This window comes from Lycorma delicatula, chromosome 2 (genome assembly GCF_047948215.1).
Source record: "Lycorma delicatula isolate Av1 chromosome 2, ASM4794821v1, whole genome shotgun sequence".
NCBI lineage: Eukaryota > Metazoa > Arthropoda > Insecta > Hemiptera > Fulgoridae > Lycorma > Lycorma delicatula.
Genome location: NC_134456.1, coordinates 15467652 through 15756009, shown reverse-complemented (window position 1 = coordinate 15756009; position 288358 = coordinate 15467652). Strand labels below are relative to the sequence as shown.

The 288358-nt window shown below is 31.0% G+C and overlaps 2 protein-coding genes and 1 pseudogene across 6 annotated transcripts; 1 reads left to right on the top strand and 2 right to left on the bottom strand.

The window, feature by feature from the left end:
* Positions 1–27827: 27827 nt before the first annotated feature.
* Positions 27828–61793, bottom strand: LOC142320493 (heat shock 70 kDa protein 4-like; annotated as a pseudogene).
* Positions 61794–62951: 1158 nt separating this feature from the next.
* Positions 62952–79615, bottom strand: LOC142319840 (uncharacterized). The gene is made up of 3 exons (XM_075357511.1): positions 79523–79615; positions 74998–75209; positions 62952–63156 (listed from the first exon to the last, which is right to left on the bottom strand). The coding sequence occupies exons 1-3, from the start codon at positions 79613–79615 to the stop codon at positions 62952–62954; spliced, it is 510 nt and encodes a 169-aa protein (XP_075213626.1).
* A 64104-nt stretch (positions 79616–143719) lies between these two features.
* On the top strand, positions 143720–286877 carry LOC142320492 (uncharacterized). 5 transcript variants are annotated; one of them, XR_012755405.1, is made up of 10 exons: positions 143721–143837; positions 168272–168542; positions 177285–177530; positions 205876–206000; positions 209835–209964; positions 214064–214275; positions 219053–219206; positions 234926–235079; positions 243893–244307; positions 253598–253717. XR_012755405.1 is itself a non-coding variant. In XM_075358348.1 (9 exons), exons 7-9 carry the CDS (start codon positions 219123–219125, stop codon positions 286802–286804), a joined length of 339 nt encoding a protein of 112 aa, XP_075214463.1. In that variant the 5' UTR covers positions 143720–143837; positions 168272–168542; positions 177285–177530; positions 205876–206000; positions 209835–209964; positions 214064–214275; positions 219053–219122; the 3' UTR covers positions 286805–286877. The 5 variants fall into 5 exon arrangements, 4 of the variants coding, with proteins under 4 accessions (XP_075214463.1, XP_075214464.1, XP_075214461.1 ...); XM_075358348.1 differs by lacking the exons at positions 243893–244307; positions 253598–253717 and adding an exon at positions 286704–286877 and having other exon boundaries at positions 143720–143837; XM_075358349.1 differs by lacking the exon at positions 243893–244307 and having other exon boundaries at positions 143739–143837; positions 234926–234989; positions 253598–254318.
* The last annotated feature ends 1481 nt before the right edge of the window (positions 286878–288358 follow it).

Here is a 288358-nt window from a genome sequence, read left to right as displayed (position 1 = left end):
ATTTACAGAACTGAACTTTTGTTTTTTGCACCGATATATTTTTTTCAGTTAAGAAAAAAATTTGGTAATATTATGTTCTCTAAGACAGAATAAGCTATTAATTTGTTAATTACTATCAGCGAAAATTGCTAAATATAAAATGAATTTTGTTATAATTTCCAGACATAATATTTTTTATTAAATGGGATATATTTGGTCCCGCCTTTGCTAACAGCAAAGGTTTCACACAAAAATTATTCCTATACCTAACTTCAATTAGACGATGCACTCAAATCATTTTTGATTGTGTCTTTAAACGCCAAAAATACTATCCTCATGCCAACAAAACAAGTGTTGCCTGCAACAACCTCGGTTTTGTCCTACAGTTTAATTTACTCAGAGTCCTCGAAACAGACTTACAAAGTAAAGACGCTTAGTAAGCGTCTGATAAAAACATACCCTTCTCTCTTTGCTCTGATCCGTATTTGGGAGTTAGGTCAATACCTTATCACAGACAATGACTCGAGGCCTCCTTGTACATTTCTGATGCACCTTGACCTTCAGCGTTTTACTAACGACAGATTCTGAAATGACTGTCATTTCTGACTGAAAGCTCGTTTCGTCTGCGCTATTCGGTGTTTTATATCGCTCCTGCTTCATCCATCTTTAGTAATTCTACTTCCCAAATAACAGAATTCTTCTACCTCCGTAATCTTTTCTCTTCCTATTTTTTAAATTCAGTGTTCCCATCTTCGTTATTTCTACTACATTTCATTATTTTCGGTTTGTTCTTTTTTATTTTCTTGCGTAGGACTTCATCCACGCTGTTCATTGTTTCTTCTAATATTTGTTACTCTCGGCTAGAATTACTATATCATCAGCAAATCGTAGCATCTTTTTCTTTATCTTTTTCTTTTGCACTGTTACTCCGGATCTAAATCGTTCTTTAACATCATTAAGTGCTAGTTCCATGTAAAGATTAAAAAGTAACGGGGATAGGGAACATCCTTGTCGGGCTCCCTTTTTTATTACGGCTTCTTTCTTATGTTCTTCAATTATTATTGTTGCAGTTTGGTTCCTGTAAATGTCAGCAATTGTTCTTTTATCTCTACACTTCAACCGTAAACTTTTTTAAAATGATGAACATTGCATTTATACCTGGCGATTATGTTCGGTACTTTCGTTATATGCCACCCAAAAATTCTTTCCCAAATCACTCAAAAATAATTATCATGTTAAAAACCAATTTTAAGTCGAAAAAAAATGGAAACAATTTTTTCAACAAATTTTTTCTATATATTTTTTTTAAATTATCGGAACGTAAAATTATAATTTTACATTTAGACCGTATATTGTAACAATCGGAGTGGCTATGCCCTCCCCCTCCCAAACCCTCCTGAACAATCATTATATTTCCTTGATTTTGGGCATAAAAATAATTTTAAAATGAAAAAAAATTATTTTTCCTCGCTAATCAAGTTTGAATGTTTTGAGTATTTAAATAATAAATTCAGTAATTATGACAATTATTTATTATTTAAATAATGAAAAAATTTAATGAGAAAATGATATCAGTTGATATAATTTGTTGTTTCATTGTTGATTATTATTTATTGTTTATCATTACCAATATTAATTTTGTTTTTGTTTAATTTTGTTTCAATATTAATATAGTTTTTGCCAATCTTTTCTTATGCGTGTTTCAACCCCACTCTTTAGGCCATTCATCACGCATAAGAAAAAAATTGTCAAAAACATCAAATTTTGAATCTGAAGCTGACTTTCACATAATCTTGCATATCACCATCAAACCTTGTTGTCAAATCCATTCTGAGATAGCGTCCTTTTAGTGCGTTTAATCTAAAGTGTTGGTTAAAAATATTTTTTTATTTTCTAATTTTTAGTCTTTATAAGTTTATACTTTACAGCTTCGCTAGCGCACATGTTTGAGCGTATTTAGCGAAACATCGGATCAGTACGTTTTACGTCGGGTGAGTGCAATCAAAACATACGAATTAATTTCCGGATAACCAAGATCCGGTCGATCAAGAGTGTACCCAAGTCATACCCAAAACAGTTAGCGCTCGATCTACTGATATTTACGCCGTTTGAATCATAAAAATCGGACCAGCGGTTGCCGAGATATTACGATGGCACCCCATGCACCCCCTCCCCAATTTCCGAACGGCGCCCCAGGGGCACTTGAAAATATTATCGTCTGTCGGGAACCACTGGGAGCCGATGGGGTTAGCGTCCAGGGGGGTTGAGAAAATTTTTCAGAGCGCTAGGACCGACCGTTTTTGAGATATTTGCGATTTTCGTCCGAAAATTCGGATCCGGTTAAAAAGTACTAAATTTTTCCAAAACGTCGATATATATGTATATCGATATACCGCATATATCGACATATATATATAATATAGCAAGTATACACCTGACCACCACGAGACAAGTACTAAGGAATCGGGGTTTTCCGCTAGCGATCGGTATTTTCGGTCAGATAAGCGGGACACATAAACCCACATACAAATGCTCTTTACTACGACAGCATAGAGTAAACAATAAATGTTACTGCTCGATCTTTAATCGATTAAAGATACTCGGTTTCGAAATTGAATACATATAATAACGATTTAAAAAAACTTTCATTTATCTAAAACATCGACCTAGATAAGCTCGATTATAGATTGTTTGAACAGAGATCACAGTACTTGATAACGGTTAAAGCCGTCAACATAACCAAAAAATTCCCTTTCGGCAATCCCGAAGTAGATTTTACCGGTGCTAAGTAGGAGATAATAAGATTTCCCCCTTAAACTTAAGAAAAACTTCAAATTTGCTCAATACGACAATGGTTGCATGTGAAAAAAGTTTCACGTGTTGAGCATACGACAAGCCCCATCTTCTTACAATTTCAGCAATATTTTGGCCATCCCTTGCCGTAAGGGTTGGTCATATCAAAACGTTTTACGTAACGTTTGGAGAACTAACGACCACTTTAAACCGATTCGATACTGTGCCTATTACGGAAGGAATGATTTTTGTCTTCGAACTCCATTCCTTCCATCCCCTGGGTCGGTGGTTGGTGATATCAAAAAACTTTACTTAAATAAATTTTAGGTACATACAACGTCAATTTTATATCACTATGTGCACTGTAATGATAGGTCTGTAATACAAACAATTTAAGCAAAGGGCAATCAACAAAGGAATATTTTAATAAAAATACCAATAACGAAAGAAAAAATTAAAGACGTGAATTTAAGGTTCAACTTTTCATTTAATGAATTTATTTCACTGTAAAATTTCTTGTATATTTCGAATCGGTTAGAAAATTTATAAAAGCCTTTATTTTAATTTTTACCCTCAATTATACGAATATATACAAAATAAATTGAGGGGGGTCGAATCATATTATTATTATTTCTACGGCAATAGGGTATACTTTTGATTTACTACAGTTTGTTTTGTTATTATTTTTGTACAGCGAAAAGTAAATGCCTTGTGATACGATAAAATAATTTTAACTTCTAAAAAGAGGTTTTATTTCAATTTTCCCAACAATTATGCATTCTTGACCCAATTATATCGAATTACGTTAAAAATGAAGTAAATTTTCGTCGTTAATTTATTTCGATGTTACAAGTTCTTTTCATCTAGGTCTTATTCAGTTAGCTTATAGAGTTCAAGCAAAAAAACTGCGAATATGAGCGTTTAGGTGACCGATTCACAAACATCTCTTGTAAATCCTGATGGATATAAATGAAAACTACGCGACCAAAATATTCATTAACAACGCGCTCAGTGGCGGCTCGCGTATAAGCATTGTGGAACTGCAGCACCTCGTATTTCCGCTTGATATTATCGATAACATATAATATAATGAGTCTTTTTTTTAATTCTTTTTTTATACTTGTACAGTATACAATCCTCAAGTTTAATGACAGTAGCCATCCCCCAGCTTATGAAATCTTTGTATGGAACTGTGCAATTCACAGTTCCAGCGGCGTGGTGTTTGGCTGTTGTGCGCATGCGCACTTACGAATGTGAGGCTACGAGAATGAGATAGCACGTTGTTCCCGCAGTGACGATTCCGGCGTACTAGAAGGTTTTTTTTTTTTTTTTACTTTGCGTGCGTGTGGAACGTTCCTATTTCTATTTTTAGTGGAAGGAAAGCGGTTTAACTGTTTTTTCAGTAGCGATCAGAAGATGGCGAAAAGCAAGGGCTCTTTGATCTCCAAATCTGTCCGAAAACGCGCTGGAAGGACGAAATAGAAGGTTATTAGAAAAAACTAATTACGTATTTGTTTCTGTGTACATAGAAATTTAAATTAAGCACCGTTGGACTGTGGTGTTTTTAAGAGTACATTTTATTAAGTTATTATCTGATAATACTAAAAAATATTATTTGAATTGACATTTTATTATTTATTCGGTTAATCCGAATACGGGTTTTAAGGACAATACGCTTGAAAACCGTGTACTATATTCTTGAATGCGATAAAGTGTAGAATTAGATTATTTTCCTGCTTCCAGCTATTCTATTTGATTCATTTTTTCGGTTCTTTTATTTTACAGAAAACTTAAAAACCTTGGCAATGAAAAAGCCCTGAAAAAATGTCTGGAACGGAATCCCCACTAATTTTAGTTACGAGCCCCACTGAACTAAAGAGCCTTAAACACGACCCGATTTAAAGAAATAGAAACAGATCTAAAAATATTAAACATTTCTAACGATTTATGTAGACAGAGATAAATTTCGAAAACCGATATGAAAATCTAAGTTTCCAGTGAAAAAGAAAAAGAAGGTTGTAAGCCTGAATAGATGGACCAAAGAAGTTGGCGACCCAAATAGATGGACGGCGATCCCCCAACTCCCCCAGTTTAGAGATTTAATTAAATATTTTTTTAACTTCAAAGTAGTTTTCTTGTATTCCTCTAAGTTACGATACTCTTTCCATTGTCTTTCATGAAACCTCCTTGATGTACTTGCCTCAATACTGAAAAAATCTGATATGGACACCACATGATTTGTTCTTGAAGAATTGAATATTTTTTCTAGTCAAATTGTGGTCTGGTTTTCTTAATTTATTTGCTTAAATGTTAAAATAATTTGGCATAAAAAAATCGTTTTTTTTTTTTGGTTTTTTTTTGCAAAACAGTTGATGAAATAATGTACGCCCCTTGCATATTTTGGCGTTTCCTTTAGAAGTACTGACTTTGTCTTGTTCACTGTCAATTCGATCTTTTATAATTTTTTTTTTTTGTTTTCATCTCACTCGGGTCTCCGCTGCGGTATTTGACATTAAAGCTTATTCGATCGCGATTAAACTTGGCAGCTCCTGTGCAAAAGGTTTTTTCTTTTCCTGCAGACCTACGAAAAATAGCCTAACTTACCTTTTATTGGGGTGACTGTTTTCGCTTTCAAAAAATATAACTGTTGTCACGTCGCTGGAACTGTGAAGCGCACACTTCTATACAAATATTTCTATATCTTTTTCATAAACTGGGGGATGGCTACTGACATTAAACTTAAGGATTATGTTGTTGAAATACAAAAAACAATTAAAGAAACAAGGACGCATTATATCAAATGTAATCGATAATACCAAGTGGAAATGGGAGTGCTGCAGTACACAGTTCCTATACACCAGCCGCCAGTGATCAAAAACGATTACCCGTAGAATGTTGAAATTTTGGATTTAGGACTGCTGTAACATCTAGTTGTGCACCTTTCTTTTTGATTGCGATCGACTCGATCAAAAATGTTCAAAAAAGCCCAAAATCCAAAACATTTAGACTTTCTCTTAACTGCAGAAATAAGCCCTCATCGAGAGCTTTTTAACGATATATCATAAGTGGTACTTATTTTCATCGGTTCCACAGTTATAGGCAATGAAATTTTTGATCGATGAAATATTTGTATCTTACAGGAAGAAGGCACATCGGTTCGAATCCGATTTCATTTTCTTCCTTTTTTTTATTGAAATATATTGATTTATTAATAATAATTATTAACCTCCGATTGTAAAAAAAATGTGTACGATAAATAATAATTTAATAATCTTAAAATACTTAATTTTAAGCTTATATTTTAAATCATTTGTTCTTCGTACGAGTGTTTTGTAGGCCTACTGAGGTGAGATTTCACTCTAAAAAAAATCTCAACGCGCCGTTCCGGTTGCTACCTCTTGGGTGGTATGGAAATGCAACAACAGTCTAAACCCCATACAGTAGTGTAAGACTATTTTTTTAGAAATAAAATTTTGTCGATCGGCATTACTGGATGAAGGTTCCAAGGACTGCGGTGTAATCCGACGTCAGATTCACCATCTGTTATCAAATTACACTCGTGAACGGTGAGGAGAGTGTTTAACACATATATGCATTTATTTGGGTGCGGTAGTTTTTGCGCGTAAAATTTAACGGTTTTCTTTCTTTTACAGAATGGATGAGGGTGCGCGCGCAATCACACGCAGTCATCGCACACTCTGGTTGACAAAATGGTGGAATCTTTAAAAAAAAATTTCGCAATCGTCGCCTCCCGGTGCAAACGCCACGATTACCAGGGTCATCCTCGAGGTACCTCCGCGACGGTCGGTCGATCTTCAGATCTTCTTCGAACGCTAAACATCTCCGTGCCACTCCGTCAACGCACGCACGCCAACACATGCGCATACGCCGCCTCCTGGTGCACGACCCAAGTCGGGATCCTGGAGTGGCGGGTAGCGCCTCCCGGTGTATACGTCACGACGACCAGGAACATTCTCGACGTACGTCTAAATTTTTATTCACATACACTCGCACATTGACATTCAAATATATATATATAAATATTGGACGGTAGGTGTGCCGTCACATACTAACAGCGGGACTATAATAATTAAAGAAGAAAATTTAACGACATTGTCATCGATCAATTTAATTTTTATTGACAGAGGCAGCATTTCGTTCCTTGTGTTGGAGTTCTGTCCTCTATGAGGGAACGCCGCAATTTTCCCGTAGCCCTGCAGGACGTAGTAAGAGACTATCTAATCGCTCGGCTCTGTATAAAGATGCGCACCTAGTTGTAACAAGGTCCGTCACCAGAGGAAGCCCGCAGGGTTCCGTAATCGGCCCTCTGCTCTGGAACCTGGTTTTTGAAGGATTTCTGGGTTTGACATTCCCAGAAGGGATCACGGCCCAGGCTTTCGCCGATGACTGTCTCCAATTAGTTCGTGGTCAGATCGAGTATTTCAATAGCTCTAAACCTTCTCCGCGGACCATTTGCAAAAATCCGCGCGAAAATCGGTCCAGTAGTTTTTAAGTCTATAGCGAACACATACGAACGTTGCCTTTTATATATATATATATATATATATATATATATATATATATATATATATATATATATATATATATATATATATATGTAGAAGAAGAAAGTCTGTATATTTGTTTGTTCCGTAAATATCTCGACACCGGCGCCAGCTAGCGGGATAGTTTTTGCAAAAATGTTTCTTTTCACGTAACTAATGTACATCCTGAATACGAGCCAAATCGGTCCATAAATACATTTTTTCTAAACATCACGATCCCAGCGCCACTTAGCAGGTCTAAACTAATTCAGAAATTTTCGCGGGCATGCGCACAACTCAAGTTTCATCGCAATCGTACGAGTGGTACAGGAACACAAACAAATATTCATTTTTATATATACGAGTATATACAGCATTTAAATAATATCTATATACTTATAATAAATTAAATTATTAACAGTAATTAGGCCAATTTTAGAATAACTCAAATTTTTAAAGAAATCACCTCGAGTCGATATTTCTAATAAAATTTTTATATTCTATTAATCGATCCTAAATACGTGCTTTTAATGACCGCATGGAATCATTAGTTCTGTTAAACTAAAGTTAAAATAATTTTAATTAAATAATGTTACGTTTACAGAAAGGTATACGTGAAATTTTAAATTTACATTACTCGTTTCGATCTTTCTAATTACAGTGATACATAATAAAGGACTTGAGCTAAAACGGGCACCGATATGAGTCGCTTTCTCTGAAAGTAATGCCGTTCGTTTTTCGGACAATCTCGTGTGTCGATGTAGAACGAAAGTGCTACTCAAAGGGTTGAATATTATTAGCATTCCAGCGGTTAGGCATATCAATATACAATCATATATTTGGCTCCACGAAGAAGGTAACGACAGACTGCTCTTCATCTTCATTTTTAAGCATTCAGAGATTGACAATTTAGAATGTTTATATAATTACAGTTTATCAGTTTGTAAGCGTAATTACAAGTTATTCCGAATGCATTACTAACTTGGAAATGCCAGCTTGAAAAGTGGCGACTACCATGACAACATGAATACAGACAAATTCATGAAATTGGTGTAAAAAACTGATCTTTCACCAGTGTCAGTAGTAGTTGTTGATAATGCCCCTTATCACAATACAAGTATTGATAAAGTACCAAATTCTAATTTCAGAAGAAAAGATATCACCGATTGGCTGGAGAAAACTCATATACTGTATAGTTCAAAAATGCTGAAACCATAGTTATATGAAATAGTCGTTACGTAAAACAAAAGTACAAAAATATCGCTTTAAATTTTTTAAAAACCATGGACATCATGTTCTTAGACTCCCACCGTACCATCCTGATTTGAATCTGATCAAGATGGTATGGTGAGCTGTAAAAAGACATGTGGCGAGTCATAACAACATTTTCCTTCTCAAATGTTGAAAAATTAACTGCAGAGAAAAGTAATTTCACGAATAAAGATGACTGGAACCCCTATAGTGAAAAAGAAAAAATTTTGAAAAAATATGAAAAACTGATAGATGAAATGACAAAACATTATATTATTTGTGTAGACTTAGATAGTGAAAATGACAGTAATAGTGATTTGTATAGCGAGGATGAAGAACTTGCTGGACGTTTGAATTAGATGCATGAAGAAAATTCAAGTAAGCTTTTGTTTATTATTAAATATTAATAATTTAGTACAAATAAAAGCTATAAAAGAATTAATTACGTATTATTTATAATTAGTAAATGTAAATATGATAGTTATTACCGTGTACAATATCATAATAAGTAATATTTTGATTTTATACGCGGAGTTGATGTTTTCAGGCAGAGTATAATATATGCAGTCTGCTTGTGGTGTCACAAGCTCATAGATTGGCTGGCCTAGTATACCTTGCAAGAGCTAAAGCTCTCTGGATTGCCATATATGTATTACTTGTTTTCAGTTAACTTTCTTGATTTTCATTCAATAATAAACACTGTACATCAGGATATTTTAGTATCATACTTTGACAAGTAATGATGACAAAAACATCATCTGAATAACTTTTTATTTTAAAAAATTGTTCCTAATTACCTGAAAATATGGAGCTGGCAGATGAATCCTCTGGTGGTAAAAAAAAAAATATATATATTTTTTAATCTGTGGAAAATTAAGAGATCTTTCACTAGCAAAACATATTTAGAAATGTAGCAATTATTTCTAATAATTTATTGTTTTAACTTTTTTTTGTATAATCTTTTTCTCACTAAAATCTGTAATTTAATTTTTTTATTTATATACTTTGGCTTTACTGATAACATAATTATGTACAACACCAACACTGAATAAATTGAAACAAAAAATTAAGATTTTTGTAAAAAAATTCAGTGAAATAAATGTATACTACTAGGTACCATTGTCATCTTAGCTTTGTCTTGTTATAAGATAGCTTATTTTCTTAAGTCCTTTAATCATATTTGAATGACCGTGCACTGTTCAAAACCGGTTCACTCAACATGAAGATATATTGCTAACTTGTAACTGAGCATAGAGCCAGTTTTGAAATGACGTATTCTTAAAATAAGAACTTCACGATTAACAATCTGTATTTTCTCCTTATTTATTTATCTCTTGCACAATAAACTATTAAAATCATAACGCATTGAAACAAAAATATCATGAAAAACTTGATAAAAATAAAAACTGCAGTTTTAATAATTTTATTACAAATTATATATTGTATAAGTATACGTCAAGAAGGAAAGTTAGATTTAAAACCCATTGTTTTTATTTACATAAATTAAATATTTTGCCCCTACTTCTGTGTACAATTTCACTTGTTCCAACTTTTAACAAGCTTTTTGACCACCTTATAGAAAAAAGCTTTTTTATCTAATTTAGGCAATTTTGTGTTATTTACATAATATCACCAGAATGAAGAAAACTTCCTCATAGCTTTTCTTTCAGCGAGCAAAAAAAAAAATTGCTTGGAGTAAGTCAAGATTATATGGTGGTTGGTCCAGCAGCTCAAAATCGATATCAATGAGGTCAGTTGTTATCCCGAAGCAAAATCATACCTTTTGAAAGCTTACCGTGCTTTTACGATTTAATTTTTCCCTTGATTCTTATTATTCTCAGTATTCAAAGAAAGTCAGGTGAATAGAAACTGGTCCTTATGTATCCCAGAATATTATCTACTTTCTTGCAGGTGTGATTTTGAATCTTTTTTATCAGAGGTGAGTGTATCCAGACTGAACTTATCTGTTGCTCTCAGGTTCAGTTATGGTACTGTGTTCATCAGTGGTTATTAGGTGCTTCAGAGATGAAGTGGAATGTGCACACTTTCCATTATTCATTACAGACAAAAAACTTACCTTTTTTAAAGCGATAAGTTTTTTTGTAGTTCTTGTACTCACTCCAACAACTATTTCAGTATTTTTGCTGCATTTTGTAAATAATATTGATTTCGTATAATTTGATATTGAGAAAATTTATCATTGTTTGCATTTTATCCTTTATGCAATTTAATAGAAGGATCATTTTAAATTGACTTTTAAATACAACCACAAACAGCTAATAATGAAACAATTTTGCTTCTGGTGAACAGATGTTACGAGGTATGAATTATAGCAGACCAGTAACTACTGTGAGGCAAATAAGAATGTCCCTTTACTTTTTCTGACTTTAAAACACTTTTACTTTCTGCAGAACTTCCTCTTAAAGCAATACCATGAGATAGAATAACTGTCTCCAACAAAAATTTTGTAAGAATCTAGTCAAACTATAAAAACAGACTCCGTTACTTTTTAATCTTTACATGGAACTAGCAGTTAATGATGTTAAAGAACAATTTAGATTCGGAGTAACAGTACAAGGTGAAAAGATAAAGATGCTACGATTTGCTGATGATATAGTAATTCTAGCCGAGAGTAAAAAGGATTTAGAAGAAACAATGAACGGCATAGATGAAGTCCTACGCAAGAACTATCGCGTGAAAATAAACAAGAACAAAACAAAAGTAATGAAATGTAGTACAAATAACAAAGATGGACCGCTGAATGTGAAAATAGGAGGAGAAAAGATTATGGAGGTAGAAGAATTTTGTTATTTGGAAAGTAGAATTACTAAAGATGAATGAAGCAGAATCGATATAAAATGCCGAATAGCACAAGCTAAACGAGCCTTCAGTAAGAAATATAATTTGTTTACATCAAAAATTAATTAAAATGTCAGGAAAAGATTTTTGAAACTGTATGTTTGGAGTGTCGCTTTATATGGAAGTGAAACTTGGACGATCAGAGTATCTGAGAAGAAAAGATTAGAAGCTTTTGAAATGCGGTGCTATAGGAGAATGTTAAAAATCAGATGGGTGGATATTGGTATTTGGCATTGCGGCAAATAGATGAAGAAAGAAGCATTTGGAAAAATATAGTTAAAAGAAAAGACAGACTTATAGGCCACATACTAAGGCATCCTGGAATAGTCGCTTTAATATTGGAAGGACAGGTAGAAGGGAAAAATTGTGTAGGCAGGCCACGTTTGTAATATGTAAAACAAATTGTTAGGGATGTAGGATGTAGAGGGTATACTGAAATGAAACGACTAGCACTAGATAGGGAATCTTGGAGAGCTACATCAAACCAGTCAAATGACTGAAGACAAAAAAAAAAGCAAAATTACCTACTACTACAAATACCAGAAAGTTGTCATGTCATTTAAATGTTTTATAACCAAGCATTTGGTGAACATTATGGGAGCAACAATTAATTATACCATTGTCATAATGGAAATGTACAAGACATATTACCTTCATATTGCAAATACACAGATAAATTTCTGGTCAGTTATTTTATAAACAATCCCAATTTCCTTAGTCGTTTATTGGTTACTGATGAATCTTACTGCAAAAGAAGTGCAGGTGAGGATATGCATAATTGGAGGACAGATGAGAATGTAACCAGTGTTCTCTCTACATATCTGTCACAACTTATACAAATTAAGGGCTATTGCATCATATAATAATAATTATGATTATTATTATTTTTAATTAAATTTGCAGACCTTTACAATCTTTTTTCCTTACAGTAAATTGTAATACAGATATTTGGGAAGCATGTTAAATGATAATTGGAGAAGTTATAACTTCTCCAATTAACTTCTGTATACAGAAGTTAAGTCAAGAATAGCCATGGTAAAGGAGGCCTTTAATGAGAAGAAGAAACTGCTTTGTAGCAAAATAGACTTAGATTATGTATGGAAGCGTGCTTTTATATGGATGGGAAGCGTGGACTGTGGGTAAGAGAGATAAGGATAAGATACAAGCATGGAGATGCGGGTGTAAAGGAGAATGGAGAAGATTAAGTGGCTAGAAAGAGTTAGTAACGAGAATGTATTGAAAAGGGTAAGAAAAAACACTGTTGGAAACAATTAAAAAAAAGGGCAATATATTGCCCTTCAATTATATATATATACACCATATTATATGATATATATTATCACATTACATATGTATCATATCATATTTATATATTGCCCTTAATATACTGGTCTTATATATTAAGAGGAAAAGGTTATATTAACAACCATGATTGAAGGTATTTTGAATGGGAAAAGGAGAAGAGAAAGAAAAGATTGAAGATGATATCAAGAATGGAAGTCACAAAGATACCAAAGAGCTGGCTAGGAATAAAAAAAACTGGAGGTGTCAGTGGTGTCAGGAACCTGCTAATGGGCAGAATACATGATGATTGGTATATTGTTTAAGTGTTAAACTGCAGTAAAATATAAAAGTATTGTGTAGAAACAAAAAACAAGATAAATAGTGTTTATAAAATTAATATACAAAATAATTTTAATATAAAAAAAATCAACATCTACATAAAGAAAAAATTTATTACTTTTGTTAATAAAATATAATACTGTTGCAAATTAATAAGAAATAAATAAACTTTTTTTTAATAAAATATATAGAAGAAAAAAACCTCTTAAATCTATATAGAAAAACTTAAAATATACCAGCTCATAAAATAATAATACTGATTATAATACTAATAAATATATAAAATCATCTGGCATAAATTTTTTATTAATCACTGGATAACTGCTCAAAGCAAACTATAAAAAATAAAATGTCTACCAAGTCACCTGAAAGGACTATACAATCCTGCCTATTTTTACATATTAACTTATTTATTATTGGACGACATCACTGAATATTCAATACAAATTTATTTAACTATTTATTACTTATTTGAAACTATAATAATATTTATAGTATCAGTTTCTGTTAAAACAAAAATCAAATTATAAAACAAAAAAGTACAAATTACAAGCTTGTAGATAAATTATATTCATCAGAATTTTATTTTAATCTGTTTAAATTATTTGTTGAAATTAAAGTAAAAGATAGCACTCATAGTACACAATTGAGGTCATTCTTAGTTTCCAGTAGGAGCATACACCAAGTTTCAATCAAACATAAATGCATAGTTCTGTTGTTGACAAACGTTTCAGTCAATTAAGTATTTTGGTTTGTGAAAAATGGATGAAATAGAATTACATGTGGTAATTAAAGATTACTTTTTTAAATGCAGAATGGCACAGGAAACTAAAGCTGAGCTGAATAAATATTATGGCGAGTCAGCTCAATTCATTAGAATGTTTTGGTTATTTTCAGAGTGATCACATGAGCACAAAGAATGTTGAACATTCTTGATGGTCAGCTAAGTTTACAACTAGAAAATATTGAAAAAAATCTTTGTTATACTGATGGAGATTAGAAAACTGAAAGAGTGTGAAATTGGTAAGATTATAGGCATCACAAATATAAGGGTGCATTATATTTTACACAAATATTTCTATAAGTGAAAATTATTTGTAAGACGAGTGCCATGTTTGCTCATGGTTGACCGAAAGTGGGAACAAGTAACCATTTCTAAGCGCAGTTTGTAGCTTTTTTTAAAAAAACGTAATCTTTTATAACATTTGATAATTACTGTATACAAACTAGAAAAGTCAGTCAAAACAGTGGGTTGCGCAGTACCAAAGTAGGTGAAGATTGTTCCACCAGTAGAAAATGATATGGAACATCCCACTGTCTTTTGGGATTCTTGTGGCACAATCTTCACTGACTCTGGGAAAAGAGTAAAATGATAAATGGGCAATATTATGCATCTTTGTTGATTAATTTAAATAAGAACATAACGAGAAAGCTACCAAATTTCACAAAAGTGAAGCAGTTTTTACAATTCATCCATATGATTGCAGCCTCTCTTCTAGGGGTGGCGAGAGAGGGATGGAGGGAGGGAGAGAGTGTGCAAGAGAGAGCACCCATAATGCAGCCTCTCTTCTGCAACTTTGATAGCAAAATTGTTATAATTATGCTGCAAAATTCTTCTATATCTGCCTACTTATCAGACTTAGCACCTTAGAATTACTAACAGTTTCCAAATATGAAGCGGCTAAATGGAAAGATTTTTAAGTTATATTAAGTTTTGCAGAAACATTTGTTTTGAAGAGTTAGATAAATTGTTCTATAAGGATAGAGTAAACAATGAGAGCATCATTGGACTAAGTATATAGACTTGAAAGATTATATTATAGAATAAAAAAAATTTTCCCAAAAATTTATATATTTTTTTCATTTTTGTAGAGACTAATCAAAACACCTATCATATGTAAAAAAAAAAAACGTTAAAAATAAATAAAACAATAATATTTAATACAATGTAAACATTGAAATTAATGTAATTGTTTAAATCTTAGAATATATTTGTATCAAGTAGATAAATATGATAAATTTTTTTTTTTAAATTCTAGAATTTTTTGTGACATATTTCATCCATTCAACATTTTTACACATAATATAATCAGAACTAAAAATTTTTGCTATATGTTTATAAAAACAAAATAAAATTTTCAGATATGTTTTAGCACTTGCATTTGGTTAAAAGGGTTAATATAATATACTGAAGTTACCAATACTGAAATATAACAGTACTAAAATGAATAAAAGAAAATTTTAAATGGTAGTAATTTTAATGATAACATTTTCAAACATGTTATATACCAGCAGCTTATTTGATGTCATGGTTAATGAACATATTCAGAATCATAACACATTTTATTTATTTTTATTATTATCTGTGACAAGTATAATACATTATGTATCAGATACATTGCATTATAATAATTGCGACAATCTTACAAAACGGGCATAATTAATTTAACTTACGACTTTAACATTTTGAAAATTTTTTTCTTATAATGATAAATTGTTGTCTCTAATTCTGTCGAGCGAATTTTATATTTTTTAATTCTAAATTATTATAAATTCCTGTTGAAGATGGCAGAATAGCTGAAAATACTTTATTATATATATTGGTAACCTGTTTTTAATATTATATTTATAATATTTTACTGACGATGCCATGTTTGAAAAATGTATTATAAATTACTAACAGGTTATGAATTAAAAAAAAAAAAAATTCAAGAAAATAAAATAAAAATATCTCGATAAAAATCATATTATTATGTTCTGTAGAAATAAATCAAGATGACTCGATAAACTTTTGAATTTAATACACGCATTTTCTGAAATATTTTAACGTTTATGTACTGCTCAGAATTCACAATTGTCCCAGCTTTCTGGTACTCTACCACATAAACATGTTTTTGCATCCCATAAAACTGTTAAGAGAAGTTTCTTCACTTTATCAGCTTCTGAGGGACAAAACTTTACTTTCCATGTATTCATAGTTGTTTGACCAGCACTTTTATTACGTATTTTATCCATTTTTGTTTACAACAACTTGTAAATAACAATAAATATCATATATACTTTTTTACGACTGTTAAAAGTCAATCACTGCATGTTTTTTTATACATTGGAGGGACATTCATATTTTTTGATAACAGAATGAATTCCTGTTAAAGAACAAGAGAATGGAATTCAATGAAACTGTAATTTGTAGTAGAGAATACAGCTGTAAGATGGAGGATGTACCGCTCTACATTGTTTGTTCTCCTATAAAGTATGACTGTGCATTACTTATCAACTACCCCTTGTACTTTAAAACTTACAAATTAGCCAATAAAATATAACTTTGTGGTTTTACATGACATCTAAACCGTAAGTAGATAACATACAATTACTCTTAACACAATAAACATAAATATTACAAAACCTATCAAAATATTTTCTTTATAACAATTACAAATTTAAAAAATAAGGTTAAGTAGATAACAATTCCCATTTTATATAGTAACATAAGTTTATCCCTTCTCTAAAAAAAAATGTACTATATAATACATACATTACACAACTGTTCTTATAAACAACTTAAAGAAAGTGATATTACCAATCAATTAACAAAACTTTTAAGTTTAAAAACAGAGTTATATATCCATAAATGGAACTAATTTGAGCTGAAGAATCAATAATATTCAATATATTAAAATAGTTATCTTGCGGGGTTTTATCCATCATTATGTAAGACCACCTAAGAAAACATGATCTAACAGACTTTGTTACAGGAGATATAATAGAAAACAAAGTAAAGTCAGGAACAAGCAAATTAAAACAGGTATAACTATATATATATATATATATATATATATATATATATATATATATATATATATATATAATATATATATATATTGTCACTATTGAATAATTCAAAATAAAATTCAATGTCATAAAGCCTAAATTTATGCAAATTGTTGAGTATTAACTGTGTTATTAAGCTTACCTCTTTAAAAATATGAACTCAGCTCAATTAAATTTCATGGACTACATATACAATGATAAAAAAATTTAATTTTTAATTCATAATATTTTGTATATCCTCAGACATACTTACTTTGGAATTTAACATTTTAAGTTATCTACAGTGATACAATTTAAGGAATTCTTCCATGAAACAAAGAAAAATACATTTTTTACATTCATTAAAAACTATATAAAAATGACATCCTAAAAAAAATTCAAGCAATAAGCAAAAAAGACCCTATTTATTATTGTATAATTTTTTCTCAGTTAGATATTGTAATATAAATTACCATACGTTATAATTAAAGTTAATTTTAATGTTATTATTATTCGATACATATTCCAGTTGTTAAGTATTAAACAATAGGTTACAAATGTAATTAATGATTTTTAAGTTAATTTGGAAGAATTAAAATACTTTTTATAAACACTTTTTTAAAGACTATTTTTGTAATTTTTAATTGAAAGTCTCAAAGCAATATTTTTAATAAGAAATTCAGTGTGAACATAATTCTGAAATTATGAGTTTGTATAAATAAAATTTACAAAACAAGAATGACAAACATAGTTCTAGGATCAGAACTGAAAGCTAAGGAAATAGAAAACATAATTTTTTATTTAACTAAAATACTTTAAAATTAACAATATAAAAATAATATAATATAATATTATATAATATCAGACTTCAGCAGTTTGAAATAGTTTTAACTTTAAGGAGCTCAATTTTTACTATTTTTAAGATATTAGATTACACTTACCATATGCATCTAATCTGAAATTTTCATTTTGAAACATTTTTCTCAATCTTTCTTCAATATCTCAGAAAATATTAACAAAGATATAATTCTGACTGCTGTTATAGTAATTTTGAGTCAATATGCTAAAAGTCATTCTAAATGCTATATTATGACAACAGCTTTCCAAATCTTTTGACTCTTTCCAAGGATGATGGAAATCGATATATGCCAGATTGCCATCCACATGGAATTCATTCCACCCACATAGAGGTGGGCAAATACGAGAGTGATCTAACAAAAAAGAAAATATAATTTTTTTTAAAAATCTAGTCAGATTATATTCCTGAATCTGAGTAAACATAAACAAAGTGAACAGACTCTGAAGAGAACGAAATGCACACATTTGCCTGAATTTATGGCAAAAAAGTCTTACATTGTGTATGGCTGCCACTCTAATGTTTTACACTGATGATTGTGTATCAAGTTAGCGTTTGAGTCCTGTAAAATGATTTTATTTGTGCTTGAGCTACTGAATGGTTTACACCAATGGTACAATGAAAATCAGAAGCTTGACAGGGAATGAGGAAGAAGCAGTTGTATTTCTTCAGAATAAAGGTATTTTCCCTTTGGAATGATTTTAGTAAAGATAACCACATAATTTCATTATATTACAACAAAGGAGTTGTATGATATTGCAACAAATGGACGACATCCTGATGAAAGAGGATATGTGAGTCAGTAATTGTCTGACCAGTTCCTAATTTCTTTCATGACCATAATAATTTTATTTATTCATGGGTTTGCAAGATATAATTATAGCTACCTATGTTGTTCAACATTGTAATTGACTACAGCAATTATACACGGAAATTTGCACTGATCAAGTTGAATATGCAAATAATTGAAAAATGAAATTAGCGGTGTGGAAATTTGTGAGACACTATTTTCATAAAGCAAAAATCATTGCGGTCACCTGCCGTACTAGTTGTTCGGCTGTTTTTGTTGGCAAACTGGTGAATGAATTCTTGTTGAAGTCCCTGACTGATCATTTGAACCTTTAAGGTCAGAAATCATAAAGCATGTAAAAGGGACTACATCAGCGTTTCTCAACCTTTAAGTACTTGTGACCTAATTTTTATCATACAATAATAACAATACAATAACAATGTATGAATTTTTATGCTAAAACAACACTATGGCCTTAATTAAAAGCTTAAAAATTACCAAGAATAAGTAAATTTATTGATACTTCGCAACACCGATCCGCTGCATTGACAAAACCAGAATTGATGCCTCTCTATTGCTCTCTGTCTTATGTCCACCATATTGGACATACTTACGGCTTTGTGAGAAGTTCTGATTTGTCTCAAACATTCTAGAATGTCTGTGCAAACGTGTATAAACGCTGCACCTAGTTCAATTCCAGGCAGTCTCAGTCGAGTCGACCCTTCTATTACTATCGAATCTATCATGAATGCGTATATTGTAATTTGCGTGATAATTGCAATACATGGTATAAAATATTAATGGCGGTAGATTTACACAGAATCATGGATAAATTTTTAAGTGGGCATAAGTAAGCACTAGATGATAGTGTGTCATCAACAAGTACACAGATGAGCATGGTCCGAAAATTAAATCAAAAAAATATTGTCAAGAATACTTGAAGTAAATAAAGAAGAAAGGCTCCTGTGTGTCATTTGCTCAAAAATTTTGACAGCAGACATTATGGAACCTAATAAACTTAACGACATTTGTAAACGTATCATAGTAAATACATCACAAACCCTACGAATTCTTGGAATTAAAATTAAAATCATATGAAAAGCAAACATAATTTTTATAAAAAAAACTTTGTCGGTGAATAAAAAAGCTTTAATTGCCTCTTACAAAGTTTCATATAAAATAGTCAGATGTAAAAAGCCTCACCATTGGTGAAGAGCTTATTTTATTTACCAGCTGCAAATGAGATTGTAGAAACTATGATTGGAGATAATTTTACCAAACAATTGCAGTCCATACCTCTAACAAATGATACTGTTACTTGTTGAACTGGTAATGTAGCTGAAGATGTTCAGCATCAGTTTTTCGGGTAGTTGCATAACAAATTGTTTTCAATTCAGCTTTATGAGGCAACAGATAGCAATAAAGATGCTTATTTCATTGCTTATGTTTGGATTTTGCTTATGTTTGTAAGTCAATAGTAGAAGAAGTAGTTTTGAGGAAATCTAAAGAACTCAAGGCAACAGCATTTGCATTATTTTCTATCTTAAATAATTTTATAAATGAGGCAAACAGAATGGAAAAATTGTGTTGGAATATGCACAAATGGTGCTCATTTAATGTCTGGAAGATTCCTAAGTATACAAGCATTTATGAAACAAAAATAAATACAGTATGTAAGGACAAATTGCATGATCCACAGAGAAGCTATGGCTTCTAAAGAAATGAGTCCCGGTCTGAATATTGTGCTAACGATGGTTATAACCATAGTAAATTATACAAAAATGAGACCCCTAAAATCAAAAATCAAAAATCTTTTTTGCACTTTGTAAAGACATGGGTGCAATACATTCACCGTTACTATTTTATTGTGAGGCAAGATGGTTATCACGTGGGAAATCTTTGCAATGGTTAATGAATTATTAAGTGATAATGAATTAAGAGGAAAACAGACTGGAAGCTGAGAAGTTTCAAGGTGGTTTATTTGTGATGAAATAGGACTTGGAGGACATATTCATGAAATTAAATACCTTACATCTTCAACTCCAACAAGCAAATAGACATGTGTTCGATACGAGTGGTAAAGTTAATGCTTTTTGTAGAAAATTGGAATTATGGAGCAGAAATTTAAAGTAAAAAAACCTAGAAATGTTTGCAAACGTGGATGAGTATTTTAAAAATTACAAGGTTGAAGAACAAGTGAAAGTTGTTTTTGTAACCACTGAAAATCAATTAGCCATGCTGGCAAAGAATTTTAAAAAGGTTTTTGCTGACAACTTGGTAGCAAGTTATGAGTGGGTTAGGGATCCATTTCAAAATACTCCCAAAGGGTTCTCAATTACCAAAGAAGAAATCTTCATAGAGTTCACAGCAGGTGGTGAAATCAAAAGACAGTAATAAATCATCCTTTGAATTTTGGGCAGAGGTGGATGATGAGTTTTCTGTATTGAAAACAAGAGCATTTCGAATACTATTACCATTTTCAACATCCTACCTTTGCAAAATCAGATTTTCTGTGATGGCTGCTTTGAAGACATAATATAGATTTAAGCTAAATGTAGAAAAAGAAGTCAGAGTGTCCTTCCTTCCATCCTTTGTTCCTTCAAAAAACTTTGCTCTGCAAGACAAGCCGAAGGGAATCATTAAGTTAATTATTAATACATTGTGTAGTTCTGATACAATCCTATTTATAAGTGTATTATATCAGTGTAAATGTGTATTTTTATTTATTATGACAGAATGTGTTTTGTTTTGCTTTCCTTTCAGGAGAATTAATAAATTTTTTTAACAATATTTTCTTTTCGATATGCTCATGCCCTCAGGTTGAGAAACACTGGGCGCTACATTATATACCAGCTCTTGGCACACATATCAAACTATATTTTTGGAGGCAAATGATTTCAAACGTTTTAAGGTGTATGGTACTTACCATTTTGTAGATCTGGAAGATGATGGGAAGCTTTTAGGAATCATTGAAATGTCACAATAAATTGCACTGCAGGATACTAGGTATGTTATAAGTTATTTGTCTCAGTTAATTAAGGAATAAGCCATCAGAGATGATGATCTGTTTAATGCCATCTTCAATAACATTGTAAAATACAGTCCTGACTTTCAAATACAGCTAAAGAGGTAAGTAAAATCATTTGTTATTAAATAACAAAAACATTAAAAATGGTGCTCATGTAAGACCCCCAAAAAAGTAACAAAAAAAACAATTTCTAATCTTTAACAACGAGACAATCATTAAAGCTGGAATTATTCAACAGGGATATCAGATATTTGTCCGTTTTGATCGGTCTTAATTTAAATAACACAAATAATTTTTATTTATTTGTAAACTGAGGCACTTACTAAAATGTACATAGGAATATACATTTTATACTTGAATATAAGTAGGATAAAAAAAGAAACATACTCTTACAATCTTTATAAGGCACAATTTCAAGAATCTTCATATCTAGACTAAACCTAGAAAAATGGAAAGGCTACTATAACGGAACTGATTGTCTGAGATGAGACTTGTCAAGATAACTGTCAATCTTTCAGGTGTTTTCACAGTTGAGGTGACAATGTGAACAGGAGGGGTGACCCAAGATTGAAAATGCAACTGAAGGTGGCCTACTCATATTAAAGAATAACAAGCATCCCACACCATACATAGAAGGGAAAGTGTGAAGTGTTTTCAAATATCTTCTTCAATGAGACAAAAGTAGTTTTCTGCATAAATATATCAAGCAAACTGAAAATTGGTTGAAATTCAGTTTTACAAGCGGTTCAGATAATCTGTTCATTGCAGTGACCAACTGTAATACTCACAGAGAAAGCTTCTGACTGTAGTTCCTAAGGTGCTTTACATTTATCACCGCCATTAAGAAAAATGGATACATAGCCACCAAGCTAATGTAACTTTTCAGTTGTGAAAAGGTACATTATATACTGCATCCCTTATATATAATCGCTAATATATTGCATTCAGTAAGGGGCTGTTATCTTATGTAAAAGACCAACTAACTATAAATGGTCTTGAAGTATATTATGAGATCTCAAATCTTGAAATTAAAATTAAATAATAAAAGATTACTTAAAATCTTAATTTCAGTAATGAAGAATAGTTTAAAGCAATAAAGCAAGGAAATTATGATAATAAAAAAATAACAAATTTCTTAATACACCTTACACTTCAATTATAAAGCAGCAGAAATTAGTTAAAATACAATAAAACAATTAACCCGAAGCACTTAGAGCAAGCCTGAATGCAATTTCAACCATATTTTGTGGAGCTGACTCTTCATAACAAACATAAACTTTTTTTGCATTAGGCATGAAGAACAGACGCCTGAAATATAAATTATTAATATTAGGACAAATATTTTATGTAAAGATAAAGATAAATCAATAATGTGCATTATGTCAGAATGAGTTTTGTAACAGCTAAAAAGTTAAAAGCAACCATAACAATCTACTCACAATGGGCAGAGGTAACACAGAGTGGCACATGAAAAAGTATCAATCTCATGTTTGCATGTGTCACTGTGATATTCTGATAACTTGGAATGTAATAAATGAAATACTATTAATGTCTCCCTCTTGGCGAGTTATCTTTCTTTAGTCAACTTTTTCTGATCAGGATTTCTTATACTTCTCATCATCCTCACTTAACGGATTGAACTGAATGTTGCGTTCAATGAACAGTGCTGTACTGCACCATGAAGATGATAATAATTGACAGAAAAAAATGACATGAAAATGTAAGTATATATGATAACAGATTCAATAATAAAAATTAAAACCATTGGGGGATAAACCATCATAACCAGAGAGCTAATGGTATTTTAGAAGTTTTACACATAACCTAAAGCATATACCTCCTGCAGTTTAGTTTACATACTGGAAAATACTAAGATCTTTAGCCAAAAAACACACAAATTTCAAAGGAATACACATGTTAATTGTTAGAGGTGTACATCATCAGAATCAATACTGATATGTTCTAAGGAGTCTACATTTCAAGGCCTATGATCTACAGGTTGTACAAGTAAATGAGGCGATTAAATAACAAAAGTAAATAAATTACTAAATCAAGTCTTGAGTCACATTGCACAGGCCTATTAGACTGATTCCAGTATATTATGAGCAATGAGAGATTGCCTTATTTCTTTAAAAATGTAAGTTTGTAAAAGATGTATACAAAACAGTGAAGAAATCTCATTTTGTACAGTAACTGTCACTCTTAGATGAAAAAGTTACAAGTTGAGCTATATCTGGTTGTGTATCATTGATTTGATATTTTTTTAAATTACTATCAACACATAAGTCTACAAGAACATCTTTTTTTTTAATTCTATGCTTAACTCGATGAAAGAAAAAGATTAAGCCCTTTTATTGTATGGGGCAAACTTCTAGTATTCTTCTTTGCCTGAAGAGTACTAGAAGCTAAAAGGTATTTAATAAAGAATGAATGGTTAGTAAAAATTTATGTACACCATGTTTTACAAACTTTAGAAAATATATTACCTTTGGTGAGCATGTTGTACAAAGGTATAATTATTTAATTTTTGAAACAGCTAAGTAGTGTTATTTTTGCAGTGATTTGATTGGAAACACTTGAACAATGGTGTTTGCATATGTTTTAATTAATATGTCCATAGATCTAAACTAATAAAGCCTATAGATTGGTTATTAATGTAGCTAATGTTGTTATAATAGATTACTACTGTATGTAGTTTTTGATGAATGTAGTGTAGCTACTGTGAATTATGTAGCTATTAATTGGCTATTGTAAAAACAATAAAGCTTTGCATGTAGACTTTGGTATAAAAATGAGTAATTAAAATTTACAGTAGTGGAGGTAACATAAAATTTTGTGTGAAGATCAGCTGAAACATTGTTATTCTGGTCAAAATGGGATATGGTGCAGATTCTCTGATAAGTCAATTGTCTTTGAGTAGCACAGAAATTCAAAAATGGGCAAAGGATATGAAAAAAGACCCCCAGAAGCCAAAAAACCCCACATTGTATACAAATTTGAACTAAGTGTGAAATTTCATAACATCTAGACAAGTATGTAATTAGAGGGTAATGAAAAGATAAAGAGGGTCTGTTGAGAGGAAAATATATGAAGTATGACTTGACATGTGGATAATCCATCACAGCAATATACCAAGTTTGCTCAGCAAGAGACAGTTTCTGGTTAAAAATTTGATTTTTATAATTAGAAAAGCCAGCTTATTCACTTAGGTCATTCAAGATATAAAATTGGGCTGTTCAAATCACTATTTGGTTGACATAAGTATAATAATTTATACTTATGTAGTCCAACATTTAGAAAATTAAACATATTAACTTATCTACGCAGTTAAATTTATAAAAACGCATTCTTTGTTTAAAAGAAAGCCACTTATACTTAAAAAAATTAGATATCTCTAAAACAAAAGTATGGAACTACTGCTTTCATGTAACTCAAGATACTTTGGTTTATGAGAAAATGGTCGATTATGTTTCTGTAACCAATTTTAAAAATTGGATGTCAATCTGCTACACTAAATTTGTAATCATATCTACATAAATATATAAATACTCTGCTATTATAACTGTTTAAATATTTAGTTATAATATTTTAGACACAGCACTTCTATATACAGTATGATAAATAAATAAATAAGAAGTTACTAAACCATTTTAAAAAAATCTTCCCACCAGTTTATTAAAGTAAAATTAAAAGATTTTCTAAAAGCAATTTACTGTTAATTTTTTTTTTTTAATAATAACTTAAAAAACATTTAAAAAGGCTGAATTTTCTACATCTCTATTCAAAGTGTTCATAAATATAATTTTTATCAGTGCCTTCAGAATTATGATTTGTTTTTTAATTATTTTTTATAAGTATATCATAACACTTAACATATTGCATCTTAATAAGTAAACAGATTCTATCACATCTTTTTTTATAATTAATTAGGTAATTTTTTGATGTTGCTTTGTTCAAGTTGAAAATGATTTTTCAACTTGCAGATATTGAGCATAATGTGAATAAAAGAGAATATTAATTAACTTCTAAATATTAATAAAGAGAATATTCCAGAAGAGTTCCCAAAGGAACTCTTCTGGCTGTGCCAGAAAGTAAAAGCCTGATAAGCTAACACCTTTTGTGATGGCAAGCAAATTAATCAAATCATCAATCATGGGAGAGTTAGAGCAGAAATGGTGGCTAGAGTTAAAGGAAAAGCAATGGGCATCATTACTTGACGAAAAGGTATGAGTGCCAGTAGATCTTCCAAGGGGTGAAGCAGTTACTCAGTTTCGAATGAAGACAGGGCACGACTATATCCAGAGCCACCTCCACTGCATTAGAGTCACTGAATCAGCAGTATGCCCACTGTGTCAACAAGCGTCTATGACAACCCTGTATTTCGATTTGTCCTGAATTACAGGACGTTAGAACCACAGCAAAGAGTTGCCATCCCTGATATAACTAATTTACACCAGGTATTCATTATCATAAAATGTGTAGAGTTACATACTGATGCAAACAATTAATTTTTATGTATTCTTTTATGAGAATTCATATTTATTTCTTTATTATAATTTTATATATAAATTCTTATGAATACGTAATACAATCTAACAGCAATCACATGTACATTTACTTTTTAGCTAATTTTAACATAACTTACCCAACAACCCAAAAATTTAATGAAACCACAGATGATTTCTTGCCTTGTTCTAATTCTGCTTCAAATAATACTCCATATTCTTTAATTACAACTAATGACTTATTAATTAGGGATTCATGAACTTCTTGAGCATTTAACTTCTAAAAGAAATTAAAAAAATAATTGAAAATTATTAGAATACATAAAATACATAGATAAATGCTATGTATTATTTTTATTTCAAGAACTTACTTTTTTACATTTAAATGGTATAAACCTGTTACATTTATTAGTCACTAATATATATGTAAATTATGGAATAAAACTGCACCCACAATGATTAATTTCAATAGTAACCTATGGGCACTGATTTATTAAACAGGACATTGGAATTTTATTCTTGCATTGGAATTTTCTTTTTCTTTCACAACATTATAAAATGCTACCTCATGAGGAATTATACAACCATCATCAGGCTGTAAATTGTTATATAAAAATATATACTACAATTTCTGAGATGTTTAAAGTAAGCTTTCTTTTCACAAGGGCAGTTTATAACAGAGTATATTGATGTCCTCATCAGGATGCTTGAAGGAGAGTCCCTACTTTAATTCAAGAATGGTAGCTTCCAACTTGCCTCAAATTTCTGAAAAAAAACTCCATTTAAAGATTTTTGAATGGTTCAAGTAATTTATTGTATTATGTGCCATCACAACAGTGGTGACAAACCATTGTAGTGATCATTTCAATCTTATCACTGAGAGGTCTTAGTTTTTATTAAACTACTTTTTTATAAGTGTTCATTTTTTTTGGCTTTTATTATTTTTTTTACATAGACTCAATAAAGGAGACATTTTTAAAAAAAATTATTTATAATAATATTTACAGGAATCTAAAAAAAAAAAACTATATGAATCTCACATCTGCTGATTTTTTTAGTTGTTTATAAAAATTATTAACCTATAATATTTATGAACATATGGGAATAGGGTCATTAACAAAGGATTAACAAATAGATAAAAGATTTTGTCTTTTACAAATATTGTAATAAAAAAAAAACTATAGAGAATAACGAAAAGCAATAAAATAAAAGTTACGTAAACTGTTGCGTTAGTGTTATTATAAAGAAATCAAATTGATGCAAAATTTATAAAAATGAAAAAGATCCACCAGTCTTGTAGGTGCATGATTGAAGGTGCTCTAACATAGATATATCACACTAAAAAAATGCCAAACGTATTCTTAAGATAACAAGCATTCCATGCCAGCCTTCCAAGAGAAAGTGAGCAGTAAAAGATGGTTTTCTGTTACCTTTTCACAGAATCAAGTGCAGTACATTAGTACACAACGTACTTTGTTTTCACATTGGTATGAAATGCAGATTATATACTCTGCAAATGAGTATTCACACTATTTACAATAGAGACTGACTATAACGAATATCATAACTATAACGAAGAAAGCAACTCTGACTGATGCCTTTTTGTATCTGAATTGAGACATGAGAATGAGTAGAACAGACTGTGTACATCAAGAAATCATAATACACTCATTTTAGAGAAAACACACACAAACATGCATACACAGCTTCTTCTCACTAGAGAATAAAATCTATATAATTATTATACAAAAATATAATATTAAAGTAGGTCACGTACCTTAAACTGTACAGTATTTTGTAGCAGTGAGTGTATAGTTTGAGCTGAAGAACGAAATTTCTCTAGAACCAGATTTAATAATGGCTGATTTGTCTCCCGACCAACTGGTGGACAAAGCATAACATCTTCTAATTTATCCAATTGAACATAATGAAACAATGAATTTTGTTTTCCAGCCAATAAACTGTAAAAAAAGAAAAAAAATTACATAAAATTTCAAATAGCCTACACATTCTATGAGAATTAAATCAAAGAAAAACTAAAAAACAAATTAGTAAGGATTCCCAAACTTGGTGAAAGGAATGCGAAAAAATAACTAACAGCAGTTAAGTTAGGTAATTTAACTGAACTAAGATAGGGTCCTTTCTTGAATGGAAAGTATTAATACAAAAATAGTTGTCTGGTTTGATATACAGGTAAAAAATATTCTTATTTACTTTTTTGAGAATAAATTGATTATGATTAAAATATAAACAGTGGCAGAATTTTTAATTTACTAAAAACTTAATATTCACATTTATCTTACACCAAATAAAGATCTGACAGTCAATTTTTATATTCTGCAAACTTATTTCTACATTTTTTAAAAGTAGGCCCAAGACATAATGTTATATTTCAGCTGGAAATATAATTATAAATACTCCCAATATTTTAAAAGAAGTTGTAGATATTATTATTGTCCCACTTACAAATATATCATTACTAAATATTTACAGATCGGTATATTTTCCAGCTGTCTTAAGATTTCTGTATTATTTCCTTCTTAAAAAAAAAAGGTTTGATACTTAACTTACAAAATTATGGATCAATTTTGTTACTGTCCACATTTTCTAAAGAATTACGAAAAATTAAAAAAAAAAAGACTTTTAATATTTATTAAAAAGTGAAACTTTTGATAAGATTTCAGAATGGTTTTTTGAAAAAAAAAAAAAGTAGACTAACATAGTCATTTTATGGTTTTTGGAAAATATTTTAAATTGGTTAGGCAACAAAAAGATCCCATTTTCAATTTTTTGTGATCAGAAAAGCATTTAATTTAGTTTCACATTTCTTACTGATGATAACTTAGTAGGTAAGGTATCAGAGAAGCTGCTTAAAATTGGTTAGTCATAGTCATTCCTTACCAACTGTAAATACAAGATAGTTGAAATTTCATTTTTTGTAAAGAATACACATATAGAATTTAGGTTCTCACTTCAAGATTTAGAACAGAGTGCCACAGGAAGTGCCCATGTCCCTTGATTTTCTTGTTCCTTATTAATTATTTGCCTCAAAATCTTCTATTATTATATTCATTCACTTCCTTTTCACAGATGACACGATCATATATGAGGATAATTATATAAAAGGAATTGAAAATTGTAAGACAGCACTCCAAAAAATTATTCACTAGATGGATTGTAATCATATAAATTTAAATATGAATAAAATCATTGCATTCTGCTTCTCAGGTAGATGTAACATTGCTATTCACATGGGTAGAATTCTCAAATAAATACTGAATATAGAAAAAAATAATATTGAGTTTTTAATTTGTAATAGTATCTCTTGGATAAGGTGTAGTATGTTGATTAAGGCTAGAATTAAAGAGCAAAATGGACAGTTATAGTTGTGTGCTTGGCCAAAAATTGATTCCCCACCTTTCTGCTTGACAGCACTACAAGCAAAGATGGCAACTAATGAACAGAAAGCCTTTGGTGTTTTACAGTTTACTAAATGTGAATCTACGGTTACAGTTCAACATGTACTCCCAAGAAAGTCTAATTGATTCTCCAAGTGACAATAACATTCATTGATGGCATAATCAGTTTAGAATGACCAGATATCTGTATAAATGGAAGAGTATAGGATGACCAAAGGTGTCTGAAAAAAAAATGTTCCATGTGTCAGGGTTATTTTTGCATGGTCTTAAAACATCTGTTATAAAGCCCAGCCATGAACTAGCAATGCTGATGATGACAGTGTGGAATGTTTTAAGGAATCTCTTACATGTGTGTCCATACTATTTACAGCTGTAACAGGCTTTGAGGTCAATAGACTAAACTGGCTGTGCCGACTTTACAATTGAAATGATGACATTTTTTCCTCATTGTTTTATGTTCAGTGAAAACTTAACACTCATAATGTCCTTATCTGGGGGGGGGGGGGTTCAAATCCCCATGAATTCTTACAATGCAAAAGGGACTCCCCAAAATTAAATGTTTTCTGTGCAATGTCCTGACAGCAATTTTACAAGACATTCTTTTTCACTGAAACAAGCATAACATAAATTGCTTATATGGATACGCTGCATACATGAACAGAGAATTTTATCTGGCAACAAGACGATGCTTTTCCTTTCTGGCGTAACTCTGTACAAGATCGGTTGAATGTTTTCTCCGACTACTGGATTGTTTGTCATTGACCTGGTGACACAGCTTGTTTGCAGAGGCCTCCAAAGGTCACTTAATCTGACCCCTATGTGATTTTTTCCTTTGTGGCTTTATAAAGGTCTAATGTCTACCTTCTGATCTATTCGACTTGAGGCAGAGGAATGAAGCAGCTATTAATTTCATTACTCCATACTCCATACATGTTGGTCAAAGAATGGGACAAACTCTCCAACTGGTTAGGTATGGCCCATGTGGTGAAAGATCTCACATTGAAGACTGGTAGGAAAAACTGTTTGAGTTACTCTTTCATTTTATTTGCGACTCATTACTGTAAGTCAAAGTTAACAGATATTAAATAGGTTTAAAATCCCAATATTCTTTTTTGTACATCCTGTATTTATTGTGCTCATATATATATTCCCATTCCCTCAAAAACAGAACGAGTTTTCAAGATACAAATATGGGTTGTCATATCGTTGTCTTGTGCCCATATGTATGAATCATGTTGACTGATATTTATAAAATTGAATATGTCAACTTATCCCTGTGTTTATATTTATGAATATGCTATCTGTTAAAAAAAAGAGAAAGTAAACTACTCTTGAATTCTCTAAAGAATGGGTGGGTCCATTGTCGGGCCTATATCACAGTAGATAGCAACAAATGTTATATATGTTGGGACTGGAGCCACAGGAGCTTCGAGTGCCGGGGTCCAAACAGATTAGATTTATGCTACGACTGTGACAGCAAAGATCATCACATAAGAGAATGTCAAGAGGGAATAAATGCTAAGATTGCAACAGTTTCAAACACCACACCGGAGGCATGATGTGCGGCAAAGGCAGACATGATTAGGATAATCCTGTCAAACGCAAACCGTAGTATACTCTCCCGTGAATTACCGGGGGAGCTGTCAAGGGGGTCTTGTTGATATTTTGGTCACCATTGAGCCCAATAGATACACCACTCCTAAGAGTGAGTGGTGTGCAGATGCTATAGGAAATGTGGCCATCCAGAACGTTAGTGGCATGTGGGGATGGCAGTTGTTCTACAGAGGTGAAGGAATACTAGCAGTCGAGTTGTCTGGGTTTCTTTTGACAGGGGCATATATTAGCCCCAATTGTAATTTGCCGGAGTTCGAGGCTTATATGGGAAGACTTCATGGCATTGTTGCCAGGTCGGTCAAGAAGGTTATCTTGGTGGGCAACATAAATAGTAAGGTCATCGTAGCGGGCAGCTCATATACTAATAGTGCTGTGACAGCCTCGTGGAATTTATGATGACAGCAGGTCTTTTCTGTTTAAACAACAACACGCCAATGTATGAAGCCAGAGGGCTCAGGTCAGTGCTTGAACTAACAATCTTGGGCAACAAGTGGGATCGCTCCAGATGCAGCTGGAGGGTCGTATAGGAGGGAATCGCTAGTGATCACCTGGTAACTCTGCTTGAGGTAGATGATTCATCCTTGCTCAAGATGGCCGGCTGTATTAAATCGCTGCGACTGACTCAAAAGCAGGTGTCAGCAGTTGTTTCAAATGTGGTCAGAAAAATTAGTGATGGAAGGCAGACATTGCCGGAACTCTACAAGACCTTATACTCCAGGAGATAGATAGCATTGTTGCCAAGACCTGCTGGTAGGTTTTATTTGGTTTACTGGTGGCCAGATGCAATAGCACAGATGAAGCAGAACCTCCAGAGTGAGAATGAGAAGAGCCAACAGCGCCGAGTAAGACAAAGCTGCAAGTAGATACATCGCTGCTCGACAAAAGCTCAACTACAAGATAAAACAGGCCAAGATCAATAAATGGAAGGAGTTATGTAGCAAGTTAGACATTGATCCATGGGAACAGGCTTATCAAATAATCACAAAAAGGCTTGTCAGGCGCTTGCCAGGGTATCAAGACACTTTCCTTAGGAAAGTCTTGTTAAGAAAGTTCCGTGGGAAATGACTGACATCACTAACTACGAGCTAGAGCATAAATGTATTCCAAGATGTTGGAAAGACTAGAGATAGGTATTTTTACCAAAACATACAGAAAATGAAGCCAACATTGATTACCGGCCACTTTATCACATAAATAATATGGGCAAGGCGATCAAAAGAATGTTTGCATCCCCTATTATATAACAACTTATAACTGTAGAAGAAGCGGGTGGTGGAATATGGGTTTTAGCAAGGCAGGTCAATGCTGCAAACTTTGCAGAAAGTTGTGACTTGGGCCATCTCTGCTAAGCAAGGGACGCAGCAGACAAGGAGAATGCCCATGATGATATTGCTGGACATTTGTACTTGAGATGCGATTATGTCAGCATTGATGACTAAGGGCATAAGTGCTTATCTCCGGAGGCAAATAGCAGAATACTTGTCAGAGAGATGGATAGCGGCAGAAACACAGGGCAGAGTACTAAGTTCCAGGTTTTCAGAGGCGTCCCTCCCAAGGATCAGTCCTGGGACCTTTGTTATGGTTACTGGTCTATGACTGTGTCCTAGTCTTCAGTTACCACCAGAAACAAACTGTGGCTTTTGCAGACGATCTTGCTGTACTGGTGAGCAGCAGAACAAAGGCTGATTTGGAGGAGACAACAATACTGCCTTAGCTGCGATTGCAACATGGATGCAAGATTACTGTCTAGAATTAGCACCACAGAAGTGTGTGTACATTATTCTCACTAGTAGACAGAAAGCTAGTAGAATTAATGTTAGGGTCGGTGGACAGCCTCTTCAGGGTAAAGACATAATAAATTATCTGGGTGTGCAGATAAACATGGCCTGTAAGTTTAGTCTGTTGTGGACAGATACCAAAGCTCAGAGAAAAACTGAAGATGCTAAATATGCTGATGTCGACCCGGACAGCCTCAAGGGCATCCAAGTGCAGACCGATTATGTCAATGGTCATGTCTGCCCTACTTTTCACCGCCCCAGTTTGGGATGTGGCAGCAAATGTTGTTGGGTGTTGTTTCTAGTTACCGCACATTATCACATGAGGCAGCACGTGTGCTGACCTCTGTTTTGCCTGTCGATTTACAAATCAAAGAGCAAACACTTCACTTCAAGGGCATGGAAAAGTCTGAGGTTGATGCAATTGTTAGAGATACCTGGAGGAAGAGATTAACGAGAGATTAAGATTAAGCATAGAGAGATTAACTACTTTGTTACACAGATGCTCACTGGACATGGCACCTTTGAATTTTATCTCCACAGATTTGGCAGGTGTGATTCCCCCTGCTGTATGTTTTGCAGCGGGTGGACACTGAGCACACAATTTCCATGTTCAAAGAATGGCACCCCTGGCGTATGCAATCTGGTATAGACGTTAATTCTGGAAGGCCTAGTGTCATTTATTCTGGCCACTGAAAATAACTGGAAGGCATTAAAAAAACTATTGCTACAAGCTAAGAACAAGGAGGGGCGGCGACATGATTATTAGTGATAAAATATTTCAGCACAAGGATAGCGGCAGGTAGGAGGGAACATCACAGGTAGCATCGATAGGGAGGGGACAGCTCACTGAGGTGGAATGTTCTTATGAGTGACCGAAGACCCCAAGGGAGAATTAGGATGAGATAAGACATGAAAAACATCCTGGGACCAGGTGAAGATTTGGACCAGACAGCAAAGGGTTGAAAGACAGCCCTCTGCAGAGCCATCGTTCATCTGCACTTCTGCAGATGGGTGATGGTAATGAGGTACTGGGACTCTTGCCTCCCAAGCTCGAAGGCACCCCTGAGGTTGTGCTATGCTTAACCGGACCTCAGGTGGGGAGAAACAGTGTTATAATCTGTAGGATGCAGGGACACATAGGCTCTAAATAACATCTAGCCGAACGCGTGCAAGTCCGACACTCCCCCACTTGTGGGGGGTATGTAAATGGCATTTCTTTGCAACACTAATAACAAAAAAAAGTCAACTACAATAGAAATAATTGACCATAAGTTTATGGTAACTGGCCACTTATCTTTTGAATGATTCAGACTTTGGCCTAAATGAGGAAGCTTCTCGACATAAAATTATCTATATTCCAAATTGTTAGTATAACATAATTCAGACCCCCAGGAGACAACAAACACACTCCTTTGAAAATGCAGGAAGACAACTTCATAAAAGCTGTAAATTGGTTTAAAATAAAATGACTGTTATAAACAAGAGAACCCGCTCCCTCAATCTTCTATAAATAGACATTAGATGAAGACACTCCCAACCCTTCGAGCAAGTTGAATATTAAATTCAACAAAGATGGTCAATCAAAAAGTTTGGCAAACATTAAACAAGAAAATCATTACAATGGTCCATGCGTGATAAACTACCAGAAAGAAATATTAATTGAAATATATTCCACCATTCAACCACTCTTCTTCAAGGGGATCAGAAGCTTGTAAAGGAAGTTTGAAACTGGTCAACAATTATGTTACTTTTTTGCTTAATATTGAAATGATTTTTATATTTTTTACTACATATTTTTTTAATTAAACAATAGTTTACTATATATTTTTATATATATTTTGTAAATTAATCTACTATATATTTAAACAAAAATTAACTTCTTTAACTGAATGTAATGTTATAGTAATTAATAAAAAATTTAAGTTTCTAAAAATCTGAATGTACTATTTATTTTCTCAAGTAAATATTTACAAATATACTGTTGTAACTGTCAAAATTAATTTAATCGCTTTTAGAAATTAAAAAAAAAAATTAATGTAATTTTTTATAACATGGGCTTAAGTTGTGTTGAGTTTTTTAGGGCAGCAAATGCAAAATACTATTTTATGACAAATGGCAGTGGACTGACACCATTATGATTCAAATACCCCATATATACAGAATATACCATGAAGCTCTCTCCTGGGACTTTCAGAATCTTTCTACTCATGAAAATAATGGAAAAAGTTCATGTAAACATATATCCTAAAATGCTAAGTTATGGCTAATGAAAGATTTCACTCTGATTTCAGCTACCCCAGCGAAATGAGTTAATGAAATTTTTAGGAAAATAATTAAGGGGCTGAATTAGTGATTTCTTATGGTTTATCATCTTAAAATTGCAAATAAAATAGGGCCTGTATAAATAGGTTCAAATAAGATAAAACCGTATATGCAGCATTTTTGAGAAATCTGGGGGGAACCAATAAATTGGGATAAAAAACCCCTGTTTTTTATGTTTGACGTACAATAATTTTGTTAAATGGGTATAATAAACAGATAAAACTTTTAAACAAAACTTGTAGAATTTAATCCTAAACAAAATGAAATTGTGTAAGAAAAGTTAAATAAAACGCAGAAAGTCAGAACAATACAAATTTTATTTACAAGTAGACGAGACCTAAGTGTATTATATATACCAGTTTATAATAAAATATTCAATAATCAACCTGCTATTTCTCAATAACTTTCTTGGCACCATTTGGTACTGCTTTTGTCGCTCTTTTTAGTTCTTTAGGGCTCAAGTTGCTCAGTGCATCCATAATGTGGACAATTAATTCACTCACAAGAATATATTTTTGTTTTTTATACAATATTTTTCATCCAACCACACACACACAAATCTAAAGTCATTAGATCAGGTTATCTTGGTGGCCAGGAATATGGACCTCCACAACCCAAACATTTTTCAGGGAAATGATGATTTAAGCGAGTAGAAACAGCACAAGTGAGGAGATGCACCGTTGTGCTGGAAGTATATTTCACATTCATCACTAGAGAAACTTCAAGAAGCTGTAGTAATTCTTAAAGGAAGTGTATATATACCTCAGCATTTAAGCAGCCACGTAAAATTAACGACCCAAACAGCTGATTGTAAAGAAGGCCACACCTATACATTGATGCTAAATCTGTATGGAAAATTACCTTCCACAGTTTCATTAGGACTTACTTCTGTGCATGTATGCTCATTGCACAAGCGCCTTGACAATAAACAAAACATACTTGTTGTAGAATTGTCAATTTGCATTCCACTGCTTCTTGCGAAGTGGAGTTCTGCAACTAGCTGTTTATGACAAGGATAAATCTTGTTTTTTAAGCGTCCATCAAGTGCAAAACCATCAAGCGCAGTCCAGGTGTTGGAACACACCAGGTGTTCCAACACTTGGACTGCGGCTGAACTGCATCAATAATAATTTCATCAATAACAGTGTCGTGTTGGACAGACCGTTTATAGCTGATATGAATACTATGTAGAACTTGTTTCCCAAAGATTGTAAAACTTCAAGCGAGTTGTGAAATCTTGCGATTCGAAAAACTTATTTTGAATACTTAGTGTTTAAATCATTCTGTAAGGTACATTAATATAGTATTGTGCACTGCTGATCAGCTGTTATTGACAACTTTGAAATAATAATTTTTCAAATTCATTTATTGTATTTCTGACCTTAATAAAAAAAATTATCTAAGCAATCTTTTATTATTTATTTTTATTTTACAATTGTGTAATTTCCAGTTTTTTTTCATCTTTAACAGTAAATTTTCTTTTTACAAATTTTTCACATCACAAAAAAGTATTTGGTTTTAGTTTCAAATTTTTTCTAACTTTTCTTTGTTTCATTCAGCTTATCTTACACAACTTTGTTTAGGATTAAATTCTCTACAAGTTTTGTTTAAAGTTTTATGTGTTTATTATTCATTTAACACAAAAAACAGGGGTTTTTTAACCTAATTTATTAGTTTTCACTCCCAATTTCCCGATACGACTTTCCAGATACGATTCTGGGTCCTATTTCATTCAATATTTCAGGTCAAAAACCATAAGAAATCACTGGCCCTTAGGTTAACATCCTAAAAATTTTATTACCTTGTTTCACCAGGATAACTGAAATCCTAGCAAAATATATCACTAGCTATAACTCTCTAACGAAGCATTTTAGGATGAATGTTTATTATAAACCTTTTCCATTATTTTCATAAGCAGAATAGGTTATGAAAGTCCAAGGAGAACTTCGTGATTAATTATTGTAATATATATATACATATATTATAATATTTAATGTCACACACGAACTCTTCTAAAGTGTTACTTTCATTTTAGTGTTATATTTTGCAATTTTATTAACTACAGTTTTCAAAATAAAATTTGATTCCAAAAATGTATTTCTAACATTCGACATGTTTGAATAACTACCAGAAATATAAAATTCTGTATTCTAGATACTTATCTTCTTTTTTCAGAAAAATCTATTTTTAAAACTAACTATGAAGCCTGTTTTTTAAATTAAGGTCAGTTCTGAAATAAACTGAACTCTATGTACCAAATTTATTACTTATGCATAAAAACTACATTTATACACTACTTTCCTACATAGCTGCTTTCAACTTCAACACATTTTCATAGCATTTCACAAGCCTCTTCATTCCCTCAAGAATTTCCACTGCCGGTAACTTAAACCAAAACTGTCATTTTTCAATTCGTCATCATCGTCAAACATTTGGAATGCAAGCCACTGGTGAAGAAAAAGAAAATAATTGCTGGGAAGACAGACCTATATGATGAATGACTGAATATTTTCCGATCGTCTCACTACCTTGATTTGCTGGTCAGGCATTGTCATGCAAAAACAAAATCCATGGCAGTGCATCCTCATGTCATTTTTTATAGCTCTTCCAAAAATTGTAATGTTTCACAATACACATCAGCATTCACAGAAGCTTTTTATACTAAATGTTCTTGTTTGAACTTCTTCTCAATGTAGGAGATAAATGAAGCGATCATCACGTCAACCACTGCTTTGTCTCAATGTTCATCAAATAAGAAATCCAGGTCTCATCTGGGGTTAACAATGTACTTCAACATGTTCATTTTCTTAACGCTGCAAATATTCATGCACTGCAAGATGTTTTTCATTGTGTATGCCAGTTAGCATTCAATGGCCAGGAGCTACATTCATCATTCATTCACCCTTCTCAAAATGAATGGCACCACCATCTTACTTTAGTGTCACTTGTAATATCTGGCACATAAACATCATTACCTGTGTTCGCAGAATTGTTTTTTGCCATAAAAAGATGTACCAAAATAGAAACTAGACCAGAAAATTTTCAACAAAATTATAACATCAAAAAAGAATATAAAAATATTTTTGAACTATAATAATATTACCATAGTTAAAGTATTATGATATAAAACTATCATATTTTAAACAGCTATTTAAAACAGATTCTACATCATAAATAAAAACATATACAAACTACTTACAATTTTCTCCTGACGAATCTGTGCTGCAACAACTGGAGGATTTTCAGTTAATGGACAAGCAGCAAGTTCTTGTCTTTTATCTTCAAGCCATTTCAGGGCTAAATCTACAGACTGTTGCACTTTCGCAATATCCGAATCGGCGAGGCGACTGTAAAATTTAGACCCAGCCTTATATTGTTCAACAACAGTTTGTGCCTGTTGAATGCTTTGTGCCAGTTCATTAAATGCCGTAGGTCGTTGTTCAAACTCTTGTTGCCTCATTTTAATAGGTTCACCCACATTCTTCAAAGCGGCTAGTTTTTCAGCATAAGTCTGTCTATTACAGTTGTCACCATCCTCATACAACCAATTTTCTAACTGATCTAATTGTTGTATTAGAGATTTATGGTCGGGCTCTTTAACAAACTGACATAAAGCTGGTCTTCCACTCAGTTCTGTACAAGGCTCTGTACTTAATTCTCCACGTAATTCATAAATGTACTCTTCCAAAGCATTTCTAGTATCGACTCTTTCCTTTTCCTGCCTATCACTAGCAATCATCTTGCACTGTAACACAAGTAAATTTATAAATATTTAACAATCGGAACTAATTTTTTTCTAAAAATTAATATTAATTATAATAAAATAAGAGGTCACATACGTGAGATTTTTGACATGCAAGTAGTGTAACAGGGGTCAATGAAAGAACAATTTTTAATGTAATAAACAAAAAATTGATTGTAAAACATATTTACCCTAAAAAGACTTGAATGTGTGTGAAAATGGAAAAGTTGGATGATTTTACTAACACCGCTATCAGAAAAAAGTTCATTTTATTTCAATAACAAGCTTTCTTGCCAAATTTTTCTAGAGGCATGTTACATCGTGTTTAAAATCAAATAAATTTTTATTTCATTCCAGAAAAAGTAATTCTTAATTGAATGAACATGAAAATCATGGGAGGGTAAGATAATTTATTATCTACATGAAACTTGGGTTAATTTGGAGATGTATGGGTGGATAAAGATTATGCGTTATGAACGATTTTTCAACTGGGGTGAAAACCCTGGTTAAGAAAAGAAAATTAACAGTAACACGCATATGAAATATGAGAATTTTAACCTGATAGAATTGATACGGGCACAAGTCAAAGGCTACACTGGGAATAACAATATATTTAAGACAAGCAATGTAAAAAAATCTTTTGACAGATTAATAATAGATTCAAATGCTTGAAAAAACTGTATTCAACATTTTAACTAAAAAAATAAAAGCACACAGTTTGTATGAAAATATTATAGAAGATAGTGATAAATTTGGGAAATTATGACCAAGTTTAACAGACAGCAGCTTATCAGATACTGAATAAATACAGCGCAGTAAAAAATATTTTTTCCGATTTACTTTAATATAGCGGTAATGTACTTTCATGACAATTTTCTATTTTTTTTTATTATAAGTTTTTTTTTACTTCATTTTAATATTAAAAGTAAAGAGAAGTGTTTTTTCCCCAGAAAAATTGCGCTAAATTAAATTAGGATCATCATACTGTTATGTTTTGGTTTTCTGCACGCTTTCATGAAACAAATTATAAGTTTCTACAACATATTTCCATGTAACGTTCCAAGTTTATGCACAGAGTTATTAATCCTGAAATACATAAAAGAAAAAATATATAGTAAAAACACTGAAAAAAGACAAATCTATTTTTGTGAAAGAAGGCTAGTTTTAAACTAACAGAGCCTTGCTCTATACAGTTTGTTGAGTATCAATAACAAAGATCTGCTTACTGTAGGGGTATCTCCCAGCCATGCAGAGTTGTTGTAATATTTTCTGCTGTTTATTTATAACCCAGTAACACTTGAATTGATTGACTGGCAGAAGAAAGAATGGGTTCAATAAGAGCATTAATAGGATTTCTGATGGTGAAGATCTTACAAGATCTGAATTTATAAGTTTTTATAAGATGAAGGAATTTTGTCCAATATTAACAGATTTAAAATTTTATTTTTTATATGTTACTGAAAAACATACCTAGCATCTTATAAATTAAAATCTGAGTACAATAGAAATACATCATTTTAGAAAATAAAAGATCTCTAAAAAAATGTTGTAGGAAAAAAGCTACAGAAGCTAAAAACCTCCAATTCTTTATTTTTCTACAGCCTTAATGGTGTAATATGTTGTACACACAACTTATGAGTGGTACATAAGAACCCAACAACAAACCTGACCACACCGTTCACATTATAAACCCTAACCTATTTAACATATTGATCGGTTTAATCCAGCACATTGTCTAGAAAAAAGCCTTCACATAATCCAGTATAAATATAAGAAAATTACAACTATGAAAATGCTGATACTTACTTCTTGTTCAATGTAGTTGTTAAGTTCAACTTGTGAATATCCATGTGTAAAGGCCTCAATTGGAAGTTCTGTCACAGTTATCTTCTTTCCAGCTTTTTTGGCTTCCTTTTTCTCCGCTTCTTCCTGTAGACAAATAACAAAAACTAAGGTTATTGTAAACAAATGAAAAAGTCCAATAAATCTGATTGACTGTTGCAACACTGATAAATCAATGTTTAGATTCAATTTACCAGAGTTCTATTTTTGGATACACATCATCCTTACTCTAATAAATATGCTTTTTTGCAATACGAGAAACCAGAATAAATTAAAGACAAAAAAAAAACTGAACAAATTGATACATCCATTGATCTTTCAAAAAAAAAACAAATTAGAAAAAAATGAATAGTATAATTAAACATCAACATGATACACTAAAAAATATAGTTAGATAGTCTTAATGTCTTGTTAGTTCCATATGGAAAAAGCTTGTAGTAATTATTGGAACACTCATCAGATTAAATATTCACATACTGTTATAAAGTTCATTCTCACTAGTTTGGATACAATAAATTTGTCACTGTTAACCTACATCCTATTGCAAATACGTAATGTTAAAACTAATATATACAACACGTGTGACAATAAGTTCCTAGAAAACATTACTTTTCATATTATTGTAAGGTATCAGGTATTTTACAACACAGTGATCTGCAATAATGTGTGTCTGATGAAGTCAATAGAAAACCACTCAAATTCTCACAGTCCTTGGCAAGGCTAGAATGGTATGTTATTTTACTTCAAAATGGCTGTAAATTCTTAATTCTCAGGCTTGATTTTTGTCTTATTTTATTTCCTGTCATCTGACACTAACAGGATTTTACTGATGTAAATCAAGGTATGTGATAAATTAACATTTTAAGCATTACAATAGCTACATGAAATTATATTTCTTTGTAACAGTTTAACCAGCCGACACAACCAAAATAAATTTTTAAATTTTAGTTTTTAGGAGGCCCAGTTTTACCCAATAAACACCTTTGCCACTATTTTTTTCAAACTCTTTCTCAAATCTGATTTGTATGCATGAATCTTTTATTACTTTATTACATGAATTATTACTTTATTAATACATTGTAATATATATTTAAAATATCCTTAATCTTCACTTAAGAGTTCATAAGATTTCTTATTTTATAAATAACTGCAAACAGTTCAGTTGTCAAAATAAAAAAAATTGAAATTTGCAAAAATTCCTTTTTTCCACTTGCAGTCCAACTACTAAAACAAACTCTCATTTTCATAGCCAGCACTGTAACAAAATGTTTTTTTAAGTAATGTTTAACTAATAGCAAGAGTAAAAGAATACTTGTCTCCTAAAATTCATCTTAAATAAAGGGGAAATCTAACTCTTGCTGATTAACTTAAACATTATTAAATAACCCAAAACTCAATCGATAACAGAAATTAAAAATTATTACTTTACCGATCAAAACATTAAAAAAATATAGATAAAGGTTTTTAAAAAGTTTAATTATTTTACTGACTGGATCAATAGCTAACAGAATGAGATCTCACTATGAGGAAAGGTATTTTTTATCTTTACTATGAGTAGCACCTCCTTGTTATATCTGTTACAGTAAGTTATGTATCAAAATACCCAATTACAACTATTCAACATTTGTAGACTGTAAATGTATGATGATGTCCACATTACTGATCATATATGATCAATGGGTTCAATCAACAATATTATGAAAGCTAAATTTAAACTGCAATGGCATCTGAAATACAAAGCATTATACACAAACACTATAAGGTTGATTTTTAGCAAAGAGACTGTCCAAAACTGGGAGAAAGATTTATATGCAAAATTATATAAATCAATAATAATTAATTTGAAATCATTATGAGAACAGACTGCACTATTATTAAATAACCAATTTTACAAAAAATATTTGTATGAATTGACAAGCCAATCAATACCTTTGAAAAAAAAGATCAATTCAAAAGTACTCTTCTAATCATAAGCCATCCACAGATAAAAGCCATCCACCTTTCTCGGATTTGTTCGTTAAAAAAAGGATATAAGTAATCATTACCATTAACCATTAACATCTTATATATGATATGCTCAAAATATAATATATTAACTATTCTTGACTTTCTACAACATGATTCTTTTCATTTTTATAAAATACAATTGGACCAACTACTTCATAAAACCACAGAGACAAAATGCCCACTTAAAATGCTTTCCTTGACAATACAGTAGCCCATACTATTCTGTCTAACATCAATACCCAAAATTATTTTCATTAAAAGTATTATGTTAATAGAAATTATTAAAAAATCTTTAATCGATAAACAAAGAATTGTAAACAAATAATACAACATAAATCACAATCTTACTAGATCAACAATCAGATGTTACAATGAAAATGTTACAGATATTAAAATTCTTGGGAACATTATTGTCACACATCATTAAGTATAAAATGAATTTGTCAGAATGCAGCAATACGGTTTGATGGTATGATTGTAGCGAGCTGTTAAGAACTGTTAATTAGCACTGCATATTTAGCAATCCGTCATCATATTGCTTACATCTTCCTCTAGCATGATTTGGGGATTGTGTTGATGCTGTTGTTGCATAATACAATATTCACGTCTCATCTTCTTTCTAGAACTGGCAGCGGAACGGTCAGATCGACAGCACTGGAGGAAGGTGTCAAACAAAGATGTAGATTCAATTTCATCATTATTTTCATCCCTCATTTTTCCCTGCGATTCACTCCACTGCACCGAAAATTTCATCAACGCCACATCAAATCATGGAAAGTTTTAATTATTGTTCAAATATATTCATTAACAGTATATAATATAAGCATCTGAGAAACGATTCATTTAAGATATAATCCAATATACAAAATTAGATTTTAAGTCATTTCAAGTTAAGAAATATGAATTTCAATCAATAAATATGGAAATAAAATAAAATATAAGCAGATAATATTTGAAAACCTATACGCACTACCAGGACTTAGAACTTAGGTTTCAAGGACTAACGTAATATGATATACTACAAAGAATACAGTTAATGTAGTTATTCATTGCAGCAGACAAAGTTCAAAATGGGGTGAAACACTATAGCACAAACAAGAGGCAAAAAGACTTTCACACAAACATCAAAGATTTTCTGGACTCATTTTTTTTTTTTTTTTTTTTTTTTTTTACTTTTTTTATAACACTGTTCTTTGTAGTGAAAAATCATATTATGCCCTTTTTTTCACCAAATTTAATTATATTTTTGATTTATGTAATTAAATATGACAGAAAAACTAATATAAGGAACTATTTATATATTCTTCTTATTGTGCAATGTAAAAAATATTATTTAAAAGTTAAATTATGATGCTATCATTTACACGTGATGTTCATGCTTTTTTGTACTAATAAATATCTCTTATAATTTTTAATTAAAATAAATTTAAACTCGCATAAAAAAATTACTAAAATTAGGTTACATAAAACATCCACAGACAAACAGTTGGAAATAAAAACATGACTGAAAATTACATGAAGACAGTAAAATTATGAAAATGATAAACGCATACGCAACTTAAGGAACGATCACAACAAAAACAAATGATGGTTAACAGCTGTTCAAAACAAGACATACAGAATAGAGAACAGATATGCTAGTAGCACTTCACCATTAAATTACAGTAAAAATGTAACCAGACATTTTTCAGCTAAAATGTGGATTAGTTATTTCATCAAAGGCAATTTTATCAAGTTAGTTAATGACAAGTTATTTATTCAAAACTGGTAAGGGTTAAAGGGGGGGGGGAGAGCACTGAAAATACATTGACTAAAAAATCCTTCAAATAACAATCAATAATTTATTATAACTGTTTTTTAACTATCTTCTGCTCACTGCAGTTAATTTTGCTCAACTAGTTAATTTTTATAACTTTTCAGAGAGCAGAAATTAAGGAAAATTTTATTTATCTTCAAAATAAGATTTTATTATCCTCATATTTGTTTTAAAGGAAAATATTTTAATCTAAGAGAGGCCAGACACAGGAAGCTTCAATCTCATCAGGTTTTGTTCTTCTTGGAATGACTGGTAGGATGTTGATGAAGATCTGGGATAACCAAATCATGGGATAACACAATTTGGTTATCCCTCTTCCCATTACCTGGTAGCGCATATCCCACAACATACAGTCAAGAGTTTCAAAACTTTTTGTGGGGCACCGTATATTCATCGATGAACATTAGAAATGACACTTCCAATATTTTTTAGATCAAACTTTTGAAAAGAGGACATTAATTAAATCTTGGCACATAACAGATAAATCTTGCTTAACAGATAAATATGTCGTGTATTAAATGCTTTTTGGTTAAGACTGATTCATAAGTTTTAACATAATCATTAAGCTCAGCGATACTATATGAGGTTAAACAGAAAAATTCTTTATTTCTGCGACAGTTTTACTAATTTTCTTTGATAGTTCTGATAGATCGTCTTCATATTGAGGCCATTTATTTTTTGATAGGAAATTTCAGTTGATAGTAAGGGGATCTATGAACTGTTTACTCACAGAGGCAAATATCCGTCATAACAATATTGAAGCAAAACCAGGTCACCATGTTTTTAAACACCAGTAACTGTTTTTAAACCAAGAGTTGTCAGGAAGAATAACAAAGACTTCCTGTATAGTAGCACCCTTGTGCAGTAAACTTTACAGAAACTCTTCCTTTCTTCCTTCATGTACTTTTTTCCTTTCCTTTTTTCAAAAACTCTTACACGAGTAATTTCCCAACCTTTTACTTAATTAAAAAACCACATCTTTTTCAGATTTTCTACAATAAAGCAGATAACTATTTTCAACAGAAAAGTTTGAACAGACCATGTACAAAGTGCTTGACTATGCCAATCTCAGGTAGTCAGATTTTTAAATAATTTTTTATCTCTGCCAATTAGGATTGCACATAAATGTAATAAAGTATGGCAAACCACACTTCTGAACATAACAGATAGCAGCAACAAAAGTTTTTTCATGCGTATGTTTTTTTTGGATCCCTAACAAATGTAGTCTGGTAAAATTACCTTTTACCCTGCATCCTCTGGAATTTTGAGAATTACCAGTCTTTTGGATGGTATAACTATTTATTATTAACTTCATCTGATTAAATTTCATATAGTTCAGTCTTATTTTATTTTTAGTGTAGTTTAATATAAACTCCATTTCATAAAAAATGAACAGATTTATAAGATTTCTGAAATTTTGTATCTGATTGAAGGAAGGAGTCATCTCAATCTGTAAGAATATAACATGACACAGAACACCATTAGAAATTAATATCTTGATGGATATCTTTTGAATATCCATAATCTCCAAAAGGAAATATTAAAGGAAATTTTAGTAACACATATGAAGAAAGTAATTCATTGATCTATTTATTTAACATTACCAGTGCGCTATGCAAGATATCTTGATTTCCAAAATGCTTTTCTTCCAGTAGAACAGTTACCATGGGGTGTGGGGTATTGAAACACCTTGTGCTTCTCTAGTAGATACATTCTTCTGATTTTAATTTTAAATTTTTAACAAGCTGATCTCATTTGGTTTATTTTTCATTCTGAGATTTTTTATATAATTGTTTTGCTTTAGAATAATTTTAATATCATAATTATAATAAAAAAATTATACTATTGAGCAGTAACTTAAAACTGCTATTTATCCATATGATGATGATGATGATGAGGCTGATGATATTACTCTAACAGTTAATCTTCTTAATTTATTCATAATCATATTTGATGCGATCAAAATTTTAATATTCCTTAACCCATATTAATAAAATAGGATGAGCATTTGCAGTTTAATTATTCCATAATTACATAAAATTCAGATTCCTTAAAAGTGCATTATCTTTTATATGTTCTTCCTTTTTATTCTTCAAAGTAAATATTAGTTGACTCCATTGATGAATAATACTACTCTACTTATTCGGGTCTTACAAAGAAAAATGCATTGTGAACTAACGTAGGTTCAATTAATTGGATTCAAATACACATATTTATTGATTATTAACCATTTTACACACATGTGCTACGTATAAAATATTAACAATTCCCACATAAAACCCTCATGTGAACGTCTGTGAACACTGCTCCTTTAATTCCCACTTCAGTTGTCCGAATAGAAATTGTTCTTTCTTTAAAACTTTACATCATTTGCTAACTTGCTGCAGCAGCAGTTACAGCGATAGCTTTTTAAAACAAGATTAATTTACAGCAAAATAATAAAACGATTAAATAAATTAGACAGCTAAAATACTTATTTGCCTTAAACTGCACAATATGTTCACAATTATTAGTAGATGCAAACAACATTCAACTTTTTTTTTAATTAGTCCTGTAAAATTAGTCCTACATAAAAAATAATTACTATAAAAATTATATTATTATGACCAAAGTTAAAATTTTGAGTTAGCTGTAAAAACAATTTTTAAAAGCATCTCCTGATAACTTTACAGATCTATGGCAGGATAAAAAAATGGCTTATTATAGTTATTGTCTAAAATATCTTTGTCATTTAATAAAACTGTTTTTTTTTGTCATCAACTAAACACCATATCAAATTAAAGGATGATCCAATTTTTAAAAATAAATTTATTGCAGCTAAATTTATAATATAAATAAATAATAATTTATAATATAAATTTATTTTTAAAAATAAATTTGTTAATTAGCAGCAAATTATCAAATAGTTAAAAGTTGGCATTTCAATACCTGCTGACTTAACAGACAGCATGTGTTTACAGTGTTTGCCAACTGACAATAATTGCAGTGTACATGTTGACTTAATAATTTTAAATTTTAAGTTCAGTTGTAATTTGTATTTTCAAACAATTCTATTTTTACTCTATTATATTTTTTTGAGAATTAAAATTCAAGTTAAGGCTAATTAATTATTTAGGACAATACAGTAAATAATATTTTTTGTTATTGTGTCTGCAGGCCACTGCTTCAATAATTGATTAAAAGGTAAAGGAGTAGTTTAAAAGAGTTATTACTGAATGTTGAAACAATTCATCAATGTGCATTTATTATTATTTATTAATTGTAAAATTAATACATCCTATTAAGTCAGTTTACTGACAGCATAATAAACTTTAACAACCTTCATAGTCCAACTGATGTAAGATAAATAACACACAACTGAGCTAGCTGTGTAAAAGACTAACCTCTAAACTAAATCATATTTTACATAGGAAGATAGTGGTAGGAGGCTACAATACATATGCATTTTATAATGGTATAACTATAATCTTTTTAAGAACCTTTGCTAGCCATTATTTTTTTTAAAAATAAAACTGCATTACTGGGTGTAAGAATCCATTATACCTACCAACCACATTTGATAATTTTTATTGAATCAAATCCAAACTTATAGTTCAATACCTATACTATGATATAGTAGATGCCAAGAAAATTTATTTTATTCCACCTACAATACATTAGCATCATTAAAATTTGTTAATGTGGTATATAATTAACCAAACTTTTTTAATCAAATCTTCAGACAGTAATTTTTACTCTTTTATTAGATAAAAAATATTACTCCACAAAGAATTTTTTTAAAGTTACCGATATATTCAGAGTTTTTAATATATTTATAACATTGTTTCACAGAATTGAATTATCATTATATGATAATTAAATTATATAAATTCATTATATAAATTTAATCAAGTTAATAAACAATCTATTAAAAAGCCAGTGTTATTAATAATTAACAGTTGAGTGAATCTCTTTGTTGCCTAAAGTGGATTAAAAAAAATGAACAAAATCAACTTACAAGTCAAAATGAATACAGAAAATTCAAATGGAGGGGAAAATCATTAAAATTCATTTCATGGAAATTCCTCTATTTTTATGCTGGCAGAAGGTATAACTGTACTTTTGCTGAGAAAGCTATTTTGTTAAAATAATTATTAATCATACAGTAGTATGACACAAGAAAACAGGTTTAACAGGGTTTTATAGATCTGTTCTAACTAGCTATTACTTTAACAGCATTTAAGTAGCCATATTAAGTTTACAACACAATATTTTCTATGTGGAAAATACTGTGTACTTTCCACAGTATCACCATACACAGTTTTATCATAACTTTTTTAGCATGTTTTTAAATCGATTCTCTGCTTGTGTACATGTCACCTTTAGGTACACAAGTAAAAATGTCAGTTTTATTTAAGTTGCTATGTTTTCAAGTTAAACTAATATATTACATCATTATATTCTTAAATATAGTTTCTCATGTGTAAATACCTTAAAGTACAAAAATACCTTAAGGTATTTGACCTTACAAGGACTCCAGGATTAATCCTATGAAACGCAAAATGTTTTAAGAACCAACTGTAAATTCTATCACACACTTCAAACTTAGAAACGGTATTCATACCTCAGCATTTATTGCTGCATTCTCTGCTGTGGTTTCATTATCTTGTGCCGGGTTGGGACTTGCTTCCATCGGTTCTGGTTGATGGGCATTCTGTTCCTCAGATGGTGTCTGCTGCGTTTGTTGCTGTTGATCATTTTCTACCAATGCTTCTCTTCGTGCACTTGTTACAGACAGTATGCCATGAAGATTTATTCGTACCTTAACCTTGACCTTAGCACTTTCACCATCTGCATTTGGCTTCACATCCTTCACTACAAACTGTCCTGTAAATGATAAATTACATAATTAACTTGTTCTGAAATTCTCTGTTACTAATATTCCAAATATCAATCAAACATGCATTTTAATTTAAAAGATATCCTTGTTGTGAGGGAGTACAAATACAAATCGATTGATCATTGAATTATCACCATGCTTGTGACTACATATATTTCATTTAAATATTAACAGACAGTTCACAATCTTCCAAATGATTGACAAGCAGTTAATATAAACTGCAATTCCTAAAGGCAAGAAGAGAAGACATCTATCTCTTAACAATTCAATGGGAAAAACCCCATTTTTGGTTTGTAGTAAGTAACCTTAAGTAACTTGTTTTGTAGTTCTTCTAATTTTAGTCTTCTTCGTTTTGTTTTAAATCTTAATTTAAGGTAGTTCTGCCACTTGACTTTCCATTAACATCATCTTTTGTCTTGAAATTAATAAAGATCTCTTCATTTTTTAGCTCTTCATTAAATTTTCTCATCAATGGAAATAATAAATCCACAAAACTTATGTTAAATTAAGAAAAAAGCCTTCATCAGGCTTTTTTTTTCAAGCCTTCAAAAGGCTTCATCAGGCTCCTGGCGATATCAAGAATTCCTTAATTTCATCAGAAATTTTTATCATTTTGATTTCATTGTTAATTGAAAGTTTAATAAAGCTTTGATGCTAAATCTTATTCCTACTAATCATAATTTATTACTTCACATTAAGAATATTAAATTGCTGGTTTATTGTTAAGAAAATCAGATATCGTAAAGTTTTTGTAAAATTAGAAAAAGACCACTGAAATTTCAAAATACTGGACAGAAGTATGCAAGGAGTATATAATTATTTTGCTGCTTTGTGGCCTAACACAAGAGGATAGATAGGTAGGTAATGGAGAAATATCATATTTACTAATTCAGTGGGAAGTGAAATTCCTAGAACTATAAAGCAGTAATAATATTTTTGTTTCATGCTTATAATTTAAACTGTACAATACAGAGTATGTGGTTTGATTAAAAAAAAAAACAAATCTTTTCTAAAAAGTAGTTTAGTTTTCATTTATTCATCAATATCGATTTTCATTAATTGATTTTATATGCTCATTATAGTAAATTTTATACATATAGAGTTCACAGTTACAGAGTAGCTGGACCAAAGGTGCAACCATACCGGAGAGGTGTCTGTTGGTAAAGAGGACGTCTAACAAAAGTTGGTAGGTTAGAAAATTTAAAGAGGGAAATAGACAGGTTAAATAAAGACATAGTAGGATTAAAGAGATTTGGTGGGAAGAGGAAAACAACTTCTGGTCAGGTGATTTTAAAATAATTAACTCAGCATCAAATAAAGGACAGGCAGAAACAGGTTTCATAAACCACCAAGTTGGTCTAGTGGTGAATGAATCTTCACAAATCATCTGATTTCAAAGTCAAGAGTTCTAACTTTCAAATCCTAAAAAAGACAGTTACTTTTATACAGATTTGAATACTAGATTGTGGATACCGGTGTTCTTCAGTGGTTAGGTTTTAATTAACCACATATCTCAGAAATGGTCAACCTGAGACTGTACAAGAGACTACACTAAAGTTACACTCATACATATCATCCTCTTAAGTAATACCTGACTGTGATTCCCAGAGGCTAAACAGAAAAAAAGAGTAGGCTTCATAATGAACAAGAAAATAGGGAAGAGAGTAATAAAGTATTTTAAAAAGCTTAGCGATAGAATCATTGTAATAAGGATAACATAATGTTTATATGCCTACAAGTGCCCATGATGATGATGAGGTAGTGTGTGTACAAAGAAACTGATCAAACAAACACTTAAAAGGGGATGAAAATTTAATAATAGTTGGAGATTGGAATGCAAGCATCAGAAAAGGTAAGGAAAAAATATTGTGGATGAATACAGGCTGGACAAATGGAATGAAAGAGTGGACAAACTCAGTTTAAAAATCATAACAGAAGAATAAACACATGGAAAAAGCCTGTGATACTGCAAGATATCAGGTAGATTATATAATGTTTAAACAAAGATTTAGAAATAAACTTCTCGACTGCAAAGCATATCCTGGAGCAGACATTGGTAGCGACCATAATTGTGATAATGAAATGTACATTGGAGTTTAAAAACCTGAAGAAAAGGTGTCAGATGAAACTGTGGAATTTAGAGAAGTGAAGAGGTAAGCAAGAGTTTTAAGGAGGATATGCAAGAGGTCTGAGTAAAAACTAAGGTAGAAAATATAGAAGAATGGGAGAATGTTAAAAAGGAAATTCTTAAATCAGCAGAAGCGAACTTAGGCGGAACAAAAAAGATTGATAGAAAACCAGAGACATCAGGGGATATATTGCAGCTGATGGATGAATGTAGAAAGTGTAAGAATGCTAGTGATGAAGATAAAAGGAACTATCGACAATTAAGAAACACTATAAACAGGAAACGCAAATTAGCAAAAGATGAGTGGATTAAAAAAAAGTTTTCAGAAGTGGAAAGAGAAATGATCGTTGGTAAAATAGAATGAATATACAGGAAAGTTAAATAAAAATGGTACAGATTTATAATTTGAAAAAACATTGACAGGTGGGTGAAATATATTGAGTTACACGGAGGAAATGGATTTAGAAACTGGTGCTATAGAGGAAGAAGAGTTGAAAGAGTTTGAAATAGTGCCTGTTTAATTTTAATTGTCTACTTTAACTCCAGCCATACATATATGAGCTTTTATTATTTGAATAAATGAAGTGTTATTTTTTCAAAACAAAAAGCTTAACATTTCATCAAATAAAACATTACGAAAACTAACATTTACATTGTTACTAATGAATAAATATCACTGGCAGCCATTTTGAAACTTTTAAAGGTAACATTTTCAAAATTACTTATTTTGAATAAGTTACTGGGTACATATATACATGTTATTTCATTTAAATATCTCAATTCATGAGATGTAAATTTTATTTGAAATAACAGCCGAAAAGTGAAGTGAAATAGACACTTGTCCCGTGAACTTTATTTTAGCTTCCTGAATCTGTCACAAGTTTGACCAACCTTGCCAGGAACATCTGTGTAGCTATTGTCCTGGGAAAAAATACAAGTACCATATGCCCCTTGACCAATAGCATGGAAAATAAGGTCAAAGCTAATTATATATATTTACTTTACTGAAATTATTTTTTTAAGATTCATGATATTTCTCTGAACAGCAAAATTATATGTACTAGAAGAAACCATCTAGTACAAATTATTGAGATAAGACATCTTACCTAATTTTTCATGAATAGAATTCAATTTTTTATTTTTATTACGCAAAAATGAAATTATTTCAATGACTGAGGATGCGGGATCCATTCCACATGAAAAATTAAAGTAAAATATGCCTTCTCAATAAGCGATTTAAAACAATTTAAATATATATTTATTCAAATTTCAACTTTTTGGTCATTGAGATTCTGAGACATGAAGTAAACAGTTTAGAAATAACACTTATTCACCCCACCTCTAAATCTAACTTAAAACTTAATATTTTAATTAAGTACTTTCATCTTATTAAAACTCGATTTTCTACATATTAAAACTCGATTTTCTACAACCACTATAAAAAAAAAAGTTTGTGCTTATCAGTTTATCTGTCTGCACATATTTTTCTGTTCCTACAGGTTCACACAGTAGTTAGCAGATGGCGCCACTGAAACGCTATATTGAAATAAGATAATATATAAATATTATTATAGATAAATTTATAAATATAGTCTAACCAAACTTAACCTATGCTTGCTAGTCAATGAGGGAAAGTTAATGCTCACTTGGCTGCCTGCAAAAAAATATGTGAGGTAAGTTCCAATGGATTATAGTAGTAAACTAGCAGCCAGTTTGATTAAGAAATTGATTTAAACTATGATTGTACATGGCGGACAGGTAAGTACCAAAACGTTTTTGTGAAAACTACCCCTCCCACGTTTTTAATCTGCCAAAAATTTAATACCACCAATGGTCCACATAGAAACTTTTTTTACATGGAGGCAACACTAATTTATTTTATTTTTTACAGGGCGGCAATTTTATTTTTTGGACTAAGTTAACATTTGTATAATCCCGATACCCGAAATATTTGCCAATTACTATACTTTCCCTTTATTACTATGTTTGTGAAAATAGACCTAAGCTGGTGTAAAAAAAAAATTAATAAAACTTGTGTAATTTATTTAAAATTATTTTTTAACAGGATGCTAAAGTTGTTAAAAAATATTTGGTCCTTAACAGGCTAATATAACAAGAAAAGGAAACTTTTCAATTCAATTTTATATTGCTATATGACAAGTGTAACACCATGGCATCATGATAACTTACCTATGTAATTGTCTGGATATGGTATTGGTCCAGAATAGAATGCTTTAATAGAGAATGGCTCTTTGCGGTAGAATGTCAACATTTTACTGAATGGCACAAGATGATGCTTTGTAAATACTTCCATTTCTCTGCAAAAATACAATATTTTTTGTGGACTACAAAAAAATCTGAACAACATTAATTAAAGTAACAATAAATGAATGACACACTAATTAAATTTTGATAATCTTCAAACATACTAAATCAGTATAACCTTTAAAATACTGCTTTCATTTATCACAATCAACAATACTAACTAAATATTAAAATCAAAATTCTTAACACGAAGCTTTGGATACAAAACTTGTAATGTCAACACATCTGAAGTCATTCAAAACTAATCTACTCATCATAACAAGTCAATAAGAATTAACTGTTGAAGAAAGAAATAACAATAAGAATAAAACTAACTAGTAAATTCAGTATTGAACTACTAAAAAAGAAGCTTCTTACAAAGAAAAAACTGTTTTCCCCGTATCAGTGTAACAGAGATCACAACTCCACTACTCATCACTACTCATCATAACAAGTCAATAAGAATTAACTGTTGAAGAAAGAAATAACAATAAGAATAAAACTAACTAGTAAATTCAGTATTGAACTACTAAAAAAGAAGCTTCTTACAAAGAAAAAACTGTTTTCCCCGTATCAGTGTAACAGAGATCACAACTCCAATTGATACATTTTACAACGCAACTTATGTCAGAATATTATTGGGACTGAAAACGCATGAAGATTTATCACATGAGAAATGATGGGCACTTCAGCCTTATAATTGAATTTTTAAGTGAATAAGGATTAGTCACCAGTTTTTAAACAAATACTTCACTTACTGATGTAACTGCAGAGAAAGAGAAAGTTTTTACTGAATATATAGGAAGTAAATGAAATGCTCCCATGGAATGAACTGATGATCAAGATAGAAGGAAGCAAACTGGTGATTTAGTATTTGTATATTTTTATCAGCTTACCATCGAGCTAGCTCTCTTCTTACCATCACAAAAATCTCACAAATATAACTGATAAAAAAGAATTAAATTAATAGACTTTTTTACTGCATTGTGTGGATGGATATATATTTTTAGTTTCTTTCATTAATATGTTTACATATTAATAACTTCCTTTTATATAAACAAAAAACATTACAGAAAATTCTATATTTGCAAATTTATAGTTAGGTTACATTAATATTACATTATTTAGGTAATTAATAGTGCGTTTCCCCAATTACTATAATTGTATAATATGTTACAATTATAATACGCAGTTTATTATTTTTCCAGTTACATTACCACCCCCCCCCCCTGGGTTCTGTAGGTGATGAACTGCACAGATTTTACTATATGCTGTACATGCAATAGCAAGAGAAACTGCTATTACAGTATGCGTAGTATCTAAATTTGGAATTATTTCTCATTTCAATAAGAATACTGTATTAACATTTTTATTTTTATAAAACAAAGAATTTCAAATGTTCATTTAATATAAAAATGAATGATTAACTGGAAAATAGATGTATAAATAAAATAAATTACAACATACCCATCTTCTCCCATAGTTGCATCCCAAACAAGCTTTACAGGATAGTTTTGGATATCAGTAACACTGAACTCTCTCACTCTAACCGCAGGTGACAACATGGCACACTGAAGAGCACATCCACGTGCTACTGCTTCATCCTGGTTCAGTGTTGTACTAGGATTCTTACCAAAAACTGATGTAATCAACTGTTTAAGAGCTGGAATACGAGTTGATCCCCCAACAACTTCTACAGCATATACCTCATCTAATCGTAATTTAGATTCTTCAAAACATTTTCTAAGTATTTTCTCCACACGCTGTAACAAATGTTGGCATAATTCTTCCATTTCAGAACGTTTCATATCTCCAGTAACATCTTTATCATCAATAAAGCAATCGATAAACAATGATAATCTAGTAGAATTAGCTGACATTTGTTTTTTTAAATTTTTCTATTTTATTTATCAGCCGTAAGAAGGCGCGTGGGTTTGATCTAGCATCTACATTGTACTTCTTCTGAAATTCCTTATTGAATTCATCACAAAGAATCAAATCTATATCACGTCCTCCAAAATTAGGATCTGAAGCACTTGCCAGCATCTGAAAAGACAGTATTCCATATTAGCATATCGATACACTTATTACAGTGATTTTTCTATTAATTTAATCCACCAACCTAAAACTTATTTTTTCAACTTCTAAAAAAAGAGATCATGAGAATTGTATGCGTGTCATCTATTTATGAAAAAAATCCTTTATCATCTATATTTACCTCAATGGCCTGTAAACTACATCAAAATGCTTATAAACTACATTATTTTCACTTACATGCAAAAAAATACAGTAGTATAATAAATATGTTATATATTTATTTATTTTTTATTACGCAATAACAGAATTATTTCAATCATTCTGAGGATATGAGATCTCAAGAAAATACTTGTTTGTACTTTTTTTTAAAACAGAATTTAAATATAATTTACCAGTATAGAGAAATAATAAAAATTCTTAAAGATTCATTACATAAAACAATTTTTTTTGTGAATGTGTGTGTAAAATCAATAATAACTAACAAATTACTGAAATATCTTAACATCGAAAATATCAGATCTAAAAATATTTGTTAAAATAAAAGTTGCATAACATTATTAATTTTTTTTTAATTTTAGAAAAATAATACAATACTATACATTACTATAAAAATGTAAAACTGAAATTATTGCAGATTTAGGGAAACTAATTTACTTATATAACAATAAAAAAATCAGTAATAACTCTGATGATTTTAACCCACGTTACAGTGAATACAGTACAACAGACAGCAAAAGAGTGTGATAATGAAAAAAGCGAGAAATGATTTTAATAAATTTCAGTAAAAAGTTGTACAGAAAATACAAAAATCAATCTTATATTATTAATAAACATTAAAATTAAATAAAACGTCAGAAAAAACTACACTTTTCTCAAAAGAACTCTAAAATCATAAAGATTCATAGAAAAAAAAAATTAACTATTGTAAAATGAACTAAAACATCCTTGTACTAGTTCTCTAAAAGTAGTAATTCAGAATCTGACAAGAAAATCCTGATTCTCTCACCACGATAAAGAGAGTATGCAATATATTAACAATTACTCTAGTAAATAGAAGTAGCTAATGAGTTATTCCCAGTATAAAAAACTCATGTTGTTAAGGATTGGGATGTTACCAAAAGAGTTTACTTGTACCATAGTAGAAGTACAGTACATATGCCAACATCAATATGCAGCATACTGAGGATGTAATAAAATTCAAAAGGAATTCTCTGTCAGAGAATAATTATTATTAATAACAATTATTTATAACGAACATTTGATTCAAAAAACCATAAAAGGAGGAAATGTGAGTAATCCCTGGTAGCAAACCGTGCTATCAGACAGATCATATCTTAGTAGATGAAAGATATAGAAATGCTGTTAAAGCCAATGGATTACAAGTCAATGATGTTCTCATGTTACTATGTGTTATTTTGATGAGAATAGCTTAAAGAATGTAGAGAAATAAAAGATAGTTAAGAGAATGGTTAAAACACTGGATGAAGAAAAAGTACGAGAAAAACTAGTTAAGGTAATTAAAGAAAGTAAAAAAGGAAATGAAAACAGTGGGGCATGGAAGAAAATAAAAAAGGCCTAGTAAAAACAGCAGAGGAAGAAGTAGGCTATTATGAGGAAAACAGATACAAAAAAACACGGGTAACAACAGAAATGCTTAAAAAATGGAAGAAGAAGACATAAGAATTACGACAGGAAAAAATTAAAGAGTGTTGGATCACAGATTAAATAAGTTAAGGTGGGAAACACAAACAGCTACGGAAAGACAGTTGAAGGAAGAATGCACATTGACATGGAGGATCTAGTGAAGAAAGTGCAGTACAACATGATGTATAGCAAAAGGTGAAGAGTGTTACATGAAAAATAGAAGAAGAGTGATGTAAAAATAAGAATAATGATAAGCACACTAAAATACTACACAAGGAGAAAGATAAAGAACAAGTGGAAGGAATTCATGGAGGACCGGTGTATGACAAGAGAGAAATAGACAAGATTAATGTGAAGTAGCTAAGGAGGATAAAAGACCAATATTAAAAAGTGAACACACACACACACACACACTCAAAGCTTAACAGTTCTGGAGACAGGAATGAAAGAATATTGAATGAAAATATAGGAAAAATTAAGTAATGGAAGTAAGCAGAGTATTTAGTGATAAGACCAAATGAAGAGAGAATAGAAAAATAAAAATTTACAGGTATTTGGGCATTACGGTGATAGGACTGGAAGAGTGCAATGGAAATAAAAGGAAGGATAGCTTTGGCAGAGGAAATCTTCAGTAAGAAAAGGGAATTATTACTGTGTAGTAAAAGTCTTGCCTTTAACAATAAAGAAGAAGGTAGCCAAATCCTACGTATGGAGGGTCTTGTATGGGAATGAAGCGTAGACGAAGAGGAAGGACTGGATTGAGGCTTTTGAGATGTGGATCTGTAAAAGGATAAAGAAAAGAAGATGGATGGATAATGCTAGGAATGAAGACATAATGAACAGGATTAAAAAGGAATCAACACTTGCGGGAAGTAAGCAAAAGAAGGAAAACAGACATGCGGTTAGAGGAAATCGAATCTTGACAACTGCATCGGAAGGAGAAAGGAAACAAGGAAGAAAAAGGATTATGTTGATGAGGTGAAGCAAAAACTACCAAGGGACAATAGAGAAGGCTTGGGGCAGAAATTAATGCACACAGCGCAATGGCATAAAGGACCTGAAGTCAGGAGGAAATCTTTCTTAATTAATCATATTTAAATTATCTATAAAGATAAGTTTTAGTTAAACATAAAACATCACAACAGATATAACATTACATATTCTATCAAAGAATGATACTACATTCCTACTTTTTTCTGACTACATTACTTAACCGGCTTCAAACGATAGACAATACTATTAAAGTTACCTTTAATTTTCCTTTATGAAAGGCACAAGCAGACACCTGCAATGATGAATGACCACAATCAACAAATATAACATTGCGAGGTTTTTCCTCAGGTGTTGGAAGATCTTCCTTATAGATACCATATGCCAGTGCAGTAGCTGTTGTTTCATTCATTAATCGTAATACATTCAAACCTGCAATTGCTGCTGCATCCAATAAAGCTTTCCTTTCTCCATTTGTAAAGAATGATGGTACCTACAACAAAGTGACATCAGTCAATCAATCAAAATCAACCTTTTTTAAGTATAAAAATCTCTGGGTACTACACCAATTTATTAATTTTTTTTTTGACGCTACTAAACCTACGGTTAATTCTAAACCTGCACAAACATAAATAAGACAACATTACTAAAAAATAGTAAAGAAATTAGTAATTAAATTTGAATAACTTGTTTTACTATGTGAATACATCATAAATACTACCGATTATACTTACTACATTTAAAAACAATTGTAATCATCCAAAACTTTTCATAGGCAGTGGAACGGGTGAAACACTTCTTTGCAAAGGAATCTTTCAAAATACCTCTGTCAACCTAAATTTCACTAAAATCTAAGGCTATTACATGACTATCTTGATTAGTCACAAGCAAAAGTAACGACTGAATAATTTACATGAACTTTAAAAATATACTCTACCTTATTTCTGATTGCAATTTATACTTTTCAAGAAATATTGATGGAGGGGATTTTCACCAATTTTTTATTAATAGTAATATTGCAAAAAAAATAATAATACCTATTACTACTTATATACCTATAAATCATCAGACACTTTTAATAGATATGATGGTTTGATTAACAAGATTTGCTAAAAAATCATGTTTATTTCTAATCCAAACGATTTGTTAAAAATTTATAAAAAATATTTTAATTTCTTTTTGTAATTGATATTTGTTTTCAATGGAATTGAAAATATTTATTGTTCTGAGTTTTCGTTTTGCCAAACTTTTGTATACACCATCAGCGGTACAATTTTATACAAATGCAGTTTACATTTGAAAATAAGAAAACCAGTACTTAACGATTATTCAGACTATCAGAAGGGTTAGCAAGAGAAAACACCAGAGGTAGTTTCAAAATTCTACTACAAAAAAGAAATTCTATCTTTATCAAAGAAATTCTTACTTGTGCACAAAATAAAGTAGTGTTGTAAAGGCACACCCACTAACAAGAAAATCTTGAAAGGAATACAGACACTGAAGATGCATCTCACAAATATAAATTATATAAAAAGTAAAATCATTACTATCAAGTTTTACTATTATTTTTTTTTTTTTTTAGATTTAAAGAAAACAAATCCATAATAAAAAAATAGTAGAATACAATCTCCCATTAAATTAATAAAGATTTTTATTCAATTTTGTATTTATCATTTTTCTTTATTTCACTGTCTGTTGTTAGTTATAGTAGAGTAGTGTTATAGTTTTTAACTATTTAAATATAATAATGTGATTTTTTTTAATGAGTGTGAGTGTGTTAAATATTTCTAATAATGAATTGACTTTAAAACCTGATCAAAAAATTCTACTTAATGAATACAACAATATATTTTTCTAATCATTTCTCCAACCTATTTTAAATTTGAATTATATAACCATATAATATTATAACATAGTTTGGTCCAAAAAAAAAAACAATATTTCAGAAAACTGAATCGGCAAAAACATAAAAAATGACTTAAAACAAATAAAATTTTCTTCTTCAACATAATTATAACACCATTTTTTATATATTATGGAACACTGATAAATTTAATTACAAATGCATCGCCAATCTCCATGGTGGAGTGGTAGCATTTCTGCCTTTCATCCAGAGATTTCAGTTTCAAATCCAGATCAGGCATGACAATATTTTTCATACGCTACTACAAAATTCCTTTCCATATTCCAAATACAAGCTTTAAAGCTTTTGTGTAATTCATCATTTAAAAATAATAAGTACAACTTTTTCACTATGAGTGAAAAAGGCAACAAAAAAAAACAGGGTACTTTATGTATCTGCATTTTCCTGTTAATTCCTAAATAAAAAATAATACAAAAGAGCAAATAAAAAAACTGTAAAACTTTATTTTTTCATTACACAGTTAACATTTAATGAGTTGTATGATCAACTCTTCCAAGGCATGTTTTTTCTTTAGTGATTTATGCTGCAATGAAAGTTAAATTTTTAAAACTTAAAACTTATTAGTATAAAATAAGTTTTAATTCCCAATGTTTGGGTTTACAGCTATGAAAAACGTTTTTCCTTAATTAAAATTATTAAATTAAATTGTTTAAATATTTTAAATGCATGTAAAAACTACCAGAGAAGTAGAGGGACATCTGTGAATAATGACTGCCATCAAATTATAATTACTTTCCAAAAGTGGACATTAGCTTTAGTGCACTTTTGGGTACTGTGATATTCAGTAATTATTCATTAATACCCCAGGGCAATATTTGGCAGTTAATCTTAAAGCTGATAGTTGCAAGTTGTTTTAACAAGTATTTTAGAAGTGTTGAAAAACTTTTGTAGAATAAAATATTTTAAATTATCAATTTCAATATAAATTTTACTGCTACTGTATCAATGTACTGAAAATCAATATTTCAGATTCATTAAACACCATAGTAACAAACAAAGAACACTTTCCCCTACCAATATTATTTGTGTTAAGAATCTAATTTTTATTTCCTGGTACCGATATGTTTTATTATCATAAAAACAGTTGTAATCATAAAATGAGAAAAAAATTCACTTTTCTTTAACGCATATTAAAACCTAATACAAAGTGATAACACATACACAGTCAAGTATTTAACATAACACTTACAGAGATGACACAATCATTGACTTTTGTTTTCAATGCGATTTCTGATGTTTCTTTAAGTTTGGTAAAAAACATTGCTGTTATCTGTTCTGGAGAAAATATATGCGTCTCGCCCAAAAAGTTGAAATTCACAAAAAGATTTTAAATTCACTTTGAAACAGCAACTCACAAAAAGCGATACAAGCATTACATGAACTTACTTACTAGCAAATAACGGATTATTCAAAAAGAGACTTCACAAGTTTAAAAGCGTATAAAAATTTATTCAGATAACTTACAGAATCAGTAGATATCTCATTTCACAGTCTAGTTTTGACTTATGAATTTCATCAGTACTGAATTCGGCCACCAGCACTATCACCAATATTATTAAAAATGGATACATTTACTGGCAAGGAACATACTCCCTGTGCATTATGGTTTCGCAATTTGCAGTCAGCAACTGCAGTTCAACATAATTTTCATAAAGCACAGGTAGGGATAACCTGTCTTTGTTGAGACAGATTCTGTCAACACAAAAGTGTGTTCTGTTAAACACAAAATTACCAGGACACCCATGCATTCCTGAAGCTGCTGTGGAACAACTCAGAGAAAGCTTTTCACATAGTCCAAAGAAATCAACTCAATGTGTGTCATGTTAGACTGGCATTCCACAAAGGTACAACCTTTGCTGCTCTTTTTGAGCTAAGACTTTGAATTAACATCGCAGCTGCAGACTAATGCCGATTTTCTGGCTACAGTCTCTGGAATGATACAGATTTCAGGTGAAGTGGCATAACTAATGGAAGCCGTATTGACCTAAAGTGAATGTCGGGTGACAAACTTAATCAACTCTGTAAGTTATTTCGATAAATCTTTATATGCTTTTAAAGTTGTGAAGTCCTTTTTGAATTACCTGGTATAGGAAGTGCACCAACAGATAATAAGCTGAAAACACTATACTCTATTAACAAATTTAGATTAATTTTGCACTGTTCAAATGTTTTAGAATATATATTGTTTTACACAAAACAATACAAATATCTGATTATTCATAAGTTCAGATTAGCTTATAAAGAGTTAACTGATAATTTGACTAGAAAGTACAACACATTGAGAGTGAACAAATTACACTTTGACAAAAAAAAACATAATTTCAGATTGTTAAAAAACAATTCAAAAAATTATTTATAAAACAAAGTATGCCTCATGTGAAGAAAAAGAGTTATCAATCACAATATCACACATTATCAATCTACCAAATGGCGAAACTGAAGACAATAGTAAAACACGAATATTACACTATACCTTAATTCCAATAGAACTATTGTTTTGTTTGACCACTTTATAAGGTAGATCTCTTAACTCCTGTTGAACAGCCGGATCATTGTAACTACGACCTAACAACCTTTTAAATCCATGAATTGTGTTGTCAATATTGGTTACCATCTGATTTTTGGCTGCAACACCTAATATTCGATTTCTGTCGCTGAATGCCACACATGATCTATAACAAAATACAAAAAGAAAATTGTTATCACAGGATACACAACCAATGAACTTGATAACTGAAATTAAATAATTCATATTGATTTTTTTTTATGATAACTTATTACAATCACAATTTTCTCATAATACACAGTTCTAGATTACTCCACGTGACACCTGCTTAAAATGAAAAGATCCAACAGCTCTATTATTCTTCAATATATTAAAGCCAAAAATAATATATGTTTACAGTAAATAAAACACTTTTACTAGACATTATCTATAAACAGACATACTATAAATTTAAACGAATTAAAATACTGAAACAGTTCTTTTCTGGAAACATAATACACGTTCACAAGAAAACAGTTTAGACATTCTTAAATAGGCTTATCAGTACAAGTACACAACACCTCAGACATCCAGTGACAAAAAAAGGAGAAACCTGCCTGCAAGCAACATAAAAAAGAAATTATTAGTTATCATACCTTATTCATTAACTTTCTGACTTCATTTAATACTCTGTATAATTTTGAGTCCAAAAATATTTAGTTCTAAGAAATTTTAAGTTAAAAAGATAATGTACTTGTAATGCAATAAAATTTAGTAAGACAAAAAGAAAAGGATTGGGCTGGAAGCTTCACTACAACCTAGAAATTAGATTGGACTGAACAATAAAAAAAATTCTTTCTAAAAAAAAAACATTCTTCTAAAAAGTACATAGAAAACTAATAACGCCAATACTTTCAGAAATATGTACCACTCCCAACAAATTTACTCATGTAAATACCACATCATAGGTCTTTACACTGTAAAATATCTACCGTACGTAAATGGATATAACACCACACATTCCACAACATTAAGAAAAAACCAAAAACAAATATAACGCGAAAGAAAATTACAACACTAACATAAAAAGACTGTGAAAAGTTGCAAATTAAAAAAATTTTTACGTATGTAGCCTTCAAAACATCAGTGGATACAGAAATCGTTTCATTACACACAACACAATCAGCAAACAAACAAAACTCTTACGCCCCTAGAACATGTAACAAAACTGTTCTGACTACAAATGTTTAACAATGAACAGAAAGGAACAGTTTCAAACAAACATACACAGCGTGTCAAATAAGTAATGAGGCAACTACCATCACATTGAAACTAAGAACTTTTTAATTTTGCAGTTACAAGGATTCAAAATAATCCCCTTGCACCTCCACACTAGATTACATCGATCGTACAAGTTGTTGAAAGAATGCTGGAAATCCTGATTGTATACCTCCTTCAGTCTGTCTGTCACAGCACCTTGGACGTCCTCAATGTCACTGAAACATTCTTCTTTTAAAGAGCATTTAATTTTCAGAAATAGAAAAATGTCTGCAGGTGCCAAATCAGGCGAACAGGGTGGGTGTGTTCAAGCATACGGATCTGTTTTGATACTAAAAACTGTTTCATGGGTAGTGTGCAGTGAGCTGGTGCACTGTCATGCAGAAGAACCCAACTCTTGCTTTGGAACAGATGCGTCCTGACACGACACATGCAAGCAAAGAGATGTTGCATGACTCTTAAGTAATACTGTTTGGTCACAGATGTGCCCTCAGGGAGAAATTCACAATGGATCACTCCAGAAGAATCAAAAAAACAATCAACATGTTTTGATTTGTGATTTCTACAACCTGAATTTCTTCTGCCTCGGTGACACTGTTCCACCTTTGTAAACTTTGTTAACTTCTGATGTACAATTTTCTAATTTACAATAAAATTTTATCACAACTCTTTTGATCCATAATGCTATGTTTGACCACCGCTACTTACACATTATATTCACGACTGCTGTGCACACACTGGCTGTCATCGACACGACACAATCAAAGCATCTGTGTGTTCAGCACCATCTAGCGGGTAAGATGGTTACCACATTTGGTGCGTTTCTTTCAAGTATTCCAGAATCAGTCTCATTACTTATTTGGCACACTGTGTAAATGAACACTTAAAAAGCTCTCCGTAGTAACAGTCAACAATTTCATAAATACAAATCCCAAATCAAACCACCAATACTGGGAACAACTTTGTCAAAAAAATCTCAAAAAAGAACCAATTTTAATAGACTGAATATTATAAAATATACAAACTTATAAAAATTCCACATATTAATTAAATGAAATAGACAATTCAATTGCAACATACTACTTTTTGATCATACTATCTACCTAATTCTAAAAACACCAGCTGCAATAAAATCACTTGACACCAGTAAGAAGAACGCCAATCGCTGACAAAGGTTACAAAGATGAGTAAAAACTTAATGATGTAAATTTAAAAAAATTTTACTGTAGATTTGGGAATAACATATTTCAAATTTTAGAATGATTTCTATTAGCTCCAAAGATACATCAAATAATATTTTCATGAATATATGATATATTAAAGAATACAGCTGGAAAAGTAAATTGCAGAAAAAAGTATACATTATATAAATGCTAAAACTAACTTCCTACATTTGAAAAACGAAACCAAACCTCATAATAACTTTCATTCATTATTATTATGTCATAGTTAGGACAGAGATGAAATTTAATATCACTAATTTTTCATAATCCTGTACTATTTCTTTTTTGTGGATATGAGAGGGGAGAAAAATAGAGTAAATAAGTATGAATCAATCATATTTTTATTAAACCTGACCAGGCTGTTTTTCTAAATTAGTAGAGCATTCTTTTCTTTCATTTATCCAATACCGAACGATTCAAAAAGGACTTCACATATAAAAGCATACAAAAATTGAGATAACTTACAGATTCAATCGAGTATAATTTCATACAAAAACACACCAAGTCGCCTAATATTTACTTTGGTTCTATATGGCTCCTGTTTGTATGCGACATACATCCCATCTTAAGTCGATTTCATTCCAGACTGTAATCAGTGTTACCTATGCGGCTGCAGTGTTAGTTCAATCTTAGCTCAAGATCAGCAAGCAAATGCGGTACATTAATCCATCTTTAATAAAACCCTACAACAAAAAATCTAGCGGGGTCAAATCTGGGAAGCAAGGCGGCCATGCAATTCAACCTTCATGACCACACAGACCTAGGAATCTAGAAAATCTCAGACGGTAGTGAGGCGGTGCCCAGTCTTGCCGATAGTAATGGTGTCCATTCTGATCATCATCATCTAACTGAGGAATTAGAAAATTTTGAAGCACGTTCAGATAAACTGTACCGTTTACAGTCGCCTCCTAGAAAGGCAAAAAAAAAACCATTAACGTTAGGGCCATCACAAATGTGCTGCACAGTTACACGAGGGTTTTCGCAACCCCATATTTGGCAGTTATCGGTGTTAAACTTGCCGCGCGATGTGAAACACCGATCGCAAAAAATTACACAATCAAAGAATGTATCACCTGCAATTCTATCTATCGATTCCAAACAATGCTGCAGCCGAGCAACTTTGTAGTCATCTGTAATGCGTTGAACTAATAATAATAACCCATCGACTTGTTCTAGTGGTGAACGCATCTTTGCAAGTCAGCTGATTTTGAAGTCGAGAGTTCCAACATTCAAATCCTACTAAAGGCAGTTACTTTTATACGGATTTGAATACTATATCGTGGATACCGGTGTTCTTTGGAGGTCGGGTTTCAATTAACCACACATCTCATCTTAGAAACGGTCGACCTGAAACCGTACAAAACTACACTTCACTTACACTAATACGTATCATCCTCGAGGCTACATTCTCAGAGGCTAAATAGGAAAAAAAGCGCAAGCATAATATGCGTCAAACAGTTGTTGTGGAATGCTAGTTTCACACGATGCACGTCAAGTTGATTTCTTCAGACTACATGCAAAGCTTTCTCAAGTTGTTCTAAGCAGCTTCAGGGACGCACCGGTATCCTGGTGATTTTCTATGTTTAACAGAACCTGTCTCGACAAAGGTTTGGTGCCAAAAGTAAATTTTACGCCTACTATGGAGGTTCCCTACCGTACAAAAATTTCATTGAACACTGCAAATCGCAACACCAAAACACACAGAAAACATGTTCTGCACCGGTAAATGTATCCGTTTTTAGCAACACTGGTGACAATGTTGGTGGTCAAATTCAGTACTAATGAATTCAAGTCAAAACTTGATGTGTTTTGCTATGAAGTGTGAGACCTCAACCGAATCTTATCAAAATAAATTTTTATATGCTCAAAGTTGTGAAGTCTATTTTGAATCGCCCAGTATAAGTAAATACTACAGATTAATTAAAATTTTAAAATGATAATATGCTTGGAAAAAATGATTTAAATTATTTGACCCTTTGTATAAATTAAAAAAAAGTTGTTTATAACACGATCACACATGCAGTATTCTCATACTTGAGCAGATTTAACAATAGCAATGAAATTGTTTAAAAGTGAAAAAGTAACATTTTACATATTCTGCAGAAAGGATGCATTCTAATAAATATTCATCCAAGTTATGAAACTCTAGTCGAGGGATGTATCCAGCTCAAAACGGAAGGGGAGAGCAGCTTTCTCAATTTAAATTATTTCATGAAGGAAAAGGTAGTTCATGAGGGGGGATAATTCTATGCGATAATACACAACAAAAGAATAAAATTATTTCAAAAAATTTCTAGTTTAAAACGCATCAGGACTTCAGTTATAAAAAACTTAAAAGACTGTTTTTTGAACACAGAGTAATGAAAAAGTTTGGTTGATATTACACATACTTTTTGTTTTAATGCAATTTTATTTTACTTTGTGCTGGAAATTAAACTCTTTACAAATATATGTATATAGACGCTGCAGAATTGTGTTCAGAAGATTCCAACCTAAAATCCTGAAATCCTCATTCAATTCAGAAGATTCTGTATTATCAGAGAATTTGATGTAATACCAATTGTTAATTGAAGTGTTTCGTTGAATGTCAGAAACTATTACCTATAAATACTTTCCAATTCAAAGAATGTCCATGAATACAACAATGTCCATGCTATGATGGAATCAGAGTATAAGTGTAATTACATGGTTGGAGTATAATGAACATATATAAATATAACAACCACAGCCATTAACATGTTGACTGCCGACCACTCTGATCGGAGTATTTCGGCTTCCTTCGAGAGTGCCGCCTACTCCGATCAGTGTGGGAGTACTTAGTTCATTGTACAGCTTCACTGTGAGTTCGGCATTATTGAAATTTGTGTTATTGTCTTGGCGTCCTTTTAAAACAGTATTTTTATACGGTACGCGTACCGGTTCTGCATTTTTTTTCTGACAACATCATACAAAATGGCAGATAAACCAGGACCTTCAGGACTGTTCATAAAAAAAATCAGGTGATTTTAAAAAACGTAATCAGTTATCTAATTATCAACTAATTCATTATTTGGAAAACAGTGATATAAGTGACGATAGTTTTATAGAATAACTAACCGCTTCGGTGTAATACCTCAGGTGTAATTAATCTACAAATATGAACTTTGCCGGTTCATATTTCGTAGTAAATAAAATACAAGTTACGATCATTACACGTTAACATTTAAATTTTATATTATATTGTTGAAAAAGATATGTTAATGAGTGTGTATGTTGGGAGTAAGAGCTCTAAATTTTGATAATGATGCATTAATATATAAAATATCAGCTAATAAAATAGGCTAGCTGAATATACAAATTTAGTAAGAAGGCAGAAATTTTTATAATTAAGAATTGATACTTGAGTCTGAACATACTGCCCGCCAAATAACATGCTATCATTTTTTACAACATTAAAATTAAATGGTATAATAATATGAAAATATATATGTACTTGTCTATACAACTAGGATTTCTTTGAATGTGTTCATGATGCAGAAGACAAGTCCAATGGTCCGAATAACCATGGTGCCAATGGATAGATAGTAAATTATGACTTATTGCACCTTCAGCGACTTAATGCATTTAACATACACACAATATCTATGTTGCATATATGTGTGTGTGTGTATGTGTTTATACATGTGTGCATGCTATATGTGTCAGCATATGTGCGTGTAGTACTATAATGTACATGTAAACCTAATATAATAATTAGTCTAGAGTAGAATGCTAGAAGAGCATATGAGTAAGATATAAATATACAAAATATTACATTAATAATGAATATGTAACATTTATCACAATTTAGAGAATATTCATACAATACAATAATTAAGTCACAATGATAAAGTATAATATCAATTGACAAAATTATTTTAATATTCTTTTACACGTGAAGTACTTTTAATATTCAATTAATTGTCAGATACTGGCAACAAACAATTTAGGCATAGATCTTCAGAGCTGACCATTAATAGAATTTAAATCAACAACACTGCTACGTTGTGGATAACTTGCACAATGTGGATCTGTGTGTTGATTCCAACGCAAGGTGAAGTATTCTTGTTGATGACCAACACTAAATTTCCAACAGAAATGTTACACGATAAAGGTGTTGCTGCAAATAGATTGCATGAATTTTTGAAGTAATTGCAAATGGCCTAAACAATTAATTGGAATTTTTTTGGAAATTAGGTTCAGGAAAAGATCTGAATCGAATCCAAATTGTTAAGCAATTAATAACTTATAACTTCACCTTTAAAATGTTACACAAAACATTACTAATTTTACATCTGTTCTAGCTAGACAGTATGTTAAACATATATTTAAAAATGTGTAAACTAAAGTATGAAATTATTGGGATTTAATATGATTAATGTAAATTTAACGAGTAAATAAAGGAAGTGTAAATTATCCATAATTTATTTATCTGGCAATTACTTTGTGCGCTATTAGGCTGTACATTAATTTTGGTCCTCCGGGCCATATATTTGAAAAATTGAATAGACCAGATAATTAAGTTGTAATATTGTGATATATATAAATACACTGCAGCTTAGCAAATTCAATCTTCGTCTGTAATCTTCAATTATAATAATAACTTCTGGTTGAACGAAAATATTTTGGAGTTTCTTCCCTACATTATCTACATAATATTAAGACAATTAACAATTATTAAGACAAATATCAATTAAAGCCTCCATTACAAGAATTGGAACATTCACAGACAAATTTGATGCGCCAAGGTGACAGCCACGCCTGGCAAGTCAAATTACGAAATCTGCTTAAACTGCAATGCAATTACATTTGGTCACAATTAGAAATGAATGTTAATTTGGCTTTAGATCAAGAACAAGTTAAGGAAATCTATGCGACATAGGATGTACAGCAACATTTAAGTAACATTCATTTAAGTAATAACATTCTATAAATCAATTTACCGTTGTTTAAACGCGATATTCTTAATATTTAATGACTTAATCCACACTCAAAAACATTAAAAACATTCAAAAATTACATAATTTATAATTGTTGCTAAGAGATGAAAGCTTTAGCCGTTGCTAAAAATCTTCCAATTAACAAATGAGAATTATAAAATCACAACTTATTGATAACATACAACAATGAAAAGAGAATTGCATTTCTTCATTTGTCAACTCATTTGAAGCAATGAAACTAACGGTTAAATTGGAATTCATTGTAATTCAATTTCTAACCTCAAAGATAGTTTATAATTCTGGCAGACTATGGAAGGAAAGATTATCAAATAAGAGCTGTCCAAATTTTCAAGAGTTCCTAGAATTTGAGACCAGATGACAGACACATCCTGGAAAATCTTATAAGTACTACAATTCAATATTGGAACAAGAATCAATTTTGAAAGCTTGATCATCAGTTTAAAAAATGCTGTAAATTTTTTAATTTATCCGATGAATGAAGAGACTAAAAGACAACACACTCGTTCATACCGATAAAACTGATTTTAAGTTCTCATATGTGTAGTCTTGTTTGACTCAGGCAGTCAAACTTTTGCACATATGTTTGCTCACAAATCGGGACTTCAACTCTATAAAGATTTACCTATTTCAGGCATAAATAATATATTAACTAATTTGTTTATACTTATATTTTAATCTGAGCCCGATTTTATTTAAATCTTATTTTGCCAACTCCGGCTAGATATATATATTGCAACAATTCTAATCTTAAAGGGGAATATTAAGCCTTTATGCAAGGTAAAAACTAATTGATTTCTCTTAATGATACTCCATTCATACACTCATTTTGTGGTGTGAATCTCCAGATTAACATTTTGCACTTAGAATTATAACATATATAGAATTCAAATATCAAATGAAAACAAAGTAAAATCATTTCTCTTTGAGTAGTAAGTTTCCATCCATTCTGTCTTCTTTCACTGATTTGACTAGTCATTCATAGACAAAGAGGTATTCCTACCAAAATCTTTTCCGATAATGGTCCATCCGTTCTGCCAAGAATATTTTGTAAGACCTATTTAAATTCAGAAAATCTAAAATCAAACATTCATCTTTTCATCCAAACAAAACATATCTTGGTCATTCATTCCACCCTTGTCGGCCCATTTTGGTGGCTTACGGGAGAGCACAATTAAAAGCGTGAAATATCTATGTTGTGTTGTAGGACAAACAATTAAACGCAGGTTTAAGCCTGTCTAATTCTCTTCCCATTTCTGCTGTTTCTACAGATCATAGGGACCCAGACATGTTACCGATTGAGAATATTAAAATAATTTAGTTAATATATTTATTATTGTAATTTATTTGTTCTGTTAATGTGTTTTAAATTGTGATTGCATGTAACATGCAATAAGTCACTAAATGTGCAATTAGTCATTATTTACACTTTCTATCCAATGACATCATGGTTATTCAGACCATTGGACACAACTCCTGCATCATAAACTATGTCACGGATACACCTCCTGCATCATGTTATAGATTGTAGGTACAAGTGTGCAAGAATATATTTATTATGTACATTATTACAAAGATTATTCTACTATTCTTATGTGTAAGTGAATTAAGTAAATTATCCATAATTTATCTGGCAATTAGTGTATGCTATTACCACAACCAACGTATTACACCGCAGCTGGAATAGCTGTATACAAACAGTTTCAATGATAATGATCAATAATTATATTATGAACAATAAATTTTGTCAGAACTGTTGTGAGAAAAGACTTGAGTAGGTATACTGCTAATTGATATGAATCAATTTAAAGGTTGCAATAAATAACTGAAGTAAAATCAGATAGTAATTCCAGATGGATAGCTTTGTTAGAAAGACAAAGCTTGAGATAAGCCTTAGTAGTGAAACACAAAAAGCATGACAAGAATTGATCAGGATTTTAAACACCTGCATGCCAAGAAGAATTTCAAAATTTCACAGACTGAATCACAGTATTATTTATAAATAAGAAATCAAAAGATTCATTATTGAAAGTACCTAGCAAACTTCCAAATTTACCAAAATAACATTCAATTATAATCAGATCATCTCTGTACTATTAAAGATTGTTTGATCACTCTAATCTAAAATCTACAATTATGTGATGTCCTGTTAATATAATCAATAAATCTTTGACACGATACTAATAAAACTTAATCATTAATAATGTCAAAAATTATAAATTAATTTTATAAATTATAATTAGTCACAAATTATTAATTATAATGTCAAATTTATAATACATGTCATAACTAGAATCCACATTAAGAAATCTATGAAGCATATCATAATTTCTAATAACAGCAAATGATGTATCATTAAGAAATTGCTTATGATCAAACTGCAATTAAATTTACACTGCTTAATAGATGAACAGATATAATTGATAAATTTAAATAAACTGCTTTCTTTGTTTTAACTTAATCTAATAGAAGATACTCCATTTGAAATAGAATTTCAATTCAAGCTGTGTTGCAACAATGTCTTGCAACACAGCACCTATTTCATATTTTAAATCCTAGATTGATGTGAACATCTCTTTACTTTACCTTTTCATAGTCATTTGAGATCTTTATTGAACACTGAAAATAACCTGTCAAAAATCTTGGTACTTACGTATTAACGCCATCGCAGCTACAGCTGCTTTAGGTTATGTTGACTTCGTGTACTGGCAAATCATACGTATATCAAAATAACCTAACTAAATATAACCTACACCACCTACGCCACAGCTTTATTTAAAAACAAAGTAGTCAATTGGATTTCGGTGGATTAACATTAATTGAATTTCGGTGCTATAACATTAAGGTTATATTATTAATAAGTTGTATATATTATGCATATCTAATGTTAATTACAAGAGGTTGGCGAGCGAAGGTTATATTTAGTTAGGTTATTTTGATATACATACGATTTGTCAGTACACAAAGTCAAGATAACCTAAACAGCAGCTGTAGCTGCGGTGGCGTTAATACGTTTAAGTACCAAACTCTTATATGCATTAGAATATTCGTTGTTAGGTCATCGCTCTGTAACCCATAAAATGAATGATATTCAACTTTTAATAAATTATTTGGCATACTGGTGTATAAATGAATAGTAGATCAGGTTTATACTTAATTGTTGACCTTATAAACTAATTCATTATTAACTGTTCTTTGCCCATATTGAATTTCCAAAGAATGTTTTTTCTTTATTGTTTTCTAAATAAATAAGCAGACCAATATTGATGAAATTATTTTCTTTGATGTTTCTATCATTCTTCATAACCGGTTGAAAATGATTAATTGAAACAAAATGGTAAATTCAATAAAAACCTTACATTAATATTTGATAATAAAAATAATATATGGAAGTGAAACTTGGACAATCGGAGTATCTGAGAAGAAAAGATTAGAAGCTTTTGAAATGTGGTGCTATAGGAGAATGTTAAAAATCAGATGGGTGGATAAAGTGACAAATGAAGAGGTATTGCGGCAAATAGATGAAGAAAGAAGCATTTGGAAGAATATAGTTAAAAGAAGAGACAGACTTATAGGCCACATACTAAGGCATCCTGGAATAGTCGCTTTAATATTGGAAGGACAGGTAGAAGGGAAAAATTGTGTAGGCAGGCCACGTTTGGAGTATGTAAAACAAATTGTTGGGGATGTAGGATGTAGAGGGTATACTGAAATGAAACGACTAGCACTAGATAGGGAATCTTGGAGAGCTGCATCAAACCAGTCAAATGACTGAAGACAAAAAAAAAAAAAAAAATAATATTTCATCATAAAAAGGTATTTGTAAATTTAATTTCTGTTTATTGTTAATGAATAGAAGACATTAAAATCTCCATATCTTGAAACCAATGGAATTTGTAAAACTTGTTTCAACTACCTTAAAATACCAAAAACATGATTGTGCTCACTATCCCAGTTTAAACAATTTTAGATAGCTGAAGAAATTATTCCACAATTAAATTAAGTTAATGAAAGTACCCTCTTTGTATAGCAATTGCTTTTGTTATGAATTGTTGCAATACTACCACTATCCTTTCCCTGGTATTAATTATGAATTAAGTATTGAATTGTAGAACCTTCAATATATCCCTGGTCAGAGGACCAAAATATGTTAACTACTCTAACCTGTTTTGGTGTAATACCTCAGTAAGGTACATAATAAATTTGCTGCTTCATATTAATTTTAATAAGTAAGTTCAGTACGTTTAGATCGTGAAATAATTTTATTTCCTCGGTTAATTATTTTATTGCTCGATTAGCCTAAAATTTATAACCAGTCGCGTAATTTGTTTCTGTTTGTTTATTTTTGAGATATTATTTCGCCGGTGTTATAAATAGAAAACAAAGTCAGAAACGGTTGCGTATACGAAATAGTTAATTTATATTGTAAAAATAGGAGTGCAAATTGTATTTTAAAATTCACTACGTGATAAGTTCGGATACAATAGCCAAACAAAAATAATGACCCTTATTTTAATCTACATTAAAATACTATATATAAAAAATGCTTACCTCGACCAACAACGAGGGTTATCTAAAATAAACGTATAAGATATAATATTAATAGTTAAGTCTGACCACAGACATGAGAATCTAAACGACTGTACAATCAACCCAAGATGGCCGCTGGATCCACACGGTTCATTCTCAGCACGCACGTAATTCAAGTCTCTCCCCACCCCTACAACCTTCCCATCATCAACTAATTTCTTCAACCGCCAGAACTAAATTGTGAAAATAACCACTCCATCTAAACTGTTCTTCCCACAATGCACTTCTCTCAGAACAAGCCACCGACCGACAGTTAATATTAATTTTTTTAAACATTTGATAACTTATAATCATAAAAAATAATTGAAACCAAACTTTAAAACGTATATACACGTTAACAAAGGAACGTAACCAAGGAATCCAAACGGTAGTAAGGTTTTCAATTATTTCTTTTTACTAGTATTCAATTTACTTAAATAATTTACACTAATTTACGCATACTTAATAGTTGCAACACAATTAGACCGTATCCTCTTGAATAACCAATCAGAAAAACACAACAGGATCATTTCTTTTAATACATATGATAAAAAAATATTAATGAATATTTTTTTAATACATGGGGATTACGATATAAAACGATTATTTCCAAATTTACCTCATATCAAGTCGACTACCGTATTTCACAGTACAGCCCAGCACATTTGTAATACAAATAAGCACAATAACACTTAGAGATGTTACTAATTGCACGCTAGTCCTTATAAAAAAATAAGTAAATTTAGACTCGAGTTGATCGTTACAAAGTTCAATTTTTCTAATGTAAATTTTGTTTATAAATGGTTCAACAAGCGATTATTTTTCTCTTAGATTTGTCACCGCTTTTGTCACATAATGTTTGAGATATGGAGGTCCGAATAATCGACGTTTTAATAAACAGTAATCTCAGATTATATTTAATCTCTTAATCTTCTAACACGAAAATCTCTCAAATAATTCGAATACTATAACAAGCAATAATTTATGTAAATTTTACGGATAAATAAAATATGTAAGTCCGGTTAAGCAGAGGTCGGTTGTATAAAATCAGTGATTATTTTACTAACTGTATTATACAACGTAAAAATAAAAAAGTTATTAAGTATGATTTTTTTATTAACACTACTACATAAAACGAGAAATATCATAAAGTTCATTAATAGTACTGTCAAATGGAGAATATAACATCGATTTCAAATATTTTAGGAATTTTTTTTTTTTTTTATAAATAATAGTAAAATTATAATATGCTGATTCGTTAATAAAATTAAAAAAATAAATAAAAAAATTTTACCGTAAAAATTAAATTTTTTTTTTTTTTCATTTCCTTAACGGTTATTGCTTGGAACGTTTATTCTATGCAAATGTGTTATAAGTAGAAAACACAACGGAGTAAATTACCTGATGCCGAAATTAGCAGCCAAAGGGCGAGGGGGGAAGGAAAATTCAGGATAATTGGCAACATAGCAACATAGCACCTGTGTAGTTACTAATGTTGATCTATTTCTTATTAAGATTAATATTCTCCGTATATTAAGAGTGGGGGAGAGTGCAGAGACTCTCCCACCTCGTTTGACTCTCGTTCTCTTAGTTGTGTCGAAATTCATCAAACTGCGTATGTCAAAATGTGTGTTAAGTTGATGAAAAATTTTATTAGTTTATAATATTAGCTGCTTCCATTACATTCAGCGATGGAGAAAAAATAAACAATCTTACATAATAATAATATTAGCTTACATTTTTTTTCTGATAATTTATTAATCTATTAAAAGTGTTGTTAACGAATAACGTTGTCATACAGTAAATGATGCTTTATTTCTTTTCTGTAGGTGTGTTATTGTTTTAAAAATCGTATCAAATTTTTATTATTTGTATTTATCGTATTAGATGTATTTTACGTGAAGCTAGAAAACCGTTTAGAAAATAATTCTACGTGTAAACTAGGTAAGTTCTTTCAAATAATAATATTTTGTAATAAGAAAAATGGTACACAAATAATGTGATTATTGGTTAACTTATGGGAATGTAATGAAGTAAACGTTTTACATTTGGACATTTTGTTTTGGCAAAAATCATTATTTTTAGGTTAGTCAAATATATTTTTATTCTTGTTATTTTAATTAAAATTAAGTAGTTTATAAAAATATGTAACTAAAATAATTTGCTTTCAAGTAAGTTCCGATACACTAGAACAGGGGTTTTGCTGAATCTTTTGTAGACTAAACGTTTTATTTACGTATTTCTATTTGAAGTGATCCACTTATTAATTATTTCGGGTATCAATATTCTAGTTTTTTTCTTTGAAGTTCTGTTTTTTGTTTAGATTTCTGTTAATAACAAAACCTTTTGCCTGTGTCTACATTTGGTGATTAATAAATTAGCTATCTATTTTAGAAAGATAAATTGCCTTTGTTGTTTAGTATGAAATACTTTACAAATATTTTCTCACTTTTCTTGAAACCTTCATTATGTTCTGCAGATCAAAGCAGAAGGTCGGTTTTATGTTAGATGGTCAGACTTATTATTAACTTTTTTCGACAAAAATTTAGCCAAAAGTTTTGTTCTGATTTTTATTTTCATTTTTATTTTTTATTAACCGTGATAACTTACAATTGAACAACGTAATAAACGAATACAACTTTTCAAATTCACTTGTACGTGTCAGCTAAAGAACATAGCTAACGGTACATAAAAGGGTAATGATGAATGAGGCTTTCAATTATTTAATTTTACCTAATATTCAATTAATATATATAATTACAACCGCGCACGTAAACGTGACGATTGCACATTTATATAAAATTACATTCGTGGTGCGCGGTTTTATATTTTTTTTTTTTTTTACTAAATATTTTTTATTTTAATTTAAAGCAGAAATTTAAAAAAATCGAATATTGTAATTAACAATAAAAATTGTTATCGACAACGATCTTTTCAATAATTCCAATCGAAATAATCTTCAGAACGAGTATAAAAAATAAATAGGTATATAGAATATAATATAATAAGGTATATAGGAGGGAATTAATGACAAGGCAGATGATTATATGTCGATTTATCTCAAATTTTGTGAAAATACTTTTGAGATGTTGTACATTACTTAAATGTAAAATGCTAAACATTTTTTTTGTACCCAAATTACTAGATTTAACCCCTGAATGATAAAGTTTAATAATTGTCGGGCGATGGGAGCTGCAGCCCCCAACGCCCGACAATTTCGGCGGTGGCTATAGCCTCCTCAGCTCCTCGCTAGCTACGTGCGTGATATATATATATATGTATATGCGAGAGAGAGAGAGTGAGAAAGAGAGAGTGATTGGGAGAAATTTTGTGAAGATAGCTCAGCGGTAGAACAGTAGAGCATTTATTGCCTAATCCAAAAGTTGCAGGTTAGAATCCGTAAATATATTTCCTTCCTTAATGACAGTCGCAACGATTCAATTGTAATTAGTCTCTTCTTCAGTAACGGAAGAGAAAGATAAGGCGGGTTGCTATTCTCAAAATTCGTTATCTACCATCGGGTTCAGCAGATTATATGCTATCTATAATTATACATTTTGAATTACTTGATGTAAGTTTTTGAGAATAGAGGTCGGATAATCGAGATTTTGATATAAGTCAATCGTAGAATATATTTATTTTGAATAGATTTATTTCTTCCGTTTTCCAACGAAGGAAATTTTTGTTTAGCTTTTATTCATAATTAATTCATATAACAGTCGAATTGCACAATAAAACTATGCATATTTTACGGATAAATTAAACACGGAAGTCCGGGTAATTGAGAATCGGATTAGTAAAATAACTAAGCGTTATAGTAATTGTATCATTTAATTTTTTGTAGCACGGTGATCCGAGCGGTAACGTAATCGTATATTCATTTTTTTAGGAGTAAAGCGTGGTCATTGTTCGTATGAATATAAATTTATTAAGTACGGATTATAAATAAATTTTTTTTTTTTTATTTTTACTTAAATTATCTAATAGTTTTTTTTATTACGTGATACTACAAATCGTGCTTGGCTATGTAAGAGACAGAGAGAGAGAGAGAGAGAGAGAGAGTGAGAGAGAGGAGAGAAAATAATCTAGCGGCGAGAGAGAGTGTATTATTATGCAATACTAGTGAAAGGGGAGTGAGACAATTTAAACGGTATTACAACTATGGATGTTTATTTATTTATTTTTTTTACTTCAGTATTTATTCACTAACAGCTCGGGAAAAAATTACAAAAATGTGTATTTCTATGAATATAAAATATTAACACTCGGATGTTATTTTGCTGAATCGGTTACATTTTATCGTCCGATGACTCCTCAAAAGTGACCGGTATTATTCTGTTGTCGAGTTCCATTAACAATATATCCCAGTCTGGCGAGCATTTTTTAAATAAATAGGTAAAATCGGTTTAAAACAGCTATATTACATCGCCTTGTTTTACAACGGCCACATTAATTTGCTGTTATATCTGCCCCAGATTTTACTGTAGTTGCAATACATCTAAAATACCTCAGATACTAAATGTAACGGTCGGAACTGTTTTCTCTGAAAGTAATAATGTTCACTATATGAAGCTTTTACACGGATGAATATTATCTGCATATTGGTGGGCTTCTTATGTCGATTTGCAATCGTATAGTCGGTTCGGTAAATAAGGGGAAGTGAAACCACTTATTTCCAGTCTTCACTTTTCCTTATAAGCCTAGCATGAGAACTTGTTATTCTTAAGTTGGCTGCGTTGTTTTCAGAAGCGACTTGTGAGTCGTGTCATGTGAGATACCATTATATAAATGAATTTATCAACCATTAGATTTATGAATTTTACACGCGCGCACAGAGAGAGAGAGAGAGAGAGAGAGACAGTGAGAGAGATCGAGAGAGAGAAAAAGAGAAAGATAGAGGGAAATAGGCTTGTACGAAGAATAGTTGTGATTATAACTTCAACGTAATAGAATATTCCATAAAGAGATGTGGATAATAATTTATTTGTTAGAAGCCCTCCTCATAACTCATTTGTGTAAGTATTTTTATTTTATCATAAATACCGCTTTGAATTACGTATATTTATGATACATAACTATGTATACAGATTTTAAACACCGCCAGAAGGTCTTTAAATAAGTAATCTTTTTATCACTGAATAAATCGAATACGAATAGGTTTTGTTCGGAAAAATTTAACATTTTGTTTTTGAATCGTCAAATTTTGTTAGAAATTCCTCTTTTTGTTGTAAAACTTTTATTAAATAAAAAATACCATTTTAAAAATATTTTTCTTGTAATTATTTTAAAATACGACAATGAAATATTTATTCCAAAATGTAAACCAGATAATTTTACGTTAATATATTATAATAGTTCTTTCCTTTAATTCTGCATTCGAAACATTTTATTTGCTTTGCCTATGCGTGAGTGTGTGTGTGTATGTAATGAAACATAATGGACGCACACTTACATCACAGTCACAAAAACCAAAAGAGAGAATATGAAGAGATTTGTTAGTTAGTTATAATAAATCGTTTATATTACAGAGCATGCTTACTCACTTATTATATCTTTCTCTCTCTCTGCAGTATGTATATATATATATATACACACATTAAAACGGATGAACACGTACATGAGACACAAAACATCACCCTCGAGTTTTTTTTTTACTAGACAGTTGTCATTTTCTCTTATAAGAGAGATGATTTATGTCTTTTAGTTTTCTTGCGGTATCGCTTTTTTTTTAACGATAATGTTTTATACTACTCTAGTCTGCAGTTGCTTTTTGTTAATGTACTAAATCAGTCGTATTCTTTCTAATAAATAGAATAACATTTCTTTAAAGATATATTCACTCCATTTGAATTATTAAAAAATCAACATAATTATTTCTTTAATCTTTTCTCTGTTTTTTTCATTAAAATATGTTTTTTTTTCGGTTGCAGACCATTTCTTAATAACTGTAGATGATTTATAAAAATACAAGATAAATTATAATTTTCAGTTATTATTAAATAATCAGATGTTTCACCATCTCTATTATATATACACATTTTTAAAAGTACATAGAATTTTATTTTATTTTTTATCGAATAATTATTTATTGTAAAATTCTTTTTACAATCACGGGTTAATAATTATTAATAAATTAATATGTTTAATTAAATTTTTAAAAAAACATGTTAAAAAATGGAAAAGGAGATGAAGTCCGATTCGAACCGATGTGCCTTCCTCTTGTAACATCCCAATAATTCATCGATGAACATTTTGTTTGGCTATAACTCTGGAACCGGTGAAAATAAGTACCGCTTATGATATATCGCTGAAAGGGTCTCACTGAGACCTGCGGTTTTGGGAATTTTGTGCTTTTTTGGACGTTTTTGATTCGGTCGATCGCGATCAAAAGGGACGTTGCACAACTAGATGTTACAACAATCCTAAATTAAAAATTTCAACATCCTATAGCTAACCTTTTGAGATATGCGAGGTACATACGTAAGCAGTCCCAGGAAGGGGGAAGCCAGGGATGGAGGTTTAGTCGGTACTGCGCAGGTATACATACGCCCTTTGTTATAACTGGCCGACATTGCTTAGGCGCCCGTAAACGGGGTCCTTCACCTCTTTAAAAAAAAAAGGTACATACGTTTGCACAGACGTCACGCCGAAACTAGTCAAAATGGATTCGCGGATGGTCAAAATGCATATTTCTATTGAGATCTGAAAACCGAACATTTTTCGCGATCCTTTACTTCGTACAAGGAAATTAAAAAAAATAATAAATGATGAAAACAGAATGAAACGGCGAAACAAAACGAGATATTTTGACAAAGTCATTCTAGTGTAGTAGATTAATATAAATTTCGAAGAACCTTACGACTCCAATAAATGCAGTCTTTTTAAATGTCGAATTTTGTCGCTATTACTCGAACTGCGAATTAGCTCGTATGATGTTCAGTCTCATTTTGTGCTTGTTAATGAATCGTTTTATTTCCTCTCGAACCCTCCGAACTCTCAGATAACCCTGTATCTTAGAGTTTCTTGTAAACCACGGAGCCTCTGTTATAATTCTCAGTAACTTATTCCGATATCGCTGAACGATGTCAACGTTACTCTCACTTGTAGTACCTCACAGCAGGATTTTACCGTTCCAAATTGGATTTAGGATTGTTGTACACAACTGTTTGTTCGATAATGATAATTGCGACCCCCTGCCTAGCAATCGGTACATTTCCCTGAACTAATCCAGTAATACAAACCGGAATAGTGCTTACATACGCTAAATACGATATTCTGACATGCACACACACACACACACACACACACACACACACACATATATATATATATATATATATATATATATATATATAAATTCCTAGCGATTTAGTTGTTTTTGACAAAATTTTGATTACGTTAAATTATTTTTGAAAATCATATTATGTAGTATTTTTGTTTATTGTACTCTAAACTGTACCTACATTTTTCCAATTGATATTGAATTTAAACAAGTGAAATTCTGTTTGGAATTTTTTGTTTTGAAAAAATACGGCGTCTCTTCAGTCACGTAGAATATTCCGATATGATTTTTGTGTACGGCTTTTTGCGATAGAAATGGTCCGGCTTCGGCGGAAGAATACCGACGTAGGTATCCTGGACGGTTAGTAAAGTATTTTAGAGGAATTTTTAATAATCTTCGTGAAAATAACACTTCCCAGAGCACATGTTTCATCTGAACGTCAACCGATAAACAGCGATGCAACAGAAAACATTCATCAGGTGCTAAAACCGGCTAACAGCTTAATCCTACTACGAGCACGCCAAGAATTTCTACACGACGTAATATTCCTCAAAATCGTGTATGGAAGTCGTTACGGCATTATGACTCCTTATGTACAAAAAGTTCAACCCTTCCGGCTCGGTGACAATACCAGACGACTGCAATTTTATCGACGGGTTAATAATTATTACCGCTTAATTCCATTTATTCTATTTTCGGACGAAGCTACTTTTCCTCTTAATGGCGTAAACAACGTACCGAATACTTATCTGTGTTCTGAAGAAAACCCGCATGCTGTAGTCGAATTAAATTTCCAGGGACCGCTTTCGGACAACGTTTGGTGCGGCACGATCGACAACCGGTTAATAGGCCCTTTCATATTAAAACAAAAAGTAGATATTATCCGGAATTTTTAAACACGTTTTAAACATAAAGCCCTTGAAAATTTCTCATCGATAAAACGAACTGAAATCGATCGACTTGACGGAACAACAACATATTCACGGCTACGTTCAATCCGTTTACCGGTAAATATTTCATCTAAGAATCGTCTTAATTCATTCGTGATACACCAAGACAATTCTTAGATAAAAAATTTACCGGTAAATGAAGTGGACGCTACCTAGATCACCTTACTTTTTTTACATTGTTTCTGGGGATGGATTAAATGCGAGGTATGCAAGCAAAAGGTGGAAATACGTAATTAACCGATCGCTTTTTAAATAGATATAAATGAACTGTTTTGTGCGAATGTAAGTGGCACAAAGGACACCGCTGGTGGTTTCCTGTAGAAGTTATTTTTAAAAGAACTTCTCTTAAAAATAATTTTCGATTAGATTTTCATCGCAAGACGAAAATAACACGATTTTTTCCCTGTTTTCTCCACGTTTTAGTATATCTGCTTTTATTTTAAACCTAAAATTAAAGTCTGGTTGTTTCTCCATAAAGGAATTGGAAACGTATTCTACGGTCCCTTTCTCTTTTAAAGTAAAGGCATAACGTGTTTTTTCTCTAAAATCTGTTGTTATAGAATTAATAGTATAAACGCCCTCTTCTAAATCCTCTATTTTTTACATTTAGATACAGTAAAATTAGCGCTTAAGTAAAACGTCTGCACAGCATTTTTTCTACTATTTCTTTAGATATTTTTACTTTCTCTCCTTTTTTCTGTATATTTTCTTTTTCCTCGATCGTTAAGCTTTCGAAGGGACTAGTAACAGAAATATCCACGTACTTAAAAACCTTTGCGGTACACATATGTTCTTTAGATTGTATTTTGAAAAACGGTGTTTCTTTAGGCCAGTAGTGGAAATAATTGTTTTTATAAGACATCTGTATAAATCCCTCTTGTTTTGCGATTTTATTAAATTCTATTAATCTACGCTTAAATTGTCCCTTAACAGTAAATTATAAAGTTTTTTCTCCTAGCTTTCTACAGTAAATCGCAACAATAGGGAATTTCTCTGTTGTTATTACTATAAAACCAAACACTTCTACGCTAGAATTTACAGGTAATTCGATCCGGTTACCTTTGTGTAAATTTTTATAAAATTCAGCGCTATATTTTTGCTCGTTATTCTTTATTTTCAATACGTCTAGATATCGCTGGCGATATCTAGAGATTTTTCAGCTTGTTCGAAATTCTTTCTTGTTTCTTGGATAATTCCTCCAACAATTTTACGCCGTAAACAAGACAACCTGTAGTCGGCACGATTTGCTGGATGTTGTAGAAATTTAAGTTGTTTTTAAGGGACGATTGTTTCTCTGGAAATCGTGGTTTACAATATCTTGTATTAAGCCCGTTTTTCCGGTATTTAAATTAACACATTTTGCGCTAAATAGAAAATTATAACCGGAAAAAAAAAGTTTCTCCTATTTTTACGTAAGCGGAGTAGAAAATATTTAATTTGTTGTTTTTCTCTTCCGTTTCCAACAAATTTATCGGTAGCATATTAAAGCTAAATCCGTTTAAAATGTAGCGTATTAATTTTTTTCTTTTTTGCTTGTCATTATCGAGTTTTATCTTGTATCCGATTAGTTTTTTAGTAACAGAATTTGCCCGTAAACGATAATACAGTAAATCTTTATAAACAACGCAGCAGGTATATTTTAACACGCTACAGATTTTTCCCCGTTGTTTCGTAACAGACGCAGAATAGAACGGTGCATTCGTAAATATTTTTTTGTACTTTTCTAGTACATTCGTCGTGGTATTTTTAAGCTAAATCCCTCTTCGTTATTGTTGTTATAAACGTAAAACGTAGCTTCCAGGCGCGTCATCCCGTGTTTCTGTGAGGCTGGGCTTGTAAAAGTTTCTCTTGATCGTTTGTCTGGACGATTAACAAAATTTGCAATGCGGTATCCTATATCCTTGTTTACGCCTGGAGATGTCATTCTGCATACAAATTTATTGTAGATTTTTTCTCTTATATTCTTGTGCGACCAAGTTAAGCAGTCCGATCTAACAGTATTATCGTTTTGTACGATAATATTCGAGCGTCTGTCATTGTAGTCTGTACAAGGAAAACAAAAGTCGAAATTTTCTGTTAAAATATTGTTCCGTTTCTCTTATTAAAAATTCCTGTAAAATCCTGGGTAATATCGATGTCTGTCATAAAAATATCGTATTTTTCCAGCTGTTGTAAAATCTCTGGTAAATCCCTCAAAATATCGGATAATTTTTCGTCTGCTAGTTCTATCTTATACGGCAGAGAGACAAATTTCTTCGGATAAAGATCGCTGTGGAATTATTGCCCGGTATTTTTCTCGGTGAAATTGGATATTTTTTTCTATAATTTTTGTCGACATTTTTGCTTTTACTCCGCGTCTAGCTAAATTATATTTATGGAAAACGCTACGTAATAAAGAATCGTTAACGCCGCACAAATTTTTCTTCGCTAATCGGTCGTTATTTTCGTCCGTGCTCTCTGGTGGTAAAATTTTTATTAACATAATATTATCGCAAAACATTTCTGTTAACGGCCGGAATAATTTTTCTTTGGTTTTCCCTACGCCGCTATTCCCGGTGTAATTTATTTTGCCGAAGTCCGTAATTAATCTGTCAATATTTTCCAGACAAAAAGTTCTTAAAATCAACTCACCACCTGCGATGGTTTTTCCCGGTAAATCCTTAACTGTTGTTTGGTATACGGTTTTCTCTGGTTTTCCGTTTTTACGCAATGCTCTCGTAATTTTCGTTTTTCGTAAAGATCCAAAATAACCGCGCCCGGATTCTTCCTATTTTCTCTAAATTTCTTTAAATAATATTCTTGTCGTAAAACCTCTCTAATTTCCATCGCCGGAATCACCGATTCCCTAAAAGATTCATTAATAATATTTTTAAGCCGCATGTTTTTATTATATACGAAAATCTTTTTAACAACCGTTTAATTTTTTTCGCCGAAAATGTTTGCGCTACTATAAAATAATCCATAACGCTGTTAATTCTAAATAAGAGTCGTTTCGTCGAAAATATTTTGTAATTTTCTCTTGTTTCCCGTAAAAAATTATTCACATCGCCGAATTCAAATAGGATAGGCTTTTTCTGCACCCTTGAAATGAACGGTGAAATTACGACAGAATTTATTGGTCTTCGATCAAAAGTGTACGCGACTGCTGTTGAAGGAGATGAAGAAAGAGAGAAGAAATTGGCCGTAAAGAAGTCAAAAGGTGGTAAGAAAAATTTAGTTGAGAATGGTATTTCATTTGAAGATTATAAAGAATGTTTATTTAAGACGGTCGAAAAAATTAAGCGCATGAATTTAATCAGAAGTTATCACCGTGATGTGTTTACAATTGAAGCGAACAAGAAAGCTCTCTCACCGTTTGATGATAAAAGATTTATACTGGAAGATTGTATTAGCGCTTTACCTTATGGTCATTATAGTATTGTTTAAGCTAAATCGATTTTAATGGGCTTCAGCCCGTTAAAATTGTGCTTGCAGCAGGTGTTTACTTATTTTGAAATAAGGTATTACCTCTTATTTTGAAATAAGGGGGCGGTCGTACGTTTCTAATTTTTTTTTTTGTCTTCAGTCATTTGACTGGTTTGATGCAGCTCTCCAAGATTCCCTATCTAGTGCTAGTCGTTTCATTTCAATATACCCTCTACATCCTACATCCCCAACAATTGTTTTACATACTGCAAACGTGGCCTGCCTACACAATTGTTTCCTTCTACCTGTCCTTCCAATATTAAAGCGACTATTCCAGGATGCCTTAGTATGCGGCCTATAAGTCTGTCTCTTCTTTTAACTATATTTGCCCAAATGCTTCTTTCTTCATCTATTTGCCGCAATACCTCTTCATTTGTCACTTTATCCATCCATCTGATTTTTAACATTCTCCTATACCACCGCATTTCAAAAGCTTCTAACCTTTTCTTCTCAGATACTCCGATCGTCCAAGTTTCACTTCCATATAAAGCGACCCTCCAAACATATACTTTCAAAAATCTTTTCCTGACATTTAAATTAATTTTTGATGTAAACAACTTATATTTCTTACTGAAGGCTCGTTTAGCTTGTGCTATTCGGCATTTTATATCGCTCCTGCTTCGTCCATCTTTAGTAATTTTACTTCCCAAATAACAAAATTCTTCTACCTCCATAATCTTTTCTCCTCCTATTTTCACATTCAGCGGTCCATCTTTGTTATTTCTACTACATTTCATTACTTTTGTTTTGTTCTTGTTTATTTTCACGCGATAGTTCTTGCGTAGGACTTCATCTATGCCGTTCATTGTTTCTTCTAAATCCTTTTTACTCTCGGCTAGAATTACTATATCATCAGCAAATCGTAGCATCTTTATCTTTTCACTTTGTACTGTTACTTCTCAGATACTCCGATCGTCCAAGTTTCACTTCCATATAAAGCGACCCTCCAAACATATACTTTCAAAAATCTTTTCCTGACATTTAAATTAATTTTTGATGTAAACAAATTATATTTCTTACTGAAGGCTCGTTTAGCTTGTGCTATTCGGCATTTTATATCGCTCCTGCTTCGTCCATCTTTAGTAATTTTACTTCCCAAATAACAAAATTCTTCTACCTCCATAATCTTTTCTCCTCCTATTTTCACATTCAGCGGTCCATCTTTGTTATTTCTACTACATTTCATTACTTTTGTTTTGTTCTTGTTTATTTTCACGCGATAGTTCTTGCGTAGGACTTCATCTATGCCGTTCATTGTTTCTTCTAAATCCTTTTTACTCTCGGCTAGAATTACTATATCATCAGCAAATCGTAGCATCTTTATCTTTTCACTTTGTACTGTTACTTCTCAGATACTCCGATCGTCCAAGTTTCACTTCCATATAAAGCGACCCTCCAAACATATACTTTCAAAAATCTTTTCCTGACATTTAAATTAATTTTTGATGTAAACAAATTATATTTCTTACTGAAGGCTCGTTTAGCTTGTGCTATTCGGCATTTTATATCGCTCCTGCTTCGTCCATCTTTAGTAATTTTACTTCCCAAATAACAAAATTCTTCTACCTCCATAATCTTTTCTCCTCCTATTTTCACATTCAGCGGTCCATCTTTGTTATTTCTACTACATTTCATTACTTTTGTTTTGTTCTTGTTTATTTTCACGCGATAGTTCTTGCGTAGGACTTCATCTATGCCGTTCATTGTTTCTTCTAAATCCTTTTTACTCTCGGCTAGAATTACTATATCATCAGCAAATCGTAGCATCTTTATCTTTTCACTTTGTACTGTTACTCCGAATCTAAATTGTTCTTTAACATCATTAACTGCTAGTTCCATGTAAAGACTTTCTAATTAGAAATAGATATGCTTAAAATAAGTATGGTTTTTAAACCGGGTCTTATTTTGAAATAAGAGGGTAGTGTTTTCAAAAAAGTGCTCTTAATTTGAAATAAGGGGGTGCGGTCCAAAACCGGTAATATTATACTACTTTTGTGTGTGTGTGTGTGTGTGTGTGTGTGTTGTGTGTGTTTAATATATGAAATATAAAAATGTTGGTTTTTTTTTTATTACTAGGTAATTTTTTATATTGAAGTAGGAGTTTGTTACTTTTAACCGGTAGAATTTTTTTATTATTAAAAGTGTATTATTTAAAGATAGTGTTGATCTTTACACCTTAATAATGTAAACCGGTAATCTGTTAACTTAATTCTTCTATACCGTCTTATTTAGATAACTTTTTACTACAACATAAACATAGGATTGAATGTACCTGAAAGATCTTAATTAGGTAACGAACATTTTAGACGTTAAAAAAATGAACAAGCTTATAATGAAGTTGTAATGATAAAATCATCGATTAAGTAATACTTAAAATTGTTTATAAAAGGATTGCCCCTAAGTACTACAAAATATGTAATAGAGCTAACTTTGTATAATCGCATCTGCTAAAACGAAGTTTATTTGGTTTTTTACGATTAAATCACCATAAGCTCAAAGTTTGTGCGTGTGGAATACGAACAAATTTTTCAGCGTTTAAAATGCGCCCGATCAGGATTCAAACCCAGGACCTCCGGATGAAAGGCCAAGACATTCAATGTATCTTGTCTTGAAATGATTACGGTTATTAGAAATAAGGTTGTAGAATACGAGTCCATTTGCGTACTTGTTAGGCTTATATATAAAATAATTTTTCTAGTTAAAGAAAAGTTAGTTTTAAAAATGGAATTGATTTTGCCTTTTTTTATCCAGAATATTAGCGTCTTCGGTTCATCAAAACATTAAATGAAAAAAAATCTAATCGCGCATCATTTCTACGCTGAAAAATTAACTCTGTTTGTCTTGCTATGTTAAATATATATATATTTTTTAAAATTATTATCGATATTTTTAGTCGTCATTATTTATTCGTGAAGCTTTGAAGTTATAATATAGAAGAGAAACAACATGCGAGCAACACAGTAATATTTCATTAAGAATTAGGCATAAGTTAAACTTGTGTAGTATTGAAAGGTTTCAATGCACTTTTTAAAAGTTTTTATGCGTTTTAAATTAAGAATTTTTTTTTAACTGCCAAACTATCGTTTGAAAAATTACGTTGACTTGAACATGTGCTAATCATCTCACAACATCAAAGTTATTGTATGTTAATAATTTTATTATTGATTGTAACTTAAAAAAAAAAAAAATATATATAGCGCATTTAAAAATTTTGATTTTTTAGATCCAAGATTGATTACAGCCATTTCAATTAATTACTGTTTATTTTCAATCGAGTTTAATTAGTTCATTTCACCCGTCATTTATTTATCCAAAACTTGTCAGAATATAAAAAAAAAGTAAAATGTTAATCTAATATTTAAATATATTTAAGTAATAAAGAAAATTAAAACTTAGCAGACGCCACACGTTAATTAGTAGTTACTGTCTGGGTACAAGTTTATACAAAGTAAAATTATTATTAAATACTTCTATAAAAGGAGTCATTAATTAAAGTAATAATTAATTAAATTAAAATAGGTAAGTAAATGAAGAAAATAATTTTTAGAGGAAGCAAAGTAGTTTTATTTCTTATAAGCAGTATGTATATAAATATATTACAACTTTGGGTTACTGCAAGGGGCGATTGATAAAGTTCATGCAAAAATACTCAGTTTTTAGGAAAATAATTTTATTTAACAATCTTTGAAATAATAATCTACACACCTACTACATTAAAGGTAAGTTTTTTGATCCCATCTTATAGTATGACAGTCTTGAAAATCGACAGATATATTGGCAATAACATCATCATTTTTTTGTAAATCTCTTGCCGGCAAGCCACTTTTTCGTATTTGGAAACGGATAATAGTTTGAAAGTGTTAAATTACTAAGTCTGGTAAGAACCTTCTTTTTCATCAAATGTATTTTTTTTACTCGTATATATGATCCATCAAAGATGCGTAATATTGCACAGTTGCCATTTTACTCTTCTCAGAAAGTCAATTAGGATTCTGGCATAAGTAGCCATCACCTTTACTCCTGATGAGCAGTGTTCGCCTGCTTTAAAGCATATTACCTTAACTCAACTCACTGTTTTAATTGTTGAAAAATAGTTTAAAAATTCTTCTCGATTGAAACAGCTGCAAACTGTACTTAACACTCGTACTTTTGATCGTTTGTGGATTAAGATATCAAACCTGAATGCAGAACAATTGTTCTCTTTATTGCATGCGGTTTAAAATGGTTTACCTAGAAAATCCCTTGCATTTCATTTGACTCGTTAGAAAAATATCGTTATTGAATATAAAATTATTTTTCACTTAACAACAACTTTTTATTTTATTTTTATTTCAGTATTATAAAGTAATATTCATTTTCGTATCCGTAAAAAAAAATAAGTAATATCTCATTTTCCCGTGTATATTAGATTATTAAAAGCAATTTCTTTCAAAAATTGTTTTGCGATAATATTTTTAATTAAACTAAAAAATCATCAATTCTGAAGATCGACCAAAATAAATAATATCAGATCTTATTTATAAAATTTTGAAGTTACACTTCATAAGATGTGTCCCCTGTTTGTTTGTTTAGGTTTTCATTCATTATTTTGAATTTTATCTTAATTAACAATCAATTTCAATACTCTTAAGAATCAATAGACTTGTATAAAATATTTTTTTTTATTAAGGATTATTATAAAAAAAAAATGTTATTATATTTAATAAATATTGGATTGTTAGCTCGTTTAATCATTATCATGTATTTAAAACTTTGTAAAATTTTTGTACGACTAAAAACTTTTGTCCCAAAATCCTTTACTTATATGTTCAAATAACCCGGTAGAAAATGAGATTTTGGGACGAGCGTATACGCATGCGCGCCGAATTCTGTGCGCAATGCTACCTACAGCTGTTACTATCATCATGCTAGCGGTAACGAGATGGCTGCGTGTTGTATGGAAACTTGCCTTTCTAAAATCATTTTAAATTCTGTCAAATTGAATGCTAATTGACTTACTTATAAATAAGGTATTATTTTAATAAATAAAATCTTACAATATATATTTATTAGCTGTAGTTTTACTATAACATTTAACGTTTGACTGTGATGAGATTCGGCACCCGGTTCATCGTTCGGCTCTACCCTGCGTATTTGTTTTTACATTAGACTGTTATTATTGTGGGTGAGTACGTTACGTTAATTGTTTTAACAATTTTATTTAATTTACTTAATATTGTTTACTTTTATAAGACATAATTGCTTTAATTAGTTATTAAATAAGTGATTTTATTGCACGATATAAAAGAATTGTAAAGAACAAATATGGCGGATGCAATACATTTGTAGTTTTGGTCTGCGTGGACAGTGATATTTTTATAGATATATTTTTTTAAATTTTATTATTTTTACTGGATTGTAGTATGACTTGAGTTTTAAATTATTATTTTTTCGATTATTTAATTGTAATTAATGTAGTGGTGTGGACCTAACGTAAATTTATTTTCTAGCCTAACACTATAAATTTAGTGCGACGTGTTGTATCGAGTAAAAGTTTTCTCTTTTATTCGGTTAATTATAAACTTCGTGTACATTAAGTGTTTGGTGTTTCTGCCGGTGTATTGAGAATTTTTCGTTTCGCTTTCGCGTTCTTTACGTCTCAGTATTATTAGTTGTCAACTCGTGTATTCATTATTTATTTTTATTTTGTTAAGCCCTGTTAGAAATTTATAAATCATTACTTAAAGCATAATACATTTATAAAGCAATAACTTTTAAAGAATTTATAATTTTTATCTTTTGCAACTTATGCAATGTCATTTACATATAGATGATTTTATGGTGAAATGATTTTACCTTACCAGAGTAAAAAAAATGATTATATTTTAATTAAATTCATTCTTATTTTGTTGTAAGAATAATTCATGTTATATAGTACACCACTATACAGAAAGTAGGCAGGCATACACCATGCCTGCCTACTTTCTGACATTGTGCTACAGTACCTGTACGTAATGTTTTGTAGCAGTATGTATTTTATTTCTGTTATTTTTAATTCTTGAAAATTCCATTGAAAATTATTTTAATAGTACATGCTAGTTTCTTCTACAAATTTTACATATTCCTGAATTTGTGTTGACCATTGTGCCCTTCAACTTTAACATGTTAATTTTTACATATATGATAATGAAGAGGTAGGTTGTTTAGAAGTATAACAGACAATTATTTATATCTACGTAGAATATAAAATTTAATTTCATGCTGTGTATGTGTGCTTACTTGATCATTGTCAAAAATATAGTATAGATATAAATTTTAAGATATCTTAAAATCTTTTTTTCTCTCTTTTTTAAATATAAGTTTATGTGTATTTTATTGTATTTAAATTATATATTTATTTATGTTTTCTATTTTACTTTATGTTGTAAACTCAAAATTAGTTATTAGTCAGATAGGAGTACACCTCGGACATTTTTGTTGCCACTATTTTTTTTTTTTAATAAAAAGGAATTCTATTAGTTGAACATTAGTTACGGTTCACTTACCGACTTAAAAATATTTGCTTGCCTTTTTTTGTGGTGTGGTTGGTATAAATTTAATTGTTACTATTTATCTTCTTGATCATTTAAGTTAACATTACATTAGATTTTCTATTTTGTATGTATATATCAGGTGAACTTCTAATGTCATTACAATTAGAATCACTTTATAGTTTGTCTGATGCCACGTCTTTTATGAATGTAATAACTTATAAAATTATAAGCATTTTCCATAATAATTAACCGTTTGTCCAAACTAGAAAGTGCTGGCTTTTGGAGTTCTCTACGTGTTGAAGAAAGATAGTTTCATAAAACGATTGTAATTATTGCTTTTTCTTAATGTATATGATTATTTTGACTACTGATGGTATTAAATTGCATAACTAAAATTATTTAAATTCAAGAAATTTTTGTTGTAAAATATGGTAATTCTGAGCAATTGATCAACTTCAGTTTTTTTCATATTACCGTAGAAGATGTTTAGGATCTAAATGTCCGAAAGCATGTTTGGATAGCGGTGACTCGTAAGTCCACACCATGTTAGTACTCTAGTTGATTAGTAATCAGTTTTTGGAGTTATTGAGATTTGTTCAGTTTACTGTTCTGTTCTGTGTTGGGAAATTAGGGTTAAGGTTAGGAATAAACCATAAACTAACCTTAATGGTCGTTAGAGTCCAATCGAACTCTGATTCTGGTATTGAAGATGACTGATGGTATTCTTTGTAAGGTGAGGTGACATCCATCATTCAAATGACTAATAGCATACAAAATGTAGTATAGTCTCTTTATAGTGACATATTTCCATTTAAAAATAAATTCAGCCAAGTGTTACATGAATGCATTAAGTATTGTCATACCTTGGTAATTTATCTCCAACCTCTCTTCAAAAAAGTTTAACCTTAACTCAACTTCTTGACAAATGGATTAGCATCTGAGCATGTATCGATGATTCACAGAACCAGTTGCTGATCGGTTAGACTACTGTGATAACACGCTGCTGACTTTAAAATTGCACATGTCACCTGCTGGCCAAACCTGCTTTCCAACATTTAGATTTTCTTCTCCCGATACTAAGCATATTTCCTATGATATATTAAAGTATGAAAAGAATTAAATTGATCTAGTTATTGCGCAAAATTACTTAAAATAAACTTTCCATTCTAAATGCTAATGCATGTTGAATCATTAAAAATATAAATTTTCATTTAATAATAGTAGATGATTTTTAAAACAAAAGTATGTTTATAAAGTTTCTGCATTCAAAATAGAATAAATGAAAATATGTGTGTGTTTTTTGAAAATAAAAATAAATATCGCGTTATAAGATAGATTAAAAATTTGTAAATAATAAATTACAGACTTTGCGTATAAAAATTCATAATTTCTCACTAGAAAATTTCTGTTTATCGAATTAGCATTTCATGATTATTTTATCTGCATTTTAAATAAAACAGATTTTCTGATTGTAAATGCTTTAGGATCTGTTTAGTGTGAGCAAAAAAGACCATGTTATATCTTGGGAAAAATTTCTATTTCATTGAATATACTACTGTAATTTTACTAATATTATAACAAAGTAGGCGAGTATTTCCAATCATATGCTGTGTCTGAATATTTTGAAGTTATTCGGTTTGTTAAATTTATGTTTTCTATTTGTTCTAATTTAAACAGAATTAAATAAATTTGAATTATATGTTCATTTGGTTTTGTTGTTCAGTCAGTAACGATCTTTCCTGTTGTTCACAACCCTTCTCCCCCAAAAAAAGGCAATACATATATGCATTAGTTTATGATTACAACTAGGACATATTTTCAGTTAGTTCTGTTAATTGACCGCAACTGTTTTATAAGTTAAGTTACACAAATATTAGTCTGCCATGAATTAGTATGCAACTGCACATTTACTCGACACACGCCTTTACTACACCTCCATCTCTCATGGTCGTCACTTACATCCAACACCATTTATTTGTACCGATTTTTCTTTAGGTAAAATGTTAGCATTTTGCATAAAAACAATACAACTATTTTTCGTTTTTAATATCTCACGATTACTCCACAACTTATTATTTAAAATGATTAACTCCATTCTCTGACCGAACTAGTACAGTATTATTCATTTACATTTACAACAACGCACTTTGAAATAGAAAGGACTGGCCAGAACGTGCTTAACTATTAAATTCTGCCGGTGTATGTGTATTATAAAATATAGTAGGGAACAGCTAACAAAACCTGTTATATGTAACCGGTTTGTAATATATATTATTTAAAAAACAGTACATGTTACACCTTTTTGGGTTGAATGAATCGAGTCTTTTGACGAGGTATTACACTTAATAATAAGTAAATATGAACTCCGTCAAATGACGGGAACAGCACTCTTAAGTGTTAAGTACAATGATGTGTGATTTTTAGACATGATGGTGAGCAATAATTGCATTATTTAATAAATAGGGGCTCTTAATAATAAAATGGCGGTCACATATTTGTTTCTAGAAGTAACAGTTATTACCGATAATTAATATCAACTAATTAAAATACTATTACTAATAATAATAGTATCAGTGTTAATTAAGTATTTAAACATTTCACATATTTAAACATACAAATGTTTAACTTGATCGGTAAGTAAAGTATTTAATTATTATGTTTAATTAAATTTCCTGTTATACAAACATATTCAAACATTACATGTTTGAATTCAGTTGAATGGAAATTAGTTAATAGTGACAGGATTAAACTGGGAAAAAAGCTTAGTTTTTCAACTACTAAAGTATTGTAGTTAATTTTTTTCCAAAGATGTGTTGTTGTCTACCTAAATAGATGAAATATCAAAGTATTAAGTAAATGAGATTTAAATGAGATTTAGTAAGTAAATGAGATTTCTGGGATAAAATAATATTTTTTCTGGGTGCTGCCCCAGGACTCATAGTTTGATAAATCAGATACATAAAGGTTGTAATATTTTGTTTCTGCTAAGCAAATGATCCCAGATATTTGGAGTCGGCATTAGTTTTGCAAGGTTAATTTTTCTGCTTTATGTCACCTTTTCTATATGGCTTGCAATAGTCTATTAAAGAATAAAAAGTGAAATATCGATAGCAATTTTATTAGAAATTTTACAATTATGTTTCATTTAAGTTCTAAAATGAGCACATCGTATTGTATTACTTACATAAACAATTATTATTTTAAACTAATCAGTCTTAAAATAAATTTTAGTTGTAAATTACAAGAATATATCTTATATTTTTAACTTACAGTCAGGTTTAATTTATCCACTTGCAGACTGACAATATAAAATTAAAAAAAAGTATACTTTTTTTTAATGCCTATACTAAAAACGTGGCTTATCATAAAGATATCATATTAAAAATTATGATTAACAAAACTAATTAATAAATTATTATACATATGTAATAGATAGATCTAACTAACGTAAAGTAAAATTTTTCTTTCTTTTATTTTTGCATCTTTTATTTTTATTTTTACGAATGATTAAATCTAAAATTCCTAAAGTACATCTATAAATATACTTAAATAAAACTTAAAAAGTTGTTTAATCTAATTCCTATCTTAGATCTTAAATTTTATATGAGCAGCATTCTCTAAATGATGTACGTTACTTATTTTTAATTTATTTGAGAATTATGGTACCTAAACGCTAAATACTATGCGCACCGACTTATGATTTTGGCTGACCAAGCCAAAATTTTGTTTAAATGATGGTGTTTGGTCGATGAAACTGTTTGCCGGTGGGGATGAATTAGGATCTGAATCTTTTATGAGATCATCTTTATCGATACTTAGTACCGGTATATTTTGCTGCCTTGTTAAATTTCTTTTGAAAAGAGATATTCCTAGGCAGTGTATGTTTCTATTTTAACTCTCCATATGCGCCATAGGTTTGGGATTCATGTCTAAGCCGGAAATTTTGAAAATCTGTACCTATAAAGCAACTTTTCCTTAAAATCTAGTGATGATGCATATTTTCACTATATTTACTACAATATTTTTCATTGAGGTACCTTGTTAATAAATGAAATCTTATGTTGTAGCTGGCCAAACCTATTAGCGACATGCCTCTTAGAGCACACTTAGCAGCAGCGAAACAATACCTCTGATTGTTTGTGTTTACAAAAGTAACAAAATATTAACTAATTGTTAATTATTGAATTTATCGATATGTTATTCAACTACTTACTAATTGTATGCTGATTTTGAAATAAAGTTAAAAATGACTATTTTTATTATTATTTAAAGTTGTATATTTTGACACTTTTATGCATATTTTAAGCATTTTTCATGCATATTTGCACGCATACTTCAAACTTTTTATGTCGCATATAATCCGGTCTCTAGTATAAACTAATCGGTCTGAAATCACTAACTAGTAAGATAAATACCGACACAGCCTGCTGCAGGTAACTTATGGTATTTTAGGACTTCATGATCTGTAATAATTGTTAAAATTGGAGACAAAGAAATAATCTGAAACGATTCTTACTTTTACAAAATGATTTTGAATGAAGCTTAAGAAGTCCTTTGACTGACAGTCACAGGGCCAAGGATTGTTATATAAGGAAATTTGTTGTAATTGGTGTGCATCGCTTAAAAATTTTATCGAGTCTGCTTCCAGGTATGTCATGTTGTTGCGGTCCAGTTCTAAGATCTATGAACAGAAAAAAATAGTTTTTAATAAAATAATATGTGATCAGTTGAAATATCAACCGATTGATGATTAATTCACCATTTAAACCCAAAACTTTTACACTGGGGTTTAAAATGGAAATTCTTTCAGATGAAAGGCTGAGATACTATAACTCCACCCCAGAGGTTCACATACACACACACACAGATATATATATATATATAAACATTTTATATAAACAATAAGTACAGCTTTTAATCACGTCTTTTTTTTTCTCATATAATTCGTTTGTCTATTAATAATTTATTTTATGATGATGTGATATAATTATGTTATGGTATTATTAAGTTCCAGTCAAAATAAAAAAAAATTATTTATTGAATAATAATTAGTTTTCACGTTTTTGTAAGATCTTTCTTTATGTTATTTTTAAAGGAATCTGAGTGATAAAGTTTCACCACAGCTTAATCTTAACATGAAAACCAATGAACTTGAAATAAATGATTTACACACTGTGAAGACAGAAGAAGAAATGGAATTTTATTCCGGGTCATGTAAGTATTTATAATTATTGGATATTATAACAAACAGGGATTAGTCTCTCATTAATTTCACTACTTTGTGTGTGTGTGTGTGTGTTGCTATTTCAGTATGTTCTGTTATAAAAAATTGATTTTAATTCCGACTTATTAAATTGTGTGTGAATGATAAATGGTTAATGTGTGAGGGCAAAAGTTTTTTTTTAAACTTCAGTAATGTTTGAAATATATTTTGAAATCTTTCAAATTGTTTGAAATATTTTAACTGATAGAGCTCTCATTTTAATAAGCTCTGAGTGATCAGTTGTTAATTGTATTCACTTGTCGTATTTAAATATTTATCAGGTTAGTAATTAAAACTTGACTCAATGCAGGTTAAACACAATTGTGACATAATTTTATTAATGAATTTTTTTTTTGTCTTCAGTCATTTGACTGGTTTGATGCAGCTCTCCAAGATTCCCTATCTAGTGCTAGTCGTTTCATTTCAGTATACCCCCTACATCCTACATCCCTAACAATTTGTTTTACATATTCCAAACGCGGCCTGCCTACACAAGTTTTTCCTTCTACCTGTCCTTCCAATATTAAAGCGACTATTCCAGGATGCCTTAGTATGTGGCCTATAAGTCTGTCTCTTCTTTTAACTATATTTTTCCAAATGCTTCTTTCTTCATCTATTTGCCACAATACCTATTCACTTGTCACTTTACCCACCCATCTGATTTTAACATTCTCCTATAGCACCGCATTTCAAAAGCTTCTAATCTTTTCTTCTCAGATACTCCGATTGTCCAAGCTTCACTTCCATATAAAGCGACACTCCAAACATATACTTTCAAAAATTTTTTCCTGACATTTAAATTAATTTTTGATGTTAACAAATTATATTTCTGACTGAAGGCTTGTTTCGCTTGTGCTATTCGGCATTTTATATCGCTCCTGCTTCGTCCATCTTTAGTAATTCTACTTCCCAAATAACAAAATTCTTCTACCTCTGTAATCTTTTCTCCTCCTATTTTCACATTCATTGGTCCATCTTTGTTATTTCTAATACAGTTCATTACTTTTGTTTTGTTCTTGTTTACTTTCATGCGATAGTTCTTACGTAGGACTTCATCTATGCCGTTCATTATTTCTTCTAAATCCTTTTTACTCTCGGCTAGAATTACTATATCATCGGCAAATCTTAGCATCTTTATCTTTTCACCTTGTACTGTTACTCTGAATCTAAATTGTTCTTTAACATCATTAACTGCTAGTTCCATGTAAAGATTAAAAAAGTAACGGGGATAGGGAACATCCTAGTCAGACTCCCTTTCTTATTACGGCTTCTTTCTTATGTTCTTCGATTATTACTGTTGCTGTTCCTGTACATGTTAGCAATTGTTCTTCTATCTCTGTATTTGAACCCTAATTTTTTTTAAATGCTGAACATTTTATTCCAGTCTACGTTATCGAATGCCTTTTCTAGGTCTATAAACGCCAAGTATGTCGGTTTGTTTTTCTTTAATCTTTCTTCTACTATTAATCTGAGGCCTAAAATTGCTTCCATTGTCCCTATACTTTTCCTGAAACCAAATTGGTCTTCTCCTAACACTTCTTCCACTCTACTCTCAATTCTTCTGTATAGAATTCTAGTTAAGATTTTTGATGCACGACTAGTTAAACTAATTGTTCTGTATTCTTCACATTTATCTGCCCCTGCTTTCTTTGGTATCATGACTATAACACTTTTTTTGAAGTCTGACGGAACTTCCCCTTTTTTCATAAATATTACACACCAGCTTGTATAATTATCAATCGCTTCCTCACCTGCACTGCGCAGTAATTCTACAGGTATTCCGTCTATTCCAGGAGCCTTTCTGCCATTTAAATCTTTTAATGCTCTCTTAAATTCAGATCTCAGTATTGTTTCTCCCATTTCATCCTCCTCAACTTCCTCTTCTTCCTCTATAACATCATTTTCTAATTCATTTCCTCCGTATAACTCTTCAATATATTCCACCCATCTATCGACTTTACCTTTCGTATTATATATTGGTGTACCATCTTTGTTTAACACATTATTAGATTGTAATTTATGTACCCCAAAATTTTCCTTAACTTTCCTGTATGCTCTGTCTATTTTACCAATGTTCATTTCTCTTTCCACTTCTGAACACTTTTCTTTAATTCACTCTTCTTTCGCTAGTTTGCACTTCCTGTTTACAGTATTTCTTAATTGTCTATAGTTCCTTTTACTTTCTTTATCACTACATCAGCTGCAATATATCGTCTGAAACCCAAGGTTTTCTACCAGTTCTCTTTGTTTTGCCTAAGTTCGCTTCTGCTGATTTAATATCCTTTTTAACATTCTTCCTTATCTTTTTTACTCAGATCTCTTGCGATGTCCTCCTCAAAAATCTTCTCTTTCTCAAGCTTCTCTAAAAAGTGTAAAAAACTTTTCTTAAAATTGGATCTTTGTTTTTATTTATTTTTATCTTAATTTTTTTTCAATGAACCTTTCGTTCGTACTATTTTATGAAATATTAATTTTTCAGCAAAATCTTTTATAAAATCATAGCGATTTAATTTTTACCGTATTTCGTGCTCAATAGATAAAAGCGTCAGGTTTGTTAGTCGTTCTTGTCACATTATTGTTCGTAAATAATTTTTAATCGATTTTAATTCAGAAAAATTTCGTTCTGCTGATGCTGTTTAAATCGGAATCGTTAACGATATTCTTAAACTAACGGCCGGATTTGGAAAATAAATCGTGAATATTTCTCATATTCAAGCACCGTATTGGTGTTTCACTTTCAACATTAGTACAGACCGAACAAAAAACGTTAATTTCTTCGTATAAATCGGTTCCATTTGCATCACGATTTTTATCCGCCTTAATTTTAAAAATAAATCCACGCAAAACTTTTTAAGTCTGTCGTCTTTCATTGTTAATAATAGTGAAATATTATAAAGAAAACCGAAAATATTAATATGATTTTCAATTTGTTCAAATCTCACTCGTAATGAAGATATGACTTGATCTGTTACTGTCAAGAAATAATTTACGTAGAAGTTTATTTCGTCCGCTCCTGCTCCTTCGTAATCAAATAAACGTCTACGTTTTCTTATTCGTTTGAAATATTAATTTTTTAATAAATATTATTTGCTTTCATTTTATATTTTAAAAAGCCATTCTCCAAATTCTTTAAAAAACTCTATCGACCCTTTTAAAAGATCGGTTACTAAACTTAAATCGCAATTACGTCTTTGTACAGTTCACTGTCAATAGTAATTCATACCAAATAACTGTAAATAAAACAAATTCAAAATTAATTGCGTGCTCAAGTAAGGAATCTGTTTTACTTTTCATAGTGGAATCCTCTGTCACGTCATTTAATTTTTCTAATATATACACACACACACACAAACATAAATATTCATTATATGTATACTTTTTCCAAATATCACGACCCCAGCGTCACCTAGCGGATCTACTTTTGCAAAAATATTTCGTTTTATGTTGGCATGTCGATATTTCGCCTAATCGAGGTCTTATTTTCTTAGGAAATTTGTTAACGATTAAAAAATAATATTTCAAAAAAAGAAAATTGATAAATCATATTTCAGCACAAAAAAAAAATGCTATAAATAAATTACCGGCAAAGCGGGTTTACAGTTTCAATAGTACCCCCCTCTAACCGCAAGGAGCGTTAGTGTAGCGCTGACATGCAACTGTTGTAATCGTCTGATATGTTGTGACGTCAAAGGTGAGCGGAAGAAATAAATAAAAAAAAATTACAATGAAATTGTAAACCGTACGGTTAGAGTCTCGCAGATATCGTTTTCTTCTTCGACCCATCGGGTCGGTCTACCGGTGAACTCGACTTCCCAAATCGGCCGATTTGAAAGGAGAGAGTTTCAGCGTTCAAGTCGTAGCAAAGTCGATAATGTTTACACGGATTTGAATACTAGATCGCGTGGATACCGGTGTTCTTTGGCGGTCGGGTTTCAATTAACCGCGCATCTCAGGAACGGTCGAACTGAGATTGTACGAGACTACAGTCCGTTTACAATCGTACATATCATCCTCATTCATCCGCTAAACAGGAAAAGGAAGAAATATCTCATTTCTTCTGCTTAAAAACCCAAAATTTAAGAAATCGATACCGATATCAAAAAAGGTAAGACGCTGCATTTCTATTATCAAAATTCGTTTAAAAATACACGTTAAATATAAATAATCTATAAAAATAAAAATGTAAATGTTCGTTTGTTCAAAATCATAAATCTCCGAAAGTTCTTCACCGATCGCTTTGAAATTTTGACGCAACGTTACGTTCGAATACGCGCGTGTTCTTATATACCTAATATGCGACACCTGTGACAGGTAAAAACAGCGCTATCTGTAGGACGTAAAAGCAAAACACGCTGTACTAAATTTTTTACGATTCCGTTTCAATTGTTTCGATATATATGTCCAGTATAGACTAAACAAAAAACCACTGAACCGATTTACGCGCGGCAAAAAGAGAGAAAGAGAAAAAGGAAATAGAAAAGAGAAAAAATAAGGCGAAGGGAAAGGGAAATAAGGGAAGAGAAATGGGAGAAGGAAAAGGGGGTAAAAAGAAAGGGAATTTGGTAAAAATTAAAATGGGGAAAGAAATGGGAAAAAGGAGAAGGTTAAATTTTGTTAATGTTTTATCAAACTTTCAGTTGTGTTCATTTAATATATATATATATATATATATATATAGTGAAATCTAGCAAGAGCGAAGCATTGCCGGGTCTGCTAGTAGACAATAAATAATGTTTAAGCGTTCCGTATAATAATAAAAAAATAGAAAAATTTGTCCGGTCCGATTTCATTTATCTCGTTTATAGAAATAATACAATTTTTATGATTATTCCTTGTTTAATAAATGAAATCGGCCGGGTAAGAGTTTTCTAACAAATTTTTGCTTTTTTTTGGTTATTATGTGGAACGCTTAAACGTTGTTTATCGTCTATTATTATGAATATTTAAAGAAAATTCTAAATTAATAACAGATATTCATAATAGAAATGTAGTAATGCGTTACCTTTTTCGATATCGCTATCGCTTTGTTAAAAACTGTTTTATTTATATTACACAAATTTTGGTTTTTAAGATGAATAAGACGAATGATTTATACCTTGTGTGAAAATGTCACGCCTAACCGGTATTCGAACCCGGGACCTCCGGATGAAAGGCCGAGACGCTACCGTTCGCGCCATGGAGGCCGGCGATAAATCATATCTTCATTTTCCTGTTTAGCCTCCGGGAATCATCGTCAGGTATTACTTCGGGGGATGATATGTACGAGTGTAAATGAAGTGTAGTCTTATTATACACTCTCAGGTCGACCGTTCCTGAGATATGTGGTTAATTGAAAAAAAAAGACTTTACTAAGACTTGAACCATGGAACTCACGATTTCCAAATCGACCAGATTTTTTTCTCCTTTCACGATTAACAAATCAACCAGATTTGTTGAGAAGAAGCGTTTACCGCTATACCGACCCTATTTACTAGTAAATCTAGTACTACACACCCATATATGCGTATATATATTCTCGCTCTATGCCTTTTCCTCTTTCATATATATTATTAATAAATTTAATGGATGTTTTTAATTTATAATTATATTAATAAATATATAATTAATAATATTAAAATTTAGTAAATTAACTATAAGTAAATTATTCGGAATTGTAAATGTAAAAAAATAAGTTTTATTCTTTTGAATATCTCGAATGGCGTATAAAGTATACGCTTTATCTAACGCGTTGCGTGTACTATGCCGATATATATACAGGGTTATCGTAAAAGAACGGTGCGGTTTTGAACGCGGTTTAAATTAAAACAGAATTACTTACGGTTTATGTTTTTTATTTTTCAAATTTGTCGTCTCAAACATTTTTTTACATAATTAATAAATTTCAATATGTGCGCCCTTAGTCGCTCGACAAATGTCCAAACGATACTCGCCTTCTCTCCAAACATCAGTTAACGTTTCTTCGTTAACGGTTGTCATCGCTTCGTTAATCCTGTTTTTAAGCGGTTTAGGTCGCGAATTTTTTGCGTATAAACAACGCTTTTGATGTACCCCTACAAGAAAAAACCGCAAGGTGTCAGGTCTGGACTCCTCGGAGGCCAAAGTACGGGTCCTTGCCGGTCTATTCATGGATCTCCAAATTTTTCGTTCAAAGCGTCCGTGTGACCGATGCATTGAAGTGCGGAGGAGCACCATCTTGTTGGAAATGAAGTCGATGAATGTTTTCGAGTTCGTCCGGCTGAGGAAAGCGATAATCGGTTAACACGTGGAGATACGCGACTCCATTAATTATTTTTTCAGCAAAGAAGAAAGGCCCTATACACGACTTTTCATCGCGCCACACCAAACATTAACTTTAGGCGAATCGCGTGTGGGTTTTCAGAGCCCCGTATTCGTGAATCGTGTCTGTTAACGCACCCGTTCGCGTGGAATGTAGCTTCGTCTGTAAAAATTATATCGTCTAAAAATGTTTCGTTTTCGCTTATTCTGTTCGACATTTCAACGGCGAAATTGTAACGTTTTACACCATCATCGGGTTTCAATGGCTGCAGTATCTGGATTTTATAAGCGTGTAATTTCAGTTTTTTACGTAAAACGTTGTGAACCGTTGATTTTGGAATACCTAATTCGACGCTTCGACGGGGATGGACTTCCCAGCACTTCTAATCGCCGATCGTCTAATTAGTTCAACCGTTTTGTCCGGTACACTCGGTCTGCCGGTTGATTTCTGTTTAACCGATCCGGTTTCTTCGAATCGTTTGAACCGACGCGTTATGTTATTTTTATGTGGCTGATCTCTTCCGAATTCACGTCGAAACGCACGTTGAACTAAAATTACGGATTTTAATTCAGCCATCAATAAAACACACTTTGCTTTGTCTTTATCCGAGAACATAGTAACTCGCTGAACTCACCGCAACAACAATTTAAGAACTGACGTTGCGGTTACAACTGCTGATAAACAAACTTTAGAAATTTACCCACAATCTTCTGTAGGTACTGTAGGTAGTATACAAAGAACGCACCGTTCTTTGTATAATACTTTGTGGAAGTATAATTATTGCATTCTTTTTAGAATGTACAATATACATTGTACAGTGCTGGTCTTGGATAGTTCTCTTAAAATGCAAGAGATGGCGTTAATTAACGTGACATTATTTGAGTAGAGTTAAAAATTATTAAGCAAGTATTTATTTAATTAAAATGTGTTATTAATGCTAAAAATAAATATTTTAGCGATTCAAACTAATTTTTAATCGTTAAAAAGTATTTCATCTCTAAATTAGCTAAAACCAACAATTTCAAAAAAAAAAACTTATATTAAACTATTTTAAAAGTACGCGATCACACATCAGCGCCATCTGTTGTATTTTGTGAGAACTAACATATTTATAACATATGTAGCTCTATCGTCTCGTGATAATTTTAGTTACGAGTCGGCTCGTTTTTTCCCGTAGAAAGTCCATCCCAAAATCTTCCTACAACGCGCCTAAAATAATTTTCATTTCAAAATCTTTCTTAGTTTGCAGTGACAAGAACGTAAGAAGAATTTTTAACAAACATTTTCAGTAGTTTTGGTTTGGCGTTTACGTATAATTCGTGATATGTCGTCTTCGATTTCAATAATGAGAAATGCAGCACCGTACGAATTATTTATTATTTGCACGGTTAAATAAATAATTTTTCATTGTTCGATAACGTTTCCGATTAACCGTTATCTGTTAGATCGAGAGTTTACGTGATGCATGCCAAAGTTATCCTTCAATCGCCTAACAAATACCCCGTTCGAATCTTGAAAATCTGACGATTATTTAGAGAGATATCATAAAAGCATCCCGTTGCACCTCACACTGGACAAACTGGCGGCCATTCGTAGGTGGTGAAAATCAGTTTTCAATTTTGTAGGACCAGGTAAACTTCATAGAACCCAGCGGACCGGTCTAGTGGTGAACGCGTCTTTCCAAATCAGCTTATTTCGAAGTCGAGTGTTTCAGCGTTCAAGTCCTAGTAAAGTCAGATATTTTCACACGGATTTGAATACTAGATCGTGGGTGTTCTTTGGCGGTCGGGTTTCAATTAACCGCACATCTCAGGAACGGTCGACCTGAGACTGTAGAAGACTACACTCCATTTACAATCGTACATATCATCCTTTGAAATAATATCTGAAAGGTTAATTACCGTAGGCTACAGGAAAAAGAGAAGGTAAGCTTCCAAGGCCAACATTTTTGAAGTATCTATAATTTAAGCTCTTAAAAACGGAATTTCTTCGATTAGTTACAGCTAAAAACTCAAAAACGGTTAAACGAAGCCGTTTTTTGCAAAGCCAAAATTTACTGTAAAAATAACTTTTTTGCTGTTAGATGGATTTTAGAAGAAAGCTACCTATTGTAACGGGTATCATGATTCGACTTCCGGAAAATTTCGATATATCTTCGCGTTTCATAACCTCCAGACCCCAAAACCACCGTCAGGTTAAAAGTTGATATATATTTCACTTTTTTGTGGACGTAACTGCCGTAATTTTGAGCCGATCACTTTCAAATTGATAAATAAAATATACCGACCCAAACTCTCGGTCGAGTTCGTTAATGGGAAAAATCGGACCGTGGGAGTGGAAATTGGGGGCTTTTTCAAAAAAACATAATATCACTGTAACTTTCTTGACTACAGAGTCGTTGATCCTTGATCCTTGCATATCGGGTAATTTCTGTCCAAAAGAGCCCAGTCCGATCTTGTCCAGTATTTACTAGTAGAGTTCAAACTAGATCGGTCCAGCCAATCCAGATCGGGCAGTAGAAATCCAGCACAAACATGTTACTGTATTATATTTATTTAGTAATTCTTGTTTCCACGGTTACGCAACAATAAGTAAAAATAAAATTCTATAATAATCAAATAATATAAAATTAGATTTTACAAAATAGCCAATTTGGTAACTACCCCTAGTAATTACCTCTTAAGTAAGGGATGAATAAAATACCGAATTTACCGTTAACAGTTATTAATAAAAAGAAGGATTAACACAGTTTAATTTCATTTCATTTCATTAGATTATAATATAAAATTATTTATCTAGGAAAACAAATATCTTTTTAGAAACACCTTAAATAAATAATTATATAATACAATTTACATATCGGTCTTACGTAAAAGTTATAAAAATTCCTCAAATAAAAATTTTTAAAAGGCATAGAGAATTTAGATTGTCAAAATGTCTCTGCTACAAAACGGTCTAATTTTTACTTCCTTGTACGAAGTGAAGGAAGTATTGTAATCGCGAAAAGTGTCGGTTTTCAGATTTCAACGGAAATATCCATTTTCATCATCCCCGATCTCATTTTGACTAGTTTCGGCGTGACTTCTGTACGTCTCGTATAACTCGAAAACTCGAAATTTTGAGTTTAGAACAGTTGTAACATCTAATTGTACCTCTCGTTTTGATTGCAATCAAGCGGACCAAAAATGTACAAAACAGCCCGAAAACCAATTTTTGTTTGGATTTTTGAGGTTTCTTAACTGCAATAATAAGTCCTCATCGAGAGCTTGCCAACGATATATCTTTCATAAGCGGTATTTATTTTCATCGGTTTCATAGTTATACCTCAATAAAATTTTAATTAATGAAATATTTGGATCTTACAAAGGGAAGGCACATCGGTTCAAAACTGATTTCATATACATATTTAGTTATTTATTCAAATATATTGATTTATTAATAATTATTAACCTCTGATTATAATAATAATTTTACAATAAATAATAATAATAATATATATATATATATATATATATATATATATATATATATGAAAAAAATCGGAAGTTATTAATGAAGTAAGATTTTATGTAATTTTCATTTAAAAAAAATATGTATATGTAATATAATAGGCGTACAAAGAAGTCATGTGGTGTCCAGATCAGATATTTCCTGTATGACACAAGTACATCAGGGAGGCTTCACGGAGAAAATCTGAAGTTTTTAATCGAAAGAGTACCATAACTTAGAGGAATACAAAAAGACTATTTTCAAGTTAAAAAAAAAATTAATTAAATCTCTGAACGGGTGGTGGGTGGGTTTCGAAGTAAGTAATACGGGTTTTATTCTTTACCTTCTGTTCACTAAGGATCGCGTTTCAAAAATTTTGATTTCTTTTGCTTTCCCAAATGTCACATTTCTTCGGTCCATCTATTCAGGTTTATACCTTCTTTTTTCTTTTTCACTGGAAAAGTAGATTTTCAAATGAATTTTCTAAATTTATTCTCTGTCTTTACACAGATCATTATAATGTTTATCATTTTTAGATCTGTTTATTTTTCTTTAAACCGGGTGGTGTTTGAGGCTCGTTTATGTAGAGATTAAATAGGGTTTAGTCAAGCATCGATTACAGTGGCGACTCGTACTTAAAATTACTGGGGGTGCTGCTCCAGAAAACCCTTTTCTGGACCTTTTCAAGGCAGCGGTCAAATTTTTATGAAAATTAAAAGAACCGACAAAAAGGAATCGAATTCGGTTTAACCGAATAAATAATGAAATATCAATACGGATAATATTTTTCAGTATTATTAGATAATAACTTAATAAAATGTCGGTTTAAAAACACTATAATCCAACGGTGGTTAATTTAAATTTCTATTACACAGAAACAAATACGTAATTATTTTTTACTAATTACCTTCTCTTTTGCCCTTCCAGCGTATTTTTGGACGGTTGTGGCGATCAAAGAGTTTTTGCTTTACACACCATCTTCTGATCGCTACTGAAAAACAACTAAACCGCTTTCGTATTTCTTCCGCCGACTAAACTAGAAAAGGGATCGAACGAGGAACGTTCCACACACGCGCGGAGTAAAAACAAAACTACCTTCTACCGGCACGCAAGGGTCAGAACTGCGGGAGCGGCAGTGCTTTCTCTCCCTCAAAGCATCGTTCAGCGTTCTTTACGTCTTTTACATCTATAAGAAAATATTTAAATGCAATTATTAAAAATTTAAAGAATTCTTTAATACGATTAAACAAAAAATCTACTTTCAAATAATTTTCATTTTTAAATGTATTTTTAATAGGGACGATTACGTATGTGTATACAGGGTGTTTCTAACATACTGGGCTGGCAATACTTTTTCGGATTCTACTTGTAAAACTAAATGATAAATATCCCAAACGAATAAACCATAGAGCATCGGCAAGTCGAGCGCTAACCGTTTAACTCAGCGGGTACGCTCTTGATCGACCAGATCTTGGTCGTCCGGAAATTAATTCGTTTAGCCCTGTGTTTTGATCGCACTCACCTGACGTAATAAGTACAGATCCGATCTTTCGCTAAACACGCTGAAATCTGTCCGCCAGCGATTACCGGTCCACAGGGCCTAGCTGCGGAGGGCGTGCCACAGGCTCGCCTCTGCAGCTAGTATATTCGCTAAATTGGGGCGACGGAAGCAAAGAAGACATATAATCGCCGAATCCTTCGTAAAAAAAAATATGTAAATATATTACAATTTGAAAAAGCGTGTGCGCGCGCACGCACGCACACAGCAGCAGATCAATCTTCAGAATTACTGAATTTATTATTTAATTACTCAAAACATTACTGTGTTAACTAGGCAACGTTAGGGAGCGAAGCGAGCGTAGGTTAAGTTTGATTAAATTATATTTAAAAAATAAATAACTATTAATGGATATATAGAGTGAATTCCTAATATGTTCAAACTTGATTAGCGAGAAAAATTTTTTTTTTCAATTTAAAATTATTTGTATGCCCAAAATCAAGGAAATACATGTGGTTCAGGAGGATAGGGCATACTTTGACAACTCATTCTAGAGGCTAAAAATAAGAAAAAAGTTCATATAAACATAGGTCCGAAACGCTCCGTTAGCGAGTTATACAGGATGAAATATTTCGCCCGAGTTTCAGTTCCTCCCCGGGTAAATTATGGCTTTCTGAAATTCTGGGAAGGTCAATTAAGGGGCAAATTCAATTGTTTCTTATGGTTTTTGAGCTGGGAAATAAAAAAAATAGGTCCCAGAACTGTATCTCCCTTAGTTTCTAAGATATCCCGTGTAAAACGCCAAAAATAGGATCAAAAAACACATTTTTTACGTTTGACGTCCAAATGTTTTGGAGCCCAAATCTAATAAAGAAATTTTTGACGTGAAATCTCTCAACTACACAACTGTTAGCTTTGAAGTTCCGTATTTTAAAAAAGAAGCGGTCCAATGCAAACCTTTCCAACGCTTTGGCCATATCAAAAATCTACACAATCGCCCGCACCGTTCTGTAAAATGCGGTACAGATCGTGCAACAACAGTCTGTTCTAAGGCACCAGGTTCCAGCTTCCTGCATCAGCTGCGGCGAGTTACAAAGGGTGTAAAATCTATCAATAGTATAAAACTAAGGTCTATTCTATCAAACCCGCCCTATCTTCCAGAATTGTAACTAATAACAATTAATTAAACTAATTAATTATTAATTATACTAATGTCAATAATAACAATTTGAGTGCTAAAAGAGAGACGATCGTGTAACGAACTCTAGTAACAATGGCTTTCATAATTTTTTTTTTTTTTGTCTTCAGTCATTTGACTGGTTTGATGCAGCTCTCCAAGATTCCCTATCTAAACATTAATTACCTATCTATTTCATAATTATAATAGTAGTAATATTAGTGTAACATAATAATGAATATAATAATAGGCTGAATATTTCTGGTACTACATACGCTGAAAAAGTTAAAATGAGTTGTCGCTATGATCAACAAACTATTGATAACCAAAATTTTCACGGGCCGATGAATGTCCTGGACCATATGTCGCAAAGATTTGAGTGAACGCTTGAAAATATGAACTGGACTATTCATGAATCGTCTTGAGAAAAAACGATCTACTGTCTCAGACTAGCAATCTGGAATGATAACGGGTTGTCTGATAAAAAACTAGAATCAAAAGCTGTTTTAAATATTAAGATAGACGTAATGCTTATATCTGAAACAAGGTTTACCGACAAGACATTGTGTCAAGTTTCATGGCAATACAATATATATATTTTTATTTGTATATATATATTTTATGTTAACTGTTCGATCTCCCACTCTATTTAATAAATTGACCAGTAAACGACGTTTTCAAGAGTTTTTATAGAAAATACAAGGTTGGACGTATCTTTAAAATCACCCGCCCATGCGGATAATGCAGTACACAAATCGACCAAATTTATTCAGTCAGCGGCATGGGCCCTCAATCCCAATTTGGATTCTGCTCACTCCCCTCAGCTGTTTTTTTTCCGGAATGTGGTCTAACCAAATTTAACTGACGTAGGTGGATGCCCACCATTCTACTCCCCAGCCCCCTTCCACGCAGTGGTGATCCTCACTAACTCAGAAATCGCATTCGATTATGTTATTCGTGTAACAGGTCCATTACATACCTCGCCCTTGGTTTTAGTCCACTTGATGCGCACGAAGATCACGTGCTCAACATTATCGAGGGTGCCTCAATAAAAGCACAAATCATACTCGCTGCACTACAGGTTCGACCTGAAGCAGTCATGCCTGGCAGGAAATGAGTAAGGAAATAGTCTACATTGCAGCTGTTTCACACTGGCATCAGATGACATTATTAGGTGGTTTATTTTTTAAATTGGTTTAACGTATTTTAGAATGCGTTTGAAATAAATAACAGCTGATATAAACTTTTTTTAATGCAAGTAGATATCTATAATTTGTTCATTCAGGACAAATGTACAAATGAGGTGAATGAATGTTTGCAAATGTCTTCAAGGAGAAAAACTCAACGGTAAAATTAAAAAAAATAATTACTTCTTACTTCCCTTAGAAGGATTTACTTCTTAAAAATCTTGAATTTTAAAAAAGGTCAGTAGGATGTAAGTGTCAAATGCGGTTTGAAAGGTTAATCGACAGTACATTTGGATGACCGTTGAGTTTTGATTATTAAATTGAGATTCCTTCTATAACTGTAGGTATGTGAAGAGTCGTGTACATTCTTATTTGTAATGCACCAAGGTAAATCTGTGAACTGTGAAAAACTGTGGATTGAAAATGTAATATAATTACATTTCATTTTATTAATATTCCCAGTAACTGGCTGCCGTAAATCCAGATTGGATTCAGGATGGCTTTGTAAATAATTAACTTGTTCGGAGATAATTTTGACTTTCGATTTACAATCCGGTACAACTGACAAAATTTAATATTCAGTTTTCTCGTTTTTCCAAATGCAGGCCTTTTGTCAAGATGAATACCAAAGTATTTTGTAGAATTTGATTGCGGTAGCTGAATGTCATCGATTATAGCAAGTGGACATTTGTTCAGAGAGTGAAACTAAAATGTGTACTTTAATTTTTGTCAGACTTTATTTGCCACAACTTCCCCCGTGCTTCAATGTTGTTTAACTATTCTTGAAGATGCTGTGACATTGTGTCTGGTGATGCTTTAACTATTTTCATGCGGTACAAACAAAGTACATAAGTAAAGGCGGCTATTACAGTGTTGGGAGAAACCGGCATATTTGGAAGCGTATGAATATTACACATCCTTGAGCGATCCATATATTTTCCATATATTTGTGGAAAATAGTGGAGACAATTCAGTCTGGATTTTAACCTTGAAATATCTATTACTTAAAAAATAACTGAAAATATTAAAATACTGAAAAGGTAGATGTTGATTAATTTTAAAAAGGCCAGTGTGCTACACCTAATCTGAAGACTTGACAGATATAATAAAAACTGGTAGAGCAGACGTTCTTTGTCTGAAGCTATCTGAATATTAGAAAGAACACTATGAATATGTTCGATGGTACTATGAAATGTTTGAAAGCCAAACTTGTAGTCAGATGTTGGTTTGTTTTGTTGAAAAAAGGTTTTAATCTTCTATGTAGATATTTATTGAAAACTTTTTAAAGTACAGGTAGCATACTAATCGGCTGATATGATGTTATAAAACAAATTATTAACCTCTGATTGTAAAAACGTTTTACAACAAATAACAATTCAATAATAATAAAAAATTATAGAAGAAAATCAGAAGTATTAGTAAAATAAAATTTTATGTACTTTTGAGTTTATTTCAAAAATGTTTACAAAGGTTAATAATTATTAATAACTCACTATATTTAAATTAAAAAAAGCTAAAAATAATATATATGTATGTAAAGTTGGACTCAGACCGATGAGTCCATGATTACGGATCCGATACCTTCTCGCTTCACATAACTACTTCAACAACGTGAAACAAAATTAATATATAAACCTATATAAAATGCTTATACGTATCATTTATATTTATGTGTACTGCTATTTTAAACAAAAGTGGCTGTCAAGGTCTTTTGGCATTTCGTTGCAGTGATTCATAAAAATACTCGTTTATGTCTGATGTTTGTTTTTAATAATTATTGACTTCGGATTCACTGAAAAATTTATGCGATTCGAATCAGTGATTCTCGATAACTAACTGATTTACATGATTTGAATCATTATAATGATTCGTTTCTCCCAACTCTAGTTTTTTGCTGACCACTTTCGACTCGTCCGGTCTTCCCGAGTCATTTTTTAATTTAGACGATGTCAAAAAAAAAGGACAACTAATTTCTTGTAAAATATTTTAAGTACATTTTTATAGGAAAAAAAAAAAAAATTTGGCGGTGTGTCGTTTCAAAAGTATGCATTTTTAAATTAATACCATCTCCGATTGTCATGGTCAAAAATGTATAAGTAATTGAAAATGATTACTGGCTGTTTAATTTATTAACGAAAATGTTTTTTGAATTTTTACATATAATTACTGCGTTTTTGTGTTGCATTACTTTTATGTTAAACAAAAACATTATTATTATTCAGTATTATAACGAGATATCGTATGTATTGAAGTATACAATTGCATTTGTTGGCAGTATTGAACAATCATTAATACTGTGAATGTTTGTCTAAGACCTTTGTGTGGGAGGGGTTATATTATAATATAAGTATTATTTATTTGGTGGTGTTCACTTTTGTTTTTCTGACCAAGTAAGTAATTTTATACCATTCTAACATAAATTAATAGAATTTAAGTAGATTTTTTTTTATGTTGAATTTGTACTAATGCTGTACGGTTAGTTGCTCTACAATGTAATCATTTCTTAAAACATTACTGTGTTAATTAGTCTAAGTTAGAGAGCGTAGGTTAATTCGTTAAATTATAGTTATAATATAATGGTTATATCAGGCGATATTGACAATAATCCAAAGGTTTGCTGTTTATAGTTATAGATATATAAATTAACCTAAGCTCGCTAACCTCGACCAATTAACATAAATGTTTTGATTTAAATAATAAATAATTGCAATAATTACTGAATTTATAATTTACGTACTCAAAACATTTAACAGTAATAACGTATACGATAAAAAAACATTGGGTTGGATAACATTGCATAAGTTCCGTGATTATCTTTCTATTTATTGAAAATAATAATACTTATTTTCTTATTCATATTCTACGATACTAATAAATAAGAACAGTGGATAGTTGAGTTTTGCAATAGACTCTTGAAGTTTTCAATTAGGTTATAATTACAATAGGACCTCGATTGTTCGTTACCCGTTAATTCATCTCGTTCAATAATTCGTCATCCTTCTGGAAAAATTTGTGATTTTTATTTTAGAGGTACAATACTGATAAACAAAAGTAAATTAAATTTTTAATTACTAATAAAAAGTACCCCATCTGTTAGGCCTACAGTATAAAAATTCACTTAATTGCGACTGATGTTTTTATATGAGCCTATTGTACATTATGTATAAATTATAGTAATCATGTGAGAAAAGAACTGATAAAATTACTTTACATATCTTTCATCCATATAAACATTTTCATTTGGGCACTATTATTTAATCAAGTTTTTCATATTTCTTACACAGTGTAGTATTTTATTATCAAAAGAACTGTAATTACATCATTTCCTTTTCGTTTCTAAAATTCATTGCATTATGTGAGTCAGTTGTCTAGCAAATGTGGAAGTTATAAAAGTTTGAGATTCTTGAACACCTGTGTGAGGGTGAAAGTACCGTTAAACTATCACAGGAGTTTGCAATCCCTCATACATCAGTAAATAATATTAAAAAAATGCAGATAAAATAGAGCAATTGATGAGTAAACTGGAAGTTACTGATGGTGATGTAACAACCAGAAAGAGAATGAAAACAACAGAAAATGCTGAACGTGACAAGCCAGTGTACATTTGGTTTACACAGCATCGTAGTCAAGGTCTACCTTTAAGTGGCTCATTAATTATTGAGGCAGTTCTTCAAATGAATGAACTATTAAATGACGATCCAGATTTTAAAGCCAGCCAGGGTTTGGCTAAATAGTTTTAAACTAAGGCAAGGAATTCGCCAGCTTGCAATTGAGGGTGAAAAATTAAGCGCTGATAGTCAGGTTGTAGTAGACTATTGTGAAAGTTTAGTTCAAAAAATAAAAGTCATAATTTAAGTCATGCGCAGGTGTATAACTGTAACAAAATGGGATTGTCCTGGAAGGCGGTTCCTTAGAAAACCTTAGCATCTTCTTCCGGGAGCTCTGAGGCTGGATACAAAGTAAGGAAAGAACGCATCTCCAATCATGTATGTTCTATCGCAAGTGGTTGTCATAGACTTCCTCTAGCTGTTATTGGCAAGTCAAAAACCCGAGAGTTTTTAAACATATAAATCGTGACTTATTACTGGTGAAATATTTTTCACAATGAAGTGCTTGAATGACACAAGAAATTTTTAGCCAGTGGTTTTACGATGTTTTGCGCCTGAATTCCAGCAACATCTTAGAGAAAATAATCTACCAGAAAAGGCAGAATGCAAAATTTAGGTCTTAAATCAGCAAATTTTGAAAAACCAATTTTTAAATTATGTTTTTCTTTGAAGGCTGTATACAATTCTTTTTCGTTACATAAGATGAGCTTTTTTGAATATTAATTGACTTCCTGTCAGCTTGTCTTACTGAGACACAGTCCTTCTTGCCCGGCATCATTCAGCTGTGCTGATCATTGTAGTAAAAATGTTGGTCACATTTAATAACATTTTCATGAATTACGTGACTTGGTTTCTTTTTGCCGATTTGCGGCAAAATTCCACTTGTTTTAACTAATTGTTTGGATTGAAGGGCTAAATGCTGACCAACAGTAAACTCATTTTGAATTTTTTGATTGTTCCAGCTTCTTGGTAATAAAATATTAATTTTTTCCTGGGTTGATTTAACTGTTTTCATTTTATCTTTTATTTTAATGATTAATTCTTCACATTCCCTACCTAAATCAGCATAATTTTGCGGTACTAAACTGGTTTCTTCTGTAGAAATATTTAAATGAAAGGATTTGTTTAATTTACTGGTAACCGACTCGGCTATTTTCGTAACATTATTTTTTGAAATTGGTACCTTTGTGCTTTTCGATAATTTTTGAACCTTGTCGGAGGAAATGCCAAGTGCTGAACAAGCGTTTTTCACAGACATGACTATAACATATTGAGGCTCAAATATATCTTCACATTCCGGTTCGCTTTCTGTATCATTTTGTGGTTTTTGCATTTTGTACACAGTGCTCTGCCTGGAATTAATTTTAAATTTGAATTGCACGTTGAAAGTGTCAAAGATATTTCTAAGAGAGATCGCCTGCTTAGTATGACAGCTAAATGGGTCCGAGTGACTTTTCCCATTAGTATGAAAATGTTTATCTAAATATTCAGTTTTATGAAAAGTACAGATACTTTTTGTTTCAGTACATCCACTTCTTAAAGATATCAATGTTATTTGCTGTTTAGTAAACTCCAAAATATCGTGCAATACTGAAGATCTATTGTAAGTCAATTTGTGACATACTGTTTCAGTGTAAATGCTAATTGAACACTCCATAATCTGTTTTTATAAAATGCTAGGGTTCTTACAATAACAATACAGTTAGTATAATTTATAAAACTTACCAATTGCACCTCACTTTGTCTTAATTCCAGTTTCTCTACAACTAAAATTAAAAATTTCTCTAATTAATAAAATTAGAAATAAAAGAGAAGTTCACTGTTAATAAAATTACTTTTTAAACAAGTATATAATACTTAACCACAGTATTAACTCTAGCAACAATACAACATGTCGCATTGAAATCAAAACAGTAACAGAGACTTCTACAATGTTTACATTCAGGATTTTGCAAACATTTATGTCCATCCATGTCTATTTATTTTCGTGTTTAAACATGACTGCGTGTATGAGTCATAGTAACAAACTATCTTTAATATAAGCTATCTCATTATAGATATATCAAAATATTTTTTATAATCTGACAAAATACTTGCTGTGAATTTTTTGGATACATTGTTCAATGTATCCAAAAAATTTTATAATTTTTTTCTCAACTTATTTTAGTTTTTTTTTTTGTTGATATTATTATTATAATTATTATTGTTATAATTTTACGGTTAGAAGGATGGTATTTTCAGTGGTTTTGATGGCTTCATTACTCGTCAACACCTTTGAGTAACAAAATAAATTTTATATGGTTTTAAAGTATATAAAAAATACTTACTACTGTAAACATTTCAGATTTTTGCAACCTGTTCCGCAGGTAGTTTTTGGGCCCCAAAAATGAAACATTTTCAAAATCTTATGATTTGGAGCCATTTCTTTTAATGAAGGACACTCAGAACAATCAATTTTTTTTATAAGTACTACTAGTATCTAAGAGTTAAAAGTTAGAAAATAGGCCTGTTACCCCAAGTCCTTCATTATTTATTTTGGGCCCAAAATTTGAAAAAAAAAAACAATTGTAAACGTAACTTCAGTAAACATTACAAGATTTGGTTATGTAACAAAATGAATTTTGAGTACACTAAGATGAAGTTCCATCATTAATTTGAATTATTTCTCCCATATATTTAAATTTGTTAACTTTATTGATTTTTCCGAATTTCATTTTTAGGGACTTGGGGAAATCTTGGTTGGTCATGAATTCTGCCTTTTTCAAAGAAATCTTTAGCCTTATTTTCCCTGCAAATTATTTAAGTATTTTACTTGTTCAGCTGCCTTTTTGAGGTTCTCCAAGAAAATTGTAATGTTGTCAGCATGGGCTAAGCACTTACTTTCAATTTCAGACTCGAATTTATTTACTGTCTGTTCCAATGTTTTTCACCTTGTTTTTCCATTTTATTACTTTCTGTAAAAAGAAATGAATAAAAAGTCCTATAGATTGAGTTGTATGCCTTTTTGAAATCTATGAAGACAATTACTTAGTTTTTATACCTTGTAATTTTTTCCCTTATTATTGTTTTAAGGTTTGATATTTGTTCTGCGCATAATCTTACTTTTCTGAATCCTTCTTCATATAGTAAAGTGCATAGAATCACAGATTTTATAGGCAGCATATCTAAAAGATTTTATGTGGTATTTCTAGTAATTTTAATTTCAAGTCAGCATAAGGTCGCCAGACAACAGAACCGTATTTGTGTACTGTATAAATGTGTGAACTGAAATTCTGCAGAGTTAATATTTTTTATAATTTGTAGAGAATCTCTTAATAAAATTGACCATTTTTAGTGACTTAGATACAGTAAAACCAGTGTATTCACTGAAGGATATCTTGTTATCAAAATATACAGCTAAGTCTTTAATAGATGATACCTTATTTATTGCAGTATTATTTTGTATTATAAAGTTTCAATGTATATTAACATTTGCAAACGTTCCAAATTGACTATGAAATCTATTTTTTTTAAGTTAATATAAATACCATTTAAGTCAAATCATTTTTGCACAAAGTTCAATCGGAAGTAATTGAATATAAACTAGATTTGTAATAGGCTTAAATAATTTCATATCATCTGCAAAAAATAGAGAAAAAAAGTTAATAGTGTATGAATAAACTGTTTCTTATAAATACTATGAAAATTGGAGAACCCAAATGCATGCCTTTGGTTTACTCCACATTTAACGTAAATAGACTTAGAGATAAAGTTATCGGTTTTAACATAGGGAATTTGTTTGTACAAAAGAAATGTATACAAGACAACAATTTATTATTAAATCCACATGCAGCGAGTTTTTTGATAAGTAATTTGATATTAACCTACATCAAATGCACAACGAAAATCAGTATTAATTGCATCAACATAATTACCATCATTTAGTACATCACCAGTATCTTCTGTATATTCACACAAGTTCGTTCACGTAGATTACCTTCCAAAAAACCATGTTCTTCAGGAACTATATTAATTTGTTTATGCAAACTGTGATTTTCATACAAAAGAGCTTGGCAAAAAATTGCATTTGCTGGGGTAGGTTAAATGGTTGTTTCTCAATAATTATTATTAAGATTTTAGCCCAAAACTAGTATTATTGAAGCGTACAGTGTTTTTTTACGAGACAACCTATCTTTAATTTCAATGATTATTTTATGGGGAAAACACATTGTAATCATTGAAACAATTTGAATAAGATGATGATATTTTGAAAATAAAGTATTTAATATTAAGCTTTTAATTGAGGTTGGAATGATTTAAAAAGATCATTCAAAAACTACAGCTGCAACTAGTAGTTTAGCATGTTGTTGCTATAATGACCAGCAACAACAGGCATGGTTTAATAATGGCTTTCACGCAGTTTTGTCAGACTACTTTATACATCGTTAATATTAAAATTTTAATTTTTGTAAGTATTATTATTATTACTATACTGTTGGTGTTTGTTATTTATTTTTATTTTTACAATTATTCGCAATATTTCTATCAAAGACATCTATATAAAAAGAATAACAGATTACATAAAGGCATTAAAACCGTATCTGTAAACATTATACATATTATTAGAATGCTGAAATTTAAAAAAAAAATGTGGTTGCAAGCAACCACTTTTTCTTAAAGCCACTGTTTGATTTCAGCTTTCCTCCAGCTGTTGTGGTAACTTTATGTACCACAAAAGGGAAGTAAGTTGTGTTATCTATTATTACTGCACTCCCTTTTTGTAAGTTATTTGAACTTCATTCATAAACCAATTTTATGATAAAAATCGTAATTTATGATAAAATATACGTCGACCATCACATGATGCTTTTAATTTGTGATGACTTAAAAATCCAATTTTTTCACAATACGACAAACGGTCATAAATGATAAAGTTTGCTTCCAGTCTTTCCCGTATTTCCTCTTTGAACTTCTTAACGATAAGAATTTCATTCTGAATGGTAGAGTTAGTATTGATATATGTTTCTGCACAATACATGATGGTTAAAATTGTCCAGTAACAGATTTCCATTCGGTGTCCTATTTTCCCATTTTTCCCTGGCATTTCAAACTGAACGCAACTGTTATCGCATTCCTTAGCTGTCCTACATATCTTTTGTACTGATCTCCAACTAATGCCGCATGTTTCAGCATTGAGTTCATGAACTTATCAAAGTAAATCATGCTATGGAATTCAAAGTCCATAAAAAGGATAGCTAAGTTCATAAGGATAGCTCTTGAAAAAATTTATATTCATTGTAGATTACATTTCTCGAACTACTTTTAATTGTATGGTCATGTTGACTGGAAAACGAAGGTGTTTCCCTCTTATTCATATTACACATAAGATAGTTACAGAAAAATTATAAAAAAAATCTATTACTTAAAATCTGATAAAAAAAATGCAAATTAACTTTTTATTATAAACTGTCTTTGGCATAATTCAGCACTGTTAAATAAAAAAAAAATATTGAATCCATCAGACTGAAGACTGGCATTGCAATTAATTTATACTAATATACAATGACATAATATCAATATACTGTTATCAGTATTGATACTTTACTGCTCACTGAGACTGCTTCTTCAGTCCTTATATTGCCACAATTTTTTAAATCTATTATTATGATCCTCACCGTAAAACAGTAATGTTTATTAATTCAACTCTAAAAATAAAAATTCTAAAAAATTAATGCCTGATATTAATGGAAATTTATTTTTTCTAATCGTTTAATCTACTTCCAAAAGTAGAACATTTTTATCTATATCGGTTTGGATTTTATAGCAATTCAAGTCGCCATTCTCAAAAAAAAGTGCAAAAAGTGTGTTTTTCGTGCCCTTAATTTTCAGAAAAATGATTGTAACTAAAATTGGTCGAATCCAGGTAGTGCAAAAATAATTGCATTTTCTGATGATACCTTCATTTTTATTGTGGGATTTTTAACTTAGATGCAGTAGTTTAAATACTAGCGCCGTTTTTCATAGTGACCACTGTAATATAATTGCAATTTCTCGCAAAAATTTCTGTATCATAATCAATATCAAATTCTGGTCAGGCATCGTGATTTTCTTATGCTACAAAATTGCATTTCCATATTCTACACAAGCTTCAAGGTTATGTGGCAACATAACAAATAAATAACTATTGTTTAGAATTTATCTTTCAGTCGTTGAATTTGAATCTTACAAAATTTCTATTTTCATAATCTGGTATGCGTTGATCAGATATAAGATAAGAATTCAAAATTTTACCATAGACAATATTAATACTAATGTTTGTGAGATTAGAAAAAACTAAATGAGGAAAATTACCGCAGCAGTTTAACAAATTATTGGATTGTAATAGATAACAGTTTGTAGAATAATCTGTAGGTGAGTAGCGTCATTTTTAAAATTTAAATTTGGATAATAAAATTTGGTGTAAGAAACATTTTCTAGGTTCTCCCATATAAAATCTGGCTTATTAAAGCCATAATAATAATAATTTGACTGTGTCTGTACTGTTAATGTGTGTGGTAAGTGGATTAGAGATACAAATTATTTCTATTTTACAAATTATACAAAAATTCATAAATATTTACTTTTTTAGCATTCATTTTTTTGTTTTGCATTGCAGCAGGTAGATTTAGTACAACTGAAAGAGGAACCGGTTAATATGATTAATGGTGATATTCCAAAAGATCCTTTATCACTTGAAGAGAACATCTCAGTTAAATCAAAAAATGTAAAAGTGGAAAATGAAGTGGTAAGACTATTAGATTTTGCATACAGTGGAATACCAGTTATCTAGATTGACCTTTGCTCTGGATAACTGGAAAGAGAATTTAAAAAGTTTAATATAATCATTTTAATGTTTAAATGGGTAAAAGTATTTATGTAAAAGTAAAAAAAAGTCACTAAAATAAAAAAGAAATTTGGAACATGTACAATGTAAGAAAAATATTAATGTGATACATTAGTATGGTGTAAAAAAACAATGTGTAGAAATTTACTTTTATAATTAGTTTAACACATCCCTTAATACAGGGTGAGCAACATAAAACCGAACTCATAATGTAACTGCTGCAAAATCGGTAGGTTATTTTGGAATGAAATTTGATAAAGGATAGATAAATTAAATAAGAAAAACATAAAACGTAATTTAAATGTTGCATTTATATACCATATTGTTACAAAAGATGTTTAAAATGGCCACCCTGGACATCGATGCACTTTTGTTCTCAATTGTTCATATTGAGTGTTGTCTGATGCAAAATGTTGTCATTTGTGTTGATTTTTTGTTAAATGTTCACCTTCAGAATATTTGATGTATGACAAGTTACTCCATATTTTTGAAAGATGTATTCTTTTTCATTATCTGTTACTTGTGCATAGAATTCTTTGAAAATTGAGAGGTAACTTGTGTATTGACAGTCTGGTGAAAAAATATTGTTCCCACTATAAAATTACAGCACTGTGGCCTTCGCTTTCTTCTGTTTTGTCTGTGTTTTGATGAAATCACTGTTATTTTTCCATTTCTTTTTTTTTTATATCTGAACATTGGGCTGTAACTATTTTACCTTTTTTCACTTTGGTTTCTTTTAATTGTTTAGTATTTTTTATTTGATTAGCTGTTAATGTACCAATAAGATTTGTATAGCAATCAAGTAACTGAGAAGTCAGTGATAACCGTTGTATACCAATTTTCACAAAGTTTCCATACAGCACAAGTAATGGACCAATAGTGTTCATCCAGCATCAAATAATGGTCCAGCAAGCTCAAACACATATTTTTCTGGAACCCCTTTGTCTGAAATTGTTTCTTTTCCAGTATATATCATGAGATTCCATGTGTAAACACAGAGAAGACATAATTTGAAAAGTTTCATCCCATGCTGTTGTAAATTTTTTTTGATTGCTTTGATTAGACAAGCTGTCCCCCTGAAAAGAATTATTTTTCATCAGGAGAAGCTAGTCTATGAGTTGTTGAATTTTGTACAGTCTTTCTTCGTGTGATACATTTCCATTATTTGAAGGATGGTACATTCTTAGAAGAATCTCAAATTAGCTTACTAACCTGGTTAGAATACAATAGGACTTTCTTTGTACTCTGCATTTTACAAAGACCGATCCACAAAATTATCCCACAGAATCTTTTCATTTCATTTATGTCAGGTGGATTCCATTTCTTCAATCTAGAGCTTCTTTATAATTCTCAATTACTCTCTTTCTGTTACCAAATTCAATCTTTTGTTTTGCATAATGATTTGTCTCATAAGTAATTTGAAAATGGCATGATTGATGAAAAGTGTATAATACAGTTGGGGGTCTATACCTTTGTTATTCCATCATTAACTAATAGTGGAAAGACATTGGAATAAAATATCCTGTATATCAAAGTTATTAGATTAAGTTAGATTAGATTCATTATCTCCTTCATTATTATCATTATATAGTGCACTGTTGAAAAGATTGGAGCATTGGAGGCTCCCACGGTGCACACTCAAACATATTCTCAACTTGACCAGGAATACAAGAAATCTGAATATTGCCGCCGCTACTTATGTCAGCCAAATTACTGACAGAATCAGACATTATTTGAATACAGAGGTTGTGAATAGAAACGTGTTCTTTTGGAAAATTAATTTTAATATGAGCACTAGTTTAACTTTTCTAATTTTAATGTTTCGATTGAGAAGAATTATCTGTAAATAAAAATAAATAAAAATTATTTTACAATAAAATATTAATTTTAAATTGAAGGATTTGGAAAAATATTTTTACCGCAAAGGTTCAATGATCTTACACTATCAGATTTGAATGAAACTAGTAATTCTAAAGTCGTTTATATAACATATAAGGGTATGAAAAAAAACATCTAATGGACATAATTATCATGATGTAGAGTTTACATGTGGTATTAATGTTGCATATTAAATAATACACGATACATGTGAAACTAATTTCTTTATCTCCATATGGAAGTGTATCTATAAGGTTTTCCAACACGAATCTTTTGTCATCATATGTAGAGAGAGCTTTTTTATACTGATCAATCGAGTATATTTGATGATTAAAACTACGTAATGATTTCGAGGTGGAATATGAAATGTTTCTAATAAATAAACAGTCTTTAGAAATGTCATGATTTAAAACGTTTAAATTACAATCTTTATCAAATATACGAGATCTTTTTTTAATTCCCTTGGCCGTCTTTTTTTTGTTCTAAATAACACTTTATCACCCCAAATCATTGAATACATTTTTGCTTTTAACCCGACAAATTCATAGATTGGTTTCCCACTCATTTCATCTTTTAAAAGCCCTATATCATTTTTATCTGAGGCGTAAACATTTGGATCTTGTTGATTCAGTTGTTTTGATCTTTTAAAATGTTCTTGTTTTGTTGGAGTAATTGAGTATAATAAACGAATCTGTATCTGTCATTAGTAGTTTTGTTTTCATATCTATATCTAGGTAAAAAGTGATTATAATGATAATCGTACATGATTAGTTTTGCCAAATCTGTCACGGTGAAACCTATATTATGGGTTTGTTCAAGTATATATATTTTTTTCATCATTGATATTCCAACTACATGTTTCCATAAATATAAATGTTTTACTCTTGGACTGGCGTTTAATTTTTTAAATTTTAATTTATTGTTGATCAAACGCATATCGATTTGCTTTCTTACATTTTCAATAGTTTTACCATAAACACTGTTGATCAATAGTTTATAGACTTTTGTGGTACACCATGCGTTGAAATTTTTCAAAACAACCTTTCAACCATGGAGATTGATTAAAACCGAGTTCTGTGTATTTTCTTCAACATCATACCCCGTTAAAGATACAATTTTAACGTTCTATAATGTAAAACGTATTTGTGTTTATCTTCCAAAGTACACAATAGTTTTTTACACGCTACTCGTTTTTTGTCAGAAAGAAATGGAGAAATCATATTGGGAATGGATTTTCTCTTTGGTGCAAGTGGATAATCTCGTGTGTTTCATGTTAGTGTTTGGGATATGTTAAATCAGCTTCTAATATATAACCCATTTCCTCTTCATCTTTCAAATCTTTCACATTTGTGAACAAATATTCGAGTTCATTTTAGTCACACCAAGTGAATCCATCTACAGACAATGGTTCCATCATACAACGACCATAAAGAGATCCGACATCATAATATTTAATAAATTTCATCGGTTTATTATCATCATAATTATCTATATTTGGATCATTTGCCAAGGCTAACGGTTGGGAGTCATCAACACCCCACCACGAATGCCTTTTTCAAAAAACAAATACATATCCGGGTCTGTAACAAGTTCCAATTGTACTTTCGTAGCCTTGAGTGCTGCAAATCATGATAAATGTGGAGCTGATATATAATGACAAGGATTCAAACTGTTTATGTCAATCATTTGATTACGAAAATTTTCAAATACACAACCAACAGCATAACGTACAATTTCATATAGAAATCATGGTATTCACCAAGCGTGTTAATTTTAAAATTACTCCAAACATTTTGCGCATGTTTATAATCAGATTCAGAGATATTTTCTCTCTTTAAATCATCATAAAAAGCCTCGGTAGGTGGTAATTGTGTTTCATTGAAAACAGAGCTGATGTAATATATGTATAGGGATAAACACCTTTTTGTTTCAGATTAACATATAAAACAAATCATTTTCATCACAATTACCTTGTATACTTTTTTCAAATTGAGAGTATGTTGTTTTTGTTGGGTCTAAAACCTAAAAAATATTCATTTAGTGGACTGTAATTTCCAAGAGCGATTCATCCGTCGGGTGGATAATAAATAATGTGTGGAATTGGTTAAAAATCTTATTATTGTTCATTGAAAACTGTTAATAGCTTAATGTTAACCTACGCAGAATTGTAATCTTACAATCGTGAATTTTATATGTCAACATGAATTCTCTTGATTTTTGAAGCATACGATTATAAATAAGAAATCAAAACATAATAGTTAAAGAAATTTTATATTACCTTAGAATCACATATTACAAAAACATAACATAAGACATTAGATTTACATAACATAAGACATTAGATTTACATAACATAAGACATTAGATTTACATATTAAAACATAACATAAGACATTTGATTTACATATTAAAACATAACACAAGACATTTCAGCATTAGTTGACACATATTAAATTTTCAACAAGCAGTTATAGGGAGAGATTTTACATTTTGTAGTGTCTTATGCATTACATTGAGGTGAACTAACAGAATGGTTTTAATATCCTTAAAGAATACAATACAACAATTCAAAAGATGATTTTCTTTTGTTTTTCAATTAAAGTTCTTCTTATTACGATAAACACATGAAATCATATAGTTAAATCTTGATAAATAATACAAAACTAAACATTGCTAATACACAGCTGCATAAATCCAAACGCCTATCGTTTGAGTAGCAGACTGATGCGAGCATATCCCGTAGCAGAGAGTAGTATTAACTAACCAGCAGGACGGGAACCATATGTTCGGTAGAAACACGCTGAACAGTTTTAAACAACTTCTTCTTTTTAAATGAACCATCACAATCAAGTAAACTATACACCAAATTATCTAAGCTGTAAGATAGAAATTGATAGGAATCTATAAATCAATATGATATTTCATTCTTGAGTGTTAATAGATACGAGTTTTTCACTGTTGTTTGCAATAAAACAAATTTCAAATTTATCTTTCAATTCATCCATCGCCAATACAATATGATGTGAATCGTATCCACATAAATTATGAAATACAACTGGAATAAATGTTACGTGTTTACAATTTAAATTACAATTTTCATGCGCAGGACCAATAAATTTACCACTTGTGTGAGAATGATGTCTTACAAGTTTCCCACCAATCTCACATATGTTTCCACATATAACACATTTAGTAAGTTTTTCAAATTTTTTTTATCTTTTTCACTCATAATGCACTCTTTATTAGTTGATAATTCCTTTTTGAAATATTCGTATTTATTTTATAAATCAATGAAACTTTTCAACTACCTTTTATCATCATCTATAGTAGCTCTGTAATTCAAAATCATAACAATATCCAGATGGTTTATGAGTATGTGTTTTTGTAGTATTACTAGTGTCTGGTTCAGTGTTTGCAATTTGATTTGGAATGATAAACGATACGAAATCTGCATATATAACAAAAGGCACGCGTAATGTTGAAGAATAGTCTTTAAACGATACTATATTACCTCGTCTATGATTCTCTCCTTTGCCAATCCATTCATTTGGCATTCTAATTCTCTGAACCTTTCCTTGTTTACAACTATTCCTATTTTTCAACTTGTAATCTTTTAGCGTTAAATACACCCTATCTTTCATATCACTAACATTCCATGAGTGTTTATTAAAGAACCACCCAATGCTTGTTTTGTATCTGGTATTTGAATATGCAACATCAGTTCAGAAACAGATATTTCTTTGTTTAGTTTGTTTCCATTCAAAATAATATTCAATTAAATCATCAAAGCGCTATCAATAGACAATTTATTTTCCACGTAAAGTTTTATTTTTTCTAATTTGTTTGATTTATAAAGAGTTTTTCCGTGTGAAATAAAAACATCTTTAATATATTCACAAATTAATTCTATCAGTAAATGGATTAGAAGTGTATTTTTTTATATAATTGTTCAATATCACCATTTATATTATCTAAAAATATTTTTAAATTATTCTTGTCAGACAGATTTTTATAACAAAATACTAATTTACTAGCATTATCAATTCGTTCAAAATTCATGGTTTTTTGCATTCTTATTACAATTTAAATAATTTTAATAATGATGCGTTATTGATGTTAACATTCACTCTTGTCTCTCTCTCTCTCTCTCCTCTCTCTCTCTCTCTCTCATATAAATGTATATATACTAATTAAAATGGGTATTTCCCATGACATCACGTGTTATTTTATTCTTTTGTAATTAATGAGTATTGTTTTATGAAGGATGCAGAATTGTGCTTACTAGTTGTGTTTTGCTGTGCTTTTTGTAGTAAATACAGGCTTTCGTGGTGAAAAAGAGGGGGTCGCTCTTGCGAAAAATAAACCTAACTTTTGCGTCAGTGGCTCGTGCTCAGGACTGGTCGGACTGATGCAGGAGTTGAGGTTTCTATACTATTGGCATTATGTATTAATATTATTTGCCTGTTATTGTGTTCTTATCTTTTTCATTGAGAAAGCTTGCATCAGTATAAAATATAACCTCATTCAAGCCACCATAAAGCATAATCAAAAATCAAATCATTAAGGATTATAAGAGAGCTGTTTATGAGAAGAGTAAAACACACAACAATATTTTTATACATACATATTTTTTTTTTATTATGGATGTGTTATTATTTTTTTTGTTTCATTTTTATAGATGATGAATGGGCCTGTAAATAATATTTTGAGTAGTGCAGTTCTACCTCTTAAATAAAAATATTAAATTAGAGATTTAACAGGGTAATGTAGCAGAAATATGTTTTTTGTTACCACATCACACGACTGAAACTGATAACATCACATGGAATTTTTTTTTTTACATTTGAGGCAATATTTTACTTAACATTCATTTCTCTTTCTTCTGTGCATTTTTTCCTGGTTTTCCAACAGTTCATTATTTTGCTTTATTTTTGCCTTCTCTCCTCTGACCAAATGTTGTTTTTTTTTTTACTTTTCTTTGAAATTTTTACTGGTTTTCTGAACGTTGTACTATCTCCTTCAAATATTTTCATTTCATTTACAACCACTGAAATCTATTGATATTCATCCTTTTCTCTGTAAATGTGGTTGAAAATCTGTTTTGTGAGATTTGACTCTTCATTTACTGATGAAATTGACATTTTATCGGTTTCATTGTATTTGTAAATGTCTTTATTACTTCTAAATTTGCATTCATTTTCTTCTTGTATTCTTATTGATTTTAGAATCTTTCTCAAGTTTTTACTCTATTTTTGTATTGGATTTATTTAATCTGATTTCAAATTGAAGATACATCTGATAAAAAACAGGTCCTCTGATTTGATTACTGTATTTTAGTGCCTGATTTTGGCATCTGCTGAGAATGTCCTTTTTGTTGAAAATATCTTTTGTTAGTCGGTAAGCTAATTTTCTTTTATTCTTTCTTGTTTCATTGGTTTTTTTATCTAAATCATTTATTTGTATTATTTCTTCCGTATATTTAAATTTGTTAACTTTATTGATTTTTGCATATTTCATTTTTAGGGACTTGGGGTATCTTGGTTGGTTGTGAATTCTGCCTTTTTCAAAGAAATCTTTACGCCTTATTTTCCCTTCAAATTATTTTAAGTATTTTACTTGTTCAGCTGCCTTTTTGAGGTTCTCCAAGAAAATTGTAATGTTGTCAGCATGGGCTAAGCACTTACCAATTCCTTTCAGTTTCAGACTCAATTTTATATAATGGTGTGTTGCAATGTTTTCACCTTTCCCTATTTTTATTACTTTCTTTAGTACACAGATAAAAGTAATTGATGCTGAACCACTCCTTTGTCTTAGTTCTGTTTTAATTTCTAATTCATCTGACAATTTTACATCTGATTTTGTGTTTAGAATACTCTATTGTTTTAAGGTTTGTGATTTGTTGTGCACATATGATCGTACTTTTCTGAATCCTTCTTCTTATTCTTTCAGTTGCTAAGTCTATGATTTATTCAATTCTATTTTGAAGTGCTTTTCAAAGGATTTTGTTTGTTAAATGTAAGAGGGAAATCTGTTTATGGTGATTTACTTCTGTTTCATCTTCTCATTTATGTAGTGGATGTGTTAATTCATTTTTTGTAATCTTAATGGGTATTCTCTCAGTTTTCCATATATCTTCTCGCAAGTTCTTCAGATTTTTCTTGGTTGTTTTCATGATTCTGTAATTCTACTGCAGTCAAGCTATCGCCTGCTACTTTTTTATTTAATTTCTGGATGATAATGTCTATTTTCATTTAATTATGTTTGGATTTTTTAGTTCGTGCTTTATAGATTTTGGAATTGTAATCTTACCTTAGGTTCTTGGTACTTTAATACTTTTTCAAAGTACTTGCTGGAATTTTGCTGTTGTCTGTTCTGGCCTAATTTTCTATTTTTACCCTAAAACTAAGGCTGGGTGTTCCATATTTGGTAAACCCTTAAATTTAAAATCATATTAAAAAGAAATTACATAAAATTGTCATTCTTAAGTTGGAATAGCTCTTGATAAGGTGTTAAGTGTACTTTATATGGTATGAAAATTATGCCTACGCAATCTAGTCATTAATAAGTTGAAGCTGCAATAAATTAGGATAGTCAAAATAACTACTAAAAATTTTATTAGCAAATATTAAATCTGTTCTCATCAGAGATGATTCAATTCTTGGTATTTTTAACAAATTTAAAATATAAATAAAATTATGATTGGTGAAGTGCATAGAATCACAGATGTTATAGCTAGTATAAGAAGGTTTTTATGTGGTATTTTAATAGCAAGTCAGCAAAAGGTCGCCAGACAACAGAGCCGTAATTTAGTACTGTATAAATGCATGACCTAAAATTCTGCAGAGTTAATATTTCTAAAATTTGTCGAGAATCTCTTCATAAAATTGACCATGTTTAGTGACTTAGGTACAGTATAACCAGTGTATTCACTGAAGGGTAACTTGCTATCAAATCATACAGCTAAGTCTTTAATAGAAGATACCTTTTGTATTGCAGTATGATTTTGTATTATTCAGTTGCACAATATATCGGCATTTGCAAACCTTCAAAATTGAGTATGAAATCAATTTTCTTTTTGTAATTTAAAAGAAATACTAAAAGAAAAAGAACTAAAAAAAGAAAGATGTGAATAGCTTATGAATAAACTGTCATTTATAAATACTATGAAAATTAAAGAACCCAAGTGCATGCCTTGTCTTACTCCACATCTAGCATAAATAGACTTAGAAATAAAATTATCAGTTTTAACATAGGAAATTCTGTTTGTACAAAAGGAATATTTTTTGGGAAAAACACATCGTTGTAATCATTAAAACAATTTGAACAAGATGATTATATTTTGAAAATAAAGTATTTAATATTAAGCTTTTTATTGAGGTCAGAAAGTTATAAAAATATTCTTCCAAAGGTACAGCCGCAACTAGTAGTTTGCATGTATCCTGTTTGTTATAATAACCAGCGACACACAGTCATGGTTTAATAACGCCTTTCATACAATTTTATCAGACTACTTTATACTTCGTTGACATTAATATTATTATTATTATCATTATCACATCATCATTATTATTCGCAATATTTCTGCCAAAGACTCATCTGTGTAAAAAGAATAACAAATTTAAAGACATTAAAATCATATCAGTAAACATTGTACAATTTATTTTAATGCTGAAATTTAAAAAAAAATATGTAAAAACAGTTGCAAGCAACTACTTTTTCTTAAAGCCACTGTTTGATTTCAGCTTTCCTTCAGTTGTTGTGGTAACTTTATTAATTACAACTTATTCACCCACTCCACAAAGTACAGAACTTACTTTTTTTCACATTAAAGCACTTTCGGGCATAAGCCTTTTTTTTTTCTTTCTTTTCTTTTTCCTGTTTAGCCTCTGGTAACTACCGTTTAGATAATTCTTCAGAGGATGAATGAGGATGATATGTATGAGTGTAAATGAAGTGTAGTCTTGTACATTCTCATACCTGAGATGTGTGGTTAATTGAAACCCAACCACCAAAGAACACCGGTATCCACGATCTAGTATTCAAATCCGTGTAAAAGAAACTGACTTTACTAGGACTTGTACGCTGTAACTCTGACTTCAAAATCAGATGATTTGGGAAGACGCGTTAACCACTAGACCAACCCGGTGGGTTTCGGGCATAAGCCTGTCTTCAGTAATGTTTACTGAATTTACACATTGGTAACATATGTTAAACTTTGTTCAGTCAATAAAAATTTAAATGTTATTAAAATTTACTTTAATATGCGATCTTATGTTAATATATTACTGTACTGATTATCTAATTTATATGAAATTCCTTATAAATTATAAATTACCAACTTAAATAATATTTATAAGAATATCCCTAGTGAATTCTGTCTGCAGATTTATTAAGCTGAATTTACATTTGTGTCTGGTTTAAAAGTATCTAATTGTACAGTGTTAAAGTGTGCAGCGTATATTAAGAGAACAAACAACTCTCCCTGTTTTATTGTAGGTTATTCAACTTCAATGTATGCACCTTTTGTAGCTTGGCAGATTTCTAGAACAATAATCTAACTCTTGGCAGATGTTTAGGAGCATCTGCGGCATTATTAGACATATGAGTAGTATAGAAACCTCGGGTTCAACTGTCATTTTGCTTTCTATGAAAGTAGTGATTATTTGGAATTGAACCCGATATCATGTTTTTTAGATGAACATGTGTTTGTAGAGTTAAATTTATGAGCTGAAAGAGTGGATTTACTGCAAAATATATAGCCAAACGTGGATTTGAGATGTCCCCCAAAATTACAGCAAATAACCAACAATCAAATGAAGTTTGAACCTGAGGGTCTCTTTTCACGGGTTTATTCGATACATTAAAGAACGCCTACTCACATTGATGAATGTGTGTTCACGTTAAATTTACATGTTAAAACAGTTAATTTATTGAAAAAAAATTCATAGTAAAACAATTATTTTATTCATTGAATAGTTTGATGCTGTCATGGGGATTCCCCCGTCTCTATTAATAATGATTTCTCAACTATAAAGGGAACCACTGTTTTATTATTATATTCTCATCGAATCCAATCTTTCATGTGAAATTTAACTGCAGTCACCATGATTAAGTGAAAATTTTATTATGATATTTGGTCATCATTACTTTCAGCGATTGTGTAATATATCATTGATTATTATTTAATGTAAACAATAATCATTATTTAATGTCTATAATGTCAGTTTAAACTTCAAAATCATTGTTAGTTCCTTATCTCGAAAATGGTGTGTCCTAGGCCAATTCTAACACGATTTTGAATGGGTTAATTGATTGGGTACTTTCCAACTTCCTGGAACAATAGCTGCTAGTTTCATTTTATTATCACCCGTAATATCATAAAAAGCCGATCCAGGATTCATTTAATTCTTTAGATTGTTTATTTTGTAACAAATTATCAAACTGTTTCCCTTCATGATGATATAACTTTGTCGCACTAAAAAAAGGGCCGATGAGATTTAATGTAATAATAGTTCTTTAGATTGACTCACCTTAACATTCTTCTTTTACTGTTGCTGTGATTTGCAACTTATTAAACTTTTTTTTTTTCATATAACATCTAACTTTTATATGTACCAGAAATTAGTAAATCTAATTGATTTTTATTATATTTTAGACTAACTTCATATATAGTGTTTGACTCATCAGAATTCTGAGTAGCCAAAGTTTCTGAATAATAATCGATTGCGGAATCCTGATTGTGGCTTTTCTATTATAAAATTCAATTAATTGTTTTGAATGAAATCAGCTTTAATGGACATTCCCCTTCTAAAAATAATATACTATATTACATCATCTAATTCTTGTTTTAAACTATCAATGTCGACTGCTGTATTAAAATGATTGTCTTTCCTTTTAAATTTAAGATCATGGCATGCATAATTGAAAAATTTAATACTGTTTGGCTCTTTTACTTTTCGATATAGGATTTCATAATCGGGATCTTTTTTTTTTAATTTAAAAGAATCACGGAATAATATACAATCATCCGGTTGTATCTATAATTACAATACAATTATCTTCATTATCGTGTGTAAATGGTACTGCCGTAGTTTTATGTCTCTGCTTTATTGTTTAATCTATCATTTTCAAACATATGATTTGAATTTTCACGCACAGTTGTTTTCTTTTTCGATTTTATGTAATCAATCCTCGATATTTTCAAGTTCTTTTAATTTTGCTTGTAACCGAGTGTTACACTCGGTTATATCAAAATATATGCATCTTGATATAACTTAAAATTTTTGATGAAAAAATCTATTAAATTTTATTACATTTATATAAAACTTGGGGAAATCCAGGAAGCTATTGATAGTATTAAATTATCACAAACCTTTTATAACATTCATAAGACATTCTCTTATTACATTCCTCTTATGATTTCACACTTTGACCAGTGACTAGACATTTCCACAGCAGCCGGAATTCCGGCTGAGATCAGTGTTGTAGTTCCATTCATGTCATGATATATGCAACAAATATTTATTACCATATTCATTGTTTAATATGAACTATTTTATTGTAATTTCAACTGTATGTAAAACATAAATTATTTATAAACCTCATTTATAGTTCAAAAATGATTTTGTAATTTACTTATTACAACAGTAATTATAGGTACTTAGTATTAACACCACCACAGCTATAGCTTTATTTAAAAACAAAGTAGTCAATCAGATTTCGGTGGAAAATGGGCCGAAAATAGAGTTTAACATAAATAAATATTTATTTTATAAATATAATTTAATCAAACTTAATCTACGCTCGCTAACCTTGACTAATTAACACCGTAATTTTTTGAGTATTTATTTAATAAATTCAGTAATTATTGCAATTTGATTATTTAAATAATAAATAATTGTAATTACTGAATTTATTAAAAAAAATACGGTGTTAATTAAGTCAAGGTTAGCGAGCGTAGGTTAAGTTTGGTTAAATTATATTTATAAAATAAATAAATATAAATAACCATTTATATTCTGTTTTGAATCTGTTTCAGCCCATTTTCCACCGAAATCTGATTGACTACTTTGTTTTTAAATAAAGCTGTAGCTGCGGTGGCGTTAATACGTAAGTACCGTAATTATATATTAAAATGATCTCATGTTTACAGATTGCAGATATTTTAGAAAAATATGATGATTCTAGATACAATATATCTGAATATCTTACATTGTTATATTCAAAATTACACGAAACTGTAAATGTTATTGATTATAAACTTAAATGTAAAAATAAAACTAAATATAAATTATATAGAACATATGTAAAAATTGTCCAAGTTTACTATACGTAATTTTCAATATAAAAACACAGCATCAAATATATTGCATAATATTGCTTTTGAATTGGTATATCAGAAAGAAAATTTAGAAAACGAAAGAAATCCTCTTTTAAAAAGAAGTTTATGTTTAATGTAAATCAAAATGATTGTATGTATGAAATGGTAGTTGAATTATATAAAAATTTAAAACCTATAATAAACTTTTTTATAATAAATATTCTTTATATATTAGATTATAAACAATTATATTCATATATCCAAATTTGTATAAAGAAATTTACAGTTCTAACCATATAATACCTATCAAAGAAAATTTATATAAAGAATATCTATCAAAACAATAAGCGTAACTAAAAGACAGTTATGAATTATGACATCTTTATATTTAAATGTTTTATTAGGTTTAGATCTCGAAAGTGTAATCTTGCATATTAAACACCAAATGGAAACCAGTGCAGAGCGTGTTGTAATAAAGCATTTATTGACTGTAATTTGTATGCAAATTTCTAAAATTGCTTTTTCTGAAATATGCTGAGAAAAAATATTTTTATCTCTAATTAATCTGTTAAAGATTACGAACTGCTTCTAGACAAATTTTTAAATATACATGTATATAGATAAATGTAAATATGGAAATATAATCTGCAAAAAAAAAACACAGAAAAGTTGAAATAAGACATAAAAAAACAAATTATGCTACAAAAAACTTGCAATGAAAAAACAAATAAATTTTGTGAACAAAATAACATTATCAGTACTGGATAGTTTATTGTTTACAGATTATAACTGAAATTAATTAGATTGTATTTAAACATATTTTAACATCGATCCACATAACCAATAATGTATTTGAATAAAAATAATTCATCTCAAGTCTGTGTTTTGCTATATATTTTGCAGTAAATCCACTCTTTCAGCTTGTAAATTTAACTAGAAACACATGTTCATCTAAAAAACATACCATCTGGTTCAATTGCCAAAGAATCATTACTTTCATAGAGAGCAAAATGGCGGTTGAACCCTAGGTTTCTGTACTACTTATATGGTCCTTCAGCAAATTTTTTTTTTTTTTGTTTTACAAATCTCAAATTTTTCTGTTACAACTTGTAATAAACCCCAAGCATAAAATTCCAAAAGTGTGATCTGGAAGATCTATAGGTGTCTATGCAATTGGATCTCTTCTCTGATTCAACATCTGGAGAAGCATTGTTCAGGAACATAACATCTCGATAAAAGTGTGGTGGAGTACAATCTTGTTTGAAACTATATCCTGCAGAAATCCAAGGAACAACAAAGTTTTCAAGCAGTCGAAGTAAGTTTGTCTTGTAACAGTGGGCTTCATGAAAAAACAGACTGAATGTGCCATTTTTGTTCCATCATAATCAGACATTGACTTTTGGTTTGTCCCATTCATTTGTGATTGTTTGTAATTATTAGTTATTTTTAATTTTACAGATTACTATTAATAAAGGAACCATCAAGGGAAGTACCAAGCATTGTATTACTTGCAAGAAATACATAAATAATTCTGTGAATGATGGAATTATAAAAAAAAATCCAGTGAATGTAAGTGTATATATGGTGATGTAACGACAGAAGCAAATTTGGCGGAGAATAAAAAAGTGAAAACACATTACCTATCCAGAAAGGAAAGAAAAATCTGTTTGTGAATATTGCGATGAAAGATTCGGTTGTAAATTTTATTTAAAGAGACATATTAACTTTCATGGTAAAAACAAAAAAAAATAACTTTTGTCAAAAGTCTCTTATTCATGATAATGATTTAAAAAACCAGTGTATTGCACATAATAAAGAGAAAAATTATATTTGTAACTTTTGTCAAAGGTCATTTAATTGTAAAAGCAGTTTAGAGATATATTAATATTCATACAAAATAGAAAAATTGTAACTTCTGCCAAAAGGTTTTCAGTTGTTCTTCTAGTTTAAAGATACATCTTAATATTCATAGAAAGAGAAAAATTATATTTGTAGCTTTTGTCAGAAATCTTTTAATGTTAGTTCTACTTTAAAATTACATTTAAATATTCATACAAAGGAAAAACATATTTGTCACTTTTGTCAAAAGTCATTTAATCAAAACCATAATTTAAGGAGGCATCTTAATATTCATTCATACAAAAGAGAAAAATATGTTTGTACCTTTTGTCAGAAGATTTTTAATCAAAGTTCTGCTTCAAAATTACATTTAAATATTCATACCAAGGAAAAAAATCATATTTGTAACTTTTGTCAAAAGTCATTTAATCATAGAACCAGTTTTAAGACGCATATTTATATTCATACAAAAGAGAAAAATTATGTTTGTAACTTCTGCCAAAAGGTTTTCAGTTGTTCTTCTAGTTTAAAGACACATCTTAATATTCATAGAAAAGAGAAAAATTATATTTGTAACTTTTGTCAGAAGTTATTTAATTTTAAAAACTGTTTAAAGAGACATATTCATTCAAAGGAAAAAAAATTAACTTTTGTAAAAATCATTTAATCATAAAAAGATTTTAAAGATACATATTAATACTCATGCAAAAGATAAAAATTATGTTTGCAACTGATGTCAGAAGACTTTCAATCAACACTCTAATTTAAAATCACTTTCAAATATTCATACAAAAGAGAAAAATTGTATTTGTAACTTTTGTCAAAAATCATTTCATTTTAAAAACAATTTAAATATGAATATTAATAAATATTCATACAAAAGAGAAAAGTTAGATTTGTAACTTTTGTCAAAAGTCTTTTAAACAAAATTATGCTTTAACATTACATGTAAATATACCAAGGAAAAAATTATTTCTAACTTTTGTCAAAAGTCATTTATTTAATCATAGACACTTTAAAAAGTCACATATTAAAATTCTTACAAAAGAGAAAAATCGTTTGTAAATTCTACCAAAAAGTTTTTACTTTAAAAGACAAAAACCTCCCAAAAAATTAAGAATTTAAAAAAAAACTTTATTTCTTTAAGAAATTTTGTTGTATATTTTAAGAGATTTATATTTAAGATTTTTTTTTGGCTAATGAGTTTATTCATTTAATTCTATTATGACAGTTTTTAGAGATTTTGTTTTATTTTTAATATTTGTCAAACATTTGTTTTTTCATAGGAAATATATAATCCTGTTTTTTATGCGATTACATTTAACATTTCTATCAGAATTTTTGCTACTTCAAAATTGTTTGTAATTATTGCCCGATTTTCCATAAAAACAAAACAGCCTATTCCTAGATTGACCTTTTTGTAACTTTTTGTTTGTACCGCATTGTTTCTATGTTTTCCTTCATTCTTTTATGACTATCTAGAACACCATTAAAAGCAATCAGTCAACAGTCTCATTAACCTTATGCCTTTTATGATTTTAATCGTTTCGACAATTCCAAATAAATTTAACTTTAGAAAAGGCAATGGATATTGATATAACTTTAAAAAATTTATCATTTATTTCTATTTCCCAACAGAATCGTATACCTTTTTAAAAATTTATCTGTATAATTCTTTTATTTCAGCATTCTAACTGATTATTAATTTTACACAAGCTATTTGTTCCGCCAAGGGTCTTCCCTTTCTATACAACCCTAATATATTCTCTACAACTTTTATAAAATTTTAAAGGTAACTAAAAGAAGAGAAATTCCTCTGTAATTATCAGCTTCTGTTTTGTGCCCTTTTTTGTATAAAGGATGAATTAGGGTAGACTGCCATTCATGTGAGATTTTTTCTGTCTTCCAAATGTCCTAAAAATATTCATCGTAATTTTAAAATTTGCATCGAGTCCCCAACGTATGCTTTATTATGGGAGATCTGATTTCTTTACTTCTTATTTATCGGGGGGACTTGAGTTTTCTAGTTTAGTTACTGGTTCCAACAGTATAGCTTTTCTTTGGGTTTTTTGCGGTTTTAATAGTTCTCAAAAAATAATTTATTAATATTTTACTACCCCTAGTTATATGACTGTTATATTTAAAAATACTTTTCTTAATTTTTTAGAAAATAACTTTTTGTGAAATAGACTATTTTATTGTAATAAAAAGTGCAATTGATTTGAATTTCAGTTTTAGAAAAATGTTAAATACCAATTATGATGTTAATAAATGACATTTTAAGTAACATCCACTTAAACATTAGTATTATCAGTTAATTTTCAGTCTAAGTTATTTAATTTTTTTAATCTAATAAACAATGTTCCACAGAAAACAGGTTGATTTTTATTTAAAGTGTACACCATTTTTTTCATAAAAACAAATTAATTGTATTTCAGTTTGAAAAGGTATCTTCAACGTCTATGAAAGGCAATTCAGAATAAGCGGAGAGGAATGTCGTCATCAAATTGCCTTTCTCCATGGCAATGCCTCTCGGCCGTACACTGCAGCTGTAACAAGCTGTAACTGCTCTTGCAGCGTTTTCATTGGGAAGGAATACAATTATGTATATTAGGAGAACAGTTCATCAGCAGGTATCGTCGATATTAAATTTTTAGTTTTTTATTTAATATGAAATAAAATATCATGATTTTTAACTTTAATCAGTTCAAATCTCACATTTTATTATTTAAAAAATAATGATGAAATTAGTATGTTAAAATAAGATTTATTACATCTCAACTGCATATCAGTTATCACATTATACATTATATAACTATAATAAATAACAGAGGAGTTTTGCTTATTGTGTTTTTAATAATGTTATTTTATGTAACAATACTGGCAAAAGAGTTTTTGAAATACTAATGTATAGTAAGATTTGTCCTATGCCTCAGAGTTGTACAATGAATTCAATGATACAATTTGAATTTCTGCATTTAAACCACACACAATAGTAATTTTCATGCAAGTCATATACGTAAACAAATTACAAATAAAACTGAATTAATTTTTGTAAAAAGTGTCTCATGGTAGCAGCAGCAACTGTGTTTTCAGGAGAAAATTTGGCCAACTGGTAAACCACTGTGGCGCGTTATCCTATGGGCAACTTTCGCAAATGCCTGGGGCCCCAAGCAAAACTGGTCCCTGAACACGAAACAAGATCCAAATTCTATGTTTTTTTTCATAAAAAAATTTCTCAAAAAAAAACTCAAACTCTAATTTGAGAAAATTATAATACTGCGTTGTAAGCACTTCATTTGTTTGACATTACACATACAATCACTAATTTGGTTTTGTTGAAAAAAAGTTATTTTAAATTTTCTTTACTCAATGTTATCTAAAAAAAAAATTAATGAATATATTTAAATTTTTTGATTTGGAGAGCATTTTTTACAATATTATTACAGTGATCAAAGTAGTTGGTCAAGCTGTTTTGGATTTTAATACCTAACCTTTCTTGCATCAATTGGTATTAAAAATGTATAATTATTAAAAAGTACTAATTTTATCTGTTTTTTATGCAGGTTCCAAAATTGAAACAACATTTTGAATAGAGTCAAATTAATAAAGTGGTGTTTTCAAATAAAAAAAAGTTATGTATTTGTAAATTTCTCTCTAAACTTTTTACATATTGTAACTTATATGTTTGCACCTTGCGATTCAAAATTTAAATGACTAATTGTACATTATTTGACTTTATCAATATCACAGGGACATTAAGAGAATTTATGAATCTGGGCCTTGAAAAGGGAAGAAGCAAAAAGAAAAAGAGGTTGACCTAAGAGAGATCTATTCCGAAAATGGCAAACAACGTTAACCAGTTTTCTGAGAAAACCTGAATACCAAGTAGATGACAATTCACTTTGTCGGGAAATAATCTTCCAGACCCATCACAGTTTGATACTGATCCAAATTATATTCTAGATACAATTAACAGTAATAGTCGTGATTACAGTGATAACATTAGATTATGTGAAACATTCGCATATCTTAGCATGGTTACCAGGTGTCCCAATTTAACCCACCGGGTTGGTCTAGTGGTGAACGTGCCTTCCCAAATCAACTGATTTGGAAGCTGAGAGTTCCAGCGTTCAAGTCCTAGTAAAGCCAGTCATTTTTACACGGATTTGAATAATAGATCGTGGATACCGGTGTTCTTTGGTGATTGGGTTTCAATTAACCACACATCTCAGGAATGGTCGAACTGAGAATGTGCAACACTACACTTCATTTACACTCATTACATATCGTCCTCTGAAGAATTATCCAAACAGTAGTTACCGGAGGCTAAACAGGAAAAAGAAAGGAAAGGTGTCCCAATTTCGGCGGGATTTTTCCGATATGTAATCACCAACTCCCGATTATCCACAAATCGCACACTAATAATTGTTTTGATAGTTCATATTTTAAAAATATATAGTTTTTTCTTAATTTAAAAAAAATAAAATGTATATTTCATTCATTCAGTCCAATTTCAACCCTTATAAATTTTTTTCTCAAATTTTATCTTGGTATTGTCTAGAGAAGGAATATTTTATTCGGTGTCGTTTTTAAATAAGCGACATAACCTTCCATACCGCGTTGCTTATGGTCCAGCTACAAGCTGTTACTCCTTTTTATGTTTGTTAAACATCCCTGGCCTCCGCCGTTAGGATATGCGCTAGCAACGGCGAATCATCGCTTGTTAACAGTAACCTACCGTCTCATGTAAACCCTAACCTACAAGGTAATAGAAAATGTGGGCTTTGAAAGTGTTCTGACAGGGATCCTCGGAAATCAGCGCGGCATAAGTTGATTAGAGTCGACATTATCGGTAACATGAGTGACTTTTCTTGAGCAGAGTGAAAGTGATGTTACGGATTTTAGATGCAAACCCTCCTAGCCAAGCTCTACCACTATTGCGCATACAAAACCAAAATGTCAGTTGGCAGAACATTGAAACTCCAGTGGCAAAAAAACGCCAACGTACAAATTATACTGAACCTAATATTCGCGTACAATCATTCTTCTACCTCCATAATCTTTTCTCTTCCTATTTTTACATTGAGTGGTCCATCTTCGTTATTTCTACTGCATTTCATTACTTTGGTTTTGTTCTTGTGTATTTTCTTGCGGTAGTTCTTGCGTATAACTTCATCCATGCCGTTCATTGTTCCTTCTAAATCTTTTTTACTCTCAGCTAGAATTACCATTTTCTTTTTTCTTCAGTCATTTGACTGGTTTGATGCAGCTCTCCAAGATTCCCTATCTAGTGCTAGTCATTTCGGTATACCCCCTACATCCTACATCCCTAACAATTTGTTTTACATATTCCAAATGTGACCTGCTACACAATTTTGTCCTTCTACCTGTCCTTCGAATATTAAAGCGACTATTCCAGGATGCCTTAGTATGTAGCTCTTCTTTTAGCTATATCTTTTCAAAATGCTTCTTCCATCATCTATTTGCCGCAATACCTCTTCATTTGTCACTTTATCCACCCATCTGATTTTTAACATTCCCCTTTAGCACCACATTTCAAAAGCTTCTAATCTAAGTTTCACTTCCATATAAAGCGACACTCCAGATCTATATCGCCAGCAAATCGTAGCGTCTTTATCTTTTCACCTTGCGCTATTACTCCGGATCTAAATTATTCTTTAGCATCATTAACTGCTAGTTCTATGTAAATATTAAAAAGTAACGGGGATAGGGAACATCCTTGTCGGACTCGAATGTTTAACACATTATTAGATTTTAATTTATGTACCCCAAAATTTTCCTTAACTTTCCTGAATGCTCCGTCTATTTTATGAATGTTCAAAAAGTGCAAACTAGCGAAAGAAGAGTAGAATAAAGAAAAGTGTTCAATAGTGGAAAGAGAAATGAATCACTTTTAAGAATTTAATTTTTATACTAAACCAGTTTAACTGTAACTGAATGAAAAATTATTTAATAAGTTTGTTATACAATTATCGTGTGTATATATATATATACACGAAGCAATATATAACAGTGGTCCCTGAGGTTTAAAAAAAAGAAAAGATATAGGTATTGAAGTATACAATTGCTTGTATTGGCATCATTGATCAATAATCGTGTGACCATTTGTCTAAAAGTGTTGTTTTTAAGAGAATTATATTCTGATATTATTATTATTATTTGTTGGTGTTCACTTTTGTTTATCTGACCAAGTAAGTAATTTTATACGATTCTTATATAAATTAATAGAATTTAAATTTGAATTTTTTCTATTGATAAATTGGTAGTGTGGTTTTAACCTATATGAAAATTCATTTGAGTTCGTTGTAAATCGTTTATTTAAGCAACATTTAAAAAAATTCATATATCGTGTGCATATTATTATTATTATTTGTCGTTTTTAAATAGTAATTTTGGCACTTATGCAGTTTGTTTCCCCCTAACATTTTTTATAGTATATGTGATTACGAAGATGTTAAATTTGCTCTACAATGTATAGTCATTTCTTAAAACATTAACCGTGTTAATTAATCAAAGTTAGCGAGCATAGGTTAAGTTTGGTTAAATTATTAACAAAAAATAAGTTTGGATATTAACAAAAACCCAAACGTTTGCTGCTTTTAATTATAGATATAAATTAACCAAACTTAACCTACGCTCGCCAACCTCGACTAATCAACAGAAAACTTATATTATTTAAATAAATTATTGCAATTACTGGATATATTATTTAAATATTCAAAACATTAACAGTAATGACGTTTACGATATTAAAAACGTTGGGATGGAACAAACTGCATAAGTGCCGTAATTTTCTTTCTATTTATCGGAAATTATAATACTTATTCCCTTATCCGTTATTCTCAGATACTAATAAAAAAGAACAGTTGATAGTTCACTGTTTTGTAATAGACTGTTGAAGCTTTCAATTATATTATAATTAATGGAAAACAGATCAGTTTCATCGTAACTCCTAGCAAATGTCATTCGTTTTATTACACTCAGGTAGAACTTCCAAAAATAAACGGTGATAGGTTACAAAGAACTATTGCGACACTGAACAAAGGAAGAAAACCATCTTCACAATTAACTACCTATACCTACTTAATAATTTTGCAAAGTGTCGATTATATTAAAAAGTCTCAAAAATTAACATCTCACAATAATAAGAATTTTAAATAATTTATGAAACAAATAAATAAAACTAATTCCTAAACCTTACTGAAGCTCTCAGAAGTCGATAATTCACATTGAATTTTCATACACATGGGTGTTTAAGTAGATGATAACTTCTTTTGTAAATATATTGGTTGCTTGTTTTTCAGTTTGAATGGTTCCTTCTTTCACCATTCTTCCTCACATAATGGCATCTAGTATTGATTTATTGTTGAACATCGCTTTATTTTTAAGTTTAATGGCACTCTATTAAGAGAGTTGGCTTTGGATTGACATCAAGTATACCAACTTCCTTTAAGTAGATGTCAAGCCGAACCAACCATTTGCTTGCTTCTATTGTAGCAGTATTATACCTGGATCTTCCATAGAAGAGAATGATTCAAATTTCTGCAATTTATTTATCCACACAACTGATCTACCACAGTATTTAAGGAGAGTTACACTAGTTGATCTTTGAGTGACTTTGTCACCAATATAATTGGCATCACTGTGTGGCTCAATTTATCTACTGGTTGTTTTACTGCATCTGATACAATCATCAGGAATAGATTACAAATATCTGAAATATCTTTTTACCAAATTAAAACGAGACTTTATTGGTTGAATCTGTGCTCCAGATGCAATATTCAAGGAAAAACTTAAAATCTGATGTTTTGTCAAACTAAATAATTTAAGATTCCAACCATTTACCTGTAATGTTCACCGGTGGAGATTAGAAGAGAGTTTCCAGGTTCTCAACTAAATTCAATTGGAAAGATTAAGGTTTACTGTTGCTAAACCCATATTTTTGTAGAATTATCTTTGCATATAGTGACTGGTCTATCTTTGTAAATTTTCCACTTAATTTGATTTTAATTTAAATCAACAATTTAACTTTGTGATAGGCCCATGATCATTAAAGAACTGCCATCAAGATGAAAAAAACACCACAATTTTTTTGCTGTGGTGTATGTGATCTACGTTGCCTTCCTCTAGACCACACTGCTATAAGAAGTGTGTTAGACATTTATACAAACTCTTAAAAACTTGTTTAAGGCCATACAAATGTTTTAATAATTTGTACACTTTTTGTGTTCCACATCATTTCCTTGAGGTTATCGTATGAACACATTCTTGTTTAGTTGTCCATTGAAGAAAGCAGTCTACATCGTGAATAGCTAAAATTGTCCTGACTTGTCTTTAAGTGGGAAACAGGGCTGAAATTGTTAAAATAATTTAACTGTGGATGTTCACTGTAGCTCATAGCAATTAGTCTTGCTTTACACTTTATGATGTCATCTGAATCAGTCTTGACAGCACATACCTCTTGACAGCACATGACTCTGCATAGTCTCTTGATAATTTGAAGGTGGTAGGTGAAGAAAAAATATTCTTCCTCTTGGTATCTGGATGGTTTGTCTGCCAATGGTTCATTAAATGGTATCTGTCCTCATTGTTCTGTTGCTTATGCATGAGGAATTAAATTTTCATGTGTTGATTTGTACGTATATCAGTAAAGTCTTTACTTGCTATGTAAGAAAAATTATGAATTTTAGATTCTTGTAATGTTTCCGGTCTGAATTTAAGATCCGTGCAGACAACTTTTTACTTGTCTGGAAAATAAAATCTGTAACTGCACTATGCAGATCCAACCTTTAATGATTTTGCATCAGATATTCATTTTTTGTTGTCCAGAATCCAAGCAAAACATTCAGTTCAAAAAATTCTGAGATGATTGATATTCACTTCCCTTTTCAGAAATCACTAAACACAGGTCCTTCCTTTCACTTTTGTTGGTGTTGTTCTATTTATTGTATGTGTAGCAGAAAGGAAAGAAAGCATTACTTCACCTCTAAGCAACTTGGGTAAGTTGAGTGCAGAATGCAACCAGTATCTTGCCACATCACAAATGATTCTGTTTTCTCTCTCAGCTACTCTAGATTGTTGTGGAGTATAAGATACCGTCATAAAATGTTAACACTTGCATTAATATTTCCAAGCTTGATTCAACTGTAGCACAGTGTTTGTTATTAGAGGACATTCGTTTGATTTATGGCCCTTGGAAAATGGGCCGATATAGAGTTTAACATAGATTCAAAACGGTCTCTTTATTAATTTTAATAAATATTTTTATTTATTTTATAAATATAATTTAAGCAAACTTATTTTTAATTTTTTAAATTCTGTGTAATTTATGTTGACTGCCAGTAGTTATTTATTTCTGTGCTCTCTTAAGCCTCAGGCATATGCATAAAACTGCATCAGACTTTTTTAAAGTCTGATGCAACCTGCTGTTTTTCGTAAATATTACACACCAGTTTGTAAATTTATCAATTGCTTCCTCACCTGCACTGCGCAGTAATTCCATCTATTCTAGTAGCCTTTCTGCTATTCAAATGATGACAGGATATGATTACATTAAGCTAAAGGTCAAAGAAAACAAATCCCACACCTTCAAGAGAAGGATCTCGTGGAATGTGTACCATCTCATGGTATGATTGCAGCAGGATTGAGCACATTTCACCTGCACATTTCACTCTTCAGTCTGCTTGTTTCTAAATTAAAAATTTCCCAGATGTTGAATTGACCATGGTATACCAGCTCTGTTATTATAGCCACCACAAAATCCTGATCTCACCATACCAGACAATTCATTATGGGAAAATTACCAAGGTACATGTATCTGTACATCGCTACACCACAAATGTAGAATTACGTGATGCTGTGAGGGATGTCTTCTGTAATATAACACCAGAAATGCTCCATTATATGTCGCAGAGGAAGTGTAGAATTGTGCATATGAAATGAAGGTGAACACAGATCCACTAGACCATTAAAATTAATACTATGTGTAAGTGAGTAAATTAAATAATTCATTGTTATATTGCATTTTTATTTATAACTCATTATAAATTTTTGGTTCTAACTTTAGGGATGTACAGTGACTTCCTGGCCACCTGTACTAAGTGTGCAGCAGAGTTTACACAGTATTTATTCTCTTATTGAAGAGATTTTTACAACCTTTCTCTAGAAATATGAAGAAAGAAGGGTTAGATGCTTATAATATCTGAAATTATTCTGAAGTAACACGGGTCAAAACAGCAACTAAACCAAAATGTATAAAATTACAGTAAGAATCAACAGCATAGCTTTGTGTTGTACAAAAAATTCCAATTTTAAACTTGTTTGAAAAATTCCATAAAAATATTACATGAAAAAATGGCAATATATTGTTAATTGCAACCAATTGATCTAGTAGCCAACAAACTATTTAATTGGCTGGTTGTGGATATATAGGAATTGAAAAAACTGGTGGTGAGAACCATGAGACCAAATATGCTTACTGGCACAAAATAAATTCTTACAGGAAAGCCATGCGCTTTTTAAAAGCACCACTGATAAATGTAGAGAATCAAATGTTGCAGAGGAATGGCACATTACCTTTTAAAGTGTACATAGATACACTTCTTAAAAAACCAAGCTTATGTGATATCCTGAAATCCATAGTTAGATTCAAACATTGTCAGATGTTTTATGACAATATTCATTTGTTCACAATAAAGAAAAATTATTTAGATTTACAGAGAACAAATATTGTGCGGAATTTTTTTTTTAAGAGATTAATTAGATTTTTGTGTAAGCATTACCAAGCGTTTTCTGAAAATGAGAGATTGTATGACATTTTTTTGAAAGATAGCGTAAACGATTCTGGTTGATGGCCTTTCGAGAAAAATAATCCAATTGTGGTATTACAAGACAATGCAAACACCATATCTAGTACGGGTACATAGTCAACCGATACGCAGATCCTTTTGTACAATCAACAAATACCCACGCCTTTGTACTAGCTAACTTCAAATTAAAAGACCTACTGTAGAAAATAATTATTCTAGCTAGGCTAAAACCTATGTACTATTATAATTAATACCGTTAAGTTTGTAATACAAGTTTTTATATAATTAGGATGTACTGTGCAATTTTCAGTGGGTGTATCCAGCGCGTATGAAAATTATGTGTTTGTATATAAAGAACAAATCCTGCGCGGTCCTTAAACGGAAGGTTAAGTGTATTGTAATCAAAAAGGCTGTGAAGCAAACGCAAATTTTAATGATGCAGTGAGTTTGATTTCGCTAGTGTTTGGGACGTTACTGAATTTGTTAAATATTAAGTAATTATGTAGTATTGTTTCTATTTCATAATGGCAGTTAGTTTTAGAAGATTTATTTGTATTTATCGCTCTCGATGTTTTTCTCTATCTAAAGAAAACAATACTTTTCCGAGTGTAAGGAGGTTATGTTATAGTCAGTATTGTACTCGTTTGTATGAACATCACAATTTTAATTATTGTTTACAAACCTCGAGAATATTACTAGTTTCCAAACGAAGTTATATCAGTTTAACTCCTTACAGTGCCATCGATGACAATTATGAAGACGAGAGTAAACGTTATGAATCTGGTTACGTATGGCTTAAATTTCTGTTTGCTGTATGTGGATTTGGTTTCACGGTTGCAAATTGTTCGCATACAGGCAAGATGAAACGTATGTAGTATTAACCCTTTCCTTTCCAGTTGTAAATTTTGGGAATGACTAGTCATCATTCTAACATAAACGATAGAATGAACTGCATGATTTGCTTGGGTGTAAGTTCTGCATTACGGAAGGGCTGTTATGACGCGAATTTTTGTTTTTATTAATTATTTTAATGAAGTATGATTGTTATCTCGTGTATTGTTTTTAATTTGGGGGTTCCAGTGGTCATTTGTTTGAACAAGTAGCTTTTACCTGCGTTATGACTATTAACAGTACACACAGTGCTAGTGTTCCCAAAAAAATATTCGCCTATCCATTTCTCCATGTCGTGCTTATGTTCACATGGAAAGATTATTGCATAATACTATATGAGTTTTCTTTTTGTGTTTTTAACCTTTTTACCGTTGTGCACTCAATACAGTTTTTATTGTTCTTAGATGATAGAACATTTTTCATTTGTATTCTTCAATTATGTAATTTTCACCTACTCTATACATAACAAATACAGTTTCTTTATATTAGCAATTTACTTACAGTTTATTGTAGCAAAAGTTTATTTAATTATTTATTCTAGAAATTTAACCTTTTATAAGTATTTTTTGTGTTTACTTTTTACATAAATATGAAATATTCTGTTGCTGTTATTAATCTACTGTTGTAGATTAAATTGCTATTACCATCTTACCTTTTACTGTTGCTTTGTTGTATTTGAATAAAAAAAAACAAATAAGTGGTTAGAAACTGTATTAAGTGCATGCTAAGTTATTGATTTTATATTTTTTATGACCTGGAGATTTCAGTTGATTAAATCTCTCCCATAGATTACAATTGCTATAGTTCATTTCTTGAAAAAACCATTTTCCTTCATTGCTGTTTATAGAGTTTGATATGTTTTAATGTCATGCATGTTTCTTGTAATATTGTTAAATCAGTTTCTAAGTATTTAGTGGGGAGATTCTGTACAATTACTCAGTCATATCCACTTTAGTATTTTAGATATAATTTAATAGTAGTATTATTTTCAGAACTTCTAATTTTGCTCATTACATTGGTTACATGGTATTATTTTGACCTAGCATTTGTGCTGTAACTCAAAGGCAGTAATATTATAATTGTTATAGAACATTCTGCTTGCTGGCCTCTGTGGCGTGAGTGGTAGCGTCTCGGCCTTTCATCCGTAGGTCTTGGGTTCGAATTCTGATCAAGCATGGCATTTTTACACACGCTACAATTCATTCACCTCATCCTCTGAAGCAATACCTAATGGTGGTCTCGGAGGTTAAACAAAAAAAGAACATTCTGTTTTTGAACAAGATATACAGGATAATGCATTAGAAAGTACAATTTTTCAAATTACACGATGCAAATTTTGCCCATTCTCTTCATAGACTTGCTGAAACAAATTGTTAAAAATGTTTTGCTGCCAGATATTCTCAATAAATGATCACTGTTTTGGTAAATTGGGCTACTTTAAATACATAAATACTAGTTGTCTTATAATAAAACGTACTAAGGGAGGCCCTGGCACCAGTAATATCCATGAAACGTACTATTCATTACTATTAATCTTAACAGTTGTTTATTTAAGTTTGTTTGTTTTCTTTGATTTGTTGCCTTTTTTATGAAGAAAGTAAAGTAATAAAGTTTTAAATTTATGGATTGGAAAGGGTTAAAAATACTAAACATTTATTCTCATAGGATTGAAATTTTTTTTAAGTTTGATTTTTATTTCATTGTCTTGCTTTGAATGTTATACTATAAGGTTTTGTAATTGAGTGTGACATTAATGAATTCTCCAAGGTATTAAGAACAAATACTAAGTAATAATTAGCAATTAACAACTGTTGATAATAAACAAACGATTCTTTTTGCAATGGGTTGTAGAACCTGAATTGAGTTAAACAAGTTAGTTCATATAGTAGGGTTTTTACTTCTGTTTTATCAGTTCATGCTGGACTTCTTGACCAGTCATTGCATGAAAATATGGAGTTGATTTTTGTATTTTTTATGAATATGAAAGTTTTTAAAGTATTGAAGTTTTATCATATACAGTATAGCTTGTTATTACTTATACATTCTTTGTTTCTGTATTTGCTAAGGCTTTATTCTGGCAACAAATTATTTACCACTCAGTTCTTACTTTCATACATAAAAGGCATTCAGTTAATTAAATACATAATTTAAGTAAAGTTCTGTTGATTATTGAACAATTTATCCAGTAACAAAAGCAGACCATATACTGTATTGACTTCATCACTCTGAATATTTCATTAACTACATCGTGTTAAAAAAGTATTTTCTTTTGTAATTATTAGGATATGTATTCTTTAGCATAAATAAAACTGATTTTATTTTGTGTACACTGTATTTGATTTCAGTTTAATTTTAAAGGTTTTTTTATTGTATCTATTTTGATATGTCTAATTTATTCATTCAGTCCCATCAACTAAAAATTCATGAGGTCTCCTAATTTTACAGTTATGACCTACTAAGTACAAACATATACGTTTTTTTTTTAATTTGGCATTTGTAATTTCTAATATTTCAAATGAGATTGGAATTTATAGAAAGACATTTATTAGTTTTTCTATTTTTGCACGTTTTCATATATATTCTTCAAATTAATTAATTTCCACCTACTCTATACTTGCAAATTCAGGCTTTCTGTTAGCAATCTACTTCCAGACAGATTATTATAGTAAAAGTCAATTTTATTATTCCTTTAACATTTATTTATTTTTTGTGTTTGTATATAAATAAATAATGTTACATTATGTTAACTCTGAATGGTAAAGCAATAAAAAATTATAATTATTTTCGAAAGTAACCATTTATTTTGAAAATAATCATTTATTACAATTTTTTTTGTGATTAATTCACGATATAAGGTTTGAAGCTTGTGCATGGGAATATGAACCAAAAGTTTTGTTGTGTATAAAAAATGACGTCTGACTGGGACTCGAACCTGGTAAAAATTAAAAATTTGTGTAAAAGTGTTTTAATCATTTGTTACAAAAACATTTATTTACTTTATAAAGAAATGTTACATTATACAGTTATTAACATTACTGATAACAATATTCTTGAAGACTAAAAATTCATTGAGGAGGGGTGGTACTCTGTATTTGAAAAAGTAAAGAGATGTCTTTGGTTTAGCTGAACCTAATAATAAGTGGAGATTTGGTTCAAGTTCCAGTATTACAAAATTTAACTTTTACCGTCCCAACAGCAGAAAATGTAGTTTCTCAAAGATATGTGTTAGAAAATAGAATTAAAAATAGTGGTTTTCTCAACAGTGATGGATATTTATTTTTAAACTTTTGCCAAAATTCTCATAACTCTGATTTAGTAAATTCCATTTTTAAGCCTCAATCACAAAATAATTCCATCAAAGATTTTGTTTTGTTACTAGTTAGGATTCCAGGAATAATATACAGTATGAAAAGGGTTTCTAATCATAGGAATTCAAAGTATTTTTTGAAATATTTCCATAACTTGGAAATTTCAAAAGTTTCAGTAAGGATTATGCAATGGAATTTTATATTATTTGATGAGATTATCCTTTTTATTTCAATTTTGTGTACTGTCACAAATTTTTCCAGATTTGGAAAATGCAGGAGGTTTTCATTTGAAACCCTGTTATTCATTATTTGACATTTTTTTTGATAAATTCCTTTATTTTGTCTACTGAAAATTGATCGTTGTTTCACCTTACAAATTTGAATTTAAGTCTTGAAGCAATTGAAAATATCTGTTAAGTAGACTAGTGTTAGTCAACAGCTCATCTACCCACCGGGTTGGTCTAGTGGTGAACGCGTCTTCCCAAATCAGCTGGTTTGGAAAGTTGAGAGTTACAGCGTTCAAGTCCTAGTAAAGCCAGCTATTTTTACACGGACTTGAATACTAGATCGTGGATACCGGTGTTCTTTGGTGGTTGGGGTTCAATTAACCACACATCTCAGGAATGGTCAAACTGAGACGGTACAGGACTACACTTCATTTACACTCATACATATCATCCTCATTCATCCCCTGAAGTATTATCTAAACGGTAGTTACCGGAGGCTACAACAGGAAAAAGAAAGAAAAGTCAACAGCTGCAGGAACATCTGCATCTCTGAATGTAGCTAAAATTACTTGCTTTACATTGTTTTTTGAACTTAGTTTCTTCCATATGCACTCATTGAATTGTACAGCAAAAAAAATTACTATTTTTTACTTGAGTTATTATGTTTAATGCAATGCTTTCAGTTTATTTTATTGCATGGTGGTACTGTATGTAGTTGTTTAGTGGACAATTCACCTAACATTCAAGTTACCATATCTTTTGCAGCAGGTAACAACAGCTTTTCACCAGTTGTTAGAAAGATGTGCCTCAACTGCTCTTTGAGTACTGCCTGTAAAAAGACGACATAATTTTCTTTGTGCATTTTATCTCTGACAATTTTTGAACAAAGTAATTTTTGTTTCTAATGTTGAATGTTTAGTGGTAAGGTAGTGTTTCAATATTGAAGGTTTCATACTTTGGTCAGAAAGCAGATTTTGAATCTGTTTTAAGAAAGCTGATTCATTTTATACACCCGTCACAGTAAATACAATATTAATGTCCCCAGGATCATATTTTCTTATAAATATTCATATTTTAATAGGAGAATGATCTTGCCTTACTGCAAATTCTGATTCTGAAGTAGAGCTCATTGATACAAGTTTTTTGTCTGGTGTTGTTTTGTTTGTCATTGCTCTATTAAGCCCCTTTTCTATATTGATTTATATTTTATCAACTTTAACTAATTATGTTAATTAAATTAAACCAAATTAATTCAAGCAAAGCACATAAATAAGAAAGTATATAAGAAAAAAGGTGCTTTCAAGATACGTATGCCAACACTAGGACTTCTAGGACACTAGTTTTATCAAATGAAATAGTAACACAATTACAATATTTTCAAATCAGAGAGTTTGTAAAACAATGGAAGCAGCTACATCCGTCCATGTGTAGGATTATCATGATCAATTCACTTAACTGCTGGAGGAAAGTATGGTAATCCTTTTATAATAGCCATTAAGAATTTTTTTTTATATGTGCAACATGATGCATGTTGGACAGACAAATTGTTACATATGCACTGTGGTATGTAAGAACTGTCAGTGTTTGTTCTTGCTGTTCGAACAGCTGATATTCTTATTGTTGCTATTCATAAATAATTTCCTCAATTTAAGGGGAAAAGAAGTACAATGATGAAATACTTTTGTATTATAATACATCAAAAAAGGTTTGAGCACCCGTGATCCATTTTATTAATAATAAGTAAATACTACTGCTAATAATATCTCTTGTACTAATAATTTTGTATTACAGTATAAAATTCTGTATTTTTGTATTGTGCCTAGTTGTGTATCACCTTGTTAAATTCACTGGTGGTACACAGAAATCTGTGCTGTACCAGTGATTTTGATTAATGTATGTTAAAACATTTTTCACAAGATAAAAACTGAAATTGCAAAAATATCACTGATAAATATAATTTTTGTTTCCTAACATGTGATGCATTATTTTAATCTGTTTTTTAATGCTGAAAACGAATATGAACTCAGAATCTTTCTATCGCCCACCATTTTTGAAAAACTTTAAATTTTTATTAAAGAATTTTTTTTCATTTTCAACATATTTTTCAACCTTTTAAACTCCTGAATTTTATTTTGTTAGCTCATTTTTTATGTTTAACTTTGTTAACATCATTTGTAAGTTATAAATTTATTTTTATTTATAAAAATTGTCATGTGTACTAGACAAACAATTAAATCATGTCATAATTACATATTATGACATATGTACCTATGGTTTGGCGTGAACCAAAGGATCATGTAGCAGATTGTTACTTTTGTTTAACAAGTGTGTTTTGAATTTCTAAAAAATCTAAACATACTGTAAAATATCCTTCATTGCAATCTGCAATCAGGTCTGTACCTCATGAAATTGAATAATTTCAGCCACCTGTGAATGTATGTTTCGAAAGCAGCGATGAAGAAACAGGCACTACTGAAGAAGACAGTAATGATTTTGATTTTGAATTATCTTCCAATAAGCCACATCTTATATCACAAAGTGAATTAAATGACTTGGTTAGGAATTTAAATTTATCAAAAAATGAAGCTGAACCGTTAGGATCAAGACTGCAAGTTTGGGATTTACTTCAAATAATTCGGAAATTTTAGGCTTTTGAAGCCGACAAAAAGAACTTTCTCAGTACTTTATTGATGAAAATAATTTGGTTTATTGTACAAATATTGATGAGGTTATTTTGCACCTAGGACAAGTTCATAAACCTGTGGACTGGCACCTTTTCATAGATTCGTCCAAGTATAGTTTAAAAGTGGTTCTAGTACATAACGGTAACAAATATCCTTCGATACCGATCGCTTATGGAATTAATTTGAAAGAGACATATGATGTAATGAAAGACATTCTTGAAAAAATAAATTATAAAAACATAGCTGAAACATATGTGGTGATTTGAAAGTTATAGCTATTTTGGTAGGCATGTAGTTAGGCTGTACTAAGTATATGTGTTTGCAAATGGGACAGCCGAGCTAGGGATAAACATTATGTTACCAAAGAATGGAAGAAGTGAGACAATTTAACTCCAAATGCGAAAAATATTATTCATGAGCACTTAGTTGAACCCAAAAAAATATGTTTACCCCCTCTCAATATCAAGCTAGGACCAATGAAAAATTTTGTAAAAGCAATGAAGGAGAGTCCCGGATTTTTGTACAACAGGCAGAAATTTCCAAATGTAAGTGAAGGAAAAATTAAAGAAGGAATATTTGTTGGTCCTCAAATAATAGAGTTGGTCAAAGATGATGTATTTAACTCGATGTTAAATAATGTAGAAAGTGAAGCTTGGGCTTCATTTAAAGGCGTTTGTAAAAATGTTTCTCAGCAAACAAAAATCCGACAACTACCACGATATTGTTAATCAACTTCCTATTTCATACAGAGCAATGGGATGTAATATGTCTTCGTAAATACATCTCCTCCACTCACATCTGGATTTTTTCCCGGACAACCTTGGAGATGTAAATGACGAACCATGGTGAACGTTTCTACCAAGACATTTTGGTGATGGAAAGCCGCTATAAAGGCAAGTGGAATACTAACGTGCTAGCCAATTACTGTTGAACATTAATTTGGGATGTGCCTGAGACTATTTAAAAAACATTATGTTACCAAAGAATGGAAGAAGTGAGACAATTTAACTCCAAATGCGAAAAATATTATTCATGAGCACTTAGTTGAACCCAAAAAAATATGTTTACCCCCTCTCAATATCAAGCTAGGACCAATGAAAAATTTTGTAAAAGCAATGAAGGAGAGTCCCGGATTTTTGTACAACAGGCAGAAATTTCCAAATGTAAGTGAAGGAAAAATTAAAGAAGGAATATTTGTTGGTCCTCAAATAATAGAGTTGGTCAAAGATGATGTATTTAACTCGATGTTAAATAATGTAGAAAGTGAAGCTTGGGCTTCATTTAAAGCGTTTTAAAGGCGTTTGTAAAAATGTTTCTCAGCAAACAAAAATCCGACAACTACCACGATATTGTTAATCAACTTCCTATTTCATACAGAGCAATGGGATGTAATATGTCTTCGTAAATACATCTCCTCCACTCACATCTGGATTTTTTCCCGGACAACCTTGGAGATGTAAATGACGAACCATGGTGAACGTTTCTACCAAGACATTTTGGTGATGGAAAGCCGCTATAAAGGCAAGTGGAATACTAACGTGCTAGCCAATTACTGTTGAACATTAATTTGGGATGTGCCTGAGACTATTTAAAAAATAAAAGCATTTGCAAAATCATTCTAACCCAGATATGGCCGTACAAAATGATAAATTTTACAGATTTTAACTATATTTTTCCGTAATTCTTTTTGAAGCATTATTTATTTAAAACTAAGGGTGATAGAAAAATTGTATTTACAGATCTGTAATGCACACAAAAAAGCAATTCAAGAAATAGTATCACACTGAGAGAAACATTAAAAATGTTTTTTTCTCTATCAGTGTATTCAGTCTTGCATACACTTTTTAATATTACAATATATGTTAAGATTTTTTTCTTTAACCTGGAAATTATTATCCATTTTGACATTTTAAATCCATTTCTTAAGATTTGTTCACTAATGTTAAAATCTCACTTTCATTGTTAGTTTTCAAGTTGTCTTATGTCTGAAAAGAAAAAAAAAACATTTATGGTAATAAATTTCATTAAACATGTTTACTATGTTCAGGCAGCAGTGCTGTCTGACACCATGTGATGTTAAATATTAGTTTTACTTTCTTTTCAACATAATTGTTTCTATTTTATTTAACATGTGGTTGTATTCATTAATTGTTTATCAAATGCATAACACAACCATATGATACGGCCTAGTCGCCAAGCTTGTTGGATTCACTTATAGTATATTATTGTAAGATAATTGTTAAATTATGGCGGGCAATATGTTGAGACACAGTTCCATATCATTCACTCCTCTCCTGATGATTCACTCGGCTTCGTATGCTTCACCCAGCTTCTGACGATTCACTCGGCTCCATCTACTCTGTATAAGTTGGCTCCGCACTAGAATCTGGCAGTCTAGTCTAGTCTCAATCTGTCATTTGAAGACTCATTTTCTTCAGTCAAAATTTACCCATCATATAGTAGACATGTATATATTCATTAAATTATATATATTTTTCAACAATGTAATACAAATTTAATTAAATCATGAATATGTTAATATACAATTGTTAATTCGAATCGGTATTTGTTTTATTTAAATCCACTTTGGATTGGAACAGCATGATTCTTTTCATGCTGTTTAACACTCTTAGCGCCATGTGTATCAATCTGATACATTTTTAGCAATGTCAAAACGGCCATGTGTATAATTTTGATGCACACGTAATGGTCTTAATAAATAAATAAAAAATGTCTGGCCTGGGGTGAAGTTTTACTGATTTAGACGTAGCGCTAAGAGTGTTAAATAAGGTCTCAGTAAAATAAGTACAACTTAAAATAGAACAGGCTTTAATTTGACATAATCTGTTTTTAACTGTTTGTTTAGAAGTTATAACTACTCAAAATACAGGTACCTCTTTTCATTTGCCAGATTTTAGTTAATTACCAAAGAAAGTTGTATTGAAAAATACAATTATCTTTCTTACCTGTTTAAGCCATTTTTTTCATAAAGAATAAATAACTAATATGTGATGTTATTTTTGCCATCAATCAGAGCTATTAAACTTAAAAAACAGGATTTTTCTTCAGCGCTTATATAATGAAAATTTAAAAATTTTTATAACATTTCAGAGAAACTGTTACTAATTGTGTAAAATAAATTTTATTGAGAGCTTTGAAGTAAAGAAATTATTAGAAGGACTGTACTCAATCCAAAATGAAAAAAAATCCATATGAACCAGGAGGCAGTGGTTGAGTACAATCTTTCATTGAAGCCAATGTGGACAATTGTTTTGTTTTGTTTTATTATATCTTAATTGATTCTTTCATGTAGTTTCCAGAACTTTTTCCTGATTCAAGACTTCTAATTTAGGATAGAATCTTTTGTAATATTGTAACAAAATTTTGTCTTACGTGAACTATTATTTAACATGGGCTATTGCTTGCCTCGAAAGAAAAATACATAGAATCTATCACCTGGAATTCTATTCTAAAGGATAAACAGAATAGTGTATTATTTTATAAATATGTAGCTAAAGTGTAAAAGAAAGATTTTTTAATGATAATCACTTCAATAAAACACAACAAATTCAAACAAGATATACTAGTTTTTTTTTTTCTACGTGCACGCTTCCATGAAACCAAACCATTAAAGACATCAAGCACCTTTTACTTGCTAAGTTCTTTCATGTTGCAAGATTACGCTTAAAATGTAAATAGAAAGTAATAAATGCTCGTGGACACTGTTTCATTGTATGCTGTTAACATTTATTCATAGCTAATCACCATAGTAGCCAGCGATGCTTAAAATTCGCATTAAAAATATGATTCTCTAGTTACTATTCACGTTTTGGTTTTCAAGAGATTATTCATTTAATTCCAGTAATGTCATTTCTGTTATTTTGTAAATTACATTATTGAAGGTGGAATACCTTTTGGTTTTCAAAAATTCAGAGATGTTTTAATCGTCTTCTTTTTTTCTTACTGTGTTATTAAAATTCATTATTGACAAAATATTATTGCCATAATTAAACAAAAAAAAATTGTTTATTAATTCAAATGTCACAATTCTGTGATTGGTTGAATGATACATTTTTTCTAAAACTAATTTTTAATAGGTTATGCAAGAAAAAGTTGGAAGGGTGTTGCTAGCCCTTCTTCTTGACAGAGAGGCGGTGATGCTACCTCTATAATCCTTAAAATAGGGTTTTTCGACTTCTTCCGTACATTCAAATACATTTTATTAAATAAGTAAGAGTGATGTCTTATGAAAGATTGTGTTTAAGAGTCCTGAATAAAAATGCAATCATATGCGCAAAACAGTTTTTCTGTTAGCATTCTTATTAACTACTATCAAAATATTCAGTCTTCAGAAGTGGTCCAGCTGATACTGATCAGTAAAGAATGACTCCTACGACTCAACCATTTACATCAAATTTTAACGTTCATATCTACATTTTAATGAAACTGATGTAGTAGGAGATTTTTGAGCCTCAACATTTTATACACAAGCATAAATATATACATATATATATATATATATATATATATATATATATATATATATATATCTAACACATCCTGTCAAGTATTTTTCATGATTTATTTAATATTTATATTGCACAATGTTCACTCATACAACTATTTAAACAACTTATTTAAAAATAAGTTGTGATACAGTTTTTCATTACATTTCTTTTGTTAAGATCTAGTGTATATAAATGGTTTGCAAAAAACATGTCATATACTGAAATGTAAAAGAAACCTCATGTAGTAAAAAGATTATTGAATGAAAGTTTAAACTTGACAAAATGTGTTTAGATTTCATTTTTTTCATAGAGTTGAAGTTGGAATCTGTAGAGTTTCATGTAAATAGTCATACTTGCTCCTAAATAATTTTTCTTTGTAAAAAAAAAATTATCACTAATTTTAAAAATAAATATGGAGAAATATTTCTGTTTTGAAAAACACTGTATCCATGAACAGTGTTCAGTATAAATAATTAATAAATCTTGAAAAATACTTGATGGGATGTGCATTGATTTAATTTTTTTGCATAGAGTTGAAGATGGAGTTGTCCATAACAGTTTTTAAATAACATTTTTATTATTATTATTATGCTTTTACGGCCAACATGGGACCACTTAAGTCAATTTTAGTTGGATCTTTTCTGAGAAAAGCGTGTTATTTTACTCTTTCGAGCTGCTCAGTATTTCTTCATCCGTTCAGATCTTGCTTTCTTTTTTTCATCCGTAAACACCCTCTTCGTTGTATTTTGTCGTTTGTCTGTCTTTTGTTTAAATCTAATGCTTTTATCTTTTAGCTTTGTAATTTTTCCAGTTTTATTCTGTAGGTCAGTCAGGGAAATTCCCAATTCTTTCATATCTTCTCTAATTTCTTTGATCCATCCTACTTCTAGCTTTTGGAACCAGAGCTTTTCAATGATATTTCTTGACAGTCTTGTTTCCGGTGTCCTTATGAGATGACCGAAGAAAGAGATTCTTTTTTTCCGCATAGTATCAGTAACAGGCTCTATTTCTCAATACACCACCTCATTTGGCACAATCCACCATCGGCCTTCTTTTTGGTGTTTTTTATTGATACACGTTCTGACAATTCTCCTCTCTATTTTCAGAATTTTTTCAATTCGGTTTTTCTGAGTGATTTTGAAAAGGGTCTCGCTTCCGTAGGTGACTTCTGGCTATACTACAGTTTTATAATGTTTAAGTTTTGTTTTAGCAGAAATGCATTTTTTGTTATATGTTGACCGAGTTAATTTTTGGGATTTAATCATTTTATTTGTCCTGTTTTGCCATGTCACTTTTTCATTTAAATTATAAGTTATTATTTCCCCTAGATATTTAAATTGTTTTACTATTTTAATTTTCTGATTGTTTACCGTAATGCGCTCTATTACCAGAGGATCTATGGCCATTAGTTCAGTTTTTTCGAAAGAGATATGAAGCCCTATCTTTTGTGCTAGGTTTTGAAGGCTCATGATTTGTGTTTTGGCTTCTTGAATATTATTTGCTAAAAGAGCGAGGTCATCTGCAAATCCTAGGCAATTTAGTGTGATGGAGTTTTTCTTAGTACCCATTTTTATATTTTTGGGATTTATTTCATACCATTTTCTCATGACAAATTCGAGGGCGCAGTTAAAAAGGAGTGGTGAGAGGCCGTCTCCTTGCCTCAATCCAGTTTTTATGTAGAAGGGTTGAGAGAGTTCACCTCTGAATTTCACTCTGGACTGGGTATTGGTTAAAGTTAATTTTATCATGTTTACGAGTTTAGGGTGAAGGCCCAGGTTTCTCAGAATATTCAGCATGGATGGTCGGTGTATACAATCATAGGCCCTTTTAAAGTCGACGAAGGTGATTATTAGTTGTTTTTTCCGTCTTTTATATAAGTCCATCATAAGTTTTAGGGATATTATTTGCTCCGGGCAACCTCTCCATGGCCTAAATCCCCCATGGTATTCCCCAAGTTCCAGTTCAAGTTGGTCTTTGCATCGGTTGTATATGATTCTCGACAGGATTTTGTATGTGCAATCCAGGAGAGATATGCCTCTGTAGTTTTCCGGATTAGTTTTATCCCCTTTTTTATGTAATGGATGGATGAGGACTGTGGTCCAGTGTTCTGGAAGTTTTTCTTCGTTCCATATTTTCATGAGGCATAGATGTAGGGAAGTTTTGACTGAATAAACTGATGAGTGTTTCCAGAGTTCTGCGAAAAGCTGGTCTTCTCCGCTTGCTTTGTAGTTTTTTATTTCATTTAAGGCTGCGAGAACTTCTTGAATTGTTGGTGGGTTGATATTTACCGGTGAAGTTTTAACTGGAGTTTCAGTGTCAATCTCAAAAAGCTCTGGGGGGTCGTCACAGTTGAGGAGTCTATTGAAGGTTTCTGCCAAAATTTCAGCACTTTCTTTATTGGTGTGGGCCATATTTCCTTTGTTTCCTCTCAGCATAAGGGTGGGTGGTTCATATCTTTGAAGAGCCTGACCAAAAATTTTATAATAGTCTCGGAAATTAGTTTTCTTGGAACTTTCTTCTATTTGCTGAATCAAGTTTTTTTGGGCTTGTCGTTTGGTTCCTCTTATAATTTTCTGAGTTATTTTCCTTTGTTTGGTGAATTCATGGTTAGATTCTTCATTTTTCTGGGTTTGGTGGTTGATCCAAGCCCGGTGTCGGTCTTTGACTGCTTTGTCACATTCTTCATTCCACCATTTGTGTTTTTTTCTTGGGTTTATAGGGGCTAGTTCTTCAGCTATTTCTTTCAGTTGGGATGTCAGTTCTTTTAAATTATTAGTTAATTTGATTTTTTTTGTTGTTTCTTCAAAGATTGCATTGTTTATTAATTTATGTGGATCATAAGCTCTTTTGTTTTTAGGTTGGGATTTTTTCTTTTTATGCGGGGTGAATTTTATTTTAACTTTAATTAAGTAATGGTCCGATCCAGTATCTGTTCCTCTCAAGACTTTTACATTATAAATCTCCTTCTGATAATTCCGGTCCATGCAAACATGATCCAGGTTGCCATTCTCCTTTTTTCCAATCTGGGTGTTTCCAAGTCTTCAATTTGCTTGGTTTTCTCATAAAATAGGTGGATTTTGAGATCATATATGGTTTCTGCAAAATTCGACAAGTCTTTGGCCATTCTTGTTAGTTTTCTTTTGGGCAGGCCATTTTCCGATAATATCACGATATCTTCGTTCTTTACCAAGTTGGGCATTAAAGTCCCCTATTAAAATCTTCATGTGGGTCTTATTTATGTTGTTTGCAGTTTGGTCAAGAAGTTCCCAGAATTTGTCCATCTCTTCTCTATCTTTTTTAAGATTGTTTTTGTCATTGGTGGGAGCATGGACATTTATTATGGTGTAGAATTTATTGGCTGATTTTAGGGTTAAGGTTGAAATCCTGGCGGAGTAAGACTTAAATTCTACGACTGAGTCAATTATTTTAAGATTGATTGCAAATCCTGTTCCGAACTGTGGGCAATTCTTCATCACACGTTTCCCGGGGATTCCTTTGTAAATTCTGTAACCCTGAGATTCAAACGGCTCTCGATCGGTGTTTCTCATTTCTTTAAGTCCTGCGATTAGGATATTTTGTTTGTCCATTGTGTCTGTTAGAGTTTTTAGTTTGCCGGGTTGAGTTAGAGAATTAATGTTGTGAGTGGCAATGTAGTTTATTTGCTTGTTTCTTATCCTCAATTTTGAAGTTGTGTTGTTTTTGGGTGTTTCCAAACGCTCCGATTCATTGTTATCTTTTAAGCAGCTGCCCACCGGATCCGAGTGCAGCCTTCTCTGGTATTTACCAGACGGTGGATTTTTTCTTAAAAGACCTTCCATATTTGACTTTCAAAGGCAAGTCAGCCTTGGGTGGGAATAAATTTCCGAGTTACAACTCTGGATGTGATCCAGAGAGGTGATTCCGATTTAGTTCACCAGTAGAAATCTCCATGTTTCTAACTGGTTATCCAGACGAACCAACGTGGAGGCGCAAACCGATTTTTTTAATTGAGATTTTAAGTATGGAGAAAGTTTAAATCGGTTCCGGAATCATTTCGTCCATATATATATATATATATATATATATGTTTTATCTATATGAATTGCAAAAAAGGTTAGTTAAAAAACCCAGTAAAATAAAGATCGATATATAGAAGTGCTGATGAAGCAGAGATTTGAGTGTACAAGACTACACCTTCTTTAGGTGTCATACATATCATCTTTATCTCATTGGGCCACGGTGGGGTAGCTTTATTATTCACTAGTTGAACAAATTGCAACTTACAAATTAAGAGAATAAAATATATATATTTAATATTTTGAATTTATTATATTTAATAACCTTTGTAATATAATAATCTTTGACAACATTGGAACCACTGCCTTCTTTCCTTTCAATATTACTTACACAGCCTAATTTGTGTTTAGTTGTCAAACACAAAACATCTGGTTTATCTTGCTACTTCAACATCAGTTTTTCCTGCCTTATCACACACTGCATGAATTTCATTTTTTTTAATTTCTTTTGCAATATATCTTTTAAAATACTATGCCTCTATTTTCTAACATTACCCATAAGTCAACATTTTGCCCGCTTAAAACCAGAGCAAATTCAGAGGCTAGTTTACAGTAAGTTGCTAGCTTCTAAAAAAGTCACGACAATATTAGTGGTGCAGTCGTGATTAGCATTACAAAGCTTTGTGGTAACATCGTATGTCAACCATTCTAAACCCAATGTTTTGTCTTTTTTTGGCAACAGATATTCGAGGTCTTTTACCTATTTGAACAGGAGGCTGTAAATCCTGTCCCTTATCATGCTCATTATAGGTAATATCCCCAAGAAAATGAGCAACTAACATCAGCCATGTACACAGAACCCTTCTCTAGTTATACTCGTTGCAGTGCCAGTAGAGCCTGTCAAACTTTCTGGAGAAATCACGTTGTGGAATGGTCTTCAAGTACTCGGTACAAGCCCTTCGGGGGGCCGGAATTTCATCGACAAAGCAGACATCCTATCGTCATCAAAATTTACAATGCAATCGCTGAGTTGAACCATCGCGACACACAAGTGAGTTTCTGTTGGATCTCTAGCCATGAGGGGATTCTGGGTAATGAATTGCAGATTCTGCTGCTATAAAGACGCATTTAGTCAACCCGCTTTCACTACTAGTGTTACTACATCCTAATTTATTAACTGTGTAAAACTCACACTTTGCGCAAAGTGGCTAGATTTCTTTTTCGTTTTTAGATTTTTTAGATTTCTTTTTTTCGTTTTTAAACTGGATTGCTACAGTAGACAACAAACTTTGATATCAAAGATACTGTGTTGCTATGGGACCCCTATCACAGGAAAAGTGTGAGGGCAAAAGTGTTGTTTTTAAACTTCAGTGCTATCTGAAATGCATGTATTTTAACTTGTCGATAAGTTGTTTAAGTTTAACTTGTTCTCATTTTAATAAACTCTGGGTAATCGGTTGTTAATGTATTCACTTGTCATATTTGAATATTTATCAGATTAGTAATTAAAACCTGACCTGATACAGATTAAAGATAGTTGTGACATAATTTTATTAATGAAATGAAATTAATTATGTATTTACATTAGGAAAAGTTAACTAACATATTTACCATACTATTACAAAAGATATTTGAAGTTAGTGCCCTGCAGAGCTGATGCAGCAACGCTAAAGTAATCATACTGAGAAACACCTGATGCAAAATGTTATCAGTGACATCAGTTTTTTACTGTAAATGTTCGTTTTTAGTTATCGATAGTGCAATTTCAAAAGTATGATAGAGGGTTTTATATTTGTACAGTATTATAATGTTATAAAAAGTATATATTCAAAACTAGTAATTAAAAAGTTTTTTTAACTTCTGTATAAAAATCCCATATTCTTGTAAGGTAAAAGGATTAATCTTTTTTTTCCTCAATGAATATGTTTAATTTACAACTTCAACCACCTTGGGGGCAAAGAAATAATGAATATTTTTAATATCTTAATCTTCAAAGGAGTTAGGGCCTCTGTTGATGGCTTAAAACCTTCTCTGGGATAACCTTCCTGCAAATTTAAAAGTAATTGGTCAGTTGGTTCTCTGGTTCTTGCATGATGCATTAACAAACAGACAATAATATATATATATATATATATATATATATTTGTTTTTTTTTTTTTTTATATTTATTAGATCAACCAAAGTACAGAATAAATAAAGTAGGATGACTTAACTTATTATACTACAGCTGCATTATATATTCATCTCAAATTACATTACAAACTTTGTAAAATATAACATATCATGCATTTATTTATTTTATTTAAAATTTAAAACCTTTAATCTTTTTTTTAAACTTATTCAGTTAAATTAAAAATTAAAGAAAGTAGTAATTAGTAAAGTAGTTGGTGAAGTAAGTTCAGTTAAATGGACAACATGCATAATTAATTGCTTTACTTAAAATTATTTTTTTAATTTTAATTTGATTTTATGCCTTGACGTCATATTTTTAGATGTGTTTAAATGTTAATTTTAATTTTTCATATTTTAAATATTGTTTAATTTTTAATTTAACCAAATAAGTTTAAAATAAAAATAAAAGGATTAAATGTTTTAAATTTTAAATAAAATAAATAAATGCATGATATGTTATTATATTTTACGAAGTTTGTAAAATATAATTTAAGGTGAATATTTGAATATATAATGCAGCTGATGATGCAATAAGGTGGTATTGTTATTCTACTTTATAAGGTGGTAAAGTTATTCTACTTTATTTATTCTGTACTTTGGTTAATCTAATAAAATAAATATATTTATATATAGTGCAGAGAAGTATAATTCTTAAAAGAATTGTTTAAAAAAAAATTATATATATATACATTTCGAAATAATCGTGTTCTGTTAGATTTTGAGTGTACTTTGTGCATGCAAAAGTTAGCCTTTAACCTTCTAACAAATACCCCATTTGAAAATCAAATGATTGTTTGCAGACATATTATAAGAACACAACACTGCCCTCCCAAAACAGTACCCCAGGGACATCCCATTTGTTACCGGTTGATTGTAATGATTGGTCTAGCCTCCCACGAGGTGCGCTCATATATCTCACCACTCTAGCCTCACACGCAGTCCCCACGGAAAGCCCATTATTATTGTTAAACAGAATTTTTTTAAATTTATTTAATATTACTCTTATTATTTTTGTAATATTATTCAGTTGAATGATACCAATCATTCAGTTCAAATCCAACTCACACAGTGATAGAACCTCACAGTTTAATTAAATTCAAACTAATTCAATTCATTAGTGTTTGTGTTTCAACTGGCAAATCACTACTATATTCTTATACTTATATATATATTTATATATATATATATATTTTTTTTTTTTTTGAGATTGGTATAATATCTAAAAACCTTCTTAGTTATGCTGAGAAATGTGCGTAAAAATCTGGTTTCATTGATCGAGTGGTTTTTTTTTGTGTATCTCGAACAAACAAAAACCGTCTTCCTTTTTATATAATAGTATATAATCAATCTTTATGACTAAGAATATACTTTGTTCTTAAATAATTTTTGATAATAAGTAGATCCATATTGTTTTTGAAACCTATGGAAGTTTTTCTTATTAAAAATTGTGATAATAAGTTCACTAGAGAACCGCTTTGAAAATTACATATTTTTATGAATATTTTTGGTACATGACTATCAACAATATTATTTATTAATACATAGTTGCAATTCCTCAGCAAAGATTTCTATATCATGATCAATATCAAATCTCAGTCAGGTGAGATATTTTTCATATCCTGTAAAATTCCGTTTCTATGTTTCACATATGAGCTTCATGCTTACGTGGGATATAAAAAATAATTATTATTTACAATCAAACTCTCATTAAGTAAATGCTGAATATTACAAAATGAGTATTTTTATAATTTGGTAAGTATTTATGAGAAATAATATTAGAATTCAGAATCTTAGATAACATTATCCGTGATGATGTTTGTGATAAATGAAAAATTTCACAATAAGCAATATTAACACTAATGTCAGTAAGATGAATTGCAGCATTTAAAGTTTAGCGAAACTTGGCATATTAAAGTCACCGAATAATAATAGTAAGCAAATTAGAGATACAATTTATTTTTATTTGATAAATTTTATAAAAAATCATAAACATATTTACTTTATAACATTCATGTTTTGCTTTTTATTACAGCAAGTAAATTTACTACAACTGGAAGAGGAAGTGCTTGATATTAGTAATGGTGATATTGAAAAAGATCCATTAGCAATTGAAGAGACTGACTTAGTTAAATCAGAAAATTGAAAAGATGAAAATAAAGTGGTAAAAGGGTATTAGATTTTATATACAGTGGAACACCAATTATCCAGATGGACCTTTGCAAGGCCAAATTTGGATAATTGTAAACGACAATTTAAAAAAGATTTATCATATATACTGCAGATATCATTTTAATGTTTAATAGGTAAGACACTAAGTAAAAAAGAATAAAAAAGTAAATGTATTTCCGTAAAGTTAAGAAAAAATTTGGAACATATGTACAATGTAAGAAAAAAGAGATATAGTAATACGGTACAATGTGTAGAAATTTGCTTTTATAATTAGTTTTACAGAGGCTGGTATCTATATGTTTTTGCTAAATGAATACAAAAACGTCAATTGAAAAACTCAGTAAAATAAATATCATTAAAAATAATTTACATTGAAGCAAAGATTTATTTTTTCAAATAATGTATTGGTTATTTTTTTAAGTAGTCCAGTTAGTTGAACATCTGGAAAATTGGCATCCTATGTATTTTTCATTGTTATTACTTTATTTGTAAATTGTAAATTTTGGATTACATGCAGTTCATTTCTTAACTCATATATATATACACATATATAAAAAATGTTTTTGGGTCCATGCCCATCTTTAATGATATTTTTTGTTTAATAGATTCTTCTTTGTTTGCATTTACACATTAATTTTAAGATTTTTACATTTCATTTTTTAAAAATTGTTTGTTAATAAAATTAAAATATTTTAAAACCTTCAGAACAAATATTTGTTCAGTCAAGAGAATGAAAACGTATTCCAATCTTACGATTGCAATTGATATATATATATATATATATTTATTTATTTATTTATATCACATTTGGGTGTAACATTTAAGATCAGACTTTCTAAATTTTCTTCAAAGTAACTTTTACAAAAGTCAGATTGAGCCTCCACAGAGAGCTGTTGGCTATATGTGGAACAAACATGAGAATATTGTCTGGTGAACTGAATCTAATCAAACTTCATAGCTTCATTTATCATCAAATCACACCTCACTAAATCACATTTAGAGTTGTAACTCAGGACCTAGTCTTACTACAGGTAACCCCTTGACAGTCAACCATGAAAGGTCTTTTAAGAAATATTCCGCCGTCTGAACTAAACAACACCAGAGTTCAGAGAAGGCAGCATTTAGATATGGTGGGCTGCCATTTAGAAGATAACATGCAATCTGAGGACTGGAATGCCTCAACACTACGTACACAAATAAAAAAATACAAAGTCCAAAATCAAACCAAAGCAAATCACCTACATTTCCATACACAGTCTACGCTCACTGATGCAGACTGGTAAAATAAAAATAATAACTGGCCAAATTGACCACCGCAAAATTCTCATCATGGGTCTGCAAGAAATAAGAAACACTGACAATGCCATGGAATCTCAGTATATAGAGTCTACAAAGTTATACCTGGATAGAAGTGGTGAAAAATGTCCCACAGTTTGGAACAGGCTTTTTAGTCAGCCTCAAAGATAATTTCATATTCTACTGTAGCAGCTGTAGCATTACCATTACAGACAGCCAAAATGAATACCACATCGTGTATTTCTCTGTTGTAAATAAGTACAGCTTATTATCATTCTGGGACCTATTTTATTAGATTTTTCAAGTTAAAAGCCATAAGAAATCACTAATTTTGTCCCTTAATTAACTTCCTAAAAATTTCAATACGATTTCATTTCATCTGGGTAGCTGAAATCCGAGTGAAATTTTGCACAAGCCGTAACTTGCAAACAATCCTTTTTAGGACATATGTTTGTATGAATTTTTTCCATTATTTTCACATACAGAATAGGTTATAAAAGTCCCGGGAGAGCTTAATGATACATCCTGTTTATTTATAGTGTTTACAAGTTTTGTAAATATAAAGTTTTTGGTGCTTAAAAGAGTTTTTGAAAGGAATTCAGGACTAGGTAAAGTTCGTTCGAAGGTTATTTAGAGGTTAAAGATACCACTTTATGGAAAAATGTTTCGGGCAAGACTTATGTATGTCTCTAGAATCCAAATTCGAGGTGCAAATATGTGTGTCCCATTTAAAAAAATTAACGTCTAATCTAGTTAGCATGGTCAAAACCAGAATTTTTTGCATCTTCCAGAAAAATCACTTCCTTCAATTTTAGAAAAGGAGGACGGGAGGTCTAGTACACCTGCTTTAAGTATATATATATCATTTATATGAAGTAATGTTTTTTGTGCATGTCCCATGTATTTTGAAAGTATACACTCAGTCTGTCCAATGTAATATTAACTACAGGTACTGCAATTTAATTTTATACTCGTGGGTTTATGGGTTGTTTGATCAGCTCTGTTATTGATTTGTCTTATAATGTAGATTTTTTTGTTTGTGGGTAGTTTTGAAAGCTACATCAAATCTGCTGTTCTTAAAAATTTAGAAATTATCTTTATGAAGTTTTATCGGTATACAGAAAGGTTGTAAATTACCTCCATATTTTAATTTGCTATAACTTTTATATTTAGTGACAAATGTTTATATGTGATGCTTACAATATAAGAGATCACCTATTTTATTAATACATAACATCAGCACCAGCATTTCTCATGACTGTAATTTTTGAGAATGACAAAGCATTTCAGCATGAACTCTACAGTGGAATATTGATCAGAATGCGTCAAATTCATATCAACACTCTACTAAGAATTAAAAATTTAATAAAACTTCTATATCCACTTCCTTAAGAAAATTTTGCAGGGTATGACTTCAGGTTCAAGTAAACCCTATGAATATACCCCACACCTTTTATACAACCTCACAACCTGGATGTAGAGGGTTGGCATCTGGGTCGTTTTATGATCTGTTCTACAGATCATATTGGCTTTACATGGCAGTTCGTAATATTCTTAGGATCAAATACAGCAAGATTTGATGAGTGGTCCAGCTACCATTGGTGAACTCATATCATTAAATACACTTTGTAGTGGAAGGCTAACTGCGTTAGCTGAAGTGATATAAAGCATTGTTGAGCATATTCTCCGATAAACAGGTACTGTTCTATTTCTACCCAAGTAAGTTCTAAGAAACAGAACAAAACTATTTCATTATAATATATTATTAAATATAAAAACTATTAGTTATTTAAAATAGTTACTTTACAACCAATCTATATGTAGCATTAAATATTTCATGTTAAATGTGTTTTTTTTTAATATAGCATTTTATCTATAAGTGTGAGTAAGTAGCCATTAACATCGACTAAATATTTTATAACACAGAGTTCTTTAATATAGTTGTCAACTAAAATAAATAAATAATTCTTTTATTGTAATCATTACATAATAACATATTACATAGATCACATACAGGATGGATATATATGATACTCTATGAACTCGTCAATGCAAATCAGCTGATTTCAAAGTTGAGAGTTCTAAGAGTCAAATCCTAGTAAAGGGAATTACTTTACATGGATTTCAATACAAGATCATGAATACTGATGTTCTTTGATGATTGGGTTTCAATTAACCACACGTCTCAGGAATATTCAACTTGAGACTGTACAAGACTACACTTCATTCACATTCATACATATTATCCTCTGAAGTAATACCTTATGGTGGTTCGGTAGGCTAAACAGAAAAATGAAAGAGATATGATATTCCACAGATAAAAAAAAAATTGTGCCAACATTTACCTGTGGATATATTAAGAGAAATCACAGTAAAACTTAATTAATTAGACCAGTATCACATTGTAACACAATTAATTATTTATACACACAAAATAATATTCAGGTAAACACATGGAATACACTAAATATAAAAAAAATATAAAAATCAGAAGGTGTTAATGAAAGTTATTTAAGCTCATATTTACGAAACAAGTTGAATGGGATATGGAAAGTTTGGGTTTTATTTTTAATTAGTACTATTTAAAAATTGACAAAGGTAACATTATTTCTGTAAAAAATGTTTAATTGTATTTTAATAAATTAGTGAGAAAATTATTAAATGGTTTGGTAATTTTTTAAACTGTAATAAATTCCTTTCTAATTTGTTTTTAATTAAGCCAAAGTATTGTGTTGAGTTGTATGAAAACAGTACTGTTTTCAGCAGTTTGATAGCAGTGGATATCGTTAATTTTAATAAGTGTAAGATATAATAAGTGATATAATAATAATTTTAATAAGCGATTAATTTAATTAGTGATTATTCTCTTCGGCAAAGATTATATATTCATAAATATAAACAAAAGGATACATAAGCATTCTTGTTTTTATAAATATCAATCTACATATTCATACTTATGGGTACTGATCAGCCCATTTTTGAATTTAGAAAAACTTATGATTTTTTAAGGGAACTCCAAAATATATTATATTTTAAATGGAATATACATAAACTTAATAAATATTTGATAATGGTTTAAGTTTAGCACAATACTTTGGCTTGCGAGAAAAGGAATTATTACGATTTTTAATAGATCATTGAATTATTTAATAATCTTCTTACCTTGTCGTTTTCTTTTATACAGATATCATTCTGTCATTTTTCAGAATGATAAATAATATAAATTAAAAATATATAAATAATTAATATATAAATTAAATAATATAATTAAAATATCAAAAAAATCCTGAACTTTCTGTATTCCATTCAACATGTTCATAAATATAAACTTTTATTTTCAGTAATTATATTATTAACACGTTTTGAATTGTGAATTATTTTGTTGTTATTTTTAATATATATTTCATTTATTTACTTTACTATTATTTCATGTGTTTACAAATAATTAATTGTTACTTTGTTATGATGCTCTGATCAAGGTTTTACTATGGTTTCTCTTGATTGAGCCAGGTAAACAGCGGGAGAGATTTTTTTTGCATTTTAAGCGATAACATGTATAAAAATAAGTGTCAATTTTGGTGGGATTATTTACTCATCACAAACAAGCTTTGTCAGAATGTGGTAAAAAATTATGATTTCTCTTTTTGCTCATATTTTATATAACTCTTAGATTACATTATAGCATGCATTAACTTCAGAAAGAGATAATGGAAGCAACATTTTTGTTGTTCTGTCTGATGTATTATTTAGTATAATTATTAGTGTAAAAATTTTATCCTATTGGATTGCTACTGTGTTTGTTGTTGTATTGCTTTATTAGTTTTCTTTATAATTTTGTGTACTTTGATTGTAATTTTGAAAGCGACACACGTAAACCTTTTTTCCTGAAAATATGAAATTTTGTATGACTGTCGGTTTATGTTTCTTAGCAAAATGTCGATGTCTGTTATACATTTCCTATTACTATGTGTATCTTTTTCTTATTTTATGCAGCATGTTGTCTGTAAATGAGAATGTGGTCATCAATATTGTCACATATTTTACTGTATTGAATCTTCAGGTTAGTCTATCCGCTGTTAAAGATGCGTGTACTTTGTGTAAGAAAGCTAGCAGCATGTTTGTTGTTTGTACTGTGTAGGATGACTAGATATGTTAAGGTAAATGTGTCAAAATAAATGTATACTCATACACATTTAAAGAGAAATATTAGAATATATTTAATTTATACCCGTTTAATGTGTATTAATTGAACTGATTGCAATAAATACTAAATTGAACAGACTTCACAGTTATTCATACATAGATATAAGTTACATAAAGACACAACATACAAAATAATAAAATTTTGCAAATCGCCTCATAAAAAAACACTTATCATGTCACAGGGGAAAAAGTTAGATATTATTCATCTACGTGCTAAAATGGTTTCCTAACCTTTTGGAGAATGGTCATCGTTAACAACAGGGCTTTCAGAAACTCCTTTGATGAAAGTGCTGATAATTGGTACTAAAGGTTCCTTAATCCAATTGAAAAAGTTAAGATAAATAATACAGATCAAGAATAAATGATTGAATGAAAATGACGGTAATTGATTTATTGTCATAAACATTGTTTCATGCCGATCTCCATGGCAGATTAGTTAACTTTTATCAGAAGGTCTGGGCTCGAATACTGGTCAAGCATGTCAATTTACAAAAACTATTTTTAGAACTATGCTATTTTGTAGCATGTCATGCTACAAAAATTCATTATCATCCATGAGTAAATGTAAGCAGAAATAAAGATTAATAAATAGTATATGATTATACCATGCCATATTAATATTTTTAAATTTTGTGTAAATTTGTTAACTACGTTAACTGTATATAAATTATGAACATTTTTCAGAACAACTAATATAAACCATACCTTTCTAAATTTCCCTTTTATTATTACTACATTATAAAATAAACTCTACAAAATTTCTTATGATAAATAATCAGCAGTTTAAAAACTAACAATAACATACAGGAAATTAATGAAACTGAAAATTCAAATACCCTGGGGAGATTATTGAAGTCAACATCTCTCAAAAAGAAGCCATTATGGCCAAAATCAGTAAAATGGCTAGCCTATCGATTAACAAAGAACACTTGCGGTAAAAAATTAATATCACTCAATGGTAAACTATAGCAGTACTTTACAGTCATTTCATCGGAAGCTCTACTTCCAACCGAATGTCTGACATTTGACAAACTTCTAATCGACAAAAAAAACGAAGAATACTAAAAAAAATAGTGTTTCAGTCCATCAAAGACAGAAAAGAACACAATAATGAACTTTACATGAACATGGAGAAACTATCACATTTAATCAGAAAATTAAGAATCACCTTTTATGGTAATCTACAAAGAATGAACCCCCTATTTATACACTTTAAAAATCTAACAGAAAAAGACATATTAGGAAAACACATCAAGTCATCAAAGAACATTTACTATGAGAAAGAATCGCAAAATACTTCAGGTTTCCAGGAGAAAAAAACCACTGAAGAAATATTTACCCGGACAGAAGAAAAAAGTGAAATACTGGAAAATAACGAAGGAGATATGGAAGAAAAAGAAACTGAAAAAGGGAAATAAATTGTACATAAAAGCAATTTGATTAACAGCAACATCAAAACTACAATTTAACCAAACACAAATCGTGTAAACCTATGAACCAAATACTGATAGTAATAGTTAGTTATGTACCCCTTAACAATTTTTGACAAAATAACTATTCGTCAACTACCTTGATAAAAATTGGCCTTCACAAAATAATTATTCATCCACATTTTGGCTTAAAAGTGTGACTGACAAAATAATTTATCATTATTAATTGTTTTATTCTGTTTGTTGATGGTTTACTGTTACATACGCGTCTAGTTCCATTTTTACTCTAATTTAATGCTGAAGTGCTAATAGCACATTGTTTCTTTATTTTATGTCTTGTTTCCTATCATTCTGAAGAGCTGTTACTATGTATTTGATTCATAGTTTTGATTGCTCTGTAAGTTGAGTTTGCGTTAATTTTATTATTTCTTTGTATAATCTATTAGAAAGAATATTTCAAACCTAAATTACAAAAGGTAGAATAATGGGAACTATGGTAAATAAAGGACACACACCTTTGACGATGAAAAAATTCTTATTTTTTTGCAAGGTGCAGAAATATAATAATGAAGTAAAAGGATTAGTCTATTTTTTCCTTTCCTTAATGAGTATCTTTAATAAATAATTTCACCCACCTTGGGGGCAAAGTTAAGTTATATTTTAACTTACATCACAATAAGCCCCTTACAAGTAAGGGGCTTATTGTGATTCTGAATTACTGAATCATTTTAAACAAATCTTCCCACCAATTTATTTATAATACAATTAAATAATTTTCTTTTACAGAAACAATGTTCGTCTGTCGATCAATTTTCAAATAATACTAATTACAAAAAAGAAGCACAATTGAACTGCATTCTGAACAAAATATACATAAATGTATGCTCAAAATTAATTTTCATTACCGCCTTCGGAATTATGAATTGTCTTTTTATGATTTTTTTATGTTTATGTATTTACATTAACATTATTTCATTTATTTTATATGAACAATTAATATAGACTTTAATCACTTCAATCTTTTTATCTTTTTTTATTTGTTGAGCTGATGCATCAATGCTAAAGTCATGCTGAGAGTCACCTGACACAAAATGTTTTCAATGACTTCAGTCTCTTATTGTGAATTTTCACACTCGGTTATCGATAGTGGAGAAGTTTGATTTATAAACTTCAATCCTTTAAATAACCTAAAGGAAAAAATTGCAGCTAGACAAATTTGGGGAACAAGGAGGCCACTGTCCTCTGCTCACAGTAAAAGCTGCTAAAGTCCAAAATTATTGCAATTATTTGGAAGAACAATGTACAGTCAGCAGCAAGTACTTTTGTGATAATCTAAAATATAAAGCGAAATAGAAGTAAACATCCTGGTTTTCTTTCAAAATGCCTTATTATTTTGCATGAAATGCTTGTTCCCATACAGCTCAAAACTATTCAAAAGTCAGGGTGGGATGTGTTACCACATCGGCCTTACATTCTAAACTTGCACCGATAAACTTTTGTTTGGTTGGTCCTTTCAAAGAGTTTTTATATGACACCGAGTTTATGACAATACACCGGTCAAGATTGCAGTACAGAAATGTCTTAGACAATGAGGTGAAGAATTTTTTGCAACTGGAATAACAAAGCTGATAAAAAATATGCGACAAATACTTAAGTGTCGCTGGGGATTATGTTGAAAAGTATTATTAGTTCCATTGTTATTGAATAAATAATTATGTTTCTACAGTCATTCATTTCTTTAATCATTGAACCCTTGTTTATTAATTTATGGTTTTATGAGAAAAAGAAAACAGTCTTTCTTCTGCAATGACAATTTTGTTACATTGAAATTTAAGTGGTGTAATTATAGAAGTTTAATAGTTTAATTTTGGAATAACAGTTTGTTGCATTGAACAATGATTGTTATTGTTTACATTTTTCTTTTATCAATGTTTTTTTTTTTTACAGATGTAAGTAATACCTGTGTCTACGTGGTTCCAGCAGCATCATCGTACCAACCGCTGTATTCATCTTCATTGCCGTTGTTTATCGCTGTTATCATTATTAACATCTTCTTTGTCATCATCGTCGTTATAAACACCATAATCCAGTTTATAACGTAATCAGAAATATATCGATATGAAAGTGAAGATTGTTGTTTTCGGCACAGGAGGCCAATTAATAATATATTGACAAAGTATTTTGTTTAATATGGTAATAAGTTATACATATACATGTAAAGTATATATATATATTAGAAAAAAATAATGAAATAATAGATGTACAATTTCTCTTAATTAATTATTAATTATTGACTATAGAATGACAACTACTAGAAGAAAAAAATTGTAGTAAATAGGTAAAAAAAAAACACATGGAAAAACAAATTATGTACAAATAAAAAAAATGTTGTTCAGGCTGAGCCAGTTTGAATTAATAATAGGTAGGCCTGCATTATAAACTTGTTTATTTGAATTTGATGGTGACAGGTCAAATTCGATTACTGTTGATTATGTAATTCTGTTCAGTAGAAAAAAATCGGATTGATTTATAAAATTTTTAAATTTACATCTGCATAATGTAAAATTATTGATTTTTTTTACAATCTAAGTTGTATTATAAAATTATGTTTAAAATTAGATGCATAAGATTAAATTTAGTATAGAATTTGCAAGATGGTTAAAAAAAAAAATAGTGGATAAAATCCACTTAACATAATATTTTGTTTAATTAAGTTCTTAATATTAATTGTAGTAGTGTGTGAAAATTCTGGATTAAATAAATACAATCCAACCCAAGTTATATTTATTATTTTTTTTTAATATGTGTGTATGCATATGTAGAAATCTACGATGTGGGAAATTTTAAGATGTGGATAATAGATGATAAGAACAGTATTTATGAAATTCTCTGTTATAGAATGTAAAAAAATAAGTGTTATTTATGATTTAAATGTATTAGTTTATAAAATTGTAATATTATTATATAAAAAAAAATTACTGCCATATAATATCTGAGAACGTTTCCATTCGGGCTATCGCATTTGAATATTTTAATTATAATTGGATAATTGTTCGGTTCATCTTTGAAGAACATTTAAATAATTTTGTTGTAACGTTTTAAAATTGCAGTAACTAGTAATAAAATACAGCCCTCGATGAGCATAATCTTCTAAAACTTTAAATACAGGTTCAATATTCTGCCTGATGTATGTAGATGAGCCTGATGACAATGTGTCAGTAAATGCTGTTGATTCTGCCGAAATGAGCCTTTGACTGCTTTTGATAAGTCTTGTTGTTCAAATTTTTATCGGACATGGAAAGGAAGTTGTTTTTTAGATTTTACAGTAAATCGAATGATTTCTAATAAGAAACTATTTTCTTGTTGTAAAATCATAATGTAATTGAAATAAAATTTTTAAAATAAAATATGGTAAATGCTAAATTAATAATTATTTCCATAAAATATGGTTTCTGTTTATCATCAAAATTTTAATGACAGCTCATTAAATTTACTTTTTCTTTTAAAGAACAAAAATTGTTTTACTCCTTAGTCTTCTATCTTATATATCTATTAATATTTAAGAATTAACACGATTCACTCGGGGGAGAAAGCAGGGTAAATAAACTACTATATTCTGTGAGGTTATAATTTTGAAATATATTTTGTAATGCATTGTTATGCGATGCAGTAATGCAGCATAAGGGTTGGAAGTAAATCTTGAACTGTTACTCGTGTTTGGTTCACATGGCCCACCTTTATTCAAATGTGTCATTGGTAGTCAATCTGTTAAATAATCTAAAAATGAGATTCTGGTAGTAGAAAGATAAAATATTCCAAATGAATAAAATAAATCTGAATTTAATCGGTGATATATGTTTTTTTTTTATAGTTTCAAGTAGTTTATTTGTTTATTATTTTCTTTTAATTGTTTCACACTGTAAATTTATTTAATCGCATTAAAAACATAGGAGAGTTTTATAAAATGAACAAGTATTGACGTTAAAATCAGGGATAAATTGTATATTTATATAGGGTAAATATTATTTACCTATCTGCATTTATTTTTTCATTTTTAGATTTATTATAATCGCATTAGAAAAATGTGCGTCTAAGTTGTGTTAAAAAATCAAGACTGAAATTGATCTCAAAGGATCTAAAGATGTCTCGGTTGAGACGATGTTTTATTACTCTATTTTATATTAATATTGATAATAATAAAATTATCCTATATATATATGCATAATAAAAGACCATGTATGTATAATATTATTGGCCAATTTTTTTTTTTAACATAAACAACCATCGTATAGACTATTCCAAACAGTATCGGACGTAATATTTCATTACGTAACAAATATGAAGCTGCATCATAATTCAGTAATATTTTCTAACTTCATCACTAACACAGTCATGTCTTACCTTTACTTTTATTCCTAAAATGAACTCCAATTCTGTGGGTTACCTTACCTAGCTGCTTTTATTTGTTTTCACTCAAAATATTATGTTTAAATATATTATTTTGTCTTATACAAAGGAACTAGAGGAAGGAACCGATAAGATTATCAGTCATTTTAGTTGTGGGAAAAAGAAGTAATACATGTTGTAGTTGGAATAAGTGACTTGTTCTTAAGAACAAGTGAATTGTTCTTAATAAGTTGCTAATATTATATGAATGTTTACACTTAAAATTGTCTGTGAAATGATTTTTGCGTCGTTTTTGTATGCAATTTAATTTAAATAAGTGGTTTATAACTAAAAATAATAAATAAAGATTATAATAATGTTGGGTGCATTATAAAAATTTGATTGTTTTTTAATGGAGACAACAGTTTAATTACTGAACATATTTTTAAATTTATTTTCCCGATATGGTGTCGTTAGTGTAATTGCATTTCTCAGTTATACAAACAGATGAAAAAAAAGTTAAGTTTTAAAAATTATATTGTTCAAATTATGTTCACCAGGCAGTGCTTTATGCAGAAGTTGGTAATTGGCTTTTGGCCTTTTTAACTTCATTCAAATTACAAGGTTTATTCAAGTATATTTTGGATTTAAGAAACCTGTATAGGAAAAAATCACATATGCCGAATGAAAGAAGGCCAAGGAACATTATCTACATCAAAAGATTAGGCACGCAAGAAATTTCTGTTTCAAATAATCCACCGCAGCGGTGTCTATAGCACCGAAGCTAGTCTATGAGTTGTTGAATTTTGTACAGTCTTTCTTCGTGTGATACATTTCCATTATTTGAAGGATGGTACATTCTTAGAAGAATCTCAAATTAGCTTACTAACCTGGTTAGAATACAATAGGACTTTCTTTGTACTCTGCATTTTACAAAGACCGATCCACAAAATTATCCCACAGAATCTTTTCATTTCATTTATGTCAGGTGGATTCCATTTCTTCAATCTAGAGCTTCTTTATAATTCTCAATTACTCTCTTTCTGTTACCAAATTCAATCTTTTGTTTTGCATAATGATTTGTCTCATAAGTAATTTGAAAATGGCATGATTGATGAAAAGTGTATAATACAGTTGGGGGTCTATACCTTTGTTATTCCATCATTAACTAATAGTGGAAAGACATTGGAATAAAATATCCTGTATATCAAAGTTATTAGATTAAGTTAGATTAGATTCATTATCTCCTTCATTATTATCATTATATAGTGCACTGTTGAAAAGATTGGAGCATTGGAGGCTCCCACGGTGCACACTCAAACATATTCTCAACTTGACCAGGAATACAAGAAATCTGAATATTGCCGCCGCTACTTATGTCAGCCAAATTACTGACAGAATCAGACATTATTTGAATACAGAGGTTGTGAATAGAAACGTGTTCTTTTGGAAAATTAATTTTAATATGAGCACTAGTTTAACTTTTCTAATTTTAATGTTTCGATTGAGAAGAATTATCTGTAAATAAAAATAAATAAAAATTATTTTACAATAAAATATTAATTTTAAATTGAAGGATTTGGAAAAATATTTTTACCGCAAAGGTTCAATGATCTTACACTATCAGATTTGAATGAAACTAGTAATTCTAAAGTCGTTTATATAACATATAAGGGTATGAAAAAAAACATCTAATGGACATAATTATCATGATGTAGAGTTTACATGTGGTATTAATGTTGCATATTAAATAATACACGATACATGTGAAACTAATTTCTTTATCTCCATATGGAAGTGTATCTATAAGGTTTTCCAACACGAATCTTTTGTCATCATATGTAGAGAGAGCTTTTTTATACTGATCAATCGAGTATATTTGATGATTAAAACTACGTAATGATTTCGAGGTGGAATATGAAATGTTTCTAATAAATAAACAGTCTTTAGAAATGTCATGATTTAAAACGTTTAAATTACAATCTTTATCAAATATACGAGAACTTTTTTTAATTCCCTTGGCCGTCTTTTTTTTGTTCTAAATAACACTTTATCACCCCAAATCATTGAATACATTTTTGCTTTTAACCCGACAAATTCATAGATTGGTTTCCCACTCATTTCATCTTTTAAAAGCCCTATATCATTTTTATCTGAGGCGTAAACATTTGGATCTTGTTGATTCAGTTGTTTTGATCTTTTAAAATGTTCTTGTTTTGTTGGAGTAATTGAGTATAATAAACGAATCTGTATCTGTCATTAGTAGTTTTGTTTTCATATCTATATCTAGGTAAAAAGTGATTATAATGATAATCGTACATGATTAGTTTTGCCAAATCTGTCACGGTGAAACCTATATTATGGGTTTGTTCAAGTATATATATTTTTTTCATCATTGATATTCCAACTACATGTTTCCATAAATATAAATGTTTTACTCTTGGACTGGCGTTTAATTTTTTAAATTTTAATTTATTGTTGGATTTTCTCTCTGGTGCAAGTGGATAATCTCTGTGTTTCATGTTAGTGTTTGGGATATGTTAAATCAGCTTCTAATATATAACCCATTTCCTCTTCATCTTTCACATTTGTGAACAAATATTCGAGTTCATTTTAGTCACACCAAGTGAATCCATCTACAGACAATGGTTCCATCATACAACGACCATAAAGAGATCCGACATCATAATATTTAATAAATTTCATCGGTTTATTATCATCATAATTATCTATATTTGGATCATTTGCCAAGGCATAACGGTTAGGAATCATCAACACCCCACCACGAATGCCTTTTTCAAAAAACAAATACATATCCGGGTCTGTAACAAGTTCCAATTGTACTTCCGTAGCCTTGAGTGCTGCAAACCATGATAAATGTGGAGCTGATATATAATGACAAGGATTCAAACTGTTTATGTCAATCATTTGATTACGAAAATTTTCAAATACACAACCAACAGCATAACGTACAATTTCATATAGAAATCATGTTATTCACCAAGCGTGTTAATTTTAAAACTACTCCAAACATTTTGCGCATGTTTATAATCGGATTCAGAGATATTTTCTCTCTTTAAATCATCATAAAAAGCCTCGGTGGGTGGTAATTGTGTTTCATTGAAAACAGAGCTGATGTAATATATGTATAGGGATAAACACCTTTTTGTTTCAGATTAACATATAAAACAAATCTTTTTCTTTATCATTTTCATCACAATTACCTTGTATACTTTTTTGAAATTGAGAGTATGTTGTTTTTGTTGGGTCTAAAACCTAAAAAATATTCATTTAGTGGACTGTAATTTCCAAGAGCGATTCATTCGTCGGGTGGATAATAAATAATGTGTGGAATTGGTTAAAAATCTTATTATTGTTCATTGAAAACTGTTAATAGCTTAATGTTAACCTACGCAGAATTGTAATCTTACAATCGTGAATTTTATATGTCAACATGAATTCTCTTGATTTTTGAAGCATACGATTATAAATAAGAAATCAAAACATAATAGTTAAAGAAATTTTATATTACCTTAGATTCACATATTAAAAAAACATAACATAAGACATTAGATTTACATAACATAAGACATTAGATTTACATATTAAAACATAACATAAGACATTTGATTTACATATTAAAACATAACACAAGACATTTCAGCATTAGTTGACACATATTAAATTTTCAACAAGCAGTTATAGGGAGAGATTTTACATTTTGTAGTGTCTTATGCATTACATTGAGGTGAACTAACAGAACATGGTTTTAATATCCTTAAAGAATACAATACAACAATTCAAAAGATGATTTTCTTTTGTTTTTCAATTAAAGTTCTTCTTATTACGATAAACACATGAAATCATATAGTTAAATCTTGATAAATAATACAAAACTTATTACATTGCTAATACACATCTGCATAAATCCAAACGCCTATCATTTGAGTAGCAGACTGATGCGAGCATATCCCGTAGCAGAGAGTAGTATTAACTAATTAGCAGGACGGGAACCATATGTTCGGTAGAAACACGCTGAACAGTTTTAAACAACTTCTTCTTTTTAAATGAACCATCACAATCAAGTAAACTATACACCAAATTATCTAAGCTGTAAGATAGAAATTGATAGGAATCTATAAATCAATATGATATTTCATTCTTGAGTGTTAATAGATACGAGTTTTTCACTGTTGTTTGCAATAAAACAAATTTCAAATTTATCTTTCAATTCATCCATCGCCAATACAATATGATGTGAATCGTATCCACATAAATTATGAAATACAACTGGAATAAATGTTACGTGTTTACAATTTAAATTACAATTTTCATGCGCAGGACCAATAAATTTACCACTTGTGTGAGAATGATGTCTTACAAGTTTCCCACCAATCTCACATATGTTTCCACATATAACACATTTAGTAAGTTTTTCAAATTTTTTTTATCTTTTTCACTCATAATGCACTCTTTATTAGTTGATAATTCCTTTTTGAAATATTCGTATTTATTTTATAAATCAATGAAACTTTTCAACTACCTTTTATCATCATCTATAGTAGCTCTGTAATTCAAAATCATAACAATATCCAGATGGTTTATGAGTATGTGTTTTTGTAGTATTACTAGTGTCTGGTTCAGTGTTTGCAATTTGATTTGGAATGATAAACGATACGAAATCTGCATATATAACAAAAGGCACGCGTAATGTTGAAGAATAGTCTTTAAACGATACTATATTACCTCGTCTATGATTCTCTCCTTTGCCAATCCATTCATTTGGCATTCTAATTCTCTGAACCTTTCCTTGTTTACAACTATTCCTGTTTTTCAACTTGTAATCTTTTAGCGTTAAATACACCCTATCTTTCATATCACTAACATTCCATGAGTGTTTATTAAAGAACCACCCAATGCTTGTTTTGTATCTGGTATTTGAATATGCAACATCAGTTCAGAAACAGATATTTCTTTGTTTAGTTTGTTTCCATTCAAAATAATATTCAATTAAATCATCAAAGCGCTATCAATAGACAATTTATTTTCCACGTAAAGTTTTATTTTTTCTAATTTGTTTGATTTATAAAGAGTTTTTCCGTGTGAAATAAAAACATCTTTAATATATTCACAAATTAATTCTATCAGTAAATGGATTAGAAGTGTATTTTTTTATATAATTGTTCAATATCACCATTTATATTATCTAAAAATATTTTTAAATCATTCTTGTCAGACAGATTTTTATAACAAAATACTAATTTACTAGCATTATCAATTCGTTCAAAATTCATGGTTTTTTGCATTCTTATTACAATTTAAATAATGATGCGTTATTGATGTTAACATTCACTCTTGTCTCTCTCCTCTCTCTCTCTCATATATATATATATATATATATATATATATATATAAATGTATATATACTAATTAAAATGGGTATTTCCCATGACATCACGTGTTCTTTTTATTCTTTTGTAATTAATGAGTATTGTTTTATGAAGGATGCAGAATTGTGCTTACTAGTTGTGTTTTGCTGTGCTTTTTATAGTAAATACAGGCTTTCGTGGTGAAAAAGAGGGGGTCGCTCTTGCGAAAAATAAACCTAACTTTTGCGTCAGTGGCTCGTGCTCAGGACTGGTCGGACTGATGCAGGAGTTGAGGTTTCTATACTATTGGCATTATGTATTAATATTATTTGCCTGTTATTGTGTTCTTATCTTTTTCATTGAGAAAGCTTGCATCAGTATAAAATATAACCTCATTCAAGCCACCATAAAGCATAATCAAAAATCAAATCATTAAGGATTATAAGAGAGCTGTTTATGAGAAGAGTAAAACACACAACAATATTTTTATACATACATATTTTTTTTTATTATGGATGTGTTATTATTTTTTTTGTTTCATTTTTATAGATGATGAATGGGCCTGTAAATAATACTTTGAGTAGTGCAGTTCTACCTCTTAAATAAAAATATTAAATTAGAGATTTAACAGGATAATGTAGCAGAAATATGTTTTTTGTTACCACATCACATGACTGAAACTGATAAAATCACATGGAATTTTTTTTTTTACATTTGAGGCAATATTTTACTTAACATTCATTTCTCTTTCTTCTGTGCATTTTTTCCTGGTTTTCCAACAGTTCATTATTTTGCTTTATTTTTGCCTTCTCTCCTCTGACCAAATGTTGTTTTTTTTTTACTTTTCTTTGAAATTTTTACTGGTTTTCTGAACGTTGTACTATCTCCTTCAAATATTTTCATTTCATTTACAACCACTGAAATCTATTGATATTCATCCTTTTCTCTGTAAATGTGGTTGAAAATCTGTTTTGTGAGATTTGACTCTTCATTTACTGATGAAATTGACATTTTATCGGTTTCATTGTATTTGTAAATGTCTTTATTACTTCTAAATTTGCATTCATTTTCTTCTTGTATTCTTATTGATTTTAGAATCTTTCTCAAGTTTTTACTCTATTTTTGTATTGGATTTATTTAATCTGATTTCAAATTGAAGATACATCTGATAAAAAACAGGTCCTCTGATTTGATTACTGTATTTTAGTGCCTGATTTTGGCATCTGCTGAGAATGTCCTTTTTGTTGAAAATATCTTTTGTTAGTCGGTAAGCTAATTTTCTTTTATTCTTTCTTGTTTCATTGGTTTTTTTATCTAAATCATTTATTTGTATTATTTCTTCCGTATATTTAAATTTGTTAACTTTATTGATTTTTGCATATTTCATTTTTAGGGACTTGGGGTATCTTGGTTGGTTGTGAATTCTGCCTTTTTCAAAGAAATCTTTACGCCTTATTTTCCCTTCAAATTATTTTAAGTATTTTACTTGTTCAGCTGCCTTTTTGAGGTTCTCCAAGAAAATTGTAATGTTGTCAGCATGGGCTAAGCACTTACCAATTCCTTTCAGTTTCAGACTCAATTTTATATAATGGTGTGTTGCAATGTTTTCACCTTTCCCTATTTTTATTACTTTCTTTAGTACACAGATAAAAGTAATTGATGCTGAACCACTCCTTTGTCTTAGTTCTGTTTTAATTTCTAATTCTTCTGACAATTTTACATCTGATTTTGTGTTTAGAATAGTCTGTCTGTTTAGTAATGTTAATTATGTTGAGATCCTTACTAAATACTAGAACATTAAATAAGGAAGTTCTATAGATTGAGTTGTATGACATTGTATGCTCCTTGAATGCACCCTACAAATGCTGAAGAAGGCGTGTGATGCCTTCTTCAGCATTTGTAGGGTGGTCCATCCCGATTGGAGTTTACATTTTAAAACAATGAAAATGTGTAAACGGGCATGCGAGGCGATTATGCTTTACGCAGCACTTATTTGGCCAAACAGAATGAGGTAAAAAGCTACCGCAATGTTTTGAGGGCTCAGCGTCTCCTATTAGTTATTATGACTGGGAGCTATAGGACTATTTCATGTGAAGCAGTTCTAGTTATAGCTCTCGCGATAACTAGAACTATAACTAATTAACTACAACATGACAACTAGATAACTAGCATATATCGTGGCAGTGATGACTAGAACTGCCTCACGTGAAATAGTCCTGTAGTCCCTCGTCATAACAGATAACAGAAGATGCTGAGCCCTCAGCAGAATGTTGGAGAGTTAAACCAATTAACGTCCTTGCGTCGGAACGTCAGTTACATTACACTGCGAAGAAGTGGGGTGAACTGACCGCGCAGCGTATTCGGGATATAGAGAAGGCAGGTTTTGGTATTTGGCAGGACACGTGGGGTGAAACGTCAGATGGGCGGTATACGCATGGTCTCTTTCCAGACGGGAAAAGGGTGTTGGGAGTCACTTCATGGATATCTCCGAACCGGCATGTGACTCATTTCCTTTCAGGGTTTGGGGCATTTCAGGACAGTCTAGCTTGATTTGGCTTCTATACTACGATACTAAGCATTGAGGACACTGACTCGAGTCAGTGTCCTCAATGCTTAATATCAGATGATGCATATCATTTCTGTACGTCTGTTTAAAATATGAGTTTAGGCTTGTAAAGGTGGTTAGGGAGCTTAAGGGTATTGGTTCAAGACTGGATCTGCGGGCTAACTGAAAAATTAGAGATGAGTGAAAGATGTTGAAAGATTTTTAAGGCTTTTGGCGCTCTAAAGAATTGTATAGAGAGTATTTTGTGTAAAATAGTACCCTGGGTGGCTAGGGACCCGTTTAGTGTTTTTCCGCTAGAATAGGCGCATTTGGCGCTTGTGTCCAGTTGATGTTTTTTATGTTCGTGGGTTGATTTGTAGGTAATTTTGGATGTTTTCCAAAATATATGGTATGGTATGTCAAAATTGTGAAGTTGCAAACAATTTTTGAGGGTATGAGATTATATTTGTTATAGTTCAATTGGTAAACTTTTACTGGTTATCAGTTTTTTGATTTGGTTTGGGCGAGTTTGAAAAATATACGTTAGTTGATGGGTTTCTAAACCAATGGAAACACCTCTTGAGCATTTGCATTAGTGCCATCCTGATATAGGCTGTACTACTGATGACTGGAATATGTAATCAAGTATTGAGGGTCTAGAAGATGACCTCTAGTAAAGCCATCAGGGCTTCAAACTGAGGGGGCAGTGTGGTGACTGGGATCATCACAAGGCAGGTGTCTTCTTTCCCTAAGGGGTCAGGATGGAGATGTTCTATTCAACTTATCTTGCATCATTTTGTTCCAAATTAAATTCTTTACAAGTTTTGTGTTAAACTTTTATGTCTTTATTACCCATTTAACAAAGTTATTGTATATCAAACACAAAAATCAGGGTGTTTTACCCCAATTTATTGGTTTTCACCCCAAATTTCTCAAAGACTATTGTAGATGCGGTTCTGGAACTATTTTATTCAATGTTTTATGTCAACAATCATAAGAAAAACCAATAGAAACCACATAAAAATTACAAATTCTGCCCCTTAATTAACGTGTTAAAATTTTCAGTGCAACCTCATTATATCAAGATAGCTGAAATCTGAATGAAATCTTTCACTAACCGTAACTTGCAAACGAAGCATTTTAGGACATAGCACTTTAGGTATATGAACTTTTACATTATTTTCACGAGTAGAACAAACGAGTAGAATAGGTAATGTAAATCCCAGGAGAACTTTGTGATAATATACCACTTAGTATAGAATATTGAGATAAGACATACCATACTTTAATTTTATATTGAAAGTACTTTCATGGGATCTCTTATTCTCAGCCATGATTGAATTATTTAATTAAATTTCATATTAAAAATAATATAATAAACTATGTTCATGGTGTAATGTTTGTGCTACATTATTGTAATATTAAAATGAGATCTCAATGTTCTGTTCTAGGTGTTTATATTATAGAATTTAAAACATAATTTAAGAGTAGAGGAATAATATGAATGTTTAAAATATGAATTTTACTAATATATATATATATATATATATATACGTGTGCATAGTTGTGTACTTATAATAGACATAATACATAATATAAATTATAGTTTATAGTACTATAATATGATATAATTTAGATAATATTACAACAAATAAACAGAACTTAAGGTTAATATCAATTTGAATTTATTTTGGTTAATTTTGAACCCAGTAGTTAACTATACCTCTCATTTTTGGCCTCTGTTCTCGCACTTTGACAAATAACAACTATGCCACTTCAGAATCTGATGCCAGAAGGACAATAATCTTCTGGTTTTGTCACACGTAAGGTGCATATTAATTAGCTAATTGTGATAAAACAAAATGTAATCAAAAAAATATTTTTTATTTGCTATACTAAATTGCACCACAAATAATTGTATCAGCACATTATGAAAAAGTATTAAACTGACTTTTTGTTCTTTTTTAAATCTTAAAATCCATTACAAAATTTTACATAAATGTAATGAAATAATAATAATTACATCCATTTTAATTTATTTAAAATTAAAGTGTTTAAAAATAAATTATAACCTTTAAAACTACCAAATTTGTTATTTTAAACTAAACTAGTTTTCTAATCTTCAAATTATTTTTTTTATACTGGGCTCTATGTCAGAGGGGTAACCGTATTATTTATTTCAAGGTCTCTTTATTGATAGCAATCTTTATGATTTTTAAAGATCTTTTTTTATTGACACACAATACTTGACATAACAGTTAAAAAGTAAGGGACCATACAATTGTAGATGAGAAATATTCTTGTCTTTTACAGAAATTGCTATTTTTTGTTGGCTATAGTTCATTTTTACAGATGTAATACAGATATATTTTTGCTATGTAAAACAAAATAAAGCAGGAGAAAGGACATTTTTATTCTTACTTGACATATTGGATAAAATATTTTTGAATTTTTTTGTTAATCTCTCAGTTTCAAAAATTTATTTAAAAAAATTTTTCCTCATACAAATGAAACTAGATGTAAAATACTGAGTAACATAAATAATAGAATTTATTTCAGTAATTAATTTACCATATTAAGAAAAAGTAGTACAAAAAACTAGACTCTTACAAAGAGATTAAATTAATAAACAGACTTAATTTTTATTTCAATAATATTAAAGTAAAAAAATATTATTATTATTTAATAATTTTTGAATAATAGAATACTTGAAACTTTTTATACTAAAGATTAAAAATAATCAAGTGGATCAGCAGTCAGAATTGTCTGCACATCAGTTTAAAGAGTTATTAGACCTTACTGGTAATATATATATATATATATATATAATATTTTTAGTGATATTTAAATATTTTATAAGTATGTATGTAACTTTTGCATGTAGTAAATTTAAAAAATTATTTGGCAGAATATGTCAGAACGCGCGAACGTGGTTCAGGGGAAATTTGGGTTGTCCGGGGAAATTCACAGAAATTTTTACTACTTACGAAAAATAGAAATCATGATGAAAATATCAACTGATGTTGGATTCACATCATTTTTACAATTATTAACTGGAATAATTGATCTTTTAACAAGTTTTGAAAAAAAAGATTCATCCTATTGAGTATTACGTATATTGAGAACAAAGACAGCAACATCATTCCTGGCGAGCGATGACTCATAGACTTAAATTGTGACAGGCAAGGGACGCTTACTGATTAGAAGCATTATGGTCAACAGTGTGCGTACATGTGTGGATATTGTCTCCTCTGTAATGCACTATTTGTTTAGTTGCTTTTGGTTAGGCAATAGTGTTTCTTTGTTTTTATTAGTTGGCCGACTGCAAGTGTATAGTTTTCTTTTAATACTGAAGTAGTTAAGTTACTTTTAATAGTGTTAAGTGATATAGACAATATACAGTATATCGAGTATAAAATATTGTAATTGTATATTAATTAACTATGTTGACATTTAAAAGTAAGCAAGACGTAAACTGTGCATTTTGTGACTGGCATGGCAGATGTGATAAATTTGGAATTTTGGGTAAATTTCTGACTGAAAAAATTGTGTTCTAGGAAAATTTCAGGAGTCTGAACATTTTCTGCTCCCCTTCTATTTTGTTCATTTTTATTACCAGACTGTTGTTAATTGATAAATAACCCTTTTAAAGAGTCTAGCAGAGAACTGACTAAGCAGTTAGGAGGGGTCAATGTTTGGGTGGTGGTGGGAGTAGGCAGATGCACATGGTTTCCCTCTGTTCTGTCAAGATGACCCCATTTCAGTAGCCAACATGGTGTGGACCGAAGCACATCACGGCTTTGTATGCACACATATTTTGAAAACAGCCAATCTGTGATCATGACGCAAAGAACTTTTTGGCAACAGTTCAACATTACACGTAACAGTGTCATTCCTAATGCGAACATAGTTTGGTCCTGGGTTAGGCAGTTGGAGGAAACTAGTAGCACACTAAGAAGAGATAGACTTGGGTGATGCAGATCCATTTGAACACCAGAAAATATACAGCTGGTGATAGTTGCAAATTGAGAAATCGCCAAGATGTTTTGCTCAGAGGCATGCTGTTTTAGGAATGTCAGACCATAGTTTGAGGAGATTTCTGCATTTAAATTTGAATTTTCACCCTTCAAAATAATGATGTCTCAAGAATTGAGTCCAACAGACTATGCCAACCGCCAAAATCTGTATGAGCAAAATGCTTGCACAGATCACTCCTAAGGCAGCTTTCTTCAGTAGCAATGAGGGACATTTTCACCTCAGTGGAGCTGTGAATAAGCAAAATTTCCACTACTGGACTGAAAATATACCCTAGATTATTCATGAATGGCACTACAGTCTCCTTAACTAACGGTGTGTTATGCTATATCACAATGTGGTATGATAGACCCATATTTCTTTGAGGAGGACGATGTGATTGTGAAACCCAAACATTATTTCTCAATGTTGCAAAATTTCCTGCAGCAAAGAATGGATTGTTGAAGAAGAGGGATTGGGAGACTTGTGATTCCAACAGTATGGGGCTACAGCTCACTCAGCCTGACATTCACTTAATGTTTTGAGAGAAATTTTTCCTGGACATCTGGTCTCTCTGAGGGGGCGATGAGGACTGAGGGAGCTCAGTCACCCAATTTGAGCATTTGTGATTTATTTCTTTGAGTATATCTGAAGGAAAATGAGTTTAAACGTTGCCCTTATGGGTATCAGAGCTAAGATAGCAAATTATTGAAGAAGATAATGCCATACCCCGAGATATGTGTGAATGAACCGTACAAAACTTCAGAGATCATCTCCAACATTGTGTTGTTGCTAACAGCATCCATTAGCAACAACAACATTATTAATTTTTTCTTTTTAGATATTTATAATCAGAAAAAGTAGTAAAATAAAGACAGGAATGTTATGTTTATGTTTTATGAATATAGAATAAATATTTAATAAAATTTAGATAAAGGACATAGGAAATGTTTCATGAATAATCAAAAAGTGTAATTAAACATTAAAAAAAGGGAATGGAGTGTTTGAGATGTTTAAAAAGATTAACCACATTTAAAAATACAGTTGATAAAAAAATACTTATTTGTATATTAAATAAACAGATAAAATTATAAATATACTTAATAAATAAAATTACAAACTAAGGTATTAAACAACTGTATTTAAAACTATAAAAATAACACTGTTAAATAAATATTTTATGTCAGATGTGCAGTTCGATATGCAGTGATTGTATTAAATAATGCAATATTTTTAATTATTGAAAAGAAAATTTTAAATCAGATTTAATGAGAATTACAGAGCGTTAAATAAGATAAAAATAATTGCTTTCTTAGTCAATGTACTAGCACAAGCATGAAGAAAATATATCGTACTAAAAAAAAAGTAAATAAAGTAAAAAATTCTTATATAAATTGTTTTGGTTTAAGTAATGATAGTATGACAAACAGAGATCTATGTCATAGAATTATGGGTTAAAAGTTTAAAATAGGCATGTAGTTATAAGCAATATGCAATTTGGTGATATGTTGTTACTAATGTAAACTAATAAAATACAGTGATCTATTTTAAACAGACAACATTTCTTGTTTAGAACGGATTGACAAGCATGTCACTTTGTTCAAAAGGACTAAGTCTAGAATGTACTGTTGTTTAATATCTCCATCTCTGTCTATAGCCAAACAAAACAAGAGTGCTGTACTCCTCCATGAATATGAACATTGCTTTGTCAAATAGCACAGTTTATTTATTATTATTATTATTATTGTTGTGTGTGTATATATATTGTATTGTACTGTATTGTGTTTGTGCATATATATTGTGTATATATATATATATATATATATATATATATATATATATATATATATGTATTACATACAATACATTTATGTATTGTTGGTTTATATGTGTATATAGTATTGAAATAATGTGTTTTTTTTGCAGCGTTCTCTGATTGTGCTATAACTGTTTTACCAATTACTTTATTGCAAAATATCTTAGTCCTTTGCATAAATAACCAGTGGCTTTTGGTAGTTGAGTGGTTGGCTTCTAAGCAGCCAAATGTGGTGTCATGCATAAGACTTGAAACTATTATTACTTCATGTGTTGCAAATAAGGATCATGTATATTCAATGACTGTTGAAGGATCATTGTGTATCCTTTGTGAAAAATTAAAAAAATAAATAGAGAGGAGAGGATAACATTGTGGGAGCAAGATATCGTCTAAAGCGTAGGTCGGTAACCAAGAGTGATCAACCCTCCGAGGAGCCGAACACTATGAGGGGCAGTTCTGAAACGGCAGCTGCCACCATGGAGGTTAGTGATGGAAATTCCTCGCAAACTCCGGTCACTAGGCGGGAGAAAATCCCACCTATCATGTTGGATTGCCCTAAGGAGTGGCCAATGTTGGCGAGAGCAATCTCCGCCATTACAAGAAGGCGCCTGGTAGCCAAAAGTACTTGGCTCTCTGTAAGGCTACAGCTAAGCAGCGAAGGTGACTTAAGGGAAGTGCAGAGTTTTCTGCATTCCAAGGGAGTCACCTTTCACTCCTTTCAGCTCCTGAAAGATAGGGAGATCAAAGTGGTTATCCGGGGCATCCCTTATGGAGCCACCCCAGAAGAGGTAAAAGAGGAGCTAACCTCCCTCGGTTACGAGGCAGTTTCAGTTAAAAAAGCTGACGACGAGGGCCGGAAAGGAGACCCCCACGTGCCTCGTCACCTTAAAATGAACTCCAGCCAACAGGGGAATGTATGACCTGGAAAACTTATTCTACTGTAGAATTACGGTGACCGCATTTGTGTCTCGAGAGGGTCCGCTCCAATGCCACAGATGCCAAAAGTTCGGCCACTCGTCGTACTATTGTCGCAGGGCACAGCTCTGCGTGAAATATGGTGGAGACCACGACACGGCGACGTATCTGTATTCGCGCGAAGAGCTTGCCTCGTGTGCAAGCTGTAAGGGGCCGCACCCGGCCAATTACAGGGGCTGTCCTTATTATAAGAAGCAGCTGAAAAAGCAAAAGGGCACCCAGAAAACGTCTGTCGTTATTGACGGACGTAGCTGGGCACGAGTTCCCGGAGGGGGAAACCGATCCTCCAGCCGCAGGTAGTTTTATCGGCGGGAACAGTGACGATGGAAAAAGGGGAATCACCTACCCCCACACCACCAAAGCCTAAACCGGCAGTAGTTATAAGAAAGGGGGAGGCCAAAAACTGAACAAGCCTGCGACGAAGCCTGCTCCGCAGGAAAAAAAGGGCAGTCGAACAATCGGCAAAATCAAAGAGGGCGGGTGCCAAACCCACGACGTCTGGTAGACCAACCAAGGTCCCAGAAGCTCCACTCTTCACCAAAAAGGCGTTATCGACTTCCGGCCCCTCCAACGGCAAAATAAATATAACCGCACTCCCGAAGGAGAGTTCCGGTACGGATTTCTTGTCCATCACAGTGTCTCATGAACCTGCTATCTAGGTACGGTTAGGCAAACTCTCAGACTGCTACAGTGGAACGCCAATTCAGTAGTAGGTAAGACGGCAGAACTTTGCCGTCTGGCCGAGGATCTACTAATAGACGTGATACTGTTGTCTGAGACGTCTCTGAACGCAAACAAACAACTGACCGTTCGGAATTACTTTACATTGCAAATGGCAGATTGCTATACGAAAGGGCACGAGCACGCCGTTTAGTCGTCATAGGCCCCGAAGTGCCCACCTTTGTTCATCGAACGGGCAGATCGAGACTTGATGTACTCGACATCGCAATTATGAAGGGGGTAACAACTCCGTTCATGATTGAAACGATAGAGAAGACCGCAGCTCGGACCATTCTCCTGTCTAGAGCTGGGCCAAGCAGGGGACGGCCGAGATCCTCCGACTATACCCCGAAGGTCAGTGAATTGGAAAACGTTCTATGAAACTTTCCAATGGGATTACAGGCCAGCGCATCCTGAACTGCTGAACATACCGGAGGAAATCGACGAAACGGTCGAACGCGTCATATCGTCAATGACCGAGACTGTCAAACAGCTCTACGGAAAAGACCATGAGATCTATCCGTAATAATCTCCCACTTCACTTCTCTAACGCTATAGCAGAAACCGGCGATTGAGTAGGAGATAGCTAATCACCCTGTTCTCCGATGATAAAAGGGCTTTTTATATTCAAACGGACAGAGTTAAACAGCTGCTGGCACAACATCGAGAGGATTCGTAGATTGAATACCTCGCCTCGGTCTCAGTCGACTACTCCTCGGCGTTCAGGCTAAACAAAAAACTACGAGAAGGAAAGAAACCCCGCCACCCGTTTGTGGGGCAACGAGGCCTTCTGGCATATTCGGAGGCGGACAGGGCGGAGGTTTTCGCCGACACCCTAGAGAACCAATTTACTCCAAACTCCCCTCCCACCACGACCACACAACCGAGATAGAGTCCTTCCTCGTAGATTATTTAGCACAGTTGGAGGACACCCCACTAGAAATAGACCAAGTCACTTAGGTGGAGGTTTCCGCTGCAATTAAGGCCACACGCCCCGACAAGGCACCGGGTGTTGACGGGATCGGTGCCCGCGCATTCCGGAATGTTCCACCCGCTCTTATAGCGACCATAACCACAATATTCACGTCAGTTTTGTACGTTTGATATTTTCCGAATTGCTGGAAAACTGCAAATGTGGTATGCCTACCCAAACCTGGGAAAAGTCTGCTTTTTCCCCAGAATTACAGGCCGATTTCCTTATTACCAATGTTGTCAAAGCTATTCGAAAGGATTTTCCTGGAGAGACTTAGGCGACATTTGGGAAAAGGAGTACGGCCTGAGCAATTTAGGTTCAGGGAGGGCCACTCAACGACCCTCCAACTGGTTAAAATAATCGACAGTCTTGTCGGAGGCTTAAATAGAAAAGCGGTAACTGCAACTGTTTTTCTAGATGTTGCTAAAGCCTTTGACAAAGTTTGGCATAGCGGCTTGCTGTATAAACTCGCACATACGACGATTCCCTGTCGCTATGTCAGATTGATACGGTCTTATTTACTAGACCGACAATTTGTTGTACGCGTAGGGGGAACAATCTCCTCCACCAGAGATGTAGCCGCTGGAGTCCCCCAAGGAGCAGTGCTCTCGCCGTTGTTGTACGTCAACGATATGCCGCTGTCGGAAGGAATCAATACAGCTCTATACGCAGACGACACGGCGTATTATTATGAATCCGGAAGTGTAGATTACGCGATCGAGAGACTCCAACGGCAATTGGATGTATTAGAGCCGTGGCTCGATATGTGGAGAATCAAGGTCAACTGTGAAAAATCACATACAAGACACGTGCTCCAGCCAGGCAGCTGGAAATCTCAGGAGAAAAAATTCCTTTTGGGAAAACAGTCAAGTATCTGGGAGTAGTCCTGGATAAACGGCTTACCTTAGCAGAACATGTTAAATATGTGACCCAAAGGGCAAAGGCCGTCAGGGCCTCACTATACCCAGTGCTGAACAGTGCTAGCCCATATCCACTGTTGACCAAATCGCTCATTTTTCGGCTATACGTCCTGCTGATTCTAACATGCTTACCCGCCATGGGTAGCTTTGTTGAACTCCACGCTTCAAAAGAAATAAGAAGCCGTCCAAAACATAGCGTTGCGGACGATATTTGGAGCACCTTGGTTTGTCAGAAACGTCACTCTTCGCTACGATGCGGGACTACACACCGTATCCGAGGTGGGGGTTGGCGCAGGCACGCAGACTGTTCGGGAGAGCGGCAGTGTCCGAACACGGCCATCTCCGGGACATTTGCTGAGAGGACCGTACTCCACAGGGCCTCATGCTTATTAAACAAACCACCGTGAAGAGGCGGTACGAGATTAAAAAATGACAAACCAGGCTTAGGAGCCTCTATATCGTGTAACCTATAAATGGAACCGCGCGAATATTCCGGCCGCGAAAGTGACCGTTTTTACAATTAAATTTAGTTAAAAACTATAAAAACCTTAACAACACCCCACGCCGTCCCACGAAGAGACTACAATCTCATTTAGTCAGCATATGTGACTCCCTCCGGAGAACATACGCATTTCCCTGAAAATAACTAGGGCTGCAGTAGGCGCATTTTTGCTAGCCCATAGGTGCTGGTACCGAAAGGACTTCAGTGGATGGAATGAAGGGGAATCACGCCAGGATTACTAGGCTCAAAAGCTTAGCCTCCCACGGTCAGAACCACCAAATAAATTTCATGCTGGTCCATACGGATAGGAATGCAAATTACCAAATATGGATTTGGTAATTTTAAGTGTTATTTATGGATGGCCATAAATAACACTTAAAATTTATAACCGCCACTAAATAACTGATGAAACTCGCCCGATAATAGAAAGATACAGCAGCAAGGGACATTGTCCAGGCTCTGCGATCTGTAGGGAAAAATATTGAATCTCCTACCATTCTTGCATTCCATTCCTTAACTTTTTCCTCAGTCTCTTCTTCGCACATTTCAATTTCTACTTTTCTTCTTTCTTCCCATATTTCTTAACTTGCTGTGTGTTCAGCTACAGTTTTTTTTTTCTTTTAATGTATCTGATTGGATCTCAAATACTGGGTCTTTTTTTCCTCTTATAATCTTGTTGCGGCTTCTCAATCTAATACACTGCCAATCATGTATGTATGTCTTACATACTGTAGCTATCTTGTCCTTAACTTTAAACGTAACATTTATTAAATTAATTTCCTAAACCTAATATTTCCTAATCTATGGACATGACTCAGAAATCATTCTTTATAAATGGACATCTTCAGAGTCATGCCCTCACATCCACGGACAATTTTCTTTCTTCTTTAGATCCTGATGTTTTATTTTTTAACCAGGATCTCTTTAATAAATATTCTAAACTTACCATATGCTACCCTATCACTACATATATCCTCTAACCTAAATCTTACATCTATTTCATGAAATTGCCGCATACCTCTCTTCTTCATATGTTACAAGGGTCCACAACCCTTGTGGACTCTTGTAACGTATGAAGAAGAGAGGTATGCGGCATACTTTTCTTCAATGTATGTCCACATACAAGGAGCACATGTTCGACAGTCTCTTCTACTCCACAGACAACACAGTGTGGACATGGCAGCAGTCCAAACCCATTCAGTTTATTATTAAAATTCCTGTGTCCTGATAATGCCTGCGTTGTGTACTGATCCATGTGAGCCACTTCCTTCTGCATCTTTCTGGATATCTGGGAAAATTGTGTATGTATCTCTTCCTTTCATTGAGTTTTTCCTTCTATCTTGCCACTCAATGAAATCCTCTTCTATAATCTTTCCCTCACTTTGCTGCAGCAATTTTTAATTTTTACACGTATTTGATTTCCTTAACTGTGTGATCTTCTTTTGTTCTCTAGCTGTTGATATTAAGTGGGTTTACACCAGAAATATCACATCACTCGGGATAGTGCAATGTTCTCTAATTATCTCTAGGATTAATATTATAGTGTCCTCTAATTACTATCTCTAGGAGTAATCTTTACGCACTCAGTGGGATCTTCCTAAAACCTGAGCTTGCCCTGAGTGCCCATATTGACACTCCACACAACATTATTTGGGAAATCCAGTCCCCATTTGTAATTAACAACACTTCTTACTTTATTAAATGCATTGAACGCTTTTTTTCTGGCATGTGACAGATGTTCCTTGTATTGCCTTCTTTCATCAGTCACAACATCCAAATGTCTGGGTTTTGGTATGCTAAATATTTCTCCCTTCAACTTTCAACAATGGTTTTTTCTGCAGGATACCTTTGAGCATCATCATTGTCATTTTTTTAGCAGTAAAAACCATTTTGCGCTTCTCACTCCGTTTCCTCAATATTTTCACTGCTGTTCTGGTTCACTCTTCCAATTTGTATCCTGGAATCAATGTTTCTGATATATGAGCACCACTCATATGTCTAGTCAGAGTTACTTTTTTATGCAGTAGGTCTGTCTAAATATCACCTATATTTGGCGGGCTTGGCATGCAGATATGCAGTAGTATATTTTACTCATTGAAAATGATGAGGGAAACCTGTTCACTTCTAATTTTTTCTTGCTTGCTATTCCTAATTACTGCTACGCTGAACTCAGCTGTCTAATGACTCGTGTTAGGTTGTCCATAATCATTTGGATATAGCACCTAACTTACCTATATATATATACATACATTCATGGATCAGTATATATATTGTTTTAAAATAAATTAAGAATATCATGCCCTCCTCCTCTATGAATCATGAGACCTTGCCGTTGGTGAGGGGGCTTGAGTGTTCAGGGATACAGAGTAGCTGGACCGAAGGTGCAACCATATCGGAGAGGTATCTGTTGAGAGCCAGACTAAGGAATGATTCCTGAAAGAGGGCAGCAGCTCTTTCAGTAGTTGTTAGGGGCGTGAGTCACAATGACTTAAACGGCCATATCAACATCACTCAGTCCTCTGAGTACTGCGCAGCTGAAAGCAATGGAAAACTACAGCTGCTTTTTTTCCAAGAAAATGTGGCTCTCTGCATTTTCACATAGCAATAATGGAGGCGCCTTCCTTGGTAAAATATTCCGGAGGTAAAATAGTCCCCCGTTCGGATCTCCGGGTGGGGACTACTAAGGAAGGGGTCACCAGAAAATTAAAAAATAACATTCTACGAGTCGGAGCGTGGAATGTTAGAAGCTTAAAAAAGGTTGGTAGGCTAGAAAATTTAAAAAGGGAAATGGATAGGGTGAATGTGGATGTAGTAGGAATTAGTGAGGTTCGGTGGGAAGAGGAAGGCGACTTTTGGTCAGGTGATTTTAGAGTAATTAATTCAGCGTCAAATAATGGGCAGGCAGGAGTAGGTTTCGTGATGAACAAGAAGATAGGGAGGAGAGTGGAGTATTTCAAAACGCATAGCGATAGAATCATTGTAATAAGGATAAAATCAAAACCTAAACCGACAACGATTGTTAACGTTTATATGCCTACAAGCGCCCATGATGATGATGAGGTAGAGTGTGTATACGAAGAGATTGATGAAGCAATTAAACACGTAAAAGGAGATGAAAATTTAATAATAGTTGGAGATTGGAATGCAAGCATTGGAAAAGGCAAGGAAGGAAATATAGTGGGTGAATACGGGCTGGGCAAAAGGAATGAAAGAGGGGACCGTCTTATAGAGTTTTGCACGAAGTATAATTTAGTAATTGCCAACACCCAGTTTAAAAATCATAATAGAAGAATATACACTTGGAAAAAGCCAGGCGATACTGCAAGGTATCAGATAGATTATATCATGGTTAAGCAAAGATTTAGAAATCAACTCGTTGACTGCAAAACTTACCCTGGAGCAGACATTGATAGCGACCATAATTTGGTGATAATGAAATGTAGATTGGGGTTTAAAAACCTGAAGAAAAGTTGTCAGATGAGTCGGTGGAATTTAGAGAAGCTTAAGGAAGAGGGGGTAAAGAAGATTTTTGAGGAGGACATCGCAAGAGGCCTGAGAAAAAAAGATAAGGTAGAAAATGTAGAAGAAGAATGGGAGAATGTTAAAAAGGAAATTCTTAAATCAGCAGAAGCAAACTTAGGCGGAATAAAGAGAACTGGTAGAAAACCTTGGGTTTCAGACGATATATTGCAGCTGATGGATGAACGTAGAAAATATAAGAATGCTAATGATGAAGAAAGTAAAAGGAACTATCGGCAATTAAGAAATGCTATAAACAGGAAGTCCAAACTGGTGAAAGAAGAGTGGATTAAAGAAAAGTGTTCAGAAGTGGAAAGAAAAATGAACATTTATTAAAATAGATGGAGCATACAGGAAAGTTAAGGAAAATTTTGGGGTACATAAATTAAAATCTAATAATGTGTTAAACAAAGATGGTACACCAATATATAATACGAAAGGTAAAGTCGATAGATGGGTGGAATATATTGAAGAGTTATACGGAGGAAGTGAATTAGAAAATGGTGTCATAGAGGAAGAAGAGCAGGTTGAGGAGGATGAAATGGGAAAAACAATACTGAGATCTGAATTTAAGAGAGCATTAAAAGATTTAAATGGCAGAAAGGCTCCTGGAATAGACGGAATACCTGTAGAATTACTGCGGAGTGCAGGTGAGGAAGCGATTGATAGATTATACAAACTGGTGTGTAATATTTATGAAAAAGGGGAATTTCCGTCAGACTTCAAAAAAAGTGTTATAGTAATGATACCAAAGAAAGCAGGGGCAGATAAATGTGAAGAATACAGAACAATTAGTTTAACTAGTCATGCATCAAAAATATTAACTAGAATTCTATACAGGAGAATTGGGAGGAGGGGGGAAGAAGTGTTAGGAGAAGACCAATTTCGTTTCAGGAAAAGTATAGGGACAAGGGAAGCAATTTTAGGCCTCAGATTAATAGTAGAAGGAAGATTAAAGAAAAACAAACCAACATACTTGGCGTTTATAGACCTAGAAAAGGCTTTCGATAACGTAGATTGGAATATAATGTTCAGCGTTTTAAAAAAATTAGGGTTCAAATACAGAGATAGAAGAACAATTGCTAACATGTACAGGAACCAAACAGCAACAATAACAATTGAAGAACATAAGAAAGAAGCCCTAATAAGAAAGGGAGTCCGACAAGGATGTTCCCTATCTCCGTTACTTTTTAATCTTTACATGGAACTAGCAGTTAATGATGTGAAAGAACAATTTAGATTCGGAGTAACAGTACAAGGTGAAAAGATAAAGATGCTACGATTTGCTGATGATATAGTAATTCTAGCCGAGAGTAAAAAGGATTTAGAAGAAACAATGAACGGCATAGATGAAGTCCTACGCAAGAACTATCGCATGAAAATAAACAAGAACAAAACAAAAGTAATGAAATGTAGTAGAAATAACAAAGATGGACCGCTGAATGTGAAAATAGGAGGAGAAAAGATTATGGAGGTAGAAGAATTTTGTTATTTGGGAAGTAAAATTACTAAAGATGGACGAAGCAGGAGCGATATAAAATGCTGAATAGCACAAGCTAAACGAGCCTTCAGTAAGAAATATAATTTGTTTACATCAAAAATTAATTTAAATGTCAGGAAAAGATTTTTGAAAGTGTATGTTTGGAGTGTCGCTTTATATGGAAGTGAAACTTGGACGATCGGAATATCTGAGAAGAAAAGATTAGAAGCTTTTGAAATGTGGTGCTATAGGAGAATGTTAAAAATCAGATGGGTGGATAAAGTGACAAATGAAGAGGTATTGCGGCAAATAGATGAAGAAAGCAGCATTTGGAAAAATATAGTTAAAAGAAGAGACAGACTTATAGGCCACATACTAAGGCATCCTGGAATAGTCGCCTTAATATTGGAAGGACAGGTAGAAGGGAAAAATTGTGTAGGCAGGCCACGTTTGGAGTACGTAAAACAAATTGTTGGGGATGTAGGATGTAGAGGGTATATTGAAATGAAACGACTAGCACTAGATAGGGAATCTTGGAGAGCTGCATCAAACCAGTCAAATGACTGAAGACAAAAAAAAAAAAAAATCATGCCCTATGTTATGTAAGTCCAATGCGATATTACATTATCATAATAAATTTCTAGATCTTATAAAAATCAGATAACATGGACTAGATTTAAAGAATTTTTCCACCAAGATTTGTAAAATCTTTTTTACAAATCTTGGTCAAGTCAAAAGTCTGGAAACTACCAAACTTTACCAGTTGAATCTCAAAAGTTGCAGCTGCTTGTAATGCATTTACACATGTTATTGTTCTACCATTCATTTTTTTTTCACAACTCTCAGTGGGATCTTTTTGTATCTATTATCAGTAAGTAAGATTTCTGTCAGTACTTCCCAATCTTATCATTCAGTCATGTTAGCAAATTCTGGAAATTGATGCTGTTAATATTCTTTAATAAAATTTGAATGTTTTTGTCATTATATAAGTAATTACTACTTGCTTTATTTCCTTTTTTAAACATTCTGATTTTTCATATGTAGATATCTATTTTTCATTTTTATTTTGAATTATGGATTTTTACTTCTTTTGGGCAATTTTCTTTTCTGTGTATGAAGTTCTTTAAAACCCTTTATTATTATTTTTGTTTGACACGAGCTGTAGCTAAAAAATTATTTTGTTTTTTTTTATATACATATAAAATATGTAATATATAATATATATATATATATTTTTTTTTTGAGAAATATAAATATTTTTACTTTTTATATAGTTCAGAATTTTATCTGTTGATTGTGTTTGGGTGGTAATTTTTCAATTTTGTCAGTTTGTTGAGGATTTTTCAACATATGTAAAGTTTTTTTTGTATGAAATTTTTTGTGTAGAGGTTACACCACAAAGAGATAGAGAGTAGAGATGTAACATTCAGTGGGTATATGAAAAAATAAATTAGAAAGTGTTGTCTAGCAATTTATCAGGGAGAGTCAGTAATATTTGCCCTACTTTTTAGGAAACAGAATATCTTTTATAAAAGGAAATGAGAAAAATAGTGTTTGTAAGAATGTTTAATTAAATTTGTTTAAGGTCATAGCTTTTATAGCTTTCTTACTTTTAAGTATATTCTGAAATCTTATTAAAACAATATTAAATCACTCTTTATATTAATTAACTTCATTTAAGTATTTGAACCATGCTAGAAATTTATTATCTGATATTTTCTTGGAAACATCAATTCATGTTGTCAAAACGTTATAGAAGTACTGCATTATAACACTTTCATTATAGGTAAACTATCTGTTAGTGATGATCAGCAAAAAAATCATCTAATTTTGACAAATGCATAAAGATGAATGAACTTAAATTAATCTTTTTACCCAAGTTAGTAAATGTTAATTTTTTTCTTACTGAAATTTGATATATCATGTAGGAATAAGTAAATAATCATTGCTATTTACTTACAGATTACATATACTGGCGGCCGATTCATCTAATGTTTAATTATTTTAAATATAAAATGCCAGCACTTCATTATACCTTACATTTAATAAATTGTATTTATTAAATATTAAAATGCGTATTTAGTATCAACTAATATATATCAACGTTGTAACAGTTTTCATGGAAATGAGGAAAAATAACATCATTAGTGGAAAAATGTTACATTAGATGTTTATTGGCTTCATAAATTTTGAATGTAATTTTACCTTTTTTTATACTTTTTAACATTTTAGATAGGAAAATATTGTGAAAGCAGTCCTTTATTTTAGCCAAACTGGAAAAATTTAAATATTTACAAACTTTTAATTTATACGTGTAGAATCTTTTGTTATTTACTGTATGTCTGATTTTACTGATGTACTGTTTTTTCACAGCCCATCAATAATTTTCTCCAACTTTTAGTCATTATTTTCATTTAAGAATGAGTTTAAGTATTATGTGTGAGGTTAGATTGCTCAAGTTCTCAAGGTATCCCTGATTAGACTGAAAATGCCACTTAAATGTCCATGAATTCTTAATGCTAAATAAACAAACAAACTTCATGATTAAAAAAGACCAATGAATTAATTTTGGAAATGAAAGTAAATAATCACTATCTTTGAATAAAGTGCTAATTTACTTGTGCTTAATTTAATAAAATATGTTTGATAGTTAATGTTGTTGTAAACAGAATGTTGCAAAGATGGTAATGCTAAAGGTGGGTACTATTTTAAAAGTTAGTCTATGAATGAAAAATTCTGATTTGTATATATGAAAAAAAATTAATTATAAACCTCATCATTTTTTTATAAATATATACTGATATAATAAAAATAGAAAAAACAATCTCAATAAATGCTATTATTTTTAATTTAATAAGAACTAAAATGCCATGATATTAAACTGTCAAAACAATAAACAGTTGAAAAATTACTCTGCGCTATTCAAAATTAGTATTGATGTACATTAATTTTTTAAGTGCATTAAAAATACTCATACTTTTATTGTTTTGTGCTGCAAGTTTAACCTTTAGTATGCGGCATTGTTAGTTAAGCATAGTATACAGTGCTATTTAACTATTCTGTACAATTTCTAAGGTTTAACTGTGCTATTAACTGTAAACAACTTAAGCATTTCCTCTAATAAAATAGAGCCTAAAATTTTATAAAAGTCTGTAACCATGTTGATTGTTCTTCGATTAAATGGGTGAGTGACAAAACTGTGTAATGAGATTTACATACTCAAGTTGCATATTGTTAGAATTTACTGAGTTTATAAGGTAACCTTTTACTTTTATAGAGTACATTCTATTGCCTAAATTTAAATTTTGTCACTTGTTAGATATAACCAGTCGAGACTTATGGAGGACTTTACTAAAAAAATTCAGCTATCATTAACTACTGTAATACTCATAAGTGATGAGAAGAGACAGAAAATTATTACGGAGCTCTATTTCAGAACATGAGGTAAGCTTTAATTTTATATCTAATTATTTTTATTTGGAAACTATTATTTACAATTTTAAGCTGGATTCCTGAATGTTAGGTTAATGAAAGATATCCTTTATATTAAATTTTAAGAAAACATGCAAAGAAGGGTTATATATTTTATAACCTTTCTAGAGGGTTAAGAACTGGTGTATGAATTAGAAAAATATTTTACTTAATAGAAATAAAATAGCATTAGTAAATTTAAAACCATTGTTTTGTACTACTTAACTGATCTTGGTTAATGAAAATTGATATTTTATTTATACATGGCAATCGCAGCATAAAATTGTCTGTATTATTTTATGGTTAAAAATTTTATGTGAACACAAATTTATGATTTAAGTTTTAATTTTATTTCTATTCTAGCAGTATGACCTAAGGCATGCTTTCACATGGATTTTAACAAGAATGATAAGCTGAATGGGATTATATGTAAAATTGCCTTACTTTTGCCAAGAATTGAATCTGAAACTAACTGTTCTAGAAGCCAGCATGCCAACCAGTACAACTTCTGGCTGGCCATTTTTTATATCATTTAAATATAAAAACCATAAAAATTAATTTTACTGATTTTTAAAGAACTGGTGGCTTATGAAGAGAAAAAAGTTTTAGTTAATGCAAATGAAATAACTTTAGTAATTTTGAAACCGCTGTATTGTACTACTTAACTGGTCTTGTTTAATGAAAATTTACAACTGTAGTTAAATTATTATTGTTATTATCAGCTTAGAGTTCTGCAGGGTCTCTCTTCTTTTACTTCACCTGTAGATCAAATACGCATTATATTTTTTTGGACATTGGAATTACCTATTGATAATGATGGTGGAAGAGGTATTGATTTTTTAGATCCTTTAATTCACAGCACTAAGATTTTCCCTTAAAATTTAGCAGATCATGCAAACCCGTATTTGACTCAAGCTCTTGATTAAGATTGATTAACCTCATGTTTGCTATTAAAATTGTTATTCCTCATGATCTCATATATATGAGATTATGATCTCATATTAGTATATGTGAATATAAGATCTCATTATCTTATTTTAGATTTGTTCCCAAATATATTTAATCTTTTGATTACGAATGATTTCCCTTGGTAAAAATTCTTCTCCTTCAGACTGGTAGAGCAAAAATTTATATTGATAAAGAACGTAATTAGTAGCTATGGATTTTTTTTTGTTTGACCTGTTTATTTTTACATAATTAATAAGATTTTGGAGCCCTAGTCATTAGATTTGTCTACAGGTGATGAGAAGGGGACAAGTGTAAAATGAGGATATGCATTCTTTTTGCACTGGAATATTCGTAGTTCTTTGGAGATAAATGTAATAACATGTCTAGAATGAGGCTATCTCTCAAAAGGAAAAAGAAAGAGAATTTATTGCTTATGTCAACTTTGTTAATAGTTGAATAAAAATTAAAAAAATATGTAGAAAATAATACGAGGGTCATTAAAATATAAACCGGAATTTGTTTACATATCTTTATTGATTACATCTTTTCATAATTATTTGATTATATCTTTATTAGATAAAATTACAAATAAATTACCTTATTTTTCTTCCTAGTTTCCTTCAACAGAAAATCATTTTCTCCACAGGTAGCTTTCTAATCCCCTCATAAAAAAAAAACAAGATGGCCCAACAACCAGTTGCACATATAATTGACTGCAGAATTGTCTTTGAATCTTTCCTCTTCTAAAACTTCTTTCAGCAAACCAAACATGTGGAAATCATATGATGACAAGTATGAACTGTATGATGGCTGTTCAAAAGGCGTCCAATGAATTTTAGAAAGTTTATCCTGAGTCTGAGCTGCTGTATGTGGCTGTGCATTGTTGTGGCATAGGACATTGTGAAGTGGTTGCTGGCATCATTTCTTGTGTAGCTCTGACGTCATCCAACGCTGCATTTACCATCCTTCATTCCTGCAGGGAATCAATGAACAGCACCTTTTGAGTCCCAAAACACAGTTATTTCAATTTGATTAATAGGAAAAAGGTTATGCATAAACAAACATAAAAAGAAATACATGGGTCAAATATTTAACCTCCTTTTTCGAAATTAGTTAAAAATAAGACTAGAATAAAATTATTTTATCAATAATTGAGAATTTTTTTTAATTCACAGAACATTTTGTTATAAATTTGGCTAATGCAAATATTAAATTTAAAAGAAGTGTTAAGATATCTTTTTGCAGTATCTTTTGTATGGAAATTTCTAATTCTGCAAAAGAAACTTTTTATACTATAATGCAAAGTTGTATCTATGTCATTACAAAGCATACAAAGAAGTATCATTGTATTGAAATCACTTAAACATCAATGCAACAATGTACAAATTGTTTCAGATAGCAGTGAAAGTGCCATTAGGGTAGAAGAATATAGGATATCTTTCATGTAGTTCTTTTGTTGCAGGGATACAAATAGAAAAATTGTTTTCAGCATAGCATTTTTCCTCACTTAATAGAAAAAAAGACTCTTTAGGAAATATTAAGATGCGTGGTCTGCAGATGTCCATATTGAGCCAGATTTTTTAACTATACTAAAAGCAACTCCTTGTAGTGTCAAGTGTTGACTACTTTGAGATGTAAATGTATTAAAACACGTGTAATTCACATCAAACTTATTTAGATACATTTTCTTTCATTTTGAATTTATAATTTTAATATTCAAACATTGAGATAAGTATAGTTATTCAAATGCTTGAGAATATAAGTGTTAATGATTATACAAATAGCATATTTGGGCAGAGCCTGATGAAATCAAGCATAACCAACCTTCTTCGGCCAACTGTGTACAAAACTTTACTCACAAACTCTTCTGAAACTATTTCACCAAATATTTTGAAATTTTGCAAACATTTTCTTAACTCTTCAGATGGACAATTTAATTCTTATATTTCTGTTATATAGGTTCCAGAGTTTTATAAACTTTTTTGAAATAATTGATTATTTTTCAAATAAATTGATTGTTTATTTAACATTTAAAGTTATTTGGGGTATTTCAAAGTTGTTGATTTAAAATTTTTTTATCAAATTTCAAATGTTAATGGTAATGTGAATGATGTAGATAACCTTTAGAATATTTCCAAATTAGATTTGATGTAATAATATATTTTATAATGATATACATGAGGAAAGGTAACCTGATCTAAGATTTTGCCAATGTTAGGTTTTTCCTTTGTAAATCTGTACCCTTTTTCACTCCTTAGATTATATTTTAAATGCACAAATTAGTATACTATGCTTTTTATTAATAGGCCTTAAATGAATGAGTACTGTATTATTTAAGATAATATGTGAATAATGTGTTAAAAATAATGTTTATTTTATTAAAATGAAATTAATAATGTGATTGTTAAAGTTATTTAGTGACTATTCATATTACCGATTTTTCTGTTTTATTTTTATTTGTTTATTTTTTGTACATAATTATTATACATTTATTGTAACCATTTGTTTTGTGTGTTGCATTTTGCAGTTCAAATTCAAATGTATGTGCTCTCTTAACTGTGTGATACAATTGTGACATAGGCAGTGTATATTTTTATATTTTGTAATGCTATTTATTGATTTCCTGAGTTTACTTGTTATTATTTGATTAACAAATTATATTTCTACTACTAGGAAATTAGTAGTTTGTTATATTCCAATTTATAAATAAATCATAGTTAATTGTTTTTATTTAATATTATATTGTTTCGTTTATACATGTATACGCATGTGTTCATGTGTGCATACATACATATTTGTTGCATGTGTGTTTATCAAAAAATAATTTTTCATGATGATTTCTTGTTTTGATTTTTTTAGATACTTATTATTAAAATATGCTCTTAAATGGCTGAAGTCAAAACCATTAAATGATTCAACAAAATATCAGGAGTTATTATTACTTTACAGTATGTACATGTGCTTTCTCCAAGAAAGTTTTAATATTGAGGTAATAAGACAATTTAATTTTTTTTTTAAGCATCAGCAGTTTGTAATTTTGAATTTTCAATAAACTGCACTTCATTAGACTTAAATATGTTACTGTATTTTGTTCTGTCACCACTCGTACAATAAAATGGAAAATTCTCATACTTTTTATTTTTCTTAAATGTTTTAACCTGGCTGAAAGATTTTTTTTTTGTTAAATATGAAAATTCTGTATGCAACTGTTTTAGACTATTCACAACTTTTGATGTAAATCATTGCAGTAGGAGTATCATTAATGTGGTTGAAAGGGGAATGATTCCTTTCATTGTTTAGCTTGATTCACCATTGTTTAGCTAATGTTTCTATACATTTATTGATTGATAAAATATAAAAATTGAAAAACAAGAAAATGCTAAAAAAAATTACTTTTATATACTAAGAAAGTAATATATATATATATATATATATATATATAATAAATTAGTAAAGAAACAATAATAAATAATAATTGTCAAATAAAAAATACTTGTCAAACACTTAAATAAGTTTGTTAAACGATGTTTTTGAATTAAGATATGTTTTTGAAAATACAAATAACTATTATTTTAGATGGTTCCAATTAAACCACTGTAACCTCCAATTCTAATCATCCACTACAGCCTTAATACATGCCTTTTATGTAGGATGAATGAAATAAAAATTTTTCTGAAGTATATATATACATATATAAAACAAAGGCTATTATTCAGAAAGTAACTTCAGATTCATTAAAAAAAAAAAGTCAATTGATAAAAAAACAATCTATTATTTACATCATACTTTTCTACATAATTGCTGTCCAAATTATGGCAATTGTTAACAATTTTTTGAATACCCTCATCATAAAACTATACTGCCTGTGAATTTAGTAACACTGTTATGGTGACTGTAAAGATGTGATCTTGGTTGATTTTATTGAAATAGGTGTGACAATTAACACTGAAACTTAACTGCAAGACGTTGAAGAAATTGTGAAGAGAAATACAAAACAAATAACAGCATGCTGAGTTCAGGCACTGTTTTACTTCATGACAATACTCGTTCGCATACTGCAGTACGCACTCTATGCCAAATCAAGTTGTTTAACCATCTACCATACAGCCCTGATTTGGCTTCCAGTAATTTTCTGTTAAACATTTTTTTTAAATGGGATTTTTAACCTCCAAGTGTCCTTTGAAGTAGACCTCATGCCAAGTCACTGAAAGTTCTTTAAACTTTGAATACCAAATATTTAGGATAACAGCAATTATGTCAAAATCATTTTTTTGAAGAGCGATAATTTCAACTTAACAGTACCTATCTGAAGTGGGTTGTCTAGACTGGAAGTTGATTTTCTTACAACTAACATGCATATTTCGACCTTGAATTTGGATTGTATGGTGAGAAGTATGTAAGTTTTGTTTGAAAAATGTTTAATCTAAATCGATATTTGACTTCTAAATGACCTTTAAATTTGACCTTGTGCCAAAAATGAACATATGTATATATATACATACATATGGGGTGGTTCAAATTAAAATCACAATTTGTTCACAGAAGTAAGCTGTTTCCAAAATCTACAAAATAGAATTAAATCTTCTCAAGATAGTTTTCCAAAAATATCCATGCACTTTTGTCAGCATTTTGAAGGTTTCAAATTGCCAAAATGCTAATTGTACACAAATTCTTTAACCTCATCATCGATCGCAAAATGATATCTGCCTAATGCATCCTTGAGCAGGCCTAACAAATAATAATCACAAGGATTGAGATCAGGACTGTAGAACGTATTTTTGAAGGTCTGGTACAATAAGTGTGCAGTATTGGGCTGCGCATTGTTGTGAAGCAAAATTGCACTGCCTGTTGGAATATCGAGATATTTCAATTTCTAGCCTGGCTTCTCATGTTCCCTTAAGAGGTTGTTGTAGTAGGCAGCATTCACAGTTTTCTATACTTTTGTTTGACGCAAAAAATCAACTTACAGTAAGTACTCTTCTCATGTGCTAGAATAGATACACAAAACCTTACTAGTCTGACAGCAGTCTTCAGTTTCACATCACCTGCCTTGTGTGCCCTCCTTGTTTGTGTATCCTCCTTGTATCGGAGCATCAATATTATTTTGAAATAACCACATGTAATCCACTTATGATTGTCCTATTTATTTTATCAAGAATGAATTCCAAATTTCATAACTCTCTTTTAAATGGATACAGTGTCCGACGGGTATTGACGGACACGCATTCCCGTTATGAAGAAGGACAACTTTAAGGCTTTTTTTGGATGAATCTATAATCTCCAATCGGTACTTTCATGCAGAATATTAAATTGAGTCAAAATTCCACAGTGCGAAGTCTAATTATCCTTCTTCCAACAAAATGGAAGTAAATCCTTTTCTCTGCACCTGTCCCAGTAAAATGAGCAATTCTGAATTTTCTTTGGTCAGATGTAAGTCTCAAACCAAACCTTTTAGTTCTAGACTGTGAGTAGGTGTGCTCTGGTGCACACCTATCTCTGGATTCATACTCCTCGATGTTATCCTTATTTAAATCACTTGTGGAACCATCTATTTTAGGTAACTTTTCTAGTGGAATTGACACTGGTATGTCTGGACCATGAGGAACAAGGCATAAAGCAGATGGCATATTTAGATAGACGATTCTTTTTTTTATTCTTCAAATTGAAACCGTGAACACTAATCAAACAAAAGTAACAATTATTGGTATCATTTTGTGGCTCTCTCCACACCATTGGAACTACAAATCTGAACACTTCTTGTTTATCCTTTGACCACTGTTTAAGTCCTTCAACACATGTCTAGCAAACATATTGGGGTCCAAGTTTTGTCTTGATCTTCTATTTCACCCCTAAATATGTGAGGTGTACTTGTTGAATAAAACTTGTTATATTTCTTTTTTTCCTTTCCACCATTAATCACCACAGAATCTACAAAACGAACTACAAAAAGAATCTGTAGAATTTTTGGAGCCACTTGAATCCATTTTGAAAATGGAAAGTTTGCTTTAGGGCCTGAAAATATACTTTCCACTGACAAAAACATGTTTGATCATGGAGGACGGAAAAAACTCAATTTATGCGTGCTGATAGTTGAAACAGCACTGACAGTAGTTGCATGGTGTATGAGTGGCACGGATAGCTGCCAGTGAACATGTTACATCTTGTTAAGTTTTGTCACAACCTAGTCACAACCAAGTTCTTCGATATAACCTACCCCCCCCCCCTCATTCTCTTCAGACCACTCTACTGTTTAGCTATAAGATTGCATAGTATAAGCCAAAAAAGTGAATGAATATATTATATTGATTTATTATAAAAGAAAAGAATGTCTTATGTCTGTTTTATCTCTGTTTGTCACATTTTTGCAATTTTACAAATTTTGAAATTGCAATTTGCAAAAAATCCTGACGTGATGGAAAAAAATGAAATTTATTTTTGGATTAAGTGATAAAAAATATTGATAATCAATTATCAAAAGTTAAAAAACATTCCACTACCCGAATTTTTGCAGGCTTGTGTTATCAAAGTATTGAGTTTGCTGTAATTTTGTACTGTTTTTTGAATAGGTTATGGAAATACTTCCTTCTATAAATTTTAACTGTAAGAAACTTCATCAAAAGAGATAAAAAATTTAAATACATTACATGAAACTCATCAATGAAGTATATATTCTAATACAGTAAAACGGTTCTTTTTGGATATTTAACATATAAGAATTGTGTAAAAAAAGGTTTTTTGATGACAAAAATTTATTTAAAAAAACTGCTATGATGCAATTTTTCAGTTGAAAAAAGTCATTCAATCATTTTTTTTTTTTCATTCAATATATTTAACCCCTGCACAATTTTTTTTTCAAATTTGATCAGTGCATATTTTTATGTATTAAATGCTAGACTGATATAATGCTGTAGTTCTAACATTTATTTAGACATTTGTTAAATATGTATTTAGTAACCTCGCTTTAAGGTTATGAAATAACCATATTTTTAAGACAAAAAACATATCTGTAGTTCATAAATGCAAAAATTTAAATCTTCTAAATTCTAACCTATAGAAAACCTTAAAGCTTATATTTTTTAAAATTTCAGATTGCTATTGAGGAGTCTAGCTTTAAACCATTAAAGTGTTCAGAAAGGACCTTATAACAACTGACACAATAGAATGGTTTAAAAGAAAGTCTGTAAAGTCCTTAACTAGCATCCAAATTGATAAACTTGATTTATTAATTGGTAAGCTTCTTGAAGTTGGAGATTTGGCAACTGTGTGGTGTTTAGAAGCAGTTTTCCATTATAAAACAAAAGTAAGTTAACAACATTAGTAATTATTTTCATACATATGTATATGTATGAAAATAGTCTTCATATATTGAAATTAATAATAATCACAATATAAAAATGAAACATTTTTATTTCTGATACCAGTTTTAATTAACAAACTGTTAAATAAAATTTAAAGAAGAAGAAAATTTATTTAAGTTGATGCACTTGCTGAATAGTTACAGGTTGACTGCTTGCATCTACTCAGTCTTGATATGATAGATAACATGAAAATATTTATAATGAATTTACAAACTCATTATAAATATCTTATAAAGGTTTGAAAAGAGGTTATTTATTCTTTCAGTTTAATATTATATAGGATGTCCGGGCTAAAGGTATCCAAAAGTAATGGCCTATATTTACAAAACCAGTTGTCATAATTTCTTAAACATAGGCGTAATTGATAGAAAATATCTCCAAGATTTGTTCAGTTTACTCTCAAGTTCAGCAGAATACGCATGTACAGGCAAGCAGAGTCACCATGCAATTGTAGTTAGTAGTAGTCAGTCAAGATCTGGATCCCACAACAGAAGGTTCATTGTGTGCTTTGGTTAGCAAAGTCTAAATCAGTTACACAAATTCAACAATATGTATGAACTGAATGGAATGTCAATCCTCCTAAATCCAAGTCTCTTCGTTAGTGGGATATGACTTTAAGAGATTGGGAGCTTGGTTTCATAAACTGGAAATCATCCAAAAGTTTCAGTTAGTGACAAGACTGTGGATCATTGCCTGAGACTGTGGCAATGTATTCATTGACTATCCTGGAAAGTCAGTTAGGTGGGCTAGTTATGAATTACAAATTCCTCATTCCATTTTTCACAGAACTGTTCATAAGTGGCTCCATTTGTGAGCATATGAGTTACAACTCCTTCATTACATTAAACCAAATGATTGCTGCCTATGATATCAGTTTGCTGCAGATATAATGCACCACATCAAAAGCAATCCTGATTATCTTAATAGTTTGTTATTTTGTGATGAGGCAACCTTTCATACCTGCAGGGATTAACAGACACAATTATCGAATTTAGGGCACTTAAAACCCCCCATCAGCAATCAAAAATGAAATGGACATGCTGAAAGTCAACATCTGATTAGGACTGCACAAAAATGGGCATAATTGGTTCATTTTTTTTCATGGAGCCCACTGCGAGAGGACACACATACCTTGACATGCTTGAGAAATTTGCTGTTCCTCAGATTTCTGCAGGTTTCAGTTTCCAACAAGATGGTGCTTCACTACACGTTCATCAAGATATTACTATGTTCTTGAACAGCACTTTTCCTAAAGTTGAATCAGACGAGGAGGTCCAACTGTATGGTCACCTAGATGTCCATATATCACTCCTTTGAAATTTTTTGCTTAGGGATTTATTAAAAGTTGAGTGTACCAAAGAAAAGTTTAAGATTTGGACGATTTAAAACTGAAAATTGTTGATGCTGTTGGTCTGATAATGTCGCAGATACTCCTAACACCTTCTTTTTTTTTACCATTTTTAACCACACAGGGGCAACCGATAAACACCTAGAAGATGCTGCCTTGGTTGGCCCTGAGTGACGTGGCTGTAGAATAACCCACCCTAGTGTATACAACTAAAACTGTTGCCCTGCCCATGGGGGTCCCTCCTGGTTCATTGAGACATCATGACAACTGTATCCAGTTGCCCGGATGCCTCTCTTCAGAAGAGCTGCCCTTCCCGTCCCTACAACCTAATCAGAGTCCGGGTATGCACCCTCATGCATACCCCCTTTGAATTGCATGCCCATCTCACATAACTTGAGGGTCCTTATTGCATCATCGGAGCGCTCCAATCCAACCACTCTTGAATGTGGATGGACTAGAAACGCCCTCAGCAATGAGGCTGCCTCCCTTGTCCCTACATGTGTCCACGATTCGACCCCTGGTGACCTTATTTTTTTCACCAGTCCTGTTTTTTTAAATTATCATACACACCCATCCACACATCCAGATAATTACACCCTGGATATTAGACATCACAGTCTAAAGCTCAAATCAGTGATGATGGAATTAAGACCCAATAGGATAACAGCAGGAAAAAACATGAACAAATGTAAAGAAAAATAGAAAAACCTACATCTAGACACAATAAAATGACAGGGATTTCATGAGTCCCATATAGACTGTCTACCCGACAAAAGTTCATGCCCAACAAGTAGGCAGCAATAGACAGCCCATGGAAAGAAAGACATCAATGAACAAAACTTAACCTAACATAGAAATAAGAATGAAAACACCTATAAAACCAACCTCATAAGTCCCTCATAGGACGGTCTACATGACAAAAGTTCATGCCCAATAAAAAGGCAATAGACAACCTGTGAAAAGAAAAATATCAATGAACAAAACTTAACCTAACATATAGAAATAGAACGAATACACTTATAAAACCACCATTCACATAGTTTTCAAAGAATAAAAGATTTACCACCATGTATGTGCGGCGCAAAAAAGGATTGCTAAAGAACCCACTGCCCATGGAAAACTCAGCCTTGAGTAGGTCAATGCGAAGAGGTAAACAGAAGTTAATACACATTATAATGCAAGAAGAAAACATCAAGAAAATTAAAGAACACTATGTACAGCAAAATTCCAAGACACAGTGAAACAACAAAAGACCTAATAAAATCCATGTTCTGTCAGACATAAAACAAAAACGCATGACGTCGTATTACGCTAAAAAATAACAGTTATAACGATAAATTCATGGCTCCTTAATAGATGACAAATGACAAGTACATATCAAAACCTAGTCTAACACAATAAATGATAAACACCAGCAGGCAATAATGCACAACAAGAAGTACAATAAAATCACGTTCTCATATCGTAGGGTAAAAGAGACACAAATGGCAAATAATATACAATTACAAAAAAGAAAACTTAACACAATGAATTTCAATATCGACAGTGGTGACTACAGTAATGCAACGATCCTCGTTTACACCGTCTGGAGTCCGTGAGCCCCATTGCCAATATCAACCACCAGTCTGGTCAATCAGGACCCCATTCCGTCATCTCTTCCAGTTTGGTCTTTAGGATGCCCATGATCAATCTGGACACTTCCTCCCATTGTCGTTGACCCCAGAGCATATGGCCCACCTTGTTTTCTGGCATCAGCCAGTCTAGCCCTTGTAAACAGTGACGACCCAGCCACCATTCACATCTATAAACCATGTGTTCTGGAGTGTCTAGTTGTCCACAATAAACACAAAGAGAAGAGTTCCGACACTTGAACTTGAAGAGATACGTTCCATATTCCCCATTCCCCAAAAGGAACTGAGTCAGCAAATGAAAAACTTCCCCATGCTTCCTCCAGGGAGCTATCCGGGGAATCAGCCATCGAGTCCAAGCGCCTTTTCACAAAGCATCCCAAAGGTCTATTCTTGCAGTAGTAGCTGTCGTGCCGCCGTCTTTGTGGATCCATGCTGCATCCATATGAATTCTGTTTCCAGCCTCTTCACATTCTGTTTCTGGTCCAGTGCATCCACCCAGACCGGAACTGCATACATAAGTGATGACAGCACAGCTGCCATAATCAACCTCCTCTTGCTGGCTTTTGGACCTGCCTGCGCTGTCTTAAACCGGCCAATGTGGAAATAACCATCTCGCAGCTCCTAAACACCTGGCAAGTGTTAAATTATGTCTGCTAATGATAATTTACTGATTACTGAGATGTCTGCTGAGCTACAAAAGATACACACATTGTACTGACTAACCTACAATAAAAGTTGGTTAGTTTTTGTGTTTATTAAAAAAAAATTAAGGTATATTAACTAGTTGAATTATACTTTTTTTATACTAAGAACTTCATGAGATGTTGCTCACTCTGTGTGATGAATGATGTGCAAAATTTTTTAATGTATGAATTAAAATATTTAATGGAGTTTTTGTTTTATGTTATTGATTACAAGATGAATTTGTTTGTTGTCACTAAAGTTTTATATTTTCAATATAATTAGCATATATATATATATATATATATATATATATATATATATATACATATATTTATATAACTACATGAGGATTTTGATTTTCACGAGTTATAAATATATATATATATATAGTATTTCTCTGAGATTTTATTTCAGTAACCCTTTAACTTAACTCTTTCTTTAACTTTCCTATTTTATTATTGTTGTCCACTTTTCATTAAAATGAATTGCAATGCTCGACACAAACATTTTTTTTTTTAAATCTGTGTCTGACACTTTCTTTTGTATATAAGTTTTTATTTTTTTGCTAACCTTATTTTAATTTTTTTTTAAATAATTTATATTCATCATCCTTTGCAATACTATATTTAAATTAGAGAATTTTAAAGCATTATTCTTCTTTTTCATATCTAAGTGACCATTATTTTCCTTTTTGTTATATATAATTCTGTGTTTTATTTTTATTTATCATATTGTATGAAGTTCCTACGAAGAGGTGAATCTTATAACGCTGATTATGTCTTCTCATTTGTAACTCTCTACTCTAATTTTTAGCTTGGCTCAAGGCTCATCAGCAGTTGTTACATGTTTTCTTCTATTTATTGAATTTTGCTTTTTTCTATCATGAAATATTACAAGTGTATTTACACCAAATGTATATTGATTTTTGTAGGACCCCTAATTTTTGTACCAGTACTTTATTTTTTTAGATTTAAAATAAATCTTCATTACTGTTTATCCATTAATTTAAGAATGTATGTTTCTTTATATATTTTCATACAAGGGGATTATTTTCAGGATTCTCTTATATTGGATGGTTGCCTTGGATTAGCAGAAGGCGAATATTCTCCTAGTAACCTACCACAGGATGTCACTCAATTATTATCAGATAATTCATCTTTATCAAAGATTTGTTATTCTCCAGATTCTTTCTCATCTTCACTGTCGAAAAGTAAGAAATCCATGATTATGTTTTTAGAGTGTTCATTAAGTCTAATAAATACCAGGAGAACAGGTTAAAACATTATTCATGTGGTAAAACTGTTTTTCTGCTATAATGACATTCTCTTCATCTTGGAGACGTTTGATCTTTGGCATCATCTTGAATTTTCAACCTGTAAGAATTTAGCATTATTTAATAAGTATTGATAGTATCAACATATCAATAGATGTTATCATATCAACACAATATTTTCAAATATGTTATTGTACGATGGATCATCAATGTTGCTAACCATCAAATTTGTGTACTGATCTGTTGATAAAATTAAAAAAAATTGAAACAAAAAATATTTAATTTAAATTCTCATAACATATTCAAGATGTATGGTTCATCAGCATCAAGTCGATGATTTTTTAGATAAATGGAGAGAATAAAATAAGGGAAATAAAAAATGCCCTTTTGAATATCTCAAGAATCAATAACTGATAAAAAAATCTTAGATAAAATGTATCCATTGAGCTATTCTGATTGAAATGAAATCATGAAAATCAACCCAATTTTTCTTGAAATATGTTGAAAAGGTAAAAAAATTACAATTTACCTGAAAAAAATTCTTTTTTTTATAACTTCCAAATCATTTATCTAATATTGATAATTGAAATGCAAAACATTTCAGTTTGAAGTTTGATTTGATTTCAGTTTTAAGAGCAATTCACATTTATATTCTATATAAAATTGTGGTGTTAAAATTGTTTTTGAGCCATTATATATGATCATTTTGGTGACCTGAAACAACACAATCATTGGGATGTAGCTGTTTCATTGTAGCAACCTATTGTAGCTGTGTAAGTTCGCAAAAGAACTTTGGATATCTCTTTATTAATCTCTGAAAAAGTGAATAAATACACAAACATGGATAAATATATGCAAGGGTGTATATTATATGAAATATGAACTATCAAAACACATTAGATTAGTTAAACTTACCTTATTATCTAATTACTGTGTTTTGGTGGTTTGTATTTCATGCAATTTGAGTTTTTACTAGTTTTTATTAGCACAGTGATCAGAATGTTACTGAATTATTTGAAGATCAAAAAAAAGTATATATATATATATATATATATTTTAAATTCTATTAATGTATGAATCCTAAAAAGATTAATTTCAATGACATATATATCCAACTGTTTCTTATATTTAGTTTTTGTTTATAAGAAAATATGGAATGCCTATTCAGCTTATATTTTTTTAAAGAATGTGGCAAGTTCTTCTTTGAACATACAATGTAAAGTAGAATAACTAATTTTCATACCATTTTACCAAACACATATTGTTTATAACACGAATATTACAGTGAATCTGGTTGTTGTCTATTACCAACAAATTAAATATACCTTTTGTTATGGCATATTTAGTGATTTTAAATTGATTAATAAAAATGTTGATTATATTACTGATATAAAATTATGTATTTATAAAGTGCTTAAAAATGGTTACAAATAGTCATTCTAAAGAATTAATTACTTATTGTTAGCAGTATTACAAAATAAAAGTCGTATATTCAGTGGAAAATAAAGGATGATAATAAAGATGAAGGAGCAAATTAATAAGTGGGATATGTGTTCCCAAAGAATCTATTTAGTGCAAAAATATTATATTGGAAGTTCCTTAATTGCATTAAAATGTTGAAAAAGAGTGAAAATTTAACATGCTACTAGAGGGTTACAAATAACCAACAGATTAATACAACAGAACCTCTAACTCATATCAAAGTGGGTTATCTCAAGTAAATAGTAAAAAAAAACTTTAACCCAATGGTTGCTCTCTTGTGTGGAGTTTCTGATCTCCCTGCCACTGAGCTTCTCCCCATTTTGTGGATAAAAAAGTGCTCTCCAGATATGGGAGTACTGGAGAAATAAAATACCCAAGGCTGACTAAACTCAGAACTGCGCTTTGTAGATAGAAGTCGGCTCTTCAGTCATTAGGAGAAGAAAACCCAAATAAAAAATTACTTGGTTGGTAGTAAGTTGGTACAGGCATGGGCTAGCATTAACATCCTATACAAAAATAACTGGTTTTCCATGACCACCTTGGACCACAACAGAATTGTTTTTTATAATACAGATACAAAATGATAATGGCAAAAGGAGAATGAATGTAAGCTACAAATTGGAGGACAGAGAAGGATAGCCTTTAGGAGAGAAGAGAGAAGGAGCAGAGGGGTGTTGTGGAGTAGGCCCAGGCTTTTCGAGGCTGAAACATCATAAAAGAAAAAATTGACTGCCCAATTCGTGAAATGTCCAGATAAAAACAATTGTTCAGTTTTTTGGTTTTTTTGTCTTCAGTCATTTGACTGGTTTGATGCAGCTCTCCAAGATTCCCTATCCAGTGCCAGTTGTTTCATTACGATATACCCCCCACATCCTACATCCCCAACAATTTGTTTTACATATTCCAAACATTGCATTGTTTTTTTTATTCTCATAAAAATAATTTTTATAACAATTGTAAGCGTTTACTATCCACTCTGTTAGAATAAAAATTTATCAAATATATTAAATAAGGTGAGAAAAAGGTATAATAACTTCATTATTGACTGTGAAAAAATAAAATAATTGAACATTTAAACATTTTCCTTTCTAGCTAAAGAAAAATTAAAACTAGGGTCATTTGAGTTATTTTCACATTTTTTGGATGGTTGATGGAATGCAGCAAGATTGTATTAGATGTCTTAAAACATCAATATTAATCATATATTTTTTCATAAAAATGCATAGTTTCTGCACTAGGAGAATGATTTAAATAATAAAAATATTCCTTTTAAATTGATATATTCAAAAATATTACATTATTATAAGGTATGTTATTTATACCTTCCCAGGATTAAACTATTCATGTAAGCTGTTTTATTAGTTTGCTATATTTCTGGGGATTAGTATAAAGTGTATGGTGATTAGTGTAAGCGAGTGTGAATTTTATTCTATTAAAAATAGAATGTTGTATTCATTAAACATTTATTTTGCTTTGGCACTTATTTGAATGTATTTACTATTTGTATACAGTGAAAGATATAGCCTAAACTATTATTTATATGATTTTATTTAGTGTCACTTAGTACAGCAAGCAGTTACAGTCTTCTTGGGGATATTGAAGATACTAATACAGATGAAAATTTAGAACAAAAAGGTACACTGCAAATTGTAAATTCATTAGTCGAAATTGCAATTCACAGTTCTCGTTTGGTGCAATATATTTATTCTGCTCTCAGGATTGCTAACAGATTTGGTATGCAGTATAAAGTACGAAAGCAATTACAGATCATAGATTAAATCTCTAGCTTTGGCCAAACTTTGTAAATTACAATGCTAAGCTGTTTGAAGATTCATACATTGCATTTAATCTATTCGTTTTATATTGCATTAGCCCATAATCTTCTTTCAAAAACTTATTCTTTCAGTATGGCATAAATATGTTTTATTGGGAACAGTTAACCAATTACAATAGCAGGTATTAATTTTGAAAATTTTAACTTGAACAGAATAATTACTTTTTCTGGCATTAAATAATTTTTGAACTGAATCAGATAAATTTGATTTAATGTTTGTTTTATAGTTAATGTGATTTAGACTTTATTTTTATATTACAGACAGTTCATATTTTAAACAGTGAATAATATAAACAGTTTTTTGACCAATATTGGAAATCTAATTAGGTAAATCTTCCCAGAGTAGATCATATCAGGAAGCAGCATTTTTAAATACTATAAATATCAATGGCTTGATAATTCATACATATAACATCAGATATGTATGTTCATTATTTACAAAGTTTTTATCTTGCAACCCCACAATTTAAACATGTACTTGTTTTCATCAATTAGATCTCATATGATCTGAAGTATAATAAAGCAGCAAAATTACGAGGGTTATTTTTTTTTCAAGGTCCGATCGCCGTGAAATAAAAACCCGCACAAAAATCGGATGAACCTTTGTGCATATGTGTTGCGCAGCGTCTCTAGTATGGCCTTCAGTCATGCCACGTCACTTCATTTAATTCTGAACACGCAGCTAGCACGCAAACATGTCTACAACAATGGCATCTCCCGCCAAGTGTGAAGTGCTGAAAACAATTTCAATTTCTTCAGGCTGAGGGCTGTAATGCAGCTGAAATTCATCGACAAATAAGTAATATGTACGGTGAAACTTCAATGAGTGACAGCAAAGTGCAACAGTGGTGCAGGAACTTTAAAGCAGGACGTACAGATGTTCATGATGCAGGTGGTCAGGGAAGGAAGCAAGTGTCAACCGATGATCTCGTTTAAGGGATTGGATGAGGCAATTCGAGAAAATCATCGGTTCACAATTTCTGTATTGAGTGATTCATTTCCTGAAATTTCAAGGTCAGCTCTCTACAACATTGTGAGTGAGAGACTTCAGTACCGCAAACTGTGTGCGAGATGGGTTTCCAAGATGCTGTCCGACCATCACAAAACAATGAGAATGGACGCCTCCTCAATGTTTCTCCAGTGCTACCACAATGAAGGAGAAGATTTTTTGAGCAAAATTGTCACAGGGGACAAGATATGGGTCCATTTCGAAACTGAAGAAATAAAAGAACAATCCAAACAGTGGATGCATTCTCATTCTCCCAGTAAACCAAAAAAGTTCAAGCGAACCTTCTCCAACAGAAAGTGTATGGCTACTGTGTTCTGGGATCAGAATGGAGTTCTCTTGGTGGAATTCATGGAACGTGGCACGACCCTGATGGACGTGACACTGCAGCCTCATACTACACGACTCTTCAACATCTACGAAGGGCAATTCAGAATAAGCGGAGAGGAATGTTGTCATCAGGCATGATAACGTTGTCTTTCTCCATGACAATGCTTGGCCACACACTGCAGCTGTAACAAAGAAGCTCCTGTAGCATTTTCATTGGGGAAAGTGTTTGATCACCCACCATACAGCCCGGACTTGGCTCCAACCGATTTTCACCTCTTTGCTCACATGAAATGCTGGCTAGAAGGACAACATTTTGGCACAGACATTGAGCTGCAGACCTGCATAGAAACATGGCTAAAAACACAGGTGGCTCCTTTCTATGACGAGGGTATTGGAAAGTTGGTACCAAGCTATGACAAATATCTAAATCAAAGTGGCGACTATGTAGAGAAATAGCGTAACTATGTAAGTACTTGTTACAAATTAAACATTTTATATTTTCACTGTGGTTTTAATTTTGTGACCGATCGGACCTTGAAAAAAAAAACCCTTGTACAGGGTGATTCAAAGAAACACCCTGTAACACCAGGGTGTTACAGGGTGTTTACACACTGTGTAAACACCCTGTTTATAAGTTGTGTTGGTAGCCATGGGCGATTGGTATCACTTGATAAGTGGCGCCAGCCTCTCTAACCTAACCTGCCATTTAGTTGTCATGGATCCTTGGAGTGGTGCGCAACGTGCATTTGCTATTAAAGTGTTTTACAAAAACAATGACAGTGTGGAGGGATCGCGTAGAGAATTTTGCCATCATTTTAATCTGGGACGGCACGACCGTGTTCCATCAGCATATGCAATTAAAACATGGATATCTAATTTTGAGGAAACTGGTTCGGCAATGAAAAAGAAACCTCCAGGCTGTGAGCGAACCATCCGTACACCACAGAATGTTCAAGCTTTACAAGATTCTGTTACACGAAGTCAACATCGGTCAATCCGTCGTCTCTCAGAATCTTTACTTGCATAGTTCAAGAGTTCGAAGAATATTAGTGAAGGACTTGCAATTCCATCCATACAAGTTGCAGATAGTCCAGGAACTGAAACCGAACGATACAGTTGTGCGAGCACAATTCTGTAATGTAATGCTTCAGAAGATAAATGATAACGAACAGTTTGTTCACGAACTGTGGATATCAAACGAAGCACATTTCCACCTCAGTGGATTTGTTAACAAGCAAAATTTCAAATACTGGGCACAAGAAAATCCTACGCAGCTACACCAGCATCCGTTGCACAGCCAGAAAGTTACCGTGTGGTGTGCTATGTCATCTTACGGTGTTATAGGCCCTTATTTTTTTGAGGATGAGAACAGTCTTCCGATTACAGTGATGTCGGCTCGTTACGTTGCCGTGCTTGAAACCTTTGTTGTGGAACAACAAAAGAGAATTCCACCAATTCTTAACACAGCCTGGTTTCAACAAGACGGAGCAACATCACATACTGCACAAATATCGGCAGCTGTACGCCGATTGTTTGGACAACGTGTCATTTCACGAAATGGTGACATTAGATGTCCTCCCAGATCGCCTGATCTCTCAGCTTGTGATTACTTTTTGTCGGGTCACCTTAAAAGCAAAGTGTTCCACAGTAGACCTGCTACAACGGAAGAACTGAAGGCAAAGATCTGAGAAGCAATTGCGGAAATTCCAGTTGAGATGTTACGCCAAACCATGAACAATTTAACGAAGTGACTTCATGAGTGTTTACGTAGACGAGGAGGTCACCTGCAAGATGTCATCTTTAAAAAATAAACTAAAATGTATGTATCCTAAAATGGCAACATTTGTACAATTACATGAAATAAAATTCATTTTCTAAAAAAAATTTTTCATTAACGTTATTTAATTTTTTTAATTTCCCGTTTCTTTGAATCACCTGTATATGCATCATTTATCAGTTGTTTAGAATGAGTAAGCTATTGGTTATTATGCTTGTTATCAGGTAAAATTTCTCATATGCTGTTTTCATGAATAATGTTTTCCTGTATAATGTAGTTCTGGTTTAGATCAGAACACATAGCAGATCACGCTCTACTATGCTCTTTATTTAAAACTGAGCACTGACAAATAAACATTTTTTAATTTTTTGGAAATCATTTTAATTTTTAAAAACCTATACATTAAATTTTTTTTTAGTAGCCCCTTGTGTGGAGCTTTTGAAATAACTTTAATATTTATTTTAAATATTGGTCTTATCATAGTTTGACACCATATTTATGAATATATATATATGTATTCAACTTAGAAAAAATATATATTCAAAAAATATAAATAAATTATGGTAGAAAAAGCAGCAGTCTGGTTATCTGATATACCTTGTAATATTAGCAGGATAGTTTATTTTGTAGCAGTAATTGAGATGGTAAACATGTTTTTAATTTAACTACTCATAAAAAATGTAAATAATTCTTTTCTTTTATAAAAAGTATGCATAATTTTAATAAATTGAGAGAGTCAAAAAAGCTTATCAAGAGCTCTTGATAAGCTTCTCAGTTCAGAGGTAAGCTTCAATCTTCTCACTTGAGAATTGATAAATATGATATACAATAAAAAAGACAGTGTTAGAGAAGAGTGATGGTCAGTGGTCTGTTACAAGAATATTAACACTTTATAGATCTAAGATTCTTGTAATTTTTTATTATTTTAATAACAATGTTTAATAAACTATTGTAAGTTCATTTCTATAAAGGGTTTAGATGTATAAACTTGAAGTTAGTTTTTCTGTATTACTGTTACATCTCTGTGTAAGTGTAGTGTAGTGCCTCAAACTTTTCATCATGCATTAATGATCGTACTTGTGGGCCCACTAATATTACTTCTTATATTTGCATCACTAATTTTATGGAACCTCGGTTTTAAGTACATGAAACTAGGACTATTGTCCCTGGCCTTGACAGAATTTTTCATTAATCCTGGTTTGATATATAACAGTAGTAGATAGATATTTTTAGGATTACACAATGGGTATGTTTCACATTTTTCTGTTCAGGAATGAGTGATTCGCATTTAGGCCATTATTTTATAATGAAATGGTTTTTTTGTCCCTACTATCCCATTCACACAAAAATCAACAGTATTTAGTGTAACCAAGCTACAGATAAAGAATAAGTGTAATTGCCTACAAATCACCACAAGCATTCCATTCATATACTGCATATTGAAACTTTTCCAATATAAATTAAAAATTTTCATATTTTTCTTTCATACTAGCAGAGTGAGCCACAGGTACTGATGGGACTTATTGAATTACGCAGAAGCACAGCTCTTTTTACTAACTTTAAAGGAAGCAATGAACAAGTGCCATTCAACAAAGTACTAAGCCATTTTCTTCAGAAAAATAGTCTTTAAATTCAGAATGTCAATTGCAATAAGTACATATCTTTGTATTCTTTTGAAGAAGATTCCATCCTTTTAGCCAGGAAGCAAGCATTTCAGACTGTTTTTTGGATAACTTTAAATCTCGTATGAGATTGTTAAGATTTCCTTGAGTCAGTAAATAAGGCTCAGATGAACAGCTTTGTTCAAAAGTTATATCACTAGAATCTGTTTCTTTTTCTTCCTGACTTCCATCAGACTCTGAGCTCTCTTCATCTTATGTCACATGTTGTGGAGCCTTTGGTATGGGCAATTCTTTGCAGTGTGGAACTGGTATCATTGCAGATTGCAAGTTAGGGTACACCACTCTGTTTTGATTTTGATGTAATCCCTTTAATGTCTGTTAAGCAGCAATAAAAATCAGAAACGTGATCTTTGGGTTCCCTCCAAATCATAGAGATAGCAAATGGCATATGGCGTGTGCCATTTTTCCATGCAGTAAAAAGCCTAGAACACAATAAAAAACAGATATTTGGGGCTCAGGCCTTTGTTTGGTTCCCGACTTTACACCCAAAATAAAGTTCATAACACTTTTTTACTAATGCAGTAAAAGTGACTTGAGCGTCACTTTTCTTTTCACCACATACATAGCAAAAATTGTTACGATGATTTAAACCAACTCTGGGCATTTTGTAACTAACGACTAATTAAAAGAAATAAAGTTGGAAATATGTAATACACAATAATTCAGACACACAAAGCACTCACAATGACATGTTTACTGGTTCACTACTATTTCATAACTGACACTAAATGAACCAGAACTAAATGAATGATGCCTACACTAGAACATGTCTGTACACATCTGAACCTACACAACAGTAGCAACACTACCCTTTGAGTTAGCTCATTTGGTTCAATCATATTTACAATACTCTAGGAGCTTTTACTTCTCAATAGACAAATGAACGAAAAAACGTTTTAAAATATTTAAAAAAATTAAAATAAAAAACTGTGGGTGATGCAGAAATTCCAAATACATATTTGAAAACAGGATAAAATACTGCATAAGTACACTTGTTGGTACTCGTGAGACAAAAATCATGTTGACCAGTGTAATAAAATTACAATAATAACTTTTCAGTTTCATCAGATTCTAGTAATCATACAAATAATAGAGTATTGTATTCTCTAAAATTTCTTGATTGCTTTGTATTATTAGATAATAAATTGTACACCTTCGGAGCTACAAGTGAATAAAAATGCCTATACTGTTCCAATTTTGGTAAAGGCGACACAATTTATCATTCTTACTTAAATTACCCATGGCATATGTGTGCATTACTCTGTACATATTACACCTTTTATAAAAATTTTTTTGGACTCTAAAAACACACAAATATCTTAAAGGCAATATGGTAAGTTTTTTAAAAATTGGTAAAGATTCGCTAAATCTGTTTTATGAGGAATCATTCTTATTACGTATTTTTGTGCTACCAATAATGCATTTATATTAGAATAATTCATACCTCCCCAACAAGTTATACATACCATACATTAATCTCGATTCTATCAAGGAATGGTACAACATCTTTAGTAAGTTTTTTGTACAAAAATTCTCCAAGAAATAAAATTTACACATATTTAATTCTGTTTATTTTGTTTATCTTATATGTTCCTTGCAAAACAGATATATATATAAAATTACTCCCAGATACTTAACTGTATTTACTTGCAGTATAGCTTGGTATGTACAATTTATGTTTATATTACATTTTAAATTGTGATATTTTATGCTATATAACGTTTCTGGCAGACATTTTAATTGAAAAATTATATAATATGTATTCATTAAATTTAAATTTAAGTAGTTTTTCATTAACCACTACTTAATTTTCATAAGGTCTTCTTCAATGTTTTTCTTTATTTCATATATCAGCTTCATAATCTAATGATCTGTTACCAGCAAATGTTGTCACTGTACCATTAAATTTTCCATTACATAAATCATTTATGTTTATAATAAATAAAATAGTTCCAAGTACAGAGCGCTGCAGAATACTGTACTTAAACAGTACCTTGAGAACTCATTTTTTCTCTTATCTTGAGCTGTTGAGATCTTCCCCTTAAATATATCTTGAACTATTTATTGTATTGACCTCTTATTCCTGGTTTCCTAGTTTGTAAAGCAAAATATTTTGATCAACAACATCAAACACTCTTTTCAAATTCAAGAACAAACCTGCTACTTGTTGACCTTTGTTTTTACCTTCTATTATATTGGACATAAAATTTAAAAGGGTATCTTCAGTATTTTTTCCTTTGTGAGACCATATTGATTTTTATTTAAAAATTTTGTTTTTGTAGGAATCTGTTTTTATAATTTTTTCTAGAATTTTTTGAGACGCAGATAATAATGATTTATGTCAGTATGGCAGTATTTATTAATGTTTTATCAGAATGCATGTCACTTGTTTGTATTTCTTTCTTAATCTCCTCCACTATAGTTAAAAAGTAATTATTAAATTCCTCCACAATTAAGCATTTGTCTCATTTAACATCATCATCAATAAGTTTTAATGATTCTATTTCACTATTTTTAGCTCCAGCTATTCCTAATAAATGATCTATGCACATCCATTATTCTGTATTATTTTTGGTTCTTGAAAGTAAGATCACTGAAATATTTATCTTTAGTGATTTCTGAATCGTTTTGTAATTTATCTTTATATTTTACATAACATTTTTGATATTTATGTTGTTTGCATGCAGTTTTGTTTTTTTATACAATGTATTTCTTTTTTCAATTCTACATACTAGATTAACATTTATTCATGACTTTAAGGGATTATCTTTAGTTTTACATGTATATATGTTTTTTACTGAGTTGAAACACTCATTGTCCACATCTTCAGATTTGAAGACGATACTCCAGTTTATAGAATTAAGTTTTTCTTTTAGCTTATCAATATTCATGTAAACTTTACTAACATTATCCTTAATTTTATTACATGTTAGACTAAAATTATGAATACTGTGATCGATGAATGATCTGTAGTGTCTTTATCAAGAATTTCAAAATCATAATTTTCAGAACTTATTTTTTCCTTATGGTACTAATATTGTCTATACATGTACTAGATATAAGTCTTGTAGGACTGTTCATTATAAAACTAAAACCATGACCTTGCAGTAGAAGTAAATAAATAGCAGTTGTTGCATTATCGATCATACTAATTATATTTATATCACCGGTGTAAATTGCATTCTCATATTCAGTTGCTTGCAAATAATTCTCTAATTCCTGTAAACAGATATCCTTTGACACCAAATTAAATATGTAGAAAACAGTTAGATTAAAATTAAAATTGTTTTACTCAATTTCAATTTGTATACCGTGTGGTATTTAAAATTTATTTTAGAATAATCAATACAATGTTGCCTTCTATTCCTTTTTAATATACACAATAACTCCTCCTGTTCTATAACCAGAATTACTGTTAGAGAAACAGTTACAATTATCTATTTGATATTTAAATAATTCTTCCTCAAAAACCAATATTTCAGTCAGTACTATTATTTCATGCATTTTTCCTTGTAATAATAGCTCTTGTAGAAACAACAAAAGTTTCTTACACAAACTTCTATTATTTTGTAAAACTATACATAATTTTTTTTTTTGTACCATATCATCTGATTATAAACTATCATAAACATAAACTTAAAAAAATATGAAGATGCATCCCAGCTACACTAAATGATCTACATCAGAAATATATTTAAGTACAATGACTGGCTTCAATATTTTTTGTGATTATAATAAATCATTGTTTTCTTGTTTTCATTTTCTACTTTTCAGCCTACTAGAAGTCAGGATGTTAGCTGATCATATCTTCTCTTTCTCTCCTAGCTCTACCAATCCTTCTATTTTCTTATCCAATATTTTCCATTTTCCCCCATCTTCTCGGTCCTTTTGAGTCTGTTAAAGGAGCTGATGGATCTGGGTGCTGCCTGTTGGAATTTGCACCTGTTTGTTGGGCTTCCTGCAATCGGATATGTGGAATAACCCACCTCTCCCTACTGCATTTCAGTTATGAAAACTGCCTCTACCCTCAGTCCCTCACTTATATCATATGACTCCTATTTCCCTCACTTTTTCTTAATTTCTCCCTTTTTGATCCTCCTCCCTACTGTTTCCTCCCATCTTTCTCCTTCACTTTGGATTGAAACTGTTTGCTTCTCCTTCCCCACCCTGGCATTTGTGTCCCTTAAGGAGATCTTTTGGGAAATATAAAAAAATTTATAAATGTGTAAGGCAATTGCATGCTCAGCTCCTGGATAGTAATCCCACTAGAAATTCCAGTAAAAAGTTCATTGGACCTAAACTAAAATCTGCCAGTGTACAGTCAGGCACCTTACTTATCAGGTACAAAGCAGCTGCTAATATATAACTAACAGAGCTATCTACATTGATTTATTAAATGTTGATAGATCTGTATAGAATGGCAAACTTTATACATGAATCGACAACTATAATTTTTTTTTAAGTACCAAAAATAATAATAATAATGTATAGCAAATTAAATATATTAACTAACAAAAAACCAAGCAGGTTAGTAACTGGAGTATGAAGTAGATCCATGTACATTTACAAATCATAGTATGTGGTGAGTGGAAACGATGGGAGGGTAATTGAAAAAAAAGACGAGACTGTTGTTGGGCATAGGATGGTTGCTAGGAAAGTGAGAGCTGAGAATACAGTATTTCAAGGTCTGTGATAGTACAAATAGAAACATACTGTTATTGTCTAAAAACATTTTTAAATGTCTTCTTTAGACATGATTGGTAAAATTGTATTTACAGTATAAATCTTGTATTACAGATGATTCAAACCAATAATCCCAGACTGTACTTTTCATTTCTGCAGTAAAGCATTGATGTGAAGATAAGCAGTTACAATGTGTTTGTATATCATGCAGTTGCACTAAACTAAATAAATTATTAAATCGGTTATTTGAAACCTATAATCTGTTTCATTGAGTGAATTATTAAATTATTATTGTTATTCTGATGAGAAGATGTTTAATTTGACTGGTTTGTCATCTGTCTATGTGCATTAATTTTTTGTTTTCTTAAAACTACATTTAATTTGCAATACACATGTTATTTTTTTTAATCCTTTGCTGTAATGTTAAGGGTAAAGTAAATAACTGAAAAGAAAATAAACATACTTTTATTAGCAAAGTAAATCATAGTTACACACTTATTTCATAAAAAATTCATAAAAAACTTAATTTTTCTTTGTCTGCAATCATCGTATTTTAACTATGATAAGAACATTCCTTATAAAAAATTATTTTTTGAAACTTTCCTGTTGTCAGTTTCGTATTGTCAGTTCCAGTTTTATATTGCTTTCATTTTTTCCCTCTGGGTGGAAAATTGTTTTTGTGATAATAATTTTCCACCGGTCCATTTTTCATTTGATGGAATTTTCAGTCTCACCAGCCATCATCAACTCTGAAAGCATTAGAATGGATATAATCAATATTTCTCTGTTCTTCACTAGTTCCGTTGTTGAGGTAGTTGTTCATGCTTCCACATTATTTTCCCAGTTTACTGCTGTTCATGTATTAGTGGAGAGCTGGTTGGATTTGTAAAATTTAAATTTATTCATGCTTATGACAAAGTATTTGTTTTTGATAGGTATGGAAAATTCAACTTCAGTCAAAACCTCACTTAGATAGAAAAAACCACAATCAGTATAGTCACTTAGTACCTCGACGTACTGCTGATTTAATAAATTACTTTTTTAATAGTCAAGTCAACCAAGTTGTTTGGCATAGCCAAAACACATCATTAGTAGGTTCTGACTTTGGACAGTCTGAATTTGATATACAAGGAAGTCTTTCAAAATAGGCGTTTTTGTGGCTGCTTTTTGGTATTATAAATTGAATCATAAATTTGAATCTTATTCAGCATTTAATGAGTACCAAATAGACCAAGAAGTTATTCTTTGTACCTATGTTTTGAAATGTACTTCTCTGAAGGTACCACTGTGCAAAGGAAGGTTTTCTAAGCAGATATGATCATAAAGATGTGGACTTTTATTTGAAAATTAAGAAAGGGCAAGTGTGCAGGTATTTAAGTCAATGAAATATTAGCTAGAGGAGATATATCTAATGCCACTGTTGTTCCAAATTTCCTTACATTCCTCTATAATATCCTGAGAACAGGGTTCAAACTTCCACTGTAGAAGCATGGATGAATGAGTGTGAATTTTTTGAATTGTGATCAATAAAATATCACATTCATCATCACTGAGTATCATTTGAATATTAAGAGAGTGTATACTTTCTGTACTGGTTACAAAAAAATTCCTAAGGTGACTGAATGTTATTAAAATTGTTGCAATTTAATCATTATCAGAATATTCATCTCCAGTGGTGGCTCGTGTGTAGGCACTGTGGAACTGCAGCACCCCCTATTTCCACTTGATATTAGGTAAAATTTAATATAATGAATCCTTTTTTCTTTAATTCTTTCTTTACACTTGTACAATGTATAATCCTTAAGCTTAATGTGTCAGTAGCCATCCCCCAGTTTATGAAAAAGATACAAAAATCTTTATATGGAACTGTGTGCTTCACAGTTCCAGCGGCGTGGTGTTTGGCTGTTGTGGGCACGCACACAAGGGACAGAGCACCGTTGCTCCTGCAGTTCTGACCCTGGCGTGCTGGTGGAAGGTAGTTTTTTTTTACTCCATGTGTTCATGGAACATTCCTTGTTCGATCTCTTTTCTACTTTAGTTGGTGGAAGGAATGTGAAACTGGTTTAGTTGTCTTTTCTGTAGTGATCAGAAGATAGTGGAAAGCAATGGCTCTTTGATTGCCATATCTGTCCAAAAACACGCTGGAAAAGTGAAAGAGAAGGAAATTAGTAAAAAAAAATTATATATTTGTTTCTCTGTATGCAGAAATTTAAATTAAGGGCCATAGGACTTTTGTTTTTAAGCAGACATTTTATTAAGTTATTATTTAATAATACTAAAAAATATTACTGCATTGACATTTTATTATTTATTTGGTTAAATTGAATACAGTTTTTAAGCACAATGTGCTTAAAAATCGTGTACCATATTCTTGAATGTGATAAAGTGTAGAATTAGATTATTATTCCGCTTCCAGCTATTCTAATTGATTCATTCTTTTCCAGTTCCTTTATTTTACAAAAAAACTTTAACCATGGCCTTGAAAATGCCCAGAAAAAGGTTTTCTGGAGCAGCACCCCCACTAATATTAGCTACAAGCCACCACTGTTCATCTCTGAAACAAGTGTTATGCATTTTTCCATATGAGCCTGATAAAGTTTTCCAACATCACTTCATAATGCAAACATTGAAAATTTATGCACTATTCGGCAAGCTTTAAAATTAAAGTGATTTACAAGAGAAATCATAATGTAATTGTAGAAAATGAAATTTTTTAGGGTTTTCTGATCGGACACTTATTAAGCAAGTAAATAAGTACTGTACGTTATGGAAGTTTTTCTTTTATATACTTATTATTTTGCTTATACTAACTTGTATTTTATATATACTTATCATTAATGATATACTTTATCTTTATTGCAGGAAGTGACAAGTATGGATAATCCATTGATTCTCATAGAGAATGGTTGTGATGATTTACATTTAGGTAAGGATATAATCATACTTGCCAATTTACCAGCAGATCAAACAGACTTCTACCTTTGTTCACAGATTGTAAAGGCCGTTGCTAGTTCAGGTCTGTATTTCATTATTATGCTTTTTGAAATTTGTGCTGCAAATAGATTTTTCTCCAGTGTTCATGACAGTGATGAACCAGGTGGTAACAGGTTGTCTCCTAAAGGAATAAAGAGTTGGTGTAAATATAATAAACACTTGGTAGATCCTCAGCAACCACCTTATAAACATAGGAGAAGTATCCCTGGGGCAGTTTTGAAAGTAAAAATACCTGTTTTTCAAGCTTTATCAGACCGTAATTTATCGATTAAGTGTATTCATTGAACTACAGAAAATGTAAATAAATCCTTCAGTAATGTAGTGTGGACAGTACTTCCAAAAAAATGTATTTATAATTTGGCGTGTATGAAGCTGTGTCTACATTTAACAAAAGAAACATTAGTTTTGTGATGTTATTCATAGACTTGGACTTCAACCTGGATATTAAAGCCATAAAGATCATGACACACAATGAATCTGACAAGCTGAAAAGTCAGTTTCATATTACGAAAGATTAGCCACAAGAGAAAAGAAGGTTGCCAAGATAAAGTTGGAAGCGGAGCAGGAAGCAGAATATGGAGCTGGACTGTTTTTAGGCTGTCTAAAGATGTATTTTATTTTTACAGTTTTGAGAGTTCTATGATTTTAGCACAAAAGGAACATTTTCTCGGAAACCAAATGACCAATCAAGCCCAAATTTTCAGGCATGTCTTTACATACCCATATTCACGTTTTAACAAGAGATATTTGTTGAAAATAGTTCCTGTATGTTTTATACAGTTTAATTGACCAGAATTTGATACATGTCACACTTGAATACAAAAACATTTTTATTTATTTTTTAAATCAAAATTTTTAAAAATCCTCCTCATGTTAAAATATGTATCAAGGATATAGTAAACAGCACAAACAATTCATAATGATCGGATTAATACAAGCTGAGAAAATGCTGCTTATGTTAGTATCGGGAAGATAGGTTGGAAACAGAACTACTGTCTCCCCTTAAGATAGTTACGTGAATGAAGGCTGCTTGAATTGTAAATTAATTGCGAATATCTGGATTAGAATATGGTCCATATTAATTAAATTAATCTGTGTTTTTTTTAATATATATATATATATATATATATATATATATATGAAAATTTTATGTCTGAGTGAACTACAATTTGTAAATAATTTTGGGGAAGCAAGAAAAATTCAGAATATAATTAATATTTACATTTTTTTTTATACTGGAAACATACATTTCTGTTATGAATCTATTTCTACATTTTGCTTTATAACATTATTTAGATACCATTTTATCAGTTTCTTTCATTGCTTTTTATGCAGTATCGAAGATATTCATTTGAATTTAATTAGATTTAACTTTAATTTAACTTAAAGAGATTGAATTTAATTAGATTTAATTTAACTTTTGCACAATAGTTCATATTTTACTTGAAATATCTTAGCTTTCTCCTTCTACAGTTTTTTAACACTTTCCAATTCTCTGCCACTCTCTTTTACTATGATTATTAAGTGAATGAAGTAAATAATTCAGTTTTCTTTCAATCTCTGTTATATTCTAATCATTCTGGTATTTGTAGCAATATTTATTTATTACTGATCTTCTGAGTTATATAAAAAAACATCACTTAATAAAAATATTTTAATTGTTAACTTTAAAAAAAACTTTAAAAATTTTAATTGTTAACTTTATTTAAATATGTAACTTTAAAAAACAAAATTTTTAAGAAAAAAAAATATATATATGAGAACTGTCTAAAAAAATAAAATTAAGGTTAGATATGTGAATCTACGTAAGTAGTATATGCTGCAGATCAAAATGCTGAGAAATTTTGATATTTTTAATGTTCTGATTTGGGCAATTGTTAATTATAATATAATAACACTAAAGTTAATATTAAATGCATTCTCACAAACATCATCTCTTCAAGCAGATAATATAAATAGATAAAATAATTGTGTTAAATTTTCCTGTCCAGTCATAGAACAAGTTTTTTTAAAAAATCAAGTCAATTGTTATGTATATGAAGTGAATTTAAACAAAGTTTTAGTCTTAACAGCCTCGTGGTTGTATTTTACAAGAAATACCATCAGACAGAGTGGTTGATGAATATCTTGAAACTACATTTAATAGACCTGGTTCTATTCTGGGTTGTCTTGTGACCTGGTTGTCTGGGTTGTGTATATGCGAAGCATATAAATGTTGCTTAAACTTTTCTATACTGATTTCAAGTTCCTATTAAATGATTGCATTCATGAGATGAATAAATTTGTTTGTAATTACCAATTTTATTTCAGCTTTGTGTAGATGTCAACACAGTTGTAACTAAAATACATTGTACCAAAAGTATGCATTATTATAATTTATAATAAAAAGGATTTTTTTTAAATATCTTGAGACTTATATAAAAAATTATTGCATTAAAGTAACATATGCTGTTGCTTATAACATAATTTTGACAGTGCTAAAGATAATGTAATGATTGAAGATAGTAAATATGAGCTGTTTTACTAATGAAGCTTCACAAATTTTGAATTACATTGCAGGGAAACTAACTATCTCATATCAGGAGCAGAATGGGTTGTTTTTTGTTGTTTTTTTTTTAGATGTAAAGCAAGATTTTCAAAGTAGATAAAAATTTTAGTAATATAATGATGTGTAATTATGTCAATATTTATAAGATAGAATAATTTACATGCTTTGTGTTCATCAGTATTTAATTGTCATATTAAGAAGGATCAGAGAATAATTAATAAATTTACAAGTTAGAGGCCTTGCCTAGCCCTCCAGTAATTGTTTGATAGAACACTGATTTTTAGAATATAAAAGAGAACGAACAGTTTTGAAGCCAATTTTAACAGACCGTAAAACTATGTTCGCAACTTTAAATCTTGAAGTAAATCACAACATTGTAGATTTTCTTATGAATAGAGTATAAAAAAAAACTAAAATTTTTTACCATAAATTATACTGACTGGAGTTTTACAAAAGATAAGTTTATGGATGCTACTTGTAAAATTTAACAGGATTTTAGTTGTTTTTTCCAATTGTATTATAAAATATACAAAATCTTTGTAAAATAGATAACAAAGATATCAAAGTGTATGGAAAAATATCAAAGGATAATAGATCATAAAATATCATGCACAAGCAAGAGCTAGTCAATTAAAGATATTAATAATTACATGGATCTAGATGATTTTAATAAAGATATAGTTTGTCGTTCCATTCAAGAATTTTATGATAAGAGGGGGAGTATTCACAACCAGTAAAATTATTCATTTTGAAAAAAAAATGTTTTCCAGTAGTACATATTACATGTGGAAAATTGTAAGAAAATTAGGGTTCTGCTTTCATAAATGAAATGACCCATACATTTTTGATGGAGAGGTCTGACATTATTCTTGCTCAGGTAAAATTTTAAAGAAAATGCATGAAATTAATTTAAAAAATTCTAGATCAGTAATTTACCTAGATGAAATGCGGGTAAACCAGAACCATCCAGGAAATGCATCTTGCCGAATTCAACAAGCTGTGGTTGAAGCTTAAGATTCTGGTTGGGAAAGAATCTGGTTTAGGTATTTGCTACGCTGGTTATTATGAACTTGGTTTTATAAAAGACTGTGCTCTAGTTTTTCAGTCAAAACATACAGGGGACTTCCACCAAGAAATGAACGGTGATGTATTTCAAGAACGGATTATAAATTTGTTACAGTCTTTGGAAGAAACTGTGTTATTGTGATGGATAACCCCAGCTATCATTTAGTTCTTAAAGAGATAGTGCCAGTGACAAACTTAAAAAAGGTGGAAATTGTTTCAAGGTTAGAAAAGAAGAAAATATCACACAGTCCTTCACACACAATTCCTGAATTATTGTCTATTATTAATGAACACAGAATAATACATACTGTTTGAGCTTGAAGACAGAAATGGGACATGAAATCCAATCGAGATAATTTGGGTTCACATAAAAAGTGAGGTGACAGCCATAAATAGTACATTTCTAATAGATGAAGTAAAAATATTATTGGAAGATGCAATAAACCACGTAACAATAGATGACTGGAGAAAATGCATTAGACATGCAGAAAATTAACTCAGCGTCAAATAATGGGCAGGCTGGAGTAGGTTTCGTGATGAACAAGAAGATAGGGAGGAGAGTGGAGTATTTCAAGACGCATAGTGATAGAATCATTGTAATAAGGATAAAATCAAAACCTAAACCGACAACGATTGTTAACGTCTATATGCCTAAAAGCGCCCATGATAATGATAAGGTAGAGTGTGTATACGAAGAGATTGATGAAGCAATTAAACACGTAAAAGGAGATGAAAATTTAATAATAGTTGGAGATTGGAATGCAAGCATTGGAAAAGGCAAGGAAGGAAATATAGTGGGTGAATACGGGCTGGGCAAAAGGAATGAAAGAGGGGACCGTCTTATAGAGTTTTGCACGAAGTATAATTTAGTAATTGCCAACACCCAATTTAAAAATCATAATAGAAGAATATACACTTGGAAAAAGCCAGGCGATACTGCAAGGTATCAGATAGATTATATCATGGTTAAGCAAAGATTTAGAAATCAACTCGTTGACTGCAAAACTTACCCTGGAGCAGACATTGATAGCCACCATAATTTGGTGATAATGAAATGTAGATTGGGGTTTAAAAACCTGAAGAAAAGGTGTCAGATGAATCGGTGGAATTTAGAGAAGCTTGAGGCAGAGGAGTTAAAGAAGATTTTTGAGGAGGACATCGCAAGAGGTCTGAGTAAAAAAGATAAGGTAGAAAATGTAGAAGAAGAATGGGAGAATGTTAGAATGGAATATATTGAAGAGTTATACGGAGGAAATGAATTAGAAAATGGTGTCATAGAGGAAGAAGAGCAGGTTGAGGAGGATGAAATGGGAAAAACAATACTGAGATCTGAATTTAAGAGAGCATTAAAAGATTTAAATGGCAGAAAGGCTCCTGGAATAGACGGAATACCTGTAGAATTACTGCGCAGTGCAGGTGAGGAAGCGATTGATAGATTATACAAACTGGTGTGTAATATTTATGAAAAAGGGGAATTTCCGTCAGACTTCAAAAAAAGTGTTATAGTAATGATACCAAAGAAAGCAGGGGCAGATAAATGTGAAGAATACAGAACAATTAGTTTAACTAGTCATGCATCAAAAATATTAACTAGAATTCTATACAGGAGAATTGGGAGGAGGGGGGAAGAAGTGTTAGGAGAAGACCAATTTCGTTTCAGGAAAAGTATAGGGACAAGGGAAGCAATTTTAGGCCTCAGATTAATAGTAGAAGGAAGATAGTAGAAGAAGAAGGAAGTAGTGGAAGGAAAAACTAACCAACATAGAAGCTGTAATAAGAAAGGGAGTCCGACAAGGATGTTACTTTTTACTATCTCTGTTACTTTTTATCTCTTTACTATCTCGGTTACTTTTTAATCTTTACATGGAACTAGCAGTTAATGATGTTAAAGAACAATTTAGATTCGGAGTAACAGTACAAGGTGAAAAGATAAAGATGCTACGATTTTCTGATGATAAAGTAATTCTAGCCGAGAGTAAAAAGGATTTAGAAGAAACAATGAACGGCATAGATGAAGTCCTACGCAAGAACTATCGTGTGAAAATAAACAAGAACAAAACAAAAGTAACGAAATGTAGTAGAAATAACAAAGATGGACCACTGAATGTGAAAATAGGAGGAGAAAAGATTATGGAGGTAGAAGAATTTTGTTATTTGGGAAGTAGAATTACTAAAGATGGACAAAGCAGGAGCGATATAAAATGCCGAATAGCACAAGCTAAGCGAGCCTTTAGTAAGAAATATAATTTGTTTACATCAAAAATTAATTTAAATGTCAGGAAAAGATTTTTGAAAATGTATGTTTGGAGTGTCGCTTTATATGGAAGTGAAACTTGGACAATCGAAGTATCTGAGAAGAAAAGATTAGAAGCTTTTGAAATGTGGTGCTATAGGAGAGTGTTAAAAATCAGATGGGTGGATAAAGTGACAAATGAAGAGGTATTGCGGCAAATAGATGAAGAAAGAAGCATTTGGAAAAATATAGTTAAAAGAAGAGACAGACTTATAGGCCACATACTAAGGCATCCTGGAATAGTCGCTTTAATATTGGAAGGACAGGTAGAAGGGAAAAATTGTGTAGGCAGGCCACGTTTGGAAGATGTAAAACAAATTGTTAGGGATGTAGGATGTAGAGGGTATACTGAAATGAAATGACTAGCACTAGATAGGGAATCTCGGAGAGCTGCATCAAACCAGTCAAATGACTCAAGACAAAAAAAAAAATGCAGAAAACCTTCAAGTAGAAGATTTTCATAAAGATTTTGATTGCAGAATGACCACTTACAATACATTGTAGTAATTTACTTAGATTTGATGTAAAGTTTTACAAATTTTTCAGCTTTAAAGTCCATATTTAAATGTTGCCATTACATTTCCATATTTTTGAACATGTGGGAAAATTAGGAAAATTTTTACGTGAAATCAAAAGTTTCAGATGTGAGGTAGTAACTTCTTATGCACACCAGAGTTATGCAATAACAATAAATATTTAAGGCAAGTTGACAAAACATTGATCTCTAAAGAGAAAACGTATAATTCAGTATTGTATTATTACCGTGGTCTAGGGGGAATGTATTTCCCCTTCCCTTATGTAGTGGAAGGGAATAAGCATGTGACCTTCACCTGCAAGATAATTTTAAATCTATAATAATATACCGTGTAATATCCAATAAGTGCTTTAATATACTTTACCCCCATCTACACTCAGTAATTAAAATTCCTTATTTGCAAAGCTACTTCTACATAGGCGTAGATATGACTAATTTTTCCCATTATCTCCCATCTAACTGATTGTTAACTTCCTCCTCTTCTTCCATAATTTCTTTCTCCAACTTGATCTTACATATACTATTAAAATTTGGACACCCTCCCAGAAAACTTATAATGGTACTTATTAACTCTCAAATTGCCATAAAGAGCACAACCATGACCATTCTTCTCTTCCATAATTCAGATATTAGTTCTGATATTCATTTGATAAATATCAAACTAATTTTATTCCTTCTAGACCTAGGTTTAAATACTCCCTATCTGTATCCGTATTCACTGACATATCTTCTGTGAAAACTGAACTCAATAGCTTTTCACATACCCTCCTCTTTATTCTTCTCTCTTGTATCAACTATCTCACACTCATTACCATTAATGTCAATAAATCAATAATCATTTAGCTCATTTATGCAAAATTTTTAGCTTAGAAGCAAATGAAATCAGATCATCCACATTTAACATAATATTAATATTTATATCATCCTGTTACTCCCATCCCCTGTATACTTATTAATATCATTTATAAGCAATAAAAACAGTAATAGTAAGCAAGCGATTATCAAACATCTCCGTTTCAGACCACTTATCATTTTTTTTTTTTTTAATTGTTATCATATTACCCCAAACCCTAGCTATAGTATCTCCATACAATTCTACAACACAGATAAAATAGTTAGACAACCCCAAGTCATAATGTTTGTAAAAAGTCACATTTCTATTGATTTTTTTAAATGCAACTCAGATCTACAGAAAAACCTTTTTATTCCATCCCTTAATTTTTATTTTTGAATATTATATAAATTAAATATAATGTCATTAGTCAAGTGCCCTTTCTAAATCCAGCCTATAGGCTGGATTATTTCGTATAGGAAATAATGGAATTAAGCACGCAATGCATATTACCTTTACTTATGTGATTTTTCTCAACAATACTTCCGGAAATAATCTTTCTAATGCAGAAATATTTCAATAATTTTTCACATCACAACACATTACCTTATTTTACGTATTGGGAATATCCTGGACCTTTTAAAATTCTTAAGCACTACTCCTATTACAGGTCTATTTACCACATCATATACCTACCACCTCACCACTACGTATTAAGCAGGCCGCAATCACATTTGGGGCAAGAATACGATAAGCCCCAGGATTTGAAGATAGATGGTATTTTGTGCAAAATGCTATTTTGTTTCTCTATATAGTTATATATTATGTACATTCTAACAAATGTGCATCAAATTATATTATTGCTCCAAAGACATTTCAGCTGTTTTTGATGAAGAACATAACAAGCCGCTTCCAAAGATAGCAGAGAGTAGGAACAACCAGTTGTGTATTAGGAGAAAATTATTTTCTTTAAATACTTTGTCCAGCAATAATTGTGATGATTCCTCTTCAGATATTGATAATACTGATGAAGATAAAGACTGTTAACCTTCAAACCATAATTCATCATCTACAGAAGAGGTGAGTTGAATACAGAATAATTTGTGGCTAGACATACTATTGCTACAAAAGTTTTAACAATTATTAGCAGCAAAACTATTAACATTTTCTCATTACTGAGTGTTAATTCAGTAATTCAATTTAAAATTTCATTTAATGGACTGAAATTGTACATTTTATAACCTCTTATGCATTAAGTGTGGCAGGTCATACTCGTACCACTTAATTGTACTTATATTTGTATGGGTAAATGCTACTTCCAACTTAGTAAGGCAATTAATTTTAGGAAATGGATATTAATAATAGTAAAGTTTATTTTCGACAAGTTTATTTTCATCTTGTCAATGCGGCGATGAACTTTTGAGTTCAAAATGCCACAAAGAGGACAAAGTGTATTTTTCCTACTCATTGTCTTACTGTTGCATCAACTAAGTTTTAGTAATTTAGATTAGAGACTATCTCATTTTTATATTATTTTTAATTGGAAATGATCTTACTTTCAGGAAGACATAGAAAATAATGGAAAAATGAACTGCACATCAAGACTTCCAAAAATAACTCCTGAAAAGAAGCCTCAGCATTGATGGAGAAAAAGGAGCCCTTCTTTGCATTTGAAGAATACTAGCCTAGCAAGTGATGAAGGAATGAAGGACGGGAGTATTTTAGTGCTATTTCACAGGAAAAGGTGACTGGGTGTATTCTTGGTCCTGCATGTACCTTCAGGAAAAATGCAGATCTAAAATTGCTGGCAGAGAAGAAGAGATTTTTAATGGGTTCTGGAATCTTGGTTCTTTCAATTTGAAAAATGCATACTTAATTGGCTGCATTAAAATACAGTCTAAAAAAAGATCATATCCTAAAAAAACTAAAAAGAGTTTCTTCAAGGAAATTTCTGCATCATATGTAAATAAATAAATGGTGAGGAAGTTAAAATTTTCAAAACTGAATATTAAAGTATACATGGCCTTCAAAATTCAAGAGGCAGATTAAATGCCTTGTTTCTGACATCGAAAAGGGAGCAACCACTCCTAAAAAACCAGACAACCAAAGCTAGCACAACAACAGGCCTAATAAAATTAGTGGTAGCAGACTTACAGTCCATTAGGGACCACATAAAACAGCATATCTAAATACTAGAATCACTATAGTCAGTCAATTAATGATGGAAAACATTACTTTGGTTGTGATTTGTCAATATCGCGTTTGTATGAAGAGTATTATTTATTATTTACCGTGGTGCATAGAAAATAATATTCATCATCTGGTTAGCCAGGATACATACAGAAGAATTTTCTGCATGGAATTTAATATAGGATTTTCAATGCCAAAGTCTAATACTTGCAAAATATGTGATGAATGCACCGTTAAAATACAAGCATTGCACTTGGAGGGTAAATTTGAAGATGTCAAAGCGATAGAAAATAAGCTAAAATACCCTCAGGCCCAGGTCAAGGCAATACAAGATCTTCTTAAAACTAAACCTGAAAAGAAAGACCCAAGAACACTGGTCATTAGCTTTGACCTTCAGCAAGCTTTACCAGTTCCAAAATTAACGTGTGGACCAGCTTTTTATTGTAGAAAAATATGTTTCTATAACTTCGGGTTGCATGATTGTACCAACAGCAAAGGACACATGTTTTTGTGGGGAGAAGAAACTGGACATAGGGGTAGTGATGAGATGTGCAGTGCTCTAATCAAGTTCATAACCACTAAACCAGAAATAGAAAATCTTGTAGTTTTCTGTGATAACTGTCCAGGACAGAATAAAAACTGGGCTATGACAGCCTTTTGGATGCAGTACGTTAGAGAGAAAACCCTTACTGGGATAACACCTTTTTAATACCAGGACATACACACTTGCCATCTGATTGAGATTTTGCATTAATAGAAAAATGCCAAAAGAAAATTGAACATATCTATGTTCCTAGCATGTGGATGGATGTAGTAAGAAAATTTAATAAGAAAAACATATTCAGTGTCAAAATGATGACACAAAATGATATTTTAAATGTAAGTAATTTCTTACAAAATGTGACCAAGGCCAAAAAACTTAGTGTGGGGCACCGGTTGATTTTGCATCAGCTGTAGCATTTTGTTTTACTACCAAGAACCCAGCAAGTTTCTTTATTAAACATAAAATAAATGGAAACTTCAAAGAAGTGAATTTTATCAGAGTTGGCAGATATAACACTTGAACCAAATATAATCACCATAACCAGATATAATCACTTAAACCAAAGTACTAGGCTCCACTAAAAATAAGTGAAAAGAAATTTCAAGATGTGAAATCTCTCCTACCATACATTCCACCGATTTACTACGATTATTTTAATACAATTGTACCAAACAAAGACGTGGACATTGACAATGAATCTGAACTAATTTAGTAAAAATATCTTATGAATTTTAATAATTTCATATTTCTGATGTTCATGGTTTTAAATTGTACAAAATAAAATGATGAAGTTGTTTAATTTTTGAAAAAGAACACGCTATTGTTATATCACCTTGCATCCCCTCCAAATAAGTTAGGATTTCTTTTTAAGCAAAAATTTGACAACTCACAAAATGTGTGACTTTTTGATTAAAAAACATTTTTATTCAAATAACAATGAAATTAAAATGCAAATAAAATGACTCATTTGAAACATAATTTACCAGTAATATATGATGTATGACTATTTAAAATATCACATAACAATTGTAGAGTTTTTCAAAAGTTAGAAACTGCCCTACTAAAAAATTCACATCATGTGACTTATCACATTCTTTCCCCTTCAGTTAATTTACTAGGTCTTAAGACTTAATTAAAGTAGCACACCCATTTCTCTGATTGCAAGGTAGCTGAAACCCTTAAGTGTTACTTTTGAAAATGATAAACTCGCAAAATGCCTTCAAATTCTTTTTGGTATTACTTTTTTCCCCTATTTTCCAATAAATGTTTGGCTTCTTTTCGTCAAACAACCTTTTAATCCTAGAATACTAATGTTATTTCCTAATATTTTGATACCAAGTATATGTAAATTTGATGTGTATATGTTTAGTTGCTAATTTTAACATATCTGAGTGATTTTTTTTTCTTTTATTAATAAAATATTTTCTTTACATAAACACCTATTTTCATCATATATTTTTACTTTTAGAAATTGCAAGAATTAAAAAAAACAAAGAATAATGATAACAAATAAAAATCTCAAACGTGTATTTATTTGAGTAAATAATTCTAATACAAATGATTATTTACAAAGTAAAACAAAGATTATTTAAAAGTAGATTAATTACAGATAAAATAATTATATTTACAAGGGATATCTCTAAAGTAAAGACTGATGTGAAATTTCTCTCCTTAAAGTTGCCAAACCTTTGTTATTCATGGCCACGCTGGTAATGGCCATTGTTGTCTGTAAGTTGTTGTGTTGTAGTATCTTTGATTACATTGTGAGTTATTACATTATATAATGAATAGGAAAATCGATGTTGCTGCCGACTGTGAAAAACAGTCATACGTTTTTAAACCATCAAGCTGGCTGAAATTCATAGGTAGTTGGTTGCTGTGTATGATGATAATGTAATGAATGAAAGAAAAATCTGAAAATGGTGTGAAAGGTTTAGAAATAACAGAATTAATGTGCATGATGAAGAACATTCAGGGAGACCCTTGATAATCACCGAGAACTTGTTGAAACTCATCGATGATGAAATCAGAAAAGACTGGCAATGCACGGCTTACACACACATATACACATAGCTTAATTTAAAACATTTATCATTGTATTTAAATATAATATTTTTTTGTTTATTTAATTCAGTGATTCTAACTAAAGTGCGTACACATACCGTATAGTATTTCATTTGCACAGGTGTGGTGGTGCTAGTGACCACTTTAAATACTTTTTTACACTTTAAATATTATTCATTTTTTTAATTCTACTGGATACCTGTAACATCACAACATAGCAGCCGACTCCAAGAGCTGTGTGTCAGTGCTACACTGGTACTCCTTACAGTGAAAGGAGGTACTAATGACATATTTATTATACCCATTCAGCCACTAGTTTATTTAGAGCATTTTTTGGGGTGAGAGAGCAATTTGGGAAAAACGTTTTTGGAAATATTATTTTTTAATTGTTAACAAATACGCCTAAGAAAAATAAGACCTTAATTAGGCAAAATTTTGAAATATTGCTTCTACAGCCTCACCCCTTGACCTTTTAGTTGAAGATTTAATGGCATCAATGTCCCATATGTGGAAGTAATCTGACCAAGTTTGGTCAAAATTGATCGAGTCATTCTAGACAGTGTAAGGTAATTTAGGGTGCGACACCTAACACTGAATACACACACGTACATACGAACATTTAGAAAATTTCCATCTGGTTTTTTGGGTTCCGTAGGTGTCAAAAGATCTGATGAAAACTGCATATGCCCAAACTGGACCGATTCCAATACTTTCCCTTCTAAAGCTACAGCACCAGGCAAGAAAGTTAAAAAAAATAGGCGATCTTGTTTTTCTACCGCAGTTCATATTCATGCACATTCGGTCAAAAGTGTCTACTGCTCCTTTTGTTTTATTACATGGATGAATAGTAAGGCTTTTTTCACATAGCACATACTGTACTCCCTTGTTTGTTGTATAATTTTCTCTCTTTTCCAAATTTCTTTGTTAGATAATCATTAAATTTCATTCAATATGTCATCTGTAAAAAACAAATTGAAACATTCTGCAGAATTTGCACGAATGTTTTTTGTTGGACCTGATCTGATGTGTACAATGTGTTTACCTGCAATTTTTTCAGTGTTAGGGACAACTTGTATTTTCCAGTAGCGACCACTTTTTTCAAACAAATTTTCTGACTCAAGAACAATTACATTACTATTATCTTCAAATATATTTTGTGTTTGTGGAACTGAAACTACTAAAGAGTCAGTTTTTTGTTACTTCTTCCTTCCAACAATTTCAATAGATTGAATTTTTAAGACACACCTGGTACTGGAAAAACAGTTAATTTCATCTTCAGATGGAAAAAATGTTTAGTCTGTTTCGCTATCGTCAGAATCCCACAGACGGTTGGTTATCTTCTAAACAATCACCACTCATCATTAGCCAGTTCCGCAAGAATTTGTATGGGATTTCCATGCAAGTTTTCCATATCCTTTTAAAAAGAATACAGATTATTTTAGTCAGTGTAATCAATAATGTACATAAAAATTAATATTTTATTATGTACTTTATGCAAAAATTAGTAGAACTATCTTCTTAATATTGCTTAATACTAATTACACATAAAACTTATGCGTGAATTTTTTTTATAAATACTAATGATATGTAAAATAAACATGCTTCCCAAAATAAAATTGCTTCCATTCACCCTATACTTTTCCTGAAACCAAATCGGTCTTCTCCTAACACTTCTTCCACTCTCCTCTCAATTCTTCTGTATAGAATTCTAGTTTAAACTTCTTTAACTTAATTCTCTCAACATCTCCCAAGAAAGTGAAATTCAAGCAAACAATGTCAGCCCTGAAAATCATGTGCACTGTGTTTTGTGATAGACAAGGGCCATTGGTTGTTGATTTTTTGCCTTGGGATGAAGTGATAAATAATGAGTCATATTTTGAGACTGATTAAACTGAGTCATGCAATCCAAAACAGAAGGAACGGAATGGAAAGATGGCGGGAGATTTTATTAACTTCCTGCAAATCGCAGAACACGGACAAATGTCCCTTGCTGATGTCATTCGTTGTATCGGGTGGGTCATTATTTATTTAGTGGCAGTTATATAGATTGTTGTGTTTTTATTTACGGATGGAATTGTTGTTTGTGTTCTGGTCCTTTAGACCGGGGCTGATCACGGGAGACTAGGTGCATATAAGCTTTGTTCTCCCTGCGTGATTCCACTTCATTCCCTTGAAGTCCTTTCAGTGCTAGCACCTTCCGGCCTAACAGGAATATGCCTTTCGGGGCCCTAGTGTTTGGAGGAAGCAATCCGTTCCTCTCTCCAAAGGGAGTCACATGTACGGATCGGTACAAAATTGTAAGTTTTGGAAAGGATGTTGGGTGTTTGGTGAGGTGAAGTTACAGGACTTTCTTCCCTCTGGCTGTCATGCTGCTACATCTCAGCTGAGCTCGGTCAGCCGAACTCCAGCCCGTGTCGGTGGGCCTCTTATCATTCGTTGTTCTTTTCTTCTTAAGCCTGCCTTTCCATAAACCAGCTGTAAATAAATTACAGACCATAAACCTTGTATTGTCCTGTGGCCCTGAAGTGGGCATCATGGGCAGGCCACTTCTCTCTTCTGGCTGACGACTGCTGGGCTTTTCTACCTCATTCGTTGCTCTCATTTGTCTTCTTGAGGTGAAAAAAGAAGTTTGGATCTTAGAGTATTATTTACATCATGTTCACAAGTGTTGGGGAGTAGCAGTCGCCTTTTGTTAACACTTTCGTGAAATTAGAAGCTGAAATGAAGACTGTTCTTTGAAAAATCTTTAATTTTAAAATCATCCAGACATATGTTTATCCTGGAAGGGTTTGGGGGGATTGCGAGGCTGCCATCAATGTTCTAATCACATGAAATAGACACAAATAGAAAAAGCACATCCTCAAGTTGGAGGAGGGATTTGTAATCCCCCCCTCTCGCACATAGCTTCAAATCAAATTGATTTCCCACCATACAGTACTAAGCCAGTGACTACCACTTGTTCCTGCATTTAAAGCAGCACCTTGGTGGTCTGTGCCTTGGTAACAGTGACAGCAACATCAAGAACAACAGCCATTCAGCGATGGTTAACTTTTCAGGCAGCAGATTTCTATGAAGCTGGATTGCAGAAGCTAATCACACTATATTATAAGTGCCTAAATCTAGGTCGGGATTATGTAGAATTGTAGGTTAAGATCCAGGCTTTCAGGTTAAATTGAAGGATAAATTCTTTCAATAAAATTTGCTTGTTTATTGTATCAAAGCGGTTCTTGTAAAAAAACATACTTCATTTCTATTACCTCAACAAATTAATAGTAAATGCAAAAATGGAAAAATCTGATTAGTTCAAAATTATAGGTTAATTTATGTGTGGAAGATCATTCTGCCTACTGAAATTTTCATTGCTGTATGATTTAACCGACATAAATTTCTTCAAATGTCTACTATACCCTTACTTTTCATCAGAACTTTTTCTTATAAAAAAATTAGCTTGTTAAGGTTCTGATAAATAACATTTCAATGGAATATGTTGATTTTCAGGGGAAAAAATTATATCAGAACCATGACCATTGTTTTATAATTTCCTTGCGTTTATAATTTTTTTTTTGTAGAATTTGTTTTACATTGATGTCTTCAGACAGTCATATTACAGAATGATTTGTTTTTTTCTATTTTTAGTGTTAAAAGAATTCTAATTGGATCAAGATAGTTTGAAATACCATTTCATCTTATATTATTTTATCAAAATTTAATTTATAGGTAATTTAAAAAAAAACATACTATAAACATGTAAAGACTTAGAGATTTATAAAAGATATATATATAAATATATAAATAATTAAATAAAATATAAAACATATATGTATATATTATTATATTGTATGTTTATGTATTGTATTGTGTGTGGAAGCTGACAATGAACAGGAAACAGGTTTTTTGACAAAGATAAAGAAAGCTATTTTCGGATGAATAGCTTCAATTTATTTCATTAAAAGTTTTTTTTAATTATAGATAATTTGTTTATCTACATATTATGATGTAAGATACTGAAATAATTTTAAATTAAAATGAACAAAATTGTTTATTCAGAAATATTCTGACAACAGCCTGCAGTTGTTTGTTCATCTTTTCTTTGTGACCTCAGTTTATGTGTTGTAAATCTTGTTGTATAGAGTTTGGTCAAAAAATGTTATATACAGTTATGTCCTTCGTTATTAACCCTTTGGAAGCCATCGATTATAAACTGTTATCCTTTGTATAATTCTCTATTAACACTGTCAGTTGTATTTGAATATGGTAATCGCAGTAGACTGGTATCTATTTATCTCCCTCCATTTCTTCTAGTTTTGTCTTAAAATAATTAAAAAATTTAACTTCAATATAAAACAAAACTTTTCTAATATGTAAAATGTAAGAATAAATATAATAATAGAACTGGTAGAGTTTAGCACATATGTCAACAATCTTCTTTTTCTTCACCTGATTGTCTCCTTTATTTGACTGAGAAAAGTTTTGAATGTTAATTGTTTTGCTCTCTCCAAGGAAAAAGAATTTGAAGGGTTCAGTATTCTGAAAAGTAATGAAGTTTCATCGGTTTAAATAATACTACATAGAACTCGGCTAAATTGTACTAGTTAATTTTTTATTTAAAGTCTGTTTTTCCATGAGAATCAGCAATGAACATTTTATAACTGTAAACTTTTAAAATTACAAACTAAACCAAATTTTTAATGAATACATTATTTTTAATATTTTACTTCCAACATTTCAAAAACTTATAGTTTTAAATAAGATTGTATTAAATAATTACTGTTTTATTTATTATTAACTGTTTTTCTTGGAATTGTCAAGTGATTAGTATGTAACGCCTGTTTGAAACAGACTTCTTTGATTTCGTGCAGTAATTTTGTTGTGATTGTCTGTGTTATAGATTATAAGAATAGTTTAATCATTTTATACAAATTGTAACAATTTCCTTTGCATATTAGGAAATAGTTCTGTATTTAATGATTTTACAAACTTAATTTAGTGTAATTGTTTACCTACAGGATAAATATTGATATATTTGTGGAGTTTTATGTTTTTCTAAATTGTAGAAGCACAAGCTTCTAGTTTATGTGATGAATTTAATCATGTTAAAATTTTTCAAAATATTTAGCAAGATTGGTTTTTAATCAAATTATTTTATTGGTTTTAGATTAAAAAAAATAAAAATATGAGGATGATTAAACACTACATAATTTCTGATAACCTGAAAAATAAAACAATAAAATCACTGGTAATAAATCTTATTCGTTATGTTCTTCAGTACATCAAGAAGCATATGGCTGTCTTAAAAAAAAAGTATAATCTCGTTATGCCATCCATTCTGTTAAATGTTTGTAAAGCAGCAGTTGATGAACCTGGCTCATTTCTTAAATTAATTATGATACAATCGAGACTATTGATGATTACATTGTGTTTACAGCATTGATGTTATAAGTGACATTGCTGTTAGAAATTTGGATTGACCCTACCAAAACAAAAAAATAATAACTACAATATCTTTTAACCACAAAGGAATTTCACATATAGAATTTATGAAAACTGAAACTAGTTTAAAATGAGTAGATGAGAATATGTGTGTTTATGAAACATATTAAGTGCTGAAGAAATTTTGGAAACCAACCCAGAACCAATAACATGGGATATTCATGAACGATGCGTTCAGTTTTACAACACATTATCTGCTCTGGATGCTGTGACTGTCAACTCTTTACTCTGGTGAATACTTGGAAGCCAGCATATAAGTGAAGTTAATTGGTGGTGTGAAAAGTACCTGAAAATGACAAAGATATGGAGAAATAAATGGTTCATGTAGGTAACTTGTGTGTATAGTTTACCGTGAAGTAGATCAATTCACTGATTAACCGTGCATTTGTTATATGCATTATAAAGAAAATTATTTTTTAACATGCTTCTGATATTTTTCATTCTATATGTTTTCCAAAATAAAGATTTTTATTTTTAAATAACAGTTCATTTAAATTAAAATAAGTTTAAAATAAATAAACTTAACACATTAACATAAATTTGAACCATTAAATTTATTAATATTTAGAGTAGATAAATGAAATCTAAGTTAGTAGTGGTAGCCTCAAAGTTTTTGTGGTCCTTGAAGTTCGGACTTTTGACAACCAAAATAACTTGCATATGAAAAGATTGAAAAAAATGTTTGTTTACATGTTGATTTTTTTTTTAATACAAAAAAACCTATTGTAAATAATTTCCCCTCCAATTTTTGTGCAATTTTTTATGCAAAAATAAATTACATTTTTCTTCTTAAGTGTTGTTGAATATTATACCTTTCAAAGGCCATCATCTCATTTAGTTTCCTATGTGTACCAGAAACATTAGCCGGTCAATTGGCTGTGGTACTTGTTATTTCATATTTTAATATTAATGTATGTATTTTATATGCAATTTTTATATTAAAAATGCAACATGTCAGTTTTGTTATGCATTTTTTCAGGTAGCAAGGTTTGTGTGGAGGAACCACAAGATTTACTAAACAGCGTAAGATCGGCACTGTGCACTGGCATTACTAACAGTGAAGTTATTGGGAAAAAAGTTGCAGACGATTTAGAAGAACAACCTTCTGATACTAAACGAGGACAAATGTCTTAAAATCATAATTTTATGATGTTTGCCTTTTTTGTCTTTACTTTTTGTTATCTTTTGTTGGCATCTTCCTCCTTGTAACCATATAGTAGAGATATCTTGTTAATATTTAAAATTAGGTATGCAAATCTGTATTCTGAAAATGTCTTGTAGTACAGTGTATATTTTTATTTATCCTTTTGTTTATTATTGTATTCAGCTAATAAAGTTATTTTTAAATTATCAAATGACTTGTTTAGTGAAATGGAAAAAAAGATTTATCTGAAAATATTGGATTATTAACTAATAAGTTTTTTAGTATCACTAGCATACTATCGCTAAGTATATAATTTCATTTAATATTATAAATGAAATGAATAGTTTAAGATGTTTTTATTACTCATGATTTTGGAAAAATTTGCCTATTATTGATGTAAAGTTATACTTTATATATTATTTTTTGTTGTAGATGATCTGTAAAATTTTACTGCTACATCGTAGCATTTAATGTTACTGTAAGATACGGTTATTTGTTTGGTTGCAGTTGATGTAATCTATTATAAGTAATTAAATATTGAATTTGTTACAGATAAGTCTCACATGTTTTGTTTATTCTTATCCTTTACTGCCATATGTATATCTTTTTTTAAATTACTCAGTCTGAAAGGAAATTCAAGTTGGGAAAATTGAGAAAGTTTTGATATCAAATATGCAGATTCTAATTGAGGAGCTTTTGTAGAAAACAATACCTTTTTTTATATTGGGTAGTTTTTTTTTTATTATTAATAGTCACAAAAATAAGGAATTTATTTTACAAGTCTTTGTAACGGTACAACTTTAAACTATTTTTTACTGAAATGTCCATTTTTACAGAAGTCCATTTTCTGCAATGTAGGAAATCAAGAAAAACATTCAGATTACAATATTAAAAAAAAAAAATGATCATCATATCTATTATTAAAAGATCTCTAACCTGTCCTAAAGTTTATAATATACAAGAAAAAGAAGTAAAAAAACTTTTAAAAAAAATTACAGAAACTGTTAAAACCTAACAAAATGAAACACAGTAGTATTGTAAAAGAATCTTCAAAAGAAAGTTAGAAAATTTATTCTTAGAAATGAATACTTTATTTACATAAATCTTGATAAAAATCATGATTTTTTTCATCCGTGTAATCCAGCATTGATAGATATTTTCATTAATAATTTTATTTTATGTATTTAATGCCGGAAGTTTATCTTAACTGGCAATATGTCTATAACTTTTTTTTTTTTTAATACAGATTGTATTGTCCAGTCTTCTAATTCATTGAATACCTTGTTAAACTTTTAGGAAGTTGCCCTTTAGAAACATGTATCCACAATATTTTGGTGATTTGAAATTTTAAATTTATATGAGAATCAGCAACAACTCCAAAAAAGTCTTCTTTTTTTCTTTAAAAAGGTGAATTTATTTTAGTTGATCTCACAACTTCTTGTACTTCATTGGATATCACACTTAGTTTCCTTTTCTCTATGAGACCAAAGTCTCTATCACATGATAACTGATCAGACGTGAGAAAATTTATGTCGATGCTTTTAAAGTACCCTTTAGTTACTAAATAGATAACAGCCATCACTAGCATTCAATTCTTTATTTTGCCTGACACAGCTGTCACTCTGCCTCAAGCTTTTTCTTCACAGAAAATTGTGATTGAAAAAAGTATAAAAAAATATCATTGCCTTCACTACCAGAAATTCCCTCATGCCACATACACATATAAGTAATTCCCAGAGACGCCAACATAGATGCATAAGTTGTAGTAAGAAAGTTGGCGCATGTAAAACATGTTGCTGTCAGTCAATGTAGGGAAAAATAATACCTGCTGCAAGTCCGTTGAAATACAGCAAACATCACTTTGCAGTAACTGTGATTCATTCATACTTCTGTTCATCAGATCTAAGACTTTTGTAGCCTTTCTTTGATGTAAAGTTAGTCGAGATCTAAGGGTAAACTGTTCAGCAACTATTTACTCCCTTTATTTTTGTAGTGTATCTGTCACAGACTACATGCATCTGTTTTTGAGATTCCAAATGACAGCTTACAGTAGCGCTTCTTAAATGCATGTTGATCTTTAAATGCACAGTACATCCTATAATAATTTCAATCAGTACTAAGACACTGTTTTGTGCTTTTACTTTTTCCATAGTGGCTTTCCTGTCGAGGGAACCTATCAATATGCTCATAAACAAGTTTACAGTCTTCTTTAGTGAATTTAAGTATATGTTTGTGAGAGTTAAGATTTTTTCCTCTGTTATCATTGTATGAAGTATTCCCAATTTTCTTTTTATGATTAAGTGTTTGCAATTTACTCCTTTGTTGAGGCTGAAAATTTCTTTAAATGATTTTGTACAATGTCCAGAACCTGTAGGAACAGTATAAGTTATTGTCGATTGCCGCTTACTTTCGCTTGGATCATTGTATGTACCATGTCTCTGCTAGAAACTGGGGTATGATTTCAGTACGATTCATCAAATAAGTACCTTGGTGTTCATCTGATAATTTGTATAGTTCCAGAAATAGCATTTCCTTCACTTCCTTTGACAGTTCTTTACATTTGTATTTACACTTACAAGCGACCTGAAAATTAAAAAAAATTAACCTGTGATAATGTGGATTATTTTACATAAATATGTAAGTAAATGCAAAATTAAAGAATAAACTTTTTACATTTTATTTTTTAATTTAATTTAAGGTAACTGCAAAGATCAAACAATAAAATTAAATTATTTGCTAATAAGTAGCATATTAAGTAGTATGTAATAGTAAACAGGAATGTGTATAATACATTTTAGGTTAACAAAGAAATGTACTTACTTCAGCAGGAGGTGCTGCTTTTCTTGGTTTCTGTTTACTCTTTGCAGTTGAATAAGGCTTTCCCTGTAATTTACATTTTTATTAATAGATGATTTTTTTTCTTACAGTAATATTTTTTTTTTCCATTCTATTTCAGTAACCAAAACAACTCACTTTACGCTAACTAGTCAAAAGTACTCCACACTAAACCTCAATGGCTACTCGGCAGTTATACTATCTCCAGAAATTCAACTGGAGTTGTACACGCTGTTCTCTAGCACTTTCTGCTTAAAGTACAAGATATTTTGGCACACATTCAATTTTCTAATGAACTGCCATCATTACGTAGAATAATTTCAGTGAAAAAACAACAAATTTTTTTTTGCACATACTGTTTTTCACAATCCTCAATTTTTGCCATATAACTATCAGTTGTATGGTTTTCCAGTTACCTCTTTTGGTTTGAAAACTACTTACTGTTGTATTGTAAAATACATTTGAGATGTTTTATCAATCCGACATTTGTTACTGACCTTAGCGCATCTGTATCAACATAAAATTTTGATTTTATAATTTTACTGCCATCGCTTTCATTAACAAACTCTATTTTCTGTTGCTGAATTTGTAAGCGCATCTTTAGAGTAATTTTTAGAATTATGCTTCACACAAACTATAATTGCCATGTTGAATTGCTAATTTTTTTTTACATTAGCTGCAATTAATCATGGAAAAATTACTGAAAACTTGGAGTAAAAATGTACCAGCAGAATGGTAGTAGAATACAGGAAGCATATCTCTTGTTGCGTTCTTGATTAAATAAGTTCAGCTTCACTTTTTATATAATTTTATATAGGCTTTTCATAGATTAGTTCTTCATATTCCTTATGGTCTTATTCTTTCACTTATAAAGACAAAGCCCCCCCCCCCCCCCCATTATTCTTGTGATGAAAAAAAATACTGATTTCATGATTTATAATTTTTAATTTCTTATTGCAGTGAAATTTATTAATGAATTTAATCTTCACCAAATTAACGGTAACATAAACTGAGAGAGTAAATTCTACTATTACCTTTCACTTTAGTAACGTTTATAATGGAAGTGGCTTGGTATACAGTCAAGCATTTTATTTTAAGTTATTTCTCTGTAATCATATACCGGGTAGCAATCTCCTTTTAATTTCAAATAAACAGAGGTTTTTAGTTTTATCTGTACATTTATGTATTGCTACAAATACCTCATCGGCATAAACATGTTGATGTGCAACAAAAAATGTTTTTGCCATACCATGGATATCAGTTTACATGCCTTCTCTAATTCAAACAAAACTTTAAAATGTGATAGTTGTGGAAAACATTGGTAAATTTCCCCCTTGTTTTAAAATGAGTATGGTTGCTCTTTTAATACAGCAAACAATGAGGGCAACAAACCAATTATTATACCATTTTTATGATTATACTGAGAGTAGTAATGACTTTTTTTGTATATCAGCATTGTTGTGAATCTTAAAAGAAAATGATTTCTTTCATCGATGATACTTTAAGTAAAAGCTATTGTGAATTTGACAGTTACTACAACTGCGGTTATTTTTAAAATCCTTTATGATGAAATATGTTTTGGAAAAATAGCCACAGAAACTAGTAATTATTTTTTAATATTAAAAAAAACTGGTTTTATAGTAACTAAAGAATGATTGTTGAAAATTAAATTTCAACTTTTTTTTGATAGTACTATTAGAAATTAACTGCTGATAGCATAAAAATTATGTGGTCGGTATGATATTTTCTTTATAATTTTAATGTAAACAAAACTCTAACCGTGTTGAGATTCTCTGAAATTTGTACCGTTTTCCATTTGTACAATACTGGTTAATGATTAAAATATATGCATCATCACGAAAGGTAATAAATACATGATAGAATGGATTCCTAAAAAGTAATCATTACTTATAAATATTTTAAGTTGCAAGAAACATAATATTAATGATGTTACAAGTTACATAAGGATTATTTTTGTATTGATTCCTTTGATATAAATTAATTTTTATATAAAATCAGGGACTGACATAGAAGATGCTGTTTTTTTAAAATAGGAGTTTGTTTCCCAGGGAACATAAAAGATCTTTAAAAATGTTAGATTAGTCTCCTACATATTCTCATTCAATTTGATATATGTTTAGTAATCTCTAATACTCTGCTTCAAAGATGAATTATTCATCACACCGTTAAACAGATCCTTTTAGATTTATAACTGTGTGATGTTCAGAAGAACAGATTTAGAAATAGATTTATAAACGTGTGATTTATAACTGAGGATCAGTGAGAAGTATGTGTTAAGTAAAATTACAAGTAAACAACTAAACAAAATGAAATAATTAAAAACAATTAACAGTAATTTTTTATATGCTTATAATTTTTAAAAATTGTTTAGTCCAGACCCATTTTATGCTACACTGAGAAGATGTGTGGATTATTAGCATATGCAAAACATAAACCATGTTTTATTGAGTCATATTACCATTTTTTTCAAGCCAGAGAGCACCGCAGCTCGATTTTGAGTTTCTTAATAACATTGAACAGAATTTAATAATTCTGTTCAATAAGTACAAAAAGTCTAGATTAATTCAAATAATATATCAATCTAGCAAATTGATATGACATGAAAACCCAAGCCCTTTTAAAAACCTTTGCTACTCCTAATTAATTTATGTTTTCCTTAGAAGAGAAGTTTTTAAAATATTAGTAAGAACTTAATATAATAAAATATAACCCAGCAGCTAAAATGTTAAAGGAGAACATATACATAATTTTTTCTTGCATAAAACTATTCTGTAATAAAAAAACAAATAAAAATTTACACATTCTTATTGATTTACGAAGAGAAATTATTTTATTTAAAAAAATTAAATTTTCAACAATTGACTCAAACAAAAGAATATTGAATAAATTAAAATAAACAAAATATGCAATTTTGACAGATTTTTATTTAGACAACTAAATTTTCAAAAAGTGTTTTTAATTAGTGTTCGTAATAGTTTGACATCAAACACACTTGTAAATTTTGTTCAGTAATTCTCCAAGTTAACACCAATTTTCATGCTCTATAAAATAATAAACAAATTTTTATACTGTTTATCATAAAATTAAAATATCTTAAAAGTTAATAATATATAATACATAAGGAAACACTGTATGGGCACCGAGTAACTCAGCAGAGCAAGTGTGTGTGTATGCAATTGTTTTTATTAGTTTTCTTTCAACAAAGCTACCATAAGTTACACAAATGTTTTATATTAAAATTGAACTATGAAAAAATTTTCATTAACTATTAATTTCATTTTTCAACTATGAAAAAGTTCTGATCTTAGCATGAACACAATTGTAACAGTGTAGTATATAGGTGCATAAAAAGTAGGAGGAGGCAGCTTCCCTATTTCTTGTTTTTTAACTCGTTTATCAAGAATTCAGTTTGGAAATTTATAATATTCTTGGGTGTAAATAATTGAGAGTGTGTGTTTAAGTATGGAGTATAACATGGCTTATTTAACAATGGCTTTAATTAGTTTTATTAAAATTGTGATAGTATTTGAACAGCACTTTGTTATATAAGTATAACAATAAAAGAGTCTACCAAAAAAAATCACCTGATTCAAAACCGTACACCTCTGCAGATTGTACAGTAGGAGGGATATTTACCAGAAGATAATATTTTTTACACATTCAGTGCTGATGACCCCACAGTGGCCTCATAGAGAGGGAATTGCTTCATGCACATGATCCCACCTATGCGTCAAGAGCTTTTTTTTATTATATAAGTCATTCTTTTATTCTCTACCACTCTTTTTCAGCAACCGGTAAGGGTTTTGTTATTGTGTATTAGCATGGAGAAAGGATTATTGAGTTTGGTTGTGTAGTTCGTTGTTTCTTTTTTGTTGTGTTATACTTGTACTTGTACAGTTTTGTTCATACAGATCATTTTTTACAACTTCTTGTAGATTTGTTTTACAGAAAATCATATTACTGTTTTTTTTTTAAATTCTATTCATTGTATTTTTATTAATTTATTTTTAAAATGTATTTAGTAATTTTTTTTTTTTTTTTTAATTTTTTGAAAATAAAACTAAAGATTTACTTTTTTTAATACTGGAATTTTATCATAGTAAATTGTAATAAAGCCTTGTTTATTTATAAAATTACTCAATCAGATTTGTTATAATTTTATGAAAGTTTGACTGATTTTGATGTAAATTTGTTTGAGCCCTAATTCATAACTATAAAAATTTGGTAAATTCTGCAAAGTGTAGTACCATATAACTTCATCTTTACAAGCATTTTAAATGCAAGCTACTTGTGACAAAGTTTATTATTTAGTATAATTTTTATCAGTTAATTTTAATTTTAATTTTTGTGAATAGTAATTTCAAAAGAAGTGTGTTCAAATAGAAGTTATCTTCTCATAACTAATGTCACAAGCCTGTGATGATTCTGTTTTTTATTTTTTGATAATTGATTCTTATGTATTTTTTAGCATTTTTTCCATCACATCAGGATTTTTTGCAAATTTAAAATTTGTAAAAAGTTGAAAAATTGCGAAAATGTGATACAATAAAATAGATACAAAACATTTTTTTCATAATAAATAAATATAATATATTCACTTTTTTGGTTTATACTTTGCATTCTTGTAGCTAAACAGCTGGTGGTCTGAAGAGGTGGGCAGGGGGCTATTTTGTGGCAATGAAAATTGCCACAAAATAAGCCTAATTTCTATTGTAGTGCATTTTTTAATTAATTTCTATGAAGTACGTCATGCCTTTGGAAACCACCCACCCATAATTGGCAGGTCAATGTTTCTTTGGACGGCTTATCATCTGGTTCGCGCTTTTACTTCTATGCTTCTATGCTGATAGAGTTCATCTTGGTGTAACGTCCAGCAGTAGTCTGCCATCATAATAGTAGCCCATTTTCCTTGATACCTCCTTTCCATTTCTTTCATGTCCTGATGAAATCTCTCGCTCATCTCTTTGATAACGGCATCAAGATTTTCAGGAAAATAGTTCACATGTGAATTTAGGAAATGAACCTTAAAGCGCATGGAACAGCCTTAAATTTTGTACTTCTGCAGCGTAATGTGAACAATTGATTTGAAATTTGAATCTTCTTATTGTCCAGAAACTTGGTTACTACATCTTTAAAGACTTCCCAGGCTTCTTTTTCTGCAACTTCCATTTGTTTCTCAAAATTAAAATCCTTGAGAAGTTTTCTAATGTCAGGACCCTCTTTTAGTTTGGCAGTTAATAAGACTGAAAATTTGTCACAGATGTATTTAAAACATTTACCACCTTTTGGTAAGGCTTTGACAAATTGCTTCATCTAGCCTAATTTAATATGCAGAGGTGGAAGGAAAACTTTATTCAGGTATATGAGAGCTTTTTAGAGCATATGTTTGGTTCCAGGTTCTAATGAAGCTCTTTTGACCAATCTTTCCTTATCCAATGATTTTATCTCTCTCTGCTATACCATTCATACAAAAAACAAGGAAACTATGTATCCTTGCTGTCCTATGAGTGTAGATATTATTTTGAGATTGCCACACATATCCACGTATGATTTTTGTACTTAATCGAGAACGAATTCCAAATTATCATAACCATCTTTTAAAAGGACAGAATGTCCGACAGCTATTGATGGATATGTATTCCCACTGTGAAGAACAACTTTGAGGCTTCTTTTGGACGAATCTGTGAACAGTCTCCAATCAGTCCTTTCGTATGGAATGTTAAATCGAGTCAAAAGTCTACGTACATCAGTGCAAAAGACTAATTCTCCTTCTTTGGAAAAATATGGAAGAATACCCTTTTCTCCGTACCTGAAGCAGGAGAATGAGGTGCCAGCTGCTAGAAAGTTCTCTTTAAATCTCGAACCAAGCAATTCTGAATTTTCTTTGGTCAGATTTAAATGTCGAACCAAATTGTTTATTTCAAAATGTGACTAAAGCTCTGGTGTACAGCTATCTCTGGGTTCATACTCCTTGATGTAATCTTCATTTAAATCACTTGTGGAACTGTCTATTTCAGATAAATTTTCTGGTGAAATTGGTACTGGTACGTCTGGACTATGAGGAATCTAGTGTAAAGCAGATGGCATATTTGGATAGATGATTCTTTTTTTATTTTTCAAATTGAAACCGTGAACACTAATGGAACAAATGTAACAATCATTGGTGTGATTCCATTTCTGTCGCACCACTATTGGTACTCCAAATCTGAACTCTTCCTGCTCACTCTTTGACCTCCGTCTAAGGACTTCCACCATGTGTAGCAAACATAGTGGGGATGCCCAAGTTTTGTCTAGATCTCCTATTTTCACTCTGAAATACGTGAGCTACACTTGTCTAACAAAAATTGTTTTTTTGCCTTTCCACCATTAACTCACCACAAATGTAACAAAAAAAATGTGCAGAATTTTTGCATCCTCTTGAAGCAATTTTGAAAATGGAAAGTTTGCTTTATGGCCTGAAAATATATTTCCACCAACAAAAGTGCGTTTGATCACAGACTGAAAAAAACTCGATTTACGCACGCTGATGGTTGAAACAGCACTCGCTGATAGTAGCTGCACAGCCCATGAGTGGTGAGCTGCCTATAAACATGTTAAATTTTGTCACAGCCTGTCGGCCAAGCTCTCCCGCCACCTTATCACCTTTAACCCAAATCCCCCCACACCCTGTTCTTCAGACCATTCAACTGTTTAGCTGTAAGAATGCATAGTATAAGCCAAAAAAGTGAATATATTATATTAATTTACTATAAAAAAGAAGTTTTATGTCTATTTTATAGTATCACATTTTTTGTAAATTTTGATATTTGTGAAAAATCCTGACATTATGGAAAAAAGTGAAGGTTATTTTCGGATTCAGCACTAAAAAATACATAGGAATGAACTATCAAAATTTAAAAAACATTCCACAACCCAAATTTTAATTTTGTAGGCTTGTAAGCTACATTCTAAAAGATGAAAATTAATTAAAATTTATGTTTTTTTTTTACTATTTTTATAATCTTTATTGCAAATCAAAAAACTATTATTTAGAAAAGAAAGAATTTCAATGTAAATATGTAGAATTTTTTTATTTTAGAAATTATTCCATAATTTCAGTAAATTATAACCTAAAAAGACTAACCTATGCAATATTGCTCTGTTAGAATATTAAACCATTGAATAATATCCAAGAACAAATAGAAAAATATTTGCCAAGAAGCAATGTAATGGGTGGGTTACACAACTGCAGGTGTCATTTGCATGCTGCTTGCTGATGACGCACAGTGAGGTCATTGCATGTTATCAAGGTTCTGATAATCTTGGACTAAAAAAAAAACTAGTTTATATACTAATATAATTTATTTTTTTTTTAAATCAGTGCAGCAGATAAGTAAAGAAAAAATTCAGCAGTGAATGTGTTAAGGAAACACAGTAACAAAGTATTCCTATCTTGAAATGCGGTAGGACTGATTTTTTTCCACAACTAAATGAAGACACTGATGAAATCATTTTTCAGCAAGATGGGGACCTTCCCTGTCAGCTTCTAAATGAAACAAAACATTCCCTTGATGTTGAATAGTGTGTATAAAAGCCCAAGATTTGGCATTACATTTTTAGCCTCCAAGGTACCCAGACATTACATCCTGTACTTTTTTTGTGGGGATGTGTGAAAAAAAGTGTTTGTGTTCTGTAATTACCTTCTGATTTGGATGAGCTGAAAACCAGGATCACAGCTGCAGTAACTTCTGTAACAGAAAACTGTCTGCAACGCATGTACAAGAATTCAGCTATTGTCTTGATGTCATATCAAGACAATATGCCGTATGTATCATCCATGCGACAAATGGAGGGCATACAGAACACTTATAACTTGGTAAGTGAAATTTTAAATATTTTTGAGTAGTATGTAATTTGTCTTATAAATGTAACACATTTTTATTATGGAATATATATATATATATATATATGTTTGAAATATATATAATTCTTTTTTTTTTATAAATAGTGTATTTTAATGAGGAAACAACCAGTAAAGATTATTGCTTTCCCCCAAAATAAAAATTGTTACTGTGCACATTAACTAACAGTTATTTAAATTTGAGAAACAAAAGAAAATAACTCCCATAAGTTAAAAAAAATCCAAGCAATGGGAGAGAGGAAGTAAAGAACATCATAAAGGGATTGTAGAGAGACTTCTACCAAATACATAATAAGATGAGTGCAAAATAATGCTATAAGTTTATTATATCTTAATTTGAAGCTATATTCCTTAACTGACATCTTTGTCAGTGTTTGCAGTTACTTTTGTGATCATATTCCTCTGACAGCAGAAGAAATAGAAATAAATTGAACAAAGTTAAAAAGGCAAAGAAAATAACTAAACGGAATCTGGAAAAAATAACAATTGGTTTCATTAAAACAACCATGATTCCATTCTCCAAAAAAACATATTGCGGTAAAGTACAGGGTGTCTGGGCTAAAGGTATCCAAAAGTAATAGCTTATATTAAGAAAACCAGTTAATATAATTTATTTTTTTTTAATAAACAATGCACTCACCAAGTTTTAATGTAGGTTAGTCAAGTTCAATGTGTGCACCTTTAGTAGCTCAGCATTCATCTAGATGATAATCTAACTTTTACCAGGTGTGTTTAGGAGCATCTGTGGTCCTAAAAGAGCTTCAATAGTCCTCTTTTAAATTATCCAAATCTCTGATTTTCTTTGGCACACACAACTTTTATTAAATCCCCAAGTAAAAAAGTCCAAAGGAGTGATATCTGGATACTAAAATTGGCTCATAATTAAACAACAACATATCAAGATAATTAGGATTGTTCTCGCCATGGTGCATTACCTCTGCAACAAAGTAATATAATAGGTGACAATCATTTGTTTTTAATGTGATGAAGGATTTGTAACTTGTACGTTCACAAATGGAGCCGCTTATGAGCATTGGAACAAGGAATTTGCAGTTTATAAATAGTCCACCTAATTGACTTCCCAGAAGTGATAGTGAATGCATTGCACATGCAAACCACAGTTTTGTCACTAACTGAAACTTTTGGATGATTTCCAGTCTGTGAGACCAACTACCAGTTTCTTAAAATCATATCCCACTGTTGAATAGACTTGGATGTAGGAAGATTGATTTCCATTCAGTTTGTACATGCTGTTGAACAGGTGAAACTGATTGAAACTCTACTTACACACTGAACCTTCTGTTGTGGGGTCCACATCTCGACTGACTACAATTGCATTGTGAGTCGGCTTGCCTATGCATGTATATTCTGATGACCTTGATAGTATGTAGAACAAATCTTGGAGGTATTTTCTGTCGATTGAGCCTACGATTAAAATTTATGATGACTGGTTTTCTAAATATAGGCCATTACTTTTGGATACCTTTAGCCTGGACAGTTGTTTAAGATTCCAGCACAATTAGTTTAACTTCAGATTCAAAAAAGATTCTTCTGTGAATTCTGAACATGTTTGAGTAAAAAGTATAGGAAATTGTTACTGAAAACAATTTGGATTTAGTAAAGAAGGAATGCAATTAGCCTAGAATGAATTATTAGTTTGGTGAGAGGTAAAGGAATAAGTATATTCTGTATAACACAGATTCATCATTTGACCGTGTTGAATGGAACATAAACTTATGAGAATTCTCCAAGAAGCCAAAGAGTAAATCGAGAAGGTAGGATAAGATTAGACTGAGGAATTGTACGTGAATTAGAAAACAGCTATGAACATATAGGATGCTCAAACCAAGTGGTTTGACCTAGAGGAGGAGTAAGGCAAGGTTACTGCCTACCAACAATTGTTGAAGATATGGTAAAAATTATCTAGATAGAAGCAGTGTTGCAAGTAGGAGAATACATTTTTTGTGGTTCACACATGACTCTTGATTCTTTAGGTAAAGCATTTGACATGATTTTTAGGTAAAGCACTGGACATTCAACAGATGATTTCAAAATTAGCAGAACTTGACATAAAATGGGTATTAGGAAAACTAAAGTAACGAGGTAGGAGAAAATAAGCCAGCGAATGTCTGCACTAAAAAAAAGAATTGAACAAATAAAACAATATAGGTACTATGTTAACATAAGATTGCAAACATGGAAAAAATATAAAAACAATAACAGCACGGTAAGGAAACATTTAAGAGGAAGAAACGTAAACTCCATCTTACTTTACATAGCAAGAGAGTGTTGTACTTCTGTATGGATGTGAATCATGTAGGATCTCAGTACCTAGGTATTAAAATTTTTCGTGGCTCGATCAGGATATTGAGGGACAAATAATTTAAAATATTTATACAATTACCATTTATTAGTTAAAGAACATAAATAGAAGACAAATCAATTATAACAATAATGGCAACAGCAAACAATAATAATAAACGGTGATTACAAAACAGAATTTTAAGTAATTGTCAAGATTTATTTACAGGTAGATAAATATAATTCAGTCAAAAACATTAGCATGACCATTAACACTTTTAACTATAGTACAATAAATAAGACAAGTATAAAGTTCTTTTACTGCAAATATCTTTGCTGTTAAAGAAATTTATTACATTATCTCTTTCACTTACTAACAGTAACTCAGTGAACCATTTCATGTTTTCATGTACCTTCCACACTGGAAGTACTTGTAACATCACCTTAATCATGTCGAACTTAATTCACACTAGAAATTCATTCCTTCACTCTCCTCACAGAATATTCTCGCAGAACTGATTTCGCTTAGACTGATTGTCATCTGATCTTTCCCGGAGTATTTATACTACTATCTTTACCTGCAGGACCAGACCCAACTTGAAGTGTGAGGGTGTTGTCTACCCTCACACTTTCCCATGAAATTCCAAACCTGGGTCCGGTAACTTCTCATTGAACAACATCTGTTTAGGTGTATCGTGGACAGTATTACAAAGGGCGATTGTTAAACAAACCTTTTACCTTTACTAAAAAGGCTCATTTTAGCTTCTTTTTGAATTCCTCCCATTATATTCTCTACTACTTATTAATTGGTAGGATTCCATTACTCAAGTCTGTTATACCGGTCTTGTTGCAACATAAAAGTCTTTATGTAATAAATAAATTGTATTTAGTTGTAATTGTAATTTCTTAATATTAACTTTTTTAACGTGAACTGTTATTCTTTTGTTCAGATGCTAGGTAATAATAATAAAGTGGCTTTGATTACAGCAGTTGTAGTAATATGAATAACATTGCCTCTAATAAATAAAATAAAAATTAATAAATAAAAGTAGAAGTAAGTTTAAGCCAGTGCAGTTCTTTAAAAGTAACTTCAACCTTTTTAATAAAATATAAAGAATGAAACTCATTCAGTAATCAATCAATTAACAGCAGGGTTGAATGTATCACTAGTTTTACGAAAGAGAAATTTTCATTTTCTACAAGTAACTGAAAATAAGCAGTTCTATAAAATAAATAATCTGAGTTTTTAAAGCTTTAAACTTCTATTAATTTGCTCTTTATTTTATTGTCATACAATAAAAATTGACTTGAGATACAATGTTTATCTTCATCTCAGTGAAGATAAACAGTGTTTTTGGTAATACATCCTTTTCTGTTATCCCCTTCTGAAAAACCTACTTTGATAATTCACTTGAAAAGAAGTCTCTTAAAATTTCTTATAATTTAGTTTATAGTATTTTTCTATTTAAGTAAGTTCATATTCCCATATTATGTGATAAAAATTTGCTACAGTAAGCCAATTCTGAATAAAATACCATGATCATGAAAACACTTTTAAAATAACTGCTTATAAACAAAATAATTAATTAACATGATGATTTTGCTGGATGTTTATAAAATGACTTATGTTGAGTACTTACATTTCATATTATACATTTATAGTTGGTTTCTTTATTAGATATTCAGAAGAAAAAAAACGGGTTAATAATGTATTTAAATAAATTATGCAACACTTGTAAAAAATTACTGCACCATTTTAATAAATCTGCTTTAAAAATGTCATTTCGGGACTGCTTTATCATAAAAAACACTTGACATGGCCATTCAGAGGGTATTGAGATTTCCCATAAATAAATGATATTTTATAGTTATTGAAAAAAAGTCATTCTGATGTAATGGTATTAAAAAATAACTAGTAATATTTAATAGTTTGAATTATGATGCCATAGATATGTATTTATCCCATAAATTTCATCGCTGTAATTGTGTAAGTTTATAGTAGAGAAGTTTGTAAAATCACAGTGTAAAAAAAGTTAATATGTTTTTTAATTTGATATGAACGAATGTTTGGTAAAAAAAGGGTTTTAGAAAAATACCAATAAAAACTGTAGTTTTCTTTTAATTTGCTATATTTCTGATTTTTTTTAAAGATAATATGGTTAAAATTAAAAACTTTAATATTTTCTGTTAAATTTTAGGATTTTATTTTTTTTTAATAAAATTGGTTGATTGATTCTGACCTAATAAGTAATGAGGATAAAAAACATGAGACCATCATAAAGGTTAGAAAATACGTTGCAAAATTCTAAGTCAATTTAAAAATGCATTGTGTGCTGGATTTTATCTATACCCGCATTTCCTGCCCCCAAAGAAAACCAACACCTTTTATGACATTCTAAATATGTGTTCATATTCAAAATTGAAGTGCTGTAGTCTGTTTGACTAGAGGGAAGCAATATTGACTAAATATTACTTTACACTTACTGTTTATGCAGATGTCATTTGTTCTTATGTCAGAACCAAAGATGAGCTTGAAAGAATCTGAATGGCATTGATTTATTGCTAAAGAGAAATTTAGTTAAAAATAAATAAGACTAAAGCAATGGTAATGAAACATGACAGCAAGGAAAATAATGATTTAATTATTAATATGGGAGAACACAATATACCAAACTGGAGGAATTTTGTTATTTGGCTAATAAAGAACAACGGATGGATTAAATTATGAATTAGTATATTTAAATAATTCTGCTAATATCAAATATAGATTTCAGAATATTTCGAATATATTTATGTGTTTTATGATAGTGAAACATGGACCATAGGAAAGACAGGAGGGAAAAGAATGGATATCTTTGAAGTTATATTGTTAAAGGAAGATGTTGAAAATTAGATGGCTTGATAAAATTTGAAATGGAAAATTTAAGATAAATAGGAGAAAAAATTTTTAATAGAATCCGTTGAAAAAGACAAACTAGGTTTGCAGGCTGTCTATTAAAAAAAAGACATACAGGTTTAGTTTGGTGAAGGAAGTGTAGAAGGTAAACAAATGAGACAGACAAAAATTGAATTTATAAAACGGATAATGAAATATTGAACAGATAATTAAGGTGTAATAAATAAATATGTAGTAGTTAAAAAATTGTTGTAGAAAAGAAGGAAGAAAGGATAGTATGAAACTAGTTAACCCAGGTGATCCTGATGGGGAATCTTGCTCTTTAAGATTTTGGGGGTTGGCATTCCCACAGCCCCAGTCTCTGCAGCTTCGTAGTGGGTCTCTAGTAATGTCCTTTGGGCATCAGGGTGAACCCAGTTATATGCAGTCCTAGCTCCAGAAAGAGACACTCTGCTGGAGTGGTCTGTTAAATCACCGGTACTCTTGGGAACAAAATTTCAGTCCCAAATAATAATTTTTTGGTGTTGTTGGTCCATTTGAAAAAAACAATGAACTGGGGAGTTTGAAAAAACTTCAACCAACATTGTCAGCCGAAGATGTGTCAGGAGACATGAAACAGAAATGAAAGAGGTAGTGCTAAATTTTCTAGTGTATGGTTTCTTAGAGTCAAATATAATAAAGAAGGTAAATCCTTCTCTAAGATTTCTCTATTCCTAATAAAAAAATGTAGTGGAATGGCTTGCACCTTTCCTTAATCTATTAAAAAGCTTAGGACTGGCGCTCTGATGATTGAGGTAATTCATGATAAACAAGAGTCAGAAGCTCCTAGCCCTTAGGAATGTAAGGAATGGAAGGACAGGTAGTAGAGCCCCACAGTACACTAAATTCCAACAAGGGAATAAATGATCTTTTACTGTGATTTTGCTGGTATCAGAAGAGCTATCACAGCAGTCAGTCACTTCTGTGCAGAGGATAATAAGGAAGGGGAATGGTGTTGATGTACCAACATCACTTATTCTAACCTTTTCTACTCCAACTGTCCATGAGCGAATAAAAATTTACTACTTTTCTGTTCATGTGCAACCATATAAACCAAACCCAAGACGCTGCTTTCATTATCAGAGATTTGGTTACAACAAAATTGTTTGCACTGAGGTAGAAAAGTTTATTAATTGTAAAGGTCCACATTAGGCAAGGCTTCAAGAATGCCTCTTTTATAAGGAAGAAAAGGCGACTATACTAAGTTATGTACTTAGCAGAAAGTGTCCTTTCCTGTGGCTCATAGGGAATACAGAAAATAACTCAACATGAGGAATTTTGTACTGCCCTGTGTTAGTTTTGTTTCTGCTCAAGCTGTTTCTAACAATATGGAAAAACAGAACGAATGCACATTGTGCAAAGAACTGATCATTGTTCCAGGCTTTGTCACACAAGGTGAGTTCCTCATTTCTTATATTGCAGCGTTGAGAACTGTCAAAAAGATGGATAGATTTAGTAGAAAGACTAACAGTTGTTTACAAAAAACCATTCCAGTCAGTACACCATCAAATAAAATTCCTGCTGCACTAACAACACAGTAAACTATTAAGATCTGAATAAAGGGATCTACAGAAAAATCTTAGCCTGGTACAGTGTCTCTGGGCTCTCAGGCTTTCACATCCCTATCATCATCTCAAGACCTCCTCGAGAATGTGGAGACCGATGAAGTGCATGATGAAGCAAAGCACTTATGTTGATAGCATTTCTTGAACAACTTCATCATCGTATGTTTGGAGCAAAGTTTGAGCCGTGTGTGGAACAGGACAGTCAGTGCAGTCGATTGGACTAAAAAGCAACGGCTTCCTCGTCACCGTGTCAATTGATGTTTGAACGCATTTGGAAACTTGCTTAGGTCAGATTCAGTTGTCATACTGTCCTGAGTTTAGGTGGTATAAGTTGCAGGTATGAAATACCCTGTTTGTAATTGGAGACTCGCAAAATAAATTAAACATACCTTTTTCTTTTGATGAATAAAGGTATGCTTTGAATACTTCCAATGACACTTCCCCAAAATGATAATATCAGGCTAAACATGTTATCACACCTTTCTGATTCAGTATTATGACATCTTTTGTATATCTATAATAGAATATTTTATTATCAGTTTTTCCAGATTCTTGGTCAGAAGCATTGGTGATTCCTTTTTTGAAACCTGATAAAAATAAATCAAGCTCCTCGTTACCGTCCTATCTCCTTGACCAATACCATGTGCAAGGTAATGGAACGAATGTTAAATCGTCGTCTAGTTTGGTACCTTGAGAAGAACATTCTAATTATCCCACTGAACAATGGAGTTTCCGCCAACGTAGATCGTCTATCAATGATGTAGTTTCTCTTGAATCTGTCATTCAAAATACCTTCCTACATTGTCAATGCCTTGTTGCTGTATTTTTTTATATGCAAAAGGTGTATGACATGCTTGGAGGAGAGGAATCCTAAATAAACTGATCAATGATCAATAGGATATATAAGGGAATCTTGTATTTGTCAGGATTTCCTCAGTTTTTGGTCCTTTTGAGTTCAAGTTGGAATGACAGTATCCAAACACTTTACACTAGAAAACAGAATGCTTAAAAGGAACATGTTGACTTTTAACTGTTTTTACATGGTGAACCAGTTGAAGCAAGCATGTGGGTTAATTTTTCAGTATTGTGGTTTGACCAACAACTAACGTAGATAACACATTTAAAGAAGTTGAAGGTAATAAAATGATTAAAAATGCTAGACATGCTGAGAGTTCTATCTAATACGCTTTGGGGAGCTGATTGAGTATGCATGTTGCACTTCTACCGAGCTCTGGTCCATTCCCACTTAGACTATGGCTGTGTGGCCGATTCGTCCACATAGGCTAGCACTCTAAAAATGCCCAATGATTCCATTCATTTATCTGTCTTGGCAGCAGGTGTGTTTCGCTCAAGCCCCATGGTAAGTCTAGTGGACAGTGGTTAGCTATCTATTCGGAATAGACAAAACCAAATATGCTACTATGTAGATTGCATAAAGTGCAACCAAATCATCCTACCTTTGATGCAATATTTTTCAACCAGCTAGTTAATTGATATGAGGAACAACCAAGATCTACTGCTTCACTAGCTGTTACAGCTCATCTGCTTTTCTTATCTGTAGATATACAGTTACCTCCTGTTACTTAGCGTACCCCCACTTGATGGCCTTCCCTCATGGATTATTGCTTTAGTTTCAGTCAATATCAAAAAAAGTAATACAAATCCAATTAAAGATAATTCTTTCTTGTAAGAACAAGAAAGATTTTTTACTATTGTAAATAACGTGAATCCTGATGCTATAGTTCATATAGATGGCTCTACACACAATAATTCTGTTTGTTGTGCTTTTGTGGTTGCCAATAGAACACACTGGCGATGCCTTCCCGGCATCGCCAGTGTTTTCATTGCATAGCTGTATGCAATTAACATAGCCTTAAATATATTTAGCCCAACATTCAGGCACATACTTGTCTGCTACATATTTCATTAGTGCCTTGCAGGCGATTAGTGACATGTGTTCTAAATACCATGTTGTCTGTTATCTCTGAAATGATAACAACTATAACACAACTGTACGCTTCTGATGGATCCCTAGTCATATTGGAATTTCAGGCAACGAATGCATTGATCGTGCAGCAAAAGAGACCTGTTTTGAATAAAATAATGCCACCAATCTCATTGTTTTGAACAATTTGTTTAATTTTTGTTTTATCTGTTTCCTGAAGAGGGTTCATGATGAGTAAGTAGCAAAGTGAATGGAATGCTACCATCAACAGTAAACTATCCAGTTTAGAACACTGTGTCACTCCTTATTGCAGGAGGAAGCTCCTTATGCAGGAATGATTGTCAACAGGTTATTATTTGCTGTTTATGAATAGGGCACACTAAAATTACTTATATGGGCACCTCTTGAATCAAACCAGTGCACCCATCTTGTGTTCGCTGCGACTGCCAAGATGTGTCCACCACATCTTTGTGGACTGTGGCTAAATTAGAGGCTAATACCCAATTATCTTAGGCAACAACGTATTGATGTTGTCTAAGGTACTATGATTTTTTAAGGCTGAGCCTCGGGATTCAAACATTTGATTAAAACTATGTTTTTTTTTTATGTTCGTAATTTTATTGTTTTATGTTAATTTTTAATATTGCTTTTATTTTGGTGTTATTTCACACTTACCATATGCTTAGGCAGTTCACATCCTTTTAATTTTTAAGGTAAATTAAAATTTTTTAATTTTAATCAATTACTGTAGTAACTTTGTGTCCGAGCACTGAACAACAACTCATTGTGCACTTAGGGAAAAAAAAGGAAAATAAAAAACCAACAGATTGTTTAAAAATAAAAAAAATCTTTTTGTAGATTATAAATCTTTTGAATTACTGATATTTATATATAGAAAAATTTAGACTCAACCCAGTGGTAATTTTTTTTATAATGCATGTATTAAATGAATGTTTAGTCAAATTAAATATATCTGTAATATTTATACTTTTGATGAAGACACAGTCTGCTGAATTTTGATCAAAATTAGCTGGTAATATATATTGTGTAATTGTGCACTATAAAAAATGATGTTATTTACTATTTACTTGATAAATTTAATACACAGTATTGATCTAATTATTAAGGTAGTAAGCAGTATTGCTTTACATTTCTTATTTTAATTTAAATTTATTGAAAAAAGGTACTTATGTGAGGGTGCTTCATGAAGAAACAGAAATAATTTCAGGTTACGTTGTACTAGCGAAAATAAAGAAAAAAATCTAATATAGAATTATGTCCAGAAGTGCTTTGTTTTCAAGTCCTAACTGGCTAAAAGTTTGCCCTGATTTCCACTCAAACTGTAAGATGATTCTCTACTGAAATCCTTAGTATACAAAATATGGAACATTGTTTGTGGTTGTATATAGTTTTTTGCCTCAAAAATAAAAAAAGCTTTAGAACTGTGTCTGTAACAGTTTCTGAGGAAATTATAATAAATGGGTCTAAAAACCAATATTTTGGTAAGGTATAAATTTATTTTGTTAAATAGCCAATGAACAAATATAATTTTAAAACAGAATATATAGAGAATTCAGTTATGAAATAATTGACATAAGTTAACTGAAAATAATTCTAAGTGAAATTTGTCATTTATTTAAAACAAAACACACCAAGTACAGTTTTGTGAATTCAAATTAATATGGACTGCAGGACCCTTGTATTAAACAAAACGTGGATTGTTGGAATCGTAAAATAAAATCATTAAGCTATCAATATATTGTAAAAGTGAGGTTTTATTAACATAGTAGTAAAATTTATTTTTAATAAGTTTTGAGATGTACTAAAGTATATAAAATTATTAAAGCACCTTTATTTTTTCTTTTCTTTTTTTAATAGTTTCTTTTGTGCAAGGTGGTTAAGAATTAAAATTGGTTAAGAATTAAAATTTAACTTAAGGCTACTGCTCTACGTTCTGTGGTGTGTTTTCCAAAATATGAGGCCATTCAAATGGTTCATTTTTTGTTTTTCCTTCACCTCTTTTCTTCCTCCTCACTACTAGCATTTTTGTTGCCTGGTTCCATCATGTGACCAATAATATCAAAAAATTATAGAAACATTAATCAAAAAAATGAAAATTAATATATATATATATTAATTTATTTTTTAAATTCTATTAATATATAAACCACAGTACAAAATATTGAAATAGACATATCTTACCTTTATTTGACACTGTCTGATGGTTTATCAAATTGAAATTTTGTTTGTATTTATATACGAGGCGCAGTTCAAAAGTAAGGGCCAATCGGTAGCAAAATGAGAACAGTTGAAAAAATGATTATTAATCATTTCAAATATTTAGATATTTATTTTTCTACGTAATCATAATTTAATCCCATATATGTTTGATATCGTGAAACAAGCTTTTTCAAACTCACTGCATAAAATTCCTCCTACTAAGATTGTACCCACTTTTGCACTGAAATTTTCAGCACTTCATTTTTGGATGCTGATTATAAAATGGTTAAGTGGACTGTACAATAAAATGACACAATTTGATTGTAACTAAAAATTATGACACCTTTATTGTATTAGATTGACAGTGATCGTAATTGAATACCAGTACACTAAAAGAAAAACTTGTGATAAAACATAACTGACCGATATCATGTCCACTTCATGAACCCAACTGAGTGAGCAACACCATATGACAAAAGAAAGTGGGAGAATTCCTCCCCACTACATAACACAGACATGCATCACATGCCTGCACATACAGAAAAATATCCAACATGCCCCTCCCACCTTGAAGGAACACCTTCAAAAAAAAAAATGAATTACATAAGTGTCAATAATACAGGAGACTGCATATACGTTTTAAATATATAAAATTAAAAAAAAAAAACAAAGGAAGATATGACATAATACAAGAATATAATTATGTAACAATGAATGTATTATTTTGGTAATGGACATATTTTTGAAATTAATTTTTTAATGTTCTGGTCGAAGTTTTAAGTATCACCACATGCACTTTTCCATAGTTTCCAGGATGTATATTGATGACACAAGCCATTTTCCATTAGAGTGGAGGGACGGAGGTTGTCCTCTTTGATGATGACCAAATTGTCTTGCAGATCTGGAGTAGAATTTTCCATGTTGATTGTTGCTGAAGATTGTTAGGTATTCATTGGACCAACGAGACCAGAAGTGCTGCATTTGTTGCTGAATTTTTTGCCCGTGATTAAGTATATTTACAGGAAAGGGTTGCAAATTTGGTTCTGGAAAACTGGTAAAGATATCATCTATTAGGAAATGTGCTGGTGTTAGAGGGAGAAGATCAGAAGGGTCGTCGATATTGGAATTAAGGATTAGGAATTTACACATGCCTCAATTTGAGTCAGTAGAGGTAAACTAACTATTGTCAGACTGTTAGTACTGATTACAGTTTTCATGTGACTCTTAAAAAGTTTGACTGATGATGATGAATGCACTGTCTAAAAGCTTTCTTAATGACAAAAAATTTTCTCTTATCATTTTTAGAGAGGTTGAATAGTGCAGTTAGATGTTTATTAATTAAGAACCTTTTATTGCCATATCTGGCCTGTAAAAGTTTTCAAACAACCCCATAATTTTTTATTGAACTTTCTAAAGATGATAAAATTTTAGCTTCTTCACCCTTTAAAGAACCATTGGAGGTAATGAAATTTATGAATTTCTGACATTTCTTTAGAATGAAAGAATGACACAAACATATCATGAAATGACACCCATTCATCATAATTTCTGCTGAATGTGGGTAGTTTTATGTGTGGAAGTTTAACTGACACAGATTGAGTTATTTTGGTTTGATTTCACTGCTAAGTGGGGTATCATATGATTAAAGATGGTCTTGTGCTGCTGACATTAATGAGAAAAAGTTTTTAACACATAAAAAGAGCCTTCCTTAAACTCATGACACCATTACCTTGCTTTTCCTTCATTCATTGCGGTAAGCCCATATGTTTCACACAATTTATGGTGAATTTCAACAGCATTATATTCTCTTGCATTTAAAAATCTACAAGGGCCATTCAATAATTAAACATACAAACATTTTAGTGTAGGAAATGCTTAAAGCAGGCAATTGAAACTTTTGTTAGTTGGCAGCCTTGCAAAGAGTGTTAGTCAGCTGTTTGATTAATATTTACATTAACAGAACCTTTAAAGTCTTAGTTATGATGGCCTGTCTGCTCGAAGAAAGTACTTTGAAGAACAGCCTTCTGTGATCCGATTTTTACTTTCGGAAAGTGTAAAACCGTCTGAAATATTCTCTCAGATGAACAAACAATACGGCAGCAGCTGCATGAACCGTGCGAGTTTTTATGGATGGGTGGAAAATTTTAAAAGTGGTGCAAAAGCGTGATTGATGAGCACCGCTGTGGTTGTCCAGTAACAGTGTCGACCTCGGCTTTAGATTCTTGCATTGATTCACGTATCCAAGACCGATAACTTACAGTTGAACAAATTGCTGAAAAATGTTGGTTAAGTGTTGGCACATCTTGATCCCCTAGGGGAAGATACCCTCCAACCACCCGCTCTGCACCTAGCCCTGATGGGTTTTACCAGATGGGTTTTCATCTTATAAACCTCGGCATGTAACATCTTAGGATGCCACCGATGCGAACATTCCCATTGGTTTAACAATTACTAAAAATAACAAAACACATCTCTAGTCTCAAGCAAGACTGAAAACTAATAGTCGTCAAAGGAACTGAATCACCTACCCACAGGTATTGGCCCAACTCATTCCATTTTTCAAAACAAACTGAACTACCATAAAACTTGTGCGAGGTATGTTCCCAGAGAGCTTACCGTTCATCACAAAGCTGAGAGATGACACATTTTTGGACAGGATTTTAACCTGTGATGAATCTTGGATATATCATTTTGAGCCGGAGTCTAAGCATCAAAGCATCACCTGTCTGTAAGAAATTCCAAACATAACACGGCTGGTAAGGTCACATTAACCATATTTAGGAGTGCCTATGGTCTGATTTTCTGTGATTATTTGGAGGAGCAACGCGCTACCACAGCCTGTACTACTCAGCCATGATTGAAGAGGAAATGTCCAGGATGACAGAGGAAAGACGTGCTTCTTCTAGATAATGCTCTATCTCATATGACACAACTGATACTGAAAACTATTAGCAAAGTGGGTTGGAAGTTTCTACCTCATCCTCCTTATAGCCCTGACCTTGTCTTTTAGGATTTTTTTTGTTTGGTCTGATGAAAGAACCTTTGCGTGGTATCAGTTCAACAACAACGAAGAGATAAAGAAAAAATACAAAACTGGCTGCAAGATCAAGATAAGAATTCTTCATCGAGGGGACTCATAGAAGGATGGGACAAGTCCAGAGAAGTTGGTGGGGATTATGTGGAAAAGTAGACAAAAAAATTATATTTATGTAATAATTCATTTTAGCTATTTGCCTGCAAACCATTATTTTGTCATTTACAGATATTTGTCTGTTTAATTATTGAATGACCCTTGTAATGATTGATCAAACTTCACAACCAGCAGGATTTGTTATCACATTCATTTTAATACATTGTCTCACAAAGGCAAACAACAATGAACTGAGGCAATGTTGTGGTTATATATCCAACAGACCATTTAAAGCTACTTTGTATGCGCAAACCAATCAGTGTTGTCAGTTGCTATTTATAACTCATTGGCCCTTACTTTTGAACTGCACCTCTTACGTAATATTTTCGTGATATACTTAATTTTATGTCATCTTTATTAATTTTTAATATCTAAATTTGTGTTGATATCAGAAATAGAATGTTTATTGTGTATATGATGGTCTACCGTATTAAATAAACATAATTTATTTTATTTTTTTCATTTCTATAATGTTCAAGAAATCTAGTTTTAAAGGATCTATTTGTTTTTCCTATATTCCATCACAGTCATTATACTTTAATTATAAATTTCCAATAATCATTTACTTAATTTTTTTTATAATATTTTAGGTTTGTACTCTGGTTTAAATTTATTTATTGTAAGTTTTAATAATGTTTGCGATGTTATTGGTGTCTAAATATTGCAGGATCTTGCAAAAGTACTTTCTTCATAAAATTAATGCAAGTTATATCTTATCTCAAAATTCTGTACTAGGTGGTTTTATATTAATAGAATTTAAAATATAATTTAACATAACAGAGAAATAATATGAATCTTAAATTAACTTCAATAAATATATAAATATATATTATTTTTTATATCATTAGTTCTAGTGTGTGTGTGTGTTTTGGGGGGGGTACTAAGTTGCAAAATTTAAAAACTGCACATGCAGTTTTAAAATTTTGCAACTTATTTAAAAACTAACTCTGATCTACAAATGAAGCTGCATTGGTAACATCTAATTTTATGATGGTTTACACTACAGTTTTTAATCTTATTTTCATCCTTAAATGTAGTAATTTTTTACTAATTATTTTTTATTATCAAATAATGGTTTAGCCATTTCAAAACCCTGGTCTTCATCTGAAGATTATATCACTTTCATTGGTATCATTTTCCAATTTTGAATTAATCTAACATTATTAGTTTTTTGTATTCCTGTTCAGTTTTTCCCTTTTTTACATTTTTAAATTTTCAATATTGTATTATTATATGCAGTCCAGTTCTTCATATCCATCTGTACAAGTTCCATGGGCTTCAGATTCAAGTGGTAGAGAAGAAGTCTTCATAACCTGCTATTTGCACCATCATTTTAGAGTTTGGATATGGACTATTTTGCATCTGGCTTTAACTTTTATAAAATAAACTTAAAGAACTTTAAAAATAATTAAAAATGTATATAAAATTTAAATACCTATATTAACTGTAATTATTCTAAGCTGCCAAAAAAAGAGAAAAAAACACCATTATTAATTATACTGAAATATATTTGCTAACACAAGCTTGAGAATTATTTATGTATGAGGTGATTAATAACTACAGTGTAGCTTAACCAGAGAAAGGAATAAATTTATTGTTATAAAAATGTTAATTTTCATGTTACATAATAATAGTTTGAGCTTAGTCATTTTAGTATTTTTGTTACACAAACTATTAGCAGAAAATGTAAATTAACCTTATTTCATGAGAAATTGATTTGTGCTGAGCAGTTAGTTTGCCTTATGCAGTTATAAGTTAACTGCTTGCTTCATGTACATAGCAAGCATTAATGTAAAAAAAAATTATATCAAATGTTGCTCATTCAATAGACTATAGTCTGTACAGTACATGCTAGACTGGGTATTTAAGCTGATAGTGTACATTTTAAAATATGACTCTCAGGAATTGCAAGATCCGGATATACAATATTGTATTACATCATCACCACGTTCGCTTGTATTAATGTTTTTGTTTGTTTTTGAAGTTTTGATATACCTCACAAGAAATCCTGGTGTAGGTCAGGTAACATTTAAGACCAGTTAATTGATCCACCATTTCTAATTAATTAATTCAGCTGTTTATTATTTATTTCTAACCTCTTAAAGATGTGTGGGTGTTCAATCATATTGAAAAATTATTTGGTATCTTGTAGGTAGACGAATATTTCAGAGAAAAAAATGGTTAAGTTATTTTGTAAGAAATTTATTTTCCATTTCTTTCTATAAGGGATTTATAAATATGAACACTTCAAATAATTTTTTTCGTCAGTAGTACTACACTGTGCATTAACATGAAACCTGGTTTCAAACTAAGTTCAGCTCTACCAGGTGGCTTTTCAGAACTCCATTGATGATTAGTTTGTGAATTTTTAACTTCATTTATTGAAGAAGCTGCCGATGGCTGAAATGCCATTGATATTCATCCTTCCAATTTTTCCTGACTTTCTGAAGGATTATCTGCACGTTGAACATCATTATTCTCAGAAAAACCAACTCATTCTAGTTTCATTTGCACTTCTGATGCTTTACGAAATGCATCATAGTCTAAGAAAGTGTGCAAATAGTATACAACTATAAATCAATTTTCTACTTTCTTTGGGAAACAGTGCAATATCTCTCTTACCTGTAGTAGAGGAAGATGAATGTTATTATATTTTATCTTTTCTAAAGTAAGTTTCCCACTATTTAATATTTGTTTATTCACTATTTTATGGACATTATTCAAATTTTGGTTTCAAATAAATTATTTTATGATTTTCAAAAAAATGTTGCTCACAAGTGATTTTTGTATCATCTGAATTTGGAAAAATGTGCCATATATAAGTTAAATTACAATTATTTTCGTAAGAATAAATTTTGAAGTGGCCATAAATCATTGAACCCATTTGTCTACAAAATTTCAGATATTAGGCCAGTGTATACAAAGTTTTCTGGTATGGTAATTTGTTGTGTTGGCTATCAAGTTAATTCGATGCAAGGAATCATTGCATACCTATTAACTCCTTTTTTTTAACTTTTAATCAGAAATTGATGATTTTATGAGGTAAGTTTTTTTTTTTAAATACATACCATTTTGATATATGTTTGCTGCAATGCAGCTGTTGCCTTTATATGCATTAGCACTGTAGTTATTCAACTACATCTATTGGCTTGCTACAGATGCCATAACTTGATTGTTGGTCTTTTTAGTTTCCTAAAATGCCTATGATTATAGACAATGCCACTGATTGTGAAATACATTTGTGATTTGTTTCTTAAATCAAAGAGGTATGAAAGCATCCAAAATTCATTGACAGGGCAAAAATGGGTTAGGGCATTTAAAGAAGGCTGTACATACACAATATGGCACAGAGGGGGTGACAGTGCTTTGAATTTTCTCATAAAATACAAAAATGAAAACTATCTGTTTTTAAGCCAAATTGCTACTGGCGACGAGACATGGGTTCTAACATTACACAAGAATCAAAATTGAGTCCATGAAATGGAGACACTCAACATCTCCCTTTTTTTTTTCTAATCAGTCTTTTGACTGGTTTGATGCAGCTATCCAAGATTCCCTATCTAGTGCTAGTCGTTTCATTTCAGTATATCCTCTACATCCTACATCCCTAACAATTTGTTTTACATATTCCAAACGTGGCCTGCCTACACAATTTTTTCCTTCTACCTGTCCTTCCAATATTAAGGCGACTATTCCAGGATGCCTTAGTATGTGGCCTATAAGTCTGTCTCTTCTTTTAACTATATTTTTCCAAACGCTTCTTTCTTCATCTATTTGCCGCAATACCTCTTCATTTGTCACTTTATCCACCCGTCTGATTTTTAACATTCTCCTATAGCACCGCATTTCAAAAGCTTCTAATCTTTTCTTCTCAGATACTCCGATCGTCCAAGTTTCACTTCCATATAAAGCGACACTCCAAACATACACTTTCAAAAATCTTTTCCTGACATTTAAATTAACTTTTGATGTAAACAAATTATATTTCTTACTGAAGGCTCGTTTAGCTTGTGCTATTTGGCATTTTATATCGCTCCTGCTTCGTCCATCTTTAGTAATTCTACTTCCCAAATAACAAAATTCTTCTACCTCCATAATCTTTTCTCCTCCTATTTTCACATTCAGCGGTCCATCTTTGTTATTTCTACTACATTTCATTACTTTTGTTTTGTTCTTGTTTATTTTCACGCGATAGTTCTTGCGTAGGACTTCATCTATGCCGTTCATTGTTTCTTCTAAATCCTTTTTACTCTCGGCTAGAATTACTATATCATCGGCAAATCGTAGCATCTTTATCTTTTCACCTTGTACTGTTGCTCCGAATTTAAATTGTTCTTTAACATCATTAACTGCTAGTTCCATGTAAAGATTAAAAAGTAACGGTGACAAAGAACGTCCTTGTCAGACTCCCTTTCTTATTACAGCTTCTTTCTTATGTTCTTCAATTGTTACTGTTGCTGTTTGGTTCCTGTACATGTTAGCAATTGTTCTTCTATCTCTGTATTTGAACCCTAATTTTTTTAAAATGCTGAACATTTTATTCCAGTGTAAGTTATCTATAAACGCCAAGTATGTCGGTTTGTTTTTCTTTAATCTTCCTTCTACTATTAATCTGAGGCCTAAAATTGCTTCCCTTGTCCCTATACTTTTCCTGAAACCAAATCGGTCTTCTCCTAACACTTCTTCCACTCTCCTCTTCTGTATAGAATTCTAGTTTAAACTTCTTTAACTTAATTCTCTCAACATCTCCCAAGAAAGTGAAATTCAAGCAAACAATGTCAGCCCTGAAAATCATGTGCACTGTGTTTTGTGATAGACAAGGGCCATTGGTTGTTGATTTTTTGCCTTGGGATGAAGTGATAAATAATGAGTCATATTTTGAGACTGATTAAACTGAGTCATGCAATCCAAAACAGAAGGAACGAAATGGAAAGATGGCGGGAGATTTTATTAACTTCCTGCAAATCGCAGAACATGGACAAATGTCCCTTGCTGATGTCATTCGTTTATCGGGTGGGTCATTATTTATTTAGTGGCAGTTATATAGATTGTTGTGTTTTTATTTACGGATGGAATTGTTGTTTGTGTTCTGGTCCTTTAGACCGGGGCTGATCACGGGAGACTAGGTGCATATAAGCTTTGTTCTCCCTGCGTGATTCCACTTCATTCCCTTGAAGTCCTTTCAGTGCTAGCACCTTCCGGCCTAACAGGAATATGCCTTTCGGGGCCCTAGTGTTTGGAGGAAGCAATCCGTTCCTCTCTCCAAAGGGAGTCACATGTACGGATCGGTACAAAATTGTAAGTTTTGGAAAGGATGTTGGGTGTTTGGTGAGGTGAAGTTACAGGACTTTCTTCCCTCTGGCTGTCATGCTGCTACATCTCAGCTGAGCTCGGTCAGCCGAACTCCAGCCCGTGTCGATGGGCCTCTTATCATTCTTTGTTCTTTTCTTCTTAAGCCTGCCTTTCCATAAACCAGCTGTAAATAAATTACAGACCATAAACCTTGTATTGTCCTGTGGCCCTGAAATGGGCATCATGGGCAGGCCACTTCTCTCTTCTGGCTGACGACTGCTGGGCTTTTCTACCTCATTTGTCTTCTTGAGATGAAAAATGAAGTTTAGATCTTAGAGTATTATTTACATCATGTTCACGAGTGTTGGGGAGTGGCAGTCGCCTTTTGTTAACACTTTCGTGAAATTAGAAGCTGAAATGAAGACTGTTCTTTGAAAAATCTTTAATTTTAAAATCATCCAGACATATGTTTATCCTGGAAGGGTTTGGGGGGATTGCGAGGCTGCCATCAATGTTCTAATCACATGAAATAGACACAAATAGAAAAAGCACATCCTCAAGTTGGAGGAGGGATTTGTAATCCCCCCCTCTCACACATAGCTTCAAATCAAATTGATTTCCCACCATACAGTACTAAGCCAGTGACTACCACTTGTTCCTGCATTTAAAGCAGCACCTTGGTGGTCTGTGCCTTGGTAACAGTGACAGCAACATCAAGAACAACAGCCATTCAGCGATGGTTAACTTTTCAGGCAGCAGATTTCTATGAAGCTGGATTGCAGAAGCTAATCACACTATATTATAAGTGCCTAAATCTAGGTCGGGATTATGTAGAATTGTAGGTTAAGATCCAGGCTTTCAGGTTAAATTGAAGGATAAATTCTTTCAATAAAATTTGCTTGTTTATTGTATCAAAGCGGTTCTTGTAAAAAAACATACTTCATTTCTATTACCTCAACAAATTAATAGTAAATGCAAAAATGGAAAAATCTGATTAGTTCAAAATTATAGGTTAATTTATGTGTGGAAGATCATTCTGCCTACTGAAATTTTCATTGCTGTATGATTTAACCGACATAAATTTCTTCAAATGTCTACTATACCCTTACTTTTCATCAGAACTTTTTCTTATAAAAAAATTAGCTTGTTAAGGTTTTGATAAATAACATTTCAATGGAATATGTTGATTTTCAGGGGAAAAAATTATATCAGAACCATGACCATTGTTTTATAATTTCCTTGCATTTATAATTTTTTTTTGTAGAATTTGTTTTACATTGATGTCTTCAGACAGTCATATTACAGAATGATTTGTTTTTTCCTATTTTTAGTGTTAAAAGAATTCTAATTGGATCAAGATAGTTTGAAATACCATTTCATCTTATATTATTTTATCAAAATTTAATTTATAGGTAATTTAAAAAAAAACATACTATAAACATGTAAAGACTTAGAGATTTATAAAAGACATATATATATATATATATATATATATATATATATATATATAAATAATTAAATAAAATATAAAACATATATGTATATATTATTATATTGTATGTTTATGTATTGTATTGTGTGTGTGTGTGTGTGTGTGTGTGTGTGTGTGCACGCACACATACATACACTAATTAAGTATGTGTGTGTAAAAAATATTGTTAAATATTTTTTACATGCATAATAAAATATTGTTAAATTCTTGTATGACAATTGTTAAACACTGTATTGACACACTGTTGAAACCGATTTATACAAAACGTTTGTGCTTTTCTAAATAAAATTGATTTATACTTATTTAACGTATTTACCAGTGAAGACAAGCAGCAGCACATTTAAACATCATTGTACTTATACATATGACTGTATTGGCTTATCCAAGATACAACTTAAAACCCCTACATAATCTTCCCTAATAAAGAGGGAAGGTTTATAGTTTTCCAGTATGTGAGCAGTGCCAAAGAGAGTGAAAAATTTGTCTCTACCAAACTTATAAAAAATACTGGAATTGGCTTTTAGCATACTGGAATTGACTTTTAGCTTTTATTTCTAGGTTTTCTGTAAAAAAAAAAAATAGGTAGAAATTCCAGGAGATTTTTTTTACTTTAATTATTTTTAGATCTTTTTTTAAGATTTATATTTAGTTTTAATTAATTTTTTGTACTGCAAATTATTGTTTGGCAATTAAAATGTCCGTCTAATTAGTAGTAGATTTTCATTTTTTTTTTTTGTAAAACTGTTCTTGAATGATTCTCTTTCTTTCTTTCTAATAAATATTAGTCCATCTGTAATGTAAATTTCAGATGACTAATTCCCAATTTCTATGAGTGCGATAAGATCCAGCTCGCTTATTAAATAAAATTTTTTAATCCGACATGTAATAGCTTTTCTTTGAAGATAGCTCTAATTTTGTTTACGGTTGATAAATTTTTCTATACAGCTGTATTTTGGCAATATGTATCTAATTTATAAAATATATGACTATTTAATTCATCCTTGTAAATGTGGGTTTAATGGTGATAATATATTTTCTGATCGTTTCATTTTTGTAAGGAACTTGTTATTATGTAAAATTATTTTTCTGGTATATCTGTTTTGTTAGTAATGATTGAGTTACTGCTTTGCAGTGATGTAAAAAAAAAAAATTAATTTAATAATAATATTACAGAAGTTTTGAGTTGTTACTGGAAATCTAATAATGATACAGAGCTAAGGTGGGATTTTTTCTTCTTTGTTCTAGGAAGTAAAATTCTAAATGAACAACCAATGGCAGGCTCGGAAGCTGACAATGAACAGGAAACAGGTTTTTTGACAAAGATAAAGAAATCTATTTTCGGATGAATAGCTTCAATTTATTTCATTAAAAGAATTGTGAGTTTTTTTTTAATTATAGATAATATGTTTATCTACATATTATGATGTAAGATACTGAAATAATTTTAAATTAAAATGAACAAAATTGTTTAATCAGAAATATTCTGACAACAGCCTGCTGTTGTTTGTTCATCTTTTCTTTGTGACCTCAGTTTATGTGTTGTAAATCTTGTTGTATAGAGTTTGGTCAAAAAATGTTATATACAGTTATGTCCTTCGTTATTAACCCTTTGGAAGCCATCGATTATAAACTGTTATCCTTTGTATAATTCTCTATTAACACTGTCAGTTGTATTTGAATATGGTAATCGCAGTAGACTGGTATCTATTTATCTCCCTCCATTTCTTCTAGTTTTGTCTTAAAATAATTAAAAAATTTAACTTCAATATAAAACAAAACTTTTCTAATATGTAAAATGTAAGAATAAATATAATAATAGAACTGGTAGAGTTTAGCACATATGTCAACAATCTTCTTTTTCTTCACCTGATTGTCTCCTTTATTTGACTGAGAAAAGTTTTGAATGTTAATTGTTTTGCTCTCTCCAAGGAAAAAGAATTTGAAGGGTTCAGTATTCTGAAAAGTAATGAAGTTTCATCGGTTTAAATAATACTACATAGAACTCGGCTAAATTGTACTAGTTAATTTTTTATTTAAAGTCTGTTTTTCCATGAGAATCAGCAATGAACATTTTATAACTGTAAACTTTTAAAATTACAAACTAAACCAAATTTTTAATGAATACATTATTTTTAATATTTTACTTCAACATTTCAAAAACTTATAGTTTTAAATAAGATTGTATTAAATAATTACTGTTTTATTTATTATTAACTGTTTTTCTTGGAATTGTCAAGTGATTAGTATGTAACGCCTGTTTGAAACAGACTTCTTTGATTTCGTGCAGTAATTTTGTTGTGATTGTCTGTGTTATAGATTATAAGAATAGTTTAATCATTTTATACAAATTGTAACAATTTCCTTTGCATATTAGGAAATAGTTCTGTATTTAATGATTTTACAAACTTAATTTAGTGTAATTGTTTATCTACAGGATAAATATTGATATATTTGTGGAGTTTTATGTTTTTCTAAATTATAACTTTAGCTTAACACTTTTTTTTCATCCTTTTATAAGTAATAATTATAGCTAGAGCTGAAATGTTGCCCTGCATTTTTAAAATTAGAATGTTCTCTTTTTTTACTGATAAAATGAAAGTTTTTCTTCATCATCCTCAGATTTTTAGTTATGACTTTTTAAATTATTGAGAAACTTCTTAAAATACAAAAATAATAGTAATAATATTAACAGTCAAAATTCCTACCTTTATTTTAAGATATTTACGTTTATCTAATTTCTTTTTCTTATTTTCCTTTTGTGTTCAGTGAAGTCTTCTATTTTTATCATCCAGCAGTGGTTACCCATACATTCATCCCATCCACCTCTTGATAACATTATTCCATCTGCAATATATCTTGTTCACTCAGAGTTCATTTATAAGCTTACGGTTTTCAGCTTT

Coding starts and splice junctions, on each gene's coding strand:
- LOC142319840 (XM_075357511.1), bottom strand. CDS start 79,615: ATGCAGATAATATTCATCCGTGTAAAAGCTTCATATAGTGAACATTAT. Junction 75,210..79,522: donor CGTTACATTTAGTATCTGAG/GTATTTTAGATG, acceptor TTCACAATTTAG/TTCTGGCGGTTGAAGAAATT. Junction 63,157..74,997: donor AACCCTCGTTGTTGGTCGAG/GTAAGCATTTTT, acceptor ATTTTGTTATAG/ATCATGTGTGGCATTCAGCG.
- LOC142320492 (XM_075358346.1), top strand. CDS start 219,123: ATGTCACTCAATTATTATCAGATAATTCATCTTTATCAAAGATTTGTT. Junction 219,207..234,925: donor CTCATCTTCACTGTCGAAAA/GTAAGAAATCCA, acceptor TCTTTATTGCAG/GAAGTGACAAGTATGGATAA. Junction 235,080..253,597: donor AAAGGCCGTTGCTAGTTCAG/GTCTGTATTTCA, acceptor GCATTTTTTCAG/GTAGCAAGGTTTGTGTGGAG.